The 220,540-nt window shown below is 36.3% G+C and overlaps 25 protein-coding genes, 2 long non-coding RNA genes, 2 other non-coding genes and 13 pseudogenes across 47 annotated transcripts; 19 read left to right on the top strand and 23 right to left on the bottom strand.

Moving 5' to 3' along the window:
• Positions 1-1,134: 1,134 nt before the first annotated feature.
• Positions 1,135-1,948, top strand: LOC147949813 (uncharacterized). The gene is made up of 2 exons (XR_015561374.1): positions 1,135-1,351; positions 1,748-1,948. It is a non-coding gene; the product is annotated as an uncharacterized LOC147949813 (long non-coding RNA).
• Positions 1,949-13,924: 11,976 nt separating this feature from the next.
• Positions 13,925-15,376, top strand: LOC104789366 (uncharacterized). Its single transcript, XM_087457439.1, has 2 exons — positions 13,925-14,364; positions 14,498-15,376. Exons 1-2 carry the CDS (start codon positions 14,084-14,086, stop codon positions 15,033-15,035), a joined length of 819 nt encoding a protein of 272 aa, XP_087313565.1. The 5' UTR covers positions 13,925-14,083; the 3' UTR covers positions 15,036-15,376.
• Positions 15,377-19,845: 4,469 nt separating this feature from the next.
• Positions 19,846-20,520, bottom strand: LOC147949812 (uncharacterized). The gene has a single exon (XM_087510638.1). It carries the CDS (start codon positions 20,518-20,520, stop codon positions 19,846-19,848), a length of 675 nt encoding a protein of 224 aa, XP_087366764.1.
• A 5,811-nt stretch (positions 20,521-26,331) lies between these two features.
• Positions 26,332-28,051, top strand: LOC104789359 (ammonium transporter 1 member 3 pseudogene; annotated as a pseudogene). Its single transcript, XR_015561351.1, has one exon. The product of XR_015561351.1 is annotated as an ammonium transporter 1 member 3 pseudogene (transcript).
• A 3,715-nt stretch (positions 28,052-31,766) lies between these two features.
• On the top strand, positions 31,767-33,572 carry LOC147949811 (putative ammonium transporter 1 member 5). The gene has a single exon (XM_087457409.1). It carries the CDS (start codon positions 31,881-31,883, stop codon positions 33,378-33,380), a length of 1,500 nt encoding a protein of 499 aa, XP_087313535.1. The 5' UTR covers positions 31,767-31,880; the 3' UTR covers positions 33,381-33,572.
• Positions 33,573-47,936: 14,364 nt separating this feature from the next.
• On the top strand, positions 47,937-51,243 carry LOC104789351 (beta-amylase 1, chloroplastic). The gene is made up of 4 exons (XM_010515069.3): positions 47,937-49,016; positions 49,640-49,850; positions 49,978-50,088; positions 50,179-51,243. Exons 1-4 carry the CDS (start codon positions 48,421-48,423, stop codon positions 50,989-50,991), a joined length of 1,731 nt encoding a protein of 576 aa, XP_010513371.1. The 5' UTR covers positions 47,937-48,420; the 3' UTR covers positions 50,992-51,243.
• Positions 51,244-51,393: 150 nt separating this feature from the next.
• LOC104789342 (uncharacterized) lies at positions 51,394-53,683 on the top strand. Its single transcript, XM_010515060.3, has 2 exons — positions 51,394-53,155; positions 53,240-53,683. The coding sequence occupies exons 1-2, from the start codon at positions 52,756-52,758 to the stop codon at positions 53,533-53,535; spliced, it is 696 nt and encodes a 231-aa protein (XP_010513362.2). The 5' UTR covers positions 51,394-52,755; the 3' UTR covers positions 53,536-53,683.
• A 970-nt stretch (positions 53,684-54,653) lies between these two features.
• Positions 54,654-58,482, top strand: LOC104789324 (dihydroxy-acid dehydratase, chloroplastic). The gene is made up of 14 exons (XM_010515045.3): positions 54,654-55,309; positions 55,424-55,495; positions 55,596-55,643; positions 55,812-55,966; positions 56,108-56,302; positions 56,382-56,493; positions 56,579-56,648; positions 56,754-56,812; positions 56,928-57,051; positions 57,146-57,216; positions 57,293-57,394; positions 57,543-57,623; positions 57,925-58,083; positions 58,192-58,482. Exons 1-14 carry the CDS (start codon positions 54,779-54,781, stop codon positions 58,240-58,242), a joined length of 1,830 nt encoding a protein of 609 aa, XP_010513347.1. The 5' UTR covers positions 54,654-54,778; the 3' UTR covers positions 58,243-58,482.
• A 7-nt stretch (positions 58,483-58,489) lies between these two features.
• Positions 58,490-59,263, bottom strand: LOC104789331 (uncharacterized). Its single transcript, XM_010515051.3, has 3 exons — positions 59,156-59,263; positions 58,895-59,029; positions 58,490-58,781 (listed from the first exon to the last, which is right to left on the bottom strand). Exons 1-3 carry the CDS (start codon positions 59,207-59,209, stop codon positions 58,701-58,703), a joined length of 270 nt encoding a protein of 89 aa, XP_010513353.1. The 5' UTR covers positions 59,210-59,263; the 3' UTR covers positions 58,490-58,700.
• A 151-nt stretch (positions 59,264-59,414) lies between these two features.
• Positions 59,415-60,848, bottom strand: LOC104789314 (putative F-box protein At3g23950 pseudogene; annotated as a pseudogene).
• Positions 60,849-62,414: 1,566 nt separating this feature from the next.
• LOC147949809 (putative F-box protein At3g23950) lies at positions 62,415-80,713 on the bottom strand (annotated as a pseudogene).
• LOC147949810 (small nucleolar RNA R71) lies at positions 74,851-74,957 on the top strand. The gene has a single exon (XR_015565498.1). It is a non-coding gene; the product is annotated as a small nucleolar RNA R71 (small nucleolar RNA).
• A 5,762-nt stretch (positions 80,714-86,475) lies between the features above and the next one.
• LOC104789298 (putative F-box protein At3g23950) lies at positions 86,476-88,240 on the bottom strand. Of its 2 annotated transcripts, XM_087457399.1 has the most exons (2): positions 87,535-88,238; positions 86,476-87,360 (listed from the first exon to the last, which is right to left on the bottom strand). In XM_087457399.1, exons 1-2 carry the CDS (start codon positions 88,061-88,063, stop codon positions 86,810-86,812), a joined length of 1,080 nt encoding a protein of 359 aa, XP_087313525.1. In that variant the 5' UTR covers positions 88,064-88,238; the 3' UTR covers positions 86,476-86,809. The 2 variants fall into 2 exon arrangements, with proteins under 2 accessions (XP_087313525.1, XP_010513324.2); XM_010515022.2 differs by having other exon boundaries at positions 86,476-88,240.
• An 813-nt stretch (positions 88,241-89,053) lies between these two features.
• On the bottom strand, positions 89,054-91,068 carry LOC104707427 (putative F-box protein At3g23950 pseudogene; annotated as a pseudogene). Its single transcript, XR_015595603.1, has 2 exons — positions 90,920-91,068; positions 89,054-90,440 (listed from the first exon to the last, which is right to left on the bottom strand). The product of XR_015595603.1 is annotated as a putative F-box protein At3g23950 pseudogene (transcript).
• A 682-nt stretch (positions 91,069-91,750) lies between these two features.
• Positions 91,751-92,498, bottom strand: LOC104707417 (putative F-box protein At3g23950 pseudogene; annotated as a pseudogene).
• Positions 92,499-95,278: 2,780 nt separating this feature from the next.
• Positions 95,279-97,606, top strand: LOC104707408 (uncharacterized). 2 transcript variants are annotated; one of them, XR_015561344.1, is made up of 9 exons: positions 95,279-95,440; positions 95,906-95,985; positions 96,068-96,173; positions 96,276-96,350; positions 96,450-96,633; positions 96,843-96,965; positions 97,056-97,121; positions 97,279-97,306; positions 97,375-97,606. It is a non-coding gene; the product is annotated as an uncharacterized LOC104707408 (long non-coding RNA). The 2 variants fall into 2 exon arrangements; XR_015561345.1 differs by lacking the exon at positions 96,843-96,965 and having other exon boundaries at positions 97,024-97,121.
• A 423-nt stretch (positions 97,607-98,029) lies between these two features.
• LOC104789289 (putative F-box protein At3g23950 pseudogene) lies at positions 98,030-99,361 on the bottom strand (annotated as a pseudogene).
• Positions 99,362-100,449: 1,088 nt separating this feature from the next.
• LOC109126232 (putative F-box protein At3g23950 pseudogene) lies at positions 100,450-102,718 on the bottom strand (annotated as a pseudogene).
• Positions 102,719-110,436: 7,718 nt separating this feature from the next.
• Positions 110,437-111,804, bottom strand: LOC104707390 (putative F-box protein At3g23950 pseudogene; annotated as a pseudogene). The gene has a single exon (XR_015595585.1). The product of XR_015595585.1 is annotated as a putative F-box protein At3g23950 pseudogene (transcript).
• A 1,061-nt stretch (positions 111,805-112,865) lies between these two features.
• LOC147949808 (putative F-box protein At3g23950 pseudogene) lies at positions 112,866-113,777 on the bottom strand (annotated as a pseudogene).
• Positions 113,778-115,258: 1,481 nt separating this feature from the next.
• Positions 115,259-120,601, bottom strand: LOC104789285 (protein BLISTER). 7 transcript variants are annotated; one of them, XM_087457366.1, is made up of 14 exons: positions 120,125-120,581; positions 119,369-119,873; positions 119,183-119,266; positions 118,704-119,098; positions 118,297-118,416; positions 117,912-117,977; positions 117,553-117,663; positions 117,271-117,347; positions 116,955-117,022; positions 116,755-116,868; positions 116,434-116,618; positions 116,215-116,283; positions 115,810-115,971; positions 115,259-115,723 (listed from the first exon to the last, which is right to left on the bottom strand). In XM_087457366.1, the coding sequence occupies exons 1-14, from the start codon at positions 120,176-120,178 to the stop codon at positions 115,643-115,645; spliced, it is 2,091 nt and encodes a 696-aa protein (XP_087313492.1). In that variant the 5' UTR covers positions 120,179-120,581; the 3' UTR covers positions 115,259-115,642. The 7 variants fall into 7 exon arrangements, 3 of the variants coding, with proteins under 3 accessions (XP_087313492.1, XP_010513313.2, XP_087313501.1); XR_015561338.1 differs by having other exon boundaries at positions 116,955-117,118; positions 118,704-119,266; positions 120,125-120,579; XR_015561337.1 differs by having other exon boundaries at positions 116,165-116,283; positions 118,704-119,266; positions 120,125-120,579.
• Positions 120,602-129,144: 8,543 nt separating this feature from the next.
• LOC104789271 (chaperonin CPN60, mitochondrial) lies at positions 129,145-133,180 on the top strand. Its single transcript, XM_010515002.3, has 17 exons — positions 129,145-129,505; positions 129,731-129,752; positions 129,845-129,976; positions 130,202-130,361; positions 130,469-130,740; positions 130,825-130,929; positions 131,015-131,101; positions 131,207-131,296; positions 131,384-131,464; positions 131,545-131,613; positions 131,742-131,819; positions 131,938-132,033; positions 132,125-132,224; positions 132,315-132,418; positions 132,496-132,601; positions 132,686-132,764; positions 132,872-133,180. The coding sequence occupies exons 1-17, from the start codon at positions 129,468-129,470 to the stop codon at positions 132,984-132,986; spliced, it is 1,734 nt and encodes a 577-aa protein (XP_010513304.1). The 5' UTR covers positions 129,145-129,467; the 3' UTR covers positions 132,987-133,180.
• A 55-nt stretch (positions 133,181-133,235) lies between these two features.
• On the top strand, positions 133,236-135,449 carry LOC147949807 (pentatricopeptide repeat-containing protein At3g24000, mitochondrial pseudogene; annotated as a pseudogene). Its single transcript, XR_015561304.1, has one exon. The product of XR_015561304.1 is annotated as a pentatricopeptide repeat-containing protein At3g24000, mitochondrial pseudogene (transcript).
• Positions 135,450-136,309: 860 nt separating this feature from the next.
• Positions 136,310-138,727, bottom strand: LOC109124776 (PHD finger protein ING1-like). 2 transcript variants are annotated; one of them, XM_087457361.1, is made up of 7 exons: positions 138,580-138,727; positions 138,005-138,076; positions 137,384-137,571; positions 137,150-137,210; positions 136,968-137,055; positions 136,682-136,838; positions 136,310-136,602 (listed from the first exon to the last, which is right to left on the bottom strand). In XM_087457361.1, exons 1-7 carry the CDS (start codon positions 138,605-138,607, stop codon positions 136,492-136,494), a joined length of 705 nt encoding a protein of 234 aa, XP_087313487.1. In that variant the 5' UTR covers positions 138,608-138,727; the 3' UTR covers positions 136,310-136,491. The 2 variants fall into 2 exon arrangements, with proteins under 2 accessions (XP_087313487.1, XP_087313489.1); XM_087457363.1 differs by having other exon boundaries at positions 137,150-137,227; positions 138,580-138,689.
• Positions 138,728-138,900: 173 nt separating this feature from the next.
• LOC104789251 (hydroxyethylthiazole kinase-like) lies at positions 138,901-141,421 on the bottom strand. 2 transcript variants are annotated; one of them, XR_015561299.1, is made up of 3 exons: positions 140,699-141,148; positions 140,072-140,544; positions 138,901-139,858 (listed from the first exon to the last, which is right to left on the bottom strand). XR_015561299.1 is itself a non-coding variant. In XM_010514983.3 (2 exons), the coding sequence occupies exons 1-2, from the start codon at positions 141,134-141,136 to the stop codon at positions 140,152-140,154; spliced, it is 831 nt and encodes a 276-aa protein (XP_010513285.1). In that variant the 5' UTR covers positions 141,137-141,421; the 3' UTR covers positions 138,901-140,151. The 2 variants fall into 2 exon arrangements, 1 of the variants encoding a protein (XP_010513285.1); XM_010514983.3 differs by having other exon boundaries at positions 138,901-140,544; positions 140,699-141,421.
• Positions 138,912-139,993, top strand: LOC104789247 (dirigent protein 16 pseudogene; annotated as a pseudogene). The gene has a single exon (XR_015561302.1). The product of XR_015561302.1 is annotated as a dirigent protein 16 pseudogene (transcript).
• Positions 141,422-141,599: 178 nt separating the features above from the next.
• On the bottom strand, positions 141,600-144,383 carry LOC104707375 (DNA-directed RNA polymerase D subunit 2b-like; annotated as a pseudogene). Its single transcript, XR_015597056.1, has 5 exons — positions 144,368-144,383; positions 143,950-144,080; positions 142,932-143,824; positions 142,542-142,848; positions 141,600-142,296 (listed from the first exon to the last, which is right to left on the bottom strand). The product of XR_015597056.1 is annotated as a DNA-directed RNA polymerase D subunit 2b-like (transcript).
• Positions 144,384-145,491: 1,108 nt separating this feature from the next.
• On the bottom strand, positions 145,492-147,991 carry LOC104789241 (beta-glucuronosyltransferase GlcAT14A). Its single transcript, XM_010514974.3, has 4 exons — positions 147,189-147,991; positions 147,026-147,101; positions 146,784-146,899; positions 145,492-146,248 (listed from the first exon to the last, which is right to left on the bottom strand). The coding sequence occupies exons 1-4, from the start codon at positions 147,727-147,729 to the stop codon at positions 145,728-145,730; spliced, it is 1,254 nt and encodes a 417-aa protein (XP_010513276.1). The 5' UTR covers positions 147,730-147,991; the 3' UTR covers positions 145,492-145,727.
• A 4,302-nt stretch (positions 147,992-152,293) lies between these two features.
• Positions 152,294-154,011, top strand: LOC104789225 (GATA transcription factor 1). Its single transcript, XM_010514958.2, has 2 exons — positions 152,294-152,696; positions 153,177-154,011. The coding sequence occupies exons 1-2, from the start codon at positions 152,544-152,546 to the stop codon at positions 153,810-153,812; spliced, it is 789 nt and encodes a 262-aa protein (XP_010513260.1). The 5' UTR covers positions 152,294-152,543; the 3' UTR covers positions 153,813-154,011.
• A 1,835-nt stretch (positions 154,012-155,846) lies between these two features.
• On the bottom strand, positions 155,847-156,479 carry LOC104789215 (S-protein homolog 29-like). Its single transcript, XM_010514949.2, has one exon. The coding sequence runs from the start codon at positions 156,423-156,425 to the stop codon at positions 155,985-155,987; it is 441 nt and encodes a 146-aa protein (XP_010513251.1). The 5' UTR covers positions 156,426-156,479; the 3' UTR covers positions 155,847-155,984.
• Positions 156,480-158,013: 1,534 nt separating this feature from the next.
• On the top strand, positions 158,014-160,691 carry LOC104789209 (receptor-like protein 36). Of its 2 annotated transcripts, XM_087457315.1 has the most exons (2): positions 158,034-160,159; positions 160,311-160,691. In XM_087457315.1, the coding sequence occupies exons 1-2, from the start codon at positions 158,083-158,085 to the stop codon at positions 160,397-160,399; spliced, it is 2,166 nt and encodes a 721-aa protein (XP_087313441.1). In that variant the 5' UTR covers positions 158,034-158,082; the 3' UTR covers positions 160,400-160,691. The 2 variants fall into 2 exon arrangements, with proteins under 2 accessions (XP_010513244.3, XP_087313441.1); XM_010514942.3 differs by having other exon boundaries at positions 158,014-160,691.
• A 469-nt stretch (positions 160,692-161,160) lies between these two features.
• LOC147949806 (uncharacterized) lies at positions 161,161-161,697 on the top strand. Its single transcript, XM_087510608.1, has 2 exons — positions 161,161-161,167; positions 161,318-161,697. Exons 1-2 carry the CDS (start codon positions 161,161-161,163, stop codon positions 161,695-161,697), a joined length of 387 nt encoding a protein of 128 aa, XP_087366734.1.
• A 521-nt stretch (positions 161,698-162,218) lies between these two features.
• On the bottom strand, positions 162,219-164,398 carry LOC109130837 (uncharacterized). The gene has a single exon (XM_087457333.1). The coding sequence runs from the start codon at positions 164,284-164,286 to the stop codon at positions 162,445-162,447; it is 1,842 nt and encodes a 613-aa protein (XP_087313459.1). The 5' UTR covers positions 164,287-164,398; the 3' UTR covers positions 162,219-162,444.
• A 147-nt stretch (positions 164,399-164,545) lies between these two features.
• LOC104789192 (glutamine--fructose-6-phosphate aminotransferase [isomerizing] 1) lies at positions 164,546-168,353 on the bottom strand. The gene is made up of 10 exons (XM_010514928.3): positions 167,776-168,353; positions 167,490-167,662; positions 167,289-167,397; positions 167,033-167,178; positions 166,485-166,649; positions 165,918-166,275; positions 165,593-165,843; positions 165,387-165,501; positions 164,860-165,284; positions 164,546-164,770 (listed from the first exon to the last, which is right to left on the bottom strand). Exons 1-10 carry the CDS (start codon positions 167,978-167,980, stop codon positions 164,687-164,689), a joined length of 2,031 nt encoding a protein of 676 aa, XP_010513230.2. The 5' UTR covers positions 167,981-168,353; the 3' UTR covers positions 164,546-164,686.
• Positions 168,354-170,658: 2,305 nt separating this feature from the next.
• LOC104707365 (F-box protein At2g21930 pseudogene) lies at positions 170,659-171,878 on the top strand (annotated as a pseudogene).
• Positions 171,879-172,080: 202 nt separating this feature from the next.
• On the bottom strand, positions 172,081-173,089 carry LOC104707358 (uncharacterized). The gene has a single exon (XM_010423693.2). The coding sequence runs from the start codon at positions 173,069-173,071 to the stop codon at positions 172,259-172,261; it is 813 nt and encodes a 270-aa protein (XP_010421995.2). The 5' UTR covers positions 173,072-173,089; the 3' UTR covers positions 172,081-172,258.
• A 1,449-nt stretch (positions 173,090-174,538) lies between these two features.
• Positions 174,539-175,559, top strand: LOC104789181 (uncharacterized). Its single transcript, XM_019227826.2, has 3 exons — positions 174,539-174,673; positions 175,085-175,187; positions 175,294-175,559. Exons 1-3 carry the CDS (start codon positions 174,667-174,669, stop codon positions 175,400-175,402), a joined length of 219 nt encoding a protein of 72 aa, XP_019083371.1. The 5' UTR covers positions 174,539-174,666; the 3' UTR covers positions 175,403-175,559.
• Positions 175,560-175,674: 115 nt separating this feature from the next.
• On the bottom strand, positions 175,675-176,801 carry LOC104707351 (uncharacterized). Its single transcript, XM_087510604.1, has 5 exons — positions 176,725-176,801; positions 176,533-176,674; positions 176,318-176,419; positions 175,881-176,271; positions 175,675-175,784 (listed from the first exon to the last, which is right to left on the bottom strand). Exons 1-5 carry the CDS (start codon positions 176,799-176,801, stop codon positions 175,675-175,677), a joined length of 822 nt encoding a protein of 273 aa, XP_087366730.1.
• A 2,741-nt stretch (positions 176,802-179,542) lies between these two features.
• LOC104789171 (uncharacterized) lies at positions 179,543-180,169 on the top strand. The gene has a single exon (XM_010514909.2). It carries the CDS (start codon positions 179,543-179,545, stop codon positions 180,167-180,169), a length of 627 nt encoding a protein of 208 aa, XP_010513211.1.
• Positions 180,170-180,625: 456 nt separating this feature from the next.
• Positions 180,626-181,939, bottom strand: LOC104789141 (putative calcium-binding protein CML22). Its single transcript, XM_010514883.3, has 5 exons — positions 181,806-181,939; positions 181,462-181,662; positions 181,175-181,377; positions 180,917-181,097; positions 180,626-180,817 (listed from the first exon to the last, which is right to left on the bottom strand). The coding sequence occupies exons 2-5, from the start codon at positions 181,655-181,657 to the stop codon at positions 180,708-180,710; spliced, it is 690 nt and encodes a 229-aa protein (XP_010513185.1). The 5' UTR covers positions 181,658-181,662; positions 181,806-181,939; the 3' UTR covers positions 180,626-180,707.
• A 20-nt stretch (positions 181,940-181,959) lies between these two features.
• On the bottom strand, positions 181,960-184,738 carry LOC104789159 (protein PHR1-LIKE 2). Of its 2 annotated transcripts, none has more exons than XM_087457305.1 (6): positions 184,321-184,738; positions 183,718-183,794; positions 183,404-183,458; positions 182,990-183,068; positions 182,816-182,885; positions 181,960-182,538 (listed from the first exon to the last, which is right to left on the bottom strand). In XM_087457305.1, exons 1-6 carry the CDS (start codon positions 184,514-184,516, stop codon positions 182,119-182,121), a joined length of 897 nt encoding a protein of 298 aa, XP_087313431.1. In that variant the 5' UTR covers positions 184,517-184,738; the 3' UTR covers positions 181,960-182,118. The 2 variants fall into 2 exon arrangements, with proteins under 2 accessions (XP_087313431.1, XP_087313434.1); XM_087457308.1 differs by having other exon boundaries at positions 181,960-182,529.
• A 17,528-nt stretch (positions 184,739-202,266) lies between these two features.
• LOC147949805 (small nucleolar RNA R71) lies at positions 202,267-202,373 on the top strand. Its single transcript, XR_015565524.1, has one exon. It is a non-coding gene; the product is annotated as a small nucleolar RNA R71 (small nucleolar RNA).
• Positions 202,374-220,540: the final 18,167 nt, after the last annotated feature.

The following is a 220,540-nucleotide window of genomic DNA, read 5'->3' as shown; positions in this document are numbered from 1 at the left end:
AGTATTGAAAGAATAAAGAAGAATATAGATATATTTGAAAATTTAATATCTTCATGAGTTTGGTAAAAATAAAAAATAATAAAAATATTGAGTAAAGATGTGGAGTAATATTTATCGATATGTAATTCAATTTGATTACGTAGAAGTAGTAAAAAACATTAAAAAGGTTATAATGATTTCGATATTAAAAATTACACTCTCACAATATCTATTTTGACCAAAGTAGGTTATATTACCGAACAAAATTTAAATATAAAATAAAACAAAATAATATATTGTTGTGCTAATTATTTTACATGTTATGATCCGTTGCAAAGTTATAGATATCTCTATAGAAATGAATTTGATTAATTACTCCAATAACTGTTATAAGCATTGATGGAGAAATCAATTTAATTAGGAAAATTATTTGTGAAAAAGAATCTATTTATGGCTTAAATTTAAAAATTTGTTGGATAAAACAGACACTACAATTAGCAGTATGATATTCTCTATAAAATATGTTTAATATTTTGAATTGATGTTTTTTTAAAAAAGTATAAAATTATTACATTATTTTTTTTCTGTTCATGTGATCATTATGTGTCTCTCCTTTGTTTAAACCCTTTCTTCTTATAATCTCTCATAGAGATTTAGTTATCAGTTTTATTAGTAAGAATAGTTAGGATGTGATTTAATCGTAAAAAGGTTAATAAAAAAACAGAATTAATCAAAATCTCTAATTATTAAGTGTTTCGTAAAAGAAAATTTTGTACTCATGTAATCATTATTAACCGTATAAATGTAATCATCACTAAAAATTTAAAAATTTTGAACTCCTTAAATCTTGTAATTTTCTTTTCACTATACGCATCATAATCATCATGATTTTAAAAGTTACAATTTTTTTGACTTCATATTATTTGTTCAAAATCTGCAATGTACATACGATAATCTTATATTTTATTATTTGAAATATACATTTAAAATAAAGTGTGCCAGAAGGCATTTAATTCTCAGATAAACGCATGTCTTTCGTTTACTTCTTACCCTTGCCCCCACGTGTCTTCTACGCAAGAGTATCATCTCGAGTTTTTTTTTTTTGCTTTTCTCTTCAAACATAATCAAGAAATTGCTCTATAATCAAGAATGTTTGGCAAATTCTCATGATTAATTTTGAATTCTCTTTAACCCTTGAATTTTTAGCTTCACTTTCTATCAAAAGATGAGCTTTCAGGATTTGGAAGCGCATTGAAACTACCGCAACAAAGGAAGAGAAATGAAACACATGCGGTGGTTTCCGGTATCATTAAAATCAATACCGCGGTTTCTACTTTTCAGCGGCTTGTTATTACTCTCGACACAACTAAAGGTACCCCAGAGCTTTGTATTAAATCTGTGATTGGAAAAATGATCGCCATTTGTAAAGAATAATGGGAAAATGAAACAAAGAAATTGGAGAAGATACGATGAATTTAACCTAAACGACTAACATGTATTTATAGGTAGATGTAGATCGTTTACTCGATTAGGGTAGTTTTAGGGTATATTCTCTTTAAATTAAAAATATTCTCTTTAAATTTCAGGAGTATATGGCATTATTGATCGGTAATCAAATCTTTGAATTAATTGTATGTGGGTTTGTTAGTTTAGGATAGTATTTATTGAGATTTTTGATTTAGAAATCAATTAGGTAACTCAAATTTAGGATCAGTTTTTCTAAGTATTTCTGGTAATACTAACGCTTCTATTTTGTGTTGTGGTACAGATAAAGGCAAAGTGTGATCGTGGAATCGAGACTATGAAGAGGAGGATGTTCTAGAGGCTTGGTTGATTGCTCTGTATCTCTGATAAGATGCTAGAGTGGAATTTAATTTTCTAGAACGAATGTTAGGTTGCTGGTTTTATGACTTTGATTTATGTTTTGGATTGTTATTAGAATTGTTTTGTGTTATCCGTTGTTGATTGATTGAGGGTTAGGTTGCTAGTGAGTATATGATAACTAGTTATTATGATATTAAAAAAAGAACGGGTTGGGTTGTTTTATTTTGCGTGAGTGATATTGTTGAAAATGTTGCTAGCTAGAAAATTACTTTAATATAAAAACTAGATGTTCATACGTCAATTTCAATTGCATTAGTGATTAATAAGAAAACTAGAAATTATAATGATCGAATTATCAAAACATGACACTTCAAATGAGAAAAAGAACAAAAATAAAAGAAAAGAAAACTCGCTGCGTAGCGCGAATAATCACCTAGTATAGTATAAATAATATGTATTAATATATATATAGCATCAAATTAATATATAAACAAATATAATTTAAAATATAAATAATTAAATATTATACTAAAACAAAACAAAAAATTCATATAATTTATTATAATTTTGATTTTGACATCAATTTTTCTAAAATGATAGAAATATTTTACATGAGTTTTGATAAATGATACAGATGTTTTTATCAGTTTAGTAAAAATGATGTAAAATTTTTAACATTTTTTATAAGTGATGTAACTAAACGTTGATTCCGCTAATTGAAGCTAACATTTAGTTCAATTGATGCAAATTATTTGCATCAATAAAATATAAATAATTTATTTTAACGATGCAAATTATTTAACATCATTTAAATGTGATACAAATATATAAAATATATGATGTAAAACAATCTTTTTGTAGTGTATTGGTAAAATTGTCAATATTACAGATACATATAATATTATAGGGTAATGGTTAGAATGGTTAGTCAGTTAATTAAAGTTTTTTTTGTTACTTCTGCCCAGTTCCATTAATTTTATGTTTTTTTGTTTGTAAGAAAAAAAAATGAATTCCTCAAAATACCACATTTTAAGTTTTTTTTTCCAAAAATACAAAAAAAAAATATTCAAAAAAATTAGATCTTTTATAGGTTTCAAAATTAATTTTAAATTGAGTTTGGAGTTCATCAAGTTAATTTAAAAATTGGTATTAAGTCAAGTAATACACAATGAATTTGTGGGAAAGGAAGAAAACATAATTAATTTATTTTTCCTTTCATTATGGAGAAAAAAAAGAAAGAAATAAAGAAAGAAAGAAAGAAAGAAAGAAAGAAAGAAAGAAAGAATATTTTTAGAAGAATGATGTAAACATAATTAACTAAACCCTAAACGCTTTGCCAAATATAAAAATAGGGAGTAGATTTGTTTCGCCATTCGTCATTCGTGCGCATGATGATGATGAAATAAAGCCTACCATCCTCGAGTACCTTAACCTTAGGCTTTGCACTTCTACTCAACATTTCTCACTTTCTTAACTTTCGGATGATTCACATCTCTCTATCTTCTAGAGTTTTCAATCCATTTACTAGACTCGAACTTGGGATATCGAAAAGACAATGTATCTTTTGTTTCAACCAATTGAGTTGGGTTAGTCAAAAGAAATTAAAGGTTGTTACTTAATTAGGTTAAGGTTTAATAATCATATAGAATATCTATTTTACAGCTCATAAATGAGGTTCGTCAAAGTAAGAAAGGTTGCTGAAGGTGGATTGGTCTTTAGTGTTTAACAGCCAAACATGATTAAATTGCTGTCATTAACTATTTAGGACCATCACGTAATCTTTATTGATTTTGTATATATCCAACCTTACGTTTTGTCTAAAACCATCTCGGATTATTAGAAAATAAACGTAGCTTAATGTGTTTGTGGTCCTCCTATTAATGTTTCTTGTGGCTTACAAAATTTACCCAAGCTTCCAAACTTATTAACATTATCTGGTATAGAAATAGAAACATTGTCCAAAATTTACAATTGACAATCTCCCCCTAAAATGTTTCATACAATATCCTACAACTTACAAGCTTGGATAATGATTTATCACCATATTCATGAAATTCTAAGTCCTTTATCATCATCCTTAATCACTTTATCTTGCAACGAAACGAAACAAAATAAAACAAAACAGGAAAATTATATTTTTATTCTTCTCGTTCAGTAATACGGTTTTTTAGAATTTGTATTAAACTATTTGACAACACTTTTTCACAGGAATTATTAGAAAATCCACTCAAATACACAAAACACAAGTATATATTTTTTTTTTATATTTTTTAAAAAATATATTTATCTTGTATTTCAAATATCTATGTTTATACCATCTTCAATCATTTTTGTGTGTCTTGTCTCCTCCACTAACTTTTCTGGTCTTGTGTCAAATAAGGTCTATAATTAGTGTTACCATTTTCCGAACTATGAATTATAATTCGTATTTTTATATCATTCAAAAATGTCATCAATCATGATTTTTTTTTTAATTTGAATTTGAGTTTAAGTTGTGTTGATTAATGACTGAATTAAATTTTTGAATTATTTTTTTTTGTAAAATTTTCAAATCAAAACATAACTCAAAATCATAGAAATTCCCATGAGTTAAGGTGTGGTAAGTTGAGTTACTTTTTTAATTAATATTTTGAAAATTCAGTTATATAATTTTTTTTTGAAAATGGTTTGAATAGAAAAACAAATTTTACTGTCTTTACTTTATTTTATGATATTATTGATTTTATTCTTATTTGAAATAAAAATAGGTGTAGATTAAAAATGATAAGATTGTAAAATATTATGGAATTTACATCGTTATTTTTATAATTAACTTTGCTACAAAAAACAATTAATTAACCATGTGTAAATTAATATTATTTTATTATTTATATGTTTATTGACTTTATTAACTAATACGTTTTTAATAACTGTTATTATTATTCTTATTAGTTTTATATTAAATTTTGCTTAAATAATACATAGAGCAACAATTTTTTTAAAATGTTACCAATCAGTTATCATACTGTCAAATCTTTGAAATGAAATGTATTCCGAGGTTAGTAGAATTTTCTAGTTTCTTCGTATCCAGACAACTTTTCGATGACGTTAACTCTGGACTCAAAAGACAGAAATCATCTATTAGATACACGAAATCTACATAACGCTAGGCCGGTGATATAAAGCGAATTATCCTAAAGATTAGCCTGATAATGACTATACCGTTATGATATATAATAATAACTAGGGATAATCCATGCTACAGCAAGGATTATATTTATTTTTAGTAATTTGTTTTTTTTTAATTTTCTTTTTTTTTGCTACAGACAGATAATTTTCCTTTTTCTTGGATCATAGACATCTTGGAGGGATAGCTATAACCTCAAATATACAAATAAACATAAATATACAAATCTATACACTATATAACCCCAAATATACAAATAAACAATATATAAACAAAGAAAATAAGTCAAAATAAAAAACTACATTAGATAAATACAAATTACAAAAAAGTAACTAACAAAATATATAATCTTGTGCTGTAGCAATAATAATAATAATTTGTGTTTATGAATGTTTAATATCCAAAGTAAACAATAAGAGAAGAAAATAATGAAAAATAGTAACATTAGACATGACTTATAAACTGATGGAGGTATCATACTCCTTCTTTAACCCTATCAACCATTTATTGTATTTAACATGTAGACCAAAATAGAATAAATATAGAGTTATTAGTATAGATATTTTTCAAAAAAAATTATGATATACCAAAAATTTAGGAAGTAATTACCATTCCTTTTCCTAAGGGAGATTTTGGAAAACTTCTTTAAAAACAACATTGGTTGTCGTTGTTTGAGGTTTTTGGAAAACATATTTCTCGTAGCAAGTATACTATCAAACGATGTGAATGATAGGTAGTGATCATCAGATACATTATCAGAAGAAAAAATTGTGGTACCATATCTAGTACTGATCTTATACTTTATAAGAGAAGGACGCAAGTAGGCTGGACATAGATTCAAACCAAAAGTTGATATAATTTTCCAAGTTCCAGACTCCAAATCAGTTTCAAACTTCTTGATATGATCCTTTCTCACAGTAGCTCCTATTTTGTCACCCTATATAAACAAAAAAAAACACAGTTAGAATGAATTGATATTAATCGATTAGTAAAGGAATATTAAATTGATAGTTAAAATGCATACTGTTTCGTCAGCCTGAATTAGTTCAATTGATTCACCAAGTTTAGCGGTATTCATTCTCCAACTATGGAGAATTTTAACTTCAATACGCCAAGCATTTTTGTATGGTTTCAGATCTTTCAATGGAGTGTATGAAAGGGGGAGAGCCATCATTTTGTTAAACGAATTTAAAATGTCTTCTTTTAGTATAATATTTCAATAGGAAGCTCTTAATATAGTTATAGTCAAATTAGGTAGATTTATGTTATCACTTAGAAGTTAAGATTTGATATTTCTAATATACGCAAAATAGATTTACTTCCTTGATTCGTTACAACTGACAGATGAATATTCCTTTTCAAATTTTATCGTAAAAGATTAGAGAAAAATTATAATCTCGGAAATCAAGCAATGTAGTAAGATTTGGTAAGATGAATATTCATTTTCAAAGATTTGAACTGAATCACAAAATATTTCTTTTGAAAGATTATACTGAAAGATTATTTGTTAAGATCAATCTCGGTAATTAAGCAATTATCATAATTTTTGGTAATTAACATATATGGTTTTAATTTAGATACCTTAAAGGACAATGAAGTCCGAGTGTTTGCCTCTAACGAATAACTCTGTTTGGTAACGGAAATAACTATTCTTGAACCAAATCAAAAACATGATCCGAATATTATAAACATGGAGTACAAACAGATTCGCGAATTTTATTTCTTCTGTTTCGGGGTCATACAGGATCCGCATCCCAACCAGGTGGATATTTAGTGGTCGACTGAAGGGTATAATGGTCATTAGGAAAAATTGTAACTATAGGTTAATTTAATTAAATTAAATGATTCTCTAATCATTTTTAATGAAAAACCTATCAAAACAAAGTCATATTCCAGTTTGAGTTTAGTGAGTACTTCAATTTTAATAGAGTAGATTATGGTCTCTCATGTGATTTTTACTATGTTACATAATGTTCTTTCCAGATAAAAAGTTTGTTCTTCTGGTAACATTATTGTTTATGTTTTTTTATAATTATTAATACATTTACTCTATTTGGTCTAACATAACGTAACCATGTCGAGAACAAATATGTCCTGATAATCTCGTCTCTTCTTCCCAAAAGGCCAAAACTTAAAAGAATACGAAAATAGATTCATTTGGTGAAAAGATTTGTTTTGAATAATTATATAATAAGTTTATATTCCCATGATTGTAGATATATAATTAAATAAGGTAATTTTTTCGTCCTCGCACTCGGAATCATTCTAATGTCTACACTGTTAGGTTTAAGATGCACCTACGAGTTAACCACAAAAAGGAAATAATTCCAGCTTATGAATTAATTTCGTTAAAAATAGTTTTTTTTTAAGTAAGAGATAACGTTATCTATATCTAGAATATAGATTTATACTAAGCACTTTTTATGAAAGTGCGAGTAAATCGATCAACTTGTTATTAATATATTCTTGATGAGAATCATTCTTTTGATGGATGATTTAGAGAAAGTGAAACATGTTTTTATCAAAAATTTAGAAATAGTAATACTGTCTGTTTTTTGAACTGATTGTTCAACCAAATAGCATAGTAATGGTGAATAAAAGTTTCGGAAAACGACATGTGAGGAATATGTCTACCTCCAAAAACTTAAACATCTTGTCATACGCAAAAATTTATTAAACAAGATTTGAGAATCATTTTACTAACATAAAAAGCATACTTATAGTTCGTTCCAAGTATTTTGTATTATCAGGATTCAGGGCAAACGTAACCACAATAACCATTCGTACGTTCATAACTTTTCAAGCTCTTCAATTCGTAGATATTGGACTATATGGTGTTGGTAAACTGCCTGATGAATTTTCATTCGTCTACATCCATCAAGATTTCAATTTTTACTATAATATAAAAACTTAGTCCTCGTACATATATATGCTTTTAGTTATTCAAAGAAAAGAATCATGTCCTTAATTACTTGTTACTTTGTAGCATTTATAGCATATCTTGTAAGAGCAGATGGTGGAGAATAATGGAGAAAAAGGTCCAACAATAATTGATTAAAAATTCGGACAGCAAATCTCGAATGGATTATGTAAATCCTTGGGAATCATTCTATTTAAAGTATACTTACTTAGTTCGTAAACTATACGACCCAAGTGCTTTTTTTTTTTTTTTAAAAACTTATTATCCAGGTTCAAGACAAACATATATAGCCGCAATAACTATACGTTATATAATAAAGAAAAAGTTAGAAGATGTATGTGGAATAGCAACAAAAATGAAACTCTAAAAAATATCCTCATATTATAATACTCTAGTGAAACTCTTAATCATCATCTATATAGAAAAATAAAATAGAATAATGAATACAGTTGTTAGGGACCCAAAAACGCTTCTTGGTTTAATTAAGTCTCTTACTAGAAAATTTTGCTACAATTATTTTTTTTTGGCTGGAGGCTTTCGGAGAAAGTTAGTGTATATCCTTTATACTATAAAACATAAGTCACATGTCCAATAAAAATATGTCACATAAAATTTGTTTTCAATTTTTAAAATTAACTAAAATTAGTAAAAAATATATTCTCTACTTAAAAAAAATATAACTAACTTTCTCAGATTTTTTTTACATATTTAATAAAAAGTTATGAAACAAAAATCAGAAAATCCCTAAATTATCTCCTACACTACACCACTATTTTTCAAACTGGCATATCTTCCTCTTTAAAAATGAAAATCTAATTCACATTGTATCTTCCCCTTTCCATTAATTTTTTTCTCTCATATACATCGATTAAAAATTGTGTTGGAAAAAAATACTAATTGATCCAAGCTTATTAATTTTTTTTCATCTTAGATTCACTTCTTTCATTTCAGATTTATTGTCTTTCTTTTTTCTTTTAATTTCAGATTTTTTCTTCTGAGTTTTATTTACCTATCTTCTCTTTATTTCAGATTCATAGTTCATTGTGTATTGAACAACACAAAAGAAAGCTACCTGTGTATCTCCAAAATTTGTTTACTGTACGTATAAGAAGAGCTGTAATTTTTTTTTTTTTATGTTTTTATTATAAAACTCAGTTATATGTTATCGTTCATTATTGTACTAATTTAAAGAATTTGATTTATTGTTGCCTCAAACAATACTAAATTAATGTTTTCTTATCATTCTTAGAAGGCAGATTCATCAAAATTTAATATTTGTTATTAGGGAAGTCATAACTCAAAAAACCAATGGTAATGGACGGGCATAATACTAGTATTTTTATAACTAAGGTAATTTTTTTTAAAGTACATTCTCACATGCCAATTGCACATTTAGATTATTAGATGGGAAAAAAACATATCGAGTCCATTGACTTCACTATAACCAAGCTAGTGTCACAACCAAGGTTATTCCATAGTCGGCACTTCATACTTGGTATATGTGTATCCTTAAAAAAAAAAATATATACAGTTCTCTATGCATGGGTTGGTATGTATATGGTTTCTGTAACTTTATTCTAATTTGTGGGATTTGTTCCATAGTTAAAGCTATGAGAACAACAATGATTTACCGAAGTTCTAGAAGCTTATCGCAAGTACACATCCTTGCACTTTCAACTTAAGATAAGAACAACAATGTTACAATTTAAAATTATTTTAGCAGAATCGTGCAAACTTTATCTTCGATCGACAACAAATTAAAAAGTCGCTAAAAAGGAAGAAATTTATAAAACATATTATACAGTTAACACAAAAGAATACGATGATTCATTTGATCAAAGTACTTGCCAAGTTGCATCTCACGCGGAAACGTTGGATTATTATATTTTTCTTGTACGATTCTAAAATAGTTGGGGTATCCTCTATTTTCTTTTTTTTTTGGAGTTAAATTGTCACTTATAATCATATAATCATTTTTCATTTTTTACTTCTTTTGTAATTATTTTTATTTTTCACATCTCTTACTACGTCTAGTACTATACATTTCGGGTACCAAAATATTCATGTTAACAGAGATTACAAATTACGTAACGTATATTTAAAACTGTGACTCTAAGTTTACCCAAAAAGATATGAGAGAAGTAGTTTGAGTAATATACCGGTATATGTATCAAAAACTTTTGTGTCATTCGAAGTTTAGTATTCACCAAATCGAGCAACTATTCTCGAGGAATTTTGGATGATTAAATTTCTGATACAAACCATGACCGTCTTTTATCATGCATATGCAATTTGAACACTAGTTCCACTTAAGTTATCAAAAAATTCATATAAATAATTATATATATAATTTAGATAAACACATAACCGAGACGTCTCTAAACATTTACAAATTACACATCAAATATGTCAAATTTTTTCACACATAACACATAACCTACAAATAATTTGAGACAAATCTGGTGTGTGAAAAGAAAGAAACGTTTTTTTTTTATCCTGATAAGACATCTACTATAAGAAACATTTCTTGATTAATTGTCGTATCTTAGCAAAATCACATGCTTAGCTGCTAAACATGTCTTTGCAGTACAAAAGTGATAAATAATACCCGTACGAAACACGGAGTTCAGATGATCTTCCAACGACAAATTTTTATTAGCAGATGATTCAATCATTTTTGGGGATTAAAAAAGTGATTAGTGTCTAATCACTCAATTAAAAATTGTTTGTGTGTAATCGGTGAATGATATTGCTGACGTCTTACACGCACGCCTTTGTGTCTCATGTAGTCTTTGAGCCGTTGAGGTACTTTCACCTCTACAACTCATTAATTTGCTGTTCCATTTTTAAATTTGATTAAACGAAATAATTTAAACGTTAAAAGTATTTTAATCAGATCTGCATTTCAAACAAAATCTGAATAAAGTACTTTTAATAAGAAATTTGCAGACCCTTAGAATAGAGAGAGTCTCTACACTACGGGGTTCAAACATATATATCAACTTTTACCAAAAAAAAAACATATATATCAATACAAAAACTGTTGTAGATCATGTATGATTTTGAACTATTGAAAAAGGCATATACTATATGCATCCAGAATATGCATGATGCATCTAAGTACTGGTGATCTCAAGATCATGCGATGGATGATGTTTCCTCGTATGTAAAATAGTTCTACCATTCTTTGAGTTTGTATATAATTGTAGTGTACGCGAAAACACTTAAATTTAATTTGATTTTTATATCATATTTATTTTACCATTATTTTGACATAATCTGAAATTAGACGTGAATAGTTAACCCAAAAAAAAATTATACTTATGACAAAGCCACTCATATATGGTCTTCCGATCAGCATGTGATCTCATTCTCAGTTTTAGTTTGAACATCGAAATGTCTTTGGCTTAATCAGTTTTAGTCCTGAGAGACTCAAAATATATCCAATCAGTTTTAGTGATTATTAATTAAGTAATGATTTGATGATGTGCCTTATTTTGGCATTAAAAAGTTTTTTTTTTTTGGGGTTTTAACAGAAAAGATTTATTGGTATCTATATGGAAAATGAACGAAAAAATCTATTATCTTTGACTAGCAAGTGGATCGGTCAGGTCACGGTTGGCATGGAACACCATAAATCTGACCCTAGTTCTAGAAAAATATTCTAATGTTTGTAGTGCTAATTAACTACTATGTTTTTGGTCCCATCAATATATTATATTCGACAGTCGTATTAAATTTCTGATTCACCCATTACAGTAAGACTGATCTAGTTTTACATCAGTCACATTGTTTTTTCATAAATAACTTCTAACATATGTATATATATATATATACACATACACATAAGCTTCACGTTCATTATCCCACTGTTTTATTTGTTAAAACTATTTTGGAAACAGAAACCAAGTGATAGTTTTGGTTTTAAATTCATTTGAAAGATGAAACTGAAGTAAGAACGCGTACGTGTTGTACTCAACCACACGTTTTTTAGTAAATTTCGGTGGATATATGATTTCAACTATGGAAAAGATGAAAACAATACATTAATTTTGTGAGATGATCATATAATATTATAACAGAAATAAGAAGAGAGTATACAATCTTACAAATATCTAAGCATAAGAAAATTATAGGACCACCTGTCCCATGGTGACATACAAAGACCACAAACTCTTCCTTAATTATTTGGTTTGTTTCTATAATTTATTGTCATAATTCCTTATGTGGAATCCAACGAATCTTATACGACAACAACAAAGATTAGTGTGAGATCGCATATATAAATCTCCTCGACACTTGGAGAAACCTTAGTGGTTCAAGTATGTTTATAACCTTAATATAATCGGCCAGCACCATGAATTTCTCTTTTACTTTATAATTACGTATGCGTTTTAAGAAAAATGTTCATTAAGGAAGTTAAATAATTACAATAAAATATCCCTTGCATTAAACCCTTAGATCATATACGTGGCAACAAAACACAAGTTCTAAATAACTTTAGTATAAAAGGATTATTCTGTTGGATTTGATGCCTCGTTACACCATGTTACCCAATGCCTTAACATTATTTCTTTAATCTTCTGAAGTGGAATATGATTATATTTATAACTAATAGCCCTGTAATGTCACCGTTTGGTGAATGAGAATGATAAAGCCTAGGCGACTAATTATAACATTATAACATTTAAATTTGATGTACTTTCATAGATTTTTCGATGGTATAGTTCAGTTAAATAAAGGTTTGATTTGATTAAATTTTTGTTTGGTTCTTTTTGGTTTTAGATTTAGATTGAATATAAACTTTAAACCTTTTGAATAATTATTTTAAGTGAAATTATATATGTAATTGAAATATAATTATTTGTCTATCTAAATTCAAAATAGAAATTTTTGGTAAATAGAACTTTCTAGTTCGGCTAGATTTTATCCTAGTTTCTGGTTTTTGTTTAACATTTGAAAATTATTTGAGTTTTAAAAGTTGGTAGTATGTGAAAGGATGTTTTTGGGAGGAAACTATAATGAGCTTTGTTGAGGCAATAGAGAAAAGAAATTCACCGGGAAGGTCATCTCAAAACATTCGGTATCGGTATGATGGCCGTGGAAATCTTATGATTCCATCACATACTTAGGCTGGATTTTGTTTACAAAGAGACGATTACATGAACTATGGAGAAAATTTTAGTCATGAACTATGTATAATATACCTTATTAAAAAGGATATTTTGTTAGGTTTTTGAAACATATTGTGTAGAGCAAATTTCAATGATGCATTTTTCTGAAGATTAACCCGCTTTTTTTAATCTACAAGATGTGATTTGTTTGCTCCATGTTAACTATAATTTCTCCCAATATTTCACGTTTTTGTAATCTTCAGACTATCTAATTTGTATTTCTAAAGTTTATTTTTTGAGATTACTTTTGTAAACGCTTATCCTCCAACTTATAACAACTAAATAATGAATTTTCTTTTTATTAATGTATGATTGGTAAGAGAAGTTTAGTCGTTTGGATTTATTAGTCCATCAGTATTTTTTTCATCCTCAATTTAAATTCAAAAGAAAATGCACCAACGAGAAGGGGGTAAATTAGTATTTTGTGTACGATGATGCCTTTGTAAATCAAGAGTTAAATGGACAGAGGAGAGGCTAATCAAGAGTTATGACTACGACCTTTGAAAAGGGACAATGAGAGCACCCAAGTTCTTGTCATTCTTTTTTGTTTACATTATAATTCTGATTCTTTTCTTCTTGGGATAACATTTGCTGAATAGATTAATCATTGTTATTTACTAATTAAGAGCTTGTATAACTATTTTTGTAATTTAAGATGGAAAAGTATATCAATTGCACGGAACTGTCTTTTAGGTAGTGGTTAGATTATAATTATGACTATAAAAAAGAACACAGCTCTGAAAATGTAAAAAGATCTTTGTCTTGTCACTAGTCTATACTCATACAAAAAAAAAAGGTGGTGGAGCCAAGGAGAGCTAGAGTGAGTGCATATATAAATAATGAAAGGGGAAGAGGAAAAACAGAACACAACACAACACAAAGACAAAACAGAGGAACACTTAGGCTTCACAAGACAGAGAGACAAAAAGAGATTAGTGGGTCTGTGAGAGAAGGAGAAGACACTACTTCTCTAGTTTAGCTTTCACTGAAAGAAAAAGAAAAAAAAACTAAGAAGAAAGAATGAGTTTGTGGGGAGCGATGGGAGGAGGATGGGGTGTGGTAGAAGAAGGTTGGAGAAAAGGGCCTTGGACTGCTGAAGAAGACCGCCTTTTGATCGATTATGTGAGGCTTCACGGTGAAGGCCGATGGAACTCTGTGGCTAGGCTCGCCGGGTTGAAGAGAAATGGCAAAAGTTGTAGGTTAAGATGGGTCAATTACCTAAGACCAGACCTTAAGAGAGGACAAATCACTCCACATGAAGAGACCATCATCCTTGAGTTACATGCTAAGTGGGGCAATAGGTAAAAATACTTTAAGCTTTTGATTGTTTATTTTTGCCACTAGAAGTTGACATATTGTAGATCTACTCAAATAAGAAATTTCGTCTTTCTTTCTTATTTCATGATCTTTTTGACTGATGATTTATATTTGTAGGTGGTCGACGATTGCACGTAGTTTACCGGGAAGAACAGACAACGAAATCAAGAACTATTGGAGAACCCATTTCAAGAAGAAGACAAAGTCTCCAACTAACAATGCGGAGAAGACAAAGAACCGTCTCTTCAAGAGGCAACAATTTCAGCAGCAAAGACAAATGGAGTTACAGCAAGAACAGCAGTTGCTTCAATTCAATCAAATCGACATGAAAAAGATCATGTCTTTACTAGATGACGACAACAATAATGGTGATAATACCTTCAGCAGCAGCAGTAGCGGCAGCAGCGGCGAAGGTGGTGCTTTCTATGTGCCTCAACAGATCATACATTCAACAACAAGCTCTGGTTGTGACCCAAATACTAACGGGTATTACCCGGTGGTTCCTGTGGCAATACCCGAGCCTAATGTGAATGAAGATAGCGCTATTTGGAACGGTTTATGGAATCTAGATTTTGAAGGACAAGGAAGTTTTGGTGGTGGTGCTTGTTCCCTAAGGGATCACTGTTTCGGGAACATGGCTATTCCCTTCTGTTAACTTGACCTTTTAAATATCTTATCTTCCGGAGAATGAAAGATAATAACTTGATCGACAAGTTAGGTCGAGTTTGAGTTTAGTTTGATTTCATCTATTTTAGATTTTTGGTTTATCATAAGTAATTTTGCTATGAATTGTGTGCGATGATGTAAGAAGCTCGTTTTAGCTGTGCCAAGCTAAAAGGGTGATGTAGTAGAGACTAGAGAGTCTATCCAAGAATGGCTGTCAATCGTTATACAACAGTACAACACAACTCACTCCAATATATCAAATAAAAAATTTGTTATTTGGATATTTAGTGAGAAAATATCTTGATGAGATTAACAAATTTTAGTATATTATTCCAACTTGGAGTATTCTATTGAGTTTCTTAGATTAATAGAAAGCTTTCTGAATGTGGTTGCTTTTAATAGTTTAGGACTTATATGTTGCGAGATATATGTACTTAATTAGCTCTCCTTAAACATTGAACTGCATTGTCAGTTGAATAGTCTGGATCATCATCATACATCTGTCTATTATAAAGATCGACTTTAAAATGTGAAAAGAGAAAGTTGTCTATGAGAAATTAAAACTAAATATAAAAATGATGCTAATTTTTCAAACAATAATATACTTCTCAAAAATTTCTTTAGTTAATTTCGCTTCTTTGTCTATATTTATTTATCTTTCTTCCCAATTTTATATGGATCTTAAAAGTATATTGATTTTTTTTCGGAAGCTCATTTTATTCAGTTATTGATCAAAATTTCTTTTGATATTTGGAGTTTAATTATTCAAAAGTGCTATTTTTTTGCATATTAATAGAACTATAGAAGTTAGTTTTACCGGATAGCAAAATAAAATATCTTCTAATGGTGATGCAATAGAAGACAGAACAAATATTATAAAGATAGTGCAGTTTGCCCAAAAAAAAAAAAAAAAGGTAGTGCAGCTGAAAAGAAAAACAAGAACACGGTTTGAGCTCATATAATTATTATTAATTTTAACAAATAAAAATGTTAAACATGAATTGGATATTTTAGAATTAAAATGTTATGAATTAAAAATTTTCTTTTGAACTCATTAGAGAAAATGAATGTTTTCCTTTTAATCAGACTAGGTGAAACTCCGCGCGTAACATGTTCTAAAATTATCTTTATTTGCAGTTTTATGTTAGTAGATGTTAAAGTTATTACATGTTAGTGCATCTATAAACATTACATATTATTCATATATTCATTCATATCTAAGTTTCTTCTTATCAATTTTTTTCTTATAACTATGTGTATATATGTTATGTTGTTTTACTTATTTGACAGACATATTTTACGTTAATTATCACAATATTGATTTGAAAATAAAAACTTGAAGACTTCTTTAATTCTCAACTCAATTTCAACATTCGTTCTACTAATGTTTCGGTGACCCGAATACATGTGATTTTCTTCTACTATCATGCCGCTTCTACAAATACTGAACTTAACTATTTAAAAATCTGGTTAGATTATATTATTCAAAATGATGATATTCCAAGCAAATATACAAAATGAAGAGAAGATTCATACTAAGAAAACAAATAGTTGTCTTCAAGCCTCCGTTCCCAATATTATTTTGCTCAAATTCACGACACTCTTCAAGAGTAGGACGCCTTTCCTTTACAGTTAGTGTCACGTTTTTTAATAAAAAAAAGTCAGCTCAACATTCATAGGCTGCCTAGAGACCATCTACGTCTTGGTAGATTAAATTTGCCAGCGTTGTTCAATGTTATAGGCTATGAATCTTGCACTACTTTTTTTTTTGTTGAAATTGCATGAATGGAACCTTGCAAGCTTGGGACTAAGCTGTAAGTAGCATAGAAACGAAAGCCATAAGAGAAAGGAATTTATTTTCTTCTTTACAACGACTAAACCACAATTCACTCTCGATAAAAGCATATTAGTTTTACAATCAGTCCGGATTTTTTTATCCAATTTATTTTACCTAAGTATCGGAGTATCAGTTCGAAGTTAGTATCAGTTCGAAGTTACTAACTCTCACTTGAAATGATCACATAGACAGAACATAAGAGAACATTTTATAAGTTGTCAACTAATTGCAGTCATAAATATTACATGTAGCGTACCTTTTAATCCTCTTGGTGTTTTTGGCCTTACTGTAGCCATGGACCTCCAGCAAATGAGAGAAAATGATGAGTGTTTTCAGTTTTACCAAAGAATAGAAAGTGAATATGATAGATACACTTTGGGAACTCAAAAGAAAGTGTATCTAATATCCATGTGATACGGAAATTCAATTCCATAAATATTGTGGAGTATGATAATGATACGAGAAGCATGTGAAGTTATACATCTATCTTGACATTTTTTAAGTACATTTTATTTTTTGTGTGATCCTCTCTTATCTTTGTATCCAAACAAGTTTCAACTAAATTCTCTACAATCCTTACAACCAAACACAATCATTTTTTTATTTGATAATATTAATTTCCTAAAAACTATCTACCTAATTTAAATCAATATGTTATACTAAAATATAATTCTCCTTGCACTTTTATTTAATCTTATATTTAATTATTTTAATTACTATTTAATACATAAAGTTAATAAAATTTTAGATTTTTTTAGCATATGATGTGATTTGAATTTTTATAAACGGATCTATATTTTAAAAAATTTCTTAGGATATTTATAACCAAACAAATATATCCACATATAGACCTCGAAATACATTTTTAAAGTACAATAGGGTGCCATCACTTTTTGGCTATTTGCTAAATTCGGGTCAGATTTTTAACTAAAATTATAACCGATTCAATTATCCAGATCCTCCTTAAGATTACCGAATATTTTGGGCCGGTTTTTAATCCATAGCGTACTTATTTACATCCAATTAATGTCAATCAATGCCCATTGTATCTTAGGAAAGATCTAATTTACATGCCGAATTTTTTGGGCTGAGTTTGACAAAAATAATTGTTAACACAAATTCTATAATCACATCCCTATAATATATCAACTAATTCAAGATAAACACATCTTAGGAAATATCTAATTTGCGTTTAATAAAGGATTACATATTTGCTAAGTTCTTATTAGCTTTAAATGTACACTATTAATCCAATAATATCAATCGAGAATCAAAATAAAAATATGTCATATCATTCATTCCTAAATCATAACTAACCAAATCATAAAATGTATATTCTCAACATGCGATTCAAGAGTTAATACAAAACTTATCTACAACAGTTAACAATATATATATATATATATATATATGCAATTCACCATCGACTACAAGCACCATAAAACTATTACAGTATCATATCAACAAAATAATAGACCCGTGGTGTACTACGGGGTTAAACCTAGTACAGTATTAAAAAATTACAACTATTAAAAATTTACCTGACAGAACAGTGCAACAGTGCAACATCAAATTGAAGTAAATAATGCAAGTTCCGAATATACACTAATTTATTGCGTGCAACAGGGCAACATCAAATTGACCTCTCTAATTTTCCCTAAAAGTTTTCCTAAAAAACGGAGACCATATATGAACAGACAAATTTGACAAAAAAAACCAAGTAGAGAGGATGGAAACACTCACTGAGTAGAGAGGCTCTCTAATTTTGATTTATAAATGGAGTGAAGGTAGTTTCGCTAACCAAGAAATTGAGATTTCAATGGAAATGGTACTGCAATTTCTGAATTCTAGCGAGCTCTTATTCCAATTGGACATATAAGACAAAGGTAACTTCAGTTAAAAATTAGATTGGGGGAGGAGGAGATGAAGTATAACGCTGTGAAGTGGATTTAATATAGAACAATTTTTGGGTTCACTCCTAAACTAAACTCCTTTGTTCACTTCTACTTATTTTAGCCAATGAGAATCTGACATGTCATAATACATTTAAGAACCTATTCATTCATCTCTTTATAAAATAAGGAAACAAAATTTGTATATATTATTATAAAATTAAAAACTTAATCCGCTTATTTATAAAATCAAACTGGTATATAATTTCATTATAATTGTAAAATCTAAACCCTAACCATCTCATTTGTAAACCCAAACTAAAATATAATTTCATTCTAATTGTAAAATCTAAACCCTAACCATCTCATTTGTAAACCCAAATCGACATATAATTTTGTTCTAATTATAAAATCTAAACCCTAACCATCTCATTTGTAAATCCAAACCGACATATAATTTTATTTTAATTGTAAAGTCTAAACCCTAACCACTTCATTTGTAAACCCAAACCGACATATAATTTCGTTTTAATTGTAAAATCTAAACTCTAACCATTTCATTTGTAAACCCAAACCGACATATAAATTTGTTTGAATTGTAAAATCTAAACTCTAATCACCTTATTTGTAAACCCAAACCGATACATCATTTCATTCTAATTGTAAAATCTAAACCAAGCCAATAATTAACTTTCCTTAAAAAAATATACATAATTTGTTTCATTAATCTGTTTTGCTTTTTAATTTAATTTTGATTTATTTTTTTAAACAAGAAAATGTATAGAAGATTTTGATTGGTTGAAAAGGAAGAAGTGAATAAGAAGGTTCACCCTAGGAGTGAACCTAAGTATTTTTCTTTAATATAAGGGAGTAAGGGACATTAATGATTATTAAGAATTGAGAAATCGATTTCTCAAATCAAAATCACAAGGAAAGAGTTTGTTGATGTGGCTTAATCACATAAGAGATTTTTTTGGCTGATGTTGCTTGCCTTAGGAGCTTCTTTTTTTTTTTTTTTTGACATCACAGTACAGGATCAGCTCAAATGAGCCAATTGGTAGGAAAAACGTTTACAAAGGTAATTTGATGTGACTCGACTCTTGCACGCCGTGCGAGCTTGTTTGCATTACCATTCTGCGTTCTGGGACTTGGACTAGTGCAAAAGATAGGAACTCCTCCTTATCCGCCTCGATCTCGTCCAAATATGTCTTGAAGGTAGGCCACTCGGACGGCGAAGACACCATCTTCACCAAATCAGAACAGTCTATGAGAAAAACAACATTCTCAATATTTGCACCAATCATACAATGCATTGCCCAGATTAAAGCTTCCACTTCAGCATGGAGGGGTGACAAGCTACGGCGAAGGTTAGATGCACCCATAGTGGGAGATCCCCCCTCAGGGGAAATGCAATACCATCCTCGGCCTGTATATTGGTCAGTCACCTTCCAAAATCCGTCCACATAACATCGGGAGCTGTTCCCATATCTGTTGGCTGCAGCCAATTCCGTAGGCACTGGCCCAGTAGTGGGGTGGGACCCATTCTGGGCTGAAATTCCAACTGTGTCTGCTTGCGCCGAGACCCAAATTTTAGCTTCCTCCTCCGCTAACTGTAAGATTGCTAGCGGACTGGAGTCCAAATTGCTGAAAATTTTATCATTTCTAGCCTTCCAAATATACCATAGAATCCATGGTAAAAAATCCGCTGAAGGATTCTGCTGAAATCTCCAAAATAAAAAGTCCATGTCGGTATAGACAGATTCTGAAGGAAAACAGCCCGGAGATGTCGGGAACGAGGACAGAGCCCAGACCTGTCTAGCCGGAGGACATAAAAAAGAGCATGATTGATTGTCTCCTTAGGTCCACTACAACGGCCACACTCAAGATCACAGGTCATACCACGTTGCTGCAGGTTAGTTGTTGTCGCCATACAACCCGTAATTACTTGCCATAAATAGTGTCTAATTTTTGGTGAAGACCGAATCTGCCAGACAAATGCTTGTAAAGGAATAATGTTAGGGCCAAAGACAGGTACTGAGCCCGCTTGATTCTAACGCAAAGCTTTATACCCAGACTTAACTGTGTATAGACCAGTCTTTGTCAAATGCCAACCCAACCTATCCGGTGAATCTGGTTTACCAATAGGTAAAGCAGAAATAATGGCAACATCCTCCGGCTCGAAAGAGGCCGAGAGTAAAGCCAGATTCCAGGAATGTGAACTTCTGTCAATAAAGGTTTCAACTCTAAGCGTGGGATCAACGAGCGATCCCGAATGCAATGCTGGTCTCGAGGATTGAGCAGGAATCCAGGGATCAAACCATACTAAAATGGAGTCACCGGATCCTACTCGTTTAATGAGTCTTTTGTTTACCAGAGAGCGAGCAGATACCATGCTTCGGCATCCATAAGATGGCGAGTAAGATTTGATTGGATCCAACGGGTTGGAATGCCTATAGTAGAGACCTTTAAATACCTTAGCAAAAATGAGTCTGGAACTGTAACTAACCACCAGAGTTGTTTAGCCAACAAAGCGGTGTTAAAATCATCCAAACACCGAAAACCAAAACCTCCATCGAGCTTATCAACACATAACTTATCCCAGGCTATCCAGTGTAGCCCTTGTGTCTCCCCAGAAGCACTCCACCAAAAGTTAGAAACCGCACTAGTAAGTTTCCATGTGACCATTTTCGGAAGGCGAAAACAAGACATGACAAAGGTAGGGACGGCCGTCGCTACAGATTTGATCATTACCTCTTTGCCCCCCCCTAGATAGCAGCCGGGCAAGCCATTCACCTGTCCGTTTTTGTAATCTATCCTCAACAAAGGAAAAAAACCTTTGTTTTTGAACCTCTTAGACTCTCAGGAATGCCCAAGTAAGAACTTATACCACCCAAATTGATGATCCCCAGTACTCCTTTTAGTTCCTCTCGTAAATCCGCAGGAACGGTGTGTCCAAATTAAACCGAGAATTTCTGGAAGTTTATTTACTGTCCAGAAACTCGTTCCTTAGGAGCTTCAAATAACAACTTTTGTTAGTATGTAAACTTTGGATTATCTTTCTTCAGAATTATGCTTGGATTTGACATTACCTCCTTACTTATCCTCTTGTTTATGTAATTTAAAAGGGTTTTAAAAAGATGGTTTCTAGAATTCCGTATCTATAATAATTCATCTTGAAGTTAAATCAAGTTAATCAAAGTTCATCAAAGTGTTACTTATCCAATATGTACCGTTTAGGTACACGTGGATGTTATCTCTTAACAAACAAAGTAGACTGACAAATAGATTATCAAATCTAAGTGGCCACTAGTAAACGTATAGGGGTTTAGCCTAAATAAGCTTTATTAGCCTGACCATCGTTGCCTTAAATACTCCCAAAGACTTTTGATTTTTCTGCATATTAGTCAAACTGTATATGTATCATGATTTGTTTTTTCTTCAATAAACGTATCTTTCATATGTCACCCAAACAAAGACAAAAAATTCGAAACTTTCAATTATACTCTACAATAGTCAATAGTCTGGATTACATTTAAGTGGTGGTTGTGAGAAACATTACTGAAATACGTACGAAACCCTTAAACTATGCTTTCCGTAAATGTTATTATATTAATGTATTAGAATTATATATACATATGATAATACATATACACAAAATATGTCGATCCGTTGAACTTTAAAACCAAAAAAAAAAAGAAACAAATTATGGAGTATTTTAACAAGAGACTTCAGAGTTAATAGCTTATTCTGTTACAATTTATATAGAAGAACTAGCTGGAAACAATAGATTTCAATGTGACAACTTATATCCAGCGAGGTAGACATCAACGTCCCCAAGCAATGCAAGGTCAACCACTCTTGACTTAATATTTTTTTTGGAAAACATGTTAGTACTAAATTCTTGAATATCTATAAATTTTCTTATGATGATTGGTTGTAGCATTCAATTACTGATATAGGTGAAAACTAATAAATGAAAATATCGCGAATGAAATTGTTAATTTTGATATGCATAGATGAGAGCTATAGACGCCCTAACGTATCATTGTATCGAGCCATGGACTAACCGGCTTACAGAAGAGACCTGTCCTTTAAAGTCTAATTCCATAAATTAGTAAACCACTAACTACTTACTATGGCTTTCCGTATTTAGTTAACATACCTTTTGATATAAAAAAAAAAAAAAAAAAAAAAAAAAAAAAAAAAAAAAAAGTTAACATACCTTTTTTTTTTGGTGAATTTGCTAACTGACCAAACAAAAAAAATCTGTAGAAAAAAATAACTAACTATTTGAAAAAATTAAGAAATTAGGGTTAGGAGTATAGAAAACTACCAATTTAGGGTTGATAGGTGGTGGTTGATGGTAGTAATGGTGGCCGGCCGGCGGAAGTGGTCGGCGGAGGTGGCCAGCGGAGGTAGTTGTTGGAGAAGTTTGTCGAAGTTGATCGTCAGAGAAAGTCGCCGGAAAAAGTCACCGGAAAAATTTGTCAGAAAAGTTTGCCGGAAAAGTCACCGGAGAAATTTGCCAGAGTTAATCGCCGGAGATGGTGGCGAAAGTGGTGGTTGTGGTGGCAGGGGTCGTGGTGATTGTGATAGTAGAAGTGGTTGGAATAAAGATAATATATGTAATTAATATATAAAATATATAGTATATAAGATTTATATGGTTAGTATGGTTAGTGGGTTAATTATAATTTTTTTAGGTTATTTTTGTCAATTTTCTTTTTAGTTTTTTTTAACATACTTTTTTTTTTGGTACTACACAGTGCTAAAATAATCAATGTGTTATGTGGTAATCGATGATGTCACGGCAGTTCTTGACATTATTTTGTACGATTCTAAAAGCTACCGTCTACTAAAATATAGTCATAATTTATCGTTCGTTACTAAAATAAGTTTGTTTTTGTCTATTTTGCTGTCAACTCTCATTTTCAAGTCATCCGTATATATAGATTACAAGTCGCAAGTGTCTCCAATAATGATTAAGTTTGGTTGACCCTAAAGATGATTAAGTTACACACATAAAATAGAAAGCTTTGATTTTTTTTAAATTAATTAGGATTCATACTCCCGCGATATCACGGGAAAAAGAAGTTAAATTAAATTTAAAAGTATAAATTATTTGAAAGTAACAATATGTAGTTTAAAAATTATATGGTAAAAATAAAATTAAAAATTATCTCAAAAGAGAAAAAATAGTAAATAGGAGTAAAACTACATATTATTAAACATATATAACTGCGAGTTAAAAAATACAACCATCAAAATGAAACTTATGTTAAAAATTTATTGTGGCAGAAAAACTCAACTCTTAATTAAAAATTATTATACGAAAAATCATAATGAATAGAGACAACCTTGTAAATATTTTTGTATGTTTTTGTAACTATAAGTATAAGTTATTTTATGAAAAATTATAGTTAAAAGTAACAAGCATCATAACATTTACTAATATTTATCTTATTAATAAAAAATATTATGAAGAAGTGATCCTAAGTGAAAATATTAGACAAAATTATAATAAGTAAATGAAATTTTCTGATAAAAAGATTTTTAAAATAAAATAAATTTCATCAGCCAATAATTATTAAAAAATACACAACTTCTAAGAATAAAATATTAAATATTCAAATCTTTAAAAACACATATTTTACAAAAATTTACAATAAATAAATTTAACTGTAAGTTACATAATTAAAGTTGATTAAATGTATATCTATATTATGATAATCATTTCTAAATCTTTAGATGTATTATAAAATAATGTTGGATATTGAGTATGAAAGTCCATATTATTTAGATTCAACATGAAACAAAAAAAATTGTGTCAACGAACAATGAGTTATTAGTCAATTAAACTATACACATAACAAACATAAATTCAATATGAATAAGAATACCAATTGTTGTATTTTAATAGTCAATTAAACTATCAAAATGTAAATGATGGATATCTAGAAATTGAAAACTTAAAAAACATCTAGCTATTTTTATAACGTGTTACAGAATATTTTATATCATTATAGTTTGAAAATACAACATAACAACTGTTTTATAAATATGAGCTTAGGAGAAATATACACATTATTATGTCAGTATATATATATATATATATATATATATAAATTTACATGATTATTAATTTATGATATTATTGGGACCATATTTTACATGGAGATTTCAAAAAATATTATTATCTTATTATTTTATCAAATTTTGTTATTTTTTACATTGGCCCAACTTGGAACTAACAAAAATTTATTAGTTTATAGTGTTTGTTAATTTATATAGGTTTTACTGTATATCATATTGGTGAAACAGCAGGGTTTAGAACAATGTTAAGTACATTTATTTATTCTAAATATACATCATACTTACTAAATATAGAGTCTTGATCAACAAAAAAGGGTTAACCACCTGAAATAAACTGAGATAAATATTTTCTTTTCATTTATTAAAGAATACATGAATTATATATAAATATATATTTTGGTTTTAACATGAAGAATATATATATATATATATTTATTGGTTTTAACATGAAGAATTTATAAAATAGTTGATACGTACGGCTCCAATGACAGTTAGATAGAACTTTATCTTGCTTAAACTATATATGTCGTTTGCCCTTTTTCTCATTAATTGAATACTTTCAGAACAGGTCTCAGATGTCAGATATATGGTCTTGGAGGACCATAGTATTATTATATCAACCATGAGGAGTCGTACAGATGCAAAAATAATACTAGTTCTAACTCCATCTGAATAATTTTGGACATATCTAGAAGTTAAGGCCTCAAGTGCAAATTTCAACAACTCAAACGTGGTTCCCGCAAACCCATGTTATCATTTGTGGTTTCAGCCCTCAACAAATTTAATTAGTTTTTGATTTTCAAATTAATTAATACTTTGCAAGATTATCATATATATAAAGAGTGCTGAAAGACAGCACGAATGAGCTAGTTTCTATTTCCATGTGAGTCAGTGTTTGGGTCTAATAGCATCAAACTATATCTACCAATCGGTCCAGTCCACTCGATCGATGCATGTATACGAGAATCTTACTTACCTCTTGCAAGATGGAAACTCCTTCTTTGGGTAGATATTTTACTAATTATGTACTTAGGCAACATTTTAACGTCAAATAAAATTTTGGGTTAAAATTGATTCCATGTTTGGTTTGTAGATAAAGTATGGTAAGAGAAATCTGATACGGTTGATCTAAGAGAATATTGTATGATTTCATCCTTTGGGATTTTTAATACCAGTTTATTATTCTTATATTCATCATATACTGTAGTATTAAAATTATGTATTCCTTTGCCTTTTTATATTAACAGATTACATGCCTATCACTTAATCACCAAAACCGTATAATATTAGGATCATAAGACATTAAGAAAATTTGGTAGACGACATCTCTGATTCAATAATAAATGTTGTTGGTTACGTCACATAACTTTTAAAATAATTAATATACTCTTAAATAAAACAAATTTCAATGGTCCAGATTGAATAAAAGTCAACCCTAAACTCCCTCTTCCTCCTTTTAAGAGACACACAAGGAGACGGCCTTTCTTCTCCATGTCTCTGTTTCTCTCTTAACTCACAAGTCTCTCAACATGTCGGGAGCTATAACCTGCTCTGTGGCGGATCTCTCCGCCTTACTTGGTCCCAACGCCACGGCGGCAGCTGACTATATTTGCGGCCAGTTAAGTACCGTTAACAACAAGTTTACCGATGCAGCCTACGCCGTAGACAACACCTACCTCCTCTTCTCGGCTTATCTTGTCTTCTCGATGCAGCTTGGCTTCGCTATGCTTTGTGCTGGCTCTGTTAGAGCCAAGAATACAATGAACATCATGCTCACTAATGTCCTTGACGCTGCAGCCGGAGGACTCTTTTACTATCTCTTTGGTTATGCCTTTGCCTTTGGTGGATCCTCCGAAGGATTCATTGGAAGACACAACTTCGCTCTTAGAGACTTCCCAACTCTCACAGCCGACTACTCTTTCTTTCTCTACCAATGGGCGTTCGCAATCGCCGCCGCTGGAATCACAAGTGGTTCGATCGCCGAGAGGACACAGTTTGTGGCTTACTTGATATATTCGTCTTTCTTAACTGGATTTGTTTATCCGGTTGTCTCTCACTGGTTCTGGTCCCCGGATGGATGGGCCAGTCCCTTCCGTCCAGCAGATGATCGTTTGTTTAGTACCGGAGCCATCGATTTTGCTGGCTCTGGCGTTGTTCACATGGTTGGTGGCATAGCAGGTCTGTGGGGTGCCCTTATCGAAGGTCCTCGTCGTGGTAGGTTCGAGAAAGGTGGACGTGCCATTGCTCTACGTGGCCACTCAGCCTCGCTCGTTGTCTTAGGAACCTTCCTCCTATGGTTCGGTTGGTATGGTTTTAACCCTGGTTCTTTCACCAAGATACTCATCCCATATGTATCCGGTTCCAACTACGGCCAATGGAGCGGAATCGGCCGCACAGCGGTTACAACCACACTCTCAGGATGCACAGCAGCTCTAACCACACTCTTTGGAAAACGTCTCCTATCAGGCCATTGGAACGTAACCGACGTTTGTAACGGTTTACTAGGTGGATTTGCGGCCATAACCGCAGGTTGCTCCGTGGTAGAACCATGGGCAGCGATCGTCTGCGGCTTCATGGCTTCCCTCGTCCTTATAGGATGCAACAAGCTCGCCGAGCTCGTACGATTTGATGATCCGCTCGAGGCGGCCCAACTACACGGAGGATGTGGCGCATGGGGTTTGATATTCGTAGGATTGTTTGCCAAAGAGAAGTATCTAAACGAGGTTTATGGCGCGACCCCAGGAAGGCCATATGGACTATTAATGGGCGGAGGTGGGAAGTTGTTGGGAGCACAATTAGTTCAGATACTTGTGGTCATAGGATGGGTTAGTGCCACCATGGGAACACTCTTCTTTATCCTCAAGAAGCTCAATCTGCTTAGGATCTCGGAGAAGGATGAGATGCAAGGAATGGATATGACACGGCACGGTGGGTTTGCTTATATCTACCATGATAATGATGATGAGTCTCATAGAGTGGACCCTGGATCTCCTTTCCCTCGTTCGGCTACTCCTCCTCGCGTCTAATGTTCAAGCTTTTAAAATTGTAATTAATTACTATTATGTATTGTTGATTGTTGGAGCTTTGCTTTTTGAAATACAAATCTTGGATAATTTTTCTTTGTTTTGAGTGATCTATCATGTTTCTGTGTTTATGTGTCTTATATCGACTCCATTTTTTCAATTTTAATTTTGCATGCCTCGGCTAATACATATGCTATTTCTTAGAGACTAATACATACATGAGCAATGAGCTTTGGTGATCCTTTAAAATGAGAATGCATTATGCATATATACAACTTTGCTTAGGTTTCCTTTTTGCCGATGGCTTTTATCAGATTGGACTAAACAAAAGTTGTACTTTGGAGAACATTTTTCGTATATTAATTTTGAATAATCATATATCTTGTTGATCATTATATTGTACGTGTCTTCCATTTTTCATAAACAGTTTTATCATTTCAGCGATTGTGTACTACCATCTCGTACCAAAACAACAGAACTTATTCATTTCCTTGACCGCCAAGATAGGTTGAGTTTGAATTTTGATGTTAATTTCTTCTTATTCAGATTTTTGTAGCTTTGGTATGAATTGCGTGTGGTATGATGTAGTAGAAAGTCTTTGGATGAATGGTCTATCAATTATTGTAGTATAAGAAAACTCCTTCAAATAGATCAAATAATAAGTTTTTAACTTATCAATTTCAGTGAATTTTTTTTTTTAAGAAGTAAAGGTTTAAGTAGATCGTTCTAACTTGGATTAGTCTAATGAGTTTTTCTTATAAATTACTGAAACTTTTCATTTTTGAGCGAATATAAAACTTTCTAAATATAATTAGTTTTAATAGTAAGGAGATACTAGATAGGAACCCACCGCAGGACTAAATTTTTATTTTTAAAAGCTAAATGTTATTGCTTAGTAGAATTACTATATATATGGATAATGTTTTGTATTGAATTTTACCGTTTTAAAATATCTAAACTATATCATAGAGTTCATTAAGTATTAATTTCGTAGAAATATATGTATATATATATATATTTGAAATTTTGAGTTAATAGTATTTAAATTAAAAATTATATTGTTAAATTATATATAAACAATATTTTTTCATAATAATTACAATTTGAAAATAAAAAGTAAAAAAACAGTCCTTTGCAAGAATGGAATAAAAACACTACATACTTTAAGACAAATATTTTATTTTGATTTTGACATATTAGATATTAAATATGAAATAATAAATACAATGACATTCCTATAAATAAGTTGGAATTCCAGAATTTTTTTCATAAACTGCTGCAAAAATGTATATATATATTATTCATTTTGGTTGTGAGGATATTAGTGATTTATTTCAAATTTCCCTAAACGAATATTTAAAAGATACAATCAATTATCCCTTGTATATACATTCATTTTAGAGACCTACGTAGAATCATGAAACTACGGTGCGATTCCATTAGCTTTTTTTTTTTTTTTTTTAACGTTACACATCATGTTTTTGTGCATATTAGTCGACGTCAAACTGTATTTAAATATTGCAGTTTCTTGTCAAAAGTATCTTGCATATGTCAGCCGAACAAAGACAGAACAGCGAAACTTCATTAACACTGTACAATAATTTAGATTACTATGAACTATTTAAGTGGGTCGTTGTAAAAAAATATTAAAACAAGTACGAACCCTTTAATTAAATTCTTTTCGTAAGTGTTTATATTATTTATACGTTGAACACACAAATAAAAATGTATGTCTATACGTTGAACTTCGAAACCGTGATAACAAATTTTGAAGTAGTATTTTTTTTTTTTTTGGACAAAAAAGAAAACTAACTGGAAGCTGCAGTATATATGTGCAGGGTGGTTTTTCAAGATCCCCTATCAATACAAGTCAACCACTATATATTGAGTTAATTTGTTTTGGCAAACATGTTAATGCGAAAATCATGATTATCTATAGGTTTTCTTATGTTGTTTTTGGTTGTTAAATACACCAATCACTCTACTGTTACATAATGTATATAGAAAATAAAAAAAGTAATTTCGCTAACAACTTTTAAAAATTTGATATACATAGAGGATAGGTAGACTCTCCGCAATGTGCCGTTGCGTAATTTCATATAAACAGTTAAAGTCCCAATGTGGCTTTTCATATTGAGTAAACAGTTTTAGTTTTTTATAGTTAAATTGTCAGTTGACTTAAATTAAAATATAGTAGTATGCACATAATTACTAATTAGTCAGTAATTACTACGTATTACTAAATAGTTAAATTTGTGTTATGTGGTAATCCATGATGTCATGTTATTTTGTACGATTTTAAAAGCTACCGTTGCTATTAATATATGTGCCTAATATATCGTTCGTCGACACTGAATTTAAAAGTTTGCTTTTGTCTATTTTCATGAGGGTCAAATCTCACTATATATGATGTATTCAAAATCGTGTATGGCTTCTGTTTTCCTAGTAGTTTTGCATCAGCTAATATATAATCAAATAAACTCAATGAATCTATTCATTAGTGAAATATTGATTACACGTATGCCTATAATGATTAAGTTTGCATATAAGCATACATATATAGTTAGTCGGAAAATTACTTTACTTATTGTTAATAAATATTTTATCTATAGTTATTCTTACTCGATCATAATTAAGCTATGCGGTTTGTCTATGGGATCACATTAAACGTCATTGATTTGATAACTTTTAAGGACTAAGTGCAATTTCCAACTAATAAAACGTGGTTACCGCTAAATCATGTTATCATTTGCGGTTCCGTCAGCCATTTTGTTAATACTTTACAAGATCATCATAATTAAGATTTCTCTTATGAAGAATGCAATATTTTAACATGATTTCCCAAAACAATTGCTGAAATCGATTTCTAAAACTGTTTTGGCATTTAGGTAACTAATCCGGATCAGTACTGATCCTACAATGAAAAGTCTGAACAATATTTGTATGGTTTTACTTGATAAATATTTGGTTGTACAGATGGTTTCCGTTTTAACAATATTTGTATTTGTTTTTCACAGTTTTAGTAGTGTCCATAATCTTGATACAAATAACAAATGTTTAATTTGTTTTTTCATAGTTATACGTTGTAGATGTATATATCTTTGATCGGTTGTTTTTACCTCAAGAACCATAGATTTTTATTGAAAAAAATATTCTCGTTTTACTAGTTGCCACAATTTGTTTTGTTATACTATTTTTTTAATAGAATTTAATTATTTAATAGAAAACTGGTCGAATGAACTTCCCTTTCGTGTGATGTGTGACAGTGTGAGTCGAATACGACGACCAACTCTATCAGGGAATCTTCTTAGATATGTAGATTCCTTGGTCAATTTTTTGCTAACGTATGCTTATACACTTGCACACATCATAAATATTTTTCTTAATATATACCTTTTTGCAATATTCTAATGCAATTCATGTTTTGAGTTAAATTTGATTCCAAATTTGCTTGATTTCTAAATGAAGAATGATCAGAGAATCTTTTTTTCTTGGGTTGGTTTACAGAAGAATATTCAGTTTGTTTACCAAAAACAAAAAAGAGAATCTTGAGTACAACTAGAAAATAATTTGTTTCTATAATATGTTTATCACAATATAACTTAAAACATGAATTGCATTAAATACATAATTTGTTATTTGATACATAAATTCATCTTTATCAAAATAATTTGTTTATATGAAAATTCGTCACATAGAATAGTTTTTTTTTTTTATATAGTTTATAACTTTATATCTCACTTGGCTTCTTAAATTCTCAGGAGTACATGCCGATCACTAAAAATCACCAAACCCGTATATAAGATTCTCGTAGATTGCAAGTAGTTTATAAGATTCCATCTTGAATTAGATTAAACAAATATCTCTCTAGAATGATTGGTGAAGCCAGAATCAAAAGTCAACCCTAAACTCCTCCTCAGTCTTTTTATAGATGCACAAGAGACAATCTCTTTTCTTCGTGTCTCTCTTTCTATCTCAGGTCTCTCAACATGTCGGGAGCTTTAACTTGCTCTGCGGCTGATCTCTCTCCCCTACTCGGCCCCAATGCCACCGCGGCGGCTGAATATATTTGCGGCCAATTGGGTACCGTAAATAACAAGTTTACCGATGCAGCCTATGCTATAGACAACACTTACCTCCTCTTCTCAGCTTATCTCGTCTTTGCCATGCAGCTGGGCTTCGCTATGCTATGTGCTGGCTCTGTTAGAGCCAAGAACACGATGAACATCATGCTCACTAATGTCCTTGATGCTGCAGCCGGAGGACTCTTCTATTATCTATTTGGTTATGCTTTTGCCTTTGGGGAATCTTCCAATGGGTTCATTGGAAGACACAACTTTGGTCTTAAAGACTTTCCGACTCTCACCTCAGATTACTCCTTCTTCCTCTACCAATGGGCGTTTGCAATCGCAGCCGCTGGAATCACTAGCGGTTCCATCGCGGAGAGGACTAAGTTCGTGGCCTACTTGATCTATTCTTCTTTTTTGACCGGGTTTGTTTACCCTGTCGTCTCTCACTGGTTCTGGTCTCCGGATGGATGGGCTAGTCCCTTCCGTTCAGAAGACCGTTTGTTTGGCACTGGAGCCATAGACTTTGCCGGCTCAGGTGTTGTTCACATGGTTGGTGGCATCGCAGGATTATGGGGTGCACTTATCGAAGGCCCTCGGATTGGCCGGTTCCCTGATGGGGGTCATGCTATTGCTCTGCGCGGTCACTCTGCCTCACTCGTCGTCTTGGGAACCTTCCTTCTCTGGTTTGGTTGGTATGGGTTCAACCCCGGTTCCTTCACCAAGATACTCATTCCTTACCATTCTGGTTCCAACTATGGCCAATGGAGCGGGATCGGCCGCACAGCGGTTACAACTACACTCTCCGGATGCACCGCGGCTCTAACCACACTCTTTGGAAAACGCCTCATATCAGGCCACTGGAACGTAACCGACGTTTGCAACGGGTTACTCGGTGGGTTTGCGGCCATAACCGCAGGTTGCTCCGTGGTAGATCCATGGGCAGCGATTGTATGTGGCTTCGTGGCTTCCCTCGTCCTTATTGGATGCAACAAGCTCGCAGAGCTTCTAAAGTACGATGATCCGCTAGAGGCTGCACAACTACATGGAGGGTGTGGTGCTTGGGGATTGATATTCGTAGGACTCTTTGCAAAGGAGAAATATGTAAATGAGGTATATGGAGCGAGTCCCGGAAGGCACTACGGGCTATTGATGGGCGGGGGAGGGAAGCTATTGGGAGCACAATTGGTTCAAATAATTGTGATTGTTGGATGGGTTAGTGCCACAATGGGAACACTCTTCTTCATCCTCAAACAACTCGATTTGCTCAGGATCTCGGAACATGATGAAATGCAAGGAATGGATATAGCACGTCATGGTGGTTTTGCTTATATTTACCATGATAATGATGACGATTCCATTCAGTTTCCTAGAGTGACTGGATCTCCTGTAGCCCGTGCGCCTAACTCTCCAGCCGTCTGATTTTCAAGCTTTTTTGTAATTCTTATTACCCTTAAGTATTGTTGGGGTTTTGGATTCTTTTCTTCGTTTTGTTTTGTTTTGACTATTGAGTGATATATGTTTGTATTTATGTTTATGCTTCTTTTTCCCCAGTATTCCAAATTATGTTATTACTTGACTTGCTAATATAATGTTCGTTTCTCTGTTCATAAAGTGCTGTTTTTGGTTTGAAAATCATATGCATATACAAGTTTTAGCTTTATCATCTTCAAACCTTTCCGATGAAGACATATATGTTATATGCTCTTATCAATGCATTTATACAAGATACTACATACACTATATCTAAAGAACTCAAAAATCAAGGCATGGTACCAGCAAATATATGTACATCACATGATCTACAAACCACTGAAGAAAATTTTAAAAAACAATGCTGAAAGAGCATCGATATATAAAATAATGTTTTAGAATCTTAATTTATATATAAGGAAATAATGAAAGAAGTTATGTTTTCATTGGTGGTTGGAATTGTGAGAACTAGATAGCAAGCTTGATCTATTTAACATTTCTTGATTAACTTTGTTATAGATGAACATTTGATGGATGTGTGTTTTTCTCTATATTCTCAGAACCATAAATGTCTATACACGTGTGTTTATACTTACTGATTTGCAAAAAGAAGCAAATGTGGGGGAAGCTTCACATGGGTTTCACCGAAGCAATAGGTTTAGTAATCAGAGACGTTATTCCCATTTTCCATTCCCATATGAGGAAAAGAAGAATCTCGTAGTTGAGGATCCCATGATGGTAAAAAGTCTCTAAACGGTTGCTTTCACGAAACAGCCAATTTTGTAATCAGGCGCAATATCTTAGAAGTTGCTTTACTCATAGATCCAAATATTCAATCTGCCTACCATTTTTTTGTATACTGATATATTGTGAGTTATCCGCCACAATCTTTTGAGAATTGAGCCACTTACCACAGCTTTTGGAATCTTTTTATTGTTCACGGGTTAGGATAGTGGCGTCTTCCCACACTAGTCAGCGATCATTTGAGCGGCCGATCATTTCGTTGTCTTTTCCATGAAGATGATTCTGATGACAACATGTTGTTGTCAATGTATCATTTTCAAAAATTATGTTTCTTATCATATATGTTAAAAAAAATAAATAAATAAATTTTGATCAATCCAGAAAAAAATAAAATTGTTTTAAAAAAATTCCAGAAAAATGCTCAAATTTTAATTGTTACAAAGGCTTTATTTTAATACATATTTATCATAACATGTAATAAAGAAAATCAGATACAAAAGGTTTGTTTTCATAAAAATTAAAGTAGAAGTAATCTCAAATCACCAACTATCTCTCTTTATATATAGTGAATGACAATCAATAATATTTACCACTTTGATATTTTCTATTACCTTAAGTTATTTGCTTTTGCTTAATAAATATATAAAATTTCAACTTTATATTTTTGTAAAGTAGTTTATATTTGGTATCTATATAATTTTGGGATAAATAATTTATGAAATTAAATAAAAATATAAAGGATATTTAGCAAAATAAAAAATAGAAAAGATGGCCCAATCTCCAGTCCTAACGGGCCTTTATAATGAAGGTGCCGGGTGTTACTTAAGGGTGCCCTAACCCCTCAAAAACTAGAAACACATATTTTTCTCTCACGCAATGATGAATAGAGGTTGGGGACAAGGGATGATGAGGCAGCCGATGATGCCCCATGACTTTTTGGCAGAGATGGAATATTCAGAATCCGTGATGGATACGGCGATGGACGTCGATGATGACTACTACGAGTCCATGGATATGTTAAGCGAGGGTAGAGGGTTTGGATTTTTATCCACCGAGTGGAGGCTAAAAGACACCAACTTCTTCAACAAATTTGAGGATGATTTTGACGATTCCGATATCAATTGAATTGTATTATTTCTCTCACCTTTATCGTCTCTTTGGTTTTTTTTTTAAATCTTTTGACCGTAACTTTTATATCAATAGAGACCATTGTTATAGGGATTCGTTGTTCGTACTCTAGAAAGTTATAAACCATTGTCACCCAATTACATCTTAGTATATCGTATTGATTTGCTATATTCACTCGTGTTTTGATTGTTCTTATATGTTTATATATGGTTGTCTTTATGAAGATATGGTTAGAATTATTATATGGGAACCGAGATCTTATCCCGGACATGCTCCAATTTGATCTGTAAATATGATATCTAGTGGCCGGATCCGGATCATGAAATCTCAGATCTGTCGAAACCTTTCATGATATTGCACAATGATGACTGGAAAAAACTATTAATGTTTTACACCAAAAAAAAAATATATATATTAATGTTTGTTTAGAGTAGTCTTTGTTCCCTTTTCTTCTTCTTTCTTTGTTTTTTTTTCTATAAAAAAAGGATCACAAAATGCTATGGAAAGTTACACATCGTTTTGTGGGTTATTCTCTTGGCCCGAGTTCAGGCAGCACTCTCTCTCCATATTAAATCCTACTATATACCTTCGTTCTGTTTACAAAAAATAACTGCATGAAAATTCTATCATAGAATTCCATGCTTGGTCGACTTTCGAGAAAGAAACTATATAATATATTGAGAAATTTCTAGGCCAGGTTGGTTAGTATGTAAGACTACCAATTTTTTTCATGTTTAGTTAATGTATGGTATGGGTAAGATTTATTGTATAATTCTACCATTACTTGTATATTTGTCTCAAACATACGAGTACTTAAAACTTGCATATATAGTCAATCGTAGTTAATGAATTCAGTTATGATATATCACCAAATTCACATCCTCACGTCAAAAACTTAGTCAATGAATCCTTTTCAGAATGCTGATTTTCTCAAACCCGTACGTGTTTCATCCCTAAGTAAATATTGTCTCTCCGATCCTAACTCAAACCAAAATCCATATATCACTCTTCACACAACAAAACGTTAACTTATTTATTCAGAACTTTTTCTTTGAACGCGGAGTATCGATATCTGAAAACTTTAGAAACAGGCATACCATCTCAAATTCCACAGAACGTAAATGCATGTGATCTCCCGTCCGTAGGTTTTCCAAGGTAAGTCAAAAAGTATAGACCACGAGTATGAAAGGCAAGCAAAGAAAATAACTATTCAATGTACACCCCCCATTATGCAGCAGAAACAAAAACAAATTTTTAAAAAATCATAAAACAAGTAGGCCTAAATTTTGGCTCGTTCGTGGCCAAGAGTTTTTTTTCATCCCGTAAATTTTCATACACTATGATGTGTACAAGAAACCTAAGTATATTTTAATAAAATTAATAAACCCAATGATCCCTGGTTTGGATTTATTTAGTTACTTTTAAATTTTAGGGAATTTCAAGATTTATAAAATGATTTCAACAAATTCTGCAGAATCTTTAATGGTGATTAGTTTAATTTCAAAGCATTCGAGAAGGCTAAAAATAAGATACAAAAATAAAAATGATTTCGTAAAACTAAAAGTTGTTTCTAGAATAACACATCTCAACGATTTTCTTGAAAAAGATGTTTAATTTAGAATGACATGTATACTCTACTTTGTTCTTCCATAAGAACTTGTTCCAAACCAAAAGAAACAATAATCTCAAAGTTTCTTAAATTATAAAATCCAAGCATATTTTGTTCTTAGTGTTCCTATTAGAAAGAGAGAAAAAAAAAAAGGAAACTGAAAGCTCCAACAACCCACTTCACTTGGTCTTATTATGAGATTTGAGTGTATTGTCTAATAAGTCAAACGTCTTGTATGCCACTATCATAAATTATTTGAAAAGTATCAGCCAAGAAACGCATTATAGTTTCTCCTTTTCTATTATCAAGAATATTAAGGAGATTTGAGAGACCATAAATAATAGCTTACTTCTTGCATATACCACCGTTGAGAACCATTAATGATAGCACCATTCCACATAGGTGTATCAGTTGTTGTTCTCCGATCGTTAGCATACTCTATTCCCTTTGTTGTTTTTGTGTACCAAGGTATAAGGTATTGATCACCACCACTATTTGTTTGGACAACACTTTGTTCAACACAAGTTTCATCTGGAGGAAACTCATCTGAACGATACTGCCGACAAAGATAATTACGCATTGCAACACTAATTTTTGCTTGTATACATATCTTTTTTTTTTGTGGTTAACTGTTATATATATATATATATATATATATACATATATACATCTTCTATTGAAAATAAGTGCAGATTTGAAGATCATAAATCTCGACTTAAAAATACCAAAGATTCTTTCGATAACATTTCTCAACGAAGCATGACAGTGGTTGAATAATTCTTCATTGTTTTTGGGATCTTTTCACCAGTAACTTCTTTGGAATGATAGCGTGTACTCCCAAATGGAGCAAGAAAATTGCCTCGGTTTGCAAATTTCACAATCGATGGGTTTAGAAAGCCCAGTACACAAAGCCTTTTAAAAGCTTTAGTATTATTCATAGAATAAATAAATATTGTTGCAAAGTTTTAAAATATATATTTTAATAATTTTTTATATTTAAAACAATATGTATCAAATTAATGATCAAAATTATAAGTCAGTAAAATAAAACTGATAAGTAATAGTAGTAAGATTTGGAATTTTAGTTTTGGTTTAATCAGTCATTTAAACTTATAAGTAATTAATTTAAAAATGTATATTTAAAATTGTAAAAAATATATTTAATTTTTAAAAAGAAATATGTCTTTTTTAAAAATACATAATTTTTAGTTCTATAACAGTTATTAGAGTTTAATATTGTAACAACCCGTCATGTAGACCCCACTAGCCCACCGTTAGCTGCCCCATCGGACCGTTTGTGGACCCCATTAGCCCACAGCTAGCCGCCCAAATGGACTCCAAGCTGGCCATGTAGAGCATCGATCCTAACCCATCACTGTGGATATCTCAATCCACCAATAGGTTATTGGTGGATTGAGATATCTACAGTGATGGGTTAGGATCGATGCCCTGCATGGCCAGCTTGGAGTCCGTTTGAGCGGTTAGCAGTGGACTAATGGAGTCTATGGACGGTCCGTTGGGGCAGCTAGCAGTGGGCTAGTGGGATCCGCGGGACTGGTTGTTACAAATATCTACGTAAAACTTAATTTTTAAAAGATCTAAAAAGTATATAAAATAATCTTTTTTTTGTTTATTTTAATATCTACATAATCTTACATAAACCATTTTTACGATAGAAATTTGTACATCATATTTACATATACAAAATTTTACATCATATTTGTTTGCGCATACTATACAAGCCACATATGTAACAAAAGATGAACTGAAAAAGATGTTTTAATCTAAAAGATAGTAACACTCAAAAATTCAATGAATATATATCAACTCTAAAAGAATTTAGAAATGGATATGTTTTTTAACACATAAATCATCTTTATATTAGTTTACTTTAAAACATAAATCATCTTTATAAATTAGCTTCAACTAGATTTCCTAAAAGATATTCAGCTGCTATCGGATTTGACATCAAGAGTTCTTTGAAAATCACAGCAAGTCTGGTTACCAACTCCTTCTTCTGACTATGGCTAGACTCCAATCCAAAGAGGAAGAAAATTAAACTACAACTAAAACAGTCTGTCTAGAAATGCATAATTATATAGAAATAAAATAGATATTTAATTTACATAAAACAATTAGAAAAGGAACATATTCACAAGAAAGAAAACCAATTTGAAGAGTAGGGACATGTACTTAATATGTGCCAAATTTGAATATTTATGTTTTAAAATGCATAATTATATACAATAAAATATATATTTAATTTTAATTTATAATAGTTTAACCTGATATTTTTCAAAAAACATAATAAATATTTACCAGATCAAAAGAATCCTATTAAATTATGATAGATAATATAATAATGTATGAATTACACAATAATATCATCTCTACCAAATTGTTTTCATGCCAAACTCTCGTTTATGTCGAATATCAAGAATCCAAATTTTTTGAATATGTTCTTTTTATAATTGTTTTATATAAACTAAACCTTACTTTCATATTCCTCGTGTTGCTTCTTCAGCTGTTGTTGAATTGTTGTCTGGGAAATTTGTTGATATGTCTAAACACAAATACGCCACTCAATACTTGAAACATGGCAGTGAACATAACGTTTTGACGATCATAGGTGATTTGGGTGCATAAATTTTTTGGATTTGCTACTCACCAACATGCCAATCATGTTCTCCAACATATTTTGAAGAGGTCAAATATGATAGGTATTCTCTTCTATGAAAGACGTTTTGACGATCATAGATGAGTTGGGTGCATAAATTTTTTGGATTTGCTACTCACCAACATGCCAATCATGTTCTCCAGCATATTTTGAAGAGGTCAAATATGATGGGTATTCTCTTCTATGAAAGACTACACTCAGAGATGGAGAAAAGAAAGCTTTGTCTCCAAAATCATCTCTATGGCAAACAAGTTCTAGAGACATGTAAGAGGTGAGAGAATCTCTAGTCTTGTGAGAGAATCTAGATAAAAAGGTGAATGTAAAAGAATTTATCATTGTCGATATCATCAATTCATCATCCTTATAAATAATATAGGTAGAGAAATCTTGAAAAGAGAAATCATTGTGTATAGAGAAATTTTAAAAAGATAACTCATTGTGTACATATATAGGTATGAATAGAAGAGAAATGTAAACTCTATCAGACTATCCCATCATTTTGTATAGAATAAACTCATTGTATAAATCATTCATATGGATTTTTACTATATTGATAATATTTTTCTTTATTCTATATTTTATTAATCAAGATTTTATTCAATTTTTGATGTTAAATTAAAAATTCATGTTACAATTATTCTTGGTGCATATTATTTATTTAGGATTCCAAATAATATAAATAATTAAGATGGTTTGAGTGATCTATGTTGTACTCACTCTGTCCCTAATAGATTGATGTTCTAGGATATATTTTTGTCCCTTAAAGATTGATTTTGTAGATAAAAAAATCTAAAATAATATTTTTACTTTATTCTTTTTCCGACATGGCATTCATCTAATGGTTCATATTTTCTTTATCTACCAAAAAGTAATTATAAATTTATTTACAAATAAAAATTAAATTTTTTTCTGAATATGTGTGATAGTGTCAAAACATCATACTATCAGGGACATAGGGAGTATATCATTTTCAAATTTTTAAAATGGTGAAATTTGTTAAACAAAGGTATATCCAAAAAACGAGAAAATATTAACCAAGTGCTCAAAATGAAAATAATGTATATATTTAAAAGAAATGTATAAGGTTACTTGAAATAAAAAATATTAAAAAAAAACTTATTATGAATATCACACACACCAAAACAATTATAATAGTAATGGTAGATTGTAAAATTTTAATTAAAACTTTTTTGAAAAAGTTTTGCTCTACTAATCACTGTTATATTCATGTCACCGATTTGTTTTTCAATATACACTGATCCAATTTTTTTTCTTTTGAATTAGTTTTAAAATTATAAATAATCATAATCAATTCGGTAGACCACTATCACTATGTCTCAAGCGAAGCTCACTAATTGGATTCGCAAATTTAGTCAAATATATAAATATTATATATATACTAGAAAATAGCTCATGCGATGCGTAGGTTGTGTATGCATTATTCATTTGTAATGAAGAATGAAGTTTCCATTCAATTTTATATGAAATGTACATGTAATTGTTAATATATGTCTTGAAAATTAATTTTCATAACTAGAATCGGAATCGCGCTACAGCGCGGGGGAATATTTATCGATATGGTATAATTTAATATAAAGATTTAGGAGTATTAAAAACAAAACAAAAAATTGAAAAAAAACTGCAATTCCTAAAAATTACACATTTACAGTGTGTGTTTCCACAGACCTATCTGCAAAAAAATACATTTGTTAAAATATCAAATCTAACCTTCTCTAACATATGGTTTGTAAATACAAACCACAGAATGAGTAATACTAAGAGGAATATTTATTGATATATAGTGGGTCCTTGCATATATTTTAACATTGTTTGGAGTTAAGTATGAAAATATATAATACAGAAAAACAAAGAAAAATACGATCCATCATCGCACATACATATTTTTTTCATGTGTAGTATTGGTACGCTAACTTTGACATTGGGCTTAATTGTTTTTTTTTTGTCTTCGTATACTATACATTTTTGAATGAATATTATATTCAAAAATTCTAACTAACCAATTCATGTAATTATACAACAATCAAATATTTTAGAAAGAAATAACATAATGAATATTATATTCAAAACTTCTAACTAAGCAATTCAGGTACATTTTCCTGAGCTTCAACTACATAGTTAATTATCCATTTTGAAACCAATTCACATGTACAATAATATGAAAACAAAAGTTACAAACTAAATAATGTCCAAGAAAATACATATAAAAATGAAAATGTAATAGACTTACCAATGCTTTCGATTTTCTAGAACAGTCGTATCCACTATAAACATGGTGCAACTAAAATTATATAACATTATAAATTAGAGATATAGTTAAGCATATAAAAATGACTTTACGAGTTAGGTTTTGTTTTTGCCTTCAAAATAGTATATTTTCCAAAACCTACAATTTCAAATAAAAGGACTAATATTAGATTAAACAAAATGAATGAGAAAATGTCATTTCTATATTACTAACATATTAGAAAGTGAGAATTAGAGCTTACATATGATTCGGTCAAAACCACCAACTTTGTAATTTGTCACTCTTGTGCAAGTAGAGTATTGCTTCCAACAATGAACGATTTTTACCTGAATTTTCTAGGTTTGTTTGAAAGGTTTGATAGCATTGAGGCTTGTGAAACCATCATTACCAGCCATATTTTTGTTACAAGTTTGCAAATAAAGTTTAGTGGGAAAATGAGAATGATATGAGAGTGGCACAACCTCATGCAAATATTTATAGTTTAGAGATAACCGACTGTAAGTTTAGGGTTTTGAAGATTACACATGTTTGTTAAGATCACATTTAGTTAGTATCTCTTTTGTGTATATATAGGTATTACCAAATTAAAATGATTTAAACTACAACATTCCAAATTTAAATAGAATAATATATAAATAACAAATTTACAACATTCCCATAAATTTTGTTGACTACTGATTTTTCATAAAAGATAAAATCTTCAAGATCCTATGATTACATAATACTTGGATTTTTATGGTTTGAAATTTCCGAAATTCATTACATTGGATAAACTTCACTGATTTTTTTCCAAACTGAATTTGAAAATACAACAAACAAAAAAATCAGTATATATGAGCGTATATTCATTTTTTATTAATTTTCCTTATGAAGACATGATATTCAATTAGGAATTTTTGGTTGGAATGTTTATTTTTTATGACAACTAATTAATTTACGGTTTCTGCCCATAAATGGTATTTCTATAATTAAAATTTCCGAAATAATTTGTTTGCTATTTTCATATTACTAATCTATACTAGTATTTTTGCAGCAGTTTTTGCTAAAAAATAAATTTTTGGAATTTTTTTGCATTTAATGTTTATGTTTATATCCAAACAAGTTTAGTTAATTCTCTCTACTATTTTTATAACCAAACAGAATTAAAATATTTTAAATATCCATATATAATATTTTATAATTAATATAGATATTTAGAAGATGTATTTCATATAAAAAAAAAATATTCTCCTATCATCTTTTTTTTTATTTTAAATTTTAAATGTAGTGAATCATCATATAATACATAACGTTAATAAAATGTGTATTTTTCCTCTATATATTGTGATTTGAATTTTTTTAAACGAACATATATTACTCAATTAATATAAAAAGTGTGTGTTCAACATACATATATAGTAAATTATAGAATTTTAAGAAGTTTATAATTTATAACTGATATATCTAAACTTAATAAAAAAATTAAAATTATGAATATTTAAACATATCGAATTTTCAAAATAACACAAACGGGTTATATGACATTACATGATTGAGTTGATAATATTAAAAAGTAAAATATCATTAATATGATATTTTAATACGGGTTAAATCCTTATTTTACTATTTTAACAACACTAATATAAAATATGTCAAATCAAACTGATTAATTTAAGATTGTATTAAACAAAAATGTTGTGCGGTATACCACAAATTATATACTAAAGCACTAAAATTAACAAAAGAGGAGTATATTAACAAAATTAATATAAAAATAGTATATTAATAAAAAAACAAAAAAATATTGTCTTGCGGTACACCGCGGGTCATAATCTAGTTGATTAATATAACACTAATTTTGTTAGTTTCCTAAGTTACAGGCACCAAATATATTCTTGCAGTTACTATTGTTTTGTTTTGGAAAATTTGTTTAAGTTTCATTTAATATTTAGTATATACGATTTAATAAATATATGACCGAATAACCCATCTATAATTTTCGGATATTTCGCACACGAATCCAAATACTTTGATTTCGGGTTTGTTTTTTTATTTGACCCGACCCGGAAGTAGTTTTGTACTTCTCTTTTACTAATATAGAAATATTACGGTTTAATTACAATATTTATATATATACAAATATATTTGTTATATGATGTTTTAAAAGAGATAGGGAGAGACAAACAAAGAGAAATAGAGGGAGGAATTTAGGAAGAAGTAGAAGCGCTAGCTGTTAGGGATTGTGTGAAGAATAAAAAGATAGAAAATGGAGGAGGAGAAGAAGAAGAAATTCTTTAAAAAAGGAAACATTTTTGCTTCTATTCTGAAAACCTTAAAAAAATGGCTAAATGTGTTGCCTCCAAAATGAATTTTCACCTATAGTAGCAATTTTTAGATTCCCACTTAACAAAAATATTTTCTAGCACGAATTTAATGCTATAATAGAGTTGTCACCCAATTTTGGCACTTTTAGTAGCAGTCAGTGAATTCGTACTACCGTGATCTGCTACTAATGCCCATATTTAGTGGAACTAGGTTAGCTCGTGGCTGCGAAGGTATGAAAAGACCGGTGTGTTGAGAACACCTTCTAGCAGAATGACCTTTAAGGCCACAGAATTGATATTTGCCCAAATAAGGGCGATATTGACGCTGATCATACCGATGAGAAGAGGACTGCCAGTTAGAGTGCTGAGTGTTGGGGCATTTTTTGTAGTGATTATTGTGGCGATTGTTGTTGTTGTTGTTGTTGTTGTTGTGAGGACGTTGTGTTGCGACATTAGCCGTCATGGGAAGAGAAACGAGGGTAGCCTTGGAGAAAAGCTTTGCCTCAAGAGTACGTAACCTCTCATGAACATACGAGATGGTTGGAGAAACATCACGAGCTTCAATTTGATCAATAATAGGACGATATTCTTCGGTAAGCCAGCAAGTATCAAGTCGATCTGATCATCATGATCCATTGGTTTTCCAAGATTGGCAAGAGTATTAAACCTGGTTGTAAGCCCTTGAAGGTAGTCATCGATAGTCTGAGATCCCTTGGTCCATGTCGGCAGCTGGTCCTTCAATTGTTGTACATGACCACGACTTGCCTTTCCATAAGTCTCTACAAGCGTACTCCAGATCTCGGACGTAGTGGTTGTTCGTGAAAGAATCGGCTGGACATTGACGGAGATAGCACCAAGGAGAACACTGTAAATTAATTTGTCTTGGAGTTTCCATGTGACAAAGGCAGGAATGTCAGAAACAGCAGCATCGGTGGTAAGAGTGGGTGATGGAACCTCCATAGAACCATCAAGATGGTCGACAAGGCCATAGCCATCGACAAAAGCTTGGATTTGAAGTTTCCACATAAGATAATTGATGGGGGTGAGTTTGGTAACATTGGACATATTGATGTGAAGAAGTGTTTGATTGTTTATGACCATGGTGGTGTCACTCATCGTAGGAGAGAAAGAAGCAGACTTTGAAAAAACGATAAAAGATCTTTTTTTTTTTTTAACTGTCTCTGATACCATATAAATGTATGTGTCAAAAGATGATTCTTATTTATTTACAGTAGACAATATATAAAGATATGTGAATAACCTAGGGTATTGTACAAAAGTAATTGAGAATATACACTTTACATATATAAAGATCATAATCAAATCAATTCTTATGATTACTCCTTAATATATACTTCACATCTTAGTAAACTGAAACTGAGGCATTGATCTTTCATGAAAAGAACTTTTTGTGACATGATTAAAATCACATGTAAGAAGATGAATACTTCCTCATCTTAAACAAACTTAAAAAGAAATCATTGATCCTTTCACAAAAAGAAGAAGGTTCTAGTCATTATCCGAAATCTATATAATCCAATCTTGAAAAAAAGTTGGCAGTTTCTGTCCTAGAAAGATTTGACGAGCAACGAAACGGTTCACTCTCAGCCTTTAGAATTTGATTAATAAAGTCAGGAAAACAGTAATCCCAAAATTGTGGGAACTTGCCACTCCACATCACCAAGGCACGTGTTAAGCTTACAAAATTAAACTTCAATATTGGTGCACCACCGTTCAACATTTTGTTTGTACGTGCATTCTATTTCGTGCCCGTGTGTTATTTATTAATATGTGGTCGACATTTTCTCCTTCTTTTTCTTTTTTTTCCATGGATGTTTACTTCTTATATAATAATACATTATTGTATATTACATTATTCATGAGCTGAATCAAAGTACTCACAAAAGAGAATTATCAATATTTTTGTAGAGAAGAAAAATCAAAACATTGTTTTCAAAGAAGAAGTTAATATTCTACACAAATTTGTAAACTAATACTATATAAAACAGTTAAATTAATTTGGGTTTCTCAAAGTTACTATATTGTAATGGTAGTATTCGAATTGAGCTGATGATAGATATATGGCCTCCCCTAAATTCTAAAGTTTACTAATTATATAGATGATTTCATGACAAATTCGTTTAGAATTAATATTCACTGAATTTTTATTGTTACTGTATTTCTTTTAGATCAAGGCATCTTTTTTTTTGTTGATTGGTCTATAATCTAGATTAACTGTGCTAGCAGTAGTACTTTGTTGTTCCTTATAGACTAAGGTATTCGATTCATTTATTTTTCACATGTTTAATTGGATTGTAAACTTGAAAAATCAACAAAAAAAAGAGTTTTTCAGTCGTACGTCACTAAATTAAGTACCAAGAACAATGTAAGTAGATGATGGAATTGAATGGTGACAAATCATTTTAAGATAGTTTCTCATTTTGAAAGGAACTCTATACTTACTAAAAAAAGTTTCAGTTCTTACAAATTATGTTGTATCCTTCTCTGCTTCTCTTATCCGTGATAGAACAACTAATTAATATTTTCTTCATATTTTTGCCTAACTGCTTATAATGGTGTGTTTGCTGAAATTGCATCAAATCGGTGTGTTTTAAGCTTAGAATATTTTACCATTTTAGACATATAATCACGAAACACACGAAGCTGGTGGAACATGAAAAATCTGGTGGCACATGAAAAATTCAATGAAAACAAATATATATTTTGCGTTAAAACATGAAGCGGACTGCGTGAGACTTCATGTGAGAGTTCTAAAGATGAAAGATTATGAAAAGATTTTGGACTATTAAAGTTTTGATGCATCAATCTTGTTGAGAATATTTTATACAACAAAATTTACCCGGTATAGTATGATTATATATGTGTTGAAGCTTTCATTAGGGTTAGCGTATACGTTTGAGAGTCTAAAAGGTTTCGGTTCTAAAAGAAAGAGGCTTATGTTGGACAAGCGATCGATTGTGCAACTGCTAACATAGAGAAGAGCGTGTGTTGTAGAAAAGACTGAACTGCTTATAATCAGCGACAAATCTAAAATCTAAAATCTGTTTTTTGGTGTTGTATAAATTCTAGAAATTGATGACTGAGTGGATTATATTATATTGGTGATCACTTTACATAGTTACATGTGACCATATGGAGTAATAAATCCCAAACAATTTTACCATCTCTACCATGCTTCACTAAGCATGCATCTATTTCGTGCAAGTGATGTTTTTTCACAACTAAATTAAAGTATCCACTGTGAGTCTAACTTATTTTTTACTCAAAGTTGATGTACGTATTATAATATTTTCTCCATTCCATTACGCTACACACTCCCTTCTTCACTTCATAGTACTAAAACCAAAAGCCTCCGCAAAATTAAGGCTTGTGCAAAGCATTCAAGGTTCTAATTTCTAAACAGTATTTTTCTATTTTTTGAAGGTTAACAAAAAAGAATCATAGTTTTAATGTGGTATATGTTAATAGAAATTTCGGATTTTATAAATTATTTCAAAACCCACAAATTTAAACTGTATTTTACAACCTTAAACTGAGAAAAAAGCTACCGGATAACTTCGCGTTATCATTTTGGCTCATTTAGATTACCTTAACCACGTATTCATATACTGTATGCTTAATAAAAACAACTAATCATATGTTGTTATTTCCATCTATATTTATACATTTACAAAACTAACCAAATTAAATGAAAACACGTAACGTTTCATCAGATAGGAACGTTATAAAACCAACACTACTATCACTATCCCCGTTTGGCTTCATAAGAAAAAATGTTATCTCACCTCTTCACCTAATAAAACCCGTGATTACAAAAATAAAGTCATACTTTTATTTAATTTCATTATAAAATCCACAACAATAACAAATATATATATTTTCTGGTAACCACAAAAAAAAATAACATGAGGCTAAAAAGCGCGTCTGCTAGAAAAAAGATCACGCGCACAGCTAACCCCACCGTCCAAACTCTTCAGACTCTAAAAAAAGATCTCTTTATCCACATCATACGTTTTTACACGTGTCACTCGATCACCCATTTTAAATTACCAAATATATTATTATAATCTTATCCTTTTTTTTTCTCCCCTATAAATATCTTCCCCCTTTCTTCATCTTCTCAGATCTCTTCCCCTCACACACACAACAAAAACAACAACAAATCTCAATAAAGATTCAAAGAAGGAATATTCAAACGATCGATTCTTGTTTGATTCGTAATAGAGAGTGAGAAAAAAAAAATGGCGCTTAATATATCGCATCAGCTCGGAGTACTCGCCGGAACTCCGATCAAATCCGGCGAAATGACCGATTCGTCGATGTTATCTGCTTCACCACCATCGGCGAGGATGATGATGTCCTCTAAACCGATGAATCGAAACTACAAGTCTCACGGGACAGATCCATCGCCTCCGATGAGTCCTGTTTTAGGTGCGACGCGTGCGGATCTGTCGGTGGCGTGTAAAGCTTACGCGGTGGAGAGCGGAGTTGAGACTATGGAGGAGGTACAGAGAACGTATAAAGAAGGAGGGATTGTGGAAAAGAGAGAAGGAGGAGGTGTTCCTGTGTTTGTTATGATGCCGCTCGATAGTGTTACGATGGGGAATACGGTGAATCGGAGGAAGGCGATGAAAGCGAGTTTGCAGGCGTTGAAGAGTGCTGGTGTTGAAGGGATTATGATTGATGTGTGGTGGGGTTTGGTTGAGAAGGAGTCTCCTGGTACTTATAATTGGGGTGGTTATAGTGAGTTGCTTGAGATGGCTAAGAAGCTTGGGCTTAAGGTTCAAGCTGTTATGTCGTTTCATCAGTGTGGTGGTAACGTTGGTGACTCTGTAACGTACGTATCTCTCTCTCTCTCTCTCTCTCTTTTGTTCAATCTCTTTAGTTTGTTTAAGGATTTGTGTGTTTGTTATGATACTTAGGATTGGGGATTTTTAACTCTAGGCAGAGGTTTGATATAACATTGAGATTCTGTGAATGGTTAGTTTGATTAGAGAGGAATTTTAGGATTGCAGATTGTAATTAAACTTTGAAGTGATTGATTGAGTAACGTGTACGGGAATTGCTGTGACACGTGATGATACAATGTTCAAGAAGAAAGTGATAGTTTCAAGAGTTTAAGAGCCACATCTTTTTTCTTGTTTTTTTTTTCCTTTGTTACGTGAGCGTCTCAAATTAAACATTAAGCAACTTGTTCGTCTTTTTCTCTGTTGTTTTCTCCTTGCGAAACTCTATACTCCTTTCGGGTCTTTTTGGTTTTTTCTGTCGGTCTTATATCTCTTTCAAGATTGATTACAAAAGATGGATTTTGTAGTCAAGACGTTTCTTTTATATGGACCAATGACTTATTTTTATGTCTTCAATATAGAGTTACCTCATATAAGAGTGAAGAAGTCATTGTCGTATCATTCACTAATGAAATGTTGGGTTCTAATTGGGAATTTTTTGTTTTTTCTTCAGTATTCCTCTGCCTCAGTGGGTTATTGAAGAGGTTGACAAGGACCCAGAGCTTGCATACACTGATCAGTGGGGAAGAAGGAACCATGAGTATGTATCACTTGGTGCGGATACACTTCCAGTTCTTAAAGGTAGAACTCCCGTGCAGTGCTATGGGGATTTCATGCGTGCTTTCAGAGACAACTTCAAGCATCTTCTTGGAGACACCATTGTGGTATGTTTTAGCTTCTTTTCTCCGTTTCGTGCATCATTTTAGAACATGCTTCTTTGACTCTCTTTGTTCCTCAACAATGTTTTGGTTAGAAGCCTGAGTTTGGAAATCATTTTTTCATTTTTTTCAGGAAATCCAAGTGGGAATGGGACCTGCAGGAGAGCTGCGTTACCCTTCGTACCCCGAGCAAGAGGGTACATGGAAGTTCCCAGGGATTGGAGCCTTCCAGTGCTATGATAAGGTAATTACCGCAAATCACAGATGGATAGCCTCTGATTCGTTTTGCAAAGAATGTAATGCTAAATTATTTTACTTGCTTTGATTGATGCAGTACTCACTAAGCAGCTTGAAAGCAGCAGCTGAGGCTTATGGGAAGCCAGAGTGGGGTAGTACTGGTCCAACCGATGCTGGTCACTACAATAACTGGCCAGAAGACACTCAGTTCTTCAAAAAAGAAGATGGTGGTTGGAACACAGAGTACGGAGAGTTCTTCCTCTCGTGGTACTCTCAGATGCTGCTAGATCATGGTGAGCGGATTCTTTCATCAGCCAAATCGATATTCGAAAGCACGGGTGTCAAAATATCTGTCAAAATCGCTGGAATCCACTGGCACTACGGGACCCGTTCTCACGCCCCTGAGCTCACAGCGGGATACTACAACACAAGGTTCAGAGATGGGTACCTACCGATCGCCCAAATGTTAGCCAGACACAACGCCATATTCAACTTCACATGTATCGAGATGAGGGACCACGAACAGCCTCAGGACGCGCTTTGTGCACCAGAGAAGCTAGTTAACCAGGTGGCTCTAGCCACTCTGGCCGCAGAAGTTCCTCTAGCTGGTGAAAACGCATTGCCTAGGTACGATGACTATGCGCACGAGCAGATCCTCAAGGCCACAGCGCTGAGCTTCGATCAGAACAGCGAGGGAGAAAAGCGAGAGATGTGTGCATTTACTTACCTAAGGATGAACCCGGAGTTGTTTCAGGCGAATAACTGGGGGAAATTTGTAGCGTTTGTGAAGAAAATGGGCGAAGGAAGAGACTCTCATAGGTGTTGGGAAGAAGTTGAGCGTGAAGCTGAGCATTTTGTGCACGTTACTCAGCCGCTGGTTCAAGAAGCTGCAGTGGCTCTCACTCACTAGAGAGACATAGATTGTGGCATGGTTCGATGGTTTATGTCTGTATGCGATCCCTTATGATCGAATAGTTCTGTGATGATGCCGAAAAGATGTTTAGGCTTGTTGGAGTTTGTGTACGTATTGTTAGTAAAATCAAAATGTATGCCACAGCTCTGGTATTTTTCGGTCAGGTTGTGACATTCATTCTACTACTTATAATATATGCTAAAAGATGTATATACTCTTTAATGTAAAATTTATTACAATAGTTGCAAAGATGTGCCTTCTTTAGTTTTGATTTGTTGTGTTTTTAGCACTGTTCGTATAATTGCTTGGTCAAGACCATCATATGAGTTTTATTCATTGGACTATTGGAGGATGTATAAAACTCATATGATGGTCTTGACCAAGCAATTATACGAACAGTGCTAAAGTACACAACAAATCAAAATGAACTTAGACCGTAAACTAGCTACCACAATCCACATAGGTAATATGGCATTGTCCACTTACAAACATTATGTGTGGGTGTGGGTCATTTGGATTGTACAATTTGGGTAAGAAAGTATTTGCTTAATGCCTAAACAACATTTATACCCGAAACTAGTTGGAAACAATAGTTACTACTTGCTACACACCAGGTAGGTTATGGCCTACATTAATCTCAATCTCAAAACTTGCTGACCAAAAACACCATTTACTGTGCCTTTCTAATTATCTCAAGGTAAACCATTAACTAAGAAGCTTTATCAATGTTTTCACCAAAAGATGCAAAAGAACGACCAAATTAGGGAGACCAAAACACTAAGTAGTATTGATTAATGATTCTTCTAAAAAATAGAAAAGATTAGATAAAACCAAGAAATAATTAAGGACAGAGTTTGCCGGATTAAAAGGGAAGTTCACGTGAAGTTACAGCTTCAACCAGCCAAACACATTACTAAATTCTCATTCTCACAAACAAAAATCGTGGGACCAATCTAATATTTTTAATTGATTATGTGGCTGTAAAACCTAAAAACATAAACTATTCAGTATGAATAAGATTTGTGATTAGACAACAGTCTTACTTTTGTCTCTTTCTCTATATGATTAATTTGACCCTTGAGCCACTCAAAAACAGGTCTCTCTATTCACCTCCTAATGTGACATCTACCCACATATTATCTATTTTTTGGAGACTTGTGACTCTGGAAACTGATTAGTAATATGAAATGAAAATAGTAACTATAGAGTTATGGTCTTATAGAGTATATAATATATAACAAAGAGAGAGGGATGTGTCCAAATAGTTGATGATGGTCATGGACCATGTGAAAAAACAATGAAAGCCCACACTATTAATTGTGGTAATGGATGAGAGTATAGTCTTGTAGTTTTCCATGTCCTTAAACCTAATCTTCTAACACAATTCTCCACCTTCCCTTCTGACATCTCCCATATCACTTCCCATTTAATTTATTCCATTCCACCAATCTTTAATTTTACCTTTTTACTGTAGTGTGTGAAAAAACAAAGCTAGAGATATTTACTGATTTGAGATGCTCTTTTTAGAAGGGGCCATATATAAATGGTAGTGTAGTACTAGTGGAGCTAACTCATTCACAATTATGACTTCTCTTCATTGAATGAAGGAGAGCCTCTCTACATCAATAAATAAGACAACAACATAGGTTTGAGAGGAAAAAAAAAGTGAGATACTCCTTTGTTAAAATATTCTTATTCCTCCATGTTATTAAAGGAAAAAGAAAGATCGAAGAAGAAGAAGAAACATTCGCAAGATTAGATATGGGTGGATGCACAAGCAAGCAAGTGAGAGGAAAACGTATGAAAAGTGTGAAGGAGACGTCGAAAGAGAAAAGCAGAGGATCAAGAAGACCCATGGTTAAAGAGAGAGATGAGAGAGAGAAGGTGATGTTCGCTCAGCGTAAAGAGGCGGAGAGAGAGTGGAGGAAAGAGAGGAAGAAGCTGAGAGAGGAAGTGAGGAGACTAAGGGAGAAACTTGAGGAGAGAGAGGAAGCAAAGACAACAACAACAACCACAGAGGAAAGAGAGTATTGGAAGTGGGTAGTTGAGGAGATGTGTGTAGAGAGAGCAGTGAGAGATGAAGCCGTTGAGAAATGGAAACAACTCTATTTAGCTATCAAGAAAGAGCTTGATCATCTCATAATCCACACGACTTCCTCTGGTAAAAAAACACTCAACTCTACTCAACTTAGTGTGAGAAAAAAGTATGGATGATCTTTAAAATGTTTTTTTTTTTCTTTTGTAGGAGAAGCAATAATGCAAATGAAACTTGAGAAAGAAGAAAAAGAAGAGGAAGAAAAAGAAGCAAAGACTGTTGAAGATTTAAGAGATGAAGTTAGAGTTAAAGAAGAGACAATTGAGACACTAAAAGAGAAAATAAGTTTGATGGATAGACAAAAGTACGAGAAAGAAAGAGAGATTGACATATTGAGACAGAGTTTGAAGATACTTGGAAGCAAAAAGAAGAAGAAGAAGAGGACAGTATCATTAGCATCAATGAATCTGTTGATATTGAAGACCAAATGTGTCGAATGTACATAAAACTCTTTTTGTCAAATAGTCATCTGCAAAAACAGTCATATCAGTACTCGTCAGAGAATCTTGATCCACAATGTCATATTATTATTTATTTCTCTTTTGGTTGTTTTACAAAGAGAAATATATTTGGAATATAGTAAAATTCATATCACTATGAGTTCAAAAAGCACATGACCCATCAAAGATTTTTCACAAATCATTTATTTTTTAGTAAGATACTTACTCCTGTTGCAATTATTTAATTAGCAAATAGTGATCATGAACCATTTCATTTCCAAAGAACTGCAACTTTGATGCACAATAATTTTTTTTTCCGAAATTTGATTTGCATTAAATCAAAAATGGTTCTTATAAATTATAATAGCTCAACTTTGATCTAATCAAATACTTATAGTTCTAATTGAGAATGTTGATTCTTTCTTACCCTCGTTCTTTCGATCTTAGGACATCTCTCAATTGGAATGTATTTTTCTGCGATTTTGTATCCAAGGAGTGGTAGACTGAAAACCAACCCGATTTCCGGTTCGCTTTTCTTTGTTTTTTCTGTTTTGTTTTGGATGATACCTCAAAGTTAATGAAAGATTAAAAACACTCAAAAATCGTGTGGTTGTGTTTGGTTCAGTTTTTATATTTTTTGAGGCTTTATCCTTTTTAACAACATTTATTTCAATTTGAAGATTTTTTTTTATAATAGAATATATATATTCTACTTGACTCCTATTTTATAAATATGGTATTTTAGGGGTTTTTTTTTTTTGTATTATAGATATGGTTTGATTTCTGTTGCGGTATTGATTATGAACAAAAAAAAACATGAGACAAACCAATTTATTATCTCTTCAATGCAATTTTATAGCCAAATATTTCATTACAACTTTAACACAACTTGAATCAACTAAACTTTGATTTGACACCCCTAATCTTTTAAAACCAATCTCGTATATAAAACCAACGAGTTAAACGGAACCCAGTATTTATCTTTTTCCGATTGGTTATTTCAGACCCGATTGAACCCGATTTGACACCCTTACCTACCAGTCTACCACTAACTTAAATCAAATATACCAAACCGGCTAATTAAACCAAACATTTCCCAATTTGTACTAAACGGTTCAGAAATTACCAAAAAACCCTATTATTTATATTTGTATCTGACCATTTTTATCTCCTTCTCAGTCTCATCAGAGTTTTCACTTTTTGAAGTGTCTCCTCCACACGCCGCCGCCAAAGCTAAGCCACCATCGTCATGCAAGCCACCATCTTCTCCCCACGCGCCACTCTCTTCCCCTGTAAACCTCTCCACCCTTCCCACAATGTCAACTCTCGCAACCGCCCCTCAACCTTCTCCTGCTCTGTTCAATCCGTGACCGCTGATCCTTCCCCACCCGCCACTGACTCCAACAAGCTCAACAAGTACAGCTCGAGAATCACTGAACCCAAATCCCAAGGTGGGTCTCAAGCGATTCTTCACGGTGTGGGTTTATCAGACGACGATTTGCTGAAACCCCAAGTTGGTATCTCGTCGGTGTGGTACGAAGGGAACACTTGTAATATGCATTTGCTGAAGTTGTCTGAGGCTGTGAAAGAAGGAGTTGAGAATGCTGGGATGGTTGGGTTTAGGTTTAATACGATTGGTGTTAGTGATGCTATCTCTATGGGAACAAGAGGGATGTGTTTTAGTTTGCAGTCTAGGGATTTGATTGCTGATAGTATTGAGACTGTGATGAGTGCTCAGTGGTATGATGGCAACATTTCTATTCCTGGTTGTGATAAAAATGTGAGCTTTGCCCTCTCTTTTGTGTTGTTGTGTATATGGAGTGTGCCCCTCTTTCTTTATCTCCATGGATGTGTGGTTGATTTGTTCTATTGTTGTTTTGTGCTATTTTTTTAGATGCCTGGAACTATTATGGCTATGGGAAGGCTTAACAGACCAGGCATTATGGTTTATGGTGGAACCATTAAGGTACTTTACTTATCAAATTGATGAGAGGAACAGATCATTAAACCCTAAACCCTTGTGACTAGTTTGATACCTTATTGACATTGCTTTGATATAATTGCAGCCTGGCCATTTTCAAGAAAAGACGTATGACATAGTATCTGCTTTCCAGGTATCTTTTCTTCTATCAACTTCTTGTTTCTAAATTCTGAAGTTTATTTATGAGACTTCGTTGAGTTTTTCAATTTTGGGATAAGTTTACAAAAAATCTTGGTGACTGTGGTGTCAAATCGCTCTAGTACTTGTGGGATTCATGATGTTTTCCCATTTTGTATTTCAGAGTTATGGAGAATTTGTTAGTGGTTCTATAAGTGATGAACAGAGAAAGACTGTCCTCCATCATTCATGTCCTGGAGCTGGAGCCTGTGGTGGTATGTACACAGCTAACACAATGGCTTCTGCAATCGAAGCCATGGGAATGTCCCTTCCTTACAGGTGAGGCTTTCAGTCCTGAAGACCAAATTCAAACATTTTGACAGATTCATGCTTAATAGAAAGCACATTGGAGATTCTAAACTGTATTTTGCAAAATGCTTATTCCAAAGATTCATATATTTGCTTATTCTTTTTTTGAAGCTCTTCGATACCAGCCGAAGACCCATTGAAATTGGACGAGTGCCGTTTAGCTGGTAAATATCTTTTAGAATTGCTTAAGATGGACTTGAAACCACGGGACATTATCACTCCACAATCACTTCGTAATGCAATGGTTACTGTCATGGCCCTTGGGGGATCTACAAATGCTGTATTGCATCTAATTGCTATTGCAAGGTGACAGATTGATTTGTTTTGCTTTGTATTATGAGCATGGAAAGCAATGGACCAAAGTAATGACTTGAAATGATTTCAGGTCTGTTGGTTTGGAGTTGACCCTTAGTGATTTTCAGAAGGTCAGCGATGCGGTTCCATTTCTGGCAGATCTTAAACCCAGTGGGAAATATGTTATGGAGGATATACATAAGGTGCGGGCTTTGGCAAAATCGTTTTGCTTATTACTTATGTGTTTTCCGTTGATCATTTTTGTAAGTTTTGTTGTTTGATCTACAGATTGGTGGCACACCAGCTGTTCTTCGCTTTTTATTAGAGCATGGATTTATGGATGGGGATTGTATGACAGGTATTAATGCCCAAAACGTTTTATAAACTCCCTTAGCATTTTGGGTTGATGTGAAAGTACTTATAAAACTGATTACATAACTACGCTTTTGTATCTCCTTACCAGTCACAGGGCAGACTTTGGCTCAAAATTTAGAAAACGTCCCCAGCTTAACAGAAGGGCAGGTAGGATTATTTGTAATGTTATTAGTTATCTCATTAGAATCCTCTGGCTGTTTCTTCTTATTTATGATGGATGTTAGTTATAAAGTTTTCTTATTAATTTTGATATATTTTCCAGGAGATAATTAGACCTGTGTCAAATCCAATCAAGGAGACTGGACACATACAAATCTTGAGAGGAGACCTTGCACCAGATGGTTCTGTAGCAAAAATTACTGGCAAAGAGGGATTATATTTCTCTGGTAAAGTTGGTTCACTCCAATGCCTTCTTTACACTCCATATCTAGCTAATGCTTCTCGATTATAGGGCTTATGTAGTGGAACTACTTATTTTAGGTCCTGCGCTTGTATTTGAAGGAGAGGAATCTATGCTTGCTGCTATATCAGCAGACCCGATGGGTTTTAAGGTAATTTCCATTCTCATATGAAGTTCGTCTCTAGAGCTCGTTATTTCTTTATATGCTAAAATGTATTGTGTTTCAGGGAACAGTTGTTGTTATCAGAGGAGAGGGCCCTAAAGGAGGTCCAGGTATGCCTGAGATGTTGACACCAACAAGTGCAATAATGGGTGCCGGTCTTGGAAAGGTATGACCAGTTTACTGGGTTATTGAGATATTTACTTAGTCTGATCAATTTTTATGTTCTAAGTTAAAGAACTCGCTTATCTACTTTATCCATATTCAAAAATACACACTTATACAAAGTGACAATATGTTGCTATTGGATGCTGCAGGAATGTGCATTACTGACTGATGGTAGGTTCTCTGGTGGGTCACATGGTTTTGTTGTTGGCCACATCTGCCCTGAAGCTCAGGTCTCTCTCCCTCCCCCTTTTTGTCTATCTGTCCACTGGCTTCATTGGATTACAAGATAAATTTGATAGATCCATATTTTTTGTGTACGGAAAACGAATGCTATTGTGTCAGTCATATTTAGCTTTAGCAAAATGGAACAATGGTAACGGTATGCTGGAATAGTTTATAGCCAGCTCTTATGCAGTTATGATGATTTTGGGTTCTTTCAAATACTAAAATCGATATTTGTGTGATATGAGGATGTGAAGATAATAATGCTGAAAGCTGTTATCCGGGTATGTTTACTATTTATATCTGCAGGAGGGTGGTCCGATCGGTCTGGTAGAGAATGGAGACATAATCACCATTGACATAGGAAAGAAGAGAATAGACACACAAGTTTCACCCGAAGAAATGAATGAGCGTAGAAAGAAATGGACTGCTCCTGCATACAAGGTTAACCGCGGAGTTCTATACAAGGTATTATGAATTCATATACTTTGTATGTATGCATGTATGTAATTGAAGTCTCTTTGACATCTGTTGGATTAGTTTCTAATGAATGGTTTATGATTTATTCTAAAACAGTACATCAAGAACGTGCAATCGGCTTCAGATGGATGTGTGACTGATGAGTAAAAGAACGATCTAAGAGAGAGTTTTGTGAATGAGCAGAAGGATGTAGTGTGTTCATGAGGGAATTTATGTACGTTTATTTATTTATTGTAGCTTCTAGATCATGTTACTATGTGACTGATCATTAGGCTATATGCAAGGTTGGTTTTAAGATTTTGTTTCTCTTTTTGTCAAAATAAAAAAAAACTTCTGTTGTGGCATGAGAATAAAAAGACAGAATAAAAACGGATTCGCATAAATAAATCTATGATACGAGGAAGTGCTCCACTAGCATATATAATGTGGGCAAATATTACACCATTTTATTACATTTCAGATCTCTTGGCATAATCTTCAAAACACAGGTACAAAAAAGTCCATAACTTTATTACAAAATTAATTAGAAAAGTTAAAAGGAGTTTTCAAAATTTTAATAACTCCTTATAAGTAAAAATTTATGATATGAGTAGTTTTCTTACTTATCATTTCTTCTCATTGATGCCAAGAGTGTTTTTGACACCATCAACAGCACCCTGAGCCATGTTCTTCACTGACTCTCCAGTCTGTCCCCATCAACATTAATATAGATTAACACAGTTTTGTAGTCGTACTAATTATTCATTCCTATAGAATATACATAATTAGCAATAGTTAAACATTAGTTGATTAAACTTACTTGTTGGATGAAACCAGAGGCTTGTTGTTGGCCATGTTGGGCAGATTCTTTGGTGGACTGAGCCGCGTTAGCAGTCTTGTCGCGGGCGCTGTGTGCAGTTTCCTTGGCAGATTCTGTCCATTGCTCAGCCTTCTCCTGCAAAAACCAAATCTATTACATTTAGTACTTGTTGATAACAAAACTCAAATTCCATCATATTATAACTACAAAAACAAGAGTAATTGTAATGGATGAAAAAGAAAAAAGAAAAAAGGAAGAGACCTGAGATTGGCCCTTGGTCTGTCCAGCGTTGTAGGATTGTTGCAAGTTCGACATGATTATATCAAGTAAATGAGCTTTGATTGATTGATTCTGTTATTTCGTTTTACGAAAAGTGTATTTATAGTGGGTTTAGCATTATTTGGGATATTGTGGTCAAGAAAGAAACGAGTAAATTTTGGTGGAGAGATGTATGGGTGGCCATTTATGTGTTTTGACTACTCTCATTTTTTTTTTTGTTTTACTTTTACAATTGAGAATATGCAAACTTAATACCAGAATAAGCCCAAAAAAGCAACAAATACAAGTTCCTCCTTCACAAGCAAAGAGTTTTAGAGAGAGATCGCTTAAAAGAGTTACTGACGAACGAAGATCATTAGACGACTAGCGTATTAAGAGGAAGACACTAATTAGGCTGGGGACGAGGGAGACGTTGCATCCAACGAGGGAGAACAAACTGGGAAAAGAGGAGATGGTTAGGACCATAAAGTGGTATTGCTACCATATTGTGCATCTGCATATACTCACTGCACCCGTTAAAACTCAAGATGCAACCATCCATACACTTGCTGCTATCGTCTGCAGTTTCCTCGTGAAGCCTAAACGCATGTGTCCTCAAGTTAAACAAGATCAGCATATTCTTGCCCCTGCTCCACAAGTAGATGATCTCAGAGTTCAAAGGATGCATCACCACCGGAAAATAATCGATACTTAACTCGATCAAAGACGCCAAGCTGACATCCCAAATGAGCTGCCACTGACCCTCAGGAGCATTAATGCTACTAATGTACGTGACCAGCCTCCAAACACGTAAAGTTAGGTTTCCATTCTCACGGAACTCGTTGAAATACACAATAGACCCTTCCGAGGTCGTGATGGTTTTCCTAAAACGTGATAACTTATGAAGTTCTCCATTATCTGGGAAATCTACGATACTACACAATCTATCATCATGACCACCATAGAAATCGTAGGCTATAAAAGAACTGATCTTGTCGTGAATCCAGTGAAGAATCCCATTCAAAGCAATTGAGTTGTGCATACCATACCAGACTATAGAATCAATACAAGTCACGTTTCGTGTTTCCCACGTCCCTGTATCAGATGAGTAAATCGCAAAATCGACTTGAGCATCATAACGAGTGATAAACCACACAACCTTGTAACTCAAAACGATACCACTCTGCATCTTCGTAACCAATCCACTGTCGCTGAAACGATCGTAGGTCCGTAATATCTCAAGATCTTGCAAGGAGAGGAAAGGAGGGAGAGGGATTCGAAACCATTCTTGAAACAGAGTGTTTCCAACATAATACATAGGAGTTCCATCGGTAGCTTGTGCGTAAAGCAAGACCAATCCATCGGTGCAAGCCAAGACTAGTAGCTTCTTGATTGCTCTCTCGACAAAGAAACTCACCAAAGATCCTGGAGAACGAGTAAGTCCCCATGTTTTGCATCCATGGTGACCTATGATTTCAAGTGTCAGCTTGTGAGGTTGCATCTGAATGATTGACCACGAGATTGAAGAAGAAGAGTTGCGAGAGATGAAGAAATTTCTGAAGAAGTTTGAATCGATCAGACGTTTCCATGTTTTGCTCGTTGATCTGAATCTTGCGATGCTCTTCAATGGTAATCGCGCCAAGACTTCCAATTCCATTTCTTGATTATCCATTTTTGGGTTTAGTGTTCTCGACTTGTTCTTCTTCTTCTTCGGTTTAGGTTATATATAATCGGTTCTTGCAGAAACACACCGAACCAATGAAATGAAAAAGCTCCGAAAACAAATTTTCCAATAAATTACAAATTGGTATTCTGAAAAAACGTACAAGAACAATTATTAAATAATCGAAAACTTGAAAAAATAGAGATTCATGTCTTTTTGTATATAAAAAATATAAAAGATATATTAAAGAAATAATTATTTCTCTTGAATTTACATACATTTATATCGAAAATATATTATATGATAATTTCGACAAATATATTTAGATATTTAAAAATTTTTGAACAAAAAAAGATATTTAAAATTATAAAATTATTAATTATTTCTAAAAATATATTTAAAATTTCACTCTTTTTTTTTTTGGAAAGAACCATGTCCTAAAGTTGATTTTACGCAAAGGAATCCTTCTATTTATAATTTCTTTAAATAGTGAATATTGAATATTCAATCTTTTAAAAACAACTACTAATATTCATTTAAACTCAATTTCTAAATTTGAAATTACCATCTCATTTATTACAATTTTTAAATTTTCTTTAACTCCTTCTCCCTCACATTTTCAATTCCAGCCAAGTGGCAATTTCTTTTTGTCCCATTCCCATCCCCTCGTTCTCCTCTTGCCCATTTGCTCCCTGTCTCGTGGCGGTCAATCATCTACCTTCGTCTAGTAACTCCATCTTAGGCTATATGCTGAAGAGACTATACCATTTCTTATGTAGGAGGAGGTATCATTGAAAATTGTGATTCAGATTCATGGAGTTCGATCCAAGTGTTTTGACTCAAAGACTCAAACATGGAAGCTAAATTGGGGTTGTGTACCTAGGAGCTCATGTCTTGAAGAAGGTACGTAAGTACCATCTGATGGTTGGGAAAAATGGTCTGGTTTATGATCCAAATGAAGTTTGATGGGTCTTGGTCCAAGGAGATATGGCTCAGAATGGGACTCCTCTTTGCACCATAGATAATGTTTTTGTGAGATTGCTAAGAAAGAGATTTCAAATGGTATGACACTAATGTGAGAGATTGTGGAAGAAATTTGGGGGAAGGGTTTAGTTGGAGTACCTAAGTTTGCTCATGTTTGGAGGTGAGCTGCTTGATATGCTGTACTTCAACTCCCCTACTCGTATTACTTGGTGAAGGTTATTGCTGCTATTCTTTGATGAATGACGTAGGAGAATAGATTTGAAGATCATGATCATTTTTAGGGATTGTGGGTAACTTTATGTTTCTTGTTTCTTAAGCTGAATGGATAGCTATAACCATCATGGCATCATCAAATTTCACTTGTAAGCCTTTGAACGGTTAGCTATTTTTGTGCTGCTAAAACGCTTATGTAACACTGTTTTGATTGAATTGAAAGGTTCAATACCATCATGGTGCATGTATGTATTTGTCTCACAGGCTTTGAACATAAAGAATGTATTACTAATATATCAGATTTTGATTGGTAACATAGTAAAGCGGTGGAAGTCATATGAAAAAAAAATCGATTTGTTCACCAATTAGACGAAGAGATTCAAACTCAAAACAGAGAAGACATTAAGTAGGCTGAGGACGAGGGAGGCGTTGCAGCCAACGAGGGAGAACATACTGTGAAAAGAGGAGATGGACAAGACGAATTGGTCTCAGTGGGATGTAGATACCCTGCATATACTCGCTGCACTCGTTAAAACTCAAGATGCAACCATCCATACACTTGTTGCTATTGTCTGCGGTTTCCTCGTGAAGACTAAACGCATGTGTCCTCAAATTAAACAAGATCAGCATATTCTTGTTCCTGCTCCACAAGTAGATGATCTCAGAGTTCAAAGGATGCATCACCACTGGGAAATAGTCGATAACAAAAAACTCGATCAAAGGCTCCAAGCTGACTTCCCAAAGGAGCTGCCACGCCTCAGGACCAACATCGGTGTACGTGACCAGCCTCCAAACCCGTAATGTGCGGTTTCCATTCTCACGGAACTCGTTGAAATACACAATAGACCCTTTCGAGGTCGTGATGGTTCTCATAAAACGCGATAACCCGTCAACTTCTCCAGAGTCGGGATAATATACGATACTAAACTCATTACCATTATAGAAATAGTAGGCTATAATAGCACGGGTGCCTTTGTCAACCCAGTGAAAGATCCAGTGAAGAATCCCATTCAAAGCAATGGACTTGTGCGAACCATACCAGAGTATATAATCAAGACAACTCACATGTCGAGTTTCCCACGTCCCTGTATCAGATGAGTAAATCGCAAAACCGACTTTAGTAGCACCATGAGTCATCACGAACACAACCTTGTAACTCACAACGGTACCACTCCGCATCTTCGTAACCAATCCACTATCGCTTTCAAGCCAGCGATTCCTTAATATCTCAAGATCTTGCAAAGAGAGGAAAGGAGGGAGAGGGATTCGAAACCATTCCTGAAACAGAGGGTTTCCAACGTAATACATAGGAGTTCCATCGGTAGCTTGTGCGTAAAGCAAGACCAATCCATCGGTGCAAGCCAAGACTTGTAGCTTCTTGATTGCTCTCTCGATGAAGAAACTCACCAAAGATCCTGGAGAACGAGTAAGTCCCCATGTTTTGCATCCATGATGACCCACAATTTCAAGTGTCAGTTTGTGAGGTTGCTGTGAGGTTATCTCTCTAAGATCACTCACAACACATTTGAATCAGATGTCAAAGAATATGAACCAGAATGAATACAAAACGAGAAAACAAAAGAATGAAGAAAAGAACACAGCGAGTTTAACGAGTTCACACCCAAACCGGAATGCTACGTCTCGCCGAAGATATCACTCTGGAATCCACTAGAACCTTTGAATCAATCCGATTACAAGATCTCTCAAGCTTCTCTCTTCTCACTCTCTCTTCCGATCTAACAAACTTAAGATCGTAACAAACTTCTCTCTCACTCGAATGAGATAAAGATGAGCTTATAAGCGAGTCAACGGCGAAGAAACTTGTCAACCGTTTCACGTGCTTCTCACGTGTTTCTTCTTTTAAGCTTAAGAGATCAAAGCCTCTCTTTCACCAAGAGTCTTCTTGATACTTAAACCAATTTGAAGACTAAAACCTGAGTCACTTCCTTCAATTCTCCACCTTGACTCTGGTTGCCTCCAATAGTCTTCCTTGTTCTAGTTCCAGGATTCCTCCTCCAGTACTTGAGCTTAACCACTCCCAATTTCAGATCTTAACCACTCTTGTCCTTTGAGCTTAACCGCTCTTAACCTCCCTGAACTTCACCGCTCAGTTCTCTTACTAGTTCACCTCTTCAATTATCACTAACACGGAGCATTTGTAAAGCTCCCTCAAACTTGTCCACTGGTAGAACCTTAGTAAAGATATCTGCAGGATTACACTCAGTTGCTATTTTCACCAGCTTCACGATACCCTCACTGATGATATCCCGAATAAAGTGTAACATGATATCAATGTGCTTAGTCCTCTCATGATGCACCAAATTCTTAGCTAGTGCAATAGCACTCTTAGAATCACTATGAACCTCCACAACGCCTTGAGGAAAACCAAGTTCCTCTGCAAAACCCTTTAGCCAAATAGCCTCTTTCACAGCCTCTTTCAAGGCCATATACTCTACTTCCATTGTTGAGATGGCAACAACCTTTTGTAGTCTTGACTTCCAACTGATTGTGTTACCACCAACCGTAAAGACATAACCTGAAATTGACCTCCTGTTATCACCATTGTTAGCATAATCCGAATCACAATATCCTCTCAAGATAAAGTCTTCATTATTGCGATAATAGAGTTTTTTCTTCTCAGTTCCTCTCATATACCTCAGAACCCATTTCGCAGCTTCCCAGTGGTCCTTTAAAGGTCGACTCATGTACCGACTTATAACACCCACCGGATAGGCAAGATCAGGTCGAGTACCTATCATCGAATACATCACACTACCAACCGTATTCGCATAAGGAACAACCTTCATTCTAGCATACTGATCTTTATACTCCTCATCAGTAGTTGTTCTTAACTTGAAATGCACACCCATTGGAGTAGCTACTGCCTTTGACTGATCCATCCTAAAGGTCCTTAACACCTTCTTAACATAATCTTCTTGTGATAAAGTCAAAGTTCCTGCAGATCGATCTCTAGAAATCTCCATTCCTAAGATCTTTTTAGCATCTCCTAAATCTTTCATTTCAAATTCCTCACTCAACAACTTCTTTAACAAACGCACTTGAGCCTTATCAACTGATATACAGAGTTTTAAACCCTATTTTCCTACTGCAAGTGCACAGCAAAGAAGTAGTACTTAGGGGTCGAATCCCACGAAGACCAAGTTTTACTCTATGGTTCTATTGGTTCAATTTCAAGCTAAGACAATTCAAAGTTGGTTTTTGGTAACAATTAAGCGATTAAAACGGTATAAAAAGGCAATAAACAAAACACTAGATCAGGGGTAATTCTTGGGAATTTCAGAGATAGCAACCAAACAACTATTCAGGGCATAGATTAAGTACCAGTCTAGAACTCAAACATAAATATAAACTGATCCACTGTCGTGGCATCAATAACTCTATCTGATCGATTCTATGCGGAAACGCGGAGCACGTGCTCAGACATCCGGAGCACATGCTCGGCGGTCCATAAACCCTAAACTGTCGTTTGAGCCCAGAATCGCAGACAAGCATTAAAGAACAGGAATGATAAGTTCACAAATCACCTACACATCAACTTTCGCAGGTCTTTTCTAGCAACCTATTACACTTTTGATGAATAGATAAACCTAAAATCATAGATTGGGTGATCAAATCAACCTAAGCATTAAGACTAACAATAGTGAAGACAATCGATTATATAAAGCCCACTAATGTCTTTTCTAGCAACCTATTACACTTTTGATGAATAGATAAACCTAAAATCATAGATTGGGTGATCAAATCAACCTAAGCATTAAGACTAACAATAGTGAAGACAATCGATTATATAAAGCCCTATTTGTGTTCTGTTGCTAACCCATGAAACCCCCTTGAAACCCCCTAATCTAGCAAAGAAAACTACTCAGACATAGAGAAATGAATCATAGCAAAAGATGAGAAATTCAATGACATAAAAATAAAAAGGGTTCAGAGTATGCTTCACAAGGTGGCCGCTCTTCCTCTCCCTCACAAAACGTCGCTCAAAAACCAAAAAGAAAAGTATATTCTGTCCCCTAAAAACCCTAGGTTAAATAGCATACAAGTGGAGAAAAATAAGGAAAGAATCCAAATTCAAATCTTCCTATTAAAAATCGATATCCTCTCTCTTTCTCTCACAAAGGATCGCCCAAAATAAGGGGAATTAGGCAGGGAATCGGCGCCTAGATGCTTGCCACGTGTCGTCATGAATCCGTAGAGTTGGGAGCATGTGCTCGGAAATCGGGAGCATGTGCTCCTGGGTCTAAAATCAGCTTTTCTGCTCCAATTCAACTCCTTTCTGCTCCGATTGCTCCTGCTGTTCCAATCCTTGCTTTTAGCTTCCTAGCCTCTTATTATAACCTGAAAAGGACTCAAACAACTACAAAACTATCAAATAAACAGGGTCAAAGTGAGTCAAAACCGTAACATATCAACTCCCCCGGACTTAGATCTTTGTTTGTCCTCAAACAAACTCAAACCAAGCGCCAAGAGAGCCAAGGTGGGAACTCGCAAAAATCTCAGAAACCGTGAGTAGACCATGACCTGCAGACCACATGTGTTAGAACAAGCTATACCAAAAACTTCTCCAGCAAACATCTCCAAAACCAGAACCATAATTGGCAATCAAACCCAGAAAAAGATCACTTTCTAGACAAAGACTCTTTACATTCAATTAAAATTGGCGTGAGCTTCTCATTACGGGCATTAAGCTAGTGAAATCGAGGCTTGGTAGATAAAAGGCTGTTTTAATGGTGGAGCTATAGAGTGTTTAGGGGTTACCATTACTTCGAAAGAGATGCAGGATATCGCACAAAACGGTAAGGGAGAGTGGACTCATTGATGTCCACAACCTCTAATCGCTCTCCTCTTCTTATCTTCTCAAACTCAGCCTCTCTTTTCTCCTCAGGTTACAACGCATGCTCGGGGGTGTGTAACACTAGCTCTGGTCCCTTTCCATCATCCTTAAACGTTTTTTTTTTTTTTTTTTTTTTTTTTTTTGGAATGAAGGATGATGGGGGATCTTCTTCTGATATTGCCCCTGGAGCATGCGGACCGTATCCTAGGCTCTCTCTCTGCTCAAAACAACTCGCGGACTAGGATGTATATAATTTCGGAGCAGGTGCTCGCTGGGTTGGAGCACGTGCTCTGTCCGTCCGGCTCTTTCCTCTTTGGTTCTCCAGCAAGAGCGAGTTAGAGATTGTGTCAGTCCTGCTCTCCCCGACCGTTTTGCACATAGCTACACAGAATGAGAAAACAAAAATACAAGTGCAAGTGGTTTGAAAGGAGGTTAGGCTCGGGGTGGGTACTAACTTAAAATGAGCTAGCTATTCAGGATCAGCAAGATTGGCAAAATGAATAAGAAGTCCTGAATATGTGACACGTTCCCTATCCTAATGCCCAAAACGAGAAGAATTTAAATCCGGTTAGGTTCCAATAAAGTAGAGTCTAAGTCTTTCCGGTGAAACCTTAATGGGATGAAGCTTTTCTGGCCAGGAGAAGGGTCCGAATGTGAAGAGGTATTAGCTCGTCTCTGTACTCTTAGTTCTGCAACAATGGTCACTAGGAAACGGTCAAACTCACAAATGGTTAAAAACATCACAGATTTCGGTCCTAATTCCCAAAAGTTTTGGTTCGACTCACATGACAAACTGACTCAATAAAAAGAAAAATAAAGAAAACAAAGGTCATAGACGACCCTCCCCCGGACTTACTTCACACCGTCTCCGGTGTGAAAATAAGCCAAAGAGAGACCTAGACAAGAAGAAAAATAAAGATAACAACAAAAATGAAAAGAAAACAAGGCGGATAGGACAATGAGGGTGTGTGTAACCGTGCTCAGGCGTCGGAATCGTCTGGGCTCTCGCTCTCTGAACGGGCAAGGTGGCGCCTTCGACGTGGTGGTCTCACAGGTGGGCTTGGGTCTGCGGCGGTGGTGGTGTGGTGGCAGCAACCGCGGGATAGTGTCGTCAGGATCCTCCGCATCAAGCTGTTGTTCTTCTGCTGCGACTCGACCATCCATCTCCTGTATTCAGCGGTATCGGGCTCATCAGATATCGGTGGGAGATCAAACTCACCCTGATGATCGGATGATGTGAATGGTGGAACGCTGTCCTCGCGGTGGTGGGATGAGCTAGCAAAGTCCGCTGATGGTGGATCAGACTGGGTAGGTGGAGGAGGAACATCTCCCAGAAGCAGTGGGGCGCGGGAGAAACGCAGATCATCCACCGTGGCTAGCTGCATAAGCTCCAGAGCTGGGAGGCGAATGCTCCCCTGATTACCGTCAGGGCCACCGTACCGGTATGTGTAGAAGGGGTTGGCTAACTGGATGACTCGGGAGTGGACCAGATGCTGTATGTCAATGTGCTCCCTCTGCTCTACACGAGAATACCTCGTCAGATCGATCCGCATGTTCTCAAAGAGATGAGTGAGAAGGCTGCCAATCCTCTCTGTACGGCCAGAAGTCTTGTGCTTAGCAGCACAGATCGTCTCAGCGAAGTGCATAGCCATGTTGCACCGAACGTTAGATGGAGCAGGTGCGCCAGGAAACAGAGCATGTGCTCCGGGTTCCGCGGGTGTCAAAAAGCTGCACCCCAAGTACAACATCAGCAAATCGTCGTGGTGGACCTTGTTCCCGATGTCACGGTTGAAGACGAGGTTGCTGAAGACGCGGGAGGCTATCCTGACTGCGGGATGCGAGATGCTCGTCTGGCTGGCCTTGTTGGAGCGGTAGGGCCCCGAAGCTATCAAGCTCCAAAAGGTGGCTGCCTGTGGGAACTTCCTCGGGAAGCTCATGTTCTCGTCCTCGAGATAGAACCCGTAATGGAGGCCGAAATCATGCAGGGGCAATTCGTAACGGCGCCCGCCGGCCTTAAAAGAGAATGTGGCGCCGGCGATGGATTTCTTCTTGGGGTCAGCGTGTGTGAGTGTGGCGGAGGCGAGGCACTGGCGGACCAAGTCAGGGTATAAGTCTCCCTCCCAAGTGGTAAAGATCCCAACACGCGCTTGGCACAATATCTGGTAGACTTGGTCGTGCAGGCCGAGCATCTTGAGCGTGTCATCACAAAGAGTGCGGGTGGGCTCGATCTTTACGGCCAGCAGCTTGTTGTATTGGTTGGCGTCCCTCTGGTCCCAAACCGTGTCAGACTCAGCGGGTAACAAGTCATCGTTCAAGTTGAACGGTTCTCCCTCACACCGTGGCCACGGGAATGATTGTGAATCGTCGGTCGGTCTCTTTGTTGTGCTCTTTCTTCCTGAGGTAGAGCGTCTAGGGGCCATCTGTACCTCGAGTGTGTGCTTAGATGGACTAGAGATTGAGGATTGTGGTGGATAATGAAGCAACCTAGTCTCAAAAATCACTGAAATCGGTCTAGTTTTGAAAGAGTTAGCAATGGGAGAGAAAGAGAGCTTCGACGGCGACGAGGAGGAGGAGAGAAGAAAGAAGAAAGAAGAAAAGAGAGAAGGGTTTGTGATTTGGTGGGTTACCTGGGCCTGGTGGGCCTGGGCCTGAAATTCATTAACTTACCTGGCCCAATCGCTCTTCTCTGTTTCTTCTTTTGTTTCAGTTTGCCGAGCATGTTCACCGGGTTGCTCGCGTCCTGCGAGCATGTGCTCCGCATTTTTTTTTTTTTTTTTTTTTTTTTTTTCAACATTCCTGAAATCAAAAAGAGAAGAAACAAATCCTAAAAAGAAAAAGAAAAAGAAAAACTCAGCAATATATACCTGGTGGGTTGCCTCCCACCCAGCGCTTGTTTTAAGTCATTAGCTTGACTCGAAAGCTCCTTAGGCAATGGGAGGGTCGGCTAGGGCGAAGGTTTCACCCCTTGCGTGCTCAGAGGCGGCAAGATATGGTTTCAGCCTCTGTCCATTCACCACAAATTCTCCTCCTTTTGTGTCCAGCAACACAACAGCCCCATATGGTCTAATCTCCTTGATGGTGAAGGGTCCGGACCATCGTGATCTTAGCTTTCCGGGAAACAGTTTCAGCCTAGAGTTGAACAACAAGACTTGATCATTGGGAGCAAAGGTCCTAGTGAGGATCCGCTTGTCATGGTAGGCTTTGGTACGTTCCTTGTAGAGTTTTGAGTTTTCATAGGCGAAGTGCCTAATCTCCTCTAGCTCATGCAGTTGCATCTTCCTCCTTTCATGGGCGCTCTTAGTGTCAAAGTTCAGCATTTTCACTGCCCAAGCAGCCTTGTACTCTAGCTCAACTGGAAGATGACACGCCTTACCATACACCAAGTGAAACGGTGTAGTCCCCAGGGGTGTTTTGTAGGCGGTTCTATAAGCCCATAGAGCCTCATCCAGCTTCAGGGACCAATCCTTCCTTGTTGTGTTCACTGTTTTTTGCAAAATGCTCTTGATCTCCCGGTTAGAGATCTCAACTTGGCCGCTTGTTTGTGGGTGGTAGGGGGTGGCGACCTTGTGCCTCACTCCATTCTTCTTGAGAAGACTCTCAAAGACCTTGTTAATGAAATGCGATCCACCATCGCTAATGACTACCCGTGGGACTCCAAACCGTGGGAAAATAACCGACTTGAACATCTTGAGCACGGTCTTTGCATCATTATTGGGGATAACCAAAGCTTCTACCCATTTGGACACGTAATCGACAGCCACCAATATGTACTCATTGCCGAATGAGTTCGGGAAAGGTCCCATGAAGTCAATTCCCCAAACATCAAATACCTCAACCTCCAAGATGAAATTCTGAGGCATTTCACTCCTCCTGCTGATGTTCCCTTGTCTTTGACATGTGTCGCAAGTAGACACAAACCGCTGCGCATCTCTGAACATGGTAGGCCACCAATAACCCGCTTGAAGAGCTTTGGACGCGGTTTTGAAAGTAGCGAAGTGTCCAGCATAGGGTGAGCTATGGCAATGAAACAAGACTCCAGGAACCTCCTCCTCAGTCACACACCTCCTGAAAACACCATCCAAGCAATGCCTATAGAGGTAAGGCTCATCCCAAAAATACCGCCTTATGTCTTTTAGGAACTTCTTCTTCTTGTTCCCCACAAACTCAGTGGGTTCTTTCTCTGCTGCTAGGTAGTTCGCATACTCTCCAAACCAAGGAAAACTCGGCTGTTTGTTGGTATCGATTGCCTTGCATGGGGTTTTCGGAGCGTGTGCTCCCAAGTGGAGCATGTGCTCGGCGGGATCAAAGATGCCAATCGAGTAAACATGTTCTTCAGGAAGGCTATCATCCAAGGGTAGCTCTTCTTCATTCCTCGTTCTTGACAAGTGATCTGCAACTCCGTTCTCAATACCCTTCTTGTCTTTAATCTCCAAGTCAAACTCTTGAAGCAACAAAATCCAACGGAGTAGCCTTGGTTTTGCATCCTTCTTGGTCAGTAGATACCTCAATGTTGCATGATCAGTGTGAACAACCACTTTGGAACCAACAAGGTATGATCGGAACTTCTCAAAAGCAAACACGACCGCTAAAAGTTCTTTCTCGGTTGTAGCGTACTTGCACTGAGCCTCATCCAAGGTGCGGCTGGCATAGTATATCACGTGCAGCTTCTTGTCTTTTCTCTGTCCCAGAACTGCTCCCACGGCATAATCACTCGCATCAGTCATGACCTCAAAGGGAAGGTCCCAATCTGGCGGTTGTACAATCGGAGCGCTAACCAAAGCTCCTTTGATCGTGTGAAAGGCCTCCAAGCAAGCAAAATCGAAATCAAACTTCACTTCCTTACACAACAGCTGGGTAAGTGGTCTTGCTATCTTGGAGAAATCCTTAATGAACCGTCTGTAGAAACCGGCGTGGCCAAGGAAACTGCGGATCTCTTTTACCGAATTAGGCGGTTGTAAACTCATCATCACCTCAACCTTGGCTTTGTCAACTTCAATCCCCTTTTCAGAAATCTTGTGTCCCAGCACTATCCCATCTCTGACCATGAAGTGGCATTTCTCCCAATTCAGCACCAGATGTTTGTCTTCACACTGCTGCAACACCCTGCACAAATTAGACAAGCAAACGGAAAAGGAGCTCCCATAGACGGAGAAATCGTCCATGAAAACTTCCATTATATCCTCAATCAGGTCAGTGAAAATGGACATCATGCATCGTTGGAAGGTCGCTGGCGCATTGCACAAGCCAAACGGCATTCTGCGGTAAGCAAAGGTGCCGTAAGGACATGTGAATGTGGTCTTCTCTTGATCGTCGGGATGGATTGGGATCTGAAAGAAACCTGAATAGCCATCTAAGAAGCAGTAATAAGGATGGTTAGCCAATCTCTCAAGCATTTGATCAATAAAAGGCAAAGGAAAATGATCCTTACGGGTCGCAGCATTAAGTTTTCTATAGTCTATGCACATGCGATGTCCCGTAACTGTCCTAGTAGGAATCAACTCATCCTTATCATTCTTAACCACTGTAATTCCACCTTTCTTAGGGACTACATGAACTGGACTAATCCAGGAACTATCAGAAATAGCATAAATTACACCCGCATCTAGAAGTTTCATTATCTCTTTCTTAACAACGTCCTTTAGATTCGGGTTCAACCTCCTCTGATGTTCTACCGAAGTCATTGATTCATCTTCTAGATGTATCCTATGCATGCAAAGTTCTGGTGAGATTCCTGGGATGTCATCTAGTGAATACCCTAGAGCATTTCTATACTTCCTAAGTTCACAAAGGAGCAAAGCGGTCTCTACATTGTTTAGTTCAGAATTCACTATCACGGGGTATGTAGAGTTAGGACCTAGGAACGCGTACCTTAGCCCGGCTGGAAGTGTTTTTAGCTCTACCTTTGGAGCTCTTAACTCGCTCCAAGGACCGTCCGCTGACTTCACCAGAGCATGTGCTCCGGAATCCGGAGCAGGCGCTCCCTCGGCGGATTCCTCCCCTGATTGGTTCTCATCGTCTAGGCTGGCGTAAGCTACCAGTTGCTGGAACCGTGTACCTGCATCCAAAATGCGTGTAAAACCATCAACTTCCTCATTCAAGAATCCATACTTACCCCCTGCCTTTGTCAAGGCAACCTCCAACGGGTCGAGAGTGAGAACTTCATCGGTAACCTCATGTGCAACCTCTGAACCATCATCAACCACAAAAGTCTGACCATCTATCATAGGTTTCTTGAGCAGCTTATTCATCTCAAACCTTGCGATCATATCCCCCAGCTGGAGATCGATCGCTCCCCCTTGCACATCTATAATCGCTCCAGCTGTGCATAAGAATGATCTACCTAAGATCAGGGGGTCACGTGGTTCTTCTTCAAGTTCCAGAACCACAAAGTCTGCTGGTATAAGCGTGTCCCCTATCTGGACATGTAAATCCTCCAACACTCCTATGGGGCGCTTGGTGGATCTATCCGCGAATACTAACGAAATCCGTGTAGACTTGAACTTCGTGTATCCCAGCCTTTTAGCCACTGAATATGGCATAAGGTTCACACTGGAACCCAGATCACAGAGGGAGTTTGCAAAAATCGTTTTACCGATTCTCACGGATAAGACAAATCGCCCTGGATCATCTCTCTTCTTTAGCACCTTGTTTTGCAGCACAGCACTGCACTCTCTTGAAACCATCATCACGTTCTCTTCTTCTGACACTCTCCCAGAAACTAACCCTTTCACATATCTCTTCAAAGCAGGTATCATCTGAACAGCATCAGCTAGGGGTAGTTTTACCGTCAATTCTCTCAACATCTCCTTGCACTTTGCATCCTCCAAATCCTTGCGAGATTTCTTAGGAGGAACAGGGTAAGGAACCCTAGGGGTGTACACGCGTGCAGGAGGTACCTCAGTAGGAACAGTCTGATCGGGAGTCGGGAGCACGTGCTCGCTGGATGGGAGCACATGCTCGCCGGATGCTTCGGCTTCTTTTTGACTCGACGGTGGAGTCTCAGCAGCATGTTGAGGAAGGTATTCTTCAGCAATACCCTTGCCCTTGTCAATCCTAGCGGATGGTGCTTCTCTAGGGGGTAACTTCTTTCCTCCCCTTAGCTCAATCGCATTGACATATTTGTTCCGCGGGTTTGCTTCCCCTTTTCCGGGCAGAGTCCCAGGAGTTCTTTTCACGGCTTCAGCAGTCTGTGCAACCTGAACATCAAGCTTCTTCACATGTGACATTACTGCCTCATACTTCCCATTAAGGTCATTGTACATGGTATCGACCTTGGCGTTGATTTCCACTGAAGCTTTTTGTTGATTCACCAAGAGTTGTTGCATCATGTTTTTCAGCTCATCCTGAGAGCTGCTAGCAGATGAAGGTCCCAACTGCTGGTTGGTGAAAGGCAGTGCTTGCTGAGCGCTTGTATATGCCTGCTGGTTCCCCCCTTGGAAACGGTTTTGAGTGGGCACAAACTGTTTGCCTTGGAAGTTGTTTGAGAAGATTTTCTGATAACTCATCTGATTCTGAGCTCCTTGCTGCAGATACACCTGATCCTGAGGATTCTCCACGTTGGTGCTTCTGTAGGACAAATTCGGATGGCTTCTGTAGTTCGAGTTGAAACCCCTGTTCTGCACCAAACCTTGCCCACTCACATAATTAACCTCCATTGTTTCATCCTCTCCATCACAAATCTCCTGAGCTAGCGGCATGTCTCCGGTCTCATCGACAAAATGGACAGTTTTCTGGCTCCCCTTCAGGAGAAGGTTCACCTTGGCCGTCAACTCATCAATCTTTTGCGTATCGACACTGTTGACCTTCACGGACCTGTCATACTCAGGGGCCTTGTTGCTGGAGCTTGCAGCTAGGTTCTCAATCAACTGATATGCTCCTTCCTTAGACTTTGTCATAAAGTCCCCATTGCTGGCCGAGTTGAGAACGTTTCTGTAGTCCCAGTTAACTCCATCATAGAAAATGCCCAGGATCTGTTCATCACTGAATCCATGGTGTGGACACTCTCTACGGTACTCTTTGTACCTCTCCCAAGCCTCGCAGAAGGCTTCTCCAGTGTGCTGTTGGAACGATGAAATCTTGTTCCTGAGGGCAGCGGTCTTAGCCTTGGTGTAGAAATGGTCCAGAAACGCAGACCTACACTGTTCCCATGATGTCAGAGACCCAGGTGGCAATGACTTCAGCCAATGTGAAGCTCTATCCGCAAGAGAGAAAGGAAAGAGCTTGCACTTCAGGAAGCCTGGCGGTATCCCATTTGAACCAGTGGTGCTACATATCTCCTCAAAATTCTTGATGTGGTCCATCGGAATCTCAGCTGGGAGACCGTGAAATAGGTGCTGCTTCACTAGAGAGATCATCTGTGGCTTGATCTCAAAATCTTGATTCGGATTGGTAGGAGGAACGATCGCCACTCGGTTGGTGTAGGACACATGCGGGTTATCCTTGTCCCCAATGGACGGTTGCGGCGGCGCGGCTCTTTCGTGTTGAGCACGGAGCAACTGCCCCAATTGTTGTCGAAGTTGCTGCAGCTCGGCAGCCATATCCTCATTGTTTCTGTTGTCACCCATGTTGACGGATTGAAACTTTCTGTTCTTGCGGTTTGTTCTTTCTGCCAAAGAGAGCTCTGCGACTGACAAAGCAACTAGTTCTTCGGTGTTGTTTCTTCTTGTAGATCTTCTTGACATGCACCTGAAACACACGCAAAGAAGAAGCAGAAAGACAAATCAGTAAGGTCTTAGTCTATTAATTTCGCCGAAAACCAAATGTAAAATTTTGGTCCCCGGCAACGGCGCCAAAAACTTGATACACAGAGTTTTAAACCCTATTTTCCTACTGCAAGTGCACAGCAAAGAAGTAGTACTTAGGGGTCGAATCCCACGAAGACCAAGTTTTACTCTATGGTTCTATTGGTTCAATTTCAAGCTAAGACAATTCAAAGTTGGTTTTTGGTAACAATTAAGCGATTAAAACGGTATAAAAAGGCAATAAACAAAACACTAGATCAGGGGTAATTCTTGGGAATTTCAGAGATAGCAACCAAACAACTATTCAGGGCATAGATTAAGTACCAGTCTAGAACTCAAACATAAATATAAACTGATCCACTGTCGTGGCATCAATAACTCTATCTGATCGATTCTGTGCGGAAACGCGGAGCACGTGCTCAGACATCCGGAGCACATGCTCGGCGGTCCATAAACCCTAAACTGTCGTTTGAGCCCAGAATCGCAGACAAGCATTAAAGAACAGGAATGATAAGTTCACAAATCACCTACACATCAACTTTCGCAGGTCTAGGATAATTTGCCCACTAATGTCTTTTCTAGCAACCTATTACACTTTTGATGAATAGATAAACCTAAAATCATAGATTGGGTGATCAAATCAACCTAAGCATTAAGACTAACAATAGTGAAGACAATCGATTATATAAAGCCCTATTTGTGTTCTGTTGCTAACCCATGAAACCCCCTTGAAACCCCCTAATCTAGCAAAGAAAACTACTCAGACATAGAAAAATGAATCATAGCAAAAGATGAGAAATTCAATGACATAAAAATAAAAAGGGTTCAGAGTATGCTTCACAAGGTGGCCGCTCTTCCTCTCCCTCACAAAACGTCGCTCAAAAACCAAAAAGAAAAGTATATTCTGTCCCCTAAAAACCCTAGGTTAAATAGCATACAAGTGGAGAAAAATAAGGAAAGAATCCAAATTCAAATCTTCCTATTAAAAATCGATATCCTCTCTCTTTCTCTCACAAAGGATCGCCCAAAATAAGGGGAATTAGGCAGGGAATCAGCGCCTAGATGCTTGCCACGTGTCGTCATGAATCCGTAGAGTTGGGAGCATGTGCTCGGAAATCGGGAGCATGTGCTCCTGGGTCTAAAATCAGCTTTTCTGCTCCAATTCAACTCCTTTCTGCTCCGATTGCTCCTGCTGTTCCAATCCTTGCTTTTAGCTTCCTAGCCTCTTATTATAACCTGAAAAGGACTCAAACAACTACAAAACTATCAAATAAACAGGGTCAAAGTGAGTCAAAACCGTAACATATCATCAACCGAAGCAATCAATATGTCATCGACATATAGCAACAGATAGATACGAGTATTATTATCAAGTATCTTCCAGTATACACAACTATCATAAGCGCTTCTTTCAAAACCTATACTCCTCATGAACTCATTAAACCTAAGGTTCCACTGCCTAGGTGATTGCTTCAAGCCATAAAGAGACCCTTTAAAAAAACATACCTTTTCTGGACAGCCTTGATCAACAAATCCTTCAGGCTGAGCCATAACAATCGACCATGCAGAAAAGCTGTCTTAACATCCATTTGTTGCAGCTCCATATCAAACTGTGCAACCATTGATAAAATATACCTAATGGAAACATGTTTGACAACTGGTGAGAAATTCTCAGTATAATCAATACCTTCTCTCTGTGTGAAACCCTTAGCTATGAGCCTAGCTTTAAACCTTGGAGCTTCTACACCCGGTATTCCTGCTTTTCTGGTAAACACCCATCTGCACCCTATTAACTTCTTGTTCTTTGGTTTGTCTCCAAGATCCCATGTATGATTCTTTTTCATATACTTCATCTCCTCTTTCATAGCTTCGTTCCAGAACTCCCAATCAGGATCTGTAAGTGCCTCTTGATAAGATTTAGGCTATGCTTTACCGCCATCTTCAGTATAATAAGCGTATCCCACCATGTTAGACTCATTGTACCTTTTATTGAACTTGATTACCCTTTTTCCTCTGTCCCTCACCAACTGGTAATCACTCAGGTCTTCACCATCTTCTTCTGAGTCTACCTCTTCTCGACTCTCCTGTTGATCTTCTGAATTCTCGATCTGACCTGCTACCAATAGTCATTGGATCTGAACCAAGAGAAGCTCCACCTTGAACATTAACAACCTGTTCTGCTCCACCTTGATCAGTACAATCTAACTTTTCTCTGGCAAGCTCAAGTTCAGTCTCATACAGAATAACCGAAGTGCTATTTTTCAGATCCTTATACATGATCTCTTCTCTGAACACCACATTGCGACTGATCACACATTTTCTCTCCTCCAGAAGCCAAACCTTGAAGCCCTTAACTCCCTCAGGATAGCTCATGAAAATTCCTCTCTTTGCTCTTGGATTGAGCTTACCCTGGTCAGCATGTACATACACCAGACAGCCGAATCTCCTCAACATGCTTAAGTCCGGTATTGCAGAGGTCCACTTCTCTTATGGCAAAGCAAAATCAATAGCCGTGGAGGGTGATCTGTTAATCAGATAAACCGCGGTTGCAGCCGCTTCCGCCCAAAATCTCTTCTCAAGACCACTCTCACTTAACATGCTCCGCACTTTGTCCATAATAGTCCTGTTTACTCGTTCTGCAACACCATTTTGTTGAGGTGTGTATGCACACGTCTTATGCCTAACAATACCAACATCCTTGCAATACTTATCAAACTGATGATTACAATACTCCAAACCATTGTCTGTCTGTAACTTCTTAACCTTCTTATCTGACTGGTTCTCCACCATTGTCCTCCATTCAACAAATTTCTCAAAAGCTTCATCCTTCTTCTTTAGAAAATAAATGCAAACTTTTCTCGAATAGTCATCTATAAAAGAGATAAAAAACTGACAGTTACCAAGTGATGGTGGATTGTGTGGAGAGCCCCATAAATCTGAATGCACATAACCAAGCTTTTCTTTAGTCACATGCTGAGCTGGTGCGAAGCTCACCCGATGATTCTTACCAAATACACAATCCTCGCAAAACTTCAAATCACTGATAACTTCCTTGCTCAAGCAACCTTTCTTAACCAGAATATCCATCCCTTTCTGACTCATATGACCTAAACGACTATGCCACAGTGAAGTCTCATCCTTAGAGTTCTCAGAAACTTTAGACTCACTTGTTTCAGTTTTGCCCTGAAGAATATACAAAGTCTCTCGTTTCTGACATTTTAACATTGTTGAACATCCCTTTAAGACTCTCAAAATATCATTCTGTGACTTGAACCAACATCCCCTGTCTTCGAGAGTTCCCAAAGAGATTAAATTCCTCGACATAGTTGGCATGTACCTCACCTCCGTCAAGATAACCTGTGTCCCATCAGAGTTTCTAATCTTGACATTACCTATTCCCTTTACATGAGAATAAGTGTTGTTTTCCATTTTAACAAGACCTGCATCTAATTTCTTAAAGTCTTGGAACCAGTCTCTTCTTGGAGTAATATGGAAAGAGCAACCTGTGCCAAGAACCCATTCATCTAAGTTTCCTGATACACACAAAGTAGTCTCCTCAGCCATTAAAACCATCGCATGATCTGAATCTGATCCAGCTTTAGCCAAGCTAACCTCTCTCTTATTAGACCCAGTAGACTTCCCCTTATTCTTCTCTAACCACTTGTAGCACTGTTTCTTGAAATTTCCCTCCTTTCCACAAATCCAGCAAACTCTTTTGCCATCTCTAGACTTAGATCTAGAACTCCCTTTGCCCTTAGACCCATTGTTATTACCTTCTGGTCTTTCACGAGCAAAATATCCTTCCCCTACAGACTTATTGCTCTGAGCTACTTCTCTCTCCTTATCTCTTGCGGCCACCATAACATCGTCTAGCCTAAGTTTCTCTCTACCGGTACTATACTTCAATGTCTCTACCAAACTATCAAACCTCGCAGGTAGAGAACTCAAAAGAATAATAGCTTGTACCTCATCAGAAACCTCAATCTGCAAATGATTCAGATCTGCCACAATCTTTAAGAAATCATCTATATTCTCATCAATCTTCTTACTGTCTTGCATCTTGAATGTGTAAAAGTTTAGCTGCGAATAGACCCGATGTGTGAGAGAAGTAGGTTGGAACATCCTGTCCAACATATCCCAAGCCTCAGCCGTTGTATCACATAGCTCAATCTTCCTGAGCACCTTGTCCGCGACATTAAGAAAGATTACGTTCTTCGCCTTATCGCATCTCTCTAACCTTGCCGCCGCATCCGATTCGCGTTTCTTCTTTATCTCTGGATCTTGTTCTTCTTCCTCTATGAGTGGAAGATCCGGAGACTTCTCCGTCAACACATCCTTCAACCCGATCACACTTAGATGAACTCGAATCCTTGTCTTCCACAACGAGAAGTCACCAGAGCCATCGAAAACAGCAATCGGAACCCCAAACATCTCCGATTCAAAAGACACCGCTCAAACAACCGTAAGCTCTGATACCAATTTGTGAGGTTATCTCTCTAAGATCACTCACAACACCTTTGAATCAGATGTCAAAGAATACGAACCAGAATGAATACAAAACGAGAAAACAAAAGAATGAAGAAAAGAACACAGCGAGTTTAACGAGTTCACGCCCAAACCGGAACGCTACGTCTCGCCGGAGATATCACTCCGGAATCCACTAGAACCTTTGAATCAATCCGATTACAAGATCTCTCAAGCTTCTCTCTTCTCACTCTCTCTTCCGATCTAACAAACTTAAGATCATAACAAACTTCTCTCTCACTCGAATGAGATAAAGATGAGCTTATAAGCGAGTCAACGACGAAGAAACTTGTCAACCGTTTCACGTGCTTCTCACATGTTTCTTCTTTTAAGCTTAAGAGATCAAAGCCTCTCTTTCACCAAGAGTCTTCTTGATACTTAACCAATTTGAAGACTAAAACCTGAGTCACTTCCTTCATTTGCATCTGAATGATTGACCAAGAGACTGAAGAAGATGAGTTTCGAGAGATGAAGTAATCTCTGAAGTGTTCTGAATCGATCAGAAGTTGCCAGCTTCTGCTCGTTGATCTGAATATAGCGATGCTCTTTAGTGGTAGTCAGGCCAAGACTTCCATCACCATTTCTTGAATATCCATTTTTTGGGTTTCCAAGTTTTCTTCTTCTTAGGTTAGGATTTATATGTACTCCAAAACAGATAAAACTCTAAAAACAATTTTCGAATATTGAAAAATTACCAAATTAAGTACCATTAATCAATTAATTAGTTATTGTTTTGGACACCCAAACAAGAACAAGTTTTTGATATGTATATATTGAAATTGCAATTTGAGATTAATATACCAATCAATATAATCCATCAAAATATATAATTCGGCATAAATCTAAAAGTTAAGATATGATCTGCTACAAGTGAACATTTGGGAGGAGACGACCATTATTCTCTTGGAGGAAATATAGTGTTAGCAAAGAATCCCTAGCTATACTATATATACATTTAAATAGCTTAGTTTTCCAAATTTATTGCTTACTATTTACAGTTTCGTGTTCAAGTGTTCAACCATATATATACATCATCTAAAATAATTTCAAATTTTGTAATTCTCAGTTTTGATATATGTATAGATATAGAATAAATGCATATATATTTTTTTGGTAGCATGTTTATTTAATTGATTTCAATTGATGTTTTCTCGAAAAACCTTTTTTTGTTTAAAATATGTAATTATTTGTGTCAATATATATAGAGTAATTCACAGCTTAACTTACGATCTGTGGCAGCAGAAAACATTTTTTGATTGAAATATGTAATTATTTGTTTCAATTATATATAGTATATATTCATAGCTTCAAATAAGATATGTAGCAGCAACAAACCTTTTTGATTGAAATATGTAATTATTTGTTTAAATTCACATATTGACATATGTTTCGTGGTCAAGTTCATCTCAATTTATGCATTTTTTGTAAGAATTGCGGAAATAGAGTTGTGTAAAGAGAATCATGATAAAATAAAGTTTTACTAAGATTAGTTAATATCAGTTGTAGGTTACATGACACATATAGCTACTACTGCACCATATAGCCGCTACATAGACATTAAGAATGAAAAGGACTGATCATAGACTTGTTACAGAGCATCCCAACTGAAAGTGACTTGTGCCTTGTTTGACTCGTCTATCTCGATCATCTAGAAAACATGTGACTTCTCTGTGGCAGTCTGCAATTTCTATATGCTGGATCCTTCTTTTCCAATGTCACTTGATATTCATAAGAACTCTGTTTTCACCATTCTCTTATTCGGTCCATAGCCCATTAGTGACTTGTACGGATTGTCGTACGGATACATGTCACTGATCTCATATCCTTGATCAATACTTCCCCTCAAGTTTAGTCGAAGTAATGAATAAACTTGGACCTCCGTGATATACCACCTCGTTAAAAACCTTGATTTAGAAAACCTAGTAGGACAAAACTATATCAAGGAAAAAAGAGTGTGATCATCACAGAGAGAGAAGATTTGTGATCAGGGACGAGTAAGGTCCACAAGTCCAAGTTTACTATAGATATGCGAGCAAACCTTGTGACTTGCAGCCTTAGTAAAAATATTAGCTAACTGATCTTCACTTGGTGTGCAGCAGGGAGAGTAATACCTTCCTTAATCTTTTCTCGAACTTTGTGGCAATCTAACTCAATGTGTTTGGTTCTCTCATGAAACACATAGTTGGTTGCTATGTGGATAGCTGCTTGATTTTCACAATGCATAGTGATAGGACCAGAAGTCTTGATGCCTAAATCTTCGAGTAGTTTCTTTAGCCATGTGAGCTCGGTTGTAAGTGTCCTTATTGCTTTGTATTCTGATTCTGCACTTGACATCGAGACTACCTTTTGCTTCTTTGTCTTTCACGTGACTAGATTACCTCCGATGAAAGTGCAGTAGCCTGTGATAGATCTTCTATCCGTCTTGTCACCACCCCAGTCAACATCGCAATAGCCCACAAGTGCAGTGTTAGCGTTCTTTCCCATCCAAATTCCTTTTCCAGGGCTTCCTTTAAGATAATGGAGTATTCTCTCCAAAAGGCTCCAATGATACGTTGTTGGGGCTTTCATATATTGACTCACCTGGTTCACAGCATAGCAAAGATCAGGCCTAGTCAGAGTCAAATATATTAACTTACCTACAAGTCGCCGGTAGCGACAGGGATCTTTATAAGGTGGATCTTTCCTCTCCCCCTTTCTCTCAACTTGGTATCCATCAGGAAGTGGTGTGTCTACTGGCTTAGCTCCTAGTTTTCCTCTCTCATATAACAAGTCAAGAGTATATTTTCTTTGTGATAGAAATAGACCCTTCGGAGAGCGACAGACTTCAATCCCAAGAAAATATTTAAGTTCCCCAAGATCTTTTATATCGAGAACAAACTTAAGATGAGTCTTAACCTCTTTAATACCTTCTGTGTTGTCTCCAGAGATGATTAAATCATCAACATAAATGAGAACAACAACAATACCTTTAGTACTTTGGAGAGTAAATAGAATATTGTCCATATGAGATTTCTTAAAACCATGACGTAGGAGTGTAGTGCTTAGCTTGTGGTACCAAGCTCTTGGGGATTGTTTTAGACCATATATAGATTTCCTTAGTCGTAACACCTTTCCAGGAGCAATGATGTCTTCAAGGCCCGGTGGAGGTGTCATATACACCTCTTCTTCTAGCTCTCCTTGTAAGAAGGCATTTTTGACGTTCATCTGCCATAACTCCCAAGATAGGTTAGTAGCAAGAGATAACACGACTCTTACCATATGGAGTTTGGCTACAGGTGCAAACATGTCCTTGTAGTCTTCCCCATATGTTTGTGTGAATCCACGCGCCACCAGTCGAGCCTTATATCTTTCAATGTATCCATTGCTCAGGTGTTTGATCGTGAAAACCCATTTAGAGCTTACAATCTTTTTCCCCGGTGGGAGATCAGCTTCATCCCATGTATGGTTGCGTTTCATGGCTCCCACCTCATCGTCTACAACATTTAACCATTCTTTACTAGTTGGTTTTGGATTTCATGGCTCCCACCTCAAGTATATTTGGATTTCTCATCAATAAAAGTCACAAAGTACTTATTATTGTCCCTAGATATGCATGGTGAAGTCCACACATCTGAATGAACTAGATCAAAGCATTTTTCATAGATAGTAGTGGACTTAGAGAAAACAGTTTTACAATGTTTGCCAAGAATACAAGCTTCACATCTAGAGTGATCAAACAAAACATTAGGAATCATCAACTCAAGTACTGGAGAGTGAGAATGACCTAATCTAGCATGCCACATAGCATTGAAAGAAACATTCAAAAAACTAGCAAGGGTAGACTTAGAAGCACTTGGTGAGGTGTCATCAAGAATATAAAGATCATCTTTGGTACCACCTTCTCCAAGTAATTTTCCAGACTCAATATCCTAGAACATCATTAGGCTCAAATATAGCATAGCAATTTAGATCAGTTGTTGCTCGTTTAACAGAGAGAGGATTGGAAGTAAACCTAGGCATGTAGAAAGCTTTTGATTCCTTATCAAATAACCTTAAGTTACCAATTGCTTGAACTGGAATACTATCACCATTAGCAATTATAACATTACCTCTAGCAGGTTTTATATTGTGAAGTATTTTCGAGTTACTGATCATATGATGTGATGCACCAGAATCAACAACAAGGGACCTATTCGAACTATGAGTGAAGAAAGTTTTACCAGAGTCTTTAATGGAGGCTAGAGATTTGAAGAAGGCTTTCAGGTCTGATTTCTTCACATAATCCCCTGACACCATTCCTTCTCCATTCTTTGATGTACTGGCTTCACTCTGTTCGTCTTTGACTTTGGTTATGTTGGCTCTGGGCTCCGTGTTAGTACTTGGTCTTAGATGTGGATGTAGAAACCAACACTTATCTTTGGTGTGGTTCCTACGTTTGCAATGCTCACATCCTCCCTTTGATCTTCTCTCATCATGTCGGTATGTTCCTTTGTTTGCCATTGAGAGCTCGCCTTTTTCAGTAAACAAACCGAGTGAACCTTGTTCCTTCTGGATTTGGGAGCAGACATCGTCGAGACTCGGTAGTTTGTCTGCTCTCAAGATATGCTTAATGAGATCATTAAAGGTCGGGTTGAGAGTTAGAAGGAGATCAAAGACTTTATCTTGTTCCCTTCTCTCATTAAGGACCGCTAGATCCATGGTGTTTGGTCTGAGCATCTCGAACTCTGACCACAGAGACCTAAACTTGCCAAAGTGCTTATTGAACTCCATATCTTCTTGAGTTAGTTCATTGATAGTTTTCTTAACTTCAAATACTCGAGTAAGATTAGATATGTTGCCAAATACGTTCTTCAGTGTGTCCCATAGTTCACTAGCGGTCTCATAGTATGAGTAAGCTTCGAGAATGGTAGCCTCAAGAGAGTTTTGGAGTATGGAGAGAACAGTCTGATCTTCTTGGAACCATTTGGCTTCCTCTTCGAGATTAGTTTCCTCTCCATCTTCTTTGGTAGTTTCTCTACCATCTTCTTTGGTGACTTTCTTTGGAGCTCTTGTTCCTTCAATATGGCTCCAAAGTCCGTGACTACATAGTGCGGTTTTGGTGGTTCTTGACCACAAGAGATAGTTTCCTCCTTTAAGAACGGTTGGTAACACAAGTGGTTTCGAGTTCTCCATGTTCAAGTAGGATGAATCTTTGAACACAGTGTTTATTAGTAGAAGTTATCGTAAGAACAGAGTGGAGTAAAACAGAGAATGAGAAGAGTTATATCGAGTAAACAAGAAGAATCGATAGAATGAAGAGAATAGAGAAGTTGGATTGTCCAGAATCAACAATCCAGCTCTGATACCATGTAACAATTGTGGAAATAGAGTTGTGTAAAGAGAATCATGATAGAATAAAGTTTTACTAAGATTAGTTAATATCAGTTGTAGGTTACATGACACATATAGCTACTACTGCACCATATAGCCGCTACATAGACATTAAGAATGAAAAGGACTGATCATGGACTTGTTACAGAGCATCCCAACTGAAAGTGACTTGTGCCTTGTTTGACTCGTCTATCTCGATCATCTAGACAACATGTGACTTCTCTGTGGCAGTCTGCAATTTCTATATTCTGGATCCTTCTTTTCCAATGTCACTTGATATTCATAAGACCTCTGTTTTCACCATTCTCTTATTCGGTCCATAGCCCATTAGTGACTTGTACGGACAGTCGTACGGATACATGTCACTGATCTCATATCCTTGATCAATATTTTTGGTTCTGTTGTAAAACACTTGTTAAATTCATCTCAATAGATGTTTTTTTCGGGTTTAAATCCTGATACTTGTTTAAACATATTGAAGTATTTTAGGGTTTAAACCCGGCATCTAACTACTTTTTGTTTGAAAAAATTAAGTATTTTTTAATAAATTAGTAGAAATTACTTAATCTCTTTGAAAGTTATAATCTTGAAGTCTTTTAGTGACAGGTTAATGATACTCATAAGATTTATAAAATAAAATAACAAACTAGAGAAGCATCAATCACAACCTAATTAGCTTGTTTAGTTTAAGTTGAAAACTAGAGAATACCTTTTTAACATTTGAATTCATATATATAAGAGACCCATGAGCTGTCATTGAAATTCAGTAACCAAGTAGAAAAACCTCATTATGATCTCTCTAGGCTTTTTTACTAATCAAAGAAGTACCTTACTAGCTCCCTTTCTGCAGCAAATCCTGAGATTCGGACTTTGAAATCAACAAACTCGACAGACAATATATAATAACATACACCAATGTGCATGTGAGAAACAGTTAACTGCTTTAATTCATCTCCTCGGACCGCATTTCCTCAAAATCATAATAGCATAGTGATGAAAAAAATATCAACACCAATATATAAGAGATAATTCAAGTTTGAAATGCTCTCAAGAACTTAAGAAAAAAAAAAAAAAAAAAAAAAAAAAAAAAAAAACAAAGGTGGGAGCAATCAGATTCATAGAATATACCATAAACGATTTGTTAAGATAAATTCCCAAAACAAAACATAAAAGCCCATATTCAGCTACAATTTGGTTACTAGCTTCTTCTCTTCATCCTTCATCCATCCTCTGCAAGTGTCTATTCCCCATACAATTGAGCTCCCACATCTGCCTTTTGCCTCTTAAAAATCCACTCATCAGATTGAGACTTGAAACATAGTAGTACTCTAAGTAGGTTTCGGACCAGGGAAATGGTGCAGCCAACGAGGGAGAACATACTGTGAAAAGTGGAGAAGGTTAGGATCAGTTTGAACTGATGAGAGAAAGTATTTATAGATGCTCTCCATATACTCGCTGCACCAGTTAAAACTCAAGACGCAACCATCCATACACTTGCGAACATCTTCAGCTTCCTTGTGAAGACTAAACACTTTTGTCCTCAAGTTAAAAAGGATCAGACCTTTGTTGCTCCTACTCCACAAGTAGATGATCTCAGATTTCAAAGGATGCATCACCACAGGGAAATAATCAATACCAAACAACTGGTTCAAAGAAGCCAAGCTGACATCCCAAAAGAGCTGCCACGCCTGAGGATCATCACTGTACTTGACAAGCCTCCAAACCCGTAACGTGCGGTTTCCATTCTCACAGAACTCGTTGAAATACACAATAGACCCTTCCGAGGTTGTAAAGCTTCTCCTAAAACGCTCTAACTCATTATCTTTTACAGCACCAGGGAAAGGTACGATGTGACACTCATCATAAACACCAGTATGACCTATATAGCAATCGTAGGTGATAATAGAACTAGTGAGATTAGAAAGCCAATGAAGAAACCCGTTCAAAGCAATCGACTTGTCCTGACTAGACAACAGAGCAGTATGGGGACAAGTTACAACTTGGATATCCCACATCCCTGTATCAGACGAGTAGATCATAAACAGGACCTTACCTTCATGAGCCAACAACCACACAACCTTGTAACTCACAACTACACCCTTCTCCATCTTTGTAACCAACCCACTATCACAGAATTGCTCAAGCTTCCTTAATCTCTCAAAATTAGGAAAAGGAAGCATAGGGATTCGAAACCATTCCTGCAACAAAGGGTTCCCTATGTAATACATAGGAGAGCCATCACTAGACTCTGCACAAATCGAGACCAACCCATCTGTACAAGCTAACATATTTAGTTTAGTGATCGTCGTCTCGGCAAAGAAACTTACTAGAGATCCTGGAGAACGAGAAAGTCCCCATCTTTGGCATCCATGGTGGCCGACGATTTCAAGAGCAAGCTTGTGAGGGTTGGTTTGGATGATGGACCATGAGACTGACGAAGATGAGTTGAAAGAGATGTAAAGATCTCTGAAGTCTGAATCGATTAGAGTTTTCCATTCTTTGCTGACTGATCTGAATCTCGCGATGCTCTTAAGTGGACAACGAAGCAAGACGTTGACCAATGTTACTTCTATAATCTCCATTTCTTTTTCGTTTTAGGGTTCTTCTTCGATTTCTCTGCACAACGACCTTAGTTTGTGGCTTTCTCTCAGGTTCTGTTCTGTTTTGGTTCCAATACTACAAATTTATAAAACGAACCGTCCGATTTGCGAGGAGTTTTAAACTTATTTATAAATTGTAATTATCTTTTAAGATTTTTAATTTGTTTTAAAATTTAAACCAAGTTTTTGTTTATATAATAATATTATATTTATCTTTTACAGTTTTAACATTTTGTTGAAATAGAAAACTTTCTTATAATTATCTTTTCATATTTTTAAAATTTTTCTTTCTTTAAAAATTAAGCTTTATATAATAAGATATCAAGTAAAATTTGTTATTTGTGATTTTTTTAGATTTTGATTAAAAAATTGTAAAGTTTGGTTTTCAAAGTTAGCTATTGGATCATGACAACTGTAAATATATTGATTAGATGTTGACATATGTAAAAAAAATTATTACTTTTATATCTAAAAAAAATCAAATAAGAAAATTAACAATATATTTTTCTAATTTTAACACAGAATATTTTGTATACTTTAATCACTTTTCTGTATAAATTTAGTTTTACTATATGTTTATAATAAATAATAATTGCAATTAAATTGCACATATTTTCTTATTAATTGCACATATATCCTATTAAAATTAGTAATTTAATAGATAATTTCCTATTAGAATTAGTCATATGAGTTATATTATATATATTTTTTAATTATTAATAATATAAATTAATTGCACATATTTTCCTATTAAATTTAGTAATTTAATAGATAACTTTCTTATTAGAAATAGTCATATAATAAATTACTTTTGGTTTTATATACTTTTCAAAAAATTTAATCTTTTTCTATTTTGAATTTTTTAATTTCCCTGTAATTTTTAAATAAAATTTATTTTCACATATATAAACAATAACATCCTCATTTCACTTAATCTTTTATGGTTAGCTTATTTTGTGCTACTAAAACACCTATGAATCACTGTTTCAATTGAATAGAAAGGTTCACTTACATAATGGTGCAAATGTTTGTCTTAGATGATGCATGAAAAATTGTATAACTAATAAACTCAAAACATAGCTACACACTAATTAAGTAGGTGGAGGACGAGGGAGCCGGTGCAACCAACGAGGGAGAACATATTGTGAAAAGAGGAGAAGGTTAGGACTACTTGAGTTAAACCATGGGCAAAAGTAGCCACATATGTTCTCCATATACTCGCTACACCAGTTAAAACTCAAGACGCAACCATCCATACACTTGCTATCGTCTTCGTTTTCCTTGTGAAGACTAAACGCTAATGTCCTCAAGTTAAACAAGACCATACCTTTCTTTTCCATGCACCACATGTAGATGATCTCATAGTTCAAAGGATGCATAACCACCGGGAAATAATCGATACCTAACAACTCGATCATAGAATTAACCAAGCTGACTTCCCATAAGAGCTGCCACGCTTCCTCAGGACCATCAATGTACTCGACCAGCCTCCAAACCCGTAACGTGCGGTTTTCATTTTCATGGTACTCGTTGAAATACACAATCGACCCTTCCGAGGTTGTAAAGGTTCTCCTATAACGCCGTAACACATCATGTTTTCCACTATCGGGGAATGATATGATACGACACCCATCATCAACATTACCTCCATAGAAATCATAGGCCATAAAAGAAGTGTTGAGATTTGAAAACCAGTGAAGTATCCCATTCAAAGCAATCGACTTGCGGTGACTAAACCAGCAATGATGAAGAGGACAAGTCACATTTCGATTTTCCCACTTCCCTGTATCAGATGAGTAAATCGCAAAATCGACTTTAGTACCACCGTGACTCATCACCAACACTACCTTGTAACTCACAACGATACCACTCCGCATATTCGTAACCAATCCACAGTCGTTGAAACGTTCCTGCATCCGTAATCTCTCAAAATCTTCCAAAGAGAGGAAAGGAGGGAGCAGGACTTGAAACCATTCTTGGAGCAAAGGGTTTCCAACGTAATACATAGGAGTTTCATCGGCAGCTTCTATGTAAAGCAAGACCAATCCATCGGTGCAAGCCAAGACTTGTAGCTTCTTGATTGCTGTCTCGACAAAGAAACTCATGAAATATCCCGGAGAACGAGTAAGTCCCCATGTTTTGCATCCATGATGACCCACGATTTCAAGTGTCAGTTTGTAAGGTCCCGTTTGGATGATTGACCATGAGACTGAGGAAGAGTTGAGTGACATGAAGTGATCTCGGAACAAGTCTGAATCGATCAAATCTTTCCATTCTTTGCACACTGATCTGAATCTTGCAATGCTTTTCAACGGAAGTCGCACCAAGACAACAAACGTCGCTTCAGGAATATTCATTTCTGCAAACAAACAACATATATATAACTGATGAAATGAAATGCTCTAAAACATATTTAAATTTTTAAAATTACTAGGTACAAAAAAATAAAATAAAAAAAAACTACTAATAAATTACATTTCACTAAAAAAACTACTAATAAATTACATATTCTTTTTAAAATTTTTTTTTTTTTTTGGAAAACCAAAGAAGAATATGCTTTTTGTATAATAATCAAGACACGTCGTGATTTATGGCTTCATATGTATATGACAAAAATAATTAACATAACTGAACGAACAACTAACCAATTAATCAACAAATACATACATGAAAATGATAATATAATATATACGATATTCTTTCGTGGGGAATAGAGATCTAAATCTTGATATATATATTGAATGCTCGTTTAGATATTGAGAAGAGTTTGGTTTGTGTTTCTTGCGACGGTCTCTCGCTATAATGGTAACGAAAAAAAAGAAAAATTTGGAGTCTTACCTGATTTCGTCTACAAAGCTAGAGAAGAAAAGAAATGCAAAAGAGGCTGTTATACTGAGGGGCAGCAGGAAACAAAGTAGGTTATGTAATCGATATTGTGGAGTTGAATGAAAATTTACAAGTATTTATAGAATCGTAACTCAGAAATTATTATGTTTATACATCTTTGTATATCAAGTACTATGAGGTCACTCAACATAAAGTACATTTCATTATAGCTTTTTACTTTTGTCTTTTTTTTTGTTATTCATTTAAGAAAAAAGAAAAAGATTGTAATTAACTGGAAATTATTTTTTTATGAAGATTTACTTCTATATAATATATAATATAAATATTCCAAAGAAAGAAAGATATCTTTTTGGATATATGTGTTTGTTTGACTACAAAGCTTGTTTGACTATTAAAATTTAACTTTACATGAGTAGGCTTTTCTGATTTTTAATAAGAAAAATTATTTTATTCTTAAATTTTGTCAAAAATTAATGATAACTATATAAATGTTACTAATAAAATATCATAATTATACAATATAAACATTTCTACTTTTATAAATATCTAAATCACATATCATACATATAATAGTTTAATATCAATTCCTCAATATAAAAAGAGAAGATCTAAAACCATGCACGATTTTGTTTTGGTAAATTATATTTACAATTTACTTAGTGGTGTGCAAGTATTTGTCTCAAAGGCTGGAGCATGATAATTGAATATTACTAGTTCAAGATTATGATTGGTACTTGGTTACATACTTACATCACAGAACAGTATAACATCCACATTTTTTTTTTCAGTTTTTGAAATCTGATTGAAACTCAAATACACAAATCAAGAAGGCTTCGGACGGGGGAGATAGTGCAGCCAACGAGGGAGAACAAACTGTGAAGCAAGGAGATGGTTAGAACCACCTTGAAACGAAGGGAGAAAGTAATTAGAAACGTTCTCCATATACTCCCTGCAACTGTTAAAACTCAATATGCAACCATCCATACACTTACGAGCGTCGTCAGTTTCCTTGTGTAGACTAAACACTTTAGTCCTCAAGTTAAACAACAACATACCTTTCTTGTTTCTGCTCCACAAGTATATGATCTCACAGTTTAAAGGATGCATCACCACCGAGAAATAACTGATACCTAGCTTGGTCAAAGACACCAACTTGACTTCCCAAAAGAGCTGCCACGCCTTAGGACCAATTTCAGTGTACTTGACCAGCCTCCAAATCCGTAATGTGCGGTTTCCATTACCACAATACTCGTTGAAGTAAACAATAGACCCTTCCGAGGTCGTGATGGTTCTCCGAAAACGCGGTACCTCATAATCTTTTCCACTGGCAGGGAAATATATGATGTGACACACATCTTCATGACATCCATAGAAATTGTAAGCTACAAAAGAACCCGTGAGGTTGGATAGCCAATGAAGAATCCCATTCAAAGCAATGGACTTGTGATGACCAAACCATAAGGCAGAATGAAGTCAAGTCACCCCATTTTTAACTTCCCATATCCTTGTATGTATCACATGAGTAAATCGCAAAATCGACTTTAGCATCATCCTGAGCGATGAACCACATAACATTGTAACTCACGACAGTACCACACTAAATTATTGTTTTTATTATTTTAAAATTTAATTACCTTACTTATTTGTTTTTAATTTATTTATTATTATTATTAATTTATAAGTAATAAATATGTAATGAAAAAATATTTAAAATAATTTTTTGATGCAAAATATATATGTATTGCTTGGGTGGATGTTGATGTGAAGGAAGGAGAATATAAAAATGTTAATTTTATATCTATAGATAAATAATAATTGCAATTAAGTTGCACATAATTTTCTAATTTATTGCACATATTTTCTTATTAAAATTAATACTTTAATAGATAACTTTCCTATTAGAATTAGTCATATAATAGATTACTTTTGGTTTTATATACTTTTCAAAAATATTAATTAATTGTAATTTTCATGTAATTATTAAATATTTTTCTATTCATATGTGTCAACTATATCGATAATATTTTGACACATGTCGCAATTATATGAATTAATAAATTTGAAAACTAAGTTTTAATCAGGCGGCTAATGATAAGATACTTTGGGAGGGATTCAAGTCCTTCTCCGCGGGATCCCTAGATCCTTCGTCAACCTTATAGGCTCGAGATCCTTCTTTTTGATGTCAGATTGATGGATCCTGAAAAGCTTCAATCCTTTTGTGGGTTTGAGTTGGTGGTATTGCAATAGTGAGGATAAGATGTTACTCCTGGGAGCATGGTATCATCTACGTAGCCCTTGCCCCTACACTCGGAGTTACAAGCTTTGGCTAGGATATGGAGTCTATCATTGTTGGTGGTTTTGACTGTCAACGTTTTGAGACGAATTGTGCAGAGCTAGTCGCGATGGTGCAGATTGCCAGCTTTTTCCAATCTGTTGGACGAATTCAATTTGATCAGAACATCTTTCTTTTCTTTCACTCTTAACAGCATCCCGCGTACGTCAAATACGAGGGCAAACTGTTTTGCTCGATTTTCGAGAATTTTAGTTTCTAAATTTTTCTTTTGTAAACTCTTATCCTCCGATTTGAACAACTTTAGAGGTATTTTCTAATTAAATGTTTGGTTGACAAAAAAAGAAAAAAAATATAAATATATATATACACTACAAAATTGTGATCATATAAAAATAATAACAAATATTAATTACAAATTATTATAGATTGGTAACAGAAATTTAGGTAATAGATTTCTAGCTAATTAGTTACTAAACGTAGTTATAAAATTACAAAGAGTAAAAACATAAATTGAAGCAAATTTGCTACAAATTATTATAGCACAACTGCACACGACACAATATGTTAGCACACATTATAGTAAAAGTTATTAAAACAATTAAAAAACTAGATTTTAACTCGCGGTACACCGCGGGATTATGTTTTTAATAATGTTAAGAAAAATGTATATTGTATTTGTTGTGTTTGTTTTAGTTGATTTTGATTAATATTTAGATTCTGTAATTTTATTTGGATTGTATTTTTTTGTATTGGACTAATATTTAAATTCTATAATTTTAGTTGAAATATGTTTCATTATTATTGATTGTATAATTTTAGTTGGATTTTTTAGAACAAATAATATGTGATATAAATACATAGATAATTCCTACAAAAAATAGATAAATATTATATAAGAAAATATTTTTAAAACCTATGGATTGACCCTTATCACACCACATGACAAATATATGTATAAATTTTTTTTTATAAGTTTATACAATTACATATTGATTTCATTCAATGATCATCATGTCAAATCCATGAACCTATGAAATACAAAATAATTTGGTGTTAAGACTATACATATGTATAACAATGCTACCTAAATTAAAATACCAATGCAATAGAGAGGAGAAAAAAGAAGAGGAAAATAGTATAACCAACCATACAAACCAAAGATATTGTCAATATAGCAACTTAGGAGAAGATCAACCATTCTTATTTTCCTCCTTAGTCTTCACTTCTTTAATCTTCTTCTCATTCTTAGTACGTTATTGTTCTTGTCCATAATTGCTTTACTTCATTTGCGTGTGGACGAATGATTAGATGTCGCAACAATATCCTCTTCTTTACTCTTGAATGAGGGTGAAGATTTTGCATGTGTTTATGAGTTTTCAATAAGATTAGCAAGTATTAGTAAAACCTAGGAAAAAAACATATACTTAAGAAAGTTGATTTGGTATTTGATGATGAATAGAGTTGGAATGCATCCGTATTTATAGAGGGTTAAAAACTGGTTAGAGATTTTATTGAGTGAATCGGAGAAATCTTGTTGAGAAAGTATAGAATCGTTTAAAGTACTACAATTAAGGAATAAAATATAAGATCTTGAATGAAAATAAGTAAGATGCCATGGATAAGAGTTTAAGTGTAGTAATTAGCTGGAGGTTAAAAGTATTCAATCGATATTAGGAAATATAGATTATGTTGCATATACTCGTCATAATTGTTTTCATTATCTTAGGAAATTATACCAATAATCGGTTGTTTAGGTATGTCAATGCTGAGTAATGAAGAGTTTCTATACTATTCAAATTCAATCGAGTAATTATTGTTAGCATGATATGATCTGTATATGGTTTTCTTTGTTTGTATACAAATCGTATCAAGAAGATTTCATAGCAAAAACGGGAATATTTTGGAGGGAATATCATCAATTTTTATTTTCCATTTTAATTATTGTTTGTTTGTGCAATTTTTTTAAGGATCAATTTTGTAAAAATAAAATTGTAAATAAACAAAACGGTAGAACTTCAAAAAATGTATATATAGATAGATATTTACTTTCTTAATTTACTAAAATATTGAAAAAAAAATTTGTCAACCAAGATGAATCTTTTTCTTGTTCGATTGTTTTACAGATTGGTGGTGGAAGTGCAACTCGGCGGATCCGTACTGGTTCGACGGCGGCGGAAACTCCTCCTGTTTCAAAGATGCTTCTATGAAATTTGGTTCTGGTTTGTGAATATTTTTTTATTCATGAGTGACTCCACTAACAGTGTTTCTCCTTCCTCTGGTTACGCCTCCATCTCCTTGGCCGACCAAATTCTCCATTTTTCTCAATTTCGATCTGGGCACGAATCTGTTTGTGTAGGATTTGAGAAATCACTTTGTGGGTTTTGCTTTATAGACCATTTTGTTTCATAAAATCTTTCCTTTTACAAGTGGGGTGGGGATCTTGATGAACTCACATCTTGGATTTGTTTCTTACTTATCATGTTAAGAGCGGTTGGCTACTTTGGTTTTCTAATTTTAATCACGGGTTGTTAACAAATTTTGATTCTTTTTTTTTTTTTGAATATGAGACTTGTGCCTTTGTGTGAGTTTGATCAAGATTATGTATTTGCATTGTACTGTCTAAGAGTCGTCCACGTGTACTTACTTACTTAGCAACCAATGTTTTCTTGGTTTGTGATTTGCAGAGTCTTCAGCGGAGTCGAAGGAGTGGAGATGGAAACAGAGCCATTGTGCGTGAGTCTCGCCACTGGCATGATGTATTATGGTCAGCCATCTTTGTGATCACATGGTTTTTAGGGATTTGTGCTCGTGCTGCTTGGACTCAATAAGTTTAGAATATCAAATAGGTTAAACATCGATAGGTCTCTTGGAGAATCATAAAGGGCTCACCGAGGACTACTGGCCTCTTTATGCTGTTGATGGTGGGATTGGAGTCTTTATTAGTTGGGTTTGGTAAATTCTTCTTTGCTCTTACGCCAATGAGATGATGAAAGTTTATGTTCACATCTTAACTACCTATCTAACTGTAGTTAGTGTACTATGTTTCTGGTGCAGACAGTTCTTCTGGGGGGGTGCATTTGCCGTCGGAGCTCTGTTGCAGTTCTTGCATGTTATTTCACTTATTGACAGGTGCGTGCATGGTTATAAATATTATTGAACCAATATGGTTAACTTGGTAACACTTATCATTGTTATCAAGTCTTGATGATTTGAGTTGTTCATGTGTAGACTTCCCTTCACGATGCTGGTTCTGCGGAAAGCGCTGAAATTAGTTTGGGGACTTCCTAAGGTGATAATGGTGGCGCATGCTTTCACAGTGGTCATGCTTTTGTGGATGTCTCTAGGGTCTTTTGGAGCAGCTGGTGTTGTGGCATCGAATATGAGCGATGAAGGACGCTGGTGGCTTCTTGTGGTGAGTTTGATATTCGTTTTTTTTGGTAAGGTGGAGAATCTTTCTCCCCATTGTGATCAATTACCACAGCCAAAGCTCTGCATCGTTCTGTTCTTGGTTTTGGTTTCTAGAGTTAGTTAGTGATTGGAGTAACTTAATTGGGGATTAGGAGAGTCGATTTAATTGTTGATACTTCATATTATGAAGATCTTGAGTGGCTTTGTGAACAGATCTTCACCACTAGCATCTGTTTGCTCGGAGCCTAATGAGATTAAACACCACTGGCAATGTGATGGACTAGCCCTTTGCACTATGTTAACACACTGATTACAGATGCAACTACGAGTATTGTCGTCAGTTTATTCTTTCATCCTCCAACTTTTTACCTTTTTTTAACTGTTTTCATATCAGAAATCCAATAAAAATGTTGTGTCTTTGTGAAGAGGATTGCCACGATACTCATAAGCATCAAGACCAGTGTGTGACAGGAGCGATTATTATAGTCCACTGTGAGTGAGATTATTATAGTGAATCTCATTCTAAAGCTTCAGTCTGAGTTCTATGGGACATTGAGCCATTATTTGTGTTTGTCTAACCAAAATATATATCTAATATCTATGTACAAAATATATTCTGCTTGATGTGTTTCTTTTTTTTCTTTTCCAGCTCTAGTTCTCCAACTCAATTCACCATTGTAAGTAAAACTCTTTCAATCTTAGTTCCAGTATCATGAATCAATGTGTGTGTGTGTAAACTATGCAGTTTGTTGAAGACTTTCAAAAGTATTAGAAGCACAATGAGCAGCTGAAAAGATTGGATTCACTACAAGTAAGAAAGGCTGTTAAGGATGATGGTGTTATTCTTCCAAAACTTTAGATTACAGAAATTAGTTATTTATTGTATGTACTGTAACTATGTAAGTAAAATATGTTTTGTGCAATGAATGTTCTTCATACTTTACATATATAATTCCAATTAAATAATTTTTGTAAAACAGGGGTCAAATATACAAATTCTATTCAATTAAAATCATATAGCAAAAAAATAATGCTATTACATTCTATAGATAATCTGTGATAATTTGTAACAAATTTATGACAAGTAATTTTAAAGATTTTGTGAGGAAATTAGTCGCAAGTTACCGATTTTTCTAACGTAATTTGTAACTAATAGTTACAGAAAAATGTAGCAATTAGTAGCAGTTGGCTACATATTTTTCAGTGACAAATTTGTAGCAAATTTGCCATTGTTGCTACAAAATTTTTAGTAACTATATAAGATAAATTTTGTAGTGTATAATATATATATATATATATAAACAATTAAACATCTTCATTTCACTAAAACTTTAATGGTTAGCTTATTTTGTGCTACTAAAACACCTGTGAATCACCATACTTACATAATGGCGCAAATGTTTGTCTTAGAGGATGCATGAAAAATTGTATTATTAATACACTCAAAACATAGCTACACACTAAGTAGGTGGAGGACGAGGGAGCCGGTGCAACCAACGAGGGAGAACATACTGTGAAAAGATGAGATTGTTAAAACCAGCGTAATTAGACCATGGGAAAAAGTAGCCACAGATGTTCTCCATAAACTCGCTACATCTGTTAAAACTTAATAGGCAACCATCCCTACACTTGCCATCGTCTTCGTTTTCCTTGTGAAGACTCAACACTAGTGTCCTCAAGTTAAACAAGACCATACCTTTCTTGTTCCTGCTCCACAAGTAGATGATCTCAGAGTTCAAAGGATGCATCACCACCGGGAAATAATCGATACCTAACAAGTCGATCATTGAAACTAAGCTGACTTCCCATAAGAGCTGCCACGCCTCCTCAGGGCCATCAGTGTACTTGACCAGCCTCCAAACCCGTAACGTGCGGTTTTCATTTTCACGAAACTCGTTGAAATACACAATCGACCCTTCCGAGGTTGTAAAGCTTCTCCTAAAACGCCGTATCTCATCATCTTTTCCTCTATCAGGGAAACATATGATATGACACCCATCATCAACGTTACCTTCATAGAAATCATAGGCCATAAAACAAACGCTGATATTTGAAAACCAGTGAAGCATCCCATTCAAAGCAATCGACTTGCGGTGACTATATCTAAACCACCAATGACACCTAGGACAATTCAAATTTCGATTTTCCCACTTCCCTGTATCAGATAAGTAGATCGCAAAACCGAATTTAGTACCACCGTGAGTCATCAACAACACAACCTTGTAACTCACAACGATACCACTCTGCATCTTGGTAACCAATCCAGTGTCGCTGAAATGCTCACGCAGCTGTAATCTCTCAAGATCTTCCAAAGAGAGGAAAGGAGGGAAAGGGACTGGAAACCACTCTTGAAACAAAGGGTTTCCAACGTAATACATAGGAGTTCCATCGGTAGCTTCTGCGTAAAGCAAGACCAATCCATCGGTGCAAGCCAAGACTAGTAGCTTCTTGATTGCTGTCTCGACAAAGAAACTCATGAAAGATCCCAGAGAACGAGCAAGTCCCCATGTTTTGCATCCATGATGACCCATGATTTCAAGTGTCAGTTTGTAAGGTTGCATCTGAATGATTGACCACGAGATTGAAGAAGATGAGTTGCGAGAGATGAATTGATCTCTGAAGAAGTATGAATCGATCAAATCTTTCCATTCTTTGCACACTGATCTGAATCTTGCAATGCTTTTCAAAGGAAGTCGCACCAAGACAAGAAACGCCACTTCAGGAATATTCATTTCTGCAAACAAACAACATATAACTAATAACCAAAAAAGAAAATGCTTTTTCTATTATAGAAATTGAAACACGTTGAGAGATAATAATTAAACGAACAAACAACCAAAACTGCAAATAAATACATGAAAAGAGATTATACAATATACGATATATATTTTTTTCCTGCGAAATAGAGAGATCTATATCCAAATAATATATATATATATATATATATATATATATATATTGAATGGTCGTTTTAGATAGTGAGAAGAGTTTGATAGATCTATATCCAAATATTGAATGCTCGCTGTAATGGTAACGAAAAAAAGAAAATTTTTGAGTCATACCTGATTTCATTGGGAAAGAGAGAAGACAAGAAGTACAAAAGAGGGTGTTATACTGGGCGGCAGCAGAAAACAAAATAGATTATATTATTGATATTGTGGGGTTTAAAGAAATTAGGTTATAATTATTTATAGAACCGTAACTCGGAATTCATTAGGTAAAAAAAAAAGACTGTAATAACTGGAAAATAATTTTATGAAGATATATTTCTATATGAAATATCATATAGATATTTTAAAGAAAGAAATATATGTTTGTTTGACTACAAAGAGTCAAAGAGATACTATTAAAAGCTTTTAAAAAATTGTTTGACTATTAAAAGTTAACTTTTCATGAGTAAGCTTTTTTAATTTTAAAAAACAAATTTATTTTGTTCTTAAAGTCAATGGCTTTTCATATAATTTTGTCAAAATTAATGTTAATACTATACATATTATTAATAAAAATATCGTAATTATAAAATATAAACATCTAAATCATATCATACATATACTGTAATAAACATTTCTAATTTTATAAATATCTAAATCACATCATACATATACTGTAATAGTTTAATATCAGTTCTTCAGTATAAATAGAGTAGATCTTAAACCATACATGATTTTATTTTGGTAAATTATATTTTTCTCAAAGGGCTCGAGCATGATAAATTGTATATTACTAATACAAGAATATGACTAGTACTTTGTTACATCACAGAACAGTAAAACATTCACATTTGAAATTTGATTAAAACTTAAAAAACAGATTACACAAATCAAGAAGACGGCAGCCAACGAGGGAAAACAAAGTGTGAAGCAAGGAGATGGTTAGAACCACCTTGAAACGATGGGAGAAAGTAATTAGAAATGTTCTCCATATACTGGCTGAAACTGTTAAAACTCAAGACGCAACCATCCATACACTTACGAGCGTCTTCAGTTTCCTTGTGAAGACTAAACACTTTAGTCCTCAAGTTAAACAACACCACCGTAAGGATGATCTCAAGTATATGATCTCACAGTTTAAAGGATGCATCACCACCGGGAAATAACCGATACCTATCTCGGTCAAAGACACCAACTTGACTTCCCAAAAGAGCTGCCACGCCTTCGGACCAATTTCAGTGTACTTGACCAGCTTCCAAATCCGTAATGTGCGGTTTCCATTACCACCATACTCGTTAAAGTAAACAATAGACCCTTCCGAGGTCGTGACGGTTCTCCGAAAACGCGGTAATTAACTCATAATCTTTTCCACTGTCAGGGAAATATATGATGTGACACGCATCTTCATGACATCCGATGAAGATGTAAGCTACATAAGAACCGGTGAGCTACAAAAGAACCGGTGAGGTTGGAAAGCCAATGAAGAATCCCATTCAATGCAATGGACTTGTGACGACCAAACCAGAAGGCAGAATGAAGACAAGTCACCCCATTTTTAACTTCCCACATCCCTGTATGAGATGAGTAAATCGCAAAATCGACTTTATCAACCACACAACCTTGTAACTAAAGACATGCAGTACCACCTTGCATCTTTGTAACCAGTCCACTGTCGCTGAAACGCACGTTGTCGTAATCCCTCAACATATTGCGGAGTGTACGTAGTTATGTTCACAAAGAGGTATTTGAAACCATTCTTGAAACAAAGGATTACCAACGTAATACATAGGAGTTCCATCGCTAGCTTGTACGTAAAGCAACACCAATCCATCGGTACAAGCTAAGACTAGTTTCCAGATTGTGGTTTCGACAAAAAAAAACTCACTAATGATCCAGGAGAAGAAGCAAGTTTCCATATTTTGCATGCATGATGACCAACGATTTCAAGTGTCAGTTTGTGAGGTCTGGTTTGGATGATTGACCTTGAGACTGAGGAAGCGTTGCGTGAGATGAATTGGTCTTGGAACAAGTCCGAATCGAACAAAAGTTTCCATTCATTCCGCACTGAACTGCATCTTGCGATGCTCTCTAATGAAAGTCGCACCAACACTTCAAATTTCACTTCTGAATATTCATTTCTGCATGCAAACAAACAACAACAAAAAAACACATAACCAATGAAATGAAAATTTTATAATATTAAAATTACAAATTAGTTTTGCTTTTCTGAAAAACCAAACAAAAAAAACAGTTTTCTATTTTTAACAAGTTTTTGATATAATAATCGAAGTACATTAAAAAATAGGATTCACGATTTCATGTATAAAAAAAAAATTAAATTAAAAAAAAATAATAATCGAATCTACATACATTTATATGGACAATATGTTATAGCATATATTTCCATGTGGAGATCCTAATATTTATATTTAAAAAAAAACATTGATTGCTTTTATTGTAAATTTATTAAGAAGAGTTTAGTTTGCGTTTGATGTGATGCTCTCACTAATGGTTTCGTGAGAGAAAATATTAGAATAGAGTAAAGAAAAAAAGGACAAAAGAAAGGTTTTACGATGGGCGCCGACAACGAATAAATTAGGTTATGTTGTCGAAATTATGAGGTTGAATCGATTGCACGTATAACGTATTTTTAGAATAACAAAATCGAAAACAATAGTGTTATGCGTTATGGTAACAACTTAAAATTTAATGTACATCTTCTTTGTATTGACCACTTATTCAATTCTGATTGGTCACTTAAGATTAAGTATAGTAATCCATCATGACTTCTAAACGTTTTAAAGGTTTAGATTAGGTTATCATTACCAATCAAAAAAATCCATCAAATATAGATAATGTTGTTGAATATAAAAACCTAAGAGTTATTATGAAATGTGTGATATAAATACCATCTTTTATAATATGACTCATATATTTCCTCTTGTTGGTGGGTGGCTCATATACTCTTTTTATCAGTCTCTTTATAAGTGGGAAATCAATCGCCAAAATGAACTCATGGTAAACACTTCTGTTTCATAAATAAACAATATAATAATAATCCTTTTGTACAAATATATGACCATACATATACTTATATGAATACCTCTTTTGCGCATGGGGAATTATCAAAAGCACATTTAGTTTAATCAAGTCTTCCATTTAAACGAGAAGATAATATCCAAACAATTGCTTGGATATCTTCCTTCTCCCAAACAATTGCTTGGAGGAACTGGAACAGATCTGTAGCGCTTTTTTGTGGAAAGGAGTCGCTGACTCAGCTCGAGGAGCTAAGGTCTCTTGGGAGGTTGTCTGTTCTCCTAAGTCTTCGGGGGGTCTAAGGTTGAAGAGGCTTGTGGATTGGAATCAGATTTTCGGGTTGAAGCTGATATGGCTGATCTTCGCACAGGCTGGGTCTCTCTGGGTCTTGTGGGTGAGGAAACACTTGATTAGGGGAAGGAGCTTATGGACCGTCGATTTCAGAACTACGGGAAGTTGGATTTGGCGGCGGTTGGTTAAGCTAAGAGAGATAGCAAGACCCTATGTTCACTGTGAGATTGTTACTGGTCGTGACTCCCTCTTCTGGCACGATAATTGGACAGGACTAGGCTCTCTCCTAGAGGTTGTTGGAGAGCTTGGTCCTCGTATCACAGGCATTGGTCTATATTCTTCCGTAGTTGGGGTTGTTTGCAATGGGGGTTGGATTCTACCGAGGGGAAGGAATCCTGCAGTTCAGCTACTTAGATCGTGCATTCAAGCTCATTCACCACCTACTTCGGATCAAGGAGAAGATATTTTCTCTTGGAAGCTCACTCCAGATCAGCCTCAAGTAAATTTCTCAGCAATGAAAACTTGGAGGCATCTACATCCTGCAGGTCCATCGGTTCCATGGAATACTCAGATCTGGTTCAAGGAGAACATACCAAAAATGGCTTTTCTGTCTTGGCTCACAGTTTTGAGTAGGCTCACAACGAGGGACAGACTGAGGAGCTGGAATTTGCAGGTTCCGTCAGCTTGCCTCTTGTGCCCTTCGGGAGAGGAATCAAGGGACCACCTCTTCTTTCAATGTCCCTTCTCCAAAGTACTATGGCTGGACTTCTTTGCTCATTTGACCCCCCCCCCCCCCCCCGCAATCGAATACATTTGTTGGATTCCTCGATTGGATCAAGTCACCAACTTCGACCAGGAAACTTAATATCATTTGTAAGATTCTCTTTCAGGCTCTCCTTTACACTATCTGGGCGGAAAGGAATGCCAGGCTCCACTCAACAAACTTCCGAACAGAGAACTCCATCCGCAAACAAATTCAACTAATCCTAAGAAGACGTCTCCTAGGACTTGACAATGAAGACAAGTCTACTCCAGCGCAATCACCACAAGACACTTATCTCCATCTTTGGTTTTCAAACTTCCAGTCGGTTTAAACGTACACAATTTCTTTTATTTTTCCACATTGTATTCTCCTTTGAGAAGCAGCGCTCTCTCATGTTATAATGATAATGGTATTTCTTTAAAAAAAAAAATAATAATAATAATAATAATATCCAAAACCATGCAAGTTGTTTTTTGTTTGTTGGTAAATTATATTTTGGCGAGGAATACTTTTAACTTGGCTATATAATCAATCAACAATTACAAAATTCAGTCCAAAACAGTAAAAACTAACTCATATAACAGCTCTCTCTCTCTCTCTTTGTGCTTCCGTGTCTCTATCCATTTGGAACTCTTCAAGATGTCTCTCACTATACCATTTTTGCTCAATCCAATGAAATCCAAAATTTAGGATCAAAATAACCAAAATGAGCTTCTTCCAAAACTAAAGGAGAAGAAGCAATCCATGGTTGTGCCCGGGATATACAGAATGGCAATAAGGGTCAAGACTGAGCGAGCCACGCATTAGAGAAGCTTGCTTGTCCTTCTTTTCGAAGGTCCTCCTGGGAACATCTTCATAATCCATCCTAGAACCCTTTCGACCACCTTAAGAGAGAGTGATGTCATTAGTCTGTAGTCCTTCTCAGACTGAAGTTTAAATATCTGAACACACAGAGATAGAGATAGAGAGTACCTCATCGCCTTCATCTGCAATCAGTGTTCTCTCTTGAACAACATGAGAATCCGGCTGCTGCTTTTCAGACGAAACATTTTCTATGGCCATCTTATGTGCTGTTAGAAGCTCTAACCTTTTGGTCTGTGCTTCAAGTTTTCTAGATAACTCTTTGTTTAGCTCCTATGGTTAAGAAACATGAGAAATATTATTAATGACTTGGGGATCCAGGATAACACACACAAACAGTACAATGCAACTTATAAAAGACCCAGAGAAAAGAAGGACTAAGAGCATAAAAAGAAGAAATCTATACCATATAGAAAATGATAGCACCTTCAGAATAAAAGTATTTATTCTCACAGCTAAAGAAAACTTTTAAAATAAAGAAGAAAACAACAAATAAATAGAACATATGGATCTAAAGGGGATTTAAGGCATACCACTGTTGAGCTCTTGAAGAAGATGCTTGATAATCATAATCCGCATGTTAAGGCGTTCAGGTCGGCACGTGAAAGATTTAACATGGAAAACAGTATTGATGGTTTGAGATTAATGTTACCTTCAGAAAGAACCGTCGATGCGAGGACTCATAATATTCCTACCAGTGAAAAGGTTGCTGCTTTAATACATGAACATTTTACGGCTGGTGTGAGTAAACGTGACATTGTTATAGAAAGTCATTCGGGTAATTTACAGAGGATAAGTGAACTTCATCTGGCGTATTTGACTTTACAATATCCATTGTTGTTCCCTTATGGTGAGGATGGTTAAAGGTTAGACATCGATATAGGGTTTGTAGATACGCATGGACGTAAAAGAAAAATGGTCACCATGAGAAAGTTTTATGTGTATATAATATTCTAAAGATATGGAGAATCTTCGATGGTTGTCATGGCAGGCAAATAATTTCAGCAGTTCTTAGTCAATGCATTTACTACTATAGAGTCGAACAGGTTGAACTATATTTGGATGAACCAAAGCAAACTTCAGACATAAAGAGTTGATAAGATCATTTAAGCTACTGAAAAAGGACATGATGATCTTTCACAACACGGAAAGAGAACATATATTCCTTCATCATTACAGGTGGGAAGTGGTATATGATACAGCATTATCTAGACGCCATGACTACTTGCAAGTACTATAGATTTCCTGACCTCTTCACCACTAGCATCTGTTTGCTCAGAGCCTAATGAAATTAAACACCACTGGCAATGGTGATGGACTAGCCCTTTGCTCTATGTTAACAAACTGATTACAGATGCAACTACGAGTAATTGTCGTCAGTTTGTTCTTTCATCCTCCAACTCTTTACTTTTTCTTAACTGTTTTCATATCAGAAATCCAATAAAAATGTTGTGTATTTGTGAAGAGGATTGCCACGATACTCATAAGCATCAAGACCAGTGTGTGACAGGAGCGATTATTATAGTCCACTATGAGTGAGATTATTATAGTGAATCTGATTCTAAAGCTTCAGTCTGAGTTCTATGGGACATTGAGCCATTATTTGTGTTTGTCTAACCAAAATATATATCTAATACATGTGTACAGAATATATTCTGCTTGATGTGTTTCTTTTTTTCTTTTCCAGCTCTAGTTCTCCCACTCAATTCACCACTGTAAGTAAAACTCTTTCAATCTTAGTTCCAGTATCATGAATCAATGTGTGTGTGGAAACTATGCAGCTTGTTGACGACTTTCAAAAGTATTAGAAGCACAATGAGCAGCTGAAAATATTGGATTCACTACAAGTAAGAAAGTCTGTTAAGGATGCTGGTGTTATTCTTCCAAAACTTTAGATTACAAAAATTAGTTATTTATTGTATGTAATGTAACTATGTAAGTAAAATATGTTTTGTGTAATGAATGTTCTTCATAATAAATCAATACTTTACATATATAATTCCAATTAAATAAATTTTGTAAAACAAGGGTCAAATATACAAATTATATTCAATTAAAATCATATAGCAAAAAAATAATGCTATTACATTCTATAGATAATCTTTTATACTATAAATCATAAGCCCTTTGACCAGTTAAATCTTGCCACATCAGAATTTAGGTTTTTTTAATTAAAACTAAAAATAATATTTATCACACAACTGAAAAAAAAAAACACCAAGCAGAAGAAAGAAAGCAAAAAAAAAAAAACTGCTGATTTTTCTCCCAGTCTCCAAGTTCAAGTTGATTTTACAACCGATTCCACTACTATTTAAATCAAATTCAGTTTTTTCTATTAGTAATCCTTTCTTATCCATCGTTTTATTTTTTTGATCATCTAAACTACATCTCCTCTGTAATCCTCTCCTCTCCTCTCCATTCGTATTTTTTCCTGGTTGTTCATATTCATAGATTTTCTCTTAAAGTTATATTAATATGATTTTTATATATTCAGTTGGAAGATCCTAATTGTTGATGAGGAGGGGAATTGAGATACGAAAAAAAAATTAGATAACAATAGCTCATATACTGGTACAACCTTCACCTCTACGATCTTTTTAATTCTATGTAAATATTATAACAAAATTTATTGCACCAACTACAGACTTACTAATTTGATGATTGGTATTTTCCACATTTATCCAACTATCATTTTTACGATGTTTCCGGTTAAGGAGAGTGTCATTTTTACTAATTCATGATCAACAGCAAGTGTGTTTATGCTTATCTTTTATCATATTTTTTTTTTTGCTTTTCTAATGTTAATACAACTCTGTCATGTTTAAATTTCCACGATCAAATTGAATTTCCTACTTTTAAATGCTTAATGTTTATATATTTGCTAACTTTTCGCAAATACAAAGTATTGAGCATGTATTGTGAACATGAAACGAAGGTGTATTACTTTTGGACTGGGTAATTTTGCCCAAAACTCTATTAGGTTACATTTTGGACGGTGTAGTTTTGAGACCCATTTCATAATTGAAATAATGCTTTACAAATTAATAATTATTTATATATTATTTGATCACAAATAATAATTCCGTGCATAGGCACGGGATAAATACTAGTTTGTGATAATTTGTAACAAATTTATGACAAGTAATTTTAAAGATTTTTTGAGGAAATTAGTCGCAAGTTATTGATTTTTCTAACGTAATTTGTAACTAATACTTACAGAAAATGTAGCAGTTGGCTATTTTTCAGTGACAAAGTTATAGCAAATTTGCGACAAATAGTTATTACGGTGATTTTAGTGACTACAATATAGTTATAAAATTTATTTGTAACAAAAGTTTTGTTGCTACGAAATTTTTAGTAACTATATAAGATAAATTTTATAGTGTATAATATATATATATATATATATAACAATTAAACATCTTCATTTCACTAAATCTTTAATGGTTAGCTTATTTTGTGCTACTAAAACACTTGTGAATCACCATACTTACATAATGGTGCAAATGTTTGTCTTAGAGGATGCATGAAAAATTGTATTACTAATACACTCAAAACATAGCTACACACTAAGTAGGTGGAGGACGAGGGAGCCGGTGCAACCAACGAGGGAGAACATACTGTGAAAAGATGAGATTGTTAGAACCAGCGTAATTAGACCATGGGAAAAAGTAAGTGGTTCATATGATCTAAAAACTTATGCACTTTTTCCCGTAATATTTGATCTTGCTTCAACAATGTTGTCTAAAAACATATAATTGGTATCATAAAGAATATATATTTACTATAAACTCTCAAATATATATTAATAATAGATTAATATCATAATCTATTAACTAAAAATGTTTCCTTATTAACTCTATATATATAATATTTAAAAAATTAATAGTCAAAAAAAGGGAGACAATAAAACGATTAAGACGCAACTTTTTATCGTGATTCTTTGTATTTCTACAAATCTCAAATCCTCTTTTTTTTTTGTTTTTCGATAACAGAGGAAAAAGAAGAAAACCTCTAATTTTGAGAAAATCATAGAATCGATTATATTGTCGATCTTCGTCCCGGAATAACGAATTGGTGTATCCACACCAAGGTCTTACATTTTGTGTATGTCTACGATTTCTTTGCAAAACGGGTTATTCTTGTTGTGGATGAAAAGGTTAGAGTAGTTAATTGAACAAGATTTTTACTTAAATTTTTAATTCTAACAGTTCTTATAGAAAAGATTTCTTACACAGTTGTTATCAAATTTTGAAGGGTGACACAATCGAAGCCGCTTTTTTACCAACTACACTCACTAAACTCCAGAAGTATATCGACGATGATGAGTAGTATGATATTAGAAATTTCAAAATAATCAATCCAACCCTTAAGGAGAGGAATTCTCATCATCCTTATCAAATCAAATTTACGGATGATTCAACGATGACGTTGCTCCAACCATTTAGTCCAAAACATTATTTCTGATTCGAAGATTTGGTTAATATATATCATGGAAGAGTTAATCATGCCATCTCTTTCAGTTAGTTTTCTTTAATTTATGTTATATTGTTATGATAAAATCTGTGAATATAGTTAATTGGTATCTTTATGTTCGGAAATCTAGAGTCTTTTTAGAAATTTTGTAACTTTGTGTATTGGTCCCTCCCATAGAAAAGTACAATTTAAAATTTTACCAAAAATAGATTTGAAAGTATCATTCAATACTTTGGAAAGCTAAATTTCGTCTTTTTGTCGTATTAGATGTTTGTGGGTGTATAGTAGATGTAGAAGATAAAAGAAGACATGAGAGTGCCAATAATTGTAATGAGGTTGTCTTCACGCTAATGAATGACAGGTAAAACACATTTATTCTACCTTTAAGGATACTTACATTTGAAAGTTTGTTTCTATATTAGAATTTATATTAACTTGCTAAACCTGTAGGAATGAATCAGTAAAATGTCGTGCAATAAACATATATGCTTCTCAATTCATGTTTTCTTGGGAATCAAACGGGTGCCATCTCACATATAAATCCGAACCTGTGTTTTGTGTATTGCGCTTTTGGAAGGTTGGAGAATATGAAGGTACGCACCATTTAATACATCTCATAGAATCAACAAAAGGTAATCTCAAAATTCACTTTAAATTGTAAATGTCTCTAGGTGCACCATGTATTGTAAACACTTTAGCCTCCTCTAAGATCTTTATAAAGCCAGATTTCCAAGGACTTGAACATGACAAACCTATGTAAATTGTTATGTATATAAAAATCAAGTTGTGTATGATGTTAAAGTATAAATTTTAAATACACTTTCTATAATAACAGTTCTGAATTTGATGGACGTTTTCACACAAACTATGTGATGGAGCATGAAGGTGAGAGTTAAGGGACTCAAATAGAAGGAGTGGAGGCTTAAAGATCTTTTATGTGTATTTTGAACGTTTACTTATAATTTTGAATGTTTGTAGTAACCGCTGCTTGAAATCCAAAAATGGGTTGTCCTTATTTTAATTTTGTAACCGAGATAACAAACTATAATCTTAATCTTTTGGGAATCTGCTTAGGCGTATAAAAATATTGAAGGAGCAATTGAATTTTAAGTTTTTACAATTTGTTAATGGGTTTACACACTTTTACTACAGTTTGTTTCTTTTAAAGACTTGATAATTTCTATTGAGTATATTTATTTCAAAAAATTTAAAATGTATATTTATATAATTGCTATAATATGAATAAATGAAATACAAGTTATTCAAAATAACATTCCATATTACTATTTTACTAACAAAATGGTTTTAAAAAGGTTCTTGCTCGCACTCTTGTGCGGGTAACTCTCCTAGTATATATAGAAAATAATTAAACATCCTCATTTCACTAAATCCTTAATGGTTAGCTTATTTTGTGCTACTAAAAAACCTATGAATGACTGTTTCAGTTGACTAGAAAGGTTCACGTACTTACATAATAGTGCAAATGTTTGTCTTAGATGATGCAAGAAAAATTGTATTACTAATAAAATCAAAACATGGCTACACACTAAGTAGGTGGAGGACGAGGGAGCCGGTGCAACCAACGAGGGAGAACATACTGTGAAAAGATGAGATTGTTAGAACCAACGTAATTAGACCATGGGAACAAGTAACCAAAGATGTCCTCCATAAACTCGCTACATCTGTTAAAATTCAAGATGCAACCATCCATACACTTGCTATCGTCTTCGTTTTCCTTGTGAAGACTCAACGCTAGTGTCCTCAAGTTAAACAAGACCATACCTTTCTTGTTCCTGCTCCACAAGTAGATGATCTCAGAGTTCAAAGGATGCATCACCACCGGGAAATAATCGATACCTAACAAGTCGATCGTTGAAACCAAGCTGACTTTCCATAAGAGCTGCCACGCCTCCTCAGGGCCATCAGTGTACTTGACCAGCCTCCAAACCCGTAACGTGCGGTTTTCATTTTCATGAAACTCGTTGAAATACACAATCGACCCATCCGAGGTTGTAAAGCTTCTCCTAAAACGCCGTATCTCATCATCTTTTCCTCTATCAGGGAAAGATATGATATGACACCCATCATCAACGTTACCTTCATAGAAATCATAGGCCATTAAAAAAACGGTTATATTTGAAAACCAGTGAAGCATCCCATTCAAAGCAATCGACTTGCGGTGACTATATCTAAACCACCAATGACACCTAGGACAATTCAAATTTCGATTTTCCCACTTCCCTGTATCAGATAAGTAGATCGCAAAACCGAATTTAGTACCACCGTGAGTCATCAACAACACAACCTTGTAACTCACAACGATACCACTCTGCATCTTGGTAACCAATCCAGTGTCGCTGAAATGCTCACGCAGCTGTAATCTCTCAAGATCTTCCAAAGAGAGGAAAGGAGGGAAAGGGACTCGAAACCACTCTTGAAACATAGGGTTTCCAACGTAATACATAGGAGTTCCATCGGTAGCTTCTACGTAAAGCAAGACCAATCCATCGGTGCAAGCCAAGACTAGTAGCTTCTTGATTGCTGTCTCGACAAAGAACCTCATGAAAGATCCCGGAGAACGAGCAAGTCCCCATGTTTTGCATCCATGATGACCCATGATTTCAAGTGTCAGTTTGTAAGGTTGCGTCTGAATGATTGACCACGAGATTGAAGAAGATGAGTTGCGAGAGATGAATTGATCTCTGAAGAAGTCCGAATCGATCAAATCTTTCCATTCTTTGCACACTGATCTGAATCTTGCAATGCTTTTCAACGGAAGTCGCACCAAGACAACAAACGCCACTTCAGGAATATTCATTTCTGCAAACAGACAACATATAACTAATAAATCATATAAAACCAAACACGAAAGTGCTTTTTGTATAATAAAAATCGAAACACGTTGAGATTTATGGCTTCATGTGTATAACAATTAACATAATTAAACGAACAAACCACCAAAACTGCAAATAAATACATGAAAAAAAAAAGATAATACAATATACGATATATACTATTTCCTGCGGAGTAGAGAGATCTATATCCAAATATATATATATATATATATATATATATATATATATATATATATTGAATGCTCGTGATAGTGAGAAGAGATTGATAGATCTATATCCAAATATTGAATGCTCGATATAATGGTAACGAAAAAAAAAATTGGAGTCATACCTGATTTCTTCGTTGGGAAAGAGAGAAAACAAAAAGTACAAAAGAGGGTGTTATACTGGGCGGCAGCAGAAAACAAAATAGATTATATTATTGATATTGTGGGGTTTAAAGAAATTAGGTTATAATTATTTATAGAACCGTAACTCGGAATTCATTAGGTCAAAAAAAAAGACTGTAATAACTGGAAACTAATTTTATGAAGATATATTTCTATATGAAATATCATATAGATATTTTAAAGAAAGAAATATATGTTTGTTTGACTACAAAGAGTCAAAGAGATACTATTAAAAGCTTTTAAAAAATTGTTTGACTATTAAAAGTTAACTTTTCATGAGTAAGCTTTTTTATTTTTAATAAACAAATTTATTTTGTTCTTAGAGTCAATGGCTTTTCATATAATTTTGTCAAAATTAATGTTAATTCTATACATGTTATTAATAAAAATATCATACAATATAAACATTTCTAATTTTATAAATATCTAAATCACATCATACATATACTGTAATAGTTTAATATCAGTTCTTCAATACAAAAAGAGTAGATCTTAAACCATATAGGATTTTGTTTTGGTAAATTATATTTATCTCAAAGGGCTTGAGCATGATAAATTGTATATTACTATTACAAGAATATGACTAGTACTTGGTTACATCACAGAACAGTAAAACATTCACATTTGAAATTTGATTAGAACTTAGAAAACAGAATACACAAATCAAGAAGACGGTGCAGCGAACGAGAGAGAACAAACTGTGAAGCAAGGAGATGGTTAGAACCACCTTGAAACGATGGGAGAAAGTAATTAGAAACGTTCTCCATATACTCGCTGCAACTGTTAAAACTCAAGACGCAACCATCCATACACTTATGAGCGTCTTCAGTTTCCTTGTGAAGACTAAACACTTTAATCCTCAAGTTAAGCAACACCATACCTTTCTTGTTTCTGCTCCACAAGTATATGATCTCACAGTTTAAAGGATGCATCACCACCGGGAAATAACCGATACCTAGCTCGGTCAAAGACACCAACTTGACTTCCCAAAAGAGCTGTCACGCCTTAGGACCAATTTCAGTGTAGTTGACCAGCCTCCAACTCCGTAATGTGCGGTTTCCATTACTATGCATAGACCCTTCCGAGGTCGTGATGGTTCTCCGAAAACGCGGTAACTCATAATATTTTCCACTGTCAGGGAAATATATGATGTGACACGCATCTTCATGACATTCACAGAATTTGTAAGCTACGAAAGAACCGGTGAGGTTGGAAAGCCAATGAAGAATCCCATTCAATGCAATGGACCAAACCAGAAGGCAGAATGAAGACAAGTCACCCCATTTTTAACTTCCCACATCCCTGTATGTATCAGATGAGTAAATCGCAAAATCGACTTTAGCATCATCCTGAGCGATCAACCACACAACCTTGTAACCCACGACAGTACCACCTTGCATCTTTGTAACCAATTCACTGTAGCTGAAACGCACGTTGTTCCGTAATCCCTCAACATATTGCGGAGTGTAGTTATGTTCACAAAGAGGTATTCGAAACCATTCTTGAAATAAAGGATTACCAACGTAATACATAAATAGGAGTTCCATCGCTAGCTTGTACGTAGAGCAAGACCAAGCAAGACTAGTAGTTTCCTGATTGTGGCTTTGGCAAAAAAACTCACTAATGATCCAGGAGAAGAAGCAAGTTCCCATGTTTTGCATGCATGATGACCAACGATTTCAAGTGTCAGTTTGGATGATTGGCCATGAGACTGAGGAAGAGTTGCGTGAGATGAATTGATCTCGGAAGAAGTCCGAATCGATCAGACGTTTCCATTCTTTCCGCACTGATCTGCATCTTGCGATGCTTTTCAATGGAAGTCGCAGCAATACTTCAAATGTCACTTCTGGAATATTCATTTCTGCAAGCAAAAAAACATCAAACACATAAGACATTAACCAATAAAATGCAAATCTTACAATATTTAAATTAGCAACAATAATTTACAAAATATTTTTGCTTTTTAAAAAAAAACAAGCAAGAACAAATTTATATATTTATTTTATGTACTAAAAAAATACAAGTTTTTGATATAAGAATCGAAGCACTTAAAATAATAGGGATTCATGACTTCATGTACCAGACAAAAAATATATATATATAATATTAATCGAATCTACATAAATTTATATCGACAATATAATATACAATATATTTTATATTGAAAAAAAATTGATTGCTTGTTTAGTAAATTTATTAAGAAGAGTTTAATTCGAGTTTCATGTGATTCTCTTACCTATGGTATATAGCAAGGAAAAAAATGTCGGAGACTCGGACTAGTCTTACCTCACCTGATTTCGTAAATAAAAAGAGTAAAGAAAACAAGACAAAAGAAGGTTTTACGGGAGAAGGAGCAAGTGGGCTACTATACAGTAGTACTCACCTCTGTTACCTCACCATAAAAATAAAAATAAAAGTGTTACGGTGGACGGCGGGACGAATAAATTATGTTATGTTGTCGAGACTATGAGGTTGAATCAAAGATTGCACGTATTTATTGAAGAACAAAATGGAAAACAATAGGCCATGACCACTTTTAATGTACACCTTATGGTAACAACTTTTAATGTACATCATTTTTGTATTGACCACTTGTTCAATTCTGATTGGTCACTAAAGACAAAAGTATGATCCATCATGACCTCTAATCGTTTTAATGTCTTAGATTAGGTTATCATTACCAATCAAAAAACATCCATCAAATATAGATAATGTTGTTCAATGAGAAACCTAGGAGTTATTATGAAATGTGTGATATAAATACCATCTTTTACTATATGACCCATATTTCTCTTTCTCTTGTTGGTGGGTGGCTCCTATACTATATAAAAGTTTTTTTTTTTTTTTTTCTAACTCTTGGGTATCAGTCAATTTATAAGTGAGTAATCGTCTAAATGAACTCCTGACTATTTCCGAGTGAAACAATAGTTTTTGCAACAATATAACCGATGGTAAACACTTCTGTTTCATATATTTTTATATGAATACCTATTTTGCGCATTGGGAATTATCAAAACTCAAAAGCACATTTAGTTTAATCAAGTCTTCCAATTATACGAGGTAATATCCAAAACCATCCAAATTGTTTTTTTTTTTGTTGGTAAATTATATTTTGGCTAGGAACACTTTAACTTGGCTTTATAATCAACAATTACAAAATTCAGTCCAAAACAGTAAAACTCACTCATATAACATCTCTCTCGCTCTGTTTGAGCTTCCGTGTCTCTATCCATTTGGAACTCTTCAAGGTGTCTCTCACTATACCACTTTTGCTCAATCCAATGAAATCCAAAATTTAGGATCAAAAGAACCAAAATGAACTTCTTCCAAAACTAAAGGAGAAGAAGCAATCCATGGCTGTGCCCGGGATATACAGAATGGCAACAAGGGTCACGACTGAGCGAGCCACGCATTAGAGAAGCTTGCTTGTCCTTCTTTTCGACGGTCCTCCTGGGAACATCTTCATAATCCATCCTAAAACCCTTTCGACCACCTTAAGAGAGAGATGTCATTAGTCTGTAGTCTTTCTCAGATTGAAGTTTAAAACTCTGAACACACAGAGATAGAGATAGAGAGTACCTCATCGCCTTCATCTGCAATCGGTGTTCTCTCTTGAACAACATGAGAATCCGGCTGCTGCTTTTCAGGTGAAACATTGTCTATGGCCATCTTTTGTGCTGTTAGAAGCTCTAACCTTTTGGTCTGTGCTTCAAGTTTTCTGGATAACTCTTTGTTCAGCTCCTATGGTTAAGAAACATGAGAAATATTATTAATGACTTGGGGATCCAGGATAACACACACAAACAATAGAATGCAACTTACAAAAGACCCAGAGAAAATAAGGACTAAGAAGCATAAGAAGAAGAAATCTATACCATATAGAAAGCCTAGTCAGAGAACTTATGTAAGATGTTACGGTGACAGAAACTCTTACTGAAGTCAAAGAAGACATGTTTTTAGCCCCATGAATTAATGTTAATGTACCTGCACCTGCGCACTTCGAGATAACTCAGATGACAGTGCTTGCACGAGTTCTTCCTTCTCAATTGCCAACTGCAACAGTAGAAACAAAATGATCATCACGTGATTATCTAGATTTGAGAAAATGATAGCACCTTCAGAATAAAAGTATTTATTCTCACAGCTAAAGAAAACTTTTAAAATAAAGAAGAAAACAACAAATAAATAATCCATAAAAACTACCTCAGCAACCAGCGTATTAATGTTATGAATCACTCTCATCTGATCAGCTGGGACGCTCAATGAAAAACCTTCAAGAGTTAATTGTCCAGTTTCAGGAACGATAGCTGTATTAGATGAATCACTTTCAAGCAGAGAAGTGGAATCTGTTTCCTGGTTGAAACTCTCTGGCGTAGTATCTGAGATTGCTGCAGCAAGAAACCAAAGAGTCATGGGACTGGTGAGAAGTCAATGATTAAACTTGAACCCGAAGATGCAAATATATGAGTTAAGACTTCCAAAAATACGCTTCAAATTTCTTAAATAGTGTGCAAAGACCACTACCTAGACCTTCTGTAGAGGTTGACGCGTTTTTTCGGCTAGTTGAGCTTTTACTCAGATCAGTGGATTTTCCACCACTAGAAGCTTTCTGTACCATAGTCTGTAGGACCTTCTTCTCTGAAACAGTAGATGCAGAATATAAGATATATACAGAATTGTTCAATCACATTACTTTTTAGAGGAATAGATTTCAATGTGAATACCTTCTTGAAGAGCTTTAATAGTAGATTGTAAATCTTGACGATCTTTCTCTAGGCTCTGTAATTTTTTCCTATAAAAGTTGACAAGTAATTATAGGTAAGATAAAACAGATTTAATAGTAGATTGTAAATCTTGACGATCTTTCTCTAGGCTCTGTAATTTTTTCCTATAAAAGTTGACAAGTAATTATAGGTAAGATAAAACAGATCCCAGAAAGCCATCAAAGTTACAGACTGAATCCTTGGTTCTTTTTGGATTAAACATCATGTAAAAAGAAGATACGGACAGGTATATATAACAATACAGTAAAGAGCATACTTGTAAGATAACATTTCTGCTTGTGCATTCTCCAGTTCCCTTTCCAGCTTTAACTCATTAGATCTGAGTCTGAGAGCCTAATATATTTGTTCCAAGAAAATTTAAGCTAAACAGATGTATATAAGCATCTGAAGGTAGAGGAAACAGATATCTTACAGCTGAAATATCCAAAAACTAAACTAAACATGTCCTTTCACACATTTGCAGCTAAATGAGCCAAAAATGTTGGTTTTTTCTAAAAATATAATGTGATTGTAAGAAATAACATCCAAAGCCAAATACCTTATCTTCCAAACTGATGACTTCAGAAGCCAGTATTTGGGAACGCTCATCAGCAGCATTACATTCTAGCTGTGCATTTGCATACTCAATCCTGACAGACTCAAGTTCCCCCTGGACAGAATTAGTGTTAAATCAAGTAACAGATTTTAAGAAATCTAGACAATAGCTCCAGTGGATGAATGAACATGGCATACAAATACTCATTCATAATCATACTCAAAATTTTGAGAGTCGTCAGTAAATATCAACCAATTTGATAGCATACGAATGTAGCAAAATGCAACATCATGCTTTACTAAAGTATACTGTTCGAGCATCTACAACTGGAATTTGAGAGTTCAGATGTAGTTAATACGTACCATTTGGGCTTGGATCTGTTCATATAGCCTCTCCATGTCATCTTTTAGTTGGTTGACAAGACCTCTCTGTGTGAGATAAAAGCGAGAACAAGTATTACATAAAACATTGGGAGGATCTGGGACTAATATAACGGTCAGTAAATCATGTCTTATAGCAAACAATATATAACATCATGCACTCTCAAGAGTAGATCAACCCAGTAAATGTCATCAAGAGCATAACGCTTTAACAAGAAACTCAAACCACATCCGTTTACATCATGAATAAGGACCCCAAAACCACATGACAGTATACTCTGGCTAACAATTAAGCATGATAAATGGTCAAAATTCCTTTCTAGTATAGGGGCAATATCCAACTAGGATGCCACAAGGTTGCATGTACCTGCTGGTTATAAGTGTCTGTCATCGAAGAATTTTCTGATGCTAAGGATTCTGCCAGCGCACGTGAAGCATCAAGATCCCTTTGCAGTGAAAATTTTTCTTGTGTTAAATCCTCAATATGCTACAAATGAAAAATCGAAACCGCGGCTCAGAAAATTCACAGGACAAGAGGATGTACGAAACAGTGAAAGCTAACATCTTTATAATCAAGGACCAATGCAAGACAAAGTAGGAAGATTATTATCCACCAGAAAGAGGCATCAACTCAAAATCTTTGACAATTTGGTTGTCTTCATATAACATCAGATCAATTCCCCACCGAATTTTTCTATATGAGAAGACCATACTAAGTAGCATATTGACAATACATTGACAAATAATATATGGTGCAAGAAATAAGTATCCTACCTGTTCCAGAGCAGTAAAATCATCATTTTGTTTTGGCATGGAGAAATCAGTAAAACCTGGCATTACTCCATTGGCAGCAGGATACAAAGAACTCCGGAATTTTTCAAATGGATTAGGAGAATCATATGCTCCGCTTGTCAAAGATGGTCCATTACTGTCTCTTTTCCCTGACATATATTGGAGCGAAGATGGCCCAAAACCATCAGTGCCAGTTAGTTGGGAAGCACTGGATGTAACCAAATCTGCTTCAATCTCAGGGTGTTGATATTGAGTTTGAGTCTCTCGAGCTCTTGAAATATTGAGGGAATCAAGGAAAGACGGACGAGATCTCTTCACAGTTGCTTCACTTTTAGCTGAGTTAAATGGTGAAGAGCTTGTGATATTTACACTGTAATCTGAAGATTCAGAAGGTCGAGATGATGTGTCTGGAGAACTAAACAAATAACTGCTAGACAAAGTAGGCTTCTGCACAATGCTACCTCCTCCTAGTTCACCACTTCTCTGTTGGTTTTTGGAAACTTCGTGAAAAGACCCTGCCATCCTGGTAGTAGGTTGTAATGAGTCTAGCAACCAAAAAAAAAGAAAATATTAATTAGGGTTGTTCCCTTCAAAGGAACTGAAAAGAAAAGACACTACTTCATCAATCTCATATGATAGGCATGTACCTTTTCTTGGTGAGATTAATCCACCGCCATGAATGAAACCATCCATTTGCATCGAGGTTGATAGCAGAGAGCTTCCAGAAAAGGGAGATGTGCCTTTAACAACACCATCACTTTCTCTTAGAGTAGAAGCACGATCAAAACTTCCACTCGATTGCATGTCTATATTGCTATAAGGTACAACGTCAGGCCTATTATTCACTGTTAAGTCCTGTGTGGAACCAATCAACTCTAAGCTATTAGAAAAATCAAGTTTTCCCACTGATTCCTCCTGACCATCATCTTTTTTACTTCCATCATTCGGTGTTGCTATATTCGAAAATGATAAATTATGTACATGGGTTTCAATAGAGGAAACTTGATTGAGAGGTCCATTAGGCAGAGATGCAAGAGGAAGAGGTCCATCTGAATCTGAAACACTTTGCTGGCTATTATCAACAGGCTGCTGTGTGGTAATAGTACTTTGTGATGCCTTTTTAGCTGCTTTTTGTTTCCGAAACTGCTCAAGCTGCAATCCATAACAACAACAACACGCAAATTTAGGCATTCATCTCAAAAACAAAATAAAAAATCTCAATTTTGGATTGCATGCGTTGATACATCAATCTCAATTCCAACGGATTATATAATGAAACGGAGACTAATGATCAGATAAACCCAGAAGAAAAAAAAAATCAATTGGGACTCAGTACCGACAAATTTTTAGGGGCAAATCCAAAGTAACGATAAAATCAAACAATGAAGATGATGATCTCTGACCTTACGGCGTCCAGCTTCAGCGACCACTTGCCTACGAGAACTAGCTGATGCCATTGGAGAAATCTCGCAGTTTTCCCCTCCAAATGCTTTCAAATCAATGTTTTTTTAATCACCATTGATTGAATCCATTCATTCCCAATTTAAAAAAAAAAAAAAAATCGCCCGTTGTTATTATTTGATTATTGTGAAGGAACTCCAAAACCAAAGAGCCCCTCCAGATCCTGACGCATAGATCGAGATGAAATTTTTGGGGGTGGGAGATCTCGAACAAAACAAAATTTGAAAAAAAATCTATGGAATTGTCAAACAAAAGGAAACAAAATTAGGGTTTTCGATCTGAAGGAGACGAGGAGAAGAACGAAGCTTTGTTCGTGAGAGACAGAGAGAGAGAGAGAGAGAGAGAGAGAGAGCGAGAGTTATTATTAATTAAAATATTTATTAGGTTCCTTTGTTCTTCAGATCTCTCTGTTTTTTTCTGAAAAAATAATTTACATCTGTGATTTTTCATGGGCAAAATTACCGTAAAATCGAACCGAACCAAACCAATCCGTAATTAACTGATTCGGTTCGAATTCGATTACAAAACAAATGAGGAATAAGTTTGGTTCAGTTCTACAAAACCGGTTGGTTATTTTAATTGGAGATGATCATTTGGTTAGCTGTTTGTTTTATAACCCCACTTTGTTCAAAAAAAAAAAAAAATGAATAACGAATTTTGTTGGAGATGGAAAACTAAGAGTAGAAGCAAAGCTTATGCATGTCGGATAATATGTAAATGACTAATGAGAGTTAATTATGTTGCTAGCAGGAAGTTTTTAAAGAGTACTGTACAAAAGTACGTGAAAAGAAGTAGTTTTGACTTTTACTGAATACTGACTGTATTTCTAGAATTAATTCTTCTACACATCGATCCAATGTGAATCAGAGTAACTCTGTAACTATATATCATCCAATTCCTGAAATCCAAGTTATGATGAGAAGCATAAGATTCGTCTGTTGAGGCAAACTTATTAAAAAAACATCTTAGATGAATGAAACCAAAAAAGGTTTACCCTTGCTTCCAAAAATTTCTTTCATTTTCTACGCTTCGTTTGTCGTCCTAAAGTTAAGGAGTCCCTTGAAGTTATTATTAAAATTTGTCGATTTTATAAAAACATGAGTAGAGAGTTTGGTGGGCTGTCGTCATGTTCCACGGGCCACATGGATGTTGTTCATGTTCTAATCTTTTGTGTCATTTCGTATTATATGTTTACGCCTCCATCACTACTAATTTTAACTATTTTTTTCATTCTTAATTTTCCTTTACATTATTAACTGATAATCGAAATAACCGAATCGAACCGACTCAAAGAATCCAACATATCATACCTATACTAATTTGATTACATGCTCAACGTTACTTTGGAAAAAACAAAAAAAAAAGAAGGATGGATTTTACAATAGTCATGAAATCTAAATTTCACCAACGAAGCATGTCTAACATCGATCTCTCTAGCAACGAAAGCGTCGACTCCTCCGCGCCACGCTCTCCCGCAGCTCACATCGTGCCTCCTAGACCGACCATATGGAAGCGCACCCGTTCAAGGACGAACCAGCTCCAAGGCGTCAACAGAACTGAAGCAGCTACGGTCAAGGACGCAACACTCACTAACCGCGTAGCCGTAGGCGCCACGCGCATTGCTCCAACCAATGGCGTAGCCGTAGGCGCTACGCCCCGTTCGTGTAGCCACTGGCGTCTATCCAACCGACCGCAAAACCGTAGGCGCTACGCGCGTCGCTCCGACCACCAATGGCATAGCCGCAGGCGCTACACTCCTTAATCGCGGAGCCACAGGCGCTCATTCCTCAAATGGGGTAGCCGTAGGCGTTACGCCCCCCTATTGTGTAGCCATAGGCGCTACGCTCCTCATTCGCGGAGCCGCAAGCGCTACGCTCCCGAATCGTGTAGCAGGTGGCATCGCTCCAACGAGTCGCATAATCATAGGCACGACACGAACAACATCTCATCCCACATACCTCGCCCATACGCAAACATTTATCACTCACAGCGAACAATCACCGATATTCTCCACGCCCGTATGAGAGCAATCACACGCGACCGCAAGCTCACTGACATCAATGCGTATCACCTAGCAACGACTTCGCCAACGTAACTCGTAATGGTGACCACGACAACGTATCTCGTAACGTCGACCTCGTCAGCTATCGAGCACACCACCGTACGCCATGCCACCATGCATCAGAACAAATCGATACATCGAAACTTGTTTCCAACACACCATGACACATCAGCCATCTCGCCAAGTATCGTACGATCTCGTAAACCATCAGCCATCTCGCCAAGTATCGAGCCATCTCGCCAAGCATCAGCGCGCCTCCGTACTCGCCATCTCGCCACCAAGTGCACGATCTCGCCACTCTCGATCTCGCAACTCTCGCACGATCTCACATTCTCGATCTCGCAACTCTCGCTCGAGCTCGCCACTCACGATCTTGCACTCTCGATCTCGCAAGTCTTGCACGATCTTGCACTCTCGATCTCGAAACTCTCGCAAGATCTTGCACCCTCGATCTTGCAACTCTGGCTTGAGCACGCCAAGCCCATGAACCAGCACGTTGGAGCAAATCTTTGAGACGCCATTCAAATGATTATCGCAATCTCATCCACGTCTCGCCAACGCTTCACCACCACGCCAATAGCCTATGCACGCTCCCACTCCAATACCCGCGAGACCTCACCACGCCAATACGTGCCATCGTCCTCCCGCTGGTGTCCCCAAGTATCGCTCCATGCGGGTCCCGTAACGACGAGTACGCTACAATCTCGAGCAAGCCATGATCCCGACCTCGCCAACTCTTGAGCATGCCACAATCTCAAGCATCATGACCTTGACCTCGCCAAGTCTCGAACACTACAATCGGACACGCTTAGGAGTTGACGTATCGTCACGTGAGCCATGACACCTCCGCGTCAACTACAACGCCATCACGCGGACAAATCACCTCCACTTTGACACGCCCTAGGATGATAAGGGTGCCACCATCACAATCTCGATGTAATCACACTATCTCCTGCGTACCCACGCCCAATGCGGCAATAAGCCATTCCACGTATCTCGCAAACACACCATTGAGCACGCCTCCAAACCTGGATCCGCAAGCCGCTTTGTACACGCATACGAGGGCACAACCACTTAGCTCTCAGCCTTGTCCAGATTTATGTGTGTCGCCACACATCAAGGAGAATTCTCGCCATACTTGGCACAAAAAAAAAAAAAAAAAAAAAAAAAAAAAAAGCTCGACAATATCGAGCTCCTGCTTTAGCATTCTTTTGGATATGATTATGTCTAAGAACTCACAGGATAAGCCGGACGCAAGAGCCACACCGATGAGTTTTTGGGCAATGCTGCCTTGCTAAGGATTAGCTTACACTTCGTCGCCCTTGCCAGGTGTACAATTATAAACGCGTTCCGCATGAATGCAGTGGTGAAATAATCCACAAACTTTACTTTTGTAAAGATTGAAAGCCGAGTCCGTACTCGCAAGCGCTCCGCATGGGTGCAGTGGTGAAATAATCCATGTCCTTACTTCGGTAGGACATTTTAAGCCGAGCCCAGACTCGCAATGAGCTAGCAGGAAGCGGAGTGAGTAAGCCGAGACCCCAACTTGCACACACGCAATTCCTGCAGCACCCACAGGGTAAGCCGGTCACGCGTACCACACCTAAAACAGTACGACAAGTCCGTCTTGTCTACTCAAGACGTTTCGGGGAACAACATATCCAGGGTAAGCCAGGAGACGTTCTGCACTGATCTAACCCCTGTAAATAACAATATACCCCTGTAAATAACAAAAACTTCGCTTCTCTATTTTGAGGATAATTTCGCAATAATCTAACTTTGCGCGACAAAAATCAGCAATAATCAACTTTTGCGAAGATCATCAATAAAATATGAATGACCAAGTTCATGAAGCAACCGAGTTCGTAGTAACAAAAGAAAAAAAAAACAAAAAAACACAAAAAAAAAACAAGAACAAAAGTAATAATCGATAATACGAAGACGCGTCATTATTGAGCAGTCTCGTCGGCGCCTCCGGAAGCAAACTCCGGGAAGGGCTCGAGATCATCTTCACACCATGGCTTCACGTCTAGACGCATTTGCGGAGATCATCTTCCCGACATGACTTCATGTCTAGGTGCAATCACAAATGTCATCTCGCCATTTCATATGTGTGCCTTGACGCCACGACGTTCCCATATACTCCTAGCCATGTCAAGCCATATCATCGCACCGTCCTGCTACACGCGCACGTCTCGACTCGTACGAGCTCGTCAGTTTCTCCGCAAGCGGTGATCTCATCAAGTGGTGACCCTGCCAACTTGATCTCGCCAAGACACGACAACGTCACGAACTTGAGCTCGTCAAGGTCTCGTGTGCAGAAGTCTCGAGCTTGCTGCAATCTCGTATACAAGCTTCGAGCTCGCCATTCTCTAGCTCGGCAACTCCTGAACTTGACGCTTTGTAGCTCGACAATCTCGAATCCGCAACACGGAGCTCGTCAATCTCAAACTCGCAAGATCGATCTCGCTAACCCTCGTACTCGTCATCGCGATCTCATCCTTGTCATCTCGCCACTAGAAATACGCATTCCCGTACGATATCCATTGCGTCACCTCGTCAGCAAAAGCCTCGATCTCGCAGAGTCTCGATGGCATAAGCCTTGACCACGACCAAAAAACCAAGACACCAAGGCAAGTCCTTGAGCACTCCATCTCGCACGCCAACCCTCAAGCTCGTCACCTCGTGGCTCGCTATCTCCTCGATCTCACCGACAATCAGCTTGCCCATGAACAACGCGTATCACACCATCACGCCCCCACGCATGCTCGAGCACACTTATCATGCGCAACAAGCTATCTCGCAGACGACATAGTCTCCACCACGCCACCGCGCGCTGCAAAGAATTAGCAGTTGGCTCCTATGCGCCATCGTCCTCCACTGCGAACCCGTTGGCGCCCCCAAACATCGCTCCAGCTGCATCCTGCAACGGTGAACACACCACGGTTTTGACCACACCTCGTATCAAGCAGCTCAGCGACTCATGTCGAACAGCTCTGCGTCTCGTATCAAGTCGCTCCATGCCTCGTATCAAGTTACTTCACACCTCGTATCAAGTCGCTTCACGCTCCGTATCAAGCTTGACGCCTCGTATCAAGTCGATTTCATACATCAACAGTACCAAATCATTTATATGATAATTGTCAAGAGTGAGTACAAACATGTTCTCAATATACCCACATTGCACTCACTTGTTGATATTCCAATTGTCTATCCTTTTTTAACTAGAGATATGTGTAAAACACAACCTCGCATCAATGACCTCCACAAAGAGAGCTACACATTTAGCTGTTTGTTGTCCATATATCTCTACTTCTCTATTGTGAGGCACAACACAATCATGCATTGTTTATACAGATTGAAAAAGCTCTTAAACATATTTTTTTTCTTTTTCTTCTTTCAAGGGTAGACACCAAAGAGGCAAATCACTTTTTATAGTATTCGTTTTTAATAGCTAAAACTAGCTAACCAAACTAAAACCAAATGATCATCTCCAATTCACAATCTTTGAAAAATAACTCAAATAACAAACCAGTTTTGTAGAAACAGAACCGAAAAGAATTTGTTTTGTAATCGAATTTAAACCGAATCACTTTAGTAGACAATTTGGTCCGGTTCGGTCTAATGTAATTTTTCCAGTTGGTGCTATACAAAAAATGTGACATCTTATACTATTAAAAGGGAAGCATTTTTAATAAAAAGACATAGAGTTTGAGATTATTACAATGAAATACCATTAAAAACAGAATAAAGATCATGTATAACTCAGAGTCAAACAGATATTATATGTGATAAGTTTAGCCAAAAAATCGGAACCAAACAGACTGATATTTAAGTGTATTATCCGTATCCAAACATATATTCCAATAATTGGGGTTTGCGTACAGGGATATATAACATAAAACTGAAAAATAATTTAAGGAAAACAAAATTAATTTCTACTAAACACAAAAATAGGAACTACCATCTACGCTATTAACAAGACAAGAGAATCCCCTAATCGACGCCAACAATTATAATGTGATTTTGTAAAGGTAACAATATATGGATACAATTTTATTTTATGAATCTATCATAATCTTTAAATTAAAAAACAATAATTAATTATATATTCCGCATATTTAAAATTTACCATAACAATAACAACTATAATGATATGTAATTCCCTAAATTTTTCATATCATATACTGCGATTTCAAAAATCTAATTATATATAAAACCACTGAAATATTAATCACAAAGTCAAAAATCCAAAATTTAAAGAATATTAACTAATATGCATATCAAGATTGTATCATAATCCATATAAACTTCTAATAACTTTATGAGATTCCTAATTTTGCTAAATCTATTAATTACTAATACGTTAATATCTAAATTTGAAATTTTAAATTTAGAAACTCTCCATAAACTTCTAATAACTTTATGAGATTCCTAATTTTGCTAAATCTATTAATTACTAATACGTTAATATCTAAATTTGAAATTTTAAATTTAGAAATTCTCCAAAGTAGTTATATTCAAATCATCGTAAATTTAGGAACTTCCAAAATCTTTTTGTTAAGAATTTTATTCAGAAAAATATATAGTTTCATTTTATAGAAAGTTAGGTGAATGAATTTCAAAAAATATTCTGGAACCGACGAACCTATCCTATAAATAATAAATATATTTATCGTGTGAGTTACTGATCTATATCACTCTCAGTTCACCAAAAACTATCACATCCCAAGAACCAAAAAAGTACTCACAATAAAGATTTGATATAAAAAATGAAGCACCAGCAACCAGCAGTAAAGTCGTCAAACATTTCAATACGTCCTCACGGTTACAATAAAGATAATACATATGTAGAAACAATACACTACACAGTTACGAGAACCCCTTCTAAATTGTTCTTGATGATGAAACTGTAAGTCTCTATATATGATAAATTTTATAATCAATTGTATCTTTCTTATAACTTACTAATGTTATATGTTTTAATGTTGTTTGTTTACAGAGAACAAAAATGAATTTTGAAGTGAATAAGACAATTGAGTACAGTTTCTGAAGGTTACACTTATGCAATATCTTACGAACCACCAAAAGAATTTTTTTTTTTTCATTATTCTTGTGATTTTAATTAGTTTTTGTTCTTTGTGTTTAGTTTATAACTCATCCATCATCATCGTTTTTTCCTTTTGTAGAGTTCATGGAACAAACTTTTCTATTTTGTTCTATTAGAAATTATAATTGGTTGTAAATTTTATATACTTATCATGTATGGGTCATGTAACTTAATTAGTGTCTATGGTAACTCTTCTAAACATACAGATTGAACAAAAAAAACGTTTAATATATCAAATATGGGTACTTTCTTGAATCATTAGACTGTTTTCTATTTTTTTTTGTTGGCATCATTCGAGATTAGGATTGATTGCTCAATCTTTTGGTAAAACACTCCTTATTATAACTTAATCATGTCATATGAATATATGATATGTGTTTTGATCGGTTTCTCTCTTTTACGTGTAATATGTAGGTCCCGTAATATGTATGATATAATTTTCTGTCTATAGCAATCACAACTGTCGTAACAATATCTGAGATCTTGAAGAACAATCGAGTGATGGACTCGCATCAGAAAAGAGTAAGTCAATTTACTCAATTCTCTCTTCTTAATTACCATCAATCTTTATGTAAACCATTATCTTACCTTTTAAAATCAAGAATTTGTTTCCTCTTTGGTGTTAAACAATAGAGGTGTTAACATCAACCGCGGCAATGAAAATTAAACCAACGGAAGGATGGTTTAATAGGTAAACGCAAGTTTTTTTATTTTAACATGAGGTTTCATTAAATCATATAAGTGACACCAAAGACCAACGACAAGACTCTGGAGAAGGAAGCTAATGAGGCCGCCTCGGAAGCACAAAGAGTTGTTGCCATCGAGGTAGCCGGTTCCTAGAGACCGATGCCAATGAAGAAGAAAAACGATTTCTCCTTTACTCTGTTTGGTTTTGTTTTGTTTGTGACATATCAAACATAATACTCTTAAATATGAAAGTAATTGTTTGTTTAGCTAAAAATAGAATTCTTCACTTTTGCACCTTTTAGTAAATGTGTGTGTTTTGAATCTCCTACATATTCCCATATCATTTTTGTTGGACAAAACATATTTTCTTATCTATTGGACTAAAATATACAATCTCAAATAGATAAACCTATACTATTAAAAGAGAAGCATTTTTAACTATATAGGCATAAAGTTCTCTATTATACATGTAATACCATTGAATATAGTTTTAGGAAAAAATTACAAAAAGTCAGTTTGGTCAATACAAAAAAAAATAGCACAACCATTACGAGGTAAGCCTATCAATGTGGGTTTGCCACGCTATACAATTTAGGTCATTATGGGAGATTTTATCCAATTTGATAAATAATTTTGAGAAAATAAAGAAAATTTGTATAATGCCACTAATTTGTAAAAATTACATATCCAAACAAAAAGTACATGAAATACGAGTATTCTATCTAAATCTTCTACCTATTTCTTTATCTATTGGACTAAAATATACAATCTCAAATGGATAAAGCATTATTGAAATTACGGTCATAAAATATAATAAACATAACATATATGGGACATGACAAGTTTTTTTTTTCCAGATATAAATATTCTATTTTTGTCTAACTTTTTGTAATTGTAGTTGTTTATACTTTGGGTCTAAAAAAACATATATGATCATTCTTTTCGTCTAAAAACAAAACCTTATCAAATGCTATACTGATACGAGTTTGGATTAGAAATTTTACTAATATTCGTTAAAAATATGTTTATAAACATTACCCTTCACATACGTACTATATTGCAAACCTGATAATAACCTTAATTTTTTAAATTAATCCGCACGTAGAGGTCCGAATCTAGTGTATGATATCGCAAAATCATAAATCCTGTTTATCAAAAACGCATAATTTTTTTTTATCTTTTTGATAAAATTTTGGAAATTTATAAAAGGATTCAAATGATAAGTTAAACCCTAAAGGGCCCTAAAACCCTAAAGGCTCATATAGTTAGGCAGTAAGTAGCAGCTGTTTCTAGACTCTTCTCCTCCTTCGCTTATTAAGTCCCCTCTCTCTCTCTCTGCCTGTTCTCCACTGATCTAACTCGCTCGTCAGATTCATATCTTCCTTCTCGGCGTCTTCATCCTTCATCTTCTTCCCTCTAAGTCACCATGTATCGTTTCGCTTCTAACCTCGCCTCCAAGGCAAGGTAGGAAAAGCTCACTCTCTTCGTTTTTTTTTTTTTTTATATTTAGTTTTCTGATGGGTTCACTTAACAGTGGAAGGCAATGAGTTATTGAATCGATCTGGGTTTTGATCTAGTCTCCTTCAATTTATCTGGGTTCTTCAAATCTATTTGCTTTAATATCCCGAGATTTTGATTTACTAATTTTGATATTAAAAATGGTTTCTTTTTTGTTCTCTCTGTTCTTAGGATTGCTCAAAACACTCGCCAGGTAAATTCTAAGGATTGAATTTGATTTTTAATTGGTCTGTACTCTGTAGCTTTGAGGGTACGAGCTTACTTCATCATCCTTTCTGTACTCAGGTTTCGAGCAGAATGAGCTGGAGCAGGAACTATGCAGCCAAAGAAATTAAGTTTGGTGTTGAAGCTCGAGCTTTGATGCTTAAGGGTGTTGAAGATCTTGCTGATGCTGTTAAAGTCACCATGGGTCCTAAGGTACTCTTGTTTTTTTCTACCCTACTCATTTTGAATTGATTTGGACATGAATTGGTTTGAGGTTTATGTCTATTGCAAAATCTGTCATTTCCTGTGCTTTGTGTGACCGGTTTATTCTGTATCTTGTTTTACTTTTGTATCCGTTTCTGTTATCCCAAATGGCAGTTTGATCTAAGCATCAATATGTGACTGGCTTTTCTGATATCTGTGTTTCTAATTTTGAAGGGACGTAATGTTGTGATTGAGCAAAGTTGGGGTGCTCCTAAAGTGACAAAAGATGGTGTGACAGTTGCCAAAAGCATTGAGTTCAAGGACAAAATCAAGAACGTTGGTGCCAGTCTAGTGAAGCAGGTTGCAAATGCTACTAATGATGTTGCTGGTGATGGTAAGTTATTCACTTTGATTGAAAAATTCTTGGCTCTTAACTTGATTTCGTGGTTCACAGTTGTATAAACTTTGCAAGACTACCTACTAACACTTGCAACGCTGCAGGTACCACTTGTGCTACTGTCCTCACCCGGGCAATATTCACCGAAGGTTGCAAATCAGTTGCCGCAGGTATGAATGCGATGGACTTGAGACGTGGTATCTCCATGGCAGTTGATTCTGTGGTGACAAACCTTAAAAGCAAGGCGAGGATGATCAGCACATCTGAAGAGATTGCACAGGTTGGGACCATTTCTGCCAATGGAGAGAGGGAAATTGGTGAGCTTATTGCAAAGGCTATGGAGAAGGTTGGCAAAGAAGGTGTAATCACAATCCAAGTAAGTGAATTGCTGAATGTTAGCTTATGTTTCTACTTATGTATTGGTCAAACCATAACTCTAACGTGGGTAAATGCATTGCAGGATGGAAAGACATTGTTTAACGAGTTGGAAGTTGTAGAGGGGATGAAATTGGACAGAGGTTATACGTCCCCATACTTTATTACTAATCAAAAAACTCAAAAATGTGTAAGTTTTTGACTCCCTGCTCAATTAAGTCTTGATGTGGCAAATTAATTATAGATTTTACTGAATTTGAATTCAATTTATGTAGGAACTAGACGATCCTCTCATTCTAATCCATGAGAAGAAGATCTCAAGTATCAACTCTATCGTGAAAGTGTTGGAGTTGGCTCTGAAGGTATGTCTGCTTTATCATCATAGTATATTTGAAAATATTTTCTCATAAAAATGCTGTGTGAAAGGCATCTAATGTGGTTTCCGTTGTCCATCTAAAACGTTACAGAGGCAAAGACCACTGTTGATTGTTTCGGAAGATGTGGAAAGTGATGCTCTTGCAACTCTTATCCTTAACAAGCTCCGTGCCGGAATCAAGGTTTGAACAACTGAAGCTTTTACTATTGTCTCCTGATTCTTAGGGGTGATCTTCTTTGCTTTGTGATTAATAATGTCCTCCCAACAGGTCTGTGCCATCAAGGCCCCTGGGTTTGGAGAGAATAGGAAAGCCAATTTGCAAGACCTTGCTGCCCTTACTGGTGGAGAGGTAGTAAATTTGTTGTGTAATGTGTCAGTCTTGTGAATCTCTTATCTTCAATGGAAGATTAATGACTTGGCTTGATGTAGGTTATCACGGAAGAGCTCGGCATGAATCTGGAGAAGGTGGACCTGGGCATGCTAGGAACCTGCAAAAAGGTAGCCATTGAAACCTTGACTAATATAGACATTGGGGCTCTTAGTATGAAGTTATATTGACTTTGGTATTATCAGCATATTTGTTGTTAGATTTTAATTGTAGTTGAGACTTGTCTGGCTATTTATAGGTTACAGTCTCCAAGGACGACACTGTTATTCTTGATGGCGCTGGTGACAAGAAAGGCATTGAGGAAAGATGTGAGCAGGTTGGTTTTTGTCTTAACACCTTGGTCACTTAGTTGGTAAAATTTTATTATTTATAATCAAATGAACTGAAGATGTAAAATAGTGATCCATCTAATTGTTTGGTATTGCAATTAACAGATTAGGTCAGCAATTGAACTCAGCACCTCAGATTATGACAAGGAGAAACTGCAAGAACGGTTGGCTAAGCTCTCTGGAGGTGTTGCAGTTTTGAAGGTAGGTCCATTAATTGTTTCTGCAGTCTCATAATCATAGCAGCCTGGTTTGTAAGTGTCATGTTATAGATTCTGGAGCTAATTGTGTTTAGATTGGAGGAGCAAGTGAAGCTGAAGTTGGTGAGAAGAAAGACAGAGTGACAGATGCATTGAATGCCACTAAAGCAGCCGTTGAAGAGGGTATTTTGCCAGGTATGTCTCTTCTGGTGAAGAAAGCCCAATTGACATAAAAGCTAAAGAAAATTTGGGATGTGCTTAAGAAACATTACAAAACACTTGCAGGAGGAGGTGTGGCTCTTCTATATGCAGCGAGAGAGTTGGAAAAACTTCCAACAGCCAACTTCGATCAGAAGATTGGTGTGCAGATCATTCAGAACGCATTGAAGGTTAGCATTTCTCTAAAATAAAGATCATATGATCTGATTATTCCTAATAAGTTGTTAACGGGTTTTGTTTTCTTCAGACTCCTGTTCACACAATCGCTTCAAATGCTGGAGTTGAAGGCGCTGTTATAGTTGGCAAGCTCTTGGAACAAGATAACACAGACCTCGGTTATGATGCAGCTAAAGGTGAGTTGAGTTTACGAATCTATCATCACTTCACTTTTGATATATATGAAGATTGTCTTTACCTAACTCTGGAGAAAAAACTAGGTGAATATGTGGATATGGTGAAAGCTGGAATCATAGACCCGCTGAAAGTGATCAGGACGGCTCTGGTTGATGCTGCCAGGTAATTAAAAAGCGAAAACCTAACCTAACAAATGACGTTTTTTTTCAATTGGACATGTAAGTCTAAGAAGCTAAAGTTGTATACTTGTTGTTTCTGTTTTTTGTCAGTGTGTCATCTTTGTTGACAACAACTGAAGCTGTAGTGGTTGATCTTCCGAAAGACGACAGCGAGTCAGCAGGAGCTGGAGCAGGCATGGGTGGAATGGGAGGCATGGACTACTAGATCCACTAAATTCTGTCTTTTTTTTGTCTACCACCAGTTACCAATCTTAACTTGAGAAAGAGGAGTATGATATGATTTATTTTAGGAGTCTAGTCTTTGTCTTTGCCTTTGTTGCTCAATAACATTGAAAGTTTCACAATAAACAGAGCACACTTGTAAGACCAATTAGCATCAAAGTTTTCTATTAGAAATCACTTGTCTGCTTTTTTTTTTTATTGAATCATTAGCCCAAGTGTATGCCTTGACAACATTAAGGAAACTGAAGTGATTTGAAACACAGTTTGGTTCAGATTTTTGTACACCAAAACCCAATTGACTCTTAACTGAATAATAACTGAATTAAAAATGAAACCTTTTTTAGTCTTACTCTTACCCTACTTTTTGATTTGTACTGTTCGTATGCTTCGCGAGCATCTGTGATGTGCACGATCATGGCGACAACGAAACCTGCATTTTTAAAATGTGCTCGTTTCCCTTATCGTCTCCTCTCCCAACTGAAAATTTTCCGGCGTCTACGTTCTGTTTCGGCACTGGTATCTGAAGATTCCGACGACCAATCCAATGATCTGCTTCTCCGCACTGATAGCAACGGTCACGAGAGCAGTTATGTTCCGGCCGATAGACGTTTCTACAACACGTTGCTGAAGAAATGTACAGTCTTTAAGTTAGTCACTCAGGGAAAGATCGTTCATGCTCATCTGATTCAATCCATCTTTCGTCATGACCTCGTTATGTACAACACTCTCCTCAATATGTATTCGAAATGCGGGAGTTTGGAGGAAGCTCGTAAAGTGTTCGACCAAATGCCTGAGAGAGATTTTGTTACATGGACCACTTTGATTTCTGGTTATTCGCAGCATGGTCGACCTCGTGATGCGTTACTCTTGTTTAATCAGATGGTTAGACTTGGATTTAGTCCCAATGAGTTCACTTTGTCTAGTGTGATCAAAGCTGCTGCAGCTGAGACGAAAGGTTGTTGTGGTCATCAACTTCACGGGTTCTGTATTAAGTGTGGATTCGATTCGAATGTTCATGTTGGTAGCGCTCTTCTTGACTTGGACACTCGCTATGGTCTTATGGATGATGCACAATTGGTTTTTGATGCGCTTGAGAGCAGGAATGATGTTTCTTGGAATGCTCTGATTGCTGGTCATGCTAGGAGATGTGGTACAGAGAAGGCTTTTGAGCTTTTTCAACGGATGCTTAGAGAAGGTTTCAAGCCTTCTCATTTCTCATACGCTAGCCTCTTTGGTGCTTGTTCCAGTACTGGGTTCTTGGAGCAAGGGAAATGGGTTCACGCGTATATGATTAAATCCGGTGAAAAGCTTGTGGCTTTTGCAGGAAACACTCTTCTTGACATGTATGCAAAATCAGGAAGCATCCATGATGCGAGGAAAATATTTGATAGATTGGCTAAAAGGGATGTGGTGTCTTGGAACTCGCTGTTAACTGCTTATGCGCAACATGGATTTGGAAAAGAAGCAGTGTGCTGGTTTGAGGAAATGAGGAGAGGTGGGATTTGTCCCAATGAGATCTCGTTTCTCTCTGTGCTTACAGCTTGCAGCCATTCTGGTCTTCTAGATGAAGGGTGGCATTACTTTGAATTGATGAAGAAGGATGGGATAGTACCCAAGGCTTGGCACTATGTCACGGTTGTAGATCTTCTAGGGCGAGCTGGTGATCTTCATAGGGCACTGAGATTTATTGAAGAAATGCCAATAGAACCTACTGCAGCCATCTGGAAGGCCCTGCTTAACGCTTGTAGAATGCATAAGAATACGGAATTGGGAGCTTATGCGGCCGAGCATGTATTTAAACTTGACCCTGACGACCCTGGTCCTCATGTAATACTATATAACATCTATGCATCAGGTGGCAGATGGAACGATGCTGCGAGAGTGAGAAAGATGATGAAGGAAAGTGGAGTTAAGAAGGAACCTGCTTGCAGTTGGGTAGAGATTGAGAATGCTATCCATATGTTTGTGGCGAATGATGAACGTCATCCACAGAGGAAGGAGATTGCTCTCAAGTGGGAAGAGGTTTATGCAAAGATCAAGGAGTTGGGATATGTGCCAGACACCAGCCATGTAATAGTCCATGTGGATCAACAGGAGAGCGAAGTGAATTTACAATATCATAGCGAGAAAATTGCATTGGCATTTGCGCTTCTCAACACTCCTCCTGGATCAACCATACACATCAAGAAGAACATCCGTGTTTGCGGGGATTGCCACTCAGCAATCAAATTGGCGTCAAAGGTGGTTGGGAGAGAGATACCAATCGGTTCCATCATTTTAAGGATGGTACTTGTTCTTGCAAGGATTATTGGTAGTGACCACTGAAGAAGTCAATGGCTTCTACCACCTTGATTTGGTTGCTGGAAGTCCTAAAGAAAATAGAGGTGCAGATGATATGCAGCAAAGAAGTTGGAAAAGCTTACAACAGCCAACTCTGACCAAAAGATGCAGATCATTCAGAACACATTGACGGTTAGCAGTTATCTAAAATGAAGACCATCTGATCTAATGATCCTAAAAAAGAAGTTGTTTAATGGTTTTTGGTTTGCCAGACTCTTGTTCCCACAGTTTCTTCAAATGTTGTACATGAAGGTGCTGTTTTTGTTTGCAAGCTCTTGGAGTAGACCCTGGACCTTGGTTTTGGAGCAAGGTGCTGTTTCTGTTAGCAAGCTTTTGGAGGAAGATCCTGGACCTCGGTTTTGGGGCAAGGTGCTGTTTTTGTTGGTTAGTTTGAGTTCACAATCCAACATCACTTCACATTTGATCTATCTGAAGATTGTCTTTAGCTAACTCTTGATGAAAACTAGGTGAATGTGTGGATATGGTGAAAGCTGGATCAGAACGAATCTGGTGGATAGTAGACCCTTTGAAAGTGATCAGGACCGCTGTGGTTGATGCTGCAAGGTAATCAAAAGCTAAGCCTAACAATATTCTTTTTCTCGTTTCGATATGGGTCTAAAAAACTGTAAACATACTTACAGAAGAAATATGCATTCATCTTTGTTGACAACAACTGAAGCTGTAGTGTTTGAGCTTCCAAAAAGACAAAATCGATTCAGCACGAGGCATGCGTGCAAACTGCAATGGGAGGCATTGACTATAAGATCACTAAACTCTCTCTCTCTCTCACCAATGATCTTAACTTAAGAAAAGAGAGACGATTCTTTTAGGAGTCTTTTGTCTTTCATTGTGTTGCCCAAATAACTGTTTTCACAATAAACAGCACACTTGCAAATTTTATGAGACTTAAAGCATCATAACTTTTTAAGGTATCGTTCTGTATGCTTGCATTGAATGGCTTCTTCGTTTCTGAATTCGTGGATGTACCATTACCCCAATCTCAGTTATTTATTTTGTCAAACAAAGAACAAAACGACTTCTACAATACAAAGTTGACATGGCAACATCTTACATGGGTTGATATATAAACTGTTTGGATTACAGTAGTTATGAAGCTGTTTGGATTATAGCAGACATGAAGATTCAAATCATCGACCTTTCCTGCTCTTCTTGACTGTAGCACAATCCGGGCAGTACCATTTCCCCTTGGGTTGTTCTTTCAGACCAACGCAGCCGAAATGGAACCACTCAATCTTGCACTGCATTTGAGTTAATTTACAGTCTCAAAGAGTGTTTCACAATGTGAAAAGAGACAATAATAGAATTTAAAATCCATACCTCATTGTTATCACAAGCAACCATCTCGCCATAGCTAACTTGGTTGCAGACGCAGTAAGTTGGTTCGTTTGGATCCACAGGCAGATCCAAATCCATATTACTTGAAGTCACACCTGTTGATGTTGCTGCTGTCGACGCAGCTGTCGCTAGCCTTGTCCTGCCACAACATCGAATGAATGATTTCATTGGATCTAACTTCATATTTCTCAACAACAGTGGTTTGGGCGATGTAATAGATTGAGAAACTTATGTTATGATATAAAAGATAAGGCTGAAAGCCACTTACTTCTTTCGCCCTCCTCTTCCACCTTCACCAGCCTTCCCGGCTTTCTCGCTGTTCTCAAGTTCTAATGCAGCAGCGGCAGCTTCTTTCTCTGATACAAACCACACCCTTTAATGTTTACTACTGAATAAGATAAGAGAGAAGCTCAAGGTCGACAAAAGACTAACAGCAAGCCAGAAAATGACCTTTGCGGATCTCCTCGGATTTTTTCATACATTGGTCAAGTTGCTGAACATGCATATCCACCTGAAGCAATATATAATCTGAAAGATAATGACTTTAAGGAATAGAATAATCCACAAGGTTAAACCGAAGAGCAAACTTAAGCTACACAAATCCGAGGTCAGACACCACCATAAACAGAGAGGGAGAGTCTCCCTCTTCAGAAGACTAGGAAAGAAGAAATTAAAGAAGCATACCAGATCATATGCCTGCATAGCCAGCGCCACTTTCTCGTCAGCGATTCGGACGCTGTGTTTCTGTTCATCAAGTGCTTCCTCTGAGAACTGTGTAAGAGAGGTACTACTGGGTGTGATATTTGCAGTTCTGCCCCTTCTTATATCCTCTATTTCTTTCTCACATCGTTGTTCATTTTGTCTTTGATTCTCTGCTTAAACACACACAAAAGACATAAAACAAAGATGAAGGCAATCCACATAACAAATAAACAGAGATCCTATGAAGATGCTTTACAAAGTCTGACTTTTATACTAAACACACAGCAAACAACTCATCCGAAAACAACAAACTATGCAGAGCATGAATTCCAATGAAATGACCAAAAGATCATATCTGCTGTACAAAGATGAAAGCAATCCACAAGTCATCTCTAACATAACTCATCCGAAAACAAGAAACTATCCAGAGCATATGAATTCCAACGAAATAGGTTTAGTGAAATGAGTAAAGATCATTTCTACGCTACCCTTTCCAAGGAATTACTAGTCAAGAATAAGTTACAACTCACTGTGGGCTACATAACAATGATGCTTTTAATCTGCTTTAGATTACGATTTGGAAAATGATATGATTGTTGTTACCTTGCAAACTTTTATCCAAATCACGCAAGAGTGAATACTTCTTCTGCAAAACATGGGCCAGCGACACAAGATCTGCAAGCAACAGAGAGATGTCAAGAACGAGTTTGCTTCATTATTATTGCCTGATATCCACAAAAGGGAGAGGAAACCGTGACAGAACCAAACCAAGAACCAAAACACAATGAAGACAATGATACTTTAAATTACATTTGGCACAAAATTGATTAAACAAACAATGGTTCTAATCTAACTTCACATCAACAACTCTCAATACGCTTTCCTACTACAGAACACTTACATGGTTCTGATTATAAAAATTACATTTCAAGCATTTTTGCTTATTCTAAGTAAAATAAGTATAAGAACAATCTAAATTACAGGTAACAAACAGTAACAATCGTAGGAGAATTAGTGAATCACTCTCTTCGTACATAGAGAAAATGCCCCCAAATATTGCAACGAAAGCTTAATCAAATCTAAAACAACTTTGGGTAATCGAATTAGCTTAACGTAATAAGCCGAGCAATTTCACGAATCGTTGAGAAATGGAAAGATGATGATACGATTTTGCTTACTTGCTTCAAATTCCTCGGCGAATGACATTTTGGGGGTTTAGGGTTTCGCAATATGGAAACTAATCATATATTCGCAGCTCTCTCTTTTTTTCTTTTTTAATTTCTTCTTCTCTTATTTTAATCATTTTCTCATATTAATTTGGCGCACAAACTAAACGATTATTAATTTTTTATTATAATGTTTAGAACATTTTCTCATTAATTTTAGTAATGTCAATTTTTTTTTTTTTTCTCATTTTCTTGAACTAATTAAGAATTATTCAACCTAAACCACCAAATTAGAGCTTTATATTGAAAAATGTTTTGGTAACCACTAAATTATAGACGCTAATATGAGTTTTCTATCATTCTCTGACGTTATTAATATTTTGGATTACACTCGAGATAGCACAGCTATAAAGAACACATTTCAACAACTACACAAAATCATAAATCGCAACAACTTCACAATCACCACTTCTCTCTATTTAAACACCCATTGCACAAATCTCACATATTCAACAAACAATCTCAAACACGAAACAGAGAAACATCTAATCAAAACATTCTCCATGATGATCAAGCAATCACCATTCTTGCTTTTAACAACAATCTTGTGCACAGTTGCTGTGTTTGCAGCAGCTTTTGATCCTGCACCTGAAGACCCCATTTTCGAACTCTACATGCACGATTTACTTGGAGGAAGCAGTCCCACTGCAAGACCCATCACGGGTTTGCTCGGGAACATTTACAATGGTCAGGTTCCGTTTGCTAAGCAGATTGGTTTCACTCCTCCCGAAAACGGTATAGCCATACCCAATGCAAACGGCGCACTCCCAACGGTTAACGGCATCAACGGTGTACCTCTTGGAACCGGCCTGTCTGGTACAGCATACTCTGGTCAGAACCTTAATGGAATTCAGACTCAGCTGGGTCCTGATGGTCTGAGTCTTGGGTTTGGCACCATCACCGTGATCGATGACATACTCACATCTGGTCCTGACTTGGGTTCGCAGCCGCTTGGTAAGGCTCAAGGAGTTTATGTTGCAAGTTCTGCAGACGGAAGCACTCAGATGATGGCTTTCACAGCTATGCTTGAAGGTGGAGAGTACAACGACAACCTCAACTTCTACGGAATCTATAGGATCGGAAGTGCCATGTCGCATCTGTCAGTGACCGGAGGAACAGGTAGGTTCAAGAACGCTTGTGGGTTTGCAGAGGTCAGGCCATTGATTCCATCGGGTCAGCATGAAGTGGATGGAGCAGAGTCTTTGCTGAGGATCATTGTCCATCTGAAGTACTAAGAAAACACAAAAGGAGCCTTACCAAAAGATTTTAAAATTTGTGCATGTGTGTTGTGTGAATGTTCTTTGTTTGTTGTATGTAACAGTTATTGATTGAAAGCAAATCACAGAAAGCCCTGAAAATTCTAATATTGTGATAGTGTATTTATGAACATTGCTCTAAAGCCTAGGATTGTAACTACAAGAATTCTGAAACAGCAGTCACAAACCTACAGCAGTCTCATGAGACTCCTCCTATGGCTTTGTGATATCTTCAGAAACTTTATTCCAAGAAGAAGATTCTTGTACATCAACCAAACCTTGTGATATTCACACGGCTACGAACTGAGGTTTCATCCAACCCATACAAAGAGTCAATCAAATGCATTCTCAACGAAGCTGGACCATTTGCCATAGCTTCACCCAACTCACCTGCGATGCCAAAGACAGACATAGCGGAAACTGTAGCTTCTAACGGCCGTGATGAATCGATAGCAAGAAATGCTGCAATCAGACCAGCTAGTGAACAACCAGTTGCAGTGATCTTTTGCATCATCTTCGTCCCATTGTGAACACCAATAACCTGGTTCCCATCTGTAACGATATCAACAGCTCCTGACACTGCAACAACTGCACCACTCGACAGAGCTAATGACTTAGCAGCTTCTATAGCGTCTGTAGATTCATGAGAGCTATCAGCACCCTAGGATAAAAACAAACAACAACTCATACACATTAGCAAACAACTTCACTAAAACTTCGAACTGAATTGAACACTCAGAGTTTCACTAACTACAAGTCAATTCAATTTCTTCAGCCACCGACACTAAACCTCTCAATATCTCTATATCATATACCTTAGTCTGACCCGGTGAAGCGGATGAGAGAGCAATAATCTCAGAACCGTTTCCTTTGATTACAGTAGGTTTTAACCCGATAAGCTCCAAACACGACTTTAATCGGAACCCGGAGCAACTCACGGCGGCGGGATCGAGAACCCAAGGCTTTCCGAGCTGAGAAGCGACTTCGGCGGCAGCTTTCATGGAGGGAAGCCACTCAGGTGTAAGTGTTCCAACGTTGATACAAAGCGCGTGAATATGAGGCGTGAAATCAGGAATCTCGACGACTGAATGGACCATCGCCGGAGATGCGCCGGCGGATAAAAGCGTGTTGGCTACGAGATCCATGGAGACGAAGTTGGTGATGCACTGAACCAGCGGCGATCGTCGCCGGACATCGGTTAAGTGAGCCCATACGCCTGAGCTCCACTCGTTTTGCTCTGATTTTGATTCCATTCTCCCACAGTCCCACTTAACCAGTCCTCGATCACGACTCAAAATATATCGTAAACACGGTTTGGTTTAGATTAAAAAATAACCGGGATTTTATTCCCGGTTAAGACTCAACCAAATAAATCAATTAACCCAGTCATTACATTTTCTGACGGTAGAACAAAAGAAAAGCTTTTGAGATGTTGTTACAAGTTACAAGAATGAATCAACAATTTGAAGTGAAGTGGAAGTCACAGATTACAATGTGGAAGTCGAACTCTCTACAGATACAGAAGCGTAAACCACCACGTCGTGGACAACTATGCCCGCCTTAAAACTAAGTTATACCCCCATAGAGAGATTACTACTGAAGAGGTTCCCTACTTCAAGCAACTACCTCTAACGTGTCAATGTCATCCAAAATTTGATTCGCATCCACATATCACATTTGGAGGGAAACTGTCGGCTGTTAACAAAATCAACCGGATTATATAAACCGATTTATTAATCATTAGCGGTTAAGAGTCAAATCTCACATAAGCAACTGCAACCACTACAGGTTAGTTCAGTGCAGTGGGTCAAACTACGCAATAGCATGGGGGGAGTCTTAAGGCACTAAGCCATTATATACCGATAAATATATATATATATATATAAATAATAATAAAGACAAGGGAATCAGCTAGCAGAGCTTGGTGTCGAAGTTGAGAGTGATGCCCATGCTGAACAGCTCCTGACACAGAAGCTTAGCTCCATAAGGCACATACACCCTAACCACATGGTCTGGGGATTCGCACACTCTGCAGTAAGGCCCTCTGATCTTTTTTCCACTGCTTGGAGTCCTCTCGATCACATTCGCATAGGTCTTGCATTTTCTGCAGATGTGCATCTGAGAGGAGTCACTTAGAGTGAAGAGACGCTCATGCAAATTGGCGGAAGCACCATGAGCTATTAGGCAGTCTCGCTCCATTTCTCCAAACTTTATTCCGCCGAACCTTTTCCTATCTGCCACTGGTTGCCGTGTGAGAGGGTGGACTGGTCCGGTGTTCCTGAACTTGACTTTGTCCTCTGACATGTGGACAAGTCGCTGGTAGAACGTTGGGCCCATGAATATCAGAGAACGCATCATCTCACCAGTTCTACCGTTGTATACCCTTTCGTTTCCCCATCTTGAAAAGCCAGCCCTAACCACAAAATATATTTACCATTGGCAATCAATCAGGACTCAAGAATCATCAATAATCAAATAAAGGTTCAATGAATCATGCATAATCACAAGGCTCACAGCATCAATCCTCTATAACATCTTCAACCAGGTAAAATTATCAATAAATAGTTCCTCCTACCCGTAATGATATCATCATCCATTTGCACTCCCTAGGAAACATACTTAACGAGCTAAAACCAAGAGACAGTGTGAAGAATGTACCTGTGAAGCTGCTCAGTGATTTCAGTGACACTAGGAGTGGAGAAAGGAGTAGCATGACGTGTCAATTTAGTGTATGCAGCAGAGCTACCCTCCTTCTTTTGTATAGGACTAGCGATTCCTTTGGAGAGCGCAGCCTCCAAGAGTTGACCTGGTGTTTGCCTAGAAGGGAAAGCGTGCGGGTTTATCACATATCAGGAACTATGCCTTGGATCGTGAAAGGAAAATTCTCCTGTTCCTCTACATAGCCTAAAACACCTTTCTGCCCATGCATACTGGAAAACTTATCTCCAAGGCATGGAGAACGAACCTGCAATCAAAATGGAACATTAGATTCATCAGAGGAACACATTCTTTGAAAGAAAGCTCGATTCAGTATGATCTGGAACTTACCTGTCTCAGAGAAACCGCAGCAAAATTCTTCCCCTCATCATTAGATGATAATACCACTATTTGCACAATTCCTCTCTCAGTGTGCTTGAGCTTTATACTGTGATCAGCCCCAGACTCGGTGCATCTGCCAATGACAATATCGCCAGTGCTCATGTTAGCACCAATGATAGGAAACCCGTCATCATCAAGGCTGTCTACTTTGCCGATTTTGCTGTGTGTCTTTCCAAACTGAACAAGCTCATCCATCTTCTTCCTCTTCTCCGAGTCTTTGCTATCAACCTCTGATTTGTAGCTTCTAATCTGCTCTGAACGGAACATACCACGTTCCAGTGAAGCCTTGTTCATCACAATGGAATCCTCTTGGTTGTACCCGAGATGAACATTCACAGCAACAATTGCGTTCTGGCCATTAAACAGCACTTCTTTTTTAAGACACTCCGACGCCAATGTCTTGAAAAGTGGCTTCTGGGGATAGAACAGCTGCTGGGACAGTGTATCGCAGCGGGTGTTAGGGTTCGTTGATGAGAAACCAAGGCTTGTTGGCAATGCTTCTGGGACTGGTAGAGAACTCTTCTCCCATGATCGTGGTTTGCAAATGGGATAATTGCACAGCTCACACCCAGCAGGAATGACAAGTCTAATTCGCAATGCGTGTAATTCTTTGGTTCCTTCAGAAGCTGTTTGATTCCCCATGCTGTATTACAGTCTTCTTCTTCTTCAATCCCGATCAACTCGAGAATCCCTTGGTCAAGAAGATGCTCAAAAGAATACTGTCTCGGTTTGTCTTGCTTCAACTTGTGGAGATTTTCCACAACCAAGAGAGGTCGGAGTAGTCTACCAGCGTCAGTGAAAATTCTCACCTCATTGTCATCTTTATCTCGTTTAATTTCCATCTGCACAAAGTTGTGATACAAATGATATACGACATAATAGACACATTTCTGAAAGCAGAAAAATCCAAACCAAGCAGCACAAGAATATCGAAATAACGCTAGACATTTGATGAAACAGAAGATACCTCACGAGGTAATTCACTCCGGCGCCGCCTGCTCTTTAACTCCGCGACAAAGTATTCAGAGTCTGAACATAATCCATCCCATTCTAAGCAGAAGAGCAAACACAAAAACAAGACTACAGAAGAATTAAGTACTTATCATAAGTGAAGCTAATCAAGACACAAGTAAACAACCACAGAACAATCATTAACAACCCCAAATACAAATGGTAAGCGATGAACATCGCCCAAACAGAAGAGAAGTACACAACCACTAAACCACAGAACAAACAAGGTCAGATTAATCGCAGGACAATGATAGACAATTACATACCAAAAAAGCGAGTTAATTCAGAGGTATATGAGAGTAAAAAAGGAAGAATGAAGAGAAAAGTTTGAATCTTTTACATACAACAATCGTTTTCATAGTGTCATAACTCACAACTCGTACAAGCCATATTCATCACAAACAATCATGTAGAACAATATAAATTAGATTAATCACAGAAGAATCATAGATAATTACATACCAAAAGAGCTTAATCATTAGAGTTATATGAAAGTTAAGGGGAAGAAGAAAATAAAAAGAGAAAAGTTTGAACCTTTTACATGCAACAATCGTTTTCAAAGTGTCACAACCCCTATACAAGCCATATAACAACAAACATTCATTAAGAACAAACAAAATCAGATTAATCACAAAAGAATCATAGACCATTTACATACCAAAAGAGCTATGTAAGATGAGAGTAAAAGGGGAACGAACAAAAAAAAAAAGAGAAAGTTTCAAACTTTTACATACAAGAATCGTTTTCATAGTGTTACAACTCACAAGCCATACTCAGAACAAAGAGTCAAGCAGATTAGTAAACCAAACCCTGTCGTGCACAGCACACACATACGCTAATGCATCTAGAGAAATCAACAGCTATAGTGAAGAAAACATCAAGAGATTAACACAATCTACAAAAAAAAAAAAAAGAGAGCGTTGTAAACTAAGAACAAAAAAATGCAAAACCGAAAGGCTAAAGCTTTTGAAGAGAAGAAACTAAATCATATATTCTCTGGAATTGCAACGCTTAAAAGCATAATAAGTACCTTAGATTGCTGAAGCTGACACGGCGGAGTCAAACGGCGGTGTCGGAGGAGAGTTGAGTAAACGTCGCCGGAACTGGAAAATCAAAACCCTTGGCTCACTTATTCAATGGTTTTCCTTTTCCCAGTCGGAGGAGTGAAGAAGAAATTGGGGACTGTCCCTTGTTGAAATGATAGTTATGCCCCTTGCTTTAGTGTGCTTTATTTCTTCAAACATAAAGGGTAATTACGTCAGTTTGAAGAATTACTTATGCTTGCATATTTTATTACTGCAGAAGATATCCCCACCCGGAATAATCCCATAGTCTCTGTAGTACTTGAGAGTCCTTGAGCTTAGCAAGCACTAGAGAAGAGTATGTTCTCGGATCATCGGTCCATACCTACAAAGTATGTTCCAACATTTCTATACAACTTTGAAATATTACAAGATGAATACAAAAAATTATACCGGTTAAGAAGACTCTAACCAGATAAATCAATGAAACCAGTCAGTCGTTATATTTCTGACAATACAATTACAAACGAAGGTAGAATAAAAAAAGCTTCGAGATGTTACAACAATGAATCACCTATCTCAAACTCACAGATTACAATGTGGAAGTCGAACACTCGAACTCTTTACAGATACACAAGCGTACACAGTACACTACCCCGTTATCTTCTTCGCGTCTAAAACAACTATATACTATCGAAAGCGCCTTGAGGATTTATTCGGATATGCATTGGTGCGATCTGAACCAATCGTTTGACAATAACTTAACAATCCGTCTCTCAAGTCTATCAGAACCAGAACCAGGCCTTAGAATGCCCGAGTCACCCCAGACGGAACATGAGCTGCTGTTCTTACCAGAATCTCCCAAACACCAACCACCAGGCACCACTTCATCATGTTTGCGTCCCAGAAGTTCATGATCAATACGATCAAGGACAGGGTCATCGGACCTGAATCCTCTTGCAAATGCTGCTCCGGTTTCAACCATTTCTGTGAACTCTTTAGGATCAAGCCGGTGGTATCTTTCTTTAACAGTCTCGTTAGAAGCTACGTAAAGTAAGTTGTTGTTGATGATGGTCTTTTTGAAGAGATTTGAGTTGCAGAGAATAGTTGGGAAGTAGTTGGAGAGGGAATCAGGTGTGTTGGACAAGTACATGAGTAGAGTCCGAGGGAAGTTGTCAGTGCCCAAGACACAGTGCTCTATAAAACTACGGCTTAACATGGAGAAAGATGGACCTGCCAACAAAGAGATGACTGCATTTAATATAATCATCATCAAGAACATATTATCTCAGACCATTCTTTTCAGACAGTTCATTTCACTAGTTATAACTTATAAGTTCCCTGGAACATATTAAAGAAGTTCCACAGATCACTTATGGAGGGAACTGTCAATTGCTAACAATCAGCAAACTTGTCGCAAGGAGAACCATTCCAAGTGATTCCTAGATTTTGGCTTTCCCCCACTACCTTCTTAGGCAGCTAACAACACTACTGAAAAAAAAAAAACACGTTCTGTAGCCTAATTTCTTCCAAACATGTTTTACAGTAATAGAGAGGTTTCACCTACACATATCAACTATTTCTAGCATCTTCTATCACGTATTTTACCTACAGAATTGTGAAAACGAACTACTTCCTACAGAACAGCATGAATAGGGAAAAAGTATCCAGAACATCATGCTTGCATAACACACACAATATGCTAAGAACAAACAAGAAGTTAGAGAACAGACGACATGTAATGTAGCTTGGGGAAAGATGAAGATACCTGAGAATAACTTGAAAGCCTTGGGCAACTCTCGTTTCTGTGAAGCGAAAAACATATCGGTTTTCTCCACAAGATAGAGCCCTGGATCAACAATAACCGGCTTCAACCTCCTTGACCTACACGAAACCAATAGAAAACGCTCAAAATTCCCAAACTACATTGAACCTGAGCTTTATGGAATCAGATTAAGCATACAACACTAAAGGGTATCTAAATGAATCCAAAGAGAATCAAAATCTTACTCTTTCCAGCCAATGTAACTAGTGTGGTTCACAAAGTTCAAGTCCTTAGGCAAATGTGACATAATGTGAAGAAGCTCTACACAAAATCAAACTCAGAATCACTAGTAACACAAACACTGAAAAAACAAAAAAAAAACTCAAAAAGAGAATAAAGAATCCAAACCATCTTGAGTAAGGAGAGGGTAATCATCAACGCTGAGATGAACAAACCAATCCCAAGCTCCAGACAATCTAAGAAGAATCGAAGCACCATGAAGCGTAGAAGCCATCGGAGACGATCCTCTCAGATACGCGAAATCGGGCTTCCCAATAACATCAACGTTCTTTGCAGCTCGAAAGATCGGTACATCTTGTACAGCTACAGCGAGACCATCTCGTTCTGATTGAGCCGCTAAGCTATCGAGATGGAGAAGATACCGATTTCGAGGATGGTAAGTAGCGTAGAGAAGACGAAGGATCCGTCGCGAGTCACCGGAAGATCCAGAGATTAGGTAAGCGATTGAAGGAGGAGCTGTATCGGCGGCGATTTTGGATGAGGAAGAAGGAAAGAGTCTCGGGTCGGGTCGTAGATCTTCGCGTCGTCCGGTGTAGGAAGATGAAGAGTGGGAAGAGGAAAAGAGAGAGAGGAGGAAACAAAGAGAGAGAAACGCGGTGGTGAGGATTATGTAGAGAGTGACTCTCGGTTGCTCCGGTCCGTACTGCATATTTTCTCAAGGCGGCGCGTGTAACACAACGATCTGTGGAGAAGAAAGCTAACTCTAGTATGTAATGGTCACAGTACTACTACGCCGCATCGAAGTCTGAAGATAGAATCTTTTATTTTTAATATATAGTTTAATTAATTAATTATGTGACTAGTTTGCTTAATGGTAACGACTAACGACGATGTTATTGTCGAAGAGAGAGATTCGTATGATTAGAGATTATTACTAAATCAGGAATCAGGATACAATTACATTCTATTACATCATATACACACTGAATAAACTAATTTATTACACATTTTACACGGAACAAACTTTTGTAAATTGGTCCTATTCGAGTTACTGAGCGGCTTATTCGCCATTCTTGGTCATAATTTTTAAATATGAGAAGAGTAACTGCAGCATATTTTCACTAAACTAAGAAGCATCATAAATTTCTACTGTCTGAAATAGCCAAAATGAAAATTATTTCAAAATTATATCTCTAAAAATATAACTAAAAAGTAAAAAATTAGGATTAGAATATATACACTGAAGCACAAAAAAAAAAAACTTAGGTAGAATAAACACTTTTGTTTACCTCTTCCTTTTCAACCAATCTGAATCTTCTATACATTATTTCAATTAAAAAATCAAAATCAAATTTAAAAAAAACAAAAGAAATTAAAGAAACAAATTCTGTGTATTTTTAATTCAAGAAAGTTAAATATTAACTTGGCTTAGATTTTACAATTAAAACGAAATTATGTATCGGTTTGGATTTACAAATAAGGTGATTAGAGTTTAGATTTTAAAATTAAAACGAAATTATATGTCGGTTTGGATTTACAAATAAAGTGGTTAGGGTTTAGATTTTACAATTAAAACAAGATTATATGTCGGTTTGGGTTTATAAATGAAGTGGTTAGCATTTAGATTTTACAATTAAAACAAAATGATATGTCGGTTTGGGTTTACAGATGAGATGGTTATAGTTTAGATTTTAGAATTATAACGAAATTATATGTCGGTTTAGGTTTACAAATGAGATGGTTATAGTTTAAATTTTACAATTAGAATAAAATTATATGTCGGTTTGAGTTTATAAATGAGATGATTAGGGTTTATATTTTACAATTAGAATGAAAATATATATCGGTTTGGATTTATAAAAAAAACGGTTTGAGTTTTTTATTTTATAATAATGTATACATTGTTTCCTTATTCTTTTAAAAAAAGATGAATTAATAGGCAATTAAATGTATTGTGACATGTCAAATTCTCATTCGTTAAAATAAAGAGAGGTGAACAAAAGGGATTCACTAGCGTAAAAAAAAGTTTGTAATATTTTGTCATATTTCGTAGAAAAAAAAAACAATGATTCATATTCTTTTATTTTTTTCAAGAGATTTATATCTTTTCCAATATATTTACTTTTAAAAGTTTTCTAATTTAGAATCACAAAATCATTTCAAAAAATGGAAATAACAAATATTTTTATTGATTTATATCTTTTCCAATATATTTAACTTTTTCTAATTTGTATGATGGTCCGGTGATTAACATCATATTTCTAGACTCCTCCTCATTTTCAAGGTATTTTTAATATGATATATGATAAATCCAGATAGCCAACAACTCTAATTACGTTTACTGGATCCGTAAATTTTATTTTTGTCAATGTTTGCAAAATTCATGGATACACCAAATATTTATTATATCCCATCAAATATGTGTGGCTCTTACATAACGTAGAATTGTTAAGAAAATATGATTTCTTGTAACCTTTTTTTTTCATTGTATTTCCAATTTTAATTCAGATTTTGAAGCATGGACCAGAGTTTGGACAAAAAATTAAAGCTACCTATACTAAAACAAAACAATATATATTATTTAGGAATGACTCATATTTAAAAATATTATTGTTGTTGAAGATAAGATTTCTCTATTGTGATGCACCAAATTTGTGCAATTATTTACAAATTATAGTCTAGAAATATAAAGTGTAAGTAAGGCCTAAAAGATCGTTATAATCAAATGGAGAAAAACCAAAAAAAAATTCTGAGTTTTTTTGTCTTCTAAATTATCTAAAAAGAGTTCAAAAAGCATAGATAACCATTAATTGTAATGTTTGTATTTTGTAATGATCCACTATAGTAGTAAGCAATAAATGCCAAAAATTTTAAAGCATAAATTAGTAGTGGATTTATGGTGAAAAATGATGTAAAAAAACATGAAGCATTGCATAATGTGCATTAATGTGCATTACATGTGCTGTTAAATGTTAGTTACAAATCTCTGATGTTGTATAAGAAAATGGTAACAATTCATTTATAAAGTTTTTTTAATCAAAAAATTTCCAGTATTAATTACTCTGCGAAATAAGAATCGGTGAGTTTTCATATTAATTAAAAGAACAATGATCAAAGCAAATCAATTTTATTTTAGAAATAAATCATAGGTTTTTCAAAAATTTGTTTGACTTAATAATATTTTGTGAGGGTTTATTCAAACCAGATATTTTAACCAACTATACAAAAACATTTATCACAGATTTCGAAAATGGGAAAAAAAATTGGAATATTTTCTATTTGATTATCCAGAATATTTGAACTTGACAAAATTTTAAGGTAAAAATTTCATTAAAAAAACGTATACCTTAATTTATATTAATAAATAGCTTAATAGTACTGATTCACTTATCACACTGTTGTGTGTATAATTCACCACCTTTTATTTAATTTATAAGTTTTTAAGGATAGTAATTAAATTTATTTTTGCTTTTAAAATAACAAACATATCTCGAATCTACCCTGCAATTATATTTCAATCCAAAAACCTCCAAAAACATCTTTGAAAATCCCTAACCCTCTGAATACTACCATGTGCCTAATAAAACCAGACTATGAATCTAAATTTAGAAATCATTCTATTTTAGAAACTAAGATGTTCGACACAAAGGATATATGCTTAATCTTGACCTATTTGTTAACTTTAAATAGATAGATAGGTGATGAGTCCATCTGCAATTTGATCGTAGCGTGTATTGGTCGGTTTGTTAAATTGTCGCACATACTCGGGTTTTTTTTGCATCGTATTTTCAATTCTAATTCTGATTTTGAAACATGGACCAGAGTTTAGAAAAAAATTTAATGCTACTATACTAAAACAAGACAATAAATATTATTTAGGAATGACTCATATTTTAAAGAATATTATTGCTACCAAAAATAAAAACTGTCTCTGATTTCATATTGTGATGTACTAAGTTTGTGCAATTATTTACAAATTATAGTCTAGAAATAAGAGGTGGAAGACCTGAAAGCTAGTTACAAACAAATGGAGAAAAACCAAAAAAAAATTCTCAGTTAGCATAATTGTTATTTGTCTTCTAAATTATCTAAAAACTTCAAAAAAAATATTGATAACCATTAATTTTTTTTATCACTTTTATTAAGAACCAGGTAATATTTGTAATGATCCACTATCATAGTAAGCAATGAAAGCCTAAAATTTTAAATCATAAATTAGTAGTGGATTTATGGTGAAAATATATGAATGTAAAAAATGAAGCATTACATCTGCTAAATGTTAGTTACAAATATCCACTTTTGTATAAAAATTTGGTAACATTCATTTATAAGGTTTTTTAATCGTAATTTCTCCAATATTAATTACTCTCTGTAATAAGAATCCGTGAGTTTTTTATATTAATTAAAAAAAATCAAATTAAGCAAATAAATTATTTTTTAGAAATAAATCACAGGTCTTTCAAAAATTTGTTTGACTTAGAATCTCTTGTGAGGGTTTATTCAAATCAGATTTGTTTACCAAAAACATTTATTACAGACGTCGGATATGAAAAATAATTTGGAATATATTATATTTGATTATCCAGAATATTAAAGCTTGACAATAGTTTAAGGTAGAAATCTCGTAAAAACAAAAAACAGAAAGGAAAAAAAACTTATCCCTTAATTTAAATTAATAAATGGCTTAATAGTACCGATTATTCACTTGTCACATTGACATTGTGTGTTTACCACACCTTTATTTAATTTATATAGTATAAGTTTTTAAGCAAAGTAATTAACTTTACTTTTGCTTCCAAAATAACAAAACAACATCCCGAATCTACCCCGCAACTTGCGGTGGCAATTTTTCATGAAGTCAAAAAAGTATTCGACACGTGTCTTCCAACCATTCGTCCAACACTTAAGTTCTCGTAATCTTATTGGTTCATATGCATCACTTCTCTCTTTAGTCCCTCAATTATATCATCACCCTCCAACTTTACCCATAATCACGTCAATGCCATTACACTAAAACAAAAGCATTCAATTTTATTATAATTCGGAAAACTAATTTAAAGAAAAGTATAAGATCAGAAAAGCGTCTATCATAAGTACGGTCGATCTTCTCCTTCTATAGTTATAAAGGTCCACTGAAAGTAAATGACAAAACTGATAATACCACTCAATCACGCCGTTGATCTTGGTGACTGTATTAAATTCCAGTGGACCGCGTCGCACTTGATTTTTTTAGGCTTTCAATATACGTTATAGGAAAAAAAAAAAGTGATTTTAAAAAGAGAAAGAGGAACAAACCATTTTTCGTGTCATCATCCCCTTCCCCACTTCCAACCAATATTATTAATTATTCATTTAATTATTTTATTGTTTTGTCAAATTGAAAAAGAAAAAGAATACCCTAAACGCCGTTGTGTGAGGGAGAGAGAAAGAGAGATTATAAACTTCTCTGCTTCTTTTTCATCAATAATTTTTTTTCTCTCTCTTCAAACGAAAAACAAAAAAAAAGAAAACACTTCTGAAACTATGGAAATGGAATCGTTCATGGATGACCTTTTGAACTTCTCTGTACCGGAAGAAGAAGAAGAGGACGAGACGCAACCGTCGAGGAATATAACTCGCCGGAAAACAGGAATACGGCAAACGGATTCTCTCGGTCTTTTGAACCACGGCGACCATGTATGTCTTACCTCCAAAAAACGCCTGTTCATGTTTTCGTAAATGGTCCGGTACGTACTAGACTCGGTCGAGTTGACCCGTCGGTTCACGGCGGTTTTGTTTGTTGACTCAGCCGGGTCAATAATAGTTTGGGGAATCGGAAAAAACGCGTTTTTTCCCTTTTATTGAGTTTTCATTAAACGTTCACGTTTTTTGCCGGTTCGTGTTTATTAAAAAGACGAAACTACCCTTTGATTTTTAAAACTTTACTTTTTGGTTCTGGGATGTTAGTTGGAAGGTGTATACGGGAAGTTACGCTTTCGAATATTTCTCGTCAATTTTTATCTCCATACAGAAATGACATTATTACCCCTTTCTTTTTTCTTCACCCACCCATTATCTCTGTTTTGGGAAATGAGGACTCGTGTGTTGTGTTGTCGAGTCGAGACTCAGTCGAGTTCGCTCAGTCTAACTTAAATTTGAATTTGTTTTGTTTCGCAGGGTGTGGTTGAGGAAGAGGATTTGGAATGGATATCAAACAAAGATGCTTTTCCGGTGATCGAAACATTCGTCGGCGTGTTACCGTTGTCGGAACATTTCGGTGTAACGTCGCCGGAGAGAGAAGCGATTGAGGGAAAACAGCTGAGTCCGGTTTCAGTCCTGGAGACGAGTAGTAATAGCTCAACAACGACCTCAAACAGCAGCGGCGGAAGCACGGCTATGGCAACAACCACCTCCATGTTAATGAGTTGCTGCGTTAGTTTTAAAGCGCCGGCCAAAGCGAGAAGCAAGCGTCGCCGTACAGGACGCCGTGATTTGCGAGTTTTGTGGACAGGAAACGAAATACAGAAGATGAAGAAAACTATGTCGGCGTCGGCGGCGGTGATAATAGGAAGGAAGTGTCAACACTGTGGAGCGGAGAAGACGCCGCAATGGAGGGCGGGACCATTGGGGCCTAAGACTCTGTGTAACGCTTGTGGCGTGAGGTATAAGTCTGGGAGGCTTGTTCCGGAGTATCGTCCCGCGAATAGTCCAACTTTTACGGTGGAGTTACATTCGAATTCTCACCGGAAGATTGTAGAGATGAGGAAGCAGTATCAGTCCGGTGACGGTGATCATAGGAAAGATTGTGGATAATCAAAGTTTGTTAGGATTCTTCTTTCTTTTTTTTTTTTTTTTGGAGAAACTTTTCGTTTAATTTCTCTTTTATTTGTTTCTCAAGTATGTTTTAGGGTTTTCCAGTTGGAATTTTAGGTTCTTTATTTTTGTGAAATTAGGGGTAATTAATTACTATTTAGGGGATATTATGGTCATGAAATGGAAGATAACTTTCTCATTTTGCTGTTTATTTTTATTCTGCTGTGGTAATCTTTAAAATAGGGAAAACAAATTTTTTATAAGTTCTTGCTTGATAATTAATTTCATAAAAATGATATGACATGTCTATTTTAGTTAGGCCAGCTAAGTATAGTTTCTATGATAGAGATATATTGGAATTGTGAATCCGTTTTGGGGTTTTCTTGCATGTCTTCATTGACTGATTCTTCTTTTGCTTTTTAATTACTGACATTTGTCTAAAATGACAAATATGAATAACAAGTATTTTGTCAAAAAGCTGATAGCAACCACAACTATTAAATTTGATATATCTTTTTTTTTTTCTCAAGGTAAAGGAATGGTATAAGATCAAGCAAAGCATTTGTATTTTATTATTGAAAAAGAAATTTGCTCTATTGATGAAAATAATAATTAAAAAGTGTCTAACAACTTATCAACTAACAACCAAATCTATCAAAGCTTGAGCAAATTTTGTTTTGTTTTTTTTTTTTAATTTATTTTTATTGTTTGATATTGATCAAACATATGTTTATCCACTAACACAATTATGCGTAGTGACTCATTACAAAAACATAATTTCGTCATGTTGTTTATAACCAAAACACAATTATGATGCGCGAACATGGGTTGGTTACTGGTTAGATGTTCCACTACCACTGTATATTACAAAAATTACAATACTGATACGAGTTTAATAAAAGTATCATGATCTCTAGATACTGATGATGGAGGCGTATAGACCAAAATAGGTAGATTAGATGTAACGTTTTCCTAATTTTTATAGTAATATTATTAGTTTAATGTAATAAAGGATAAAAAAAGAAGATTTAGAGTAGTAATGTATCATTGAGGAGTCAGTGTGTGTGGGAGTAGTAGTCACATGGAATTTGATATTTTAGCTAATATCATTGCACATGCCTTTACTCTTCTTCTTCCCCAATTCCACCAACTCCATTGTCTCCATTGTACGCCATGAATCATATCACCAATTTCTTAATTATTTTTTAAGTATTATGTATCTACCATATTTTATTTCATTCTGTATATAATATTATAGTATGGTGAGATTTTGCATTAAACTACAAATCTAACTAGAAATTGATGTGATTGATATCACACAATTATTGTTTTTATGTTGACCAAAGCAGGAGATCTGAATTTGAATGGAATAATGTTATCTTACAACTTATAAGTCATGGCAATGTGTCTATTGGGTTCGGTGTATCAAAAATTGACTTTTGAATTTTATACTACATCATCATCCCAATAAGTAACAGTGTAAATTTCAGATATCATAACAAAATTAGATCCTATTGATGATCCTATTTAATTTCTACTTATTATAATATAATTTCTGGATTACAAAAAGAACCCTAGACTATTTTGAAGTTTGAATTCTAGATTAACATAAAAAGCACAACTCTTTTGACTAACTAAGCATTATATCAAAAAACCATTGGCACACATTAAGTTTTGGTGAATTAAAGAAGAAAAGAGAAAATCTTACTCATAAACAATTGTCTTTACAGTAATAAATAAGAAACTATTGGGCTGACGTGTCTTGTACGATCTGACAAAACTTGTGTCGAAGTCAAGTGGAGTTTAACAAAAAGAAAATGGGCCATTTTGTAGCCTAAGTGCAATCTCAACCTTTTGTTAATAGTAAATATACATATACGAATATCAAACTAAATTGATCGGGAAAAGGGTATTATTTTAGGAATTTTTCTTAACTATATGAACGAACGCACACGAAAATTAATCATCATGCACACAAATCAAATCATATATCGCTGAATAGATAATTTGGCATGCATCGGTGCATAGTACTTATTTCGTTATGTTAAAATATCATTAATCTCATAATAAAACTGACAAAACAGGGAAACCTACGTTCAAAATTTGATAGAAAAAATCTAGATTGGCCTAAAATCTTTGTTTGTATATAAAATAGACAACAAAAAATAAAGCTTATAACCAAGAAAAATCTTTAGTCCAACAGACCTCATCATTACTAAAATAAAATCCATCTTCTCTAACGGACCAAGAACACTTCTTGGTAGATCCACATCTATTGCTGTCTCTAGAAACTTTAAACGCCTCGAACCTCTTCCTCATCGAATCCCATTTCATTGTACATGTGTAAACTGCCATCAACGACCAAAACTCGATTTTAGCCGTCCATTCGAAGTCGTCTCCTTCTTGAAGCGCACGACCACCGAGTTCTCCTTGTGGCGAAGTGCACCAAATCACTAGAGGGAGAGACGAGTTGTCTCTGAAGTTGTTAATCACACGCACGTCATACTCTTCTCCCAATGACATAGTTTGTGGTTGAAGTATCGATGTGAAGATGATCGTTAAGGAGATAACTATAAGCATAAGCAGAAGAAGAATTATTTTTGGAGTTTTCATGTTTTTATTTTTTTCTTGTTAAGAATGCAAAGTGTAGTTTTTATTTTCTTGTGTTTGATGAAATTTATGTGTGTACATATATTCTGATAAAAATTGGATATTTTTCTTAATCTGAAATCTCACAATAATTAAATATATTCTTTTATTTAATTAAGAAAAAAATGAAAAGGAAACATATAACTATTTTTGCTGGATAATATGTAGGAAATAATTAACATATGGCAGAACCACATATGAAAAATCTTATTTATATATAAAAAATCTACAAAAGTAGCACCAGAAAGGAAACAAATTTCGAAAATCAATTGGTTTATATGAATATATGGAACACAATATGATATTGTTTTAGAAATGAAAGATAAGCTAGCTAGGGATCATCACTTTGTAGGAAATCCAAAGCTATTAGGATTTATGCTCAAGTGAGCATTATTAAGCTAGATAAAATATATAGAAAATGATATTTAAATGAAATAGCTAATTAAAGCTTTATTTTGTGCAAATGAAAGTAATGAAAAGGAAGATCTTGAGATTGTCACCAAAAACACAATATGCAACTAAGTAACTTAAGATTTGATTTCTTAAGAAGGTTAAGAGGAGAGTTGCTCCAAATACAGATATGTCTCTAAAGTTAACAGACATATATATCTTGCCCTTAGGTAATGCTTCTTTCTTACTAGGAACTGAAGGATTACATGTAGACTAGCATCATACCCACCAGCAAAATATTAACTATGTAAAAATTTGAACAAGATGATGGATGGTTTCTTTTTTTAAAGTGGACGATCTAGATCAATTTGATTTCTTTCTCTCCATGTCTCCTCCTCACATAATAATTTTGACCAAACGTATTTACAAAGTAAACATTTTGATCCCTAGCATATATATGTCTTTTTTAAGTTTCAACCGTACAAGAAGCCGAACCGAATAAAGATTTGGGTTACGGTCAGTTTTGGTCCAACCTGATCTAATCAGTTTACAAATTTGTAGTTTTGAAACATATATGGGGAAACAAGCTAACGGTCCCCGTCTCCCCCTCCCTATCCTCTCCCAAATTAAAACTGTTTTCTACAATTTCTCTTTTATTGCGTGTGATCATCAACTACTCAAGCTTCTATTATATCGTATTCTCTTTCATTACTTATGCATAGAATTTATCAATCTTCTTCTATATAGTTTTGTTGCTAAGACTCTGCCCATGGGCTCAACCGCATCATCATTACAATTTAAAGCCTCAAGAATATCGCTTGGTGGGTGCTAATTAAAAATTTTAATTCTTCACTAGAAGAAATGGACGTAAGAAAGGGTTTCGTATGACCCGACTAACGCCCAAACCCATTTCCCACGACATTACTTGGATATACATGTTTACTCATTGTTTGTGTCTTGTTTAGTCTTCTTCTCAATTTGTGGTTTTCGTTTGTACGTTTCTTGTCATCGCTTCTTGTATTTCTAACGCTTTGGTTGGTGTCCACAAAAACAAAAATTTCTCACTAATTATCTGATCCTTAATTCATAGGAACTAGGAAGACTTGCCAAGTCAAGCTCCTTACCTAGAATATGTCTTATATATAAAAAGAGAAGTGCGTATGCAAGACATGCATGTCTATCACATAGTAATTTAACAGAAAGATCGTCTTTGTTTCCAAAAAAAAATATCATGATACGAAGCCAATCTTATTGCTTCCTTGATATTATTACCCTCTATTTCTGCTTTTGCCTTCTTCAGTTACCAAACATCTTTGCTTCTCCTACACGGTACTTGTGTCGCCCCAACCAGAGGGATGCTCTTTTGGAGCTACAGATGGAGTTCCATGTACCAACAACTTCATGGAACAAGAGCGTTGATTGCTGTTCTTGGGAGGGTGTCAAGTGTGATACCGTCATGGGAGAGGTGATATTTCTAGAACTCCGTTACTGTAATGCCAACACCTCTTTGAAATCTAATGGTGGTCTTTTTAAACTCCAACATCTTCGTCACCTAGATCTTTCACTTTGCCATCTCCAAGGGGAGATTCCTTCCGCCTTTGGAAATCTTTCTCATCTCACACATCTTGATCTTTTTGGTAATGAATTAGTAGGTGAAGTTCCGACTTCAGTCGGTAGCCTAAGCCAACTACGATATGTTAGTCTTTCGGGTAATAAGTTGAGAGGTGATATTCCTAAGTCATTTGCCAACTTAACAAAGCTTTCTAATTTTTATCTCTATAGAAATCAATTCACTGGTGGGGAGATAGTATTAGCCAATTTAACCAGGTTGTCCCATATAGACCTCTCATCCAATCACTTCAAATCATCTATTTCTGCTGACCTAAGTGGACTTCGCAACTTAGAGCAATTTTTGGTGTGTAGCAATTTATTTTCCGGACCTTTTCCCTCATTCTTGCTCATGATTCCTTCGTTAGTCGATATTGATTTAAGCCAAAACCAATTCGAGGGACCTATTGAATTTGGGAACACCTCCTCATCATCTAAGCTTAAAGTGCTAAATGTTGGCGACAACAACTTTGATGGGCTAATCCCCGAATCTGTATCAAAATTAGTCAATGTCATTCATTTATATCTTAAGCATAACAATTTAGGAGGACTAGTCCCTAGTTCTTCTATCCAGAAATTACGCAATCTAGAACGTTTAGATCTTAGCCATAACAATTTCGGAGGACGAATCCCTGGATCTATATCTAAATTAGTCAATCTCCAATTTTTAGATCTTAGCTACAACAATTTTGCAGGACGAGTCCCTAGATCTTTATCTAAGTTAGTCAACCTCAGTGAGCTAGATCTTTCCTACAATAAGTTAGAAGATCAAGTACCTTGCTGTTTATGGAGATCACCTAAGATGTATTCTGTAAAGCTTTCCCATAACTCTTTCACCAGCTTTGGAAACTCGGTGGAAGTTGTTGATGGAAAATCATTAAGTTGGTTGGATCTAGGTTCAAATTTACTCCAAGGACCAGTTCCACAATGGATATGCGAGTTTACATATTTAAATAACTTAGATTTGTCCAACAACCATTTCTCTGGTTCCATTCCTCAATGTTTGGAGCGTTTCACTGTTCTTGAAAAACTAAATCTTAGAAACAACATTTTAAGTGGATTTCTACCAGATGTATTTATCAAAGGCTCTGCGTTACGATCAATCGATGTCAGCCACAACAATTTGGCGGGAAAACTTCCAAGATCTTTGATCAAGTGCGAGTGGATGGAATTTCTAAATGTGAAAGAAAACAAGATCAAGGACACGTTTCCATTTTGGTTAGGCTCTCTCCAATGTCTGAATGTTCTCCTGCTCCGATCAAATGCATTCTATGGTCCGGTATATAACCCCTCTGCCTACTCAAGGTTTCCGGGTCTACGGATCATTGATATATCTAATAACCACTTCGTTGGATCATTACCACAAGACTATTTTGCCAATTGGACTACAATGTCATTGGTTTGGCATGGTTACACCAGACCAGAGATAAACTATGTAGGTTCTTATTCCCCTGTGTTTGATTCGATGGATTTGGTTTACAAAGGAGTAGACACAGATTTCGCTCGCATCTTTCTTGGCTTCAAAGCTATTGATTTTTCTGGAAATCGATTCTCTGGACATATCCCTGAATCCATTGGTCTGTTTAGAGAACTTCGCCTTCTTAACTTGTCAGGCAACACATTCACGGGCCACATTCCACCATCCTTGGCAAATATCACAAGTCTGGAGACGTTAGACCTATCTCGAAATAACTTGTCAGGTGAAATTCCTCGAGGTCTTGGAAAACTCTCTTTTCTGTCCAACATCAACTTCTCCTACAACCATCTAGAAGGATTAGTGCCACAGAGTACGCAGTTTGGTACTCAAAACTGTTCTTCATTCATGGGGAATCCTGGACTCTATGCCATTGAGGAAATTTGTAGAGAAAGCCATCATGTTCCCGGTCCTACGTCTGAGCAAACCGAGGAATCTTTGTCCATACCGGAAGAGCCAGTGCTGAATTGGATAGCAGCCGCGATATCATTTGGACCTGGTGTGTTTTGTGGGTTTGTGATTGGACATATCTTCACTTCATACACACAAGAGTGGTTCACAGCTCGTTAAGCCCATCAAGTTTGTTCTCCGGTAACTCGTTCGTCAGGTGTTTGTTTATTTTATCCTTGTAATTTTCCATTTCGTGGTTTTCTTATAAGCATATTCCATGTCCATAAGCTGTAATGATCTCAAACATTTGTGTAATATATGGTCCCATGTATCTCTGTTATAAATATTTAACAAAGTGTCTTGGAATACATGTTTATTACTCATTATATCTCACAGCCATCCATTTATTTCTAATTAAGTAATTTGAGTCTAAGAAATCTTTATTTTAGTTGATTCAATGCATATACATACATCATGTGATTCACATTCACGGTGATCCGATTTTACTACAGAGCTTGAAGACATAGTTCTCTCATGTATATTGAGAGATTAGAAGAATAGGTGATCAAAATTTCGAGGATCATCATTTAACTTAGGAATGGCAATGACGCCACTTGTAATAGTAGTAGTGCAAAAGGGGGGGGGGGGGGGGGGGGGGGGGGGGGGGGTATTGGGTTTTTAACAAAAAAAATATGTTTGGGCTTAGCGGTAGGCCCAATTACTAAAGATAACTAAGCGGTTACCATTAGTGGGCGTAGTGGTAAAGGGTGGGCAGTTACTAAATTTAATTAATAATCATTTTTTTCTAGGGCCAATCATAATTTATCCCTTTTGAAAATGATCGGTGCGTGCGATACTCTGTTCTGTAGTATTCACCGGCGACGATGGCTTAAGATTGTGAGTTTGAGGTATGAGGATATTGCTAGGATTAGAGCTCGGTTTTAGTTTTGTTGTAACTGTGGGGCTTTGAATCATCTCACTACTTCTTGTTCAGTCCCTTGGGTTGATGTTCCTGACCCTTATGATCGTTCTCTTTCACCACCGCCTCATGAGTCTTCTATCTCTGATGCTTCTGCTGAGAACAATGGTGAAAGTGGTACCAAGGAGCTGCTCCAACTTGGTGATGTGGTTCAGGACTTACCTAATGCGGATGGTGAGCAGCAGCAGCAGCAACAACAAGGTGTTGTTGTTGTTGAGGAAGCTCGTGCTACGCAGGTGCAATCTGAAATGGTTGGGACTTCATCTGGAGGGTCCAAAAGAAAGTTTGATGCCGCGGAGCAGACTGATGACAATCTGGAAAAGCGGCTTAGAGGAAGCGCTGATGATGCATCAGAGGGTTTGGGGGCTAACCTCAAACCACTTCAAGAAGAATGATCCTGTGAAAGTTACAACTGTTAGGGAGGGCTCTGGGTTATTATAGATGTTTCCTGACAGTTTTTTAAATGTCTTTTTGGTTATCGGAAAGGCATAGTTGTTTCTGAAACCGTAAGTATAGAAGGGTGTTTATGCTGGCTATGATGTAGACTTGAAGATGTTTTCTAGGTTCTGCAATCGTTTTGGTCCACAGCGGAGATGAGATTGTGATGTGGAAAATGCTGGGTATAGTGGTTTGGTGTGGTTAGAGTTTCATTTTGAAACATTATGGTCTCGTCTTGCTGTTTTATTATCTTAAGACTTCTGTAAGACTTAAATTTCTGTTAACTCTTTTGCTTGATGTAGTGAACAACTAAGTTTGTTTTGTTACATCTTCTTTTGCACTAATCTCAATCAATTACTTGTCAAGATTTGGATCATAGCTACGTAAAACGATCTCTACAACATAACTCTTGATTAAATTAATCAAAAGTTAAGTTGGAAGTTTTAGACGAATGAGTTAAAAAAAAAAAAGCTTCGAGTCTCAAACAAGCATCAGAACAGAACTGACGAACATTGAAACTAAACTTATACAGTTTCTAGACTGATAACTCAGAAGAACCTCTATAGTAGGAACAGATAAGGCTCTCTTAAGATCTCACTAACATAAAAAAAGAGTAAATTCGAACAAACACTCGAAAATGTAAATAAATATAAGCCCAAAACTTAAAACGAAAAGAGATGCTGCATCATCAGTTTTCATTTTCATTATTCCTTCCCATAAGCAACCATTCTGTTAGGAGGAAGCTTCTTCTCTGCTTTGAGCCTTCTTCTCTTCGCCTTCCTCGATAGCTTCGTCTCGGCCTTGCCTTCCTCATCTGCTTTCTGTGTTGGTTTCGTCTCAGCAACCTTATTCTTCTTCCTCTTCTTGCTTCTCTTCTCATTGTGTTTACCCTCCAACAACTGCTGGATCTTAAGTTTCTGCTCCCTGACCTTGTGTTTATTCACCTCCCAATCCTTTTCCACATAAGGAGCCATCTTCTTCAATGGTACATACTGGTTCAGATCTGTGTCAGCCAAGGTGAGTATCTCTTCAGTCCCCAGTTCATAACTGTTAGGTTGTACTTTCGCATACTTAAACCTTGTCTTCAAATCTCCAATTGTATCCTCATAGTCTAGCTTGTAGTACTCCTCCATCAAAGCTTCTTTGGCTCTTTGTACTAGAGACGTTTTCCGCTTTCTCTTCCTCTTACCATCTGCCCCCTTCTCCTCCTCTACCTCCTCCTCCTCTACTTCTACTTCTTCTTCTTCATCATCATCAATAACCTTCTCCTTTTGCTTCAGAACCTTTTCTCTAGCGGCCACAAAACCATCCCCACCCTGAATCACATCCCAATCTTTGGGAAGTCCAAGCAAGTCATCTTCCTTATCAAAATCTGGTTTCTCTCCATCATCATCCCCATCACTGTTCAAATCTGAATCCTCCGCACCATAATAGTTGTCATCAAAGGCAGCTTTCATCATCTTATCATACTCTTCCGGATCAAACTCATCATCAAAATCTTTCGCATCTAGAGGACATTCTTCTCCATCCTTAAAACCAGCAACAGAAAGCACTTTCTTCATCTTCTCCTTCATCTCCTTCTTCTTAACATTCTTAAGCCGCTTCAGCTCCTCCTTCCTCTCAATCTCAGCCATCTTCATCCTCTCCTCTTTATTCTTCCTCTGTGCCTTCCTAGCACTGTCCTTCTTCCTCACCGACCCATCCACAACCCTAGACTGACTAATAATTATCTCCCCAGCATTCTCTTCGTGCCTGTAGAGATTCTCATAATCCTCTTGATCCCAAACAGCTTCCTCGTCATCATCCAACTCATCCAACTCCGCCTCGTCTACTACGATCTTCTCTTTCTCCTTCCACAGCTGTTTCACCAAGTAATCTTTCAAAAACTGGTTCTCAAAATCCTCAGCTTTTTCACCAAAATACTCATCCATTTTCTTAGCCAACTCCTCGTTAACCTCCACATCATCATCATCTCCTTCCTTCTCTACAACTCTAAACAGATCATCATCATCACTCTCGTCCTCTCCAGTTTCCAAAGCATCAGTAACAGCCTTCCTCAATTCTCTCTGCCGCTCAGCGTAAGTCGTCACCTTCCTCTCCTCATCTTCCTCAACAAACTCAGGACCTTCCTCAAGCAAATGCTGTGCCTGAACATCTTTCAGATACATCTTCTTCTTCTTCTTTTCCTTCTTCTTCTTCTTCTTCTTCTTCTCATCTCCTTCACTACTCTCATCAGACTCATAGAACTTAGCATTTTTGTCCATAATCGAAGGATCCTTGTTCTTTACCTTAAGCAACACATCAACGAATCTGAGATCGCTTTCTGGGTTATCAAGATCATCATCAGGCTCAGATTCTGGCTCATCATCTTCCTCATCCACGATGAGACCTCTCTTCTTCATCTCCTCAAGTCGCTCCAGATCCACGCGATTCTTGTTGTGCAACAACCTCTTGCCGTACTCATCATCAACCTCGAAGCCTTTGATCTGTGAAAAGTCGCCGTCGTCGTCATCTGGTATCGCTTTCGGAATCGGCGGCCGCATCATGTAAAGGCTAGGGTTTTTGCAATTTACCTTTCGAATTGTTTTAGTCTTCCTCTCTGTTTTTTTATACGTCGATATTTATATAAAATCACTCATAGACCTCGTACTTTTCCGTATTCTCACAAATTAGTCTAAACTCTTCTTTAATGATATTAACACCTAACAATTTTTTTTAACACATGTTTTTGTTTTTGTTACTCGTTTTGGTTTGATACTTCGATATTAAAGTTTAGATTTGGTCTTTGTAGTATAAAGTACAAGCTGAACACAAAAATATCAAAATTTTATTGTTTCTTGACATAAATAGCGTGGCAAAGTGTAAACGATGGTAACATCAATAAAAACTCCATAGGCATGTGTGTGGGCAAAACTATACAAACTAGTATCATTCCCTTTAAGCTCTCTATTGAGTAGTCACACTCTTGGCCAGATTCCTCGGTTGATCAACGTTGTGACCTCTCAGAACAGTCAGATGATAAGCCAATAACTGCACACAAAGAACATAGACTTATTCACACGTCGAAAGCAGAAGAAGATACATAGATCATAGAGTGATGCAGAGATGAGTTTTTTTACCTGTAGTGGCACTATGTTGATAACAGGTTGTAAACAATCTTCCACTTGAGGAACTTCGATTGCACGACAAGATCCGCTAGAGCTTACCGAAGCAGCATCACCTTTAGAACACATTACTATTAATCTCCCTTTGCGTGCGTGAAGTTGCTGTATCACAGATTGTTGTTTGCTGAAACAAGCATCGCGAGTGGCGATCACAACGATTGGGAGATTCTCATCAACTAAAGCTAAAGGTCCATGTTTCATTTCTCCTGCAAGTATACCTTCACTGTGCATTAGTGCTACTTCTTTTACTTTCAACGCTCCTTCTAACGCGGTTGCGTAGTTGTACCCTCTGCCAAACACAAGCAGTGACTGCTCGTCTATCAAAAGTTGCGCAAGATCTTTCATTTCATCGTCTAGCTTTAGTACTTCCCTAACCTTATCTGCTCAGTTTAAATAAGATAGATATACACAAAGTTGGTTGCAATTGCTTCAAAACAGTCTTAAGAAGAAGAAGTAACTTTTCTCTATATTGCTTGACTTACATGGCAAATCAAGTAGTCCATCAATTACAGCTTCCCGTTTCTTTTGGTTGGAGATTGTGTCACTTCCAATTGCTAAAGCTAGCATTACCATCACCACAATCTGACTTGTGTATGCCTGATAATGTTGGGGGAAAGCATAAGTTTTTTATAACCACCAAATCTTGAAAATATATGTACATATATGTTCAGAGATTCACGAAAATTACCTTTGTACTTGCCACACCAATCTCAGCTCCTGCGTTAATATGGACACCACAGTGTGTTTTTCTAGCTATTGAGCTCCCAACGGTGTTAGTTATGCCGACACATAATGCACCGTTTTCTTGAGCATAGGCCAAAGCAAGTAGTGTATCTGCAGTTTCACCAGACTGACTCACAAAAACTGCGGTATCTTCTCTGTATATTGGACCTTGCCGGTCCAATAGATCACTAGCGATCTCCATGCTGACTGGTATACCTATGGAAAAGAACCTAAATTAAGCAGAGCCAATTCGAAATCAAGACAGCACATGATTATATAGTAGCAATTACCAGAGAGCTCTTCAAGGATAGGTCTTGATGCAAGAGCAGCGTTGTAACTTGTCCCACATCCAATAAAAACAATACGCCTGCTGCGTCTTATGGTCTTTAAGTGATCTTTCAAACCACCTAGGAGGACTGTTTTTGTTTTGCGTGAATCACCGCGAATAAGACGGCCTCTCATTGTAGTAGTTAAAGATTCTGGCTGCTCATGGATCTCTTTTTGCATGTAATGATCATATTTTCCCTTGTATATCTGCTCCACCTCCATCTCAAGAACAGATAAGGCACGTTCCACTGAAGCAGGTCTCGATAAACCATTAGGCCTTCCCCTCTCGTTTTCAAACTTAAGTATCGACACACCTCCATCCTGTTAATAAAAGTGGAAGTGGTGAGCACATATTAAGTGACCTGCATAGGTTACATGATAAGTGAACCACTTATACTCCAAATTGGATACACATGTTTCAGTTGCTACTTGTGAATGTTACATATATTCCCAGTGATCAGTCAATAAGATTCGTTATTCATATGCTAGAATTCCATATTGATGCTTTGTCTGGCAGGGAATGAATATACCTTGAGGTTAACAACTTCGCCATCTTCAATCACCAAAACTTTCTTTGTGTGCTCAACAAGAGCATGAGGATCACTTGATAGGAAAAACTCTTTGGGATGGTCATTCTTAGAAAGAAAGTGAGCATCCTGGAAAACATGACCATTGCTCTTGCCTTGATCTAGCTCCTACGAAAGCATGCATAAAGTAAGGTATACCGTAGTTGCTTACAAGCCGTAAAGGTTATGGTTCTGTAATTTAAAAAGGTGGAGAAGGAAATAAAGCTAGCAGATTTAAAACCGTGAGCCAGTTAGAATCTTAAATACCCAAAACAAGGTTAAGATGAAGCAACTCTGCCCTATTCCATACTAAAAGAATCAACTCTTGCTCTCATGAGTAAAAATTTGTAATCTCCCTATCATATAACAATTGCTATTTAGCCCTACAGGTTGTTCAAATGATATACAAAGCTTGATACAGACTCGCTAAACAAAACAACTGCTAAGCTAGATTTCAATCAAACAGAATGAAACAGCCCTATTGATTCTAGTGACAAAGAGTAACAACTTACTTTAACACCTAAAAGCAAAGGGCTACCAAGCTTGCACGCAATCAACTCATTCGGATAATGCCAGCTTTTAAATATAAGAGCATAAGCTCCTTCAAGATGCCTCATCACTTCAAAGACAACTTCACAGAATGTAACAGTATGTCCACCTACAAAATCATAAGAAAAATAAAATACATGAGCATGCTACCTAAAAAACAAAACAACACACTACTTAAAAATCTCATACACAATATGGATAACAGTATCAAGCAATTACCTTCTTCATTAGCTTTGTCAAAAACAAATTTAGCAAGCTTGGGAATTACTTCAGTATCTGTATCCGATTCAAAAGTAAACCCATGCCTCACTAAAGTTTCTTTCAACACCTAAACAAAACAAGAACAGAATCAAAAAACATGTTCTTTTTGCTCCCTTTATAAAGACATAAGACAAGAGACTCAGTTTTTCAAAAAAGAACCTCATAGTTAGTGATGACACCATTATGAACAACCAAAAAATCATCTCCAGGACCAGAAGATTGAGGATGACTATTCCTAGGAGCAGGTTCACCATGAGTAGCCCACCTCGTATGTGCAATCCCAGCATGAAAGTAGAAAACTTTGTCTAGGTTCAATTCCGTATTCGTAATCTCTGCAAAAACAAAACACAACACAACAAAATCATCAATAAAATAAAAAAGTCTTCGACTTTGGATTCAAAATCTAAAGATCCAAAATTTATAAATAAAGAAAAAAAAGAGCAACCTTCGTTAACGGAATTAACAAGTGATTCAATGTTTCCAGCTTGACGAAACACGAGGGGAGAAGAAGCATCAGAATTATCAATGGCGATTCCAGCAGAATCGTAACCTCTGTATTCAAGACGGCGAAGACCATTGAAGAGAACCTCGAGAATGTATCTTCTCTCTTTGTTCGCGTGAAAATTCAGATACGCGAAGATCCCACACATTTTTTTCTCTTTTTTTTTTTTTTTTTAATTACGAAGAATTGAGAGGGAAGATGAAGAAGAAGAAGAAGAATAAGTAGGAAGGAGGAGGAAGAAGAAGGGAAACGGTGAGATTCGTTTTTTAATTTTGACTCAGATTTGTTGGGATTTTTGACTTGTAATTATCAGCAACATGTTTGGATATTTCTGTCATTTTCAGGTTCTGTCAGGGGAGATGACATGTCTGTATCTGATTGGACTGACAACGAGTTGTTCTTTGTTTTGTAGGAGCCGAACCGCTACGCGTGGGTCACGTGATGATACGATTTTGAGGCCCCAACTCACCACCACCACTAGTAGAGTAGTCTGAGCCACGTTTTTCAAGCCGGGAGAGTTGAACTTTGGGGGTGCCTTAGTTATGGAGATATATTAGCCGGAAAAGTTGAACTTTGGGTGCATTAATTATGGAGTTAATAAGCCACTTAGATAATGGCCCCAAGTTCGCATTAATTAATTTTGGTTTTACAAAAACTTAAATATTTTTAACAGGATTGATTAGTAGTTTATATGATGTAGATTTTCTAAAAAATTATAACTTACTCATTATTAGAAAAAAAATCTGTTGGAATTCATTTCAGTAGATTCCATATAAAGATTTTTCAAATGATTATGCTTTTAAAATGTTACAGTTTAATGAAGTACATAAAATCTTGATGGATTAACACTAAATCTGTGAATGATTGAATAACCTAGCATTTGGATTCTCTTAAAATTTTTTTTTTTAACTCTGGATTTATTATTATTGATTGCAAATCATGAGAACTATTACGTATGATTCTACATGGACAATTCCTTCTGACTTTCAGCTGTACGGCGATAATTGCGCATCATTGAAGATCGTATGTAAATTTGCCTCTATTAATCTGCACAATTAATAAATCGCATTATCCGGGATTCAAACCCCAAACGTCCTGGTGTAGAAGCATTAATGAACCCTATGCCAACCACTGGGGCAAGGAAGCTTCCACAATTATGTTAAACTTCTATAAAAGATTTTCAGGTAATGATTAATGAAATATAGATTGTTGGCTAAAATTTTTGGTTTTCTAAATTTTGATAATGATTATACAGAGTAAAGAAAAAAAAAAGTAGGCGTAACCACAATGAACGATGTGGTGAACAAACCCGGATCAAAAGGTGTATTCAACTTGACATTTTAATTGATTTGTTTAAAATTTACAAATCATATGTTATTCAATCATGGATTTTAAAAAATCTATTAAAATCCACTATTATTGAACTGATTATTTAAAAATCTACTTTAAAATCCACTGTTATTCAAAACAGTTTGTTTTTATGGATTTGGATTTTCATAATTTTCATAAGTTTTAGGAATTCTATATGATTTGAGAGGATTTGTTTAGTTAAAAATACAGAAATCCAAATCTCATAGTTTTAGGTAGGATTTGAAATAATTTGAAATAATTTTACCATAAATCATATCAATTTCCCTAAAAGCTATCAAAATTCCAAATTTCCTAAATCCTATCAAATACTCCAAAATCATGGTTTTAATACCCCCTTAGTAATTTGAGCATGTCAAATTTTGGGATGTATCTTCTACCAGAGCATGTGTTACGGTCATCCTTTCTATCAAGTAAAGGGAACAAACTTTCAACTGGAGTACGTAATACCCTTGTAGTTTCAGGACATTTCTTTCAAGCCAGATTGCATATATCACACTAGCTAAGCGGATCCGTTGGAGCTTCATTTGAGGGGGATTTAAGGCAAACAAAAAACATGTCCGGTGTCCCAACTTTAAATTAAATCCCATGATAATATGATATGTATATCTATTAGGCACTAGGGATTAACTAAGGTCTAAGGGACTACGCAAGTACGCAACAATTTACACTTTTCTTCCTCATCAACAACTATCGAAGACGACGAAGAGGCCATGAAACTACGAAGCATACTACCATCGGTCCATCGTTGATGTATCTCCTAACCCTCTCGGTCTCGGTTCATGGTGATAAGGCTCAATATATGTCAACGATTATTATTTTTAGTTCGTCTCCGTTACTATATATTATGTAACATGAAACTGATTATATAAACTGATCATCTTAATGGAATTGGTTACAATATTAAACTGCAACCTAAAATACGATGTTGCAATGGGCAGCATCATAATGATCCTCAACTTTGCAACAACCATGTGTTATGTGTATGAATACTCACAAGTCACAACTATACAAGATCCCCTTTACCTCAGATTGTTTTATTTTTATTTATTGCATATTTTTCTGATTTTGCTTCCCTTGTCCCTTCCCTACCTGCCAAGTTGAGCAACACATGTATGAAATCATTACGTAATTCACAAAATCCAAATTAATCATTAGATTCCGTCCTTTTCCCATACTTAATATTTCTTAACTTTAAATTCAACACACACACACACACACAAAAAAAAAAAACATTATTTACAAAAGTAGAGAAACTCTCTGCCGTTTTAATCTTGAGATCCTTTCAAGTTTCGACCATTCCTCGATTGAAATAGTAAAACGGCACCACGTTTACATATATAACGGCAAAAAAACGCAACAAACTCATTCGTTTTCTTGATTTCTTCTTCTCCAAGAAAGGTTTTGCAAACCGAGAGACAAAATCGACGCCGCTCGTTCTTTCTTCACATCATCGCCATGAAAACAAAGAGAGGAAAGAATCTTGCAAAGACGAAGATCTCCGATGACCTGAGAACAAACAGAGCAAGGTTAGATCATATTCCGTTTGATCTCATTCCAAAGATACTCAAAGGCTTACCCGCTAAATCCCTAGCAAGGTTCCTCTGCTTATCGAAACAGTATGAATCCATCATCCGCAACAGTGATTTCATGAGATCGTACTTCATCAAGTCGTCTACTCGTCCCCAAACCCAAAGTCTCATCTTCACATGCGAAGACAAGAGTAACAGGAAGCGTCACTTCTTCTCTGTAGGGATTCGAGGTGACTCATCATCTTATGTAGCAACTTACCATATGAAATGTCTTTTGCATTGGTACACAACTGTTGCTCCCTCTGTTCATGGTTTGATTTGCTATGGACCTCCTCGTAAACTCATGGTGTACAACCCTAGCACGAGACGATCTGTTACTTTGCCTGAGATTGATTCTCGTAGGTTGGATATATACCATTATTACTTGGGTTATGATCCGATCAATGAAGATTACATAGTCATGTGTATGACGAAGTGTCGCAGTTTAGTTCCATTAGAGCTTAGGGTTTTGACGTTGAGGAAGAATGGTAATTCCTGGAGAATGATTCAAGATTGTCCTTCTGATCACTCTCCTCTGCCTCTTGATATATGTATCAATGGTGTGTTGTATTATGAAGCTTATCTTGATACAGATCCTTTTCTTCAGAACAAGCATCAAGGAGTCATGAGTTTCGATGTTAGGTCTGAGAAGTTTGAGCTTATAAGAGTACCAGAGACTGCTGCAGAGTTTACAAAGATGACAAGATACGAGGGAAAGCTTGCTGTCATGTCGTTTAAACCAGCTGGACTTTCTTGTACTTGTAGGATTGATTTGTGGGTTCTAGAGGATGCTGCGAAACATGAATGGTGCAACAAGGTGTTTGCTTTAGATCTCTGTATAACTGATTGGTATCTTCAAGCCTTTTGTCTCACTGATGCAGGTGAGTTTGTTTTCGGACCAGACACTTTGAGTGAACCACCGTTTTATGTTCTCTATTATGATCCCAAGAAAAACAGTTTCAGAAAAGTCTACATAGAAGGAATCACAAAACATTGGGGTGAAACTGTAATCTCTATCTTCTCTGGTCAGGTTGAGAATCTCATGTTTCTCTAAAGAGTGTGCTGGCTCGTTTAGTCCTGATCATTATCTCCACTGAAAATGTTGTTCTTCGGTTGTAGTTGAGCTTCATCTAGTTACTTTGGGAGGTTTCATAATATTTTGTATGTTTTGGTGACAATGCCTCTGGTTGCTTAGTGTTGGCGCTGTTGCAGCTTTTTAATAGTTCAAGGACTACTCCTCTGTTTTGAACTTGTGCATTACTCTCTCTCTGTTTGTATACTGTGTAACCTCTCAACGCAATGTATAACCTTTGTGTTTGCGTCTACGTTTTTTTGTATTTTGTGATATGTGAACAATAATACCATGACAAAACACATCTTTACTAAATCTTACCATGAACAATCAGGTTTCATCAAAAGCCAAAATATACATAGATACAAATTAATACTTTCATTAACACAAAAAGAAAACATTCTACTACATCAAATCAAAACACAACCAATGATTCATTCACCTTGCGCACCTTCTCAAGAGACCTTCCTCTGTTCTTGAGAAACGCGTTGTACTTCCACTGCAGATCTGGTAAGATTCTCCGTACCGCAAGTTTCGGATCTTTCTCGAATCCTCGTGGCAACCCTCTACGCCGTTGTTTGTAAAACTGTCTGACGGCTCCATAAACACCCACCTCCGGCTTCTTATCATCCTCAGCCTCCGCGAACTTAATGGCTGCTTCAATGGCATGAAAGTACATGTCATCTTTGAACAACTCGTCCTCTTCCTCACGCGTAATCTCATCTCGTTTCTCGACTTGTACTAAGCCGTGGTCGAGTAGGATCCTCCTAAACTCCTTTTTCAGATTAGGGTATTCTCGTAACATTAGGTCAACTTCTTCCTTGAGAGTCTTCACGTCTTGATGTTGCTTATGTCTCACGAAAGCCTCTATAAACCCTACTCGTAACCCCTCGCACTCGCTCCTCAACGACTTTAAGAACTCCTTTATTCGTTTCAGATTCTTCGGATCGACAACGGTCTCGTCTCGACGATAATCCGTATCCAAATCCTTCAAAACTCGATCGAAGGCGGTGAGCAAAACGTCGCAGTTCTTGAAAATAGCCGTGATTTGGTTTCTGAGACCGACTAAGTTCAGAGATCCGGAATGGTAAAGTTTGATTGCAGTGGTGTATTGAAGGTAGATTCCTCTGTGGTTTGTTTCTTCATCAGTCTCTTTTATCATTCTCAGGAACTCGCAAACTCGCTCATACTCTTCTTGCGACATTCTTGTTCTAGCCATTATTCTCATTAGATTTTTGATTTTCTTCTGTCGTTGTAACTTTTGTTGAGTTATGAAAAAAAGAAGGTAAAGCTTCTTCTCTATTTAAAGAGTAGGAGGGTTTTAAAAAAAGGAAAATCCTAAACCTAATTCAGTCAATACTTTAATAATTATTAATTTGGTAAGTAATTAATTATTAGATAAAAAAATGGAAATTTTTCATTGACCAGTACTTTGGTAATGTATTAATAACAGCATTAGATAGCGAAATAGATTCAACATTGATAAACTTTAAACAAAACCATAAATAAATAGATTCAAAACAAAACCTTAAAAATGGCTAAGTTCCTTTATCATCTTTATTGCATTTCAACTTTTTTATTTGAAACTCAGTAGTTTTCCAATGTAAAATTTGCTAATCTGTTTCTTTCTATTGATTTGTGAATCGTTTTTAAAAAATAAATATATTTTTGTGAATCGATTTGGTAAAATAGTTTTGTACGTTTTGTTTCTTTCAGGCAAAGGAATTAGAAAATCCATCAGAACCAATCCACAAGGTATTCATTAAAACTAAAAATAAAAAAATTAGGAATCATCATAAAGCCAATATATTAGAAATATGTCTTAGGTATAAAAGTATATATATTTATAATTTATATTCTTTCAAAATTATTTTTTTCAGGAAGGAGGAGAGGGTTCACTTGGTATTGGAGGTAATATTTGTTTATCAAAGTTTTATCCATTTATAAAACTGATAAATGGTGAGTGAAATATAAACTTTTTAATCCATTCAATGAGTAAAATTTGGATTTCAAAATTGTTTAACTCATATTTACATAAATTTTGGATTCAACCCGAAAAAGAAATATATATATATATATATATATATATATATATAAGTAGAATATCTTTCGAAACGTAAACATTTTTTATTATTAAATTAAATTATACAATCAAGTCCTAATTTTAAAGGATAAAGAAATAAAAAGAACAATCAATTTTTGCCAAAGTTTCATGTGTGAGTCAGTCAATCATCTTGAAAGGATAAGAAAAATAATAAAAATGATGTCATGTTTTATGCATGAGATTACATATGTCATTGAGTCTATATTTAAAGTGTAAGTGTTGATAACATTTTATATACAGGACTATTTTTATGATAATGAAAACAATGAAATTCAATTGTAAGTTAGATTAAAAATGACATAAAAAGCAAAAATTTCCAAAACAAAGTTAGTAATTTTTAATTAAAAAAGTTTTGGGAAAAATACAAAAATTATAAAGATATATATTTTGCATTTTGTGTTTGTAATTTTACTTTTTTTTTAAAAACTTTAAATTGCTATAAATGGTCCCAATTAATCTACCTTTTAAAAAATGGGAAAACCAAAAACCGAACCAAACGGTTAAAGAAAACCGAGCTCCAGGAGCCTAGAAATTTCGATTACCAATGGAAATTACGATTTTGGGACTTAAACAAAAAAAATTGTTATAAATAATGGAATTAATTCCGTCAATCTTCTTCGTTCTCTGGCTTTTCTTTAGTTGCGCACCGTCGGGGATCTCTCTGATCTCTCTCAAGATCGCTTCTACGCTACCGGCCGCAGATCTCTCTCACACCCATCATGACTCATATCCTTCTCAAATTCGTTTGTTCTCTCAATCTGGTTTCTTTAGCTCCAGTTTGGTTTTTCTTTATTTGGGTTCTGTGTTTTTTTGTTAACGCGAATGTTCAATTCCGAAACTTGGGTTCTGTTTTTTTTTTTGCGTGTTCTACAAGATGGAAAAGACCTAAATTTTGTAAACTTTTTAGGGTTTTGTTTTTGGATTAGTTGTTTCATTGATTTCTCCGTATTGAATCGTATGGTTTTGAAGTTTGTACCTAGACGGGTAGCTTTTGGATTGTTCTTTCACGAGTTCTAATGCAGATCTCTGAATATTTGATGCAAGGGTTTGCTATATTTTGTGTGCTGCTTTTATATCGATTTTAATCAGAAACTAGTGTTGTTTTCTTTGATTCTGTGGCTTTTGCGAATTTTGCACGAGGAAGTCAAAGAGAGCGTGACCGTGAAAGGGCTCTAGCTCGTACCGGAGGCAAAGGAAGGACTAAAGATGATGGATTAACTCCAGAGCAACGCCGTGAGAGGTAACCCATTTTTCGTATTTGTTCTTCTTGGATCTGAGTACAACGCTAATTTCTCTATGGTGTTTATCGATTCCTTTGTGCTGTGTGTGTTTGTTATCTGATAAAGGGATGCGAAAGCATTGCAAGAGAAGGCAGCAAAGAAGGCTGCTCAAGCAGCAGCAGCAGCAGCTAGTTCTGGAGGAGGTGGCAAAGGAAACAATAATTCTAAGAAATGATGATCAATCAATGCCTCCATATGTCTGTAACTTCTTTCTTTTGATGTTTGATTGGGAGTTTCATATCACTTGAGTATTTACTTTGGTTATCCAATGACTCATCCAGTACATTTGTATCCAAATTCTTGTCCTTTATGGAGTTCAACAGATCTTGCTACTTGGACTTGTTTGATAGAATGTTTGAAGGAGTGGTCGGGTTGTGATTATTATTGAAAAATAATGAATTCGACAAGCTTTATAGTATCATGTTGATAATAGAGTAAATATGTTTCTTAGGTGCTCTTATAGTAATCATCTGCATCATCAAGACCAACCCAACTCATGAAAGCAAATAGAAACTCTCTAAAACCCACTTTCCCTTTTCTTCCCCAATCCATTTCTTCTGCAACACACAACGAACAGATAGAATCCAGTGAGTAAATCGAATTCTTGTAAATAAATAAAGAGGAGAGAAGAGTTGTCCATGATTTATATGTACCAAATCTCATGTTGGTGACATGTGAAGGAGATCTCTCTAAAGGATAATCTTCGTTGTTCGGTGTCTTTATCACATCAGCCTTGTTCATTTTCCCTTTACCATCTTTGTCCAAAAACAAGAACACTTCAACTATTGGATCAAATATAGACATTGCTACTGCAAGCTCTGACAACGATGGCATCATCATTATCTTTGTTGCATCAAAGAATGGAACTGTTGTTCCTTGAGAGACATTGGAAAATTTGATGGCTAGCTCTGATAGCTCTTCCCTAGCAGCTTCAAGCCCAGCAAAAGCAGCAGCTTGTTCGTCAAAGGCTTTGCAAGCTTTTTCAAGAATTGATTGCAGGTACTTTCCTTGGGCCTCTATCCTCAGCTGGAGTCTCCGTTGCACCTGCCCATACTAAAAGATCAATCAAAGGTTTGCATTTACACAGCACAGTCTGTTGCATTCCTACAAATGTGGCCACTGTTTCAGTCTCAAGGGCGCGTTTGTTCATTCTAATAAGGTAAATATCCAGGACAGATGGAAACAAGGAGCACTGTTCATATGTACAGCAAAGAAAGAAGAATAATTTGGTAACAACCACATCCTAATTTTTGGATTGGACATTGGTTAAGAACTTAGGATAACAATTCTACTATAATTTGTCACTTTTGAGTCAAACTTGTTGTAAATATGGGGGTTTGTATCTTCAAGAGCAACTGGCATAAGAAATGAACTAACCTCCAATTGCTCGTGTAGTCTTCTTTGGACGTCCATCTGAGCACGTAGAGCTTCAGTGACTTGGTAACTCCTGGCATGAAAACAAATAAGGATGGATTCATACAAATGTAATTAACTAACCAGCCAGTAACAGAGAAATGAGAGGAAAAGTTCAAATGTAACCATACTCGTTCTGCTCCTGCTGCGCCAATCTTCATGATAACTCTGTTTTTTTCTTTTGTTAGGTTTGAATAATCTTATTATATAAACCTTGGCTCTCAAAGTTAGTAACTCACTAGATCGTGACACATGTTAGTTTTAACGATCAAAGATTAAAGTTAAAAACTCAATTGATCGTGACACGTGTCAATTTTAACGATTAAATATCAAAGTTAGTAACTCATAAGATCGTGACAAGTGTCAATATTAACGATCATAAATCACAGTTTTCAAGCTTGGTAAAACAAGACATAAGATAATTGTAATCTTATTATATTTAAAAAAAAACAGTGATAAATATATTATGTGTCATCCATATCAAAGTTTCACTGTTACAAAGATTCTCAACCCCTACATGGTAAAATAAATATACTATGTGTCATCCATATTTGGTCGTATAATTATACTATATAACCTAACACATTAAATTTTATGTTTTTGTTTGCACAAAAAAATAAAAAATAATTTTTATGTCTCTAATGGTTAGCCAATTTCGGACAACAAGATTTGTGAAGGCACATGCAAAGAAAACGAATATCATGAAGAACTGGTTGGCAGTCTTAGGAAAAAAGCTTGAATTGAAGTCTGAAGTAATCTTTTTATTATGTTAAAAAATTTATCATATAAAGTTGGATTTTTAAATTAGCTATTACCATGATCATGACATGTGTCAAGTATACTGATAAGATGTTGACACATGTCAAAAAATTATTATTTTTCAAAACAGTTAATTAAGAAAATAACATTAAATCTAAATAAAATTTACATGTTTATATCTAAAAAAAATCTAAATCAAAAAGCAAAATTAAAACAAACTAATCTATTTTCCATTGTATGCTACTATATTATACGTGTTTTTTCAATAAGATTTTGACATATATAAACAAAAAAATAATTCAATAAGCATGTATATTATTATTAATAAATAAATAGTGAATAACAAATCTAAAAAGAATAACGGAAGTTATGTCAAAAGAATTATTGTTTTTGAAACATAATATGACAGCTAATTAAGAAATAACATTATATCTACATAACATTTCATGTTTATATCGAAAGATTTGATCTTTGTTTTTTTTTCTGATATAATTTTGCCGATCTATTGCGTGGGTCTTTGATTCATGCGGATTTTTCAATGAAAGCTATCAGATGCAATGAAATGAAATCGAAGTATACAATGCCTGCTAATTTAATCGAGGATGGAGACACTGATGGAGGTTCTAAAAGTGATTCTACAGTTAGTAGCATTATAAATTTGGAAGATAAGTCGGTGGTTGACGTTTCTGGTTAAAATTTAGAGTTTCTTTTCTGAATAATGTTTATGATTCCGGTACTGAAACAAGAGCTGTTTGATCGAGTAATTGAGAAGTGGTTTCAAATTTGGAAAGTTGGAACGGTATACAATTTTAAAATTGGTTTCAAACTGGATTTATGTGGTTTTCTATCGGATTAGGTTCGTAAACCGTTTAAACCAGGTATATGGAGAAATATATGAGAACTTTTGATTCAGGTTAAAATTAGTTGAGAATGTATGATTCGAAAATATTTGAGACGAGATCATAACTTTAAGTTGTTTTGGTACAATTGGATACTTCTGAATAGTAAATAGGTCGTTGATCCTTAACATAATTATGACATATGTCATGTTTTGGATTGTATATAAAGTTTCTATTTTGTATATCTGAATTATCTAAGACTTATATATACCATCGTGATTATAATTTTTAAATTTTTATTTTTATTATATTATATTAACCTTTCAATTTCTCAACTTTTTTTGGGTTAGTCATAAAGTCATTGTAATCGAGTAGATAATTTTCACCAGTTGTTCATCCAAAATATCTTTGGAAGAAAAAACACTTCTTGGTTAAAGAACTTATGTCACAAAAATTTATTAGTAATTATAAGAAATATAATTATGCCAAAATGAAAGTGAAGCAACATAAAATTTGTTTAATTTGTTTAGAAGACATTTTATAGGTGGTGATAAAGAGCATACTTTAACAATAAAATAATTTTGGGTGTAAGAACATATTTTTAATGGTAAAACATAGAGTAAAATTGTACGTGGTTACTTATTAGATGTTTCTTTGATGAATTTCTTGTATGTAAAATATTTTGTGAATAAGTTGTGAAATGTTTTTGAAATTTGACAATAATAATATTTGTAATGATGAATATTTGACAAAAGTTTTAGTGGAATATAATTTAGTTTTAGATTATTGTAATAATTGTTATAATATATTAAAAATAGATAAATATAAATAAATGTATGAAGATAAATACAAATATTCTCTACTTAAAATTATTTATATATTTACTTTATGAAATAAAAAAAATTATATATTTTTTAAAAAGTGTTTAAAGTTTAAAATTTATTTTTTTTTCAATAATTTTTAAACCCACACACATCGTCCAGCCCTTATCTAGTTAAATTATAAACCACATAGGAAACCTAATTTGGTTTTAAGTTCGTACAACGAGATATGTTTTACCAACAAACAAAAAGCAAAAAGCAAATTTAACAAATAAAATTTAACGAGCGTTAATCAAAAATTGCTTTAAAGAAAAAGAAAAGGAAATTACATTAACGCGTTTAGGGTTCCGAATAAACTATATAAACAGAGTATTGCTTCTATCTATAAATATAACACAACACACACGAAACCTTACGACTCATCCATCTTTCACTCTGTCTCTGACTCTGAGTTTTATTTTTCTGATTTCTTCACTGCGACAAATGGATACTGAATCATTCAGACTCGATATTCATCTAGCCGCTACGTCTCAAGATCCGTCGTTAGGGTTATTAAGCACGGTGAAAATCACTGTAAAGAGAGGGTACTTCGAGGTGTTTATCATAGAGAAGAACGATGATCATCGTAGCATCAAGAGTGTCGGATCTTACCGGGATTCTCCACCAGGTCCAGACTCAAAACTCATTCTGAAACTCCGAACCTTCGAGCCTAAGGACGTCTATCGAACCCTCCATAGCCAACTCCACGATAATCTCTTGTCCGAATACATAGCTGATGAGATTGTAGTCCAAGCCCTACGACAAAGAAGCAAAAGTTCTAACTTGCCATTGACACAACAACCTTTATTCATGAAAGGCACTGTCAAACTGACACAGAAGGTGTACAACGTTGTGCGTCGCAACTCTGCTCTGTCTCTGTCTCTGTCGGCAACAAATTTGACGACTTGTGCCATCTGTTTGGAAGATCTGGATCTGTCTAGAACCGAGGATTACTGCCACGTGCCTAACTGCTCGCATTGTTATCATGAAGAATGTCTCAATAAGTGGGTAGATCGATCTAATGGCACATGCCCTCTCTGTCGCGAACTATTTGACGAAGAGTCTAATTAGGGTTTCAAAATTTGTTTTATTATCTTGTGGTCTTAATGATTTGCTAATTTGTATTTCTTTTTATGTAATGATGTTGATAGTCTTTGTATGCAACATGTAATGCGGTTCGATTTAATGAAATTAATGAGATTTTTTACACTTGAAGTTCAAATTTATAATTTCATCTACAAAGTTTGATTCAGTCTGCAACATATGTCTCATCATTGACTTAAAAACACATTTTGTTTCAGAAAAAGAGAAGCAACTTTGAACTTTTTGATTACGGTTTACCAAATTGAAGGAAACAAGGAAACAATCCAAGAATAGCAGAGTTTCAGAATTGAACTAGACGTGATCCTAGGTTCTAGATATTGAAAACATCTTGCCACTTGGACTTGTTGATAGCATGTTTGAAGGATTGGTCGGGTTGTGATTATAAAGATGATCATATGATCATAGTTATTTAAAAAGAATGAATTAGACAAGCTTTATAGTATCATGTTGATAATAATAGAGTACAGGTATATGTACATATGAAACCAAATGTTCAAGTTGTTTCTTAACTGTTCATATAGTAATCATCTGCATCATCAAGACCAACCCAACTCATGAAAGCAAATAGAAACTCTCTAAAACCCACTTTCCCTTTTCTTCCCCAATCCATTTCTTCTGCACCACACAAAGAACAGATAGAAGAATCCAATGAGTTAATCGAATTCATCTAGATAAATAAAGAGAAGAGAAGAGTTGTGCATGGTTTATATGTACCAAATCTCATGTTGGTGACATGTGAAGGAGATCTCTCTAAAGGATAGTCTTCGTTGTTCAGTGTCTTTATCACATCAGCCTTGTTCAGTTTCCCTTTACCATCTTTGTCCAAAAACAAGAACACTTCAACTATTGGATCAAATATAGATTCAACCAACTTCGGACCCATCTCTCTCGATTCCTAAGAAAAAACACAACATAATTTAGACTGAACATGATACAATTTATCTATCATCCTGCTGTCATTTGATTAATTACCGCGTTGGATTCAGAGGAAGGTTTTGATAGAAGATAGATGAGGCAGAGAAGGACTATAAACTCATTGAACTGTATCCCTTTGCTTCCATCAACATCACACCATCCATATAAGCCTTTTACTTCTTCATCTGATAAACTTAGCTGTAGTTCTTCTAAGCATTTCTTCAGCTCCTCTATATCGATTGTCCCGTTACTATCATTATCTGCGAATATTTGCAGAACAAAAATGTTTAAAACTAAAACCAGAGGAATCTTGATGAAAGGTGAATAATCTCAAGAAAACATACCGTAGGATTCGAAAACGTTTCTGATGTTTCTTAATCCTTCTCTTAGCTTAGGAAACTTCATGATTATTGAATCCATAGACTTTAGACTCTTGTGTCCCGGATAAATCCTCCGGCTCTCCACCATCTTCCTTGCAAGCTTCGCATCCAGCTCCGCGTACTTCTTGTTGTTCTCCGACTTAACACAGCAGCAAATCATGCTCCCTACACGGTTTTTGTATGTTAAAACTTTTGTATTTTAGAACTCACCAATGTTAATTTGATGTTCGTTGTAAAGAAGGATGAGAGGAACAAGGCGTAAAAGTACATAAAGTAAAGCATAAAAGCATAATGAAGAAAGGCATTACGAATAGTAGCAAAGTTAAAGGCTCAAACTTTGGTGGCCCTTTCATCATTTCAATGTTTATAATATCATCAATGGATCTTTTTCTTATATCTTTATAGTTTCTTCTACCTTTAAACCCTTTCACTTGAATACAAGAATAATTTTTAAAGGCAAGGTTTAAAGGAAACTCTAAAGCTTCAGCTTCAACATTAAATATATACATGAGTAGGCTAAGACGAAATTTTGATGACAAGTTTATATCGAATAATACAGGCCCCTCAAAGCAAGTAAAGAAGAGTTTAATCTTATCTCTACCTTTCCCATCTTCCTAAACTTTATCCAATGGTACTACTAGGCATAATCCAGCCAGATTCATACCCAACGCCCATATTGTCTCCACGTTGCCGTTTCTTCATCGATGCAGCAGATATCGAGCTCCCATTAGTGACGGAAGTCAGAGAGCTTTCCACGGAACAGTTGGTTGTGATGTTGTTTTTGTTGTCTATTGCTACTGCAAGCTCTGACAAAGATGGCATCATCATCATCTTTGTTGCATCAAAGAACGGAACTGTTGTTCCTTGAGAGACATTGGAAACTTTGATGGCTAGCTCTGATAGCTCTTCCCTAGCAGCTTCAAGCCCAGCAAAAGCAGCAGCTTGTTCGTCAAAGGCCTTGCAAGCTTTTTCAAGAATTGATTGCAGGTACTTTCCTTGGGCCTCTATCCTCAGCTGGAGTCTTCGTTGTACCTGCCCATACTAAAAGACCAATCAAAGGTTTGCATTTACACAGCACAGTCTGTTGTATTCCTATAAATGTGGCCACTATCTCAGTCTCAAGGTGTTTGTTCATTCTAATAAGGTAAAGATCCAGGACGGATGGAAACAAGGAGCACTGTTTTTATGAACAGCAAAGAAAGAAAGAATAATTTGGTAACAACCACATCCTAATTTTTGGATTGAACATTGGTTAAGAACTTAGGATAACAATTCTACTCTAATTCTTCAAGATCAATGGCATAAGAAATGAACTAACCTCCAATTGCTCGTGTAGTCTTCTTTGGACTTCCATCTGAGCACGTAGAGCTTCAGTGACTTGGTAACCCCTGACATGCAAACAAATAAGGAGGGATTCATACAAATGTAATTAACTAACCACTAACCAGCCAGTAACAGAGAAATGAGATGAAAAGTTCAAATGTAACCATACTCGTTCTGCTCCTGTTGCGCCAATCTCAATGATGATGTTGAAGATGAACCTGTGTCCTGACTCTCCCCAACACAAGAAGCTGCAGCATCCAGTTCACAGAATTAGTATATGGACACACTACTGAAATTCATCAAATCAGGCTTCCAACTAGCTATTACTCTTAGTTTTCTTTTTACAAAATCAAGTTTTTACTTGACAGCTTAAAGCATGAGCAGTTTGCTAATAATATATATATATTCTGCCAACGGCAGTTAGAAAAACAGCAGGGTCCCATGTGTCTCTCACATGATAAAGATCTACAAAGTGTCTAACAAATATGATTCCAAATAGCCATATGAATAAAGAGTAGAACCAAGAGGCTTCACAAACAGAGATATAGAACCCAAAAAAAAAAAAAGTCAACTGAGTAGATACCATCCTTGGAGTTCTCAGTTGATTCTTTGCAAGCTTGCCTCCCTAAGCGAAATTTCTGTCGAGCAAAACACATACAAAAGAGAGAAACATAACACCATCAAACACCCAAAATTCTTTAGATCATTATCGCTATTATACACGTTGAAACTGGGAAGATATAACAGCCTACGACTCTTAAAACTCTAGAAAATCTCAGTATCTACAAGTCATTGGAAATCTTGGAGTCATCTCATCAACCAAATAGCTTTGAAGACTAATCAGAAACCACAACTCTGAAATCAGTTTGTTCAAAGGAAGTAAATAAACAATCAAACCTGAAGATGTGATTTGAGGTGGTAGAGAGTGAGACCCTTCACCCCCATTGTCCTCATGATAGTTTTAGGCGTCGCTTCTGTAAGTTGAACATTAAAGAGAGTCAGAAGGAAGGGTCTCCTCATTAACAAATGTGAAGAAAAATGACAAAACAGGAGCAGAATAAGCTAAACGCAAATCACAAACTCCAAATCTTCAGAGATTATACTGACGCTGCTTAATTACTACTACTCATGGCAAATTTCGAAAAAAAGGAAACAAATTTTATATACTGCAGGATACGCTTCCATTTCGAGACACATAGAGAGATAGAGCTACTCTATAAAGATCTCGAAACAAGTAAAATCAAAGTCACAATAGAGTTCATCGAATCAAGTAACTGAGACAAATTCTTCACAAATCTGAACTTTGAGAGAAAAATCCATATAACCCTGATAAAAAAAAAGATCGAAACTTTTGAAGAGGGCTGAGCAAAGAGAAGAAGGAGAAGCTAAGCTCAAACACACATTTCATCTCAAGATCCAAAACAACAAGAGAATAACAAATGAGACATACATAGAGAGAGAGAGAGAGAACAAAAGCTAAATGAGTATAGAGGTACTCACTATCAGGACCACCGAGCTGAGTAACGGCGTCAACGAATCTCTCATGGAGCTCAGATGTCCACCGGAGACGAGGTTTAGGGTCAGTGGTTAAAACCAAACAAGCGTCGCCGGGAAGATTGGTTCCGTCAAGAGGTCCATGGTAGTCAGCGCCGACGTGTCCACCATCGAGGGGAAGCGAGCGAATCGCTGAGTACATTTTTTCTCTCGTCGCCGAGTTTTCCGGGAAAGTGAGAGAAAAGCTTTAGGGGAAGGAGAAATGAATGGAATCGGGTGGTAATGGAAGTTTCGAATCCGGGTCAGGATCCGGGTTTATGGACAGCGAAGAGACGGGTGGATATAAGATTGGACGTATGCTCTCTCGCTCGCTTGCTCCGATTTGCGTGTGAACATGTTTTGTAAATAAAATTATTTGTCGCACAGAGGTACTTTTTATTAAAAAAATGTATTAAATTATTGATCACCAGTTTTATATTGATTTAGATCATTTCTTAATTATATTTAGATTGATATTAGCCATTTTTTAAAAAAGGATTAGTCGTCTTCATTAGTTGATAGGTTAAATTAAACTAATATATATATTTCATTACTATTATACTTGTAGGTTACTGTTCGCATATTTCAAATAGGTATCTAACTGAATTCGGATGAATAAATTTGTGGTTTAATTTTGATTAGTAACTATATTATCAATATGGTACATGATGAAATATCGCCTTTGGTGTATTTTTTTGGAATCATTGTTTTTAACCGTAGTATACTAATATGCATCTTTTAAAAGTCATTTTTATATTGTTTACTGACTTTTTTTTTTTGAACCAAAAATCTCTTATCATTTGGTGTTATCAATCAGATCACATATATAAAATAAGTTGTATCTATTATAATAGGATTTTTGAATGTGATGAAAAGAGTAAAACTAATTGTATTAAAAACTAACATGGGATTAAAAAATATTTTTACTTAAACTTAAAGTTACTTATGTCTAGCCTAATTCATGATAAATCATTAAATCTTATATAGATTATTTTATGTCTAAATGGAATATCACGAGCTTCCTAACAATTTTCTTTTCTGTGATGAATTTTATTTTAAAATGATCTTATTAGAAACATAAAAATGTAGAGGTGATTGGTTGCAATGCTAACCCAAAAAAAAAATTGATAGTCTTTTTCTAGTCAGTCAGACTTTAAAAACTTGTTTTGATTCTATAATCTGTACAATTTAGCTGCTTATTTTTCTTTCTAATTTTAAGTTTATTTTCTCAAAACCACAAAAAATAAAATAAAAACTTTTTCTGACTATAATAACCAGATTTAAAGAAATTGTACAGTTGGGATTAGGGATGTTAAAAAAGATTTTTAAGCCCTGTTCAGCAGAGTCCAAAAAATAAAAAGTTTCCCCTAGCCGCTTCTCTCTGGCACACTCCCCAAGACTCCCTCTTCCGGCGGTGTCGATTCCGATCGGCGCCGCTGGGAAACTGTTCCTGTGTCCTCGTATTCACCTCTTTCATCTAAGCTTGTTCTATTTCTGTTTCATTGGTGAACCTTCCGGAGGTTCACCGAGTCTCTGTTCCGCGACTCCGGCGATGCTTCAGCTTCAATCATTCCCCCTCCCTTTGTCTCTTCCGGTGGTTTCTCTTCGCGAGGTGATTCTCCTGAGCTTCCAGCCCTTCCACGCCAAATCTGAGACTTTAGAAAACTCTTGTAACCTTGTCTTTCGACTTTGTCACTCGCTCCCCTTGAAGTCAACCCCATCATCTCTCTGCTCCTCGGATCTACATCCCCTCACCAAGCGGTTTGCTTAGGCGCAGTTGGACAGGAGCTCTGTGTTGACGTTGGACCTGTGCAAGTTCCTGACAAGACCCCGAGACCCTATCCATGTACCTCATGAGATCAGGTTTATCTCAAATCCTCCTCTGTTTTCCCGTAGCGTACTCTTGGATCGATTCATGGTATCCGTTGTCCGAAGACTGCAACTGGAACATAATCGACCATGTATGCCCTTTTGTTGCAAAGATTATTTGAGAACCCTGGCCTTAGATTTGATTAGGGTCACTACCTATTACTACCTATTTTCGATGAGATCCGGCATTATGATCATGTCTCTATGGAGCAATGGTTACCGGTACCTATTGAATCTATCCTCTCTGTTTCAGCTGTTCCATGAACTACTATTACAAGCTTTAAGCTGCAATATATGCCCTGAAACCAGAAACTCTAGGAAGTTCAGCATTATGATGTCCTCTCCAAGGAGAGGATGTTACCTATACCTTCCCGCTCTTCAACCCTTAATTTCCATGTGAGCTGAACATTGCCAAATCCAAATCACAAAAGTCAGGAAGGTCTTTTCCCCTCGCCAAACCTTTGAGAATATCAGCATTATGATCATTACTCCAAGGAGGGTGGTTACCGAACATTTCTTAAGCATGCCATCCCCAAACTTAACCCTCCAGTTACTCTCCTTGCCAATGAGCAGTTCAAACCATCTTGTCTCTCGGCTATCGAAACTTCATCAACGTCCCAAAGTCATCTTGATAAGGACCATCTACCACATATTCGTTGTCTATGCGAATGTGGTGTCGGATCATCTTGAGGTAGCTTGCGGTTTGGTGCTCCATTGCTCAAGCCTCCAATATCTCTGGTTTATGATTGTCGATCTACCTATCTGTACCTTTGTTGTTTCTTTTTGTTATCAAGCTATGCTTTGGAAAACTCTAAACCTTTGTAACCTTGTTTCTTTGTTGTTTGAATGAAAAAGCTCTGCTTTGTTTGCCAAAAAAAAAAAGCCCTGTTCAGCCCTGACCCTGTATAAACTCATCCCTTTAAAACCCTGAATATGTAAAGAGCCTTGTAAAATTAACATTAAAGGGATGAACCCTGTCCAGCCCTGGCCCTGTAACTTTCTTTCATTTTATTTTAAAACTCAAATATAACAGTTCTAAAAGTATAAAAATTCATCAATATCCAAATTTCATGCTATGTAAAACATTTCTAAAAATTCAAAACTCAAATATACTTCAAATCAAAACAAACTCAAATATGTTTATCATTACTATTTAAAAGCCAAACATAGTAAAATTGTAAAATAAACTCAGTTTTGATCTCCTCGCCAAACATAGTAAAATAAGAATCTCCGCTTCAGATTCTTCCATTTGCCCCTGAATTGATTAAGCTGAACAAAGAGACAATAGCATTACAAACTAGTTTCGGAATCCAAGTGAAAAGATAGAAAACAACAGATTCTTCATGGTAACAAGTAAACAAAATGTCGATATTTCACTCGGGTGAACACTGATAGATACAACTGTTAACAAATTCTTATTATCAACCAATTTATAGATAGAACAAACAATGCAATACTGTTGTTCTTTTATCTTTCTCATCTACGATAATCTATTTTGACAAGTAGATTAAATACACCAAATAACGAATTAACATATAAGATACAGTGGGAAAAATATCACCTCATTTGTGTGGGACTTGTCCTCAACACCAGATTCATCTGCCTGCTTGAAAAAAGAAGATTTAAAAGTATCATACCATTAGAGGGCTCACCTCACTTGTAATATCCCATAATTTTAAGTCAACCATCTCTATACCACACAAACGGATTACAAGTAGACTCTATAGACACATGAGTTACAATAAGCAAACACCCACATAGTAAAAGGATAAAAAACGAAGTTGCATTCAATCAAACCATACGATGTAGCATTAACAAAATCAAGCTGACTCTAAATCAGCATTTAGAGTTGCAATTGTTTCTAATGATTGTAAATCCATACGACATCAAATTGACAATTATCAATTAGAGCTTAATACAATCAAATTTTGTAAACATGACATACTGCATCAAATCCCAACTTGGGATGTCACTATTTCCAATTATAGTTATTTCTAATTTTGTAACGTTTGTATCTCAGAAAATATGAAATATTAGATATATATCGAGAATCGGAGTGGTCGGTTTAATTTCTTCTTGGTTTAGTAAGCTGGTCGATTTATTAATTAAATCAAAGGATGATTTAATTAATTCTAGTTAAAGTAAATCTTGGTTTAATTTAATTAAACCAGAAACTCTATTATTTATCAAGCGAAGCTTTCTTTTCCTTTGTTTGGTGCTGTTGTTGTTGGTCTGTGAGAAAGAGACAGTTCTTGGTCGTTGAGGGTGATAGAGGGGAAGAAGGAGAGTTAACATGACTTTGGAGTGAAGGTCGTTGAGGGTGATAGAGGGGAAGAAGGAGAGTTAACATGACTTTGGAGTGAAGGTAAAAGAGGCAGAACTGTCATGTTTTGGAAAAAAATAATTCGACATAGCAAATCGTTGCAAAAAGTAATGAAATTTGGTGGAGTTATAGATAAATCTTTTATCTAGATTCTAAATATTACATTTTGGGATTTGAGTTAATAATCGAGAAGTTATCTGCAGTTTCGTGAGATACTTCGTCTTAGACGCGAACTAAGATCATCGAGGATTGTAAGTGAGATCGTAGGCTCGTCTGTTATCCGATCCGCACAAGATTATGTGGGAAGCTTCGTGACGTACAAGTATAGCTTTCCACCGGAGGGATTTCAAATTTAACGGTTAGTTTTAGTTTTTGGGTTTTGTCTTTGAATCATTTTGATAAGGTGAGTGCGGGAGCATGAGCTTATCTAAGCGATTGAGTTGTATGACTTATTTTGTGTGATGATGTGTAGATGTCGTGAATGTGTTATTGGGTGTTCTGTTTAAGGAATAGTTTTTTGTTTTATTTGTGGTTGTACTCTTGCTTTGCTTGTGTGTATAGCTCGTATATGGGAGGATCAGCTCACAAGGTATTTCTGATAATACTCACGCATCTCATTGTGTTTATGGTGCAGATAATGCATGTGTAGCGTGGAATCATGGTGATGATGAGGAGGATGATCTAGAGTCTCCATTGTATTATTATTAGTTATGATTGGTATTGTATTTTAGTATATTAGATTTGGTTTGATATGTCTTTCTACTGCGTGTTTGGTTATAGATGGTTTATTGATTGGTTATAATTAAATATTATGAGGTATTTAATTATATTATTATTATTAAAAAATGGATCGGGTTATTTAGAAGTTGATCAAATTATTTTGTTTGTTTGTATAGATGTTTCTAGGTGAATCATCAATACTTACTTTAGAAAAATAGTCAACACTAGCTTTGTAGAATATAAATATTATTGTCCACAATTCTCTTAAGTTTTATTTTGAAGCGAGTGTTGAAAAATATTTAATCAAAAACAAATAATTTGATGTTGGAAACTATTAATAAAATACAAAAACCAATGAAGAAAATTAGGTTTGGTGATATTGAATCTAAAAGAAGTGATCCTGTTTTTTTAGACAAAATGCGAATTTTATTAACTGAACTTAAACCAGGTAAACTGGATACAAAGAGATAGAATAGAGACTGGTAACTACTTAACATAGAAAAAAATCATGTATTTAAATGTAAAACTATCTCTATCCACCAAGTCCCAGTTTTGATTAAAGAATCATTTGTCAAACATGCCTCCACACCAATATATAATAGACTAATAGTAACATGAGTACAGGACTGGCAAGTTGTTTGTATATTTTAAATCCTTAAGTTGTTGGAAAATATATACTACAAATAGTACTATATATATGTTCATCTCGAATTCGTAATTACGAAAAACGAATTATTTATTTTTAAAGAAGTATCAAACCATTTTATAAATTCAACTAGGATGAAAACAAATCATAAAGATTTTGTCAATACATATATATTTCCTTTCTAAAAAATATGATTTTTATTTTTAAAAAATAATTAAGATTGATTGAGCTCAGAACCGTGCCAACGATAATGAAAGTCGGAGGTGAACATATAATTAATGTATTAGATCGTTTATTTTTTTTTAATTCATTTTAAATAAGTTTATAAATGATACACCAGATAAAGTGTAAAAGTTAAATGCATGTTTTCTCAAAAGTGGATAAAAAATAGAATTTACGATGACCGTGAATATCATTTAGCAACTATACAACATCCAAAACAACTAAATGAAGAATAAAATAAGAAGTTAGTATTAATTAATCTCATTTTTAGTTTCAAAACTGCTGTGAATAGTTTTTCTTTTAAAAGTAAACTAGAATAGTAAAAAATCATGTTTATATAACATTATCTAAACTTACAATAAGGTGTTGTTCTTTTGGTGAACCAGACGCAGTATCTAGACGCAAATGCAGATTGTTGTTTGTTTAATGATAATTAAAATAATAATTGGATTAGATATCCGGATGAGTTTTGATTAGGTAACTGGATTAGGTATCGCGAAAACTCATCCAAAAAACACTAAATTTCTGAATTAGTTTTTTTGGAGAGTTTGGATGAGGTAAACTCATCCAAAATTGGTAAGAATCAAAAATACACCTATTTTAATTAAATAATTACAAAATATTTTTTCTTAATTCTAATATCAACAAAACCCTAAAATCTTGATTCTTCATCCATCAACCCGCTCATTACCGCAAAATTACGTTCTCCCGCCAAAACCACAAAAACTAGGTTTTCCAATTAAAACCGAAAATAGGTTTCCCAACAAAAACACAAAAACTTGTTTTCTCGCTAAAACCGCAAAATTACGTTTTCCCGCCAAAATCACAAAAATTACGTTTTCCCGCCAAAATCGCAAAAATAACGTTTTTCGGTCAAAACCGCAAAATAACATTTTCCCGTCAAAACCGTAAAATCTCATTTTCTCGCCAAAACTTGTTTTCTCGCTAAAACCGCAAAATTACGTTTTCCCGCCAAAACTGCAAAATTACGTTTTTCCGTCAAAAATTACGTTTTTCCATCAAAAACGCAAAAATTACGTTTTTCCGTCAATACCAAAATAACGTTTTCTCGCCAAAACCGCAAAATCTCATTTTCCCGCAAAAACCGCAAAATTACGTTTTCTCATCAAAACCGCAAATTTACGTTTTTTCGCCAAAACCACAAAATTACGTTTTCTCGCCAAAATAAAAAAAAATACGTTTTCCCACCAAAATAAAAAATTAGGTTTTCCGTCAAAACCGCAAAATTACGGTTTCTCGTCAAAACCGCAAAATCTTTTTGTTTTCCACCAAAACCGCAAAATTTATTTTTCCGTTAAAACCGCAAAATTTCATTTTTCCGTCAAAACCACAAAATCTTGTTTTCCCATCAAAATTACGTTTTTCGCCAAAAAAACGCAACAACGCAAAAATACGTTTTTTCGTTAAAACTGCAAAAATACGTTTTTTCGTCAAAACTCCAAAAACGCAAAATCACAGTTTTCCCCAAAACACACAAAATTTTGGTTTTCGGCTAAAAATGCAAAATTTCGGTTTTCTGCCAAAAACAAAAAATCTCAATTTTCCGCTAAAAACGTAAAATCTCTGTTTTCCGTCAAGACAAGAGAACTTTATTTTTAAATATTTATTTAAATTTAATATGAAAATAAGATAAAAACATGAATACATTATAACCACTAAATCTTTAATATAAAATAAAGGGATTTTTGGTCATTTTACATATATTGTATTGAGATGCACATAAATTAAATTACAAAACAAACATAATTTTATCCAGATACAATTTCTGGACACATAAACCAATAACGTAAACAAACATCATTTAGATGTTCAGATATTGCCTCTAGATACTGCATCTTGATACTGTATCCAGATATTGCATATAATGCACCAAACGAACATAGCCTAATATTATTTTAAATTAACACTTTAATGTTTGTAGAAAAAGAGAGGCTGTAGGCCAATGTTCCCAAACTTATAACCAAGGCACGACTCTCTTTGAGCTCCTTGTTAGACTAGTTTTTCAAAAACTTGCATTTAACTTTACAATTTTTGTACATACATGTAAGTACTAGTAATTTTACATAAACTATATATAATTATATACTGCTAGGATATTTTTTAGGAAAAAGTCCAAAGGTTAAAAATTAGATTGATAGATTAGAATCTTTTTTCTTTTTTGTCAAACAAGTTTCATTAAAAACTTAGGGCCTCAAAGAGGATAGTTCATACAAGGAGAGATTTGATAAGTTACAAAGCTTAATAAGGTTACAAAGCATAGATAGATAGTGGCTTCATGAGTTTTCCAAGAGAATGCAAAGCTTTGGGAGGCTAGCAGGACTTGAAAGATCTGTTGGAACCAAGGTGGAAGTGCCTTTGAAGACATGCTCCACAACTTCTTGGATCAGCAAGTGATCAACAATGGCTCTTGCAAAATAAGCAGCAGAGCTTTTAAAAAGTTTGTTGATACACAGAGTTTTAAACCCTATTTTCCTACTGCAAGTGCACAACAAAGAAGTAGTACTTAGGGGTCGGATCCCACGAAGACCAAGTTTTACTCTATGGTTCTATTGGTTCAATTTCAAGCTAAGACAATTCAAAGTTGGGTTTGTTTGGTAACAGTAACGCGATTATAAAAAGGCAATAATGAAAACACTAGATCAGGGGTAATTCTTGGGAATTTCAGAGATAGCAACTAAACAACTATTCAGGGCATAGATTAAGTACCAGTCTAGAACTCAAACATAAATATAAACTGATCCACTGTCGTGGTATCAATAACTCTATCTGATCGATTCTGTGCGGAAACGCGGAGCACATGCTCAGACATCCGGAGCACATGCTCGGCGGTCCATAAACCCTAAACTGTCGTTTGAGCCCAGAATCGCAGACAAGCATTAAAGAACAGGAATGATAAATTCACAAATCACCTACACATCAACTTTCGCAGGTCTAGGATAATTTGCCCACTAATGTCTTTTCTAGCAACCTATTACACTTTTGATGAATAGATAAACCTAGAATCATAGATTGGGTGATCAAATCAACCTAAGAATTAAGTCTAACAATAGTGAAGACAATCGATTATATAAAGCCCTATTTGTATTCTGTTGCTAACCCATGAAACCCCTTTGAAACCCCTAATCTAGCAAAGAAAACTACTCAGACATAGAGAAATGAATAGCCAACATAGATGAGAAATTCAATAGCATAAAAATATAAAAATCACAAGGGTTCAGAATCGTTTCTCTAACGTAGCCGCTCTTCCTCTCCCTCACAAAACGTCGCTCAAAAACCAAAAAGAAAAGTATATCTTCTCTCTCCTAAAAACCCTAGGTTAAATAGCATACAAGTAGAGAAAAATAAGGAAAGAATCCAAATTTAAATCTCCCTATTAAAAACGATCTCCTCCCTCTTTCTCTCACAAAGGATCGCCTAAAATAAGGGGAATTAGGCAGGGAATCGGCGCCTAGATGCTTGCCACGTGTCGTCATGAAACCGTAGAGTTGGGAGCATGTGCTCGGAAATCGGGAGCATGTGCTCCTGGGTCTAAAATCAGCTTTTCTGCTCCAATTCAACTCCTTTCTGATCCGATTGCTCCTGCTGTTCCAATCCTTGCTTTTAGCTTCCTAGCCTCTTATTATAACCTGAAAAGGACTCAAACAACTACAAAACTATCAAATAAACGGGGTCAAAGTGAGTCAAAGCCGTAACATATCAACTCCCCCAGACTTAGATCTTTGTTTGTTCTCAAACAAACTCAAACCAAGCGCCAAGAGAGCCAAGGTGGGAACTCGCAAAAATCTCAGAAACCGTGAGTAGACCATGACCTGCAGACCACATGTGTTAGAACAAGCTATACCAAAAACTTCTCCAGCAAACATCTCCAAAACCAGAACCATAATTGGCAATCAAACCCAGAAAAAGATCACTTTCCAGACAAAGACTCTTTACATTCAATTAAAATTGGCGTGAGCTTCTCATTAAGGGCATTAAGCTAGTGAAATCGAGGCTTGGTAGATAAAAGGCTGTTTTAATGGTGGAGCTATAGAGTGTTTAGGGGTTACCATTACTTCGAAAGAGATGCAGGATATCGCACAAAATGGTAAGGGAGAGTGGACTCATTGATGTCCACAACCTCTACCACTCTCCTCTTCTTGTCTTCTCAAAATCAGCCTCTCTTTTCTCCTCAGGGTACAACGCATGCTCGGGGGTGTGTAACACTAGCTCTGGTCCCTTTCCATCATCCTTAAACGTTTTTTTTTTTTTTTTTTTTTTTTTTTTTTTTTTGATGAGAATTGAAGGATGATGGGGGATCTTCTTCTGATATTGCCCCAGGAGCATGCGGACCGTATCCTAGGCTCTCTCTCTGCTCAAAACAACTCGCGGACTCGGATGTATATAATTTCGGAGCAAGTGCTCGCTGGGTTGGAGCACGTGCTCTGTCCGTCCGGCTTTTTCCTCTTTGGTTCTCCAGCAAGAGCGAGTTAGAGATTGTGTCAGTCCTGCTCTCCCCGACCGTTTTGCACATAGCTGCACAGAATGAGAAAACAAAAATACAAGTGCAAGTGGTTTGAAAGGAGGTTAGGCTCGGGGTGGGTACTAACTTAAAATGAGCTAGCTATTCAGGATCAGCAAGATTGGCAAAATGAATAAGAAGTCCTGAATATGTGACATGTTCCCTATCCTAATGCCCAAAACGAGAAGAATTTAAATCCTGTTAGGTTCCAATAAAGTAGAGTCTAAGTCTTCCCGGTGAAACCTTAATGGGATGAAGCTTTTCTGGCCAGGAGAAGGGTCCGAATGTGAAGAGGTATTAGCTCGTCTCTGTACTCATAGTTCTGCAACAATGGTCACTAGGAAAGCAAAACGGTCAAACTCACAAATGGTTAAAAGCATCACAGATTTCGGTCCTAATTCCCACAAGTTTTGGTTCGACTCACATGACAAACTGACTCAATAAAAAGAAAAATAAAGAAAACACCTAAAACAAAGGTCATAGGTGACCCGCCCCCGGACTTACTTCACACCGTCTCCGGTGTGAAAATAAGCCAAAGAGAGACCTAGACAAGAAGAAAAATAAAGATAACAATAAAAAAAAAGAAAAGAAAGTAAGGCGGATAGGACAATGATGGTGTGTGAAACCGCGATCAGGCGTCGGAATCGTCTGGGCTCTCGCTTTCCGAACGGGCAAGCCGGCGCCTCTGACGTGGTGGTCTCACCGGTGGGCTTGGGTCGGCGGCGGTGGTGGTGTGGTGGCAGCAACCGCGAGATAGTGTCGTCAGGATCCTCCGCATCAAGCTGTTGTTCTTCTGCTGCGACTCGACCATCCATCTCCTGTATTCAGCGGTATCGGGCTCATCAGAAATCGGTGGGAGATCAAACTCACCCTGAGGATCGGATGATGTGAATGGTGGAATGCTGTCCTCGCGGTGGTGGGATGAGCTAGCAAAGTCCGCTGGTGGTGGATCAAACTGGGTAGGTGGAGGCGGAGCATCTCCCAGAAGCAGTGGGGCGCGGGTGAAACGCAGATCATCCACCATGGCTAGCTGCGTAAGCTCAGGAGCTGGGAGGCGAATGCTCCCCTGATTACCGTCAGGGCCACCGTACCGGTATGTGTAGAAGGGGTTGGCTAATTGAATGACTCGGGAGTGGACCAGATGCTGTATGTCAATGCGCTCCCTCTGCTCTACACGAGAATACCTCGTCAGATCGATCCGCATGTGCTCAAAGAGATGAGTGAGAAGGCTGCCAATCCTCTCTGTACGGCCAGAAGTCTTGTGCTTAGCAGCACAGATCGTCTCAGCGAAGTGCATAGCCATGTTGCACCTCACATCAGATGGAGCAGGTGCGCAAGGAAACAGAGCATGTGCTCCGGGAGCCGCGGGTGTCAAAAAGCTGCACCCCAAGTACAACATCAGCAAGACGTCGTGGTGGACCTTGTTCCCGATGTCGTGGTTGAAGACGAGGTTGCTGAAGACGCGGGAGGCGATCCGGACTGCAGGATGCGAGATGCTCGTCTGGCTGGCCCTGTTGGAGCGGTAGGGCCCCAAAGCTATCAGGCTCCAAAAGGTGGCTGCCTGTGGGAACTTCCTCGGGAAGCTCATGTTCTTGTCCTCGAGATAGAACCCGTAATGGAGGCCGAAGTCATGCAGGGGCAATTCGTAACGGCGCCCGCCGGCCTTAAAAGAGAATGTGGCGCCGGCGATGGATTTCTTCTTGGGGTCAGCGTGTGTGAGTGTGGCGGAGGCGAGGCACTGCCGGACCAAGTCTGGGTATAAGTCTCCCTCCCAAGTGGTAAAGATCCCAACACGCGCTTGGCACAATATCTGGTAGACTTGGTCGTGCAAGCCGAGCATCTTGAGCGTGTCATCACAAAGAGTGCGGGTGGGCTCGATCTTTACGGACAGCAGCTTGTTGTATTGGTTGGCGTCCCTTTGATCCCAAACCGTGTCAGACTCGGCGGGTAACGAGTCATCGTTCAAGTTGAACGGTTCTCCCTCGCACCGTGGCCACGGGAATGATTGTGAATCGTCGGTTGGTCTCTTTGTTGTGCTCTTTCTTCCTGAGGTAGAGCGTCTAGGGGCCATCTGTACCTCGAGTGTGTGCTTAAATGGACTAGAGATTGAGGATTGTGGTGGATAATAAAGCAATCTAGTCTAAAAAATCACTGAAATCGGTCTAGTTTTGAAAAAGTTAGCAATGGGAGAGAAAGAGAGCTTCGACGGCGACGAGGAGAAGAAGAGAAGAAAGAAGGCAGAAGAAAGGAGAGAAGGGTTTGCGATTTGGTGGGTTACCTGGGCCTGGTGGGCCTGAAATTCATTAAGCTTACCTGGCCCAATCGCTCTTCTCTGTTTCTTCTTTTGTTTTCAGTTTGTCGAGCATGTGCATCGGGTTGCTCGCGTCCGGCGAGCATGTGCTCCGCATCTTCTTCCAACATTCTTGAAACCGAAAAGAGAAGAAACAAATCCTAAAAAGAAAGAAAAAAAAAAAAGAAAAACTCAGCAATATATACCTGGTGGGTTGCCTCCCACCCAGCGCTTGTTTTAAGTCATTAGCTTGACTCGAAAGCTCCTTAGGCAATAGGAGGGTCGCCTAAGGCGAAGGTTTCACCCCTTGCGTGCTCAGAGGCGGCAAGATATGGTTTCAGCCTCTGTCCATTCACCACAAATTCTCCTCCTTTTGTGTCCAGCAACACAACAGCCCCATATGGTCTAATCTCCTTGATGGTGAAGGGTCCGGACCATCGTGATCTTAGCTTTCCGGGAAACAGTTTCAGCCTAGAGTTGAACAACAAGACTTGATCATTAGGAGCAAAGGTCCTAGTGAGGATCCGCTTGTCATGGTAGGCTTTGGTACGCTCCTTGTAGAGTTTTGAGTTTTCATAGGCGAGGTGCCTAATCTCCTCTAGCTCATGCAGTTGCATCTTCCTCCTTTCATGGGCGCTCTTAGTGTCAAAGTTCAGCATTTTCACTGCCCAAGCAGCCTTGTACTCTAGCTCAACAGGAAGGTGACACGCCTTACCATACACCAGGTGAAACGGTGTAGTCCCCAGGGGTGTTTTGTAGGCGGTTCTATAAGCCCATAGAGCCTCATCTAGCTTCAGAGACCAATCCTTCCTTGTTGTGTTCACTGTTTTTTGCAAAATGCTCTTGATCTCCCGGTTAGAGATCTCAACTTGGCCGCTTGTTTGTGGGTGGTAGGGGGTGGCGACCTTGTGCCTCACTCCATTCTTCTTGAGAAGACTCTCAAAGACCTTGTTAATGAAATGCGATCCACCATCGCTAATGACTACCCGTGGGACACCAAACCGTGGGAAAATAACCGACTTGAACATCTTGAGCACGGTCTTTGCATCATTATTGGGGCTGGCCAAAGCTTCTACCCACTTGGACACGTAATCGACAACCACCAATATGTACTCATTGCCGAATGAGTTCGGGAAAGGTCCCATGAAGTCAATTCCCCAAACATCAAATACCTCAACCTCCAAGATGAAATTCTGAGGCATTTCATTCCTCCTGCTGATGTTCCCTTGTCTCTGACATGTGTCGCAAGTAGACACAAACCGCTGCGCATATCTGAACATGGTAGGCCACCAATAACCCGCTTGAAGAGCTTTGGACACGGTTTTGAAAGTAGCAAAGTGTCCAGCATAGGGTGAGCTATGGCAATGAAACAAGACTCCAGGAACCTCCTCCTCAGTCACACACCTCCTGAAAACACCATCCGAGCAATGCCTATAGAGGTAAGGCTCATCCCAAAAATACCGCCTTATGTCTTTTAGGAACTTCTTCTTCTTGTTCCCCACAAACTCAGTAGGTTCTTTTTCTGCTGCTAGGTAGTTTGCATACTCTCCAAACCAAGGAAAACTCGGCTGTTTGTTGGTATCGATTGCCTTGCACGGGGTTTTCGGAGCATGTGCTCCCAGGCGGAGCATGTGCTCGGCGGGATCAAAGATGCCGATCGAGTAAACATGTTCTTCAGGAAGGCTATCGTCCAAGGGTAGCTCTTCTTCTATCCTCATTCTTGACAAGTGATCTGCAACTCCGTTCTCAATACCCTTCTTGTCTTTAATCTCCAAGTCAAACTCTTGAAGTAACAAAATCCAACGGAGTAGCCTTGGTTTTGCATCCTTCTTGGTCAGTAGATACCTCAATGCTGCATGATCAGTGTGAATAACCACTTTGGAACCAACAAGGTATGATCGAAACTTCTCAATAGCAAACACAACCGCTAAAAGTTCTTTCTCAGTTGTAGCGTACTTGCACTGAGCCTCATCGAAGGTGCGGCTGGCATAGTATATCACGTGCAGCTTCTTGTCTTTTCTCTGTCCCAGAACCGCTCCCACGGCATAATCACTCGCATCAGTCATGACTTCAAAGGGAAGGTCCCAATCTGGCGGTTGTACAATCGGAGTGCTAACCAAAGCTCCTTTGATCGTGTGAAAGGCTTCCAAGCAAGCAGAATCGAAATCAAACTTCACTTCCTTACACAACAGCTGGGTAAGTGGTCTTGCTATCTTGGAGAAATTCTTAATGAACCGTCTGTAGAAACCGGCGTGGCCGAGGAAACTGCGGATCCCTTTTACCGAATTAGGCGGTTGTAAACTCATCATCACCTCAACCTTGGCTTTGTCAACCTCAATCCCCTTTTCAGAAATCTTGTGTCCCAGCACTATCCCATCTCTGACCATGAAGTGGCATTTCTCCCAATTCAGCACCAAATGTTTGTCTTCACACCGCTGCAACACCCTGCACAAATTAGACAAACAAACGGAAAAGGAGCTCCCATAGACGGAGAAATCGTCCATGAAAACTTCCATTATATCCTCAATCAGGTCAGTGAAAATGGACATCATGCATCGTTGGAAGGTCGCTGGTGCATTGCACAAGCCAAACGGCATTCTGCGGTAAGCAAAGGTGCCGTAAGGACATGTGAATGTGGTCTTCTCTTGATCGTCGGGATGGATTGGGATCTGAAAGAAACCTGAATAGCCATCTAAGAAACAGTAGTAATGATGGTTAGCCAATCTCTCAAGCATTTGATCAATAAACGGCAAAGGAAAATGATCCTTACGGGTCGCAGCATTAAGTTTTCTATAGTCTATGCACATGCGATGTCCCGTAACTGTCCTAGTAGGAATCAATTCATCCTTATCATTCTTAACCACTGTAATTCCACCTTTCTTAGGGACTACATGAACTGGACTAATCCAGGAACTATCAGAAATAGCATAAATTACACCCGCATCTAGAAGTTTCATTATCTCTTTCTTAACAACATCCTTTAGATTCGGGTTCAACCTCCTCTGATGTTCTACCGAAGTCATTGATTCATCTTCTAGATGTATCCTATGCATGCATAGATCTGGTGAGATTCCTGGGATGTCATCTAGTGAATACCCTAGAGCATTTCTATACTTCCTAAGTTCACAAAGGAGCAAAGCGGTCTCTACATTGTTTAGTTCAGAGTTCACTATCACGGGATATGTAGAGTTAGGACCTAGGAACGCGTACCTTAGCCCGGTTGGAAGTGGTTTTAGCTCTACCTTTGGAGCTCTTAACTCGCTCCAAGGACCATCCGCTGACTTTACCGGAGCATGTGCTCCGGAATCCGGAGCAGGTGCTCCCTTGGTGGATTCCTCCCCTGATTGGTTCTCATCGTCTAGGCTGGCGTAAGCTACCAGTTACTGGAACCGTGTACCTGCATCCAAAATGCGTGTAAAACCATCAGCTTCCTCATTCAAGAATCCATACTTACCCTCTGCCTTTGTCAAGGCAACCTCCAACGGGTCGAGAGTGAGAACTTCATCGGTAACCTCATGTGCGACCTCTGATCCATCATCAACCACAAAAGTCTGACCATCTATCATAGGTTTCTTGAGCAGCTTGTTCATCTCAAACCTTGCAATCATATCCCCCAGCTGGAGATCGATCGCTCCCCCTTGCACATCTATAATCGCACCAGCTGTGCATAAGAATGATCTACCTAAGATCAGGGGGTCACATGGTTTTTCTTCAAGTTCCAGAACCACAAAGTCTGCTGGTATAAGCGTGTCCCCTATCTGGACATGTAAATCCTCCAACCCTCCTATGGGGCGCTTGGTGGATCTATCCGCGAATACTAACGAAATCCGTGTAGACTTGAACTTCGTGTATCCCAGCCTTTTAGCCACTGAATATGGCATAAGGTTCACATTGGAACCTAGATCACAGAGGGAGTTTGCAAAAATCGTTTTACCGATTCTCACGGATAAGACAAATCGCCCTGGATCATCTCTCTTTTTTAGCACTTTGTTTTGCAGCACAGCACTGCACTCTCTTGAAACCATCATCACGTTCTCTTCCTCTGACACTCTCCCAGAAACCAACCCTTTCACATATCTCTTCAAAGCAGGTATCATCTGAACAGCATCAGCTAGGGGTAGTTTTACCGTCAATTCTCTCAACATCTCCTTGCACTTTGCATCCTCCAAATCCTTGCGAGATTTCTTAGGAGGAACAGGGTAAGGAACCCTAGGGGTGTACACGCGTGCAGGAGGTACCTCAGTAGGAACGGTCTGATTGGGAGTCGGGAGCACGTGCTCGCTGGGTGGGAGCACATGCTCGCCGGATGCTTCAGCTTCTTTTTGACTCAACGGTGGAGTCTCAGCAGCATGTTGAGGAAGGTATTCTTCAGCAATACCCTTGCCCTTGTCGATCCTAGCGGATGGTGCTTTCTAGGGGGTAACTTCTTTCCTCCCCTTAGCTCAATCGCATTGACATACTCGTTCCGCGGGTTTGCTTCCCCTTTTCCGGGCAGAGTCCCAGGAGTTCTTTTCACGGCTTCAGCAGTCTATGCAACCTGAACATCAAGCTTCTTCACATGTGACATTACTGCCTCATACTTCCCATTAAGGTCATTGTACATGGTATCGACCTTAGTGTTGGTTTCCACTGAAGCTTTTTGTTGATTCACCAAGATTTGTTGCATCATGTTTTTCAGCTCATCCTGAGAGCTGCTAGCAGATGAAGGTCCCAACTGCTGGTTGGTGTAAGGCAGTGCTTGCTGAGCGCTTGTATATGCCTGCTGGTTCCCCCCTTGGAAACGGTTTTGAGTGGGCACAGACTGTTTGTCTTGGAAGTTGTTTGAGAAGGTTTTCTGATAACCCATCTGATTCTGAGCTCCTTGCTGCGGATACACCTGATCCTGAGGGTTCTCCACGTTGGTGCTTCTATAGGACAAATTCGGATGGCTTCTGTAGTTCGGGTTAAAACCCCTGTTCTGCACAAAACCTTGCCCACTCACATAATTAACCTCCATTGTTTCATCCTCTCCATCACAAATCTCCTGAGCTAGCGGCATGTCTCCGGTCTCATCGACAAAATGGACAGTTTTCTGGTTCCCCTTCAGAAGAAGGTTCACCTTGGCTGTCAACTCGTCAATCTTTTGCGTATCGACACTGTTCACCTTCACGGACCGGTCATACTCAGGAGCCTTGTTGCTGGAGCTTGCAGCTAGGTTCTCAATCAACTGATATGCTCCTTCCTTAGACTTTGTCATAAAATCCCCATTGCTGGCCGAGTTGAGAACGTTTATGTAGTCCCAGTTAACTCCATCATAGAAAATGCCCAGAATCTGTTCATCACTGAATCCATGGTGTGGACACTCTCTACGGTACTCTTTGTACCTCTCCCAAGCCTCGCAGAAGGCTTCTCCAGTGTGTTGTTGGAACGATGAAATCTTGTTCCTCAGGGCAGCGGTCTTAGCCTTGGTGTAGAAATGGTCCAGAAACGCAGACCTACACTGTTCCCATGATGTCTGAGACCCAGGTGGCAATGACTTCAGCCAACGTGAAGCTCTATCCGCAAGAGAGAAGGGAAAGAGCTTGCACTTCAGAAAGCCTGTCGGTATCCCATTTGAACCAGTGGTGCTACATATCTCCTCAAAATTCTCGATGTGGTCCATCGGAATCTCAGCTGGGAGACCGTGAAATAGGTGCTGCTTCACTAGAGAGATCATCTATGGCTTGATCTCAAAATCTTGGTTCGGGATGGTGGGAGGAACAATCACTGCTCGGTTGGTGTAGGACACATGCGGGTTGTCCTTGTCCCCAATGGACGGTTACGGCGGCGCGGCTCTTTCGTGTTGAGCACGGAGCAACTGCCCCAACTGTTGTCGAAGTTGCTGCAACTCGGCAGCCATATCCTCATTGTTTCTGTTGTCACCCATGTTGACGGATTGAAACTTTCTGTTCTTGCGGTTTGTTCTTTCTGCCAAAGAGAGCTCTGCGGCTGACAAAGCGACTAGTTCTTCGGTGTTGTTTCTTCTTGTAGATCTTCTTGACATGCACCTGAAACACACGCAAAGAAGAAGCAGAAAGACAAATCAGTAAGGTCTTAGTCTAGTAATTTCGCCGAAAACCAAAGGTAAAAATTTGGTCCCCGGCAACGGCGCCAAAAACTTGATACACAGAGTTTTAAACCCTATTTTCCTACTGCAAGTGCACAGCAAAGAAGTAGTACTTAGGGGTCGAATCCCACGAAGACCAAGTTTTACTCTATGGTTCTATTGGTTCAATTTCAAGCTAAGACAATTCAAAGTTGGGTTTGTTTGGTAACAGTAACGCGATTAAAACGGTATAAAAAGGCAATAATGAAAACACTAGATCAGGGGTAATTCTTGGGAATTTCAGAGATAGCAACTAAACAACTATTCAGGGCATAGATTAAGTACCAGTCTAGAACTCAAACATAAATATAAACTGATCCACTGTCGTGGTATCAATAACTCTATCTGATCGATTCTATGCGGAAACGCGGAGCACATGCTCAGACATCCGGAGCACATGCTCGGTGGTCCATAAACCCTAAACTGTCGTTTGAGCCCAGAATCGCAGACAAGCATTAAAGAACAGGAATGATAAGTTCACAAATCACCTACACATCAACTTTCGCAGGTCTAGGATAATTTGCCCACTAATGTCTTTTCTAGCAACCTATTACACTTTTGATGAATAGATAAACCTAGAATCATAGATTGGGTGATCAAATCAACCTAAGCATTAAGTCTAACAATAGTGAAGACAATCGATTATATAAAGCCCTATTTGTATTCTGTTGCTAACCCATGAAACCCCTTTGAAACCCCTAATCTAGCAAAGAAAACTACTCAGACATAGAGAAATGAATAGCCAACATAGATGAGAAATTCAATAGCATAAAAATATAAAAATCACAAGGGTTCAGAATCGCTTCTCTAACGTAGCCGCTCTTCCTCTCCCTCACAAAACGTCGCTCAAAAAACAAAAAGAAAAGTATATCTTCTCTCTCCTAAAAACCCTAGGTTAAATAGCATACAAGTAGAGAAAAATAAGGAAAGAATCCAAATTCAAATCTCCCTATTAAAAACGATCTCCTCCCTCTTTCTCTCACAAAGGATCGTCGAAAATAAGGGGAATTAGGCAGGGAATCGGCGCCTAGATGCTTGCCACGTGTCGTCATGAAACCGTAGAGTTGGGAGCATGTGCTCGGAAATCGGGAGCATGTGCTCCTGGGTCTAAAATCAGCTTTTCTGCTCCAATTCAACTCCTTTCTGCTCCGATTGCTCCTGCTGTTCCAATCCTTGCTTTTAGCTTCCTAGCCTCTTATTATAACCTGAAAAGGACTCAAACAACTACAAAACTATCAAATAAACGGGGTCAAAGTGAGTCAAAACCGTAACATATCATAGATAGATAGTGGCTTCATGAGTTTTCCAAGGAGAGATTTGATACAAGGAGCATGTGCTAAGTTACAAACTCCCTCTCAAAGAGGATAGTTCATACAAGGAGAGATTTGATAAGTTACAAAGCTTAATAAGGTTACAAAGCATAGATAGATAGTGGCTTCATGAGTTTTCCAAGAGAATGCAAAGCTTTGGGAGGCTAGCAGGACTTGAAAGATCTGTTGGGACCAAGGTGGAAGTGCCTTTGAAGACATGCTCCACAACTTCCTGGATCAGCAAGTGATCAACAATGGCTCTTACAAAATAAGCAGCGGAGCTTTTAAAAAGTTTGTTCCAAAGAGAACTGGGGGATAATGTTCTGAAGATAGGGTAAAGGTGCTTGAAGAGATTGTGGTAACCTATACTTCTTTGAATAGAGGTCATAATGCCACAAATCTTCAGGCTGGACTGAGTGGACTTCAAGAAGTGGATGAATTGCAGATTGGAGAGAATAATCAATAGGCTAGGTAGAGGGAGGAGGCAGCTGAAACAGAGGTAATCCTCACCCCGTGGTGGTGGGATCATAATGCCAATTTTCATCAAAATTTTTCCATCCGAAAGTTCAACCCTTAGTGTTGCTGGTAACATGGTTTTTTGAAAACTCTTAAGCCAACCTAGCAACAAAAACGACTTAAGGTTCCTTAGCAGTCTTCGAACTAATGGAATCCTTGAGCTTAGTAGCTGTTGGCTAGGGTGGGGAAAAGTGGAATGCAGACCAGACCTAGTTACACTTTGGCACTGAGGCAATCGAAATGTTGGTGATAGATAGGGTAAAAGTGCAAGGGATGCAGGCAAAAACATAGGTCCGACTAGCGGTTCAGAAAACATAGTTGATAGATTAGAATCTTAACCTCTATAAGTACGGGTAAGTTTTTATTTTAAAAGTTAAAACTATTAATTTCATTGTCCAAATTCTAATTTTTCAATTTTTAAAGTTCCTATCAATTCCAAAAATAAATAACAATTATCGTTGACCAAAAAAAGAAAGAAATAATATCTATCATCAGTAAAATATCATTCATTTTAATAGTTTGAAGTCAAAATATTATTAAGAAATTTGATTTACCAACTCTTTGATATTTTTTGACATAATATTATAAATGATTTGATAAAAGTAGAATAAAACAAAAACATAGAAGAAAGAAAAAGTATATAATTAGAACAACTGAACAAGTTGAGTGAAACACATGGCTTCGGCGTATTTATATATTCATGTCTCTACCAACTTCGCCGATTTGTGAATAATATTATATGTTTTAGTTTAGATTATTATTAACTAGTACGATATTTTTTATGTCCATGACAGAAAAAAGAGGGGTTGTTTCATGCTTTTGTGTTTCATTATCAATTGAAAATAGTAAGGTTAACAACTTAACATGATTAATTAACGAAACAGTTACTCAAATGTTATCCAAAAGTTGGTTTATTACTCATATGTTATCCAAAAGTTGGTTTATTACTCATATGTTATTAATCAAAGAAAATTACTCAAATGTTTAGTGTACTAGGTGTAATTACAATTTACCCCTTGGATTTAGTTTTTCGATTTTGAGTAAAAAAATAAAAAAAAAATGCACATCAGTAAATTAAAATACACATAAGATCGACATATAGTTTTTTTTAGATCGACGTTTGTTTTTTCTTGTTTATATCAAAAAGAAGAAAAGTGAATAGTTTTCACTGTTCACAAACCGCGAAAAAAAAAACTCTCTCTCGTCGTTTCTTGTCGCCGGCGATACTCGCACTGTGTCCACTCTCTTGCCTTCAATCTCTCGCCGTCAATCTCTTGTCGTCAATCTCTTGTCGTCTTTGCTCACAAAAACCCTGATATCTTCGTCGTCGCTCTCACTTTCTTCGTCGTCGCTCTCACTCTCTTCGTCGTCGCTCTCACTCTCTTCGTCGTCGCACTCTCTCTCTTCGTCATCGTGTTCGTCTTCGTTTAAACGTTCCGGTATGTGTCGAGTGTTTAGTTTCGAGTTTTCCGGTTGAATGTAGGGTTTTATCGATGATTTACGGCTGATTATCGCCATCGTTACTGACGGCTGATTTGTTAGATCTATTCGATTCGATGGCTGATTTACTTTTAAGGTTTACGGCTGATTTGTTAGATATATTCGTTTCGACGGCTGATTTGTTAGATATATTCGATTCGGTGGCTGAGTTATGTTATACTTTGTGTATGAGTTTGTTTTATGTTATGGCTGATTTATTTTATGCTTTACTGCTGAATTATATTATTTATCAGATGTCGATGGTGATTATTTCTGAAGAACAAGCAAGGGATTACCCCCAAGACTATACGCTGAAGGAAACTCTAATCTAGAGTTAAGAGATATTAATACCAATTTCAGGATGGGAGAATTCCCTGTGATTAGGGAAGCAATAGGACAAGATTTGTGGGAAAAAACGAAGGATCTACCTATTGGAATAATCTCTAAGCTAGTTGATAGCCAATTCGTCTGGTCTGGTAAGCTAGTACATTTCCTACTTTGTAACCAGTTTAGGGTACATAAGAAGGAGCTTTGGTTTGTCGTCGGCGGTCAACCTATCAGGTTTGGGTTGAATGAATTTGCTCATGTGACGGGGTTAAACATAGACCCAATGCCGACAGAACGGTTTGAACTTGAAGAGGAACACAAAGAGTTCTTCAGACTTTTGAAAGTGCCTGGTCGGGAAGGTCCATCATTAAATGAACTCAGGGAAGGACTGAAAGTGTGCCGGTCATGGATAAACCCTGATCACCGTAAATGGTTGGGGCTGTTGCTTCTTCAACGCATTGGACTTTATGGTTTGCATCATAACTGTAGAATTCCATATGAAAGTGCCAAAAGAGTTTTTAATGATGAAGCAATGAAGACTTATCTGTGGGGTCGGTCAGAATTTGAAGCCCTTGTTGATGGCATAAAGTTGTTGAGGCCTACGGGGAAATCGTACACCCTTAGTGTGTTTACACCCGTGTTACAGGCTTGGGCATATGAGTCCATCAAATGCTTTGGAGATCGGTTTGGGAATGCATCAACTGAAGATGATGCCATATCGTTGCTTCGATGGCATGGAAACCGTACACGTTCAATGATGGAAACGGTTATTGTTGAAGAGATCAGAGCGCTTGGTGAGGTAAGGTTTTGATTGTGTTATGATAGACTGATAGTTACTGGCTGAGTTATTGTTTTAAATGATGGCTAAGATATGGTTTATCAGTGGTTGAGTTATTATTTAGTTTAGTGATTGCTGAGTTATGGTTTAGTGATTGCTGAGTTATGGTTTGGTGATTGCTGAGTCAAGGTTTAGTGATGGCTGAGTTATGGTATGATTGCTGATTTATGCTAATTTTATGGCTGATTTATGTTTCTGTTATGGCTGAGTTATGATTTAGTGGTGGCTGAGTTAAAACTTACTGATGGGTTTCACAATCTCTTATGTTACAGATGCGTGTCTGTAAAATGGTTATGATGGAAAATTGCTGCGATCTATTTCATACGTGGCCAGATCAAGAAGATGACCCAACTGTGGATCGCCTAATCGAGGACATACATATGGATACCTTTGTTAAAGGTTTTTGGGAGGCTAAGGGTGGGAGTGATAAGAAGAAGGAGAAAAAGAAAGCTATCGCAGCGGTTGAGCCTGAATCTCCTCCCCCAAAGAAGCGGAAAGTCCAGAAGGATGAAACTTCCACCTTTCAGGGTGGTGGATCTGGTGAAGGAGCAGAAGTTGCACAGGAGAGGAAGATGAAAGGAAAAAAGGTAAGTTATGTGGTGTATAGTGAGTTTATATTTTATGTAACCTTATGTAACCTTTTGTGTATTTGTTTTAGTTGGCTAGTGAGGAGGAAGATGCGGGGGAAGATGTATCTTTTAGAACTCTTGCTAACTTGGTGATGAAGTTAAACTCAAGGTTTGGCACCCTTGATACAAACATTGCCAATATGCCTTCTGATCTGGAGAAGAAGATTGGAGATAGTTTGGAAAAGAAGATGAATGAAAGGATGGAAACCAGGTTTGGGTCTTTTGCGCGTGATCTCGAACAGATGAAAGATCACGTGCTTTCCATGGGTGTTGGACAAACTGGCCAAAAGACGGAACCTGGGAAAACACGGCATCTGAGGATTCAAATTTCAAAATAAAGACCCTGGTACCACCAAACCTTCCGGCAAAACTACTGTCACCGAAAGGTCCACCAGTCATTCCAGGAAAAATGCAAGAAAACTACTCTGTTAACAGTCCTCCGGTAATGTCTGATTTATGTTAATGTTATGGCTGATTTTCCAGAATGTTTAGGTTGAGTTATCATTATCTTTAAATTTCTTCGCTATGTTATACAGGAAAAGAAATCTGTTGGCAGTGGTTTGGATGGGATCAGTAAGAATCCGATGAATGATTATGATAATCCTCTTGCTTTCATTCAGAGGTCTCCAGCTGCTAAGGATTCTCCAGCTGCTAAGAAGTCTCCAGCTGCTAAGAAACCAGCTGATACGATAACACGGCCTTTCACGAGGAGAAATGCCAAAGAGTTAGAGGCGGCTGCAAAGAAGGCCAAAGAAGTAGCTGCGGCAAAGAAGGCCGAAGAAGTAGCTGCGGCTGGAGACATTCAGGAAAAGAAAAGAGGTAGAGGTAGAAAGCCTAAAAATCCTACTGTTGTTAGGTCGTTGGATATTGTACCATATGTAGGTTTGACTAAGGGAGAAGCTGGTGCAGAAGCTGATGCAGAAGCTGGTGCAGAAGCTGATGCAGAAGCTGATGCAGAATGTCTATGTCATATGACAGCCGAGTATATTGCTGAAGCCAACAAACTTGAACCTGAATCTGAGGATGATGAGGAGGAAAAGATTAGGCTTAATAGAATTAAAGCTTTTAGGCTGGATAATGTTAAGCTTTCCCCAGATGGAAGTGCATTGTATACACAACAAGCTACACAAGCGAGGATTTTTCCTTATATTAGAGACAACGGACTGACGTGCATGAGGAAGAACTGTGTACCTGGACCTGGAATGTATGATCCTCTGGCACCTGTTGATCTGGTCAAGTTGCAGAAACTTTTGGAGTTCCTAAAGAGCGCCGAGTATGACCCTTTAGACCCTTTTTTCTTAACAGCTTGTTAACATTATATTAACTTGTGTTTATTTGTTTGTTAGGAATATTCCGTTATCAAAAGGCGAAATCGAAATTGACTTCTATAGGAAGCTAATCACCGAACGAAAGGACTGGCCAGTGAGGCCAGATAAATATGGTACATATGGGTGGCTTACTAATGAAGTAAGTTTATCTTAATGTCTTAGTGATTGTTGTCGATGTCTGAGTTATTTAAAATATAGTGGCTGAGTTGTTGTTTTTTACTCTGTTACCTTTTTTACAGCACCTGGCCGTGTTTATGAGACTCCTTAGGAAAAGGTACAACCGAGATCCCTTCCCATATCACAACAAACACATTGCGTTTATAGACCCGTGGTTCAGTAGTATGATGGTGTTTAACTATGATCAGTTCAAGATGAAACCTAAGCTGTTAAATTAACTGGCAATAATTTTGAATATTACAATTACTATAACCAATAAAAAGTAATAATTATAGACAAAGATTGATTTTTACACATTCTCATCAGAATGTGTAAAACAGACAACACATGTCGTTTAAGGGTTAGGGTTTAGGGTTAGAGGTGTAGGGTTCAGATGAGTAACATTTTTTTTTTTTTGGTTCTAATGTGTTTTAATGTGTTTGGTTTAAAGTGGTAATATGGAGAAGTCTAACATTATTATCATTTGAATATTTTTTTTAAAAAACAAAAAGTTTTTTTGGTTATTTCCGGTTATGGGTCGGTTAGATTAATATATAACCACCCAAAATATATTGTAATTAAGTAGATTAGCCTGATATAACCGAAAGTAAGCCGAATATAACCGAAATTAACCAAACATACCAATACAAATATACCAAATTGGAAGAAATTATTTTTTTCTGTTTAGTTCGGTTTGGTCGATTATTTAGTCATTTTAATTTGGGGGTTGGCTGAGATATCGTTTATAACGGTTGAGTTATGATTAATCATGACTGAGTTATTAAAATGGATTGATAAAACACCACAACATAGAAAGTTCATATCAATTCCAAATAAAAAAAAAACACCACAACGGAGCTTGACTAATATCACAGATACTTGTTCAAGCTCTCAAACTTCTTCTCCAGTGCGTCATATTTTTTTCCTATATTGAAGATCATTTCTTCTTGAATCTCGATGCGCTTCTTGGCTGCATCCAAGTCCTTCTTCATCTCATTATTCTCCTCCTGAATAACCCTAAACTCTTCGCGCAATGCATCAGTCCACCACTTCTTGAAACCACATCCTTGACCGGGACCCTTACAAATAGTACATAATTCATATTACACTAAATAAAAAATCAGAAGCAGAACACAAAACTCAAAAATAAGAGTACAAAAATCTTTACATCTGTGATGTCACACGGACAACTGAAATAACATTCTCCTCTCGTGCTAGGATCATTAGAAGTGGCAACGAGAAGCACCGCACCGCAACTACACCCGATTGGAAAGCCCTTGTCACTCCTCCGGATTTCGCCGTACCTCATTTTCATATTTATTTCATTACGATTCAGCTCTTACAGTTCCACAAACACAATATTAAGATACTGCTTTGAGATTTAAGATAGTCCAGAGATCTACCTCAGCTAGAGCTTTAGAGGGAGTTTTCTCATCAGCCCTGGAGTTGCCGCCGTAGATATCTCTATGCGCCATCATCTTGACTCGATCTCGATTACTAAAGCAATAAATCACTAAAAATCCCATAATTTATACTAAAACAATATATCAAACGACGTCGTTTAACAGTAATATACGTGAAGTCTGAGTTGTGTTCTTTACACGACTGACTTAGGATAGTCGGTTAAATTAACATTGATGTTAAGGCTGAGTTATGCAACAGCCATAACAATGGTATTACATCTGACTTATTCAATGGCCGCTCGGGAATAAAAAAAATGTTGTTGGGGAGACGCAAACAATAATTATGTTTCTTGTTATCATCCACACGCATAATGGGAATATTTTAAACAATTCAAATTTTTGATTTTTTAAATTAAAAAAGGGCCCAGTAATTTGAAAAAGTAATGGCTGGGTTATTGACCTAAACGGCTGAGTTATGAGATATTTGTAAAATAAGATTATTATAACTAAAATTTTAAATTTAGAATGGAAAAATGAATATTACTATTATTATAACCAATAAAAAATAATAATTATAGAGAAAGAGCGATTTTTACACATTCTGATCAAAATGTGTCAAACATACCAAAACATGATGTTTAGGGGTTAGGGTTAGGGTTAAGGTTTAGGGTTTAGGGTTTGATATGTAGGGTTTAGATGAGTAACATTATTTGTTTCTAATTTAACAGTTTAGTTTTGTATCTAATCTGTTTTAATGTGTTTGGTTTAAGGTGGTAATATGGATATACTAATATGATTACCATTTGGATATTTTTTTAAAAATTAGAAATTAATTTTTGGTTATTTCCGGTTATGGGTCGGTTAGATTAATATATAACCATCAATGACCCAAAATATATTGTAATTAAGTAGATTAGCCTAATATAACCGGAAGTAAGCCGAATATAACTGAAAGTAAGCAAATATACCAATACAAAAATACCAAATTGGGAAAAATTATTTTTTTGGTTCGGTTCGGTTTATTCGGTTATTTAGTCATTCTAATTTGAGGATTGCTTGAGATATCGTTTATGACGGCTGAGTTATCTTTTCAGAATCTACAGTTTCTTTGTTTATTTTAATGAGAGGGAAAGTGAACAGTTTTTAACTGTTTAAAAACCGCGAAAAAAAAAACTCTCCCTCGGCGAAATCTCTCTCTCTCTCTCGACGAACCGTAATTCTGCCGGCGATAATCTCTCTTTCTCTACTCTCTCGCTGTTACCTCTCGCCGTCCTCGCTCGATATTCTCATTCGCTCTTTCTCTCTTCGTTCGTTTCCGTCTAAGCCGTCTCGTCTTCGAGTTCTGGTATGTGTCTTCCTCTTTATTTGTTAGATATATTCGATTCGTTGGCTGAGTTTGTTTATTGATGTGGCTGAGCTATGGTTAACAATGAATTTTGGACTGAGTTATGTATTACTGCTGAATTATATTTATCAGATGGCTAAGGATATTTCTGAAGAAGAAGCAAGGGATTACCCCCCAAGACTTTGGCCAGAAATGAAGTCTATTCTATATAGTAAGCAAATTAATACCAATTTCAGGATGAGAGAATTCCTTGCGATCAGGGAATCAATAGGACAGGATGCGTGGGATGAAACGAAGAAAGTACCTACTGGAATAATCTCTAAGCTAGTTGATAGCCAATTCGTCTGGTCTGGTAAGGTTGTACATTTCCTACTATGTAACCAGTTAAGGGTACATAAGAAGGAGCTTTAGTTTGTCGTCGACGTTCAACCTATCAGGTTTGGGTTGAATGAATTTGCTAATGTCACGGGGTTAAACATAGAACCAATGCCTACTGAACGGTTTGAACTTGAAGAGGAACACAAAGAGTTCTTCAGACTTTTGAAAGTGCCTGGTGGGGAAGGTCCATCATTAAATGAACTCAGGGAAGGACTGAAAGTGTGCCGGTCATGGACAAACCTTGATCACCGTAAATGGTTGGGGCTGTTGTGTTTTCAAGCCATTGGACTTTATGCCATCCATCAGAACTCTAGAATACCATTTGAAAGTGCGAAAAGAGTTTTTGATGATGAAGCCGTGAAGACTTATCCGTGGGGCCGGTCAGCATTTGAAGCTCTTGTTGATCTACGGGAAACTCGTACACCCTTAGTGGTTTTACACCCGTTTTACATGCTTGGGCGTATGAGTCAGTCCAAATCTTTGGAGAACGATTTGGGACTGCACAAAAAGAAAAAAATAGTGGCATATCGTTGCTTCGATGGGGTGGAAACCGTACACGTTCAACACTAGAAACCATAATTGCTGAAGAGATCAAAGCGCTAGGTGAGGTAAGGTTTATATCTGGTTGAGTTATAGTGTAAGGATGGATGAGTTATGATTTAGTGATGGCTGATTTATTGTGTAGTGATGGCTGTGCTATAATGTAGTGATGGATGAGTTATGATTTAGTGATGGCTAAGTTATTGCTTACTGATGGGTCTCATATTCTCTTATGTTACAGCTGCGTGTGACTAAAATGGTGATGAAGGATGATGTATGCGAGCTATTTCATACGTGGCCAGATCAAAAAGACGACCCAACAGTTGATCGCCTTATCCAAGACATACATGAGGATAAGTTTGTTAAAGGTTTTTGGGATGTTAAGGGAGTGATAAGAAGAAAAATCTAAAAGTTAAATCAGCTGTTGATTTTGAATCTCCTCCCGCAAAGAAGCAGAAAGTCCAGAAGGTGGAAGTTTCCAACAGTCAGGGTGGTGAATCTGGTGAAGGAGCTGCACAAAAGAGGAAGAAGAAGAAGAAGAAGAAAGGAATAAAGGTAAGAGATATGGTGTATAGTGAATTTATAATATATGTAATCTTTCGCTAGCTTGTTTACGACGGTTTGTGTATTTGTTTCAGTGTGCTAGTGGAGAAGATGTGTCAGTTGGGTCGGTTGGAACTCTCATTGAGTTGGTGATAGAATAGAAAAGAGGATGAAGGAATGGTTTGAAACCAGGTTTGGATCTGTTGAGAGTGATCTCAAACAGATGAAGGAGCACGTGCTTTCCATGGGGGTTGGGCAAACTGACCAAAACACTTTTGATGCATGTTCAAATTATAAAAATTTAAAAATAAAGAACCTGTTACCAGAAGACCTTCGGGAAGGACTGTTGACACCAAAAGGTCCACCAGCAGTTCCAGGAAAAATGCAACAAAACTATTGTGTCAACAGTCCTGCGGTAATGTCTGAATTATGTTAATGTTTTGGCTGATTTTCCAGAATGCATAGGTTGAGTTATCATTAACTTTAATTGTCTTTGCTATTTTATACAGGAAGATGGCAGTGGTTTGGCTGGGATCAGTAAGAATCTGGATAAAGATTTTGATAAAGATGATCCTCTTAATTTCATTGAGAAGTATCCAGCTGCTACGAAACCAAATCAACAGCCTCACACACGGAAAAATGCCAAAGATGCAAAGAGCCAGAAAGAATTACATGCAAAGAAGGCCAAAGAGGTTGCGGCCAAAAAGGCCAAGGGTGAGGCGGCGGCTGCAAAGAAGGCCAAAAAGGTTGCGGCAAAGAAGGCCAAAGATAAGGCGGCGGCTGCAAAGAAGGCCAAAGAGGTTGCGGCAAAGAAGGCCAAAGATGAGGCGGCGGCTGTAAAGAAGGTCACAGAGTTGGCGGCAAAGAAGGTCAAAGAGTTGGCGGAAAAGAAGGTTGGAGATAATCCGCACAAGGAAAAAGGTAGATAGACTACTAAGCCTACTGCTTTGAAGTTTTTGCAATTTGTAGAACCTGTTTTGAATGAGGGAGATGCCGAAGGTGGTGCAAATGCTTGTGCCGACGCTGCTGACAGCAGTCTATGTGATATGACAGCCGAGGTTATGGCTGAAAATGATGTCCTTGAACCTGAATCTGAGGATGATGAAGAGGAAAAGATTAGGCTTGATAGAATTAAAGCTTTTAGACTGGAGAGTGTTAAGCTGTCCTCGGATGGAAGTGCATTGAATACACAACAAGCTACACAAGCGAGGATTTTTCCTTACATTGGAGACAACAGACTGACGTGCATGAGGAAGAACTGTGTACCTGGACCTGGAATATATGATCCTCTGGCACCTGTTGATCCGGTCAAGTTGCAGAAACTTTTGGAGTTCCTAAAGAGCGCCGAGTATGACCCTTTAGACCCTTTTTCTTAACAGCTTGTTAATCACAGCTTGTTAACATTATATTAAATTGTGTTTATTTGTTTGTTAGGAATATTCCGTTATCAAAAGGCAAAATCGAAATTGAATTCTATAGGAAGCTAATCACTGTACGAAAGGACTGGCCAGTGAGGCCAGATAAATATGGTACATATGGGTGGCTTACTGATGAAGTAAGTTTATCTTAATGTCTTAGTGATTGTTGTCGATGTCTGAGTTATTTAAATATAGTGGCTGAGTTGTTGTTTTTTACTCTGTTACCTTTTTTACAGCACCTGAATATAGAGAGTTGTCTGAGTTATCGTTATTCACGACTGAGTTAAGTAAATTATTAAGATAAAGTGACGACTGAGTTATCAAATATTGTGGTTGAATAATCGAACTGTTTGGTTGAGTTATCATTCCGTATGGCTGAGATGTCGAATTGACGACTGATTAATATTAGTATGAAGGTAAAACATAAATGAAATAATAAAACAAAAAAAAACACACAATCGTAGTGCTTAGTTCCTAGTTCATAGTTCATAGTTCATATAGAAGTCGACACGAAAGTACAATGGAAATCACTTTCTGAAACCGACGTCATCTGGGCCAAATTCTTCAAACATATGAACCAAATCATTCCAAACTATGATACTCAGCATCTTGGGTTTATTGCCACCTTCCGCCCATTTCCTCTTGAGCGCACGCATCTGGGCTCCGTATAACGTACTATCCACCAAATTAAACAGCTTCCAGACCGTTAAAGTATGCTTTGGATCCCACTTGTATTTACGCTACAATTAAAGAAAGAAACGATAAGAGTATAGAATAATATCGATATGGTGGTATGTCCAGAGCTCTTACCGTGAGGAGGAGAAACCATTGTCTCTTAAAGTGGAAGGGAATCAAGCGGTACGTTGGCCACGCATGCTGCCAGTTGTGTTGAAGTATTCCTCCAATCGCAATAGAGATAACGTGAAAGAACTTGAACCACGTATCAGTGGTTTTGTCAACCCAGTAACCCACACCAGGGTTTAGAACCGGAATATTCTCTCGAGCAGTGGCGCAAATGATCGCTTCGACGTCTCTAATAAACTGTCCATCGATATGAGGAACAACTTCCATGTCGATAGGAAGATGTAACAAATACAAAGATCTGTGATCTAGGAGAGTATAAAGAGAAACAATAGTAATGAAGAATGAGATGAAAGAGAGTCAGACATATAAATGAGGAGAATATAAAAAAAAAACAATAGGAAAACGAAAGGTCGCGTGTATTCGTAGGGTTAACTTATGGTTTCCCGCCAAAATATGACCTATCGGCTGAGTTAAAGTTTTACGGGAAAACGAAAGGTCTCGTCGTTCATGTGACGGCTGAGTTATAGTAAAGTTTATGACTGAGTTATCCGTAAATTAACAACTCAACCGTCTAGTTTTATATTAGCCTTAGGTCATTATAACCCAGCCGTCACATTACCTTTTGCTTTCCCGTAAATATAAAAACTCAGCCGTAAAGCGATATATTGGCGGGAAACCATAAGTTAACCTATTAATTGACGAGACATTATATTTGTATATATATACCTCTCAACTACAAATAGAGTCGTCAAGTGACTGAGTTATAATATTCCCGTTTCTTTAGAAAAATTAAAAAAAAAATATTTTTTGCAACACTATGTCCGCTCGAGCACCCTTATTGCCGGATCTCCCGACGATGTTTTCATAAAAATCGTTTCCCTTGCTGTAGAAGATCAATGGTGGTCACTTGGTTCTATTTTAATGGCTGGTCGTAGGGGAATAAATGCAACATACATGAAAGAAGTTCTGAAGACAGCTGCCATCTATTGCCTTTGTACTGATCCATCACATATCAACACATCCAATGCCCCTGATGGTGGCGTCCAGATTGAAGGGCGGTACAGGCCTTTCTTCGTCAAATGCTTTGACGCCGGCAACCCCATTGTCATCTACTACGAAAGGCTAAGGGTTGTGGCTGAGGATAGAGATATCCTCTATGGGATTGATATTCTCAGTCGTATTGTACCGGCCGATCGAGATGCCACCTTTGCATGTGGGGTACTAAGTATTTGTCTAGGGAATGAGGTTCTGGCCATCCGTTACCTCCAGCTGTTTGTTGCACATCATTATCATCTGAAGTCTTCGGCTGCTATGGCAACCGGTAATGCTTTTTTGTTTGAATTATCTCGTTATAAGACGGCCCGGAAAAACACAAACATGGCCTCCCATCTCTATCCTGACAGCCCGTTACTCCCTTCACCCGCTTGTGCTGTGATATGTGCTTTGGATAACAGTCCCTATTGTATCTTTTTTGGAGACTATTAAATCATGTGCAATAATTGTTACCTTTGGTGGTTGTCCCTCAAAGTCTCTGAGATCCTTTAGGGTTTCTAGCAGTGATTTCCAGTTTATGATAGAGAACTTTGTTTGTGCTTATATTCATTAAATGGGAATCTTTTTATTGAGCATTTCCAATCCTTTCGTTATAGTAAAGTTATGGCTGAATTTATCCGTAAATTTTATAACTCAACCGTCTAGTCATATATCAGACATAGTTTAATATAACCCAGCCGTCACATGACCTTTCGCTTTCCCGTAAATATTATAACTCAGCCGGTAAGCGATAATTTGGCGAGAAACCATAAGTTAACCTAATAATAGACTGGTTATATATCAGACATAGTTTAATATAACCCAGCCGTCACATGACCTTTCGTTTTCCCGTAAATATTATAACTCAGCCGTAAAGCGATAATTTGGCGGGAAACCATAAGTTAACCTAATAATAGACTGGTCATATATAAGACATAGTTTAATATAACCCAGCCGTCACATGACCTTTCACTTTCCCGTAAATATTATAACTCAGCCGTAAAGCGATAATTTGGCAAGAAACCATAAGTTAACTCAGCCGTAAAGCGATAATAGACGAGACCTTTCATTTTCTTATAAATATTATAACTCAGTTGTGACATAGAAATAAATCAGCCATCTCTTTTTATGTTACGGCTGAGTTATATTGATATTTTTAGGTTAGAAACATTGAATGTTTATTACGGTCTTCTAGGTTGCGTTCCAAGTTTTAGTAAAAATAGGGGAAGGGTTGGAAATGTTCAGAGCATTCCAAACTCGAACGAAACTATCAAAGATGCCAGTGACTACTCGATCTGCATGGTTGAAACGAGCCCGAGAACAGACAGCCGCTGGAGCAAGCGGTTTTGATCTGAATGCGTCAGATAATGCTCCTCCTCAAGATGAGATGGAGACGTCAAGATCCCGTGAACTCATTCCGAGTTTCAACATCGTCGAGCAGGAAGTGGATCCTTTGCGAAAGGAACTCCGGATGTACCGAGCTCGCCGCAAGAGACTAGGCGCGTATATCAATGCACTTTGTCTTAAACTCGAGCAAGTCTTTTGACTCTGCCGATTGGAAGGGACTATCCTAGTCCTGGATTAGCTCATCGCCGAAGGTTTCTTTTTGGCAAAGTGGCCCATGACTAGTCTACTTGCTGAGCATGCCTCGTGCGAAGAACAGGTTATTTGAAGGCGGAGTTAATATATTTACGAGAAAACGAAAGGTTATTTGACGGCTAACTTATAATGAGTTATCACAAAAAAAAATCTGTAAGTAAATAGATGATATATATAACTTGATGGCTGAGTTTTAATATTTACGGGAAAAAGAAAGGTAATGTGAAGACTGAGTTATAGTGATTTATAAAACCGTAATAGCTGAGATATCGTAATGCCGGTTATAATTAATAAGAAACATTACAAAAAGAAATCTAAAGAAAAGAAGTTCACAGTTCATAAAGAAGACGAGACAATAGTAACAATGGAATTCCCTTTTAAAAACCGATTAAAAGGAAGAGGATCCACTAGCTTTAAGTTTTTCCCAATCAAGAGGAGGAGGAACCACGCACTGTTTGACATCGGCCTCGGCAATATCTCTCATTACCTCTAACCTCTTGTGCTTTTACTCTAAGTCGACAAGTTCTCCACCCAAGATTTGATAAAGTTAGGATATTTGAGCGTCGATTAGTTCCACTTGATGCTCGAGGGCGATCTTCTCTTCCTTCTTCTGCATATGATCATCCATCATATGCAGGATTGCTGCATAGCGATCTTTTGTCTCCGCCTCGGCCTCGACTCTGGTCTTAGTAAAAGCTTCGGACACGGCCAATAGTGCTTCCTCTTCCCACTCGAAATCTGCATTTCGTTGACGTTTACTGGAACTTGAGCCGGCCATGCGGATGGACGGCTGATTGTCTTCATCTCCCCCTTCTGCCTTGCGTTTTTCACGTCTCCTGGAACCCTCTTCGTCCATAGCTCCGCTAACCAAATAAAACGATCGTCACCAACTGATAGGTGCAATGATTGGAAAATATGCAATAGATTGACAGGGCATTGAGAGGAGACTTACATGTGCAACGATCGTAGGAATGCAATATAATGATAGATGAGATTTAAAGGTGAACTGTTCGACCAAGATGCAATATTTATAGTAAGTTATGTGCGGAGAAGAAGAAACCGAAACGGTACAATGAATTATATGAAAATATAGAAAAAACAATAGGAAAACAAAAGGTCGCGTCTATTATTAGGTTAACTTATTGTTTCCCGCTAAAATATTACTTGACGGCTAAGTTATAGTTTTACGGGAAAACGAAAGGTCACGTCGATTCATGTCACGACTGAGTTATGAGAAGAAAGGTCTCGTCTATTATTAGGTTAACTTATTGTTTCCCGCCAAAATATTGCTTCACGGCTGAGTTATAGTTTAACAGGAAAAAGAAAGGTCACGTCACGGCTGAATTATGAGAAGAAAGGTCTCGTCTATTATTAGGTTAACTTATTGTTTCCCGCCAAAATATTGCTTCACGGCTGAGTTATAGTTTAACGGGAAAACGAAAGGTCACGTCACGGCTGAGTTATGAGAAGAAAGGTCTCGTCAATTACTAGGTTAACTTATTGTTTCCCGCCAAAATATAGCTTCACGGCTGAGTTAAAGTCACGTCGATTCAAGTAACGGCTGAGTTATAGTAAGTGATGGATGAGTTATCACAACAAAAAATCTGAAAGTCGATTGCTGATATAAATCCGTAAAGGTCTCGGCGCGGATTAAATTATGGTTTCCCGCCAAAATATTGCTTAACAATAAATTATTGGTCTATTACCTCTCAACTACAAATAGAGCCATCAAGTGACTGAGTTATAATATTCCCGTTTCTTTAGACTATTACCTCTCAGCTACAAACTAGAATAAAATTATTTTTTGTAACACTATGTCCGCTCGAGCA

Source organism: Camelina sativa, chromosome 1, assembly GCF_030686135.1.
Source record: "Camelina sativa cultivar CO46 ecotype springtype chromosome 1, ASM3068613v1".
In the NCBI taxonomy this organism is placed as follows: Eukaryota; Viridiplantae; Streptophyta; class Magnoliopsida; order Brassicales; family Brassicaceae; genus Camelina; species Camelina sativa.
The sequence above is the reverse complement of the archived record's forward strand: the minus strand, read 5'-3'. Positions and strand labels throughout refer to the sequence as shown.

What these genes read in the sequence shown, in the direction of transcription:
- LOC104789366 (XM_087457439.1), top strand. Translation starts at nt 14,084, where the DNA reads ATGAGTTTGTGGGGAGCGATGGGAGGAGGATGGGGTGTGGTAGAAGAA. An exon ending in CATGCTAAGTGGGGCAATAG is followed by an intron (nt 14,365 to 14,497) that starts GTAAAAATACTT and finishes TTATATTTGTAG; the next exon opens with GTGGTCGACGATTGCACGTA.
- LOC147949812 (XM_087510638.1), bottom strand. Translation starts at nt 20,520, where the DNA reads ATGGACTTTTTATTTTGGAGATTTCAGCAGAATCCTTCAGCGGATTTT.
- LOC147949811 (XM_087457409.1), top strand. Translation starts at nt 31,881, where the DNA reads ATGTCGGGAGCTTTAACTTGCTCTGCGGCTGATCTCTCTCCCCTACTC.
- LOC104789351 (XM_010515069.3), top strand. Translation starts at nt 48,421, where the DNA reads ATGGCGCTTAATATATCGCATCAGCTCGGAGTACTCGCCGGAACTCCG. An exon ending in AACGTTGGTGACTCTGTAAC is followed by an intron (nt 49,017 to 49,639) that starts GTACGTATCTCT and finishes TTTTTTCTTCAG; the next exon opens with TATTCCTCTGCCTCAGTGGG. An exon ending in CCTTCCAGTGCTATGATAAG is followed by an intron (nt 50,089 to 50,178) that starts GTAATTACCGCA and finishes TGATTGATGCAG; the next exon opens with TACTCACTAAGCAGCTTGAA.
- LOC104789342 (XM_010515060.3), top strand. Translation starts at nt 52,756, where the DNA reads ATGGGTGGATGCACAAGCAAGCAAGTGAGAGGAAAACGTATGAAAAGT. An exon ending in AATCCACACGACTTCCTCTG is followed by an intron (nt 53,156 to 53,239) that starts GTAAAAAAACAC and finishes TTTCTTTTGTAG; the next exon opens with GAGAAGCAATAATGCAAATG.
- LOC104789324 (XM_010515045.3), top strand. Translation starts at nt 54,779, where the DNA reads ATGCAAGCCACCATCTTCTCCCCACGCGCCACTCTCTTCCCCTGTAAA. An exon ending in CCAGCTTAACAGAAGGGCAG is followed by an intron (nt 56,813 to 56,927) that starts GTAGGATTATTT and finishes TATATTTTCCAG; the next exon opens with GAGATAATTAGACCTGTGTC. An exon ending in CAGACCCGATGGGTTTTAAG is followed by an intron (nt 57,217 to 57,292) that starts GTAATTTCCATT and finishes ATTGTGTTTCAG; the next exon opens with GGAACAGTTGTTGTTATCAG.
- LOC104789331 (XM_010515051.3), bottom strand. Translation starts at nt 59,209, where the DNA reads ATGTCGAACTTGCAACAATCCTACAACGCTGGACAGACCAAGGGCCAA. An exon ending in AGACCAAGGGCCAATCTCAG is followed by an intron (nt 59,030 to 59,155) that starts GTCTCTTCCTTT and finishes TGGTTTTTGCAG; the next exon opens with GAGAAGGCTGAGCAATGGAC. An exon ending in CCTCTGGTTTCATCCAACAA is followed by an intron (nt 58,782 to 58,894) that starts GTAAGTTTAATC and finishes TGATGGGGACAG; the next exon opens with ACTGGAGAGTCAGTGAAGAA.
- LOC104789298 (XM_010515022.2), bottom strand. Translation starts at nt 88,063, where the DNA reads ATGGAGATTATAGAAGTAACATTGGTCAACGTCTTGCTTCGTTGTCCA.
- LOC104789285 (XM_010515011.2), bottom strand. Translation starts at nt 120,178, where the DNA reads ATGGCATCAGCTAGTTCTCGTAGGCAAGTGGTCGCTGAAGCTGGACGC. An exon ending in TCATCAGTTTGGAAGATAAG is followed by an intron (nt 117,348 to 117,552) that starts GTATTTGGCTTT and finishes CAAATATATTAG; the next exon opens with GCTCTCAGACTCAGATCTAA. An exon ending in GCAGAAATGTTATCTTACAA is followed by an intron (nt 117,023 to 117,270) that starts GTATGCTCTTTA and finishes CAACTTTTATAG; the next exon opens with GAAAAAATTACAGAGCCTAG.
- LOC104789271 (XM_010515002.3), top strand. Translation starts at nt 129,468, where the DNA reads ATGTATCGTTTCGCTTCTAACCTCGCCTCCAAGGCAAG. An exon ending in TAATGATGTTGCTGGTGATG is followed by an intron (nt 130,362 to 130,468) that starts GTAAGTTATTCA and finishes GCAACGCTGCAG; the next exon opens with GTACCACTTGTGCTACTGTC. An exon ending in TGCTAGGAACCTGCAAAAAG is followed by an intron (nt 131,614 to 131,741) that starts GTAGCCATTGAA and finishes GGCTATTTATAG; the next exon opens with GTTACAGTCTCCAAGGACGA.
- LOC109124776 (XM_087457361.1), bottom strand. Translation starts at nt 138,607, where the DNA reads ATGTCATTCGCCGAGGAATTTGAAGCAA. An exon ending in TTTGGATAAAAGTTTGCAAG is followed by an intron (nt 137,572 to 138,004) that starts GTAACAACAATC and finishes GTGTTTAAGCAG; the next exon opens with AGAATCAAAGACAAAATGAA. An exon ending in CTATGCAGGCATATGATCTG is followed by an intron (nt 137,211 to 137,383) that starts GTATGCTTCTTT and finishes ATATTGCTTCAG; the next exon opens with GTGGATATGCATGTTCAGCA.
- LOC104789251 (XM_010514983.3), bottom strand. Translation starts at nt 141,136, where the DNA reads ATGGAATCAAAATCAGAGCAAAACGAGTGGAGCTCAGGCGTATGGGCT. An exon ending in CTTCACCGGGTCAGACTAAG is followed by an intron (nt 140,545 to 140,698) that starts GTATATGATATA and finishes TTTTTATCCTAG; the next exon opens with GGTGCTGATAGCTCTCATGA.
- LOC104789241 (XM_010514974.3), bottom strand. Translation starts at nt 147,729, where the DNA reads ATGCAGTACGGACCGGAGCAACCGAGAGTCACTCTCTACATAATCCTC. An exon ending in CCCTCTCCTTACTCAAGATG is followed by an intron (nt 147,102 to 147,188) that starts GTTTGGATTCTT and finishes GATTTTGTGTAG; the next exon opens with AGCTTCTTCACATTATGTCA. An exon ending in GGCTTTCAAGTTATTCTCAG is followed by an intron (nt 146,249 to 146,783) that starts GTATCTTCATCT and finishes CTTTGTTGGCAG; the next exon opens with GTCCATCTTTCTCCATGTTA.
- LOC104789225 (XM_010514958.2), top strand. Translation starts at nt 152,544, where the DNA reads ATGGAAATGGAATCGTTCATGGATGACCTTTTGAACTTCTCTGTACCG. An exon ending in TTTTGAACCACGGCGACCAT is followed by an intron (nt 152,697 to 153,176) that starts GTATGTCTTACC and finishes TTTGTTTCGCAG; the next exon opens with GGTGTGGTTGAGGAAGAGGA.
- LOC104789215 (XM_010514949.2), bottom strand. Translation starts at nt 156,425, where the DNA reads ATGAAAACTCCAAAAATAATTCTTCTTCTGCTTATGCTTATAGTTATC.
- LOC104789209 (XM_010514942.3), top strand. Translation starts at nt 158,083, where the DNA reads ATGATACGAAGCCAATCTTATTGCTTCCTTGATATTATTACCCTCTAT.
- LOC109130837 (XM_087457333.1), bottom strand. Translation starts at nt 164,286, where the DNA reads ATGATGCGGCCGCCGATTCCGAAAGCGATACCAGATGACGACGACGGC.
- LOC104789192 (XM_010514928.3), bottom strand. Translation starts at nt 167,980, where the DNA reads ATGTGTGGGATCTTCGCGTATCTGAATTTTCACGCGAACAAAGAGAGA. An exon ending in GCGAAGTTGTTAACCTCAAG is followed by an intron (nt 166,276 to 166,484) that starts GTATATTCATTC and finishes TTTTATTAACAG; the next exon opens with GATGGAGGTGTGTCGATACT. An exon ending in TCAACATAGTGCCACTACAG is followed by an intron (nt 164,771 to 164,859) that starts GTAAAAAAACTC and finishes CTTTGTGTGCAG; the next exon opens with TTATTGGCTTATCATCTGAC.
- LOC104707358 (XM_010423693.2), bottom strand. Translation starts at nt 173,071, where the DNA reads ATGAGAATAATGGCTAGAACAAGAATGTCGCAAGAAGAGTATGAGCGA.
- LOC104789181 (XM_019227826.2), top strand. An exon ending in CCAGAGCAACGCCGTGAGAG is followed by an intron (nt 175,188 to 175,293) that starts GTAACCCATTTT and finishes TATCTGATAAAG; the next exon opens with GGATGCGAAAGCATTGCAAG.
- LOC104707351 (XM_087510604.1), bottom strand. Translation starts at nt 176,801, where the DNA reads ATGAAGATTGGCGCAGCAGGAGCAGAACGAGTATGGTTACATTTGAAC. An exon ending in CATTTCTCTGTTACTGGCTG is followed by an intron (nt 176,675 to 176,724) that starts GTTAGTTAATTA and finishes TTTTCATGCCAG; the next exon opens with GAGTTACCAAGTCACTGAAG. An exon ending in ACAACAAGTTTGACTCAAAA is followed by an intron (nt 176,420 to 176,532) that starts GTGACAAATTAT and finishes ACATATGAACAG; the next exon opens with TGCTCCTTGTTTCCATCTGT.
- LOC104789171 (XM_010514909.2), top strand. Translation starts at nt 179,543, where the DNA reads ATGGATACTGAATCATTCAGACTCGATATTCATCTAGCCGCTACGTCT.
- LOC104789141 (XM_010514883.3), bottom strand. Translation starts at nt 181,657, where the DNA reads ATGATTTGCTGCTGTGTTAAGTCGGAGAACAACAAGAAGTACGCGGAG. An exon ending in AAACGTTTTCGAATCCTACG is followed by an intron (nt 181,378 to 181,461) that starts GTATGTTTTCTT and finishes AAATATTCGCAG; the next exon opens with ATAATGATAGTAACGGGACA. An exon ending in TGTCACCAACATGAGATTTG is followed by an intron (nt 180,818 to 180,916) that starts GTACATATAAAC and finishes TGTGTGGTGCAG; the next exon opens with AAGAAATGGATTGGGGAAGA.
- LOC104789159 (XM_087457305.1), bottom strand. Translation starts at nt 184,516, where the DNA reads ATGTACTCAGCGATTCGCTCGCTTCCCCTCGATGGTGGACACGTCGGC. An exon ending in AACTGAGAACTCCAAGGATG is followed by an intron (nt 183,069 to 183,403) that starts GTATCTACTCAG and finishes TGGATGCTGCAG; the next exon opens with CTTCTTGTGTTGGGGAGAGT. An exon ending in GCGCAACAGGAGCAGAACGA is followed by an intron (nt 182,886 to 182,989) that starts GTATGGTTACAT and finishes TTTGCATGTCAG; the next exon opens with GGGTTACCAAGTCACTGAAG.